The sequence below is a fragment of the Pan paniscus genome, chromosome 10 (assembly GCF_029289425.2).
Source record: "Pan paniscus chromosome 10, NHGRI_mPanPan1-v2.0_pri, whole genome shotgun sequence".
Taxonomy (NCBI): domain Eukaryota; kingdom Metazoa; phylum Chordata; class Mammalia; order Primates; family Hominidae; genus Pan; species Pan paniscus.
The window spans coordinates 112,277,369-112,565,726 of NC_073259.2; the positions used below are offsets into that span (position 1 = coordinate 112,277,369).

The 288,358-nt window shown below is 43.6% G+C and overlaps 2 protein-coding genes and 1 pseudogene across 8 annotated transcripts in view; all 3 read left to right on the top strand.

Moving 5' to 3' along the window:
* Positions 1-702: 702 nt before the first annotated feature.
* TXNRD1 (thioredoxin reductase 1) lies at positions 703-135,363 on the top strand. 6 transcript variants are annotated; one of them, XM_055096066.2, is made up of 17 exons: positions 703-882; positions 37,904-38,055; positions 44,402-44,462; positions 74,939-75,048; positions 97,331-97,453; positions 99,315-99,387; positions 101,865-101,984; positions 104,999-105,141; positions 105,581-105,696; positions 107,201-107,426; positions 110,409-110,501; positions 111,418-111,494; positions 112,592-112,748; positions 116,602-116,709; positions 119,291-119,386; positions 124,196-124,330; positions 133,433-135,363. In XM_055096066.2, exons 1-17 carry the CDS (start codon positions 792-794, stop codon positions 133,493-133,495), a joined length of 1,944 nt encoding a protein of 647 aa, XP_054952041.1. In that variant the 5' UTR covers positions 703-791; the 3' UTR covers positions 133,496-135,363. The 6 variants fall into 6 exon arrangements, with proteins under 6 accessions (XP_054952041.1, XP_063449683.1, XP_008956246.1 ...); XM_063593613.1 differs by lacking the exon at positions 703-882 and adding an exon at positions 37,380-37,457; XM_008957999.3 differs by lacking the exons at positions 703-882; positions 37,904-38,055; positions 44,402-44,462 and adding an exon at positions 73,129-73,355.
* Positions 29,534-32,854, top strand: LOC100978131 (large ribosomal subunit protein uL6-like; annotated as a pseudogene).
* A 109,974-nt stretch (positions 135,364-245,337) lies between the features above and the next one.
* The window catches only part of CHST11 (carbohydrate sulfotransferase 11), a 305,162-nt gene continuing 262,141 nt past the window's right edge, over positions 245,338-288,358 (top strand). Inside the window, exon 1 of one of the 2 annotated variants that reach the window (XM_055096069.2) lies at positions 245,338-245,961. In XM_055096069.2, coding sequence (XP_054952044.1) covers positions 245,859-245,961 — 103 coding nt within the window. In that variant the 5' untranslated portion in view covers positions 245,338-245,858. Of the gene's footprint in view, positions 245,977-288,358 lie in introns of both variants that reach the window. The other variant, XM_055096068.2, reaches the window with a different exon arrangement.

The window sequence follows — 288,358 nt, forward strand, 5'->3', positions numbered from 1 at the left end:
GGGCATGGTGGCACACGCCTGTAGTCCCAGCTACTCGGGAGGCTGAGGCAGGAGAATCGCTTGAACTTGGGAGGCAGAGGTTGCAGTGAGCTGAGATCGCGCCACTGCACTCCAGCCTGGGTGACAGAGTGAGACTCCGTCTCGAAAAAAAAAAAAAGACTGCTCTAAAAAATAAAGTGTATTAAAAAGAAACTACGATGTTCAGTGTATGCTTCATCTACGGTCAAAGAGTCAAAGACTGAAGTGACAGTGGAAGCCAGGTGGTTATCTGGGAGGCTTACAAGACAATGTGATAGTATGGAAAATACTAGTATTAAGTGAAATGCTGGATGCAAAACTAGGCATAGAGGGGAAAAACTGGAAAGAAATAGTAAACACAGCAAAAGTAGTTTGTGTGAAAGATAAATTTTTTAAAATTATTTTTTGTAAAAACAGGGTTTCCCTACATTGCCCAGGATGGTCTCAAACTCCTGGGCTCAAGCGATCAATCCTCCCACCTCGGCCACCCAAAGTGCACAGGTGTAAGCCACCGCGCCCGGCCGAAGGATAAGATTTTGGGTGGTGCGCTCTTTTCTCCTTTCCATTTCTGCATTTTCCAATTTACCTTTAGCGACCGTTCTTTCCTGTTAAAAAAAAAATTCACGACCTTGAAGAAGATACACGGGCTATGACTTCGCTGTTGTCACCGAGCGCCCCGCCCACCGCGTTCTCCGACCCGCGGCCGGCAGGGGGCTCGCGGCCTCCGCCAGGCGTCGTTCGGCTCCGTCAGTTCCCACAGGGCCTTGTGCGACATGGGCTGCGCCGAGGGCAAGGCAGTGGCGGCGGCCGCCCCAACGAAGCTGCAGACGAAAGGCAAGAACGGCGATGGCCGCCGTAGGTCAGGTACGACCGAGGGCGAAGGCCTGGTCCCCAGGTCGACGGGCCGAAGCGGGCCTTCCGGCCGGGGTTGGGGATAAAGTGCCCCGGAGCCCCGGCCTTGAAGCCCCTCACTGGAGTCAGTGACTGACCGCGCGCCACGCTGGAGACCCCAGAAACGCTCCCCCAGGTCACCCCGGGAGACGGAGGCCGGCGGCCGGCCGAGGGCTGCCCCGCCCGCTGGCTGTGAGAGAGGTGGGAGGTGGAAGGAGGAGCGGGCCCGCCGCGAGGACCTGCCCGGAAACCTGTCGGAAACCGAACCGAGAGGCAGCGACCCGCCTGATTTCGCTCAGGGCCAGTTAGGGCGTCCTCTTCCTACAAGCACCGTGTTTCCAAAGAAACGTTACGGGGGAAGCGACCAAACCGACAGCCGAGTCCGGGGGTGCCCCTTCACCTCTCCAGAAGCCCCCGGCCCACTCCCAGCATCCTCCTCCATCGAGAATCTTGTCCGACACGCCTTCCCGGCCCCCTTTCTCCATCGCCTTGAATTTTGGGCACATTTCTCCCACCATCATCCCGCTTTATCCTTTCACTTGTTCTTCCAGAAGAGAAAGCTCCCAGTCTCTTCTCCATTGTCCGGATAATGCCAATAATGGCTAGTGGTTACTAAGCACTGACATGAGAGGGGCCTTTGGAAGCACTAGACATGGGTAATAATCTTGGTTCATGTTTCCAGCCATACTGAGAGATTTATCATAAACCCCATTATACAGATGAAGAAACTGAGAAGCAAAGAGGTTATAAAACTTACCCAAAGCACACAACTAGTAAGCGGAAGAGCTGGGATACCAGTTGAGGCCATCTGACTCAAAAGCCCTGGTCATAGTCATATGGCCGCCTCCACCTTTTTTATAGGCTTGAGAAAGTGAGGCTCCAAAAAGTGCCTTGCCCAATGGCTAGAATTATTAAATGCTGTAGGATCTGCCTCTTTCAAAGGCTTACAGTTTAGTTACAAGGCAGCATATGGTGAAGGGCTAAAAGGAGTGGTAAAAACAGCCAAGTGGGGATGGCAGCTCCCACAGAGGTAGGATTTGGCAGAGGTGTCTGAAGGGAGAACATTCTTGTTAGGGGAAGCAGCCGGTGAGACCATGCTAGAGATAGGGAGGCCTGTATATCCTGCTGGAGTTGAGGACTTGGATTAGGGGAAGGGAAGAATAAAGGAACAGGGTAGGAGCAAGGTCAGGCAAGGTCAAGGTCAGGCAGCTAATTTGTGGCCATTAGTACAATGAAGGAGTTTGAGCAGGTGCATCCCAAATTGACCTTTCATGTACCATCCTCAGGATCTTCTTGATATCTATGTCCTTCCATTTATTTACTGTTTTTCTTTAGCTACATTCTTTTTGTGTGTGGTTAAAAAAAAAAAAAAAAAAAAATTACCATCTTAATTTTTTTTTTTTTTTTTTTTTTTTAGTTTCGCTCTCGTTGCCCAGGCTGGGGTGCAATGGCGCCATCTTGGCTCACCTCAACCTCCACCTCCCAGGTTGAAGCGATTCTCCTGCCTCAGCCTCCCAAGTAGCTGGGATTACAGGCATGCACCACCACGCCTGGCTAATTTTGTATTTTTAATAGAGACAGGTTTTCACCATGTTGGTCAGGCTGGTCTCGAACTCCTGACCTCAGGTGATCTGCCCACCTCAGCTCCCCAAAGTGCTGGGATTACAGGCATGAGCCACTGCGCTCGGCTGACCCTAACCGTTTTTAAGTGTACAGTTTTCAGCAGTATTAAGTATATTCACATTGTTGTGAAGCAGATCCCCTGAACTTTTTCATCTTGCAAATCTGAAACTCCATGCCAACTCGTTAACTTTTCATTTTCCGTTTCCCCCAGCCCCTGGTATCCACCATTCTACTTTCTGTTTCTGTGAAATTTGGCTACTTTAGATTGCTTATATAAGTTGGTATCATACAGTGTCTGTCTTTTTGTGACTGGCTTGTTTCACTTAGCATACTGTCTTCGAGTTTCATCTGTATTGTAGCATGCGACAGGATTTCCTTACTTTTTAAGGCTGAATAAGATTCCATTGTGTGTGTGTATATGTACATACACACACACACATATATATACACACACACACACACAAAATGGAATATATATATACACACACACCACATTTTGTTTTTCCCGAGATGGAGTCTTGCTCTATCGCCAGGCTGGAGTGCCGTGGCATGATCTTGGCTCACCACAATCTCCGCCTCCTGGGTTCAAGCAATTCTCCTCCCTCAGTCTCCCAAATAGCTGGGATTACAGGCGCCCGCCACCATGCCCAGCTAATCTTTGTATTTTTAGTAGTGACGGGGTTTCACCATGTTGGCCAGGCTGGTCTTGAACTCTTGACCTCGTGATCTGCCCGCCTTAGCCTCCCAAAGTGCTGGGATTACAGGCTTGAGCCACCACGCCTGGCCTGAACTATTTTATAATACAGAAAAGCTCACTCGTTATAACACAACTTGCTAAATTTTTACAAACAAAATACATGCATGCAGCCCACACTCAGCTGAGGAAATAAACGTTTCCAGTACCCCAGGAGCCCCTCTAATGTCTCTTACCCCCATACCAAGGGCAAACACTACTCTGATTTCTAACAGCATAGAAGAATTTCACCTATTTACATTTACTTTTTGAAACTTAAATTTAGGCATATTTTAAGCATTAATCTATTAAAGCACGGCTTTATACTAGGTATTTTTCTTTTTCTTTTCTTTTTTTTTTTTTGAAATAGGGTATTGCTGTGTTGCCCAGGCTGGAGTGCAGTGGCCCAATCATAGCTCATTGCAGCCTCAACCTCCTGGGCTTAAACAATCCTCCCACCTCAGCCTCCCGAGTGATAAAGTGTGCCACCAAGCCCAGCTAACTTTTTTACATTTTGTAGAGATGAGGTCTTGCCATGTTGCCCAGGCTGGTCTCAAACTTCTGGGCTCAAGTGATCTTCCCACCTCGGCCTCCCAGAGTGCTGGGTTTACAGGTGTGAGCCACTGTGCCCAGCCTAGATATTTTTCTATACACATACATATATACATAATGATGATGATGATTTTTCTAGAGATGGGGTCTCACTCTGTTGCCTAGGTTAGAGTGCAGTGGCATGAATCATAGCTCACTGAAACTGAACAGCTGGGCTCAAGTAATCCTCCTGCCTCAGCTTCCTGAGTAGCTAGGATTACAGGGACACACCACCATGCCTAGCCTCAATTTTTAAATTTTTTGTAGAGATGGGTCTCACTAAACAACAGCCCCGTCTGATCTCGAACACCTGGCCTCAAGTGATCCTCCTGCCTCAGCCTCCCGAAGTATACTGCACCAGGCCCATATTATACATAACTATTGACATTAAAAATGTTCTTTTGTGTGTCACCTACAAACACTCTAGAAGCCACCTTCCTTAAGTACCATATGATCTCTAAGTTCCTTCTCAAATTAAAATTATGTGGTTAAGTTTCAAGAAACTAATTTCTTAATGATGCAGAAGGTTTTGTTTGAATGACTCTTCATCCAAGCATCTATTATTTATCAGGCACTGGGAACTCAGGGATAAACAAGGCATGATCTCAGTCCTTGAACATAGAGTCTCGTGGAGAAGAATGGCGTAGAAAATGCAGTGTCATGATGTGTAATCATAAAAGTAGATGGGTACACACCACTTCAGGAGAATGGCAGAGGGAGTTAACATCTTGGCACTTAGCATTTAGTATTTCTTCTGTAACACACATTCCATTCTATTTTAATGAGCTTGCAAACATTTTTCCTGCTGGATTTTTGAGGATCAGGAATGTGTTTTGTTCACTATCTTATCTCCCACAGTCCTTGGCGTACTGCCCTACAAATCAGTAAATGTGTTTATATGACTCATATGGCAAAGGGCAATTTTTTTTTTAATAAGTGAGGAATGTTCCAAAAGCCAATGCTATTAACATTGACCAGCTTTTTCTAGTAAGGAGAGGAGACAGTATTTTTTCAAAGTGCGGTCCTAAGCCCACCTGCAAGAGAATTAATTACATGCTGGGGATGTGTAGATTAAAAACTCATTTTCCTGTTCTCCATTTCAGACCTACTAAATCAGCCTCAGAGTGAATGAAGCTTCATTTTTGGTGTCTCAAGTGATTCTATCTGAACCAAGGCCTGAGAACACTGCAGTGAGGTGTTTAGGCCAGCGTCAAATCACCTATTTCTGGGCAGAGGTGCCTATCCATAGCAATGGGGCTGAGGCTGGGGTGGAGGTTGCTACTGCAGATCATTGAGGCTGATAAGGGTGAGTCAGATGCCCCAAGAGGAAATTGAAAGCTTTGGAATGGAACCAAAGATCGTGACTGGCATGCAGTCATGCAATCTGCAATCAGAAGTTAGTATTACACGATGCGCTAGATAATTGTAGAGTAATCTTGCTTTTTGTTGATTTTAACCAGGTAATTTAAAGTCATTACTGATTATTTGGATTTTCACATTTGAATGTTTACTTCTTTGTATTAATGTGTACTGAGTATTTAAAGCTTTTAAATTAGCTTTTTTAAAAAGTGTATTTTAAGCCAGGTGCGGTAGATCATGCCTGTAATCCCAGCACTTTGGGAGGCCAAGGCGGCTGGATCATCTGAAGTCAGGAGTTCGAGACCAGTCTGGCCAACATGGTGAAACCCCATCTCTACTAAAAAAATACAAAATTAGCTGGGCGTGGTAGCACACACCTGTAATCCCAGCTACTCAGGAGGCTGAGGCAGGAGAATTGCTTTAATCCAGGAGGCAGAGGTTGCAGTGAGCTGAGGTCATGCCATTGCACTCCAGCCTGGGTGATGAGAACGAAACTCCGTCTCCAAAAGAAAAAAAACGGGGGGGCGGTATTTTAGATTTACAGTTGGATTAAATCCTTGAAAGAACTCAAAAGAAGGAATTAATCTGTTAATGCCTTTCTTTACCTTCATAAAACATCAGGGAATATTTCATGAATATTCCTTATATCCTACTTTCTAGCTCTGAGCATTACTTTGCTGGTAGAAACTAGTCTACATGTATATAACTATAAATGACTATCACAAATCACTCTTTGATGTTAAAAACAAACTATCTGGCTGGTTGTGGTGGCTCATGCCTGTATTCCTGGCACTTTGGGAGGCCCAGCTGGGAGGATTGCTTGACACCAGGAGTTCAAGACCAGCCTGGGCAACAAAGTGAGCCTCAGTCTCTGCAAAAACAAATAGCTGGGCATGGTGGCGTGCGTCTGTTAGTCACACCTGCTCAGGAGGTTAAGGTGAGAGGATCGCATGAGCGTGGGAGGTCGAGGCTGCAGTGAGCCATGATCAGGCTACTGCACTCCAGCCTGGGTGACAGAGGGAGACCCTGTCTCAGAAAAACAGCAACAAATCTACCTGTTGGGTTTTTCGTTTGTTTGGATTTTTATTTTATTTTATTTTATTTTGAGACGGAGTTTCACTCTTGTTGCCCAGGCTGGAGTGCATTGGCATGATCTTGGCTCACTGCAAACTCCATCTCCTGGGTTCAAGCGATTCTCCTGCCTCAGCCTCCCAAGTAGCTGGGATTACAGGCATGCACCACAACGCCTGACTAATTTTGTATTTTTTGTAAAGACAGGGGTTTCTCCATGTTGGTCAGGCTGGTCTCGAACTCCTGACCTCAGGTGATCTGCCCGCCTCAGCCTCCCAAAGTGCTGAGATTATAGGCATGAGCCACCGCTTCCGGCCACCTGTTGGTTTTAGTGGTAGTGCAGTGGTTTTCAGCTTTCAACATTCAAGTACGCTCCCAACTTTGACAAACAGAAAAGTTATTTTTGCCACAATTTAGTGTGTTTATGGAAGGTGTATACAGAAACTTCAGATGACAGTGTCTGTTAGATGAAAAACTGAGCTGGGCAGGTGGTGGGAAGTTGTATAGACCCAGAAATAACTTATTATGGGAAGAATTAAGAGGCCACAATTAATGGGTCGAAAATTAAAAATCTACAGGGACAGGCAGGTCATATAAATGAGTGAACCAGGCAGGTAGTAAACAACAGAGAGTGGTGGAGACTGGGGTGGACTGAGGAGAGAATGCTGTACAGACAGGGCAATTTCTACTGAGCTTCCCTTTCTTTGGGTGGGAAAATGAGTGTAGTGTGGCCAGACCTGCTTTTTTTCAAGAGAAACTAGAAATCTCTATTTATCATTTTTGTGACTTCCCAGCTTGTGAATGTCAGCAGTAATGCAATTAAGCAAAATACTGAGGGTCAAACAAGATGTGATTGCAGGTAAATATGGTCTGTGAATGTGTAGAATAATGTCAAGCTGGCACACATTTAAAAAATGAGAAAAAAATGGTGTCTTTTGAATGTATAGAAGTGGCTGGGGCAGAAAACAGTTTTTCTTAGATAGTAACACAGTGCAGAGAAGTGTCTGAGTGAACAGTGTAAATGACCGCTGTCAAAGTATGGTTTTCGAAACGTTAAAAATATGATCTTGTACAGAAAAAAAAAACAGGTATCAAAACTTAGTCATTAATTAAACCAATAAATGAAAGAACCAATAAAATGGTAAAGCTAATTTAAAGGCAAATTCAAGGACTAGGGACATATAATCAAAGAAATGATGAATTGAATTTGCTAGTACAGTAGTTACAAAGCTGGTTAATGTCTCACAGAGCAATAAAACTAACTTTTGGGCCAGATGCAGTGGCTCATGCCTGTAATCCCAGCACTTTGGGAGACTGAGGCAGGCAGATCACTTGAGGTCAGGAGTTCGAGACCAGTCTGGTGAACATAGTGAAACCTCATCTCTACTAAAAGTACAAAAATTAGCCAGGTGGTGGCATGCACATGTAATCCCAGCTACTCAGGAAGCTGAGGCAGGAGAATCGCTTGAACCTGAGAGGCGGAGGTTGCAGTGAGCCGAGATTGCACTGCTGCACTCCAGCCTGGGTGAAATAGTGAGACTCTGTCTCAAAAAACAAACAAACACACAAAACGAACTTTTGGGATTACTGAGCAGAAATGTACGAGTTAACATGAAACTTCAGTGTCTAGGCTCTAATAAAATAGTAAACAGCAAAGTCAAGTACAGATACACTCTCTTAAGAAAATTAAATGATCCTTGGGTGGGCTTGTTAAACATGGTCCAGTATGACATTGAAAGGACATTTAGTCAACTTCTTTCTTTACTTCCAAGTTTGGACATTTTTCTTAAGATTGTGGATATTACAGTGTAGCTATGGCTGCCTTGAGATTATTGCTCACTTATATAGTGGCATTTTAAGCTGCTTAATCCCCTCAAATGTGCTGCCAAAATTCTACTTTTTCAAGTATGTGCAGCAGCTTTTCTCAAGTATGTGCATTTAAACTTTTAAAAATGTTTAAAACAACTGTGAGCAAATTGAAGGCTTGCTGCACTCTATATGGGGTCAATGTTTCATTAAGTGCTTTATCACAAAGATTTGTTTAGAAGTGGGCACAAGGCTCTTGGTCATCAAATTCGTTTTAGGTTTAGAGAAGTAATCTTACCTCTTGGAGCAAGAGCTAGATTTCACTCTTTTATGTATAGAGTGAGATCAAGGAAGAAGGGGAATAGAAGGAATAGAACTTAGCAAACAGCTCCCCACTCCCAAGTCAAGTTTGTTAGAAATGTAACACTGGACTACCATTGTTGGGAGACCAAGGAGCATGGTTTCGCTGTACCATTCCTTTCATGGGATTCCATGGGATCTTTCTAGATGTGCTGGACTGGTAAAAATCCTTACCTGTGGGTAGGGAGGGTGTGTCCAGTTGAAGCAGAATAAAAGGAAAGCTAAACCGGGAGGTGACCCTTGATCAAGCACTGGGAAAAAGTGGTAAAAACTCTTGAATCACTCACTGAGAGGCAGCTGAAGGTGGGGACTGGTGAGGAGGGAGCATGAACTGCTGCATCTGGCAGCCGGCTTTGGGGACCAGTGGCTGGTGCAGACTTGCTAAGGAGTGCTAATGGTGTTTATTAAAACAACAACAAAGGCAACTTAGTTACTCTGGCCCTCCGTGTGGGCAGAGTAGTGTGGGAAGGGGAGAGGGCAGATTGCAAAGGAAATATATGTGAGATTGTTTCTTTTTGCATAGGCACTGATGCATAACCATTCGCACTGGATTAGTCAAAGCTGTAACTCTTGATGAAATTTCCTTTAAGGATGAAGGACGTTTGACAAGTTTAGGTCTCCTTTTAAGCTTGTGGCACAAGTTTTTTTTTTCCTGTTCCCTGACCTTGCCAGACTCCCTCACTCATCTGTTCATGAATGGTTGTTCTCTTTTACCTAAAATATCCTTCCTTCTCTTTGCTGGGCAAACTGTCCTCACACATCAAGATGCAGTCCAAATGACAGTTTTGTAATTCCCCAAGTAGAGATAGTTTTGCCCTTTCTGGACATCTGTGGCTCTTCTCATTTTTTTTTTATAGGACATATAGTGTATCGTGTAGCATTCTACTAGACTGAGCTCCTGGGGGTAAGGATGTCTTGTTTATTTTTTATTTATGTTTTTTTGAGACAGAGTCTTGCTCTGTCCCCAGGCTAGAGTGCAGTGGCGCAATCTCGGCTCACTGCAACCTCTGCCTCCCAGGTTCAGGCAATTCTCCTGCCTCAGCCTCCCGAGTAGCTGGGATTACAGGTGGCCACCACACCCAGCTAATTTTTGTTTTTGTAGTAAAGACGGGGTTTCACCATGTTGGCCAGGTTGGTCTCAAACTCCTGACCTCATGATCTGCCTGCCTTGGACTCCAAAAGTGCTGGGATTATAGGCATGAGCCACCGCGCCTGGTAGCTGTCTTGTTTAGAGTTGAATTTCCTGTTTGGGATAGTTCATGGCACATAGTAGATGCTCGGTAAATGTTCAGATGTAGTTGTGTCAAGTTATTCCCTCCTGATTTTCTCCCCCACTGTTTGATCAACCCAGGAATCTCTTTCCCCCTTGAAAACTTCTTTTATCTACCTCTCTTGCCCCTGAATCACTGGAATCCTACAAATGGGACATCTCAGGCAGGTAAAATTGCCATTGTTATGAGGGTGAGAGAATGCAGATTTTTTACAGTGTATTTCCAATGTCCCATATGGAACATTGTATTTCCCAGTAATACAGTTTTTTTGAAAGAGGGGATAACACCAAAGTAGTCTTGTTAATTAGATAATATTTATTCATTTAATACTTACTAACCATCTTCCATATGTTAGGCATTGTTGTAGGTGCTGGGGATCTGTGAGTAAATATGCCCATATGGAGTTGTTTTCTAGAGTAATGTAGAACTTCTGAGAGCTTTAATGAAAAGGAGTAACATTTATTGAATGCTTATGATGATCCAGGTACTGTGCTGAGTGCTTTATATGTATTAACACATTTAATCACTGCAACAGGCAAATGAGGAAAGTGAGGCCCAGAGAGGTAACAAGCATACAACTATTAAGTAGTGGAGCGAGGATTCTCATGCCGGAAGCTAGTGTACTTAACCACTGTGCTCTACTGCCTTACTTAATAGAGTGATTGGGCACGTCTAATGAAACCTTGGTGATATGGTTTGGCTCTGTGTCCCCACCCAAATCTCACCTTGAATTGTAATAATCCGCATGTGTCAAGGGCAGTACCAGATGGAGATAACTGAATCATGGGGGCGGTTTCTGCCATGCCTGTTCTCATGATAGTGAGTGAGTTCTCATGAGATATGATAGTTTTATAAGGGGCTTCCCCCTTCGCTTGGCACTCATTCTCTCTCCTGCCACCATGTGAAGAGGTGCCTTCTGCCATGACTAAAAGTTTCCTGAGGCCTCCCCAGCCATGCAGAACTATGAATCAATTAAACCTCTTTTTTTTTTTTTTATAAATTACCTAGTCTCAGATATGTCCTTATAGCAGCGTGAGAATGGACTAATACACCTGGATTCCTCTATCCCCTCATAAGACCTGAACATGAAGCACTGTTTCCCATTAAAATAAGCAGTTGAAATAAAATCAAACTTTTTAGTGGATTACCAGTATCTGGAAACAATAGAAAAAGGAGCTTATGCCGGGCACGATGTCTCACGCCTGTAATCCCAGCACTTCGGGAGGCCAAGGTGGGCGGATCACCTAAGGTCAGGAGTTCAAGACCAGCCTGACCAGCATGGAGAAACCCCATCTCTACTAAAAATGCAAAAAATTAGCTGGGCGTGTGGTGGGCACCTGTAATCCCAGCTACTTGGGAGGCTGAGGCAGGAGAATCACTTGAACCCTGGAGGTGGAAGTTGCAGTGAACCAAGATGGCGCCATTGCACTCAAGCCTGGGCAACAAGAGTGAAACTCTGTCTCAAAAAAAAAAAGGAAAAGAAAAAGGAGCTTATTCATAACAGTTTAACCTTATATTTAGGGACAGGTAGACAGTTATACGGATGCTGAAGACAGCCAAAAATGTCCAGCTTAGGTTGTAGATGCTGAATGCTGTGGGCTCACTGACCCTTGCCTATGAAGCACTGTAGAATACCTTTATCACTTCATTTCCATAAGTTCAGTTATGTCCCTGGAATATAATCTTGAAGCAGAAGAGCCTGATATAATAACAATGTAGCCTCTAAGGTTGATCCCCAATATAAGATGATCTTTACAGAGATCTCCTGTTATATTTCAGGCTACTTATTTAGATTATGGCTCCACAAGTCATTTGAGCAAAGTGGAAAGAGAATTAGAGTGAAGAGAATGGAATTCTAGTTTCTGTTATATCCTTAAATAGCTGTGTGATTTTAGACAAGTTCCAAAGCACCTATGCGCCTTAGTTCCCTCATTTGCAAAATGAAGTGAATGGATGAATATTAAGTCCTCTCAAGCTGTAAAATTCTGTAGGTCTGTCTCCCATAAAATTAAAATTAGGCCCGTAAATGCATAGAAAATATAATAATTCCAAATAAAAATACCTAGCATTTTTGGATTCCACAATACGCAAGGTAATTTCCCATGTGTTATCTAAGACGTGTCTTTTTTTCCGGTCTTGGCTCCTGGAATGCATGCCTGAATGACTACTAAGGTTTTAACTCATTCACTTTATTTTATATGGTAAGTCAGTAGCTCAAGATAGTAAGGAATAACTTGCTTTAAAGTAATAAATATGTTAAGACCCAAAAGACTGTCAATTATATTTGGAAAAGATTTGGGTAGAGGAATTTGCTACATTCAAGTACATTTCTGGAACCAGTTATCTGAAAGTAGTGATCCTTAAATTCATGTCCTCCTCCTAAGATCTCTAGTGCAGTCTTTTATAACAACTGCTGAGTAACGAATATATCTAGTAGGATATCTTTTTAATTTTATTTTTAAAATTGGTATACAAATAAAATAGATTTTTGGTGTCCTTTTAATTTTTTATTATTTATTTTAATTTATTTCTTTTTGGAGAAAGGGTCTTGCTCTGTCACCCAGGCTCGAGTGCAATGGTGTGATTATAGCTCACAGCAGCTTCAAACTCCTGGGCTCAGGTAATCCTCCTGCTTGAGCCTCCTGAGTAGCTGTGACCACAGGTGAGTGGTACCATGCCTGGCTAACTTTTTTATTTTTATTTTTGTAGAAATGAAGTCTTCTTATGATGGCCAGGCTGGTCTCAAACTCCTGGCATCAAGCCATCCTCCCTCCTGGGCCTCCCAAAGTGCTGTGATTACAGGTGGGAGCCACCGTGTCTGGCCTTTGGTGTTCATTTTATGAATTTTAACATATGTATACATGATCAGGATACATAACAGTTCCGTTACCCCACAAAATTTCACCCATGCTATCCCTTTGTGGTTACAGCCTCCCCAGTTGATTAGGATACAACTGTATTCCAATCTCTGGAACCACTGACCTGTTCTCCATCAATATAGTTTTGTCTTTTCAGGAATGCCATATAAATGGAATCACAAAATAACATTTTGAGATTGATTTTTTCACGCAGCATAATACTTTTGAGATTCATCTAATTTGTCATGTGTATCTATAGTTTACTTCATTTTATTACTGAGTGGTATTACATTATACAAATGTACCATAATTTTTTTGCCCTTTCATTCATTGAAGGATATTTAGATTTCTTCCATTTTTTAGTGATTATAGAGTTGCTATAAGCATTGGTATATACGTTTTTTAAAAATTGATATATAAGGCTGGGTGCAGTGGCTCACACCCATAATCCCAGCACTTTGGGAAGCCGAGTGGGGCAGATCACCTGAGGTCAGGAGTTAGAGACCAGTCTGACCAACATGGAGAAACCCCATCTCTACTAAAAATATAAAATTAGCTGGGTGTGGTGTTGCATGCCTGTAATCCCAGCTACTCGGGAGGCTGAGGCAGGAGAATCACCTGAACCCAGAAGGCGGAGGTTGCAGTGAGCCGAGATTGTGCCACTGCACTTCAGCCTGGCAACAGGAGCAAAACTCCGTCTCAAAAAAAAAAAAAAAAAATCGGTATTTGATTAACATACCATAAATATAGGCCGGTTGTGGTGGCTTACTCCTGTAATCCCAGCACTTTGGAGGCTGAGGCAGGTGGATCACCTGAGGTTGGGAGTTTGAGACCAGCCTGACCAACATGGAGAAACCCCGTCTCTACTAAAAATACAAAATTAGTCAGGCGCGGTGGCACATGCCTGTAATCCCAGCTACTTGGGAGGCTGAGGCAGGAGAATCGCTTGAACCCAGGAGGCAGAGATTGTGGTGAGCCAAGATTGCGCCATTGCATTTCAGCCTGGGCAACAAGAGTGAAACTCTCTCTCAAAATAAAGTGGGGGCGGGGGGGAATAACCATTTAAAAGTGCACAGTTTAGAATGCAACCTTCACCACTATTGAATTTGAGAACATTTTCTTTTCTTTTTTTTTTTTTTTTTTTGAGACGGAGTCTTGCTCTGTTGCCCAGGCTGGAGTGCAATGATTTGATCTCGGCTCACTGCAACCTCCACCTCCCGGGTTCACGCCATTCTCCTGCCTTAGCCTCCTGAGTAGCTGGGACTACAGGCGCCCGCCACCACACCTGGCAAATTTTTGGTATTTTTAGTAGAGATGGGGTTTCACTGTGTTAGCCAGGCTGGTCTCCATCTCCTGACCTGGTGATCCCCCCGCCTCGGCCTCCCAAAGTACTGGGATTACAGGCGTGAGCCACCGCGCCCAGCCTAGAACATTTTCATTACTCCAAAAAGAAACCCCATACCCATTAGCAGTAAATTTTCACTCTTTCCCTAGCAATTGCTAGCCTACTTTCTGTCTCTATAGATTTGCCTATTCCGAGCATTACTTTTCTTTTCTTTTTTTTTTTTCTTTTTTTTTTTTGAGACAGGGTCTCACTTTGTCACCCAGGCTGGAGTGTAGTGGTGTCATCTTGGCTCATTGCAACTTCTGCCTCCTGGGCTTAAGCAATCCTCCCACCTCAGCCTCCTCAGTAGCTGGGACTACGGGCATACACCACCATGTCTGGCTAATTTTTGTATGTTTTGTAGAGTCAGGGTTTCATCGTGTTGCCCAGGCTGGTCTTGAACTCCTGAGCTCAAGTGATTTGCCTGCCTTGGCCTATTCTGGGCATTTCTTATAAGTGGAATCATACAATCTGTGGTCTTTTATGAGTGGCTTCTTTCACTTAGCATAATATTTTAAAGGTTTATTCACATTGCAGCATGTATTAGTACTTCTTTTTATTGTTGAATAACAGTGCATTGTATGAATATACAACATTTTATTTTATTTATTTTTTTTGAGATGGAGTCTCACCCTGTCGCCCAGGCTGGAGTGCAATGGCGAGATCTCAGCTCACTGCATCCTCTGCCTCCCGGGTTCAAGCGATTCTCCTGCCTCAGCCTCCTGAGTAGCTGGGATTATAGGTGCACGCTACCATGCCTGGCTAATTTTTGAATTTTTAGTAGAGACGGGGTTGCACCATGTTGGTCAGGCTGGTCTTGAACTCCTGACCTCGTGATCCACCTGCCTCGGCCTCTCAAAGTGCTGGGATTACAGGTGTGAGCCACTGCGCCCAGCCAATTTTTATTTCTATTTTAACCAGTTCTTGGACATTTGGGTTGTTTCCACTTTTTGGCTGTTATGAATAATGCTGAGAACCATCATGTACAAGTTTCATGTACACATATATTTTTTATTTTTCTTAGGCATATACTTTGAAATAGAATTGTTGGACCATATGGTAACTATATGTTTAACATTTTTTTCATTTTTTTTGAGACAGATTCTTGCTCTGTCACCCAGGCTGGAGTGCAGTGGTGTGATCTTGGCTCACTGCAACCTCCACCTCCCGGTTCAAGCAAGTCTCCTGCTTGAGCCTCCTGAGTAGCTGGGACTACAGGTGCGTGCCACCACACCCGGCTAATTTTTGTATATTCAGTAGAGATGGGGTTTCACCATGTTGGCCAGGATGGTCTCGAACTCCCAACCTCAGGTGATCCACCCACCGCAGCCTCCCAAAGTGTTGAGATTACAGGCATGAGCCACTGCGCCCAGCCATGTTTAACTTTTTGAGGAATTTCTAAACTGTTTGCCAAAATGTCTATACTACTTTACATTTCTGCCAGGAATGTATTAGGGTTCCAAATTTTCCACATCCTTGTTAACACTAGTTATTGTCTATCTTTTTTATTCTAGCCATCCTAGTGGTGTGAAGTGGTATTTCACTGTGGTTTGATTTGCATTTCCGTAATGAATAACGATGTTGAGCATATTTTCACGTGCTTACTGTTTATCGTCTTTGAATAAATGTCTGTTCAAAGTCTTTTTCCATTTTTTAGTTGGGTTTTGTTTTGTTTTGTTTTAAGGAGCAGAAAGTTTAATAGGCAAGAAAGAAGGAAGAAGCTCCCTCATACAGAGACAGAGGGAAAGTCAAGAGGAAACCCTGTGTGGGGCAGAAAAGTGGCTACTTATATGAGGAGGCTGGAGGAGGTGGTGTCTGATTTGCATAGGGCTCAGCATGTCATTCACGAAGCCCCTGAAAAATCTGGCCCTCCCACCCTAGCTTTTTAATATGCAAATGCAGGGCGCCATGATGTTTTACACACGTGAGGATGTGTGGGGGTGACCATGTTGCCAGGCACATGTCGGGGCAAGGGCAAGAAAAAGAGGGTGGGAATCACCATGTTTGGGTGGATTCAGTTTCTAATGGCCTGCATTTGCATATCAAAGGTTGCCTGCCCGGCTCTAAGAGCCCGGTCTTTCCTGCTAGACAAGAAACGTTTCTGGAGCTGCTTTAAAAGAAACGAAAACTTCCCAAGGACGCCTTTTCCTGTCTCTCTGCCTAAAATAATTTATTAATAACTCCTATAACATTCTCCCCTGTGGAGAGGTCACCCTAACTGCTGTTAGGGGGTTTTGGGCGACAACTATTTCTGGCTACTTCCTGCTGAAAAGGGGTGTCGAATGGGGAACAGCAGCTAGGGCCCCTCCTGGGGTCGATAAGCGTCCTCAGAAGAATGGTGTGTCCATGCATGGTTCAGTTTGCAGCAGCATTTGGAGTTGGATTGCTTCTAGGCGAGAGAAAACAATTTGATTTATAGTATTGAGAATACAGGGTTCAAATATTAATACAAGACATATAAGCAAGAGAGGGCTTAATAAAGGGGTTAACCAATTCCATAAAGAAGACTGGAATGCATTAAAGAGGGATTGTAGCCACCCGGGGCTGAAGCCTCCGTTTTTCCCTCAGCCTGTCAATAATTTTGATTTGATCTTTAAGTACCTGTAACCCTATTGCAAATAGTAGAGTGAGTATAGCAATTCCCATCAGGGTGGTGTAGTAAATAATTTTCATCTAAAATTTTACTTGCCAAGATATAGAATTTCCCTCTGGGGGGTGTCTGTGAAGTTCCTTGATTTTATTTTCCCAAACAAAGAAACCTCTGGGTTATGGGCACCCTACTCACTTTCATTACCTGGCAAAATTTGCAGGATAATTGCTCAGAACTACCATATTGATCCGGATTTTTACGTTACCCATCCCTTTTTGTTTCTTCCAAGCTGCAGGAGATCACCACTTCATCCACAGGAATAAGCAGGGTTAGTTTAAAATGTAGGCAAAAAGCTTAAAAACAATTAATGAGACTAGGATTTAATGACAAATGTATGATAAGCTTTGGAGAACAATTTCTCTCTCCAGTCCTTATTTTTGGTAAAAACAAATTATTATAGGACTGTGTGTGTTGTTCATAGAATAAACTTTAGTCTTATACTTGGCCTGATTATTTGCCTAAAGTGCAGCAAGAATGGTTATTTCTGCATAGGACTTTTGGATTGGCTTTGATGAAACACTATTCCACAAGGAATTTCAGATAAGACCTTTAAAGCCAAGCCCAGCCATGGGATTGTATCCTCAAATATCTGTAAGTTGGGTGATCCTCTTCTCCTTGAGGTCCCAAGATAAACTTGGAGTTCCTGGCCTATTAGAAAGTGACATTCTTAGGCTGGCACGGTGGCTCACGCCTATAATCCCAACACTTTGGGAGGCCGAGGTGGGCAGATCATGAGGTGAAGAGATCAAGACTATCCTGGCCAACATGGTGAAACTCCTCATCTCTACTAAAAATACAAAAATTAGCTGGGTGTGGTGGTACACAACTGTAATCCCAGCTACTTGGGAGGCTAAGGCAGGAGAATTCCTTGAACCTGGGGGGTGGAGATTGCAGTGAGCCGATGGAGCCACTGCACTCCAGCGTAGGTGACAGAGCGAGACACCACATGAAAAAAAAAAAGTGACGTTCTTTACTGACCACAGGTTAGGAACTCTGTGTGGGGACTGGGTAGACAAGACATGAGGCCAGTGCTCCCCAAGGGCTTTTATTGGCTCTGCATGTCAAGCTTGATTCCTTAAAGAGAAACACACCCTTTCAGTCAAAGCCTTGATCGTGTTAGACATAAATTTTTGGTGCTGCAAAGGAAATAGCACTCGAATATGAATTTTCTCAGCAAGGCAACTTTACTTTTCTGCAGAAAAGATGCTTCTAAGAAGCCTGATTGTCATGAGAGCATACCAAACAAAGAAAAGCAGAGGTTTTTATCCCTGACACATTGGGTCCTTACTGCTGTGTCCTATCTCCATTGGCTGGAGCTGGACTGCACAATCTAGACTGATCCTGATTGGCTAAAAACTTAAAACTTTCCTAAATAGGTAAATGCACAATGGAGAACAAAGGAAGGAAGGGGGTTGTTTGCAGACTAGGAGAATAATAACATTTCCAAATAAGGAAGAGATGTATGCTGTAAGCTGGGAATGCCTGGGCATTTTCAGACATGTCTGAGCAGGTTATAAGCCAGAACAAATAACTTGGTTAAAGTACAAGGACATAGAATGTACTTATTCCCTTACTATATTTAACAGCTACATAGGGCTTAACAAAGAGTTACTAGCAAAAAGCAAGGAAGCTTGAAGGAAGTTAGTTTTTAAAAGAAACTATTATTTCTAACATTTATTATTTATTCTTTAACAAAAAGGAAAACTTTGAAGAGGAACTTTTTACTTTTCACGGTAAAATAACCTGTTTTTCCAATTGTGTCCTGTTGACAAAGAAAAATGGATTTTTATTGCACTGATGCAAACAATTATATTGCCATAAGTTAAGAGTACTCACAGAGAGTTTCCAAATTCTAGAGGAACCAGACGGAGAAAAATAAAAATGCTCCAAATTTTGTTCACAGGAGTATACCTTACTCATTTTTTTCTGGATGGAGTTTCGCTCTTGTTGCCCAGGCTGGAGTGCAATGGCACAATCTCGGCTCACTGCAACCTCTGCCTCCCAGGATCAAGTGATTCTCCTGCCTCAGCCTCCCGAGTAGCTGGGATTACAGGTGCCAGCCACTACGCCTGGCTAATTTTTGTATTTTTAGTAGAGATGGGGTTTCGCCATGTTGGCCAGGCTGGTCTTGAACTCCTGACCTCAGGTGATCTGCCTGCCTTGGCCTCCCAAAGTGCTGGGATTACAGGTGTGAGCCACTGCACCTGGCTCCCTTACTGAATCATTTAGGGCCATAAATATTTCAAAATAAGTTTCCTTAACTCTGAAAATCAAAACAAGGATCAGCAATATTTCAAGCAAAAGTCAAAAGGGTTGCTTTAACTTTCTGAGTGCAGTCCATTTAGTTAACTCTTATTTTGCTTGATATTTGTGAATATGTCAGTTCTGTATGAGTCCCATACATTCTTCTTCTATTTCAATATTACAATCTTCAAAGCTATTAAAAACCTGTGTTTGAGAATACCTGTTAAAGTCCTTAATATAGCTTGATTATAAACTGTCTTTGAGAAGGAACAACGCAAGACAATTTGTTTGCAAATGACAAAATATGCAGGAATTACAGTTAAAAACATGGCTGTAGACTACCTATTTGCATTTTGATGACACTTGCATTTTGCCAATAATCTTTGAGACTGTTTTTATTTCTTAAAGTCACATGAACTAAAAAGTATTTGATTTAAGCACATCTTTTTCTTTTTTTGAGATGAAGTCTCACTCTGTCACCCAGGCTGGAGTGCAGTGGCATGATCTCAGCTCACTGCAACCTCTGCCTCCCGGGTTCAAGTGATTCTTCTGCCTCAGCCTCCCAAGTAGCTGAGACTACAAGCACGCACCACCATGCCTGGCAAATTTTTGTATTATTAGTGGAGAAGGGGTTTCACCATATTGGCCAGGCTGGTCTTGAACTCCTGACCTCATGATCCACCCACCTCAGCCTCCCAAAAGTGCTGGGATTACAGGTGTGAGCCGCCGTGCCTGGCCAAAAAGCAACTAATTTTTTAAAGAATAAACATTTTAAAGTCAGGGGAAAAAAAAAAAAAAGAAGCCTTCCAAAATTTAACTCAGGTATTTGACCTCTCATGGAGGAATGTTATGCTGCTTCTGAGCCAAACTCTAACTGCAGCTAGAACAGGCAGCTCTGCAAGCAGAAGAAAATTTTGGAGATGAGCAATATATCTCCTATAGTAGGCCAGAAGGGAAAAGAAAAAATAGGGAAGGCAAAGAAATAGGGGGAACACCATTCCCAATAGGAAAAGAGGCAATACCTCTTGATGACCCTCAATTGGAAATCCTTTCTATGGTGTTTCTCCTTCTTTTGCAGTTTAAAATGGCTTCTATCTCTTATGTAATGTTCTTCCAACCTGGGAAAAGTTAATTTTCCAAATCTTAAAATGCTTGGCTTAGAGTTGAGCTGGGGGAAGGTGTTGGAAATAAGAGCTCGGAGTCGCAAAGAAAATGAGCACTCAAAGAATTTCTCAGCAAGGCAAATCTACTTCTGCAGAAAGGTGCTGCTCATTCTTCTGGTCACTGTGAGAGCACACTGAACAAAGGAGGGAAGGGTTTTTATCCCTAATGCAGTCAGTCCTTGCTACTGTGTCTGATCCCCATTGGTTGGGGTCGGACCGCACAATCTAAGCTGATCCTGATTTGCTACTTGAAATGGAGCAGGGGTGGGGGCTACAGAAGTAAGGGTGCCAAATAAGGAACAGATGTGGGTTGTTACAGATTGGGAACGGATGTGGGTTACAGATTGGGAATGGCTGGAAGGTTGTTTACCGTACCTAGGGGCAAGGAGGCAAGGAAGTTAGGCTTTGAAAATAGAGGACAAGCAGAACCTTTAAAGAAGAACTCACTGTTTCCAGCAAAGGGAACCCAGAAGGCTGATATGCCGTCAAGAGGGTAAAAAGGTTTACCAGTTGGGCTTTTGGCTTCTCTTTCCTTGTGCAAACCAGTAAAAGGGATAATAAGGATCATTGTTTATATTCTCTGTAAATTTATAGTTAATGAAAAAGGATTTGTGAGGTTAGTTTTAAGCTGTAGACAATCTGGTGTGCTTTGCATGCCTTTCTGTGTGGTTCTGTTGAGGAAAGGGTATCTTAGGTTAGAATGCAGGCCCAGAAACCCATAAGCCTGCTGTTCGAGCCACCCCAACAAAATGGTCAGTAACAAACTTGGCTACAAGCTTCCATGTTGTTTCATGTCCTTGGGAACATAACCTGTAGCCATGTGGCAATACTTTATTTTAGTCCCTGCAATTTTACAATGGTGGCTGTCTTGTGCTAAGTCAGTTCCTGGGTGAGGGCCACAAAATCAAGTAAACCAGTTTGTTAATCTGGGTGGTGCCAGCTGATCCATCAAGGGCAGGGTTTACAAAATATCTTAAGTGCTAACCTTAAGAGCGGTTTAGGGAGGGTCAAAATCTTGTAGCCTCCAGCTGCAGGCTCCTGGGCCATGGTTTCTAATCTTGTGGCTAGTTTCTTGGTCTGTTCCCAGGCAAGAGGGAAGTATATCTTGGGAAATGCTGTTATCATCTTTGTTTTAGACTATAGACTGTAAATCCGACTCCTCCCAAAGTTGGTTCGGCCTAAACCAGGGATGGGCAAGGACAGCTTGGGGGCTGAAAACAAAATGGAATTGTTTGGGTCAGATCTCTTTCACTGTCTCAGTCACAATTTTGCAATGACAGTTTCAAAAGCTTCCTATCACTCCTTTGAAAATACCTTGTACACTTGCATTAAGTCATAACCTAATTAAGGCTCATTGGTTTCACCTGTGAGGTTACTGTTTGTAAAGTTCAAAAGCCAAAAATCTTAACTGCTTGGCATGGCTAAAGTCGAGTAACAAGGGATTTTAAAGGATTTTCTTAAAGAGCACTGAGCTTAATTAAAAGTTCAGGCATGGTGGCTCACACCTGTAATCCCAGCACTTTGGGAGGCTGAGATGGGAGGATCACCTGAGGTCGGGAGTTTGAGACCAACCTGACCAACATGGAGAAACCCTGTCTCTACTAAAAATACAAAATTAGCCGGGTGTGGTGGTGCATGCCTGTAATCCCAGCTACTTGGGAAGCTGAGGCAGGAGAATCGCTTGAACCCAGGAGGCAGAGCTGTGGTGAGCTGAGATTGCGCCGCTGCATGCCAGCCTGGGCAACAAGAGTGAAAACTGTCTCGAAAAAAAAAAAAAAAAGTGGATATTCAAGTTACAGGGTTATAGGTATATTTAAGGCCTTTATGTTTTTCTCTTCTTGGATCTTGTTTTTCTGGAAAAAGGCTCTTTTCTTCTCAGTTGACTGAATTATTTTTCTCCATTTTTTGTCTTACCACTCTTAATGCATGCATGAGAGGCCCTAAGATAACTTCTGGTAACATGGGACTCCTGGAGAAAAACAGAGGAGGCATCACAGACTCCGTTCTGGGGGGGTTGGGAGGGAACAAGAAACAAATCAAAAAAACCTCTGTTTTCCTCATGAAACTCTCCAAATTAAAAGCAGATAGTTCCCTCAAAATCAAAGGCTCTGTACTGTTATGTATTGTGTTATCTACCGCTTTTGAGTTTTGGGGGTATCAAATTACTTCACACTGTGGGAGAGCTTTGGTGTGTAATAACTTACAGTGTAGAAAATACACTGTAAAGGGTGGCTAATAGTAGTTATAAATCAGAGAAGCATGCTCTGGGCCATCTGAAAGATATGGAGACATCCCCATACCCCAATAAGAGATGAGACTCCCTTGAGGGATGGGCTAATTACAAATTAAGCCAATTAGCTTGGAGTTGCCTTGCAATGAAATGCATGCTAGAAGCACTACAGTCTTCTCCCATAGTATCTTCCTCCTTTTGGGGACCCAAAATCCAGTATAAAATGGCACCGTTAATTTTAGGGATCTGTCTTTGCCTTCAGTTGTGCCTGCTTATTAGGCCCTAAAAAACACGTACTACCCGGCCCCGTTCCTCCAAGGGTTTCACCCTAAAGCCAGTAATACAATTAAGAAACTGGCAAATGAAAAATCTTAACAAGTGCTGAATATTCTGTCTGTGTTGTTATAGATGTGTTGTGTGTAATGTCTATAAAAAGAGCTCTAATTGATTGGCTTAAAGAAAAATAAGCACTAGGCCAGACGTGGTGGCTCATGCCTGTAATCCCAGCACTTTGGGAGGCTGAGGCAGGCGGATCATGAGATCAGAAGTTCGAGACCAGCCTGGCCAATATGGTAAAACCGTCTCTACTAATAATACAAAAATTAGCTGGGTGTGGTGGCGCATATCTGTAGTCCCAGCTACTCGGGAGGCTGAGGCAGAAGAATCGCTTGAACCCACGAGGCTGAGGTTGCAGTGAGCTGAGATCACGCCACTGCACTCCAGCCTGGGCGACAGAGCAAGACGTCATCTCAAAAAAAAAGAAAAAAAGAAAAAAGAAAAATAAACGCTTAAATAAAAAATTTTCTAGTTCACATGACTTTGAGAAATAAAAATAGTCTCAAGGATTATTGGTAAAATGCAAGCGTCATCAAAATGCAAATAGGTGGTCTACAGTCATGTTTTTAACTAACTATCCTGCAAATTTTATCATTCGCAGACAATTGTTGTCTTGCTTTGTTCTTTCTCAAAAGACGGTTTATAATCAAGCTATATTAAGGACGTTAACAGGTGTTCTCAAATGCAGGTTTTTAATAGCTTTTAAGATTGTAACATTGACATAGAGAAAGAATGTATGGGACTCATAAAGAACTGACATGTTCACAAATATCAAGCAAAACACAAGTTAACTAAATGGATTGCACTCAGAAAGTTAAAGCACCCTTTTTGACTTTTGCTTGAAATGTTGCTGATCCTTGTTTTGTTTTTCAGAGTCAAGGAAACTTATTTTGAACTATTTACAGCCTTAAAAAAAAGATGTTGTGGGTTTTTCATAGATGACCTTTATCAGGTAGAAAAGTTTCCTTTTATTCCTAGTTTGTTGAGTGTTTTTATCATGAAAGGGTGTTAGACTCTGTCAAATGTTTGCATCTGTTGAAATAACCATGTGGTTTTCATTCTTTATTCTATTAATATGATGTATTGCATTGATTGATTCTCATATGTTTAATCAACCTGTGCAAGGTTTATCCTGGGATAAATTTCATTCACTCGTGGTGTATAAAATTTTTATATATTGCTGGATTTGGTTTGTTAATGTTTTGTGGATAATTTTTTTTGTCTATATTTACAAAGGGCATTGGTCTGTGGTTTTCTTTTCTTTTTTTTGCGACGGAGTCTTGCACTGTTGCCCAGGCTAGAGTGCAATGGTGTGATCTCAGCTCACTGCAACCTTTGCCTCCCGGGTTCAAGCGATTCTCCTGTCTCAGCCTCCCAAGTAGCTGGGATTACAGATGCCCGCCACCACACCCTTTTCATGTGATGCCCTTGTCTGGTTTTGGAATCAGGGTAATGCCAATCTCATAGAATGAATTGGAAAGTATCCCCTCCTCGTCTGTTTTTGGAAAGAGTGTGAAAAATTGCTGATAATTCTGTGTTAGACATTTGGGAGAATTTATCAGCAAATCATCTGAGCCTGGGCTTTTCTTTGCGGGAATTTTTTTTTTTTTTTGAGATGGAGTTTCGCTCTTGTTCCACAGGCTGGAGTGCAATGGCGTGATCTCGGCTCACTGCAACCTCTGCCTCCTGGGTTCAAGCGATTCTTCTGTCTCAGCCTCCTGGGTAGCTGGGATTACAGGCGTGTGCCACTACAACTGGCTAATTTTTTGTCTTTTTAGTAGAGACGGGGTTTCACCATGTTGGTCAGGCTGGTCTCGAACTCCTGACCTCAGATGATCCTCCTGCCTCGGCCTCACGAAGTACTGGGATTACAGGTGTGAGCCACCGCACCTGGCCAAGAGTTTTTATTACTAATTCAATCTCTTGTCTATTCAAGATTATAAGTCTATTTAGCTTCTCATTCCTTTTTTTTCCCTAGACTCAAGTGATTCTCATGCCTCAGCCTCCCAAGTAACTGGGATTACAGGTACGTGCCACCATGCCTGGCTAAATTTTGTATTTTTAGTAGAGTCAGGGGTTTTGCCTTGTTGGCTATGCTGGTCTCCAACTCCTAGCCTCAGGTGATCCACCCACCTTGGCCTCCCAAAGTGCTAGGATTACAGGCGTGAGCCACCACACCCAGCCTCATTTCTTCTTGACTCAGTTTGGGTAATCATGTCTTTCTAGGAATTTGTTCATTTCATGTAGGTTATCTAATTCGTTGGCATATAATTGAATTTTTTATACTGTTAATATGAGCAGTCTAAACCAGCCTTGCATTCCCAGGACAAACCCCACTAGCTCGTGGAATATTATTATTCCTTTTATATATTGCTGGATTCAATTTGCCATTATTTTGTTGAAGAATTTTGCATCTTTGTTTATGAGGGATATTGATTTACAGTTTCCTTTTCTTGTACTGTCTCTGTCTAGTTTGAGTATCAGGATACTACTGACCTCATAAAATAAGTTTGAAAATGGCCCCTCCCCTTGTATTTTCTGGACAAGATTGTATAGATTGGTAGGGTATCTTTTATTAAGTTTTATTTTCCTCCAGATATCCTGTTTGTAGGTGTGTGTGAGAAACAGAAAATGTTACTGAATCAGAGAGAGTCTAAGTACCATTGTTTTCTGCAGTTTTCTCTTAAACCTTGGGGTTAAAAGAAATCTGTTGAAATACAGTGTAACCACGTGTCTTATTTCTCAACTTTTTGTGAGAGATCTCAACTGGGAAGATTGATTGAGGTAGTTTCTTTTAAGCCCTGTTGTTGGTCACATTGACTGAACATTTTAGTGAACTAGGATTACTCCACTTACTGGATATTCTTAATACTAACGTAACAGTATGAAAAAAGAACGTATTTTCTGTATATATGTATAAAGCATATTTAGTGAAATTGTGAGAGTTATTGGTCTAGTATAGGCAAGAGAACTTTTTAGCTTAATTGAGTTCTCAACTGGTATATAGTATGTGTTTATATGAAGGATCAGTTTAGTAATTGTCCACAGATTCCTTTTATATTTTAATGACTGTAATTCAGGTTTTACAATCAGAAAAAGCACCTACATTGTCTTCTGTGTATATGTTTTTTGTCCAGAAAAGATATCTTTGTGGAATTTTTTTTTTTTTTTGGAGTGTTGCTCTGTCACCCAGGCTGGAGTGCAATGGCACTATCTCGACTCACTGCAACTTCTGCCTCCTGGGTTCAAGCGATTCTCTTGCCTCAGCCTCCTGAGTAGCTGGGACTACAGGCACCCGCCACCATGCCTGGCTAATTTTTGCATTTTTAGTAGAGACGGGGTTTCACCGTGTTAGCCAGGATGGTCTCGATCTCCTGACCTCGTGACCCGCCCGCCTCGGCCTCTCAAAGTGTTGGGATTACAGGCATGAGTCACTGCGCCCAGTTTTTTTTTTCTTTTTTTGAGACGGAGTCTCACCTGTCGCCCAGGCTGGAGTGCAGTGGTACGGTCTCGGCTCACTGCAACCTCTGCCTCACAGGTTCAAGTGATTCTCCTGCCTCAGCCTCCCAAGTAGCTGGGACTACAGGCTCACGCCAACATGCCCGGCTAATTTTTGTATTTTTCAGTAGAGATGGGGTTTCACCATGTTGGCCAGGCTGGTGTCAAACTCCTGACCTGGTGATCCGCCCGCCTCAGCATCCCAAAGTGCTGAGATTACAGACGTGAGCCACTGTGCCCGGCTGCCAATGGTATTTCTCTCACAGATGAGAAAAGTCTGATTTCTTTTTTTTTGAGATGAAGTTTTGCTGTTGTTGCCCAGGCTGGAGAGCAATGGCAAATCTCGGCTCACCGCAAACTCCGCCTCCCACGTTGAAGTGATTCTCCTGACCCAGCCTCCCAAGTAGCTGGGATTACAGGCATGTGCCACCACGACCGGCTAATTTTGTATTTTTAGTAGAGACGGACTCTCCATGTTGGTCAGGCTGGTTTCGAACTCCTGACCTCAGGTGATTTGCCCGCCTCAGCCTCCCAAAGTGCTGGGTTTACAGGCGTGAACCACCACACCCAGCCAGTCTGATTTCTTTTTAAATTTTACTTTTATTTATTTATTTATTTTGTAGAGATGGGTTCTCACTGTGTTGCCCAGGCTAGTCTTGAACTCCTAGGCTCAAGTGATGCTCCTTTCTCAGCCTCCCTGTTGGGATTACAGGTGTGAGCCACCATGCTCAGTGAAAAGTCTGATTTCTTAAGTCAGTTTTAAAAGGTGATATGCTAAGAAAAACTTTAACATTTTATTTTTTCATTCAACATCTTTTCTTTTTTATACTAATGATTTTTTTTTTTTTTGAGATAGAGTCTCACTGTCGCCCAGACTAGAGTGCAGGGCACAATCTCAGCTCACTGCAACCTCCACCTCCCTGGTTCAAGCAATTCCCCTGCCTCAGCCTCCTGAGTAGCTGGGATTACAGGCGCACGCCACCACACCTGGCTATTTTTTTGTATTTTTAGTAGAGATGGGGTTTCACCAAGTTGGCCAGAGTGGTCTAGAACACCTGACCTCAGGTGATCCACCCGCCTTGGCCTCCCAAAGTCCTGGGATTACAGGCATGAGCCACTGTGTCCGGCCTACTAATGATTTTTTAAAAGCTCTGTAGTGGCTGGGTGCGGCGACTCACGCCTGTAATCCCAGCACTTTGGGAGGCCAAGGCGGGTGGATCATGAGGTCAGGAGTTCGAGACCAGCCTGGCCAAGATGGTGAAACCCCGTCTGTACTAAAAATACAATTAGCCAGGCATGGTGGCGCACGCCTGTAGTCCCAGCTATTTGGGAGGCTGAGGCAGGAGAATTGCTTGAACCTGGGAGGTGGAGGTTGCAGTGAGCCGAGATTGTGCCGTTGCAATCCAGCATGGGCGACAAGAGTGAAACTCCGTCTAAAAAAAAAAAAAGCTCTGTAGTATTGCTTTTAAAATGATTTTCTTATCTTATTAACAGCATCAATATTAAATTTACAGCTAGGTGAAAGAAAGGATATGTTTTTCTTCTTCCATTTGGTCCTTCAGTACCTCTTCCACGTTCCCTGTGGTAGAGCCCAACCCTGACAGGAGACTCTTGGGGCTGAGTGATCCAGTAAACCAAGACTAACCCCCACCCTCTCCTACCTCAAACACAGTGTCTAGTTACAGTGGTAGCCTATATGGATTTCTGGCGTAATTTCTCTTATCATGAACCATTCCATAAACCAGTCCTCTGCGGAAAAGAGAGTTCCTTTCAAATGTGTATTCTCAGGCTCACACAGCCACTGAATCCTGGACCTGGCATATAATCATATTAGAATACAACTGTGGAGTGAGGCAAGTGGGAATTCTTGGCTAGGACCCCAACATAACTAAGGTTTAATCTTAACCTTAAATAAGACTCCTTTGAAGGAGGTACAAGCACAAGAGCTATTACCAGGATATTGTAGTCCTTTTTATAGCAGTTAAGTTCTTCTTATGACATTTATTTGTAAAAACTAAAAATCCTTTTAAGGCTAAAAAACCTACCTAGGGTTTTATTTCAATTTGGTAAATAAATAATACTAATAACTACAATGTACTTATTATTAATTTCAACACTAGAAATTCATTATCATGTCCTTTTAGGGAGTCTTTAGTCTTCCTTCCTTGTGTTTCCATAAAGACTTCTGTTTTATTTTTCCAGCTTGTCTCATATCCTACAGACTTTCAGAAACACATATAACTACTTTCTTGTCTTCACTTGATTTATAGACACAGTAATGGGTATAGCTTACCCATTTAAGCTTCCCTGCTCTTGGGTCTCTTATGGCGTAACTTCTTTACTTGATGGGGTCTTATCAGACCCAAGAGTAATATTTGTGTGTCTTGTGGGTTGAATAAAATATTGTAATAATTCTTACTTTGTTAAAAGGAATCTTCTGAGAGTGGTGGTGTGTTTGCCATACTCCTTGCGCTTGAACTGAATAAGTTTTGTTAAGAGGTCTGGGGTTCTGTGGAAATCCTTGATTTCTTCTGACTTGCAGTCCAGATGCTTTTAACCACAGGCAACGAGTAAAAATATGTGCATGACAAACCTGTAAACCAGAAAGTGATGACAGCAGGCAGAGTGGCGTGCTGTAAAATTTTTATCATCACACTTGAAGTGATCGTGTTGCTCATTAATGGTGAAAACTCAAGTTCTAACACATGGCAGTTTTCGTCTGTGTTTAGCCTTGCCATGTGCTTTCATCTGCCCGGCTCCTCTTTGCTTTCCCCTTTGTTTCCCTGCTTTGAAGTTCATTCATTGTCCTGGTTTACTGTGAAATGCCACTTGGGGATAACTCAAAATAGGAGAGTGGCTTTATTACCTGTGCTTTTCATATTTCATGCTACCTTTCTGTTTTCCAGTTTCCCCCAGTTAAGTTGCATTCCTTATGTACCATGATGTTCCTCTGTTGTCAAACTAGAGCTTCTTCCCACAGCTAAGTGGCTGATCAAGGTTTCTCCAAAGAGATAAGTATCAGTTATATAGCTCTCTAAGCAATGTGTAGACTGAGAGCCACTCAAAACCTGGCTCTCTGCAGGCTTTCAGGTGGCAGTAGTCATGGGTGAGAGTCAGTGGTTTTGGCAGGTACAAACACATATGAATTGTATGAAGATGTTTCTTGAGGAGGAGTGTCCTGGAGTGGAAGTGTTTTCCTTTAGTAATCCCTTTACTAATCCCACAGTTCAAATATCTTGCTTTATATCCCTAAGAGTACAAAGATTTCAATGAATTTCTCTGTTTAGTGAAGTCAGAGACAGGAACAAATGCAATAGGCTGGTATGCTACTTTAATTTTTTTTTTAAGTTTGGGAAATACAGGAAAGAAAAGTCATGGATAATTCTGTCATGCCAATATAACTAATATGACCATTTTGCACATTCTTTTTCAGGATTCCTATATGTCGAGTTTCACAGAATTGTAAAAACTATGGTACATAGGACTTGGTATTCTAGGTTTTTAAAAACTAACAATTGTGTCAAACTATTTCCACATTATTTTGAATCTTGAATAGTATGCGGCCACTAAATAAGGTTAGAACAAGAGAGCTACTGTAATTTAGCCATTCCTCTAATGTCAGACATTTGTTGTTTCTAATTTTTTGCAATAGCTAATGATGTTATAATGAAATCGTTGGTAATAATTGGATAAAAAGAAGGGATTGAAGACAGGGAAAAGAAAGGGGTGTAGGCTGTAGAGCAGGGAGAGAACCTCTTTGCAGCTTAGGCTTGGGAGAGAGAAAGGCTGAGGCAAGGTATAACTTTGTCCCTGTATCTAGAAAGGTTATGGACATGTTCAGGAGGTCGGGAATAGTGAGTATTGATAGGCCTGTGGCCTGTTTTGTTCCACTGGGTTTTACAGGGAGTTAACATGATTGATCCTAAAGCTATAGCACTTTTATTGAAAGGGAATTTGGGACTATCCCCATTTAACTAGGTGATAGTAGCTATGTTAATAAAAACTACTGAAAGCTTTTCCTAAGAGAAGGCTAGGAGGTAGGGGTCTTTCAATGTTTTCATTATTTTAGATTTTTTTTTTTAAAGCTAGTCGTCACAAATAAGAATACTGAGTTAAGGCTCGGCGCGGTGGCTCACACCTGTAATCCCAGCACTTTGGGAGGCTGCGGCAGGCGGGTCACCTGAGGTTGGGAGTTCCAGACCAGCCTGACCAACATAGTGAAACCCCGTCTCTACTAAAAATACAAAATTAGCCGGGCATGGTGGCACAGGCACATGTCTGTAATCCCAGCTACTCGGGAGGCTGAGGCAGGAGAATCACTTGAACCTGGGAGGCAGAGGTTGCAGTGAGCCAAGATAGTGCCATTGCACTCCAGCCTGGGCAACAAGAGCGAAACTCCATCTCAAAAAAAAAAAAAAAAAAAAAAAAAAAAGAATACTGAGTTAAAAGGTATGGCCATCTCAGGAGGTTGCAGTGAGCCGAGATCCGAGATGGAGCCACTGCACTCCAGCCTGGGTGTTGGAGCAAGACCCTGTCTCAAAAAAAAAAAAAAAAAAAAAAAAGTATGGCCATTTGAGTAGTTTTTGACCCACACTGTCAAATTGTTTTCCAAAAGAATAGTATTAGCTTGTGTTACACAGCCCTGTGGACTCACTTCAGTGTACATTTATCAGCACTGGGAGTTTTCATTTTTTTTGTATGTAAGAAATGACATTTCGGGGCCGGGCGCGGTGGCTCACGCCTGTAATCCCAGCACTTTGAGAGGCCAAGGCAGGTGGATCACGAGGTCATGAGATCAAGACCATCCTGGCTAACACGGTGAAACCCCGTCTCTACTAAAAAAATGCAAAAAAATTAGCCAGGCGTGGTCGCAAGCGCCTGTAGTCCCAGCTACTCGGGAGGCTGAGGCAGGAGAATGGCGTGAACCTGGGAGGTGGAGGTTGCAGTGAGCAGAGATTGCACCACTGCACTCCAGCCTGGGCGACAGAGCGAGACTGTATCTCAAAAAAAGAAGAAGAAGAAAAAAAAAGACATTTCATCACTTGAATCTGCATTTCTCATTATGATATAAAAATAAAATAAATAGATCTTTTATTATATTTTCTTTCTAATGAATTGGCTGTTTTTGTTCTTTATTCATTTTATCATTTGTGGTCCTGTTGTTTTCTTACCAATTTGCTGGAGTTCTTTTTGTTGTTTTATTCTTTTTTTTTTCCTACAAGTATTTTCCCTATGCTGCTCTTTCACCTTATACAAAACTATTATCTTTCTTTGCTGCATCTACTGCAAGAATGAAGATCATTCTCAGCAATCAAACTGTTGACATTACTCTGAAGGGACACACAGTGATTGTGAAGGGCCCCAGAGGAACCCTGTAGAGGGACTTCAATTACATAAATGTAGAAAGAACTCAGCAAAAAAAAGAGGCACCAGATTGACAAATGGTGGGGAAACAGAAAGGAGCTGGCTGGCATTCAGACTATTTGTAATCATGCATAGAAGGGTATAACAAGGGTGTTACAATGGGCTTCCGTTACAAGATGAGGTCTGTGTATGCCCACTTCCCCATCAACGTCCTTATCCAGGAGAATGGGTCTCTTGTTGAAATCCGAAATTTCTTGGCTGAAAAATACATCTGCAGGGTTTGGATGAGGCCAGGTGTTGCTTGTTCAGTATCTCAAGCCCAGAAAGATGAATTAATCCTTGAAGGAAACGACATTGACCTTGTTTCATATTCAGTGGCTTTGATTCAGCAAGCCACAAACAGTTAAAAACAAGGATATCAGGAAATTTGGGGATGGCATCTATGTCTCTGAAAAAGGAACTATTCAGCAGGCTAATAAATAAGATCTAAGAGTTGTCCAGCTATAGAAACAAGATGCCGGATGATTCCTAAGACCTATTTGTGATATTTAAATGATACAATAAAAGACCTATTGATTTGGGGGAAAAACCCCAAAAAACTATTGTTATTTTACAGTATAGTCTGTTGCTCTTTTTGTTTGTATTTACTTCTAAGTTTGGAAGTTATTACTCACTAGAGATATAGAAAAGGTTCCATTTAATATGCTGTGTTATACAATAATAAAATGAAAAAACTTTTCCCAGCCGGGCGCAGTGGCTCACGCCTGTAATCCCAGCACTTTGGGAGGCCGAGGCGGGCGTATCACGAGGTCAGGAGTTCGAGACCAGCCTGGCTAACATGGTGAAACCCCGTCTCTACTAAACAAAATACAAAAAAATTAGCCAGTCGTGGTGGCGGGCGCCTGTAGTCCCAGCTACTCGGGAGGTTGAGGCAGGAGAATGGCGTGAACTCGGGAGGTGGAGCTTGCAGTGAGCTGAGATTGCGCCACTGCACTCCAGCCTGGAGCCTGGGCGATACAGCGAGACTCCGTCTCAAAAAAAAAAAAAAAAACTTTTCCCAGCTGGGCACAGTGGCTCACGCCTGTAATCCCAGCGCTTTGGGAGGCCGAGGCGGGGGGATCATGAGGTCAGGAGATCGAGACCATCCTGGCTAACACGGTGAAACCCCGTCTCTACTAAAAATACAAAAAAATTAGCCGGGCATGGTGGCGGGCGCCTGTAGTCCCAGCTACTCGGGAGGCTGAGGCAGGAGAATGGCGTGAACCTGGGAGGCGGAACTTGCAGTGAGCCAAGATCGCACCACTGCACTCCAGCCTGGGCGACAGTGCGAGACTCTGTCTCAAAAAAACAAAAAACAAAAAAACAAAAACAAAAACAAAACTTTTCCCCAAATTATCAAGTCATCATTGCCATACTATTTTGAAAGTACATTTTATTGCTTTGTGATGGTTTGTTTTTTTTTTTTTTTGAGATGGAGTCTTGCTCTGTCACCAGGCTGGAGTGCAGTGGTGCGATCTCGGCTCACTGCAACCTCTGCCTCCCGGGTTCAAGCCATTCTCCTGCCTCAGCCTCCTGAGTAGCTGGGATTACAGGCGTGCACCACCATACCCAGCTAATTTTTGTATTTTTAGTAGAGACTGGGTTTCACCATGTTGACCAGGATGGTCTCGATCTCCTGACTTTGTGATCCGCCCGCCTCGGTCTCCCAAAGTGCTGGGATTACAGGTGTGAGCCACTGTACCCGGCCACGTGATGGCTTTTTAAAAATCATAAATGATTCTGTATTTGTCTCTTTCTGGTCTATCTAATCTCTTTTACTGATCTCTGTTTACTTTTATAAATACAAGTAGGGAGACTATTTTATTATTACTCTTTAGTTTCAGTTGTTACAAGTGGATAGTAAGTACTTCATGGATCCAAATATTAGGAATTGATCTTAGGCAAAAAAGTTGGGGCAAAATGAAAGCAACTTATCATTAGTTTTTTGTTTGTTTGTTTGTTTTTTTTTTTTGAGACAGAGTCTCACTGTCGCCCAGGCTGCAGTGCAATGGCGCAACCTCAGCTCGCTGCAAACTATGCCTCCCGGGTTCAAGTGATTCTCCCTCCTCAGCCTCCCGAGTAGCTGGGAATACAGGCACCCGCCATTATGCCTGGCTAATTTTTGTATTTTTCATTGTGACAGGGTTTCACCATGTTGGCCAGGGTGGTCTCGAACTCGTGACCTCAGGCAATCTGCCCGCCTCAGCCTCCCGAAGTGCTGGGATTACAGGTGTGAGCCACCACGCCTGGCCCATTACAGTTTTATCTGCATTTTTCTGACTACCTGGTCCTGTGCTGTTCCTGCAACATTTACTTAACATATTTCTTTGAATGCTGCTTCAAATTTTATTTCAAAATTGAGGGGGAAAAATAAGCAAATGATAAACATAAACAAAATTTTATTTTCCTTTTTTGTTAGAGGCAGAATTTAAGGAAAAATTCTGATGATTTTGATTACAGTTAGTGGCTAACCTCTTACGATTTATTTACCTATCTTTCCATCTATTTGTACATTTGTTTGTTTGTTTGTTTTTTTGGTAAACAATCTCTCCCCATTAAGAATGCAGTTCTTCTTAATCACAGAAGTTACTCCTTTCCTTGTAATGGCCTTCTCTGTTCTGTGTCTTGGCAAATATCTGAGCCTAATAGTTGGGTGGTGCCCTTGGCATAGATGTTATGTAAGGAATTGTCACCTGCTTTTAGAGTCAGTCATCCCATGAAATCGAAGGAGTCAGTAAGGCGTTATGGAATCAGGAGGCTTGTGTGACAGCTCTGATGCTGATACCAATTAATTACCTGACTGGACCTCAGTTTCCTCATCAGTGGAATGAACACAGTTGGCCTAGTGACCCCAGATGTCTCTCCCAAGCTAACATTCTGTGATTCTCATTCTCTGAAATGTTACCACGAGGAATGTTTACTTATACGTTACTTTTTAAAATAAGAAAAATGGAGAACAGAAAATGAGAACTAGAGTTTAATTTTAAAATTTTGAAGTGTCATTGATGAGGCTATCGTCATGTGTCATGTTGCTTTAGTCCAATCGTTCTTAATTAACAGTATGCATTAGAACTACCAGTGAACATTTAAAATATATGCATATATGTGTGTGAACATATATGAATATATACACACATAAATATGTTTGTTTGTTTATTTATTTATTTACTTATTTATTTATTGGAGACAGAGTCTCACTCTGTTGCCCAGGCTGCAGTGCAGTGGTGCAATCTTGGCTCACTGCAACCTCCACCTCCTGGGTTCAAGCAATTCTCCTGCCTCAACCTCCCAAGTAGCTGGGATTACAGGCGCGTGCCACAACACCCAGCTAATTTTCGTATTTTAAGTAGAGAGGGGGTTTCACCATGTTGGTCGGGCTGGTCTCAAACTCCTAACCTCAGGTGATCCAACTGCATCGCCTCCCAAAGTGCAGGAATTACGGGCGTGAGCCACGCGCCTGGCCACACACACAAATATGCATGCTTAGGCCCATGCCTTGCAAGTCTGATTCAGTAGGTTAGGGACAAGGATGAGACCTAGGAAGTCTTGGTTATTCAGATGCAAATAAGCGTTGAGAGGCCTCCCTTCCACTTACGGAAGGCAGATACTGTAGGAATAGATTGGTCTGGTATACTCTGCAACAAATAAGTCCCATTGCTCTTCTGGGATCCTATAATTAATTGGCACAGATGTTAGTTTTTCTTTTCTTTTTTTTTTCTTTTTTTGAGATAGTCTCTCGCACTCTCACCTGGGCTGGAGTGCAGTGGCATGATCTCGGCTCACTGCAACCTCCGCCGCCCAGGTTCAAGTGATTCTCCTGCCTAGCCTCCCAGTGCTGGGATTACAGGCATGAGCCACCGCCCCCCGCCCAGAGAAATTACAAGCGAGAAATTACAACAAGCTAGTTTTTCTTTAAGAAGAACCCACTTCTCATTTTCTTATCTGTTCAGGCTAGTAAAACAAAATAACATAAACTAGGAGGCTTATCAACAAGAGAAAACAATTTCTTACGGTTGTGGCCTAGGAAGTCCAAGATCAAGGTGCCAGTAGATTCCACGTCTGGTGAGGGCCCACTTCCTGATTCTCAGTAGGTACCTTCTTGCTGTGTCCTCACATGGTGGAAGGGGAGATGGGCTCTCTGGAGTTTCTTTCATAACTGTGCTAATCCCATTCTTGAGGGCTCCTAATCACCTCCCAAAGGCCCCTCCTTCTAATGCTGTCACTTTGAGAATTAAGATTTTGACAGAGAAATTTTAGAGGGATAGAATCATTCAGATCATAGCGCTTATATCTCAAAGATAAGGAGATTTCTATGTTCCTCTTCACTTTTCTATCCATATGTTAAGTATTAGTAACATTTGATTGTCTGGTATATAATGAAACAGTCTCTTGGTTGTTGCCCTGTCTTGACATTGTATGATAGGGGTTATTTAAAAATTTCTTAAATTAACTATCTTTCTAAAAACTATTTTTATAAAATAATACATGTTCATGGTTTAAAAACACATAGTACCAAAAGTACGATGAAAGTGAAAGCTTGCCAGGCGCGGTGATTCACGCCTGTAATCTCAGCACTTTGGGAGGCCGAGGTGGGCAGATCACGAGGTCAGGAGATCAAGACCATCCTGGCTAACATGGTGAAACCCCGTCTCTACTAAAAATACAAAAAATTAGCCGGGCGTGGTGGCAGGCGCCTGTAGTCCCAGCTACTCGCGAGGCTGAGGCAAGAGAATGGCGTGAACCCGGGAGGCGGAGCTTGCAGTGAGGGCGAGATCGTGCCACTGCACTCCAGCCTTGGCGACAGAGCGAGACGCCGTCTCAAAAAAAAAAAAAAAAAAAGAACGCTTACTAGACATAATGATTAATAATAATAATGATTAATAATAAACATTTTGGGGATTTAGCTGATTTTATTAACACCATTTAAATATCAGTCTAGGTGTAGTGACAGTGTAACATACTAGTTAAAAGCATGGGCGCTACCTTTACATTTATGGTCAATTGATTTTTGACAAGGTTGGCAAGATGCATCAATAGGGAAAGATTAGTCTTTTCAACAAATGGTGCTGAGACAGCAGGTTATCCACATGTAAAAGAAGAAAGTTGGATGCCTGCCTCATAGAACACATGCAAATTAACTTAAAATGGATCATAGTCCTAAAGTAAGAACTAAAACTATAAGACTCTTAGAAAAAAAATAAAATCCTTGTGACTTTGGAATAGGCAATAGTTTCTTAGATATGACACCAAAAGTATAAGCAAAAAAGAAAAAGATAAATTTGACTTGATCAAAATTTAAAACTATATTTCAAAAAGACTTCTATATTTTAAAGCTGTTTTTTTTTAAAGTGTAGGTTCTAGAGAATGATAACCTAAGTTTGAATTTTAGCTCCATTACTTATTGTAAGCTGTGCAACCCTGAGGAAGTTGCATAACCTCTCTGAGTCTGTGTCCTTGTTTGTAAAATGGGGATGATGGTAGCAGTGCCCACCTAACGATATTGCTGGAAGGATTAAATGAAAGGAGATATACAAACATTAACCCTCTGTCTAGTTCTGGATAAATACAATATCAACTATGAAGATGATAAGGAGATTGAAGAAGGATGAATGGCTTACTTGGATCAGCAGAAATGAGAAGAAATCACCTAAGGAACAAGTAGTAAGGGTGGGCTTGAACTTGGTTTATTCGTGGGCCCTGAAGAAGATGGATAGTTTAAACATTTTTACAAGTTGGAGGTAGCAATCTCTTGGTGGTTTTGACTGGTGATGATGCCCAGGATGACAGTGCTGTCATGTGGGGATAACATACCACTAAGCTGGATCATGTTTGTTTTGATGCCTGATTGGGCCAGCACAAAATCCTGAGGAGAAAATAATTCGCAGAAAGTATTTTTATTGCAGTCTTGCTGCATCTTGCCTGAAGATCCTGTGTCTGCTTATCCAGGAGTTAGCCTGGGAGAAAACATGTAAGCCTTGGTTTGACTGGTCTGCCCCTATGTCTGTAAGCAGGGTTGTGTTGGAAGGGGACATCTGTCTGACATTTGGCCTGTCTGCATTTAAACCATGGTTGGGAATAGAGATGGCATAAAATGTGGCCTCAGTATTTCCAACCTGTTAACTTATTTTCCTGTGTCCAGGGAAGGTTCTGATTATGGCTTGTTACTTGGCAGGATCCCCTGAGAACATATCTTGAGTGTGATCTGAGTTAGGAATATTGAATAATATGTCAGAGGTTCCAGTCAGATGAAAGAAGTAAATCTATAATCTTCATTAGAGTCCTTCCTTCCTCAGATTCCTTATTTTGGCCTGTGGGACTTAAATGGTAATGCTTTTAGAGTGAACCTAATATTAGAAAATGCATCATCATGTTTTCCTTTGTGATAATTACCATCCTTACTTCCATTACTTCTAGCTAAAGATCATCACCCTGGTAAAACTTTGCCAGAGAACCCAGCAGGATTCACCAGCACGGCCACTGCAGACTCCAGAGCCCTGCTTCAGGCCTATATAGACGGTCACTCTGTGGTCATCTTCAGTAGGTCCACATGCACACGCTGTACTGAGGTAAGGCTTTAAACTCAAGGGGTTTAAATGGAATTGAAGGAATTTGACAGACTTTTGAGCTCAAATGTAAACAATTGGATTTTACCTTTAGGAAGAGTGTATGTAGGCTGGGCGCGGTGGCTCACGCCTGTAATCCCAGCACTTTGGGAGGCCGAGGTGAGCGGATCACAAGGTCAAGAGATCAAGACCATCCTGGCCAACATGATGAAACCCCATCTCTACTAAAAATACAAAAATTAGCCCAACGTGGTGTCATGTGCCTGTAGTCGCAGCTACTCGGGAGGCTGAGACAGGAGAATCACTTGAACCCAGGAGGCAGAGGTTGCAGTGAGCCAAGATAGTGCCACTGTACTCCAGCTTGGGGGACAGAGTAAGACTCCATCTCAAAAAAAAAAAAAAAGGAAAAGTATATGTAGGTGTAACTTGCTTCAGAGTAATTGTAAAATGTGGATTTGATAACAAAATATTGTTTGAATAATCTCTTTCTGAGCTTTTGGGAAGTATGAGACATATTCAGGTAGTCGAGGTCAGGGAAGGTTAGGGTGGGGGAGTTACCAAACCGGTTGATTTGCGACCCTTTCAGATATGTCTGTAGGGAATATTTCATAAGGAATGGTTACTTAGGGTACTACCAAATTTTGATAAATATCTCTTCATGCTGTGGTTTACTATGGGGAAAATAACTTCACAAAGAATAAACTGTTTCCTACTTGGTTCTTAATCTTAGATTATCAGAGAGAAAAGGTCAGTGGTTACAGCCAAGGGGAGGATTAGTTTAGTCCACCCTGAATAAACCAGGGTGGAATTAACCATTAACGAAGGTGAGAATTGAAAGGCAAACCTGATCTGTCTGGTGCTTCATAGGAAGGCTGAGGGCATTTAAATGTCACTGAAGTTTAGCTCTAGGCCTACACAATGGAGTCTTAGGTAAATATAACTGGCTATCTGTCCAGGTTCACTGAGAGGTTAATTTATTATTTTATATATATATATATATATATATATATATATTTTTTTTTTTTTTTTTTTTTTTTTGAGACGGAGTCTCGCTCTGTTGCCAAGGCTGGAGTGCAGTGGCACAATCTCGGCTCACTGCAAGCTCTGTCTCCCGGGTTCATGCCATTTTCCTGCCTCAGCCTCCTGAGTAGCTGGGACTACAGGTGCCCGCCACCACACCCCGCTAATTTTTTGTATTTTTAGTACAGACGGGGTTTCACTGTGTTAGCCAAGATGGCCTCGATCTCCTGACCTTGTGATCCACCTGCCTCGGCCTCCCAAAGTGCTGGGATTACAGGCGTGAGCCATCGCGCCTGGCCGATTTTATTATTAAGTTTAATTTTCTCTCAACTTGTCTGCCCCATGATTTACTTTCCAGATCTCAAGGAGTTTGAATTCAGAAGCCTTTTTATTCTGGAAGCCTTACATAGAAATAAATGGGCTTATGGGCTTTTTGGACTCTCTCTCTCTCTCTCTCTTTCCCTCTCTCGTTCTGCATGTGTGTGTGTCTGTGCACACGTGCACTTTTTTCCCAAATAAAGAAAAAGGAAGGTGGGCGGCGAAAACACTGAAGTAGGGAGACCCTTTCATCCTTGTGTCTCTCCTGAACACATTCTGCATCGATGCCACCTTAGGCTTCATCCCTATCAATATGATAGTGATGCCTTTCATGTAGGACATCATATTGGGAGTAGGATTGCAAAGAGGCAGAAGACACAAGTCCCATCCCTGGGGGTTTAGCTCAACTGAGGGCAGAACATAGGCTTAAGAAGAAAAATGATCTCAGATAACCCATGCTAAATTCTACATGATTGGACAGGCAGTAAGTGCTAGAGAATTTAGAAGAGGGCTGGGCATTAGAAATCTGCTATGTAATTCTTGGCCTCTGGGGGCTTAATTATCTAGCTCTGCAATTCTTATCTGCTTTTGGGACCTACTGCCCCTCCCACCCACCGCCTGCCACTTCCTTTTTTTTAATCTTTAAAATGAAGTGCTTGAACTAGTTGCTTATTGAGGGTTTTTTTGTTTTTGTTTTTGAGACAGAGTCTCGCTCTGTTGCCCAGGCTGGAGTGCAGTGGTGTGATCTCGGCTCGCTGCAACCTCTGCCTCCTGGTTCAAGTGATTCTCCTGCCTCAGCCTCCCAAGTAGCTGGGACTACAGGTGCACACCACCATGCCTGGCTAATTTTTGTATTTTTAGTAGAGATGGGGTTTCACTATGTTGGCCAGGCTGGTCTCGAACTCCTGAGCTCGTCGTGATCCTCCCACCCCAGCCTCCAAAAGTGCTGGGATTATAGGCGTGAGCCACTGCGCCCAGCCTGAGGGTTTTCTTAGTTCTGAAATTACGTGCTTGTCTAGTCTTTTTCGTTACCAAACAGGTTAAGAGCCTGGACTCTAAAGTCAGAGTGTGGATCTTGGCTCTGTGATTTATCAGCCATGTGACTTTAGTTATTTACCTGTGGTGCCACAGTTTCCCCATCTGTAAAATGTGGATGATAATAGTATTCATATCATAAGTTTGTTATGAGGATTAAATTAATTAATATTTATAAAAGCCATAGAACATACCTGACACATAGTAAACACTATATCAGTGTTTGTTAGATAAAAGAACTACTTGCATTTTTCCTTTTCCTATCAGGACTTAAAACCTTGGGTGGTTAATCTTCCTTCTGTCAGTACTGAGGCTAGATTAAATGGTAATCAACAAATAACTGACTTAATGCTAAGTACAATTAATCCTATCAGTGGGTAAATAGCTACCATTTGAGTGCCAACTATGTGCCAGGCATTCGGTCACTCTACTCATATTTTCAAACATTATTAAAGAATTGGGAGCTGGGCACAGTGGCTTATGCCTGTAATCTCAATGCTTTGGGAGGCCAAGGCAAGGGGTTCTCCTGAAGCCAGGAGTTCGAGACCAGTCTGGGCAGCATAACAAGACCCTATGTCTATGGAAAAAAAAAAAAAAAAAAAAATATATATATATATATATATATATATATCGGCATGGTTTGCATGTGATTGTAGTCCTAGCTTCTCAGGAGGCTGAGGTGAGAGGATCACTTGAGCCCAGGAGTTAAAGGTTACAGTGAGCTATGATTATACCACTGCACGCCAGCCTTGGTGACAGAGTGAGACCCTGTCTCTAAAATAAATACATATGGGCACAGTGGCTCACACCTGTAATCCCAGCACTTTGGGAGGCTGAGACAGGCAGATCACTTGAGCCCAGGAGTTCAAGACCAGCCTAGGCAACATGGTGAAACCCTGTCTCTTCTAAAACTACAAAAATTAGCCAGTCATGGTGGTGAATGCCTGTAATCCCAGCTACTCAGGAGGCACAGTCATGAGAATCACTTAAAACTCAGGAAGCTGAGGTGGCAGTGAGCCAAGATCGTGCCTCTAAGCTACAGCCTGGGTGACAGAGCAAGACTCTATCTAAATAAATAAATAAATAAAATAAAAATTAAGAAATAAATAAATAAACAGAAAATTCCAATTTTAACCCTGCTATAGTTCTGGAATGAAAAGTTGGGCTAGCGGTCAGGATTGCTACTAGTGGTAGATAGTCAGTATGCTCCTTGCAATCCCAGATCTCTTTGACCTGTCATTGTTCTTTTTTTCTTTTCTTTTTTTAGTCCCTATTATGCCCCAGAATGTTCTTATTCTTACTGTGATCTCTGAAATCTACTAACTCCCTCATTTCCCAGCTCTCCTGCCTATCCCTGAAAATGTAAAGCCTTGCCTATATTTCCCCCAGTTTTACTTAATTAAAACTAGCCTGGGAATGAAGAACTCTTCCTGTAACATTTGTTGGTTAGTTATTTGCATGCTTATTTAAACATACAGTTGCCTGAGCGCAGTGACTCACACCTGTAATCCCAGCACTTTGGGAGGCCAAGGCGGGCGGATCACCTGAGGTCAGGAGACCAGCCTGACCAACATGGAGAAACCCCGTCTCTGCTAAAAATACAAAAATTAGCCGGGCTTGGTGATGCATGCCTGTAATCCCAGCTACTAGGGAGGCTGAGGCAGGAGAATTGCTTGAACCCGGGAGGCAGAGGTTGCAGTGAGCCGAGATCGCACCATTGCACTCCAGCCTGGGCAACAAAAGTGAAACTGTCTCAACAACAACAACAACATATAGTCATCCTGGCAAATTTATTTAATATCATTATCCAAACAATCCCTGGGTATGTCAAGTCTTCTAGATAAACATCCCCTGGTTTTACCTTGTTGATTTCAGATTGTTTTCAGATTGGTGCCAGTTAATTTGGAAATTAATTTTCGATGTCTTTGGCCATGAAAGATGATTAGGTGCTTTTCCTGGTAAAGTGGTGAATTTCTTCTGAGGGTGTACAACTCATATACTTAGCTATTCACATTTATTTATTTATTTAAATTACCTTGAAGTAGAATTTTCCCAGGTTATTTTCTTTAGTTTTTATTTAATCATCTCATTTAACAACTGGGATATGAGTAAATCAGAATAGAGAAACTTTGTTTTTATATTTGTACTTGGTCTGATGAATGTGTATTTCTCTATGGGATGAGTAATGTCATTTGCATTAATTCAAGGCGGGAAGTGCCCATAAGGAAACTAACGTCTACGTAAAGGTAGCTTTCCGCTCTTGCATAACACATTAGTTACCATATGTGTTTTGCATGCATCTTGCTGTGAAGAGGTTTTAAAGTGCAAAGATAATCCCTCTCCACCTTTTCAGAATTGCAATATTTATTTCTTATAGCTATTTCAGAGTGGTGGGGGGAACTGAATTCAGATTCAGACTGGAGCTTAGGTGACATCTAAAAGAGTTTAAGAAAAAGACTACTGGCTGGGTATGGTGGCTCATGCCTGTAATCCCAGCACTTTGGGAGGCCGAGGTGGGCAGATCACGAGGTCAGGAGATAGAGACCATCCTGGCCAATATGGTGAAACCGCGTCTCTACTAAAAATACAAAAATTGGCTGGGTGTGGTGGCGCATGCCTGTAACCCCACCTAATTGGGTGGCTGAGGCAGGAGAATCGCCTGAACCCGGGGAGGCAGAGATTGCAGTGAGCAGAGATAGTGCCACTGCACTCCACTGGTGACAAAGTGAGACTCTGTCTCAAAAAAAAAAAAAAAAAAAGAAAAAGAAAAAGAAAAGGAAAAGAAGACTAATGAGGTTGTATGAATGAACTTATTTTCCCATTTTATCAAAATGTTGAATTTAGTCCTATAGAAATGATAGAAATCTCCCAGTGTACTTCCATACAATAGGAAGTACTGTTTTAGTAGTTAAGTTTAGAATGAGACAAGAATATATTTTCTTTTTCTTTTTTTTTTTTTTCAAGAATCATTTTCCTCATTGATCATCTCTGTGAACTTCAGGCTACTCTGGCCTTTTAAATTTTATTGTATAACTGGAGGAATATGGTTCTAAACTTTCCTAAATTATTGACAGACTGTTTGTGTCTTATACATAAAAGTCTCTTGTGTCAGTAGTTTAAATGTTATCTAGTGGTATAAGTAACTTTTAAATAAAATTTTGTTTTTTACCAGTATAATTTGTATAACCATGAGCATAAGATTTTTTGTTTGTTTGTTTTATTTAATAGTCTCAGAGCATAATAGGTTTTTTGTAACTGATTTATTGGTTGAGGGTTACTCAGCCAAAAAAGAAATAATACTTTGACTATTGTAGAATATATTTTTCCCAGGTTTGCCACATAATGCTTTGGAAACATTAAGTGTTCCAATGCTTTTTTTTTTGAGACAGAGTCTTACTCTGTCGCCCAGGCTGGAGTGCAGTGGTACAATCCTGGCTCACTGCAACCTCCGCCTCCTGAGTTCAAGTGATTCTCCTGCCTCAGCCTCCCGAGTAGCTGGGATTACAGGTGCCCACGACCATGCTCGGCTAATTTTTTTGTATTTTTAATAGAAACGGGGTTTCCCCATGTTGGCCAGGCTAGTCTTGAACTCCTGACCTCAGGTGATCCGCCCGTCTCAGCCTCCCAAAGTGCTGGGATTACAGACGTGAGCCACCGCGCCCGGCCTGCTTTTTTAAACATAATATTAAACCCATTTTATAATGAGGTAGACTGAGTCACTAAACATATAAAATGTGTCTTATGAAGCGATACAGATGAATCATTGACAATTGAATAGAATCAACAGACTTCAGATACTCTTGTAAATATCATTTCTGTCAACAGGGAGAATCTTATGGGTTACATAAAAGTGAATTGGAAAGTTTTCAAAGGTGAAGGCTGGTTGAGGAAGGAAGTAACAAAGCTGGATAAGAGATTCTCCTGTTGGTTATAACCTCATTTTTCATTTTCCTCCTTGTTTTTCAACTTCTTCCAGGTAAAGAAGTTATTTAAATCTCTGTGTGTTCCTTATTTTGTGCTTGAACTTGATCAAACAGGTAAGTTTCTGTTTAATATGTAAATCATAGCTGCTGACTGTACATTTTATCTCATTTATTCTATCTGGCTTTAATTTGTCTTCCTTGAGGTTTTTATTGTTTAGTGAGCACTTGCTAGCTGATTCTTCTTTTTGGTGTTTTAGACAGGGTACTCTCCTGGAGCTAATCATATTTACCTTTAGCCTTTACCTAGTTTATAGCCTTGGTATTACCCAGAGTTTCCTCTTATTGAAATTATTCTTCTTATTACTCATGAATCTAGTTACAGATACAGTATTTGCTGGTTTTATGGTAACTTTACTTTTGCAAATTTGTCTCCTTTCTGATAAGTAATACAAATAGTATTTGAATTAAATATAAATTGAGATGCATTCAGAAATTTTGGCAGGGACATACAAAGATCAGTAAAGGTGAAAGATCCATGAAAAGTGCTACTGGGAAATCCCAGGGAGAGAAAGATTGGTGGAGTAAAATGGAAAGCTTCTTTCTAGGACCATGGTGCTCCTTTTTTGTGGGTCAGAAAATCCCAAGGGCTCACAGGCAAACATTATTAAGAATCTAATCTAGGCCTGTTGGTGACTCACGCCTCTAATCCCAACACACTGGGAGGCCAAGGTAGTAGGATCGCTTGAGGCCAGGAGTTTGAGTCCAGCCTGGGCAACAGAGTGAGAGCTTGTCTCTACAAAAATAAAGAATTAAAAAGTTAACCAGGCACAGTGGCATGAGCCCATAGTTCTAGCTACTCAGGAGGCTGAGGCAGGAGGTTTGATTGAGCCAAGGAGTTCAAGGTTACAGTGAGCTATGATTGCACCATTGCACTCTAGCCTGGATTACTGAGTGAGACCTTGTTTCGAAAAATAAAAAGGGTCTGCTAGTGGCCAGCACCATCATTTCTATTAGGAAAAGTGGGCCCTTCCAGATTAGGAAGAGGAGGTAAACTTCATGCCTAGTAGCTTTAAGGAAGCAGAGTCCTGGGCATTGACAGCTTCTGCTCGGTCTCCAAAGGAATACAAAGAAAGGGCCTGGCATGGTGGCTCACTTCTGTAGTCCCAGCACTTGGGGAGGCTGTGGTGGCTGGATTCTCTGAGGTAAAGACTTTGAGACCAGCCTGGCCAATATGGTGAAACCCCGTCTCTACTAAATAATAAAAAAAATTAGCTGGGTGTGGTGGTGTGTGCCTGTAGTCCCAGCTACCTGGGAGGCTGAGGCAGGAGAATTGCTGGAACCCAGGAGGCAGAGGTTACACTGAGCCAAGATCGCACCACAGCATTCCAGCCTGGGTGACAGAGTGAGACTCTGTCTCAGAACCACAACAACAACAACAAAGAAAAGATTCAACTAGACAGAGAAAGATATATGGCAATTGGGAGATATGAACAATTGGCATATAAGTTTCATTTCTTTTTTTTTTTTTTGAGATGGAGTTTTGCTCTTGTTGCCCAGGCTGGAGTGCAATGGCGCGATCTCAGCTCACCGCAACCTCCGCCTCCCAGGTTCAAGCAATTCTCCTGCCTCAGCCTCCTGAGTAGCTGAGATTACGGGCATGCACCACTACGCCTGGCTAATTTTGTATTTTTAGTAGAGATGGGATTTCTCCATGTTGAGGCTGGTCTTGAACTCCTGACCTTAGGTGAGCCACCCGCCTCAGCCTCCCAAAGTGCTGAGATTACAGGTGTGAGCCACCGCACCCGGCCATAAGTTTCATTTCTAGGGTCAGGAGGAAGGAGGTAGTTGTGTGGCAAGACATATTACTTGATGTTTCTAAAGACAGGTTCTCTAACACAGAGAGCATCACATAATAACTACCATATATAGAGTGTTAGTCCCTGTTTTACATGGACTATGCTGGGTTAAGTATAGTCACCTATCCTCACATGAACTCAGCAAGGAAGATATTCTCTATATTTTATAAATGAGGAAATTGAATCCCAGAGAAGTCAATTAACTTCCTTAACATTGACCCGGTGCAGTGGCTCACGCCTGTAATCCCAGCACTTTGGGAGGCGGAGGCGGGAGGATTACCTGAGGTCGGGAGTTCAAGACCAGCCTGACCAATATGGAGAAACCCCGTCTGTACTAAAAATACAAAATTAGCCGGGCATGGTGGCTCATGCCTGTAATCCCAGCTATTCAGGAGGCTGAGGCAGGAGAATTGCTTGGACCCGGGAGGCAGAGGTTGCGGTGAGCCAAGATCGCGCCATTGCACTCCAGCCTGGGCAACAAGAGCACAACTCCATCTCACAAAACAAACAAACAAACAAACAAAAACAACAACAACAGAAAACTTCCCTAACTTCATATAAATACTGGATCTATAATTTGAACACAGGCCCATGTAATTCTGAAGCCTATGTTATTTCCATAATACCATGTTGTCTGGCTCCTCTACGGTGACCCTTCTATTCCTTCATCAAGGAAGGCTCTTGCCCCCAAATACTCCATAGTATGAAAGGTAATCTCAATAAATAAAATTTCTTCTGGGTCCAAAAGTAGCCTTTTATAAAAATACAAATTTTCCCGGGAAACTTAAGTCACTTGCAACTTGCTGTGAATTAGGGAAAAATAACCAAACGGAACAATAACCAAACAAGCAAATTAAACTAATATAAGATAAAGCAAATGAACATGTCCTTCAAGGATGGGAAAGGTAAAGGAGGTAACATCGGAAGAGATGGGCAGGATGAATGCACTAAGTGCTTGGGGAGCATGATTTGTAAGGATTTACTCTCTGAATCTGGAAAACTTGTGTTTTTTGGTAACAAATGGCAGATGTTTTATTTCTAAATCTGTTAGTAAGTGGCTAAGGAAGTTTTAAGAGTCTGTGATTTAATACATGTATGAACTTTATTTTCAGTCCCAGAAAATAAGCATTGGATTATGAATTGACTTTTGTCCCGGTGCTTCCCCAGTTATACTTCCCTTGCTCTTTCTTTCTTTTTTTTTTTTTATTGAGATGGAGTTTTGCTCTTGTTGCCCAGGTTGAGTGCGACGGCACGATCTGGGCTTGCCACAACCTCCACCTCTCGGGTTCGAGCGATTCTCCTGCCTCAGCCCCCAGAGTAGCTGGGATTACAGGTATGCGCCACCACAGCCAATTTATTTTGTATTTTTAGTAGAGATAGAGTTTCTCCATGTTGGTCAGGCTGGTCTTGAACTCCTGACCTCAGCTGATCCATCCACCTCGGCCTCCCAAAGTTCTGGGATTACAGGCGTGAGCCACCACGCCTGGCCCCCTTGTTCTTTCTTAAATGTCCTCTTTACTTTCTCTATCATTTTTCAGACTATTCTTATCTTTTTTAAATGTGTGTTGCCAGTGGGGAGGTGCGGTGACTGAAAAATCTATTAAATTTCTCCTTTTCCAACTACTTTTCTGTGTGAGACTGGATTTTTCATTTACTTCTACCAAAACAACGCATATTGCAACAAATTAATCCAGAAGCAAATATGGGAATCTAGTTGTTTTTTATTAGGACCGATGCTTAAAAAATTCAAAAAATGTGAAACAATGCCAGTCTTCTCACTATGTTTATTTATTTATTTTGAGACGAAATAAGTGCATTCTCAGCTCAGTGAGCAAAGATGCACTGAGCTCACTAAGAAAGTGCATTCTCAGCTCACTGAGCAAAGGTGCAATCTCAGCTCACTGCAACCTCTGCCTCCTGGATTCAAGCAATTCTCCTGCCTCAGCCTCCCAAGTAGATGGGATTACAGGCATGTGCCACCATGCCCGGCTAATTTTGTGTTTTTAGTAGAGACAGGGTTTCACCATGTTGGTCAGGCTGGTCTCAAACTCCTGATGTCAGGTGATCCACCTGCCTCGGCCTCACAAGCTTTTGGGATTACAGGCGCGAGACCGGCTTGGCCAACATGGCAAAATCCTGTCTCTACTAAAACTACAAAAATTAGCCAGGCATGGTGGTGGGCGCCTATTATCCCAGCGACTCAGGAGACTGAGGCAGGAGAATTGCTTGAACGCAGGAGGTGGAGGTTGCAGTGCGCTGAGATTGTGCCATTGCACTCCAGCCTGGGCAACAAGAGCAAGACTCTGTATCAAAAAAAAAAAAAAAAAAAAAAAAAAGACCAAGTTTGACACCCCGTTCTAAGGCAAGTAGGAAGCATGAATATTAACACAGTTTTGATTTTGTGAGATTTATTTGTCCCAAGCATAGGAGGAACACCATTCTACATGTGCAGTTGGCCTTAGCCACACAGGAGAGATGTGATCTGGTTCATGTCTTCGAGGAGCTTGTAATCATGGAGCTGGAACTGCTGATGCAGTCTTCTAAGTGCTGGTTTCATGAATAAACACCTCCTTTATCTGTTTCGTCTGGGTTCCAAAAGAACCCTCCATAGGCATGATTTTCACACCAGTGTTGGCTACGTAATCTTCCCAGGGCCTGGATCATAGTGGGTATTTAAAAAGTCAGAAGATCAATTGGTAGACAGGAGTATTTGGCATAGAATCACATGGGTGCATTTATTCATTCAGCATATTTATTGAGTGCCTGCTGTGCACTAGGCTCTGTATACTAAGCACTGGGAATACAGTAGTATACTAGGCAGGTGTGCTTCCTGTCTAAAGGAATTAGACTTGTTTGTGTTTTTTTTTCTTTTTTTTTCCAGCAAATTCCTCTTATTTTCCTTTAGAGTTGAGGGCCTGTGTACTGCCTAACTGGATTGGTAATGGAGTGAGTGCCCCGTGAATTCCTGTGTTTGCAGTAGTATCACCTCTCACAGAAAATCAAGAAGAGAAGTTGTGCTACCAGGGGATCCTCTCTCTTCATCCTAACATTTTCTTCTTCCTTCTTTTGGCTGTATTTTGGCCAGTCTACATAAATTAAGGTTATTATTTGAAAACAACCATCAGGGTCCACTGAGTTCTACTGAGATTGGTATTGGAGAGAGAAACTCAGAACCGGGAGGCCTGGCATTCATGTCCTGTGTGTAGGTAGTGGTAGTAGTCATACATGCTATCCTCCCTGTGTCAGAGGCTCATGCATGTTCTCCTATTTAATCTTCAGAATACCACCAATCAGGTAGGTGGTGATATCACCTTCTTATGATGAGGAAATAAAAACATAGTAAAGTATTAGTATACAGGGTGGCTGGCTTTCTAGTGAACCTATTGGCAACTTGTGGCCCCTCCCACTACTTCCTGAGACTATCTCGTAGAACCTTCCATGACTTGCCCCTAGTGTCTTATGTATAATGTTCATGGTGTCGATATCATGATAGGTGTTCCTAGATGTGATGGTGTCTGTTGCACACACATGTGGTGTGTTTGGTGGCAGAGGTTGTACAATCTGCCACCATGCCAGCTACACACACCTTGGCTATCCCTGTGGATGAGCTGCCACTCACAGGGCCAGTTGATTTACAAAGACTTGTATCTATACTTCAGGTGTCTTCCTAGGAGCTTTGATCTAAGGAACAGACAACATCAGTGTAATCATCTTAATTTGGTCTGGCAGCTGCTGACATTCTATAGCTATAAATGTGGAAAACAGACATAAGATTTCAGGAGTTTGCCAAAAGTGTGCATCTGGATGCCATATGTCACTAGCTTGGGGGTTCTGATGTGTATTATTCATGTCTCCTGGCTGCTTATGGAGGACATGGCTTTAATGCCTTCAGCAAGAGGGAGAGGAACTAATATTTGAGTTTCTTTTTATGGCAGTGTCTCATATCTCTCTTACTTAATCCTCACAACAGCTTTGTGTGGTTGTTGGAATTAATTCTGTTGTTGTGAGGAAGCAGATGCTCAGCATTTGAATAACTTGCTCAATGTTGCTGTGTCAAGCCCAGGCCTGTCTGCTTCCCTGGTTGCCTCTTTGGCATTGTTTTCCTTGAACAAATAAAAACCCCTCACGAGCAGAGGTACCCTAGCTAGCTCAGTTCTCACCACTTTGGTATTGATACTTACTCATTCAACAGATTTGTTTTGGGCACCTATTTATATGCCAAGCACTGGCAGGAGAGAAAAGATGAGTAAGGCACAACCTCGTTCTTTAAGATCATTTTACTTGTTTGCCTCTGCCTCACTTCCAATTTCAGTGTAATCTGGTATCTCTAAAGGCTGTAGGATCACAGGCGGACAAAGGTAGTGGGTAAGACATTTAAATTTGTAAACAAAAGCAACTTAGAAAACATCATGGCGTGTTCATTTAGAGCAAAACTGGCAAGGCCTGGGGCAGAGAATGATGAGAGGTTAAGAGTTGAAAAGTAAAGAGGCTTTCTCCCATAGAGAATGAGGAGACATGGGAGGTTGTTCTATTTATTTTATGAATGAGGCTCAAAATATTCTTTAAGCATTTTGGTTTTGTCTATAAAAATGTTAATTTTTTTAAATTTGGAAACCACAGTATAATAAAATACAAAAAATCACATATAATTGCATCCAGAGATAGCCACTATTAATATTTTATGTCTTTTTTGTAAACTCTGTTCTGTTTTATTATTTAATATTTTACATGTTATATAAGTTCTTAATTTTCTCAATGACTACAAAATAGTCCATGTATTTACTTAGCCATTCTACTATATTTGGACAAACAGTCTATTGCCAATTTTTTGCTATTGTGGAATAATAGGTTAGAAATGTTTTTCTTTGTATGTGAAGTTTTTGCTGTATTTAGAATTATTTTCTTAGGATAGATTACTGGAATGGATTTATGGGTCAAAGTATGAACAATTCTAAGGTTCTAGAGCCATTTAAACGGTGTGTACTAATTAATAACTTCATAAGCTCAAAGAGTTCCCTGTACTTAGTAGTAAGAAATAATAATAGGTTTTGGGCCAGGTGCAGTGGCTCCTGCCTGTAATTCCAGTGTTTTGGGAGGCTGAGGCAGGCAGATCACGAGGTCAAGAGATCAATACCAGCCTGGCCAACATGGTGAAACCCCGTCTCTACTAAAAATACAAAAATTAGCTGGGCGTGGTGGCGTGCGCCTGTAGTCCCAACTACTTGGGAGGCTGAGGCAGGAGAATCGCTTGAACCCGGGAGGTGGAGGTTGCAGTGAGCTGAGATCACACCACTGCACTCCAGCCTGGTGACAGAGCGAGACTCCGTCTTAAAAAAAAAAAAAAAAAAAAAAGTGATCTGGCTGGACAAACTGAGCCAGTCCCACACAAAATCTTTAAAAAAAAAAAAAGGAAAAGAAATAATAATAGGTTTTTAAAAATCGTTATTTGCCTATTGGAGAGGTAAAAACAGATTTCTTTATCTTAATTTGTATCACTTTGATTATTAATGAGGCACAATATTTTTTCCTGTATGTTGTATTTCCTATGTGTACCTTGCTGGGCTCAGGTGGTCCTCCCACCTCAGCCTTCCAAGTAGCTGGGACTATCTAAATTGTAGTCACTGTGTTGTATTTCATTATCTGAATTGCCTGTTCATTTTCCTCATGGGATCATAATACTAGGAAGAGCCCCGGTGCGGTAGCTTACGCCTGTAATCCCAGTACTTTGGGAGGCTAAGGTGAGTGGATCACGAGGTGGGGAGATCGAGACCATCCTGGCCAACATGGTAAAAACCTGTCTCTACTAAGAATGCAAAAATTAGCTGGGCATGGTGACGCATGCCTGTAGTCCTAGCTACTAGGGAGGCTGAGGCAGGAGAATCGCTTGAACCCGGGAGGTGGAGGTTGCAGTGAGTTGAGATCACGCCACTGCACTCCAGTCTGGTGACAGAGTGAGACTTCATCTCAAAAAAAAAAAAAAAAAAAAAATTAGTTGGCTGGGCGCGGCGGCTCACGACTGTAATCCCAGCACTTTGGGAGGCCAAGGCAAGCGGATCACAAGGTCAGGAGATCGAGACCATCCTGGCTAACACGGTGAAACCCTGCCTCTACTAAAAATACAACAGGGCCGGGCGTGGTGGCTCACGCCTGTAATCCTAGCACTTTGGGAGGCCGAGGCGAGCGGATCACGAGGTCAGGAGATCAAGACCATCTGGCTAACAGGGTGAAACCCCGTCTCTACTAAAAACACAAAAAATTAGCCGGGCGTGTTGGCGGGCACCTGTAGTCCCAGCAACTCGGGAGGTTGAGGCAGGAGAATGGCGTGAACCCGGGAGGCGGAGCTTGCAATAAGCCAAGATAGCGCCACTGCACTCCAGCCCGGGCGACAGAGCGAGACTCCGTCTCAAAAATAAATAAAAAAATAAAATAAAATAAAATAATAAAAATAAAAATACAACAAATTAGCCAGGCCTGGTGGCGGGCACCTGTAGTCCAGCTACTTGGGAGGCTGAGGCAGGAGAATGGCCTGAACCCGGGAGGCGGAACTTGCAGTGAGCTGAGATCGCGCCACTGCACTCCAGCCTGGGCAACAGAGTGAGACTCCCTCTCAAAAAAAAAAAAAATAATAATAATAATAATTAATAATAATAGGAAGAAACCTTTATATATAGCTCTTTATTTTCTCTTTCTTTCTTTCTTTCTTTCTTTCTTTCTTTCTTTCTTTCTTTCTTTCTTTCTTTCCTCTTTCTGTCTGTCTGTCTGTCTTGCTCTATTGCCCAGGCTATAGTGCAGTGGTATGATCTTGGCTCACTGCAGCCTTGAACTCCTGGCCTCATGCAATCCTCCCACCTCAGCCTCCCGAGTAGATGGGAGTAGAGGTATGTGCCACCATACCCAGCTAATTTTTGTATTTTCTGTAGAGCTGGAGTCTCATGAGCCACCATGCCCAGCCTGCCTTACTTCTTTCTTTCCTTCTTTCCTTTCCTTTCCTTTCTTTCTTTCTTTCTTTTTTCTGAGACTATCCCGTAGAACCTTCCATGACCTGCCCCACCTGTCTTACGTATAATGTTCATGGTGTTGATATCATGATAGGTGTTCCCAGATGTGATGGTGTCTTTCTTCCTTTCTTTCTTTCCTTCTTTCTTTCTTTCTTTCTTTCCTTTCTTCCTTCCTTCCTTCCTCCCTCCCTTCCCTTTCCTTCCCTTCCTTCCTTCCTTCCTTCCTTCCTCCCTCCCTCCCTTCCCTTCCCTTCCCTTCCCTTCCCTTCCCCTCCCCTCCCCTCCCCTCCCCTCCCCTCCCCTCCCCTCCCCTCCCTTCCCTTCCCTTCCCTTCCCTTCCCTTCCCTTCCCTTCCCTTCCCTTCCCTTCCCTTCCCTTCCCTTCCCTTCCCTTCCTTCCTTCCTTCCTTCCTTCCTCCCCTCCCTCCCTCCCTCCCTCCTTCCCTCCTTCCTTCCTCTCTTTCTTTTTTTTTTTGAGACTGAGTTTTGCTCTTGTTGCCCCGGCTGGAGTGCAATGGCATAATCTGGGCTCACTGCAACCTCCATCTCCCGGGTTCAAGCAATTCTCCTGCCTCAGCCTCCTAAGTAGCTGGGATTACAGGCACCTGCCACCACGCCAGGCTAATTTTTCATATTTTTAGTAGAGACAGGGTTTCATCATGTTGTCCAGGCTGGTCTCAAACTCCTGACCTCAGGTAATCCACCTACCTATCTTGGCCTCCCAAAGTGCTGGGATTACAGGTGTGAGCCACTTGGACCCGGCCCCTTCCTCTTTCTCTCTGTCTCTCTCTTTCTTTCTTTTATTTTATTTTATTTTTTTTTTTGAAATGGAGTATCACTGGCTGGGTGCGGTGGCTCATGCCTGTAATCCCAGCACTTTGGGAGGCTGAGGTGGGCTGATCACGAGGTCAGGAGATGGAGACCATCCTGGCTAACACGGTAAAACCCCGTCTCTACTAAAAATACAAAAAAAACCACCCATATTAGCCGGGCATGGTGGCAGGCGCCTGTAGTCCCAGCTACTCCGGAGGGTGAGGCAGAAGAATGGAGTGAACCCGAGAGGCCGAGCTTGCAGAGAGCTGAGATCGCGCCACTGCACTCTAGCCTGGGTGACAGAGCGAGACTCCGTCTCAAAAAAAAGAAAGAAAGAAATGGAGTATCACTCTGTCCCCAGGCTGGAGTACAGTGGCACGATCTCGGCTCACTGCAACCTCTGCCTCCCAGGTTCAAGCAATTATCCTGCCTCAGCCTCCTGAGTAGCTGAGACTACAGGCTGCACTACCACGCCTGGCTAATTTTGTATTTTTAGTAGAGATGGAGTTTCACCACATTGGCCAGGCTGGTCTCGAACTCCTGACCTCATGTAATCCACCCGCCTTGGCCTCTCAAAGTGATGGGATTACAGTCGTGAGCCACCGCGCCTGGCGTACAGTAGAGCTTCTTTCAAAACTGGAACCAATCCTCTCAAACCCTGCCACTGCTTATCAATTAAATTTATGTCATATTATAAATCTGTTGTTGTCATTTCTTTTTTTTTTTTTTTTTTTGAGATAGAGTCTCACTCTTTTTGCCCAGGCACTATCTCAACTCACTGCAACCTCTGCCTCTCAGGTTCAAGTGATTCTCCTGCCTCAGCCTACTGAGTAGCTGGGATTACAGGCGCCTGCCACCATGCCTGGCTAATTTTTGTATTTTTAGTAGAGATGGGGTTTCTCCATGTTGGCCAGGCTGGTCTCAAACTCCTGACCTCAGGTAATCTGGCCTGCCTGGCCTCCCAAAGTGCTGGGATTATAGGCGTGAACCACTGTGCCCAGCCTTTGTTGTCATTTCAACAATGTTCACAGCATCTTCATCAGGAGTAGATTCTATTTCTAGAAAAACATTATTTGCTCATCCATAAAAAGCAACTCCTCATCCATTCAAATTTTACATGAGATTACATTAATTCAGTCATGTCATCAGACTCTACTTTTTGTGGGTTCTTTTCTTCTTCTTTTTCTGTGTTTCTTTTTTTTTTTTTTTTTTTTCTTGAGACAGGGTTTCACTCTGTCACCCAGGCTGTGCTGCAGTGATGCAGTCATGGCTCACTGTGGCCTCAACCTCCCGGGCTCAAGTGATCCTCCTGCCTCAGCCTCTCAAGTACTTGGGACTACAGGCACATGCTACCACACCTAGCTAATTTTTGTTGTTGTTGTTGTTGTTGAGATGGAGTCTTGCTCTGTCCCCAGGCTGGAGTGCAGTGGCACGATCTCGGCTCACAGTAACCTCTGCCTCCCGGGTTCAAGCAATTCTCCTGCCTCAACCTCCCAAGTAGCTGGGACTACGGGCACATGACACCATGCCCAGCTAATTTTTTTTGTATTTTTAGTAGAGACAGGGTTTTATTATGTTGGCCAGGATGGTCTCGATCTCCTGACCTCGTGATCTGCCCGCCTTGTCCTCCCAAAGTGCTGGGATGACAGGTGTGAGCCCCCACGCCCAGCCCACCCAGCTAATTTTTAATTTTTTTTGTAGAGACAGCGTCCCACTATGTTGCCCAGGCTAGTCTTGAATTCCTGAGCTCAAGCAATCCTATGCTGGCCTCCCAAAGTGCTAGGATTATAGATGTGCACCACCATGCCTGGCCTTCTCTTCTAATTCTAGTTCTCTTGTTATTTCCACCATATCTTCAGTTACTTCCTCCACCGAAGTCTTGAATTCATCAAAGTTACTCATAAGGGTTGGAATCACCTTCTTCCAAACTCCTGTTAATGTTGATATATTATTGACTTCTTCCCATGAATCATGAATGTTCTGAATGGCATCTAGAATAGTGAATCTTTTCCAGAAGGTTTTCAGCTTACTTTGCCCAGATCTGTCAGAGGAATCACTGTCTATGGCAGCTATAGCCTTATAAAATATATTTCTTAAATAATAAGACTTGAAAGTCAAAATTAATCCTTTATCCCTGGGCTGCAGAATGGATTTTGTTAGTAGTCATGAAAACAACATTCATCTCCTTGTACATCTCCATCAGATCTCTTGAGTGACCACATGCACTGTCAATGAGCAGTAATATTTTCAAAAGTGTTTTTTTCTGAGCAATAGGTCTCAACAGTGGGCTTAAAATAAACCAAGTTGTAAACAGATGTGCTGTCATTCAGGCTTTGTTGTTCCATTTCTAAAGCAAAGGCAGAGTAGATTTATCATAATTCTTAAGGGCCCTAGGATTTTCATTGTAAGTCCATTTGTCTCCTGTTTAAATCATAAGTATAGAAACACCTTAATATGGCCATTATTTGATAGTAGTGAGACGGAAAATACTTTGCCATCTTAGAAAGGGCAATGACTAAATACTGGCCTAATGTATGTTTTTCCTCAGAGAAGGAGGAAAGCCACTTAATGGTCAACATTGAATCCTGTCAAGCAGAGTAGGAGGTAATATAGCCTCCTTTACAGCAATATAGCCTCAGGATATTCCTGAGATAATTGAAAGATTAACTAGCCGGGTGTGGTGGCTCTCGCCTATAATCCCAGCACTTTGGGAGGCCGAGGGGGGTGGATCACCTGAGGTCAGAAGTTTGAGACCAGCCTGGCCAACGTGGTGAAACCCTGTCTCTGCTAAAAATACAAAAAAATTAGCCGGGTGTGGTGGTGCAAGCCTGTAATCTCAGCTACTCAGTTTCACGCGCATCTGTGTGAAGAGACCACCAAACAGGCTTTGTGTGATGAACAAGGCTGTTTATTTCACCTGGGTGCAGGTAGGCTGAGTCAGAAAAGGGTGGTGGGATTATCATTAGTTTTTCTTTTTTTTTTTTTTTTTTTTTTTGAGACGGAGTCTTGCTCTGTCGCCCAGGCTAGAATGCGGTGGTGCGATCTGGGCTCACTGCAAGCTCCACCTCCCAGGTTCATGCCATTCTCCTGCCTCAGCCTCCTGAGTATCTGGGACTACAGATGCCCGCCACTAATTTTTTGTATTTTTTTAGTAGAGACGGGGTTTCACCGTGTTAGCCAGGATGGTCTCGATCTCCTGACCTCGTGATCTGCCCGCCTTAGCCTCCCAAAGTGCTGGGATTACAGGCATGAGCCACCACACCCGGCCATATCATTAAATGTTCTTATAGGTTTTGGGATAGGCAGTGGAGTTAGGAGCAATGTTTTGTGGGCAGGGGATGGATCTCACAAAGTACATTCTCAAGGGTGGGGAGAATTACAAAGAAACTTCTTAAGGGTGGGGGAGATTACAAAGTACATTGATCAGTCACGGTGGGGCAGAAACAAATCACAATGGTGGAATGTCATCAGTTAAGGCTATTTTCACTTCTTTTGTGGATCTTCAGTTGCTTCAGGCCATCTGGATGTATACATGCAGGTCACAGGGGATATGATGGTTTAGCTTGGGCTCAGAGGCCTGACACTCATGAGGCAGAGGTTGCAGTAAGCCAAGATCACATCAATGCACTCCAGCCTGAGCAACAGAGCAAGACTCCATCTCAAAAAAAAAAAAAAGAAGAAGAAAGAAAGATGTATTTGGATTCACTTTAAGAAAGAGCAAACAAGCATTTAGGGCCAGGCGCGGTGACTCACCCCTGTAATCCCAGCGGCCAACATGGTGAATCCCTGTCTCTACTAAAAATACAAAAATTAGCCAGGCATGGTGGCAAGTGCCTGTAATCCCAGCTACTCCGGAGGCTGATGTTATAAGTAAAGTTTCGGTGCCACAAAAGAAATTGCACTGGAATATAAAGTTTTCTTTTTAATTCTCAGCAAGGCAAGTTACACACTTCGATAAGGGAGGGGAAGGGGTTCTTATCCCTGACACATGTGGCTCCTGCTGCTGTGTCGTTCCCCTATTGGCTAGGGTTAGATCGCAAAGGCTAAACATTCCAATTCACTAATTTAAAGAGAGTGACAGGGTGAGTGGTTTGGCGGGAAAAATCGTTATGAATGAGTCAGGGTGGGGTAGGTAATTGGAATGACTTAAGGGTGGAGCAGATAATCGGAATGAGTCAGAGTGGAGTAGGTAATCGAAAAGGTTGCTTTACGAGGAAGTTAAGTTTAAAAGTAGAAGGCAAAAGTCCCGGCGCTGTGGCTCACGCCTGCAATCCCAGTACTTTGGGAGGCCAAGGCGGACAGATCACGAGGTCAGGAGATCAAGACCATCCTGGCTATGGTGAAACCCAGCCTCTACTAAAAATACAAAAAAATTAGCTGGGCATGGTGGTGGGCGCCTGTAGTCCCAGCTACTCGGGAGGCTGAGGCAGGAGAATGGCATGAACCTGGGAGGCGGAGCTTGCAGTGAGCCCAGATCGCACCACTGCACTCTAGCCTGGGCAACAGAGCGAGACTCCCCCTAAAAAAAAAAAAGAAAAGAAAAAAAAGTAGAAGGCAAAGAATTGAACATACTGATATATTGATTCTTTGAAAAGAAATTTAGAACTCATATCTAACACTGAGGCAGGAGAATTGCTTGAACCTGGGATGCAGAGGTTGCAGTGAGCCGAGATCACGTCATTGCACTCCAGCCTGGGCGACAAGAGTGAGACTCCATCTCAAAAAAAAAGCATTTAAAATCTATAGATAATTTTCAGTCTCCGGCTGCAGCTGCGAAAGAAGCCGTCATGTCTACATATCTGCAACGGGTGGTTGGCACTGCTCCAGTTTCCTGATCAAGAGGAATAAGCAGACCTACAGCACCGTGCCCAATAACTTGAAGGCCTGCAACTGCTTCCACTACAATGGGCTTATTCAACGCAAGACTGTGGGAGTGGAGCCGGCAGCCCACGGCAAAGGTTTCATAGTTGTGAAGCAGAGATCCAGCCAGTGGAAGCCCGCCACCTTCTACGTGCAGACCACCATTAACAAGAATGCTCGGGCGGGGCAGGGTGGCTCAGGCCTGTAATCCCAGCACTAATGGGAGGTGGAGGCGGGTGGATCACAAGGTCAGGAGTTCGAGACCAGCCTGGCCAACATAGTGAAACCCCGTCTGTAATAAAAATACAAAAACTAGCCAGGCATAGTGGTGTGCGCCTATAGTCCCAGCTACTCAGGAGGCTGAGGCAGGAGAATCGCTTGAACCCGGAAGGCAGAGGTTGTGGTGAGCTGAGATTGCGTCACTGCACTCCAGCCTGGGCAACAGAGTGAGAATCCATCTCAAAAAAACAAACATACAAACAACAGAAAAAAACAAGAATGCTCGCGCCACCCTCAGCAGCATCAGACACAGGATCCTCAAGAACAAGTACCGCCCCGACCTGCGCGTGGCAGCCTTCTGCAGGCCAGCGCCATCCTGCACATCCAGAAGCCTGTGATGGTGAAGAAAGAGGAAGCGGATTAGAAAACCTGCCCCCAAAGCAATAGTCAGCTGGCTTTCTCAAAAACAAAAACATGAATCAAGAGGTCAGGAGATCCAGACCATCCTGGCTAACACGGTGCAACCCTGTCTCTACTAAAAATACAAAATGTAGCCAGGCTTGGTGGCGGGCGCCTGTAGTCCCAGCTACTTGGGAGGCTGAGACAGGAGAATGGTGTGAGTTCTCCGGGAGGCGGAGTTGCAGTGAGCTGAGATAGTGACACTGCACTCCAGCCTGGGCGACAGAGCGAGACTCCGTCTCAAAAACAAAACAAAACACAACAAACAAAAAACAAAAAATCTATAGATAAAGGAATTCAGATATATACTGGTGGAGAACTATAAGGTTCTCATCTGTCTTTGGGGTGGAGAAATTGGTCTGAATGCCTCTTAATGAGACATAGGTCACTCTCAATTCAAACCAGGGCCTAGAGCATTAGAAAGATCCAAGGCTCCTTCAGGCCCAGCTCCATGAAGTGACCATAGCTTTCCATTAACGACTAGTAGCCATCAACTGTCTCGGGCTTCTGGGATTTTGGCTCTCAGAGAAATTAGAGGGGGATGTTCTTCTCAAGATCAACTATCTAATAGTGTTTAAGAATTTAGAGGTTAATAATAATAAGCTGCCGGGTGCGGTGGCTCACGCCTGTAATCCTAGCACTTTGGGAGGCCGAGGCGGGTGGATCGCCTGAGTTCAGGAGTTCGAGAACAGCCTGGGCAACACGGTGAAACCCTGTCTCTAATAAAATACAAAAAAAAAAAAATTAGCTGGGCGTGGCAGCGTGCGCCTGTAGTCCCAGCTACTTGGGAGGCTGAGGCAGGAGAATTGCTTGAACCCGGGAGGCAGAGGTTGCAGTGAGCCGAGATCGTGCCACTGCACTCCAGCCTGGGTAACAGAGCGAGACTCCATATCAAAAAAAAAAAAATTAATAATAAAAATAATAATAATAGTAAGCTATATGGCACTTCTTTCATCTTAGGATCTAATAGCTGTTTACCACTACTAATTAGTATGTAACTCCTTGGCTGGTGGTGAGGGTGGTTGATCTGCACTTTTATGAGATGAAACATCTGAGAGTTGACTGGAATGGAGCCTGTACCTTTTGAGGTACTTCTGGTCAGTGGTTTTCTACCTGAAAACTTTTTCTTTCCTCTAAGATTGAAATGGGACACTGAGCGACCAAAAGCAAGTGGATTGCAGAAGGGGAATATTCTGCATGTACTAGCATGTGCATATTATGCATATGTGTACATGTAATGCAGAATGCAGGCACTAATTTTTTTTTCATGTTCGTTTCACTCCTTTTAGCAAGTTGTTTAAGAAAATTATGTTTTTCTAGCCAGGTGTGGTGGTGCATGCCTGTAATCCCAGCTACTCGGGTGGCTGAGGCAGGAGAACCACTTGAACCCAGGAGGCAGAGGTTGCAGTGAGCTGATATCGCACCATTGCACTCCAGCCTGGGCAACAAGAGCCAAACTCCATCTCAAAAAAAAGAAAATTATGTTTTTCTTCTTCTGGCAAGAAAAGACAAGCTCTGAGTAATGAGAATATATGCACTGTGGAAAATGGCATGCTTAGCCACAGACTGCTTGCTAATTAAAAGTAAAATGAAAAAATGAATGTACTACTCCAGGCTGGAGTGCAATGGTGCAATCTTGGCTCACTGCAACCTCTGCCTCCCAGGTTCAAGCGATTCTCCTGCCTCAGCCTCCTGAGTAGCTGGGATTACAGGCATGCACCACCATGCCTGGCTAATTTTGTATTTTTAGTAGAGAAGGGGTTTCTCCGTGTTGGTCAGGCTGGTCTCGAACTCCCGACCTCAGGTAATCCACCGGCCTTAGCCTCCCAAAGTGCTGGGATTACAGGCATGAGCCACTGCACCCAGCCTTGAGTTAAGTTTTGATGGGTGTCCACTGTAATGCTTTGTTGACAGTTACTGTGAATGACCAACCTGTAAAAGGGGAAAATCCAAACTTCTAACCACACTGAGGTCATCATGGATTTATACCAAGCATGAGGACATAATGATTATAATAACTAAGCTATTGAGTCTTTTACATCTATTTACGTCCTTTACATCTATTTACTCATCTCGTTTTCCACAATCACCACGTGAGATGTAGATACTGTATTTATCACCATTTTATAGATGAGTAAACAAAGGCACAGAGAGGTAACAGAAGTTGCCTAAGGGCACACAGTTTGCCAGCAGAAAAGCCAGGTTACGTGATTTCATTGCAGGCTCTTATAACTATTGAGCTATACTGCTTGTTAGTAGAACGCCAGATGATGCTATGGGATTAGCCCAGAGATTTACAAAAGAGGAGACCTGGGCACATTTGAAGGCGGAATGGCTTGAACGGCCCTGAATACAAGATAGGAAGAGGATGTTGAAGAAAGGTGGGGTCACCTAAGACCACTTGGAATTGGGATAGGTTATAGGTTGTAGTGCTCTGGTAAAGGCGAGCTTTAGCAGAGGTAGAACAATCCTTATTCTTCTGAGGTTGCAGTGACATGTAAGTATAGAGAGCTGCTGGGAAGAGAAGACAGAGAAGTGAAAGTAACTTGTACCTGACGACTTGAGCTTTTGGGCAGTGTGCTGGAGCTGGCTCGTACCAGCTCAAGAGACCCCTTGTTAAACATCAAGGAATTTTGCAAGTAGGTTGGTAGCTTGAAATTAGCCAAAGTGGGAGTATTCAACTCCAGAAATTAGCAAATACTACAAATCAGGGCCTCCCCACCACCACTCAGAACTGGTTTACCAGAACACTTTACACTCCCTTTCTTCTCTTTTCCACTTCACTAACAGTCAAAAGCCTGCTGAAGTGACAGTTGAATTTGAAGCTTGAGTGAGTGCCCATTATGGGAAAGGCACTGTGCCAGATGCCAGGGTAAGAAAGACCAACCCCTCAAGTAAATAATACTGTGGTGGAGAGTGAAGAGCATGCAGGCGTAAATCCTGGACTAGCTGTCGGCTCTTGGGACAGTCACTTAAACTTGGGTTACTCATCTGTAAATGGAGGTAATAATATATATCCCAAAGGGTTATTGAGATGACTAATGAGAACATGTAAAGTTCCTGGCACAGAGGTGTTCATTAAGTGATGGTTCTAAGAGTGGGGACATGTAAACAGATGTCTTTCATATAGCTTGATATAAGAAATAAAGATGGGAGCCGGGCACAGTGGCTCATGCCTATAATCCCAGCACTTTGGGAGGCTGAGGTGAGAGGACTGCTTGAGCCCAGGAGTTTGATACCAGCCTGGGCAACAAAGTGAGACCCTGTCTCTACAAAAAAATTTTTTAAATGAAGCATAGGCCGGGTGTGGTGGCTCATGACTGTAATCCCAGCACTTGGGGAGGCCGAGGTGGGTGGATCACAAGGTCGGGAGATCAAGACCATCCTGGCTAACGCGGTGAAACCCCGTCTCTACTAAAAATACAAAAAAAAAAATTACCTGGGTGTGGTGGCGGGCGCCTATAGTACCAGCTACTAGGGAGGCTGAGGCAGGAGAATGACATGAACCCAGGAGGCGGAGCTTGCAGTGAGCTGAGATCGCACCACTGCACTCCAGCCTGGGCAAAAAGCAAGACTCTGTCTCAAAAAAAAAAAAAAAAAATTAGTCAGGCACGGTAGTGTGTGCCTCTGGCCAGCTACTTGGGAAGCTGAGGCATGAGGATCATTTAAACCCAGGAGTTTGAGGCTGTGGTGAGCTATGATTGTGCCACTGCACTCCAGCCTGGATGACAGAGCAAGATTCTGTCTCCAAAAAACAAACAAATAAACAAAAGAAATAAAGACAGAATGACTACAGGTCATAGTCCCCTGAGTAGATTCCAAAGTTTTCAGGGTGGATGTTTCATGGATGATTTTTTCCTTGTTTGTTATCAGAAGGTTACCGGGTTTTTTTTTTTTTTTTTTGTCCCTACAAATCAAGTTTACCGGATTTACTTGTTGTTTTTATCTGTTTTTAGCCTGTTCCTCACTCTATATTATTTAATTGTAAGACAAACAATGGATTTGGAGATAGGCACAGTTGGATTTATATACCAGCTCCAACACTTACCTGGTTTGTGACCTTTGGCAAGATTCTTTTTTTTTTTTGAGACGAAGTCTCACTCTGTCACCCAGGCTGGAGTGCAGTGGCGTGATCTTGGTTCACTGCAACCTCCGCCTCCCGGGTTCACTCCATTCTCCTGCCTCACCCTCCCGAGTAGCTGAGACTACAGGTGCCTACAACCACGCCCGGCTAATTTTTTTGTATTTTTAGTAGAGAGGGGGTTTCATCGTGTTAGCTGGGATGGTCTTGATCTCCTGACCTTGTGATCCGCCTGCCTCAGCCTCCCAAAGTGCTGGGATTACAGGTGTGAGCCACCATGCCTGGCCTCTGATCAAATTCTTTTTTTTTTTTTTTTTTTGAGACGGAGTCTTGCTCTGTCGCCCAGGCTGGAGTGCAGTGGCGTGATCTCAGCTCACTGGAAGCTCCACTCCCCGGTCCACGCCTTTCTCCTGCCTCAGCCTCCGAAGTAGCTGGGACTACAGGCGCCCACCCCCAAGCCTGGCTAATTTTTTGCGTTTTTAGTAGAGACGGGTTTCACCGTTTTAGCCAGGATAGTCTCGATCTCCTGATCTCGTGATCCGCCCGCCTTGGCCTTCCAAAGTGCTGGGATTACAGGCTTGAGCCATTGCGCCCAGCCTAATTTTTTTTTTTTTTTTTTTTTTTTTTTGAGATGGAGTCTCACTCTGTCACCCAGGCTGGAGTGCAGTGGTGCCGTCTTGGCTCACTGCAACCTCCACCTCCCGGGTTCAAGCAGTTCTCCTGCCTCAGCCTCCTGAGTAGCTGGGAATATAGGTGCACGCCACCACACCTGGCTACTTTTTTGTATTTTTAGTAGAGACAGGGTTTCACCACGTTGGCCAGGCTGGTCTTGATCTCCTGACCTCATGATCCACCCGCCTCGGCCTCCCAAAGTGCTGGGATTACAGGCGTGAGCCACCGCACCCAGCCTCTGATCAAATTCTTAAAGGCCAAATTACCTTTATAAAACTGAGGACCCCCTAACATTTACCATGTAAAAGCTTTTCTCCTTTTCTCTGTGAAAAAGATGGAATATACAAATTAACTAAGTAATATCTGCATTTTTACAGATTTAATCTCTCGACAATTATTTATTGATCAGTTACTATGTGTGCATACTATATTAAGTGCTGGGAACATGATGGTGAGCATAACTAATCCTGGTCCCTGCTCACATGTGGCTATGTACATCTATATTAATTAAACTTAAATAACATTAGAACTTCACATCCACACCTGTACTAGCCATCTTTTATGTACTTAATAGTCACATGTGGTGAGTGGCTATTGGGTTGGACAGTGTAGATTTAGAATATTTTCATCACCACAGAAAGTCCTCTTGGACTGTGCTATTCTAGAGTGAGGGAGGCGGACATTGATCAAATACTCATAAAAGTATGATTGCAATGGTAGTAAGTACTAGGCAGAAAGAATAGATGGTAACATGAGAACATTTCATAGGGGGATTTGACTTCTCTGTTGGTTTTCCCAAGGAAAACCTGTTCAAACTAGATTTGCTCAATGCTTGGAAGTTAGCAAAGCCCTGTGGTGGGAGGGAGGACAGTAATTACAGGGACTGAAAGCAAGCTAATGACTGAATTGAGAAGTTTGGGTGAGATGAAGGGGTGGAAGGACCACAAAGGGCCTTGTAGAAAGAAGATGAAGAAGCAGACAGGCTTAGTAACTTGGCTGTGCAGTTAGTAATAGAACCTGGATTTGACTTCAAAGTCTACACTGCATAATAAGGGTATATTAAACAGACTTTGGTTCTGCAATTATCTCTTTTTGCTCCTTCTTTGGAAATTGCCAAAGTTCCCTCTACTGGATTATTCCTTTAGCATAAAAACATGCTGTAATAATTTCCTTCTTAGACAAACCAAAAAAACCAAAAAGTCTGGCCAGGCACAGTGGCTCACCCCTGTAATCCCAGCACTTTGGGAGGCCGAGGCGGGTGGATCACGAAGTCAGGAGTTCAAGACCAGCCTGGCCAACATGGTGAAACCCTGTCTCTACTGAAAATACAAAAATTAGCTGGGTGTGGTGGCATGCACCTGTAGTCCCAGCTACTCGAGAGGCTGAGGCAGGAGAATTGCTTGAACCCAGGAGGCAGAGGTTGCAATGAGCTGAGATCGTGCCTCTGCACTCCAGCCTGGGTGACAGAGTGAGACTCTGTCTCAAAAAAAAAAAAAAAAAAAAAAATTCCTCTATCCTACATCCCTCTTTAGCTCCTTTCCTATTGTTTTTTTGTTTTGTTTTGTTTTTATAGCAAAACCCCTTTAAGAGTTGCCTATACTTACTCCCTCCATTTCCTTATTTTCTGTTTCTTGCTGAACTTCTTCTAATTAGGATTTCTTACCTACCACCATTTTCATAAGTGACCTCCATGACTCAGCCCTTACCTTATAGGATTTCTTGGCAGCGCTTGAAATAGTTGATCTTCCTTTTTGGAGCACTTCTTCATTGGCTTCTGAGACACCACACAGTCTTGGTTTTCCTCCTACCTCCTGCCAGCTCCTTCTTAGGCTCCATTGCTGGATTCTTTTGAGCGTGCCAGGGCTCTGTCCTGGGCCATCTTTATTTCTCTAAATACATTAACTCCTAGGTAATTTCATCTAGTCCCATGGAGTGACAGTTAATTTTATGTGTCAACTTGGCTAGCATACGGTGCCCAGTTGTTTGGCAGATAAAAGCATAGATGTTGCTGTGAAGGTATTTTTTAGATGTGACTTACAATAAAATCAGTAGTCTTTGAGTAAAGCTAGTGACACTCCATAATGTGGATGGGCTTCATCCAATTAGTTGAAGACCTTAGAGAAAAGATGGAGGTTTCCCAAAGAGGAAGCAATTCTGCACCCAGACCACCGTTAGTCTCAAGATTGCCACATCAATGCCTGCTTGAATTTCCAGCCTATCAGCCAGCCTTGGAGTTTTCAGACTTATCAGCCCTCACAACTGTGTGAGTCAATTCTTTAAAAAAAAGAAAAGAAAAAAATCTCTCTCTCTATACATGTATCCTATTGGTTCTGTTTCTCTGAAGAGCTGTGACTAATACACATGGTATTAAATATCTTTTATGTTTGACACCAAATGTTTATTTCTAGCCTTGACTTCTCCCTTGAACTCCATACTTACATATCCAACTGCTTAGTCAACCTCTCCATTTGGATAATAATAGATCTGTTAACCCATACTATGGATTTGTCCCAAACTATTGTTTTCCCCCACCTCCCATCTTTCTTCCTCCTCTCTGGGTGTTCCTGCTTTTCATTGAACAGTGCTATTATTTACCCCATTGCTAAAGCCAGAAATCTAGCGTTATCATTGATTCTCTTTCTCTTACATCTCTTATTCCATCCATCTGTACAACTGTACAACATATATCTGTGCAATTAGCTTTACCTTCAAATGTATTTTTTAACCTCACTAATCAGCCTTTATTATCTCTAGCTTGGACCAGGACAGTAACTTCCTAGCAGGTCTGTATATCTCCCCTTTTTTTTTTTTTTTTGAGATGGAGTCTCACTGTGTCGCCCGGGCTGGAGTGCAGTGGTGGGATCTCGGCTCACTGCAAACTCCGCCTCCCGGGTTCACGCCATTCTCCTGCCTCAGCCTCCCCAGTAGCTGGGACTACAGGCGCCTGCCACCACGCCCGGTTAATTTTTTGTATTTTTAGTAGAGATGGGGTTTCACTGTGTTAGCCAGGCTCATCTCGATCTCCTGGCCTCGTGATCCGCCCGCCTCAGCCTCCTGAAGTGCTGGGATTACAGACATGAGCCACCGTGCCCGGCCATATCTCCACTTTTAAGTCCCTGCCCTCCTTAGCCTATTTTCCATACAACTGAGCAATTATTTTATCATACAACAATCATTTCCTTCTCTTCTCTTCACACTCTGGCATCTTACCACATTTAAAATGAAATCCAAAATCCTGCCTATGGCCTGATGATGGATGTGACCCTTGGCTATTCCTCTGACCTCACTTCCTACCACTTTTTTTCTCACTCATTATGCTTTAGACATACTGGTTACTTTGTGGATTCTTGGATAAGTCAAGCAGACTCCTAGCTTAGGGCTTTAGTATGTTGAAGCCAGAATAAAAATGTGAGACAAGTCTCTAAATTAAAATTTTTTATTTGGAAAGAAAGAATAGCAATTTGGGGCATATATGCAGACAGGGTGGTCTTCAGTATGTCTGAAGAACAAAGAGAAGGTTAGAGGTTTTAGAAACAGGAGAGCTGTTACATATTGCTCTTCAAGAAAGTTCTTTGGGACTAGTTAGGGTTTGGGGAGCTAGCAAGCTCTGGTGAGTGATGGCAGTGGGCAAAATTAGTCCTAGAGTTTCAGCAAGTTCTCTTAGCATTTATAGATAAAGCTGGTCTCAGGTTACAACAGGCAGTTTCAGCAGTCAGGCTTGCAGAGAATTACATTCTTGGAGCAATGTTTTGTACCCTGAGTGCTTTTCCCCCTAGCCCCTTGGCTCTGATTTAATTGGGAATGACAAGAATGACCCAATTTTATGATCAGCTTTCACAAGTACCTCCTCTTTCCTCTGCTTAGAAAGATTTCTTCCCTAGGTACTCTCATGGCCTGTTCCCTCATAGCACTGTGGGCTCTGCTCAAGCATCACATTCTGAGATCTTTCCTGACTTCCCTACCCTACTTTATTCTTCTTCAAGGTACAAAGAACTCTTTCAGAAAAGCTTTGTGTGTGTGTGTGAAGGAGAGCAATGAAATGGGGTGGTGGTAACTGCAAGGGTTGGGGCACATGGGATCATGAGAGCCTTTTCTTTCTTTTTGGGAACAGTTTTGCTCTGTCATCCAGGCTGAAGAGCAGTGGCATGATCATGGCTTACTGCAGCCTCAAACTCCTGGGCTCAAGTGATCCTCCCACCTCAGCTTTCCAAGTAGCTAGGACTACAGGCAGGTACCACCACACCTGGCTGACTTTTGTAATTTTTTTTGTAGAGACAAGGTCTTGCTATGTTGTACACACTAGTCTTGAACTGCTGGCCTGAAGCAATCCTCCTGCCTCAGCCTCCCAACATGCTGGGATTACAGGTGTAAGTTACTGCACCAGGTCGGGAGGCTTTTTTAAAATGGTAAAACAACATTGCATTTGTATGATGATGTTAATGGTCAGGTAGAGAACAAGCAATTGATGATGCCAGAGAGGGAGGCTAATTTCAAGAGTGATGTTCATTAATATTAAGAAGGAAATAAAAGATGAGAATCCACACACAAGTGAAGTTGGCCTTCACTATTCTCCACATAACTGAGCAATTCTTTGAATGTACAACAATCATTTCCATCTCTTCTCTTCACACTGTCTTTTTTGTTTTTGTTTTTGCTTTTTTGAGACGGAGTCTTGCTCTTGTTGTCCAGGCTGGAGTACAATGGCATGATCTCGGCTCACTGCAACTTCCGTCTCCTGGGTTCAAGCGATTCTCCTGCCTCAACCTCCTGAGTAGCTGAGATTACAGGCGCCCACCACCATGCCCAGCTAATTTTTGTATTTTTAGTAGAGACGGGGTTTCACCATGTTGGCCAGGCTGGCCTCGCACTCCTGACCTCGTAATCCACCTGCCTCCGCCTCCCAAAGTGTTGGGATTTCAGCCGTGAGCCATTGCACCCGGCCTCACACTCTGGCTTCTTAACACATTTAAAATGAAATCCAGGCTGGGTGCAGTGGCTCACACCTGTAATCCCAGCACTTTGGGAGGCCGAGGCACGCGGATCACCTGTAGTTGGGAGTTGGAGGCCAGCTTGACCAACATGGAGAAACCCTGTCTATACTAAAAATACAAAATTAGCCAGGCGTGGTGGCACATGCCTATAATCCCATCTACTCAGGAGGCTGAGGCAGGAGAATCACTGGAACCTGAGAGGCGGAGGCTGCGGTGAGCCGAGATAGTGCCATTGCACTCCAGCCAGGGCAACAAGAACAGAACTCTCTCTCTCAAAATAAATAAATAAATAAATAAAAATAAAATGACGGCCGGGCGCGGTGGCTCACACCTGTAATCCCAGCACTTTGGGAGGCCGAGGCGGGCGGATCACGAGGTCAGGAGATCGAGACCATCCTAGCTAACACGGTGAAACCCCGTCTCTACTAAAAATAGAAAAAATTAGCCGGGCGTGGTGGCGGGCGCCTGTAGTCCCAGCTACTCAGGAGGCTGAGGCAGGAGAATGGCGTGAACCCAGGAGGCGGAGCTTGCAGTGAGCTGAGATCGGGCCACTGCACTCCAGCCTGGGCGAAAGAGCAAGACTCCGTCTCAAAAAAATAAAAAAATAAAATGAAATCCAAAATCCTGACTGTGGCCTGATAATGTGTCTGACCTCTGGCTACTCCTGACTTCACTACCTACCACTTTTTTTCTCATCAGGAAATAATAAGAGTGAAGGCAGAGAATATGGCAGCTTGCTGGTTAAGGGAGTTCTGTCTGATTGATGCTATTTTCTTAAAGTAGAAAGTAGGTCATGAGCTAATGCAAGGTGTAGGGGCATTAGAAGTTTGAGGAAAGAGGGATACGTGTGAAACTGTCATTTTGGATCCTGAGAAAACAAATATTCCAGGGATGCAAAGGATTGATGGGCAACATTGAGGATACATTTGAAGTTTGTGGTCTTAACTTTAAAGTGAAATCACTTTTAATTTCTGTGTTTCCTTCAGCAATGTTTCCTGCTTTAAGTGGAGTACAGAATATGTGGACAGCTAGGTTCAGCAAGGGTGGGCCTTGCCATGTCAACGCGACTGAGAAGCTTGGACTTCATATTGAGGGCCCTAGAGAGCTACTGAAGGTTTGAGTAAAGAAGATTTAGGTGTTAGAAAGATTATTCTAGCTCAGTATGGTGTGTGTGTGTGTGTATGAGAGAAAGGCTTATTATAGGTAGAACAGTAGTTTAATACAATAGGAGCCTTTATCAAACACCTGCATAAATTTGTTGTAGCTTAGATGACAGTTCAGGAACATAGAGAGGTCTATTTCCAGCATTTTCTGAGTACCTACTATATACCAGGTTCTGTAAAGACAAAATAAACAAGGGTTTGCCTATCCAAAGCTCTTGTAGAAGATTTGTAATTATTATTAGGTATTTGGGGGACAAAGAAGAGGGAAGGAGCAATTAACACTGGGTGAAAATCCAGGAAGACTCCCAGAGGAGGTGACATTTCAGATGAGCTTTGAAGGACTAGGCCCTTAGGGAGGGAAGATAATTCTGAAAAGGAAGAATGAGCCCAGTCAAGAGATGCGAAATGTATGATTAAAACATTTTATGTTTATGATTTGCTACGGCCAGGCACGGTGGCTCACACCTGTAATCCCAGCACTTTGGGAGGCTGAAGCAGACGGATCCCTTGAGGCTAGGAGTTTGACCATCCTGGCCAACGTGTTGAAACCCCATTTCTACTAAAAATACAAAAAATTAGCCAGGTGTGGTGGTGCATGCCTGTAGTCCCAGCTACTTGGGAGGCTGAGGCATGAGAATCGCTGGAAGCAGGGAGGTGGAGGTTGCAGTGAGCTGAGATGCGCCACTGCACTCCAGCCACAGCAACAGAGCAAGAGACTGTCAAACAAACAAACAAACAAATAAATAAATAAATTGCTGCATGGTGAGAAATGGTGGAAGAAGATGAGGTTCTTCTTCCGTTAACCAGCAACTAAATAGAACTAAGGAGTTTTTCCTCTAGAATTCACGACAAGGGTAAGGCATCTGGGCTATTAACAGCAGCAAGAAGGATTTGAAAGAAAAGAAGATGGTTTTAAAATGGTGATTTTAATTTAAAGAAAAATAACTACATGGTGCTACTCTGGGCATCTTTGCTATAATTTGCTCACTTAGGAACAATGTGAAGTTAAAATGCCTTATCTAGCCTGTTTTGGAATGCCGTTAGAAAATATTAATTATAATCACTCTGAGCTGTCTATACAAGATGCTTTTAATGGCAAGCCTCTTCAAATCAATCCTTATTACTTGCTTTTAGTACATTATTTCAAGTTAAATGATCCTTCTGTGTCCTAAGTCATGCTTTTGAAATAAGGTGTATTTTCAATATATTTCTAAGAATGAGGAGTTTATGACCCTGGTTCATGGGTCATTGGGTAGACTAAATGAGATAAAGGCATATAAAATGATTAATACAGAACTTGGCTTGGGAGCCAGGAGTAAATGTTTTGTGTTCTCCCTTAGACCCAGTCTTTTCATGTTTTTCCTTCTTTCCTCCTTAAATCACATTGTTTCCTCAACACCCATGTACTAGATCCATTCTCTGTTCTAGGGACTCCAGAATCAGGTGAAACACTCATGTCAATAATCAAACACTCATGTCAATAATCACCTTATAGGGGAAGTGTCAAGTTAGTGTGTGTAGTGTGTGTGTGTGCCCATTTAGAGGGTGAAGAAGCTAAATCAAGCCTCTGAGTTTCACCTTGGAAGGGCCTGGCAGGACCTGGCAGTGGTTGCCTGTTTGTTTAGAGGGAGTGTGGCTTCTACTGGCTGTTAGGAGCCCGCAACGCTCTCACCTGAGACTGCTTCAATCTGGCATTATCCAAAGAAGTGGGAAAGACATTCATTCCTTCCTTCATTCAGTTATTATGTATTTATTCAGCAAATATTCATAGCCTGCTAGTGCACAGTGCTGAATAAGAACATGAGTAAGAGCAGGGAAGCATGAGAGAGCATGGCTCACCTTAGTAGCTGCAGGTGGCTGGGTGCAGCTGGAGTTAAAAGACACTCTGAGTTTTTCTTAAAAAAAACAATAAATACCAAACTTAGAATCTGATAAGGAAGAGGTGCTCTCAGGGGAAGTTAGGTGTGTTCCTAAGAATTTGTCATTTCTTTTCAGGATTAGTCAGGATGAACTAGACATTTCTTTTCAAAAGCCTAATAACTTCCTTTAGGGAACTGCCAAACTGACTAATCCATGACCTTAAGGCAGTGGGTCCCAAACTTTGCTGCCAACTCGAATCACCTTTGGAGTTTTTTTTTTTTTTGTTTTGTTTTTTAAACGCAGAGGCCCAGGTCACACTCCACACCAATGACATCAGAATGTCTAGGGGTGGGAGCCAGGCATCAGGATTCTAAAGACCCTCACGTGATGACAACAGCTAGCAAAGTTCTGTAGCTACTGCCTTAGGGCGTAGTCTAATTTCTTCAGTAAAAACACACTTATTCCAAATTTGGTTCCAGAATTGCCTTAAATTGTTTTTGCTCTGTTCTTAGGTTGGGGGCGGCTATGAGCAGGCAGAGGATGTGGTGTCACCCAATTAGGAGCTCTCAGCTTACTAGGCCAATTAGCATAGGTTGCCAGGGCTGCACGAGGAGTGGATTTCTGCTTTGTCATTCTGACTCTGGCAGTTACCCCGCCCGCTCGGCGCAGGGCGTGGCTTCTCGTAGCCATTAGGAAACAGCAACCGTTTCACCTCAGTTTTCTTCACTCCGGCATTTGCAGCAGAGCGAAAGGTGGTCGAGTCCTGAAGGAGGGCCTGATGTCTTCATCATTCTCAAATTCTTGTAAGCTCTGCGTCGGGTGAAACCAGACAAAGCCGCGAGCCCAGGGATGGGAGCACGCGGGGGGACGGCCTGCCGGCGGGGAAGACAGCATTGCGCCTGGGCGCAGCAGTGTGCGTCTCGGGGAAGGGAAGATATTTTAAGGCGTGTCTGAGCAGACGGGGAGGCTTTTCCAAACCCAGGCAGCTTCGTGGCGTGTGCGGTTTCGACCCAGTCACACAAAGCTTCAGCATGTGGTAGGTGAGGCCGGCGCCTGTAGGCTGGCGGTTTCCTTCCTCTTGGTCTTTGTAGAGACAGTTTGCAGAACAGCGGAGAAAATGGGTATTGTATCGTTTCTTACAGAGTCCGAGTCTTGAAATGTAGATGACAATGTGTTGAGTGGACTGACAGATCCTTGAGAACATTAAGAAAGTATAACTATGTAAGAATGCTTCTCTAGGAATTTTCACACCATTTAATCCTCAGAAATCCTGAGACGTTGGCAAAACACATGGGGTCTCCATGTTTTTACAAGTGGGGAAAGCAAGGCTCAGAAAGATCAAGTGGCGTGCCCAGCTGGACACAGACTATTAAATGGGGCGGCGACGACGACCCCAGGGCTTCCTCACTCTCTCAGGCAGTACAGGATAGTGATTAAACGCGTCGACCACATTGCCTGGGTTTGAATCCTGCCGCTGCTTTTGAGTAGCTCCTTGAGCTTGGACAAGTTTCTTCGCTTTTCTGTACCTGTTTCCCTCTCTGTAAGTTGGGCCTGGTAATACTTACTTGTAGAGTGGTTGTGAAGTTGAAATGTAAATATATGTGAAGCAGTATAGACATGTTAGCTACTATTATTACAATTAAGCAGCTATACTTTGTTTTTTGTTTTTTGTTGGTTTTTTTGTTTGTTTGTTTTTTGAGACGGAGTCTCATTCTGTCGCCCAGGCTGGAGTGCAGTGGCACGATCTGGGCTCACTGCAACCTTCGCCCCCTGGGTTCAAGCGATTCTCCTGCCTCAGCCTCCTGAGTAGCTGGGATTACAGGCACCTGCCACCGCGCCCGGCTAATTTTTGTATTTTTAGTAGAGACAGGGTTTCACCATCTTGGCCAGGCTGGTCTTGAACTCCTGACCTCATGATCCACCCGCCTCGGCCTCCCAAATAAGCAGCTATACTTTTGAATGTTGGCGTGATTTATGTCTAATGAATAGGCCTCATGTCAGTGTAACTGTGGAATCTGTATGTTCCACTGAGTTCACCCCTTTGTGAAATTTTACCATTAGTGCCTAGTTTCATCTGTAGCGTTGTGTATTGCTTCAGGATTCTTTTTAAGAATGCACCAGGTAGGCAGAGTGTTCTTAATTTTGCTCCACGGTTTCAAATGTCAAGGAAACGTTGGAAGTTGGATTTTGGCATTCAGTATAGATGCAGAGTTGAAAGCAAGATCAAACTGGGAGGTGTTTTGTGAAAGTTGAGATAAACGTGTATTAAGCTTCTTTTTTGAAGCTTTTCTGAATTGGGGATTTACCGGGAAAGTAGGACGTTTAATTTTAGCGGAGTAGTGCAATGATTTAACCCTGACTACAACTCTGACGTTTACAGCTAGCCTTGAGGCCATGTTTTCAGCCAGTGTGCGGATTTGCCGGGGTCAGACTCCAAGCTTGATTGTGAGTTCTAGCCTTTGTCAGAAATGCAGCAAGTCATGCTAACTTGCAAGGGAGTCAACAGAGGGCACGCGGTGCCTGCGGGGCCGGGACGGAAGCCCCGCCCCCTGCGCAGTTCCCGCCTGTTAGCAGGGGAGAAGCACCTTACACGCTCCGCTCTGCTTTTGTGCCACACAGAGGACGGTCGGGCCCTGGAAGGAACGCTCTCGGAATTGGCCGCGGAAACCGATCTGCCCGTTGTGTTTGTGAAACAGAGAAAGATAGGCGGCCATGGTCCAACCTTGAAGGTAGGAGAGAGTAACGTATCTTTTTAAACGGGGGATGAGCTGGTTGAGCTCAGCGTGGTCACAGCCTGCCTTTTAAAGCCAGCGTGGATGTGACCCTCCAAACGGGACGCAGCGCTGGGAAATGACGAAAAAACGCTCGTGGGCTAGCGCATGTGTTAATCGAAGTTGATGAGACGTTGGACAAATTTCACATCTCGGGAAACTTGAAATTTCTAACGCTTTTCATCTTTTAAAATAGCTTTTTTAAAATGTCCTTTTTCTCCTATTTCCCCTTCCTCTTTCCCTCCCAGTTGTAAATAAAATTTTTTAGCAGCAATGTAATCTGCTAAATGTTAGTTGTTTAGGGAAGTCCTGAGAAAAGGGGATCAGGAAATGCTTATCTTTGTCATCAAGGTGGCCCTGTAATCTTCCTCTTAATTCTCTCAGGGGTAGGGGACCCGGAAACCCCAGGGTCTGGAGGAGAGCAACCAGGAAGCTCTTGGGGTGACTTCGTTTTCCTTCAGGTGTGTCTTTTTAGCCCAGAGTTAATAGTTGGGTGAAGGGAAAGGAAGAAGTCTTCCCTTTGGCTGGTAGCAAACGCAGTAGAAATCCTTCCTTAGACCTATGCTACTGAGGAGTTATAGCCACTGAGGGATTTATAGCCTACAGTGTTAGAAAAATGCTTGGAGGCTGGGTGTATGTATGTTTTATTTATGTATTTAAAAAAAAAAAAAAAAGTCTTGCTCTGTCACCCAGGCTGGAGTGCAGTGGCGTGATCTTGTATCACTGCAACCTCCACCTCCTGGGTTCAAGCAATTCTCCTGCCTCAGCCTCCCGAGTAGCTGAGATTACAGGTGCCCGCCACTACGCCCAGCTAATTTTTTGTGTTTTTAGTAGAGATGGGGTTTCACCATGCTGGCCAGGCTGGTCTCAAACTCCTGACCTCAGATGATCCATGGCTGGGTGCATGTTTAAGGGAACAGGACACCTGGGTGATGTTCTATCTCACCTGTGGTAGATTACCAGGTTAGAAAACTTCCCGTAGTCCCATCACCACGATCCATGTGATTTTTGTCCTTATCCATTTATATCTCTGTAATTTTTAAGAAATGAAAACATTGCCTTCTTAGAAGTAAACCTAACGCCTGCGTTAAATGTAAAAATATATTTAGATGTGTTGCAGCCTTAGGAAAAATACTAATAATTTGAATTTTTATTTATTACCTTTTCTTTTAAAAGTATTTTATTTATTTTTGACAAATGGTTATAGGGAATGGATCTAGACTTCAAACAGCAAATTAATGGAAAATTAATGGAAATACAGAGGCTTTTAGCTTTAGTTAAAATATATTGTGTTACTCAGACCTTTAGTTTGCAGGTAAAAAGAGACAACGGTCTATTATATTAATATTCCTTCCTGGCCGGGCGCGGTGGCTCACACTTGTAATCCCAGCACCTTGGGAGGCCGAGGCAGGCAGATTGCTTTGAGCTCAGGAGTTCCAGATCAGCCTGGGCAACATGGTGAAACCCCGTCTCTACTAGAAATAAAAAAATTAGCCAGGGCTTGGTGGCACATGCCTCTGGTTCCAGCTACTCTGGGACTGAGGCTGAGGCTGGGGAATCAACTTGAACCTGGAGGTGGAGGTTGCAATGAGCTGAGATTGCGCCACTGCACCCTGGCCTAGGTGACAGTGAGACCCTGTCTCAAAAAAAAAAAAAAAAAAAAAATATATATATATATGTATATTTCTTCCTGTCTGATTATTCTATTATTTTCACCTGTGCCATAAGTTTACATTTACAAAGTTATATAGTAATTTGATCTTTATGTAATTCTACTGATACTCCTGGTTTTAATGGCAATGGGAGTAAAAAGAGTCACTCTTTTTATAAGCTTTGGAACTCACTTAATTGATTTGGTCTGATGTTCTGATGTTTTTTCTTTTTTTTTAATTGAAAACTTTTTTTTCTTTAGAGATGGAGGTCTCATTATGTTGTCCAGGCTGGTCTTGAACTCCTGGGCTCAAGCGATCATCCGGCCTTGGCCTCCTAAAGTGCTGGGACTGCAGGTCACGACATTTAGTGAGGTATAGTGCCATGAATGAAAAGCATACCACCAAGAACACTTAAAAGAAATCATTTAGCATATTTCTTAAGTAAACTTATTCTACTTTGTGTCTTTTTTTTTTTTTTTTTTTTTTTTTTGAGACAAAGTCTTGCTCTGTTGCTCAGGCTGGAGTGCAGTGGCATGATCTTGGCTCACCGCAACCTCTACCTCCCAGGTTCAAGCGATTTTCCTGCCTCAGCCTCCCGAGTAGCTGGGATTAAAGGCACACGCCACCACACCCTGCTAATTTTTGTATTTTTAGTAGAGATGGGGTTTCACCATGTTGGTCAGGCTGGTCTCGAACTCCTGACCTTGTAGTCCAAAGCGCTGGGATTACAAGTGTGACCCACCGCACCCAGCCTTTTTTTTTTTTTTTTTTTTTGAGAAAGAGTCTCACTCTGTTGCCCAGGCTGGAGTTCAGTGGCGCGATCTTGGCTCACTGCAACCTCTGCCCCTCGGGTTCAAGTGATTCTCCTGCCTCAGCCTCCCGAGTAGCTGGGATTACAGGCGCCTGCCACCGTGCCTAGCTAATTTTTGTATTTTTAGTAGAGACAAGGTTTCACCATGTTGGCCAGGCTGGTCTTGAACTTTTGACGCCGTGATCCACCCACTTCGGCCTTCCAAAGTGCTGGGATTATGGGCGTGAGCCACCGGGCCCAGCCCTATTTTTGTTTTTTAATGAGTGCTAAAAAATGAAAGGAGAAACAGCAAGGTAAGGACTATTGGTTTGAAAGATCTGTGAACTTTTCAGCCAATTATTGCCCACATTTGGGGCTAAATGGTAGGTTTTGAAACCCTTAAGGGAGCTTTGGGTTTCAGTGGAGAAAGGCATTTATTTAGTGGAGAATTGAGTGCTTATAGTCCTAAAGGCCACACCTTTAAAAAGAAGGTTAAGATTTCATACTTTAATTGCAACATAAATAATGGAGGGAGCTCTTCAAAATGTCCACTTTTCCTTTCTCCTTTTAATATTGTTTCTTCCTCATCCCCTTTTCCCTGAATAAACAACAGCAGCAAAACCTACCCTGCTTTCACAGTGAGTGTACTATAGAAGACAAGGGAGAGAGAATCCTGCTGGAAGAAGTTGGTGAGCCTAGGTGACTCCCTTGATAAAGGATGAAAGCTTTGCAGAAGAGTGTTCCAAAAAAGTGTAGTCTCCAGACCACCTGCTCAGAATCCCCTGGAGTACTCGTTAAGCATGCATGCCCAGGCTTTACCCGAGTTCTTTTGAAGTAGACTCGGGAAAGAGCTAGGAATCTACCCCCTCCCCCTTTTTTTTTTTGAGATGGAGTTTTGCTCTTGTTGCCTGGGCTGGAGTGCAGTGGCATGAGCTCAGCTCACTGCAACCTCCACCTCCTGGGTTCAAGTGGTGTGGTTCTCCTGCCTCAGCCTCTCAAGTAGCTGGGATTATAGGCATGCACCACCATGCCTGGCTAATTTTGTATTTTTTTAGTAGAGATGTGGTTTTGCCATGTTGGTCGGGCTGGTCTCGATCTCCTGACCACAGGTGATCCACCCACCTCGGCCTCCCAAAGTGCTGGGATTACAGTGTGAGCCACCACGCCCGGCTTGCCTTTTTGTTTTTGTTTTGTTTTAAATAAGCTCCCTCCAATAATTTTTAGGATAAATGTCAAGTTTGAGACGCTTTAATATTATTGTACATAGGGTAGTTTGATCAAGATCATTTGATGAGATAATTAGAATTGCGGAAAACAAAGGACTAGTCTTTAATACCCAAAACATATTTGTTAGAAAACAGCAAATAGGAACCCAATGGGGGAGGAACACTTTTTGTTGAACACTTTAACAATGAATAGAAAAATAGGGAACCAAGCTGTTTGCAGCCAGGGCTTTTGTATGTTCATGTATAAAGTTGGAACTAGGGACCTCCAAGATGGTTAAGAACTATGAATAGAGTTCCTACTGCTCAAAGACATGGCTTTCATAAACATCTTGGTTTTTAAAGCAAAGTTCCAGTATTCTTATAGGGAACCTCTTTTGTATGTAAATCAGCATCTCCCTCAGGATTCCAGGGTTTTGAAATCACTTGTAGAGAGGCCTATTGGTGGTACTGAGAGGAGAAGCAGAGTGAGTGAAAAAGTATTTACTGGAATAATACCAAGTGTCAGACATAGTTAAGACTTTAGTAGTTTGAGGTAATCCTGGGAGATAAGACTAAAACTGGCAACTAGAGGCTTAAATAATTTCTTCAGGGCAATATTAGGAGAGATGACAGGCACAAAGCAATGCGGGATTAATATCCAGGTGAATTTTGTGGACAGTTGCGGTGGCCCCATGTTCCAGTCTTGGGGGGTAGATGCTGAGACAAAGGCAGGTCTCCTTTTATGTTTTGAGACAAGGTCTGGCTCTATTGCCCAGTGCAGTGGCTTGATATTGGCTCATTGCAACCTTCGCCTCCTGGGCTTAACCCATCCTCCCACCTCAGCCTCCCGAATAGCTGGGACTACAAGCGCACACCACCTCACCCAGCTTATTTTTGTATTTTTTGTATATTGGGGGTTTCACCATGTTGTCCAGTGTAGGGACCAGCCCCACAGGGTCGGTGGGTCTCTCCCTGTGTGCGGCGACAAGAGAGTGTAGAAATAAAGACACAAGACAAAGAGATAAGAGAAAAGGCAGCTGGGCCCGGGGGACCACTACCACCAATGCGTGGAGACCGGTAGTGGCCCCGAATGTCGGGCTGCGCTGTTATTTATTGTATACAAGGCAGAAGGGGCAGAGTAAAGAATGTGAGTCACCTCCAATGATAGGTAAGGTCACGTGGGTCACGTGTCCACTGGACAGGGGGCCCTTCCCTGCCTGGCAGCCGAGGCAGAGAGGGAGAGGAGACAAAGAGAAAGACAGCTTACGCCATTATTTCTACACATCAGGGACTATTAGTATTTTCACTAATTTACTACTGCTATCTGGAAGGCAGAGCCAGGTGTACAGGATGGAACATGAAGGTGGACTAGGAGTGTGACCACTGAAGCACAGCATCACAGGGAGACGGTTAGGCCTCCGGATAACTGCGGGCGAGCCTGACTGATGTCAGGCCCTCCACAAGAGGTGGAGGAGCAGAGTCTTCTCTAAACTCCCCCGGGGAAAGGGAGACCCCCCCCCCTCCCCCCACCGCTTTCCCGGTCTGCTAAGTAGCGGGTGTTGTTTCTTGACACCTTTTGCTACTGCTGGACCACGATCCGCTTGGTGACGGGCGTCTTCCCAGATGCTGGCATCACCGCTAGACCAAGGAGCCCTCCGGTGGCCCTGTTCGGGCATAACAGAAGGCTCGCAGTCTTGTCTTCTGGTCACTTCTCACTATGTCCCCTCAGCTCCTATCTCTGTATGGCCTGGTTTTTCCTAGGCTATGATTATTGAGTGAGGATTATCGTAATATTGGAATAAGAAGTAATTGCTACCAACTAATGATTAATGATACTCATATAATCACATCTAAGATCTATATCTGGTATAACAATTCTTGTTTTATATTATACTGGAACGGCTCGTGTCCTCTGTCTCTTGCCTCGGTGCCTGGGTGGCTTGCCACCCACAGTCCAGGCTGGTCTCAAAACTCGTGAGTTTAAGCCATCTGCCTACCTTGGCCTCCCAAAGTGCTGAGATTACAGGTGTGAGCCACTGCACCCAGCCAGGTCTCCTTTCAAGTCTAACTTCTAAAGTTACCAGAAACCAGAATCTTAAGTGAATAGACATCAGGACATGAGTGGTAATTGAATAACTCTCCAACCATCCCCTTTCTTAACTATTGTTAACTGCAGAGGCTACCAGAACTTGACAGAAAACACAATTTATTTTGTTTCTATCCTCTTAAATAATCCCTTCTTTTTGGAGGCATTAGTAATGTATCTGCTTTTGGCTTGATTAAAGTTGAGGCCTGAGGAGGACTGGAGGATTGCTTTGAAGATGAGGGAAGTGACAGATTCTCTGGCGTACATGAAAAGGAAGTAAGGGGTGAGGACTACCAAGATTTATTAGAGTCTTAGACTGTTAGAACTGCAAATAAACGTAGAAATTTACTGGTTGTAGAGTCGTGTTGAGCTCCTCCTACTTCTACCAGGTGTAAACACAAATCTCTTTTTTTGCTGTGTATCTGTTCTTTAATAGTAGCGTCAAAATTCTGGTGGTATAGACTTCAGATTTCCGGTCACTTCTCCTGTTTACTCACCAGCGCCTGACTATTCTAGGCATCACCTTCTTGCCCCTATTTACTTTTGCCTGGACCATTTCATCAGTCTTTAACTGGCCTCCCACTTCTGATCTCCCTTCTCTTCCAGCTCATATTGCCAGTCATCTTCCTGATTGCTACTCGCTGGCCCCAGATCTGCATCCAGAATGAAGTGGGAGCTCCTTAGCTTGGTATTCAATGCCCTCCAGGGTCTAGCCCCAACCTGCTGTTCTGATTATCTCCTGCTCTGCTCCCTCACTTACTGGAGGCTCCCGGGACTATCATTGCAGCTAAAATATTTCTCCCTACAGTTTTCCTCCTCGCTTCTATTCTTTATTTCAACACCTGTCTTCTCTTCCTACCCCAACCCACTTTTCCAACTGCCTACCCATTCAGAATACAAGACCAAAGTTTTCCATTCCTTTCCTCCTCTGTTCCCACGACAATCCCATAAGTCTTTATTTTTGGAAAAGGAGGAATCCTGCCAATGATAACTTTTTGGCTTACATATCGAGGTCAGAGAGCTAGTCTTATTCTTTATGCCTGTGGTCCCAGGCATATGTTAGAGCCCAGCAGATACCTAAGCAAATATGCCTGTTAATGATTGTAACATTTATTTGTTGAATACCTATTATGTGTTAGACTCTAAATGTTGTTAATACTTAGTGATTAAATCCCCACAACAGTCCTGTGAAGGAGGTGATATTATCCAGGTTTACAGAAGAGAAAATAAAAGCCTTGAGAATTTAAGGAGCATGCCCAGATTACAAGCTAGTTAAGTGGCAGAGTCAGGACTGGAACCCAGGCCTGCTTGCCTGCAAAGCTCACTCTCATGTACTCATACTTCTGGCACTTGGCCTTAATGTTATTGCTATTGAGATACATGCTTGTGTCCTTGATGAGATGCTGTGGTGTGCTCATGATTCGAGGTCAGGCCCATGCAAATCTTGGTATTCCTAGCATAGTGCTGGCATATGGTAGGTGTTCATTCATTACATGCTTGCTGAATGGAACTTCATTCTTCTGTGCCTACTTGTACTTTTCTTTAAGAGAACAATGAGGCTGGGCTTCTAAAAAAAAAGATACATTTTAATATCTTCCATATATTGAAAAAAATTTCTTTAGAGGCAAGGTCTCGCTCTAACCCAGGCTGGAGCGCGGTGGCACTATCATGGCTCGCTGCAGCCTCAACCCCCCTGGGCTCAAGCAATCCTCTTGCCTCAGCCGCCTGAGTATCTGGGAATACAGGCATGTACCACCACACCTGGCCAATTTTTAAATTTTTTGTAAGATAAGGTCTTTACAAAAGGCTTTTTGTTGGCTTAGGCTTATTTTTTAATACCTAGTGTGCATTCAGTAAATATGTATTGAGTGAATAGATGGTGGTAGGGCCAGAAGAGACTCACTTAAAGGATTTAGCTCTAAGGTATCTGGTTTTATTGAAGATGGGCTATCAGGAACCAAGCTCTAGGTTGTTCAGAAGAGATTCTAGGCAGCATATTGGAAAGCAGTTCAGAATTAAAAGCTGTATGACAGCAACATTGTCTGCCTTCAGCATTCTATGCAGGTGTGTCCAGGTCAGTTGGGAACAAAGTCACTTCACATCTATTTAGCTAGTATTTACTGAGCACCTGTGTTGACCTCGGGCTAGGCACTATCTTTGTAATCTCTAACGCAAGTCTGTAGAGCAATGTACTTATTTAAAAATTCATTTGTCAGGCTGGGCGTGGTGGCTCATGCCTGTAATCCCAGCACTTTGAGAGGCCGAGGCGGGTGGATCACTTGAGGTCAGGAGTTTGAGACTGACCTGGCCAACATGGTGAAACCCCTTCCCTACTAAAAATACAAAAAATTAGCCGGGTGTGGTGGCGGGCGCCTGTAATCCCAGCTACTCAGGAGGCTGAGGCAGGAGAATCGCTTGAACCTGGGAGGTGGAGGTTGCGGTGAGCGGAGATCCTGCCATTGCACTCCAGCCTGGGCAACAAGAGTGAAACTCCATCTCAAAAAAAAAAAAAAAGTAATATACAAACACTTGTTGACAAATAAATTTATATTTATTTATTTATTTATTTATTTTTTGAAATGGAGTCTTGCTCTGTTGCCCAGGCTGGAGTGCACTGTGTGATCTCAGTTCACTGCAATCTCTACCTCCTGAGTTCAAGCAATTCTCCTGCCTCCGTCTCCTGAGTAGCTGGGATTGCAGGCATGTGCCACCACGTCTGGCTAATTTTGTATTTTTAGTAGAGACAAGACTTCTCTATGTTGGTCAGGCTGGTCTCGAACTCCTGACCTCAGGTGATCCGCCTGCCTCAGCCTCCAAAAGTGCTGAGATTACAGGTGTAAGCTACCACGCCCGGCCTGATTTTGTTTTTAATGATGACAACCACTCTGTATGGCAGAGTGAGACATCTGATAGACTTATGTTACAATTTTCGAAGAAAGTAAGTGGAAACTAATAATGCAGATATTTTTCATTTGATCCCTTAGTGGAGTTCCTAGAATGCTGCATCCTTTATAGCCACATACCCAGTCCTTCTTACCCTCCCTGTCTATCAAAATAACACTCCTAGTCATTGCTGCCTTTTGAGGTGTTGTGGAGGCTCTTGTAACCTGAAAGGTTGTTCTTTTCATCTCACGCCCTTGTTTATATTCTTGAGGCTTGGCAAGTCAGCCAGCACTGGGTTTTTAAAGTGTCATTAAGTATATGATTTGACCACAGAGCAAGGGTGGAGATTTTATCTACTCCAAAGTATTTCAAATGAGTGAGTCCAGATTATTTAGTGACTCTTTTACTTCTCCAATAATAATGCCATCTTATTTGAATAAAGCAGTTATTCAAAGCCTCTTTTAGATACTAGACTTAAGAATCTGCTGAAATCTAAGGAGCTATTCCTGAGAAAAATGCACATAAATAATTTTGCATATAAACTCAGACTATTTGTGGATCTGCTTCAGAATATCTGGTACAGAGAATTACCCTTCAAAGTGTTACTGTACACACTTTGAATAGTTGAAGCCTTCGTAGGTTTTTAAAATTTTGTTATATGGCAAATTTCTTTTCACTGGTATTTGTTATAGTGGAATATATTCCTGTGTTCCTCCTTATTGATTTAACCTTTAAAAATATTTTTCTGGGGCCGGGCGCAGTGGCTCACACCTCTAATCCCAGCACTTTGGGAGGCTGAGGCAGGTGGATCACGAGATGAGGAGTTTGAGACTAGCCTGGCCAACATGGAGAAACCCCATCTCTACTAAAAATACAAAACTTAGCTGGGCACGGTGGCGCACACGTGTAATCCCAGCTACTCGGGAGGCTGAGTCAGGAGAATCACTTGAACCCGGGAGGCGGAGGTTGTAGTGAGCTCAGATCACACCATTGCACTCTAGCTTGGGCGACCAAGCGAGACTATCTAAAATAAAAATAAAAAATAAATTAAATTTTTTTCTGTTCCTAAAGCAACATTCAGAAGTGAAACTACTGGTTTGTATACAGTTTTTTTTTTTTTTACACTTGCTATCTTTGGGATTGTTTGATTTATTAAGTACCTACTCAGTAGTTGAAAACACTGTCAGATATATTACATAATTTTCATTCACTGTAGTAATTATATGGTATAAATACAGTTGTCCCTCGGTATCTTCAGGGGATTGGTTCCAGGACCCTTGTGTATACCCAAATTCATACATACTCAAGTCCCAAAGTCCACCCTGTGGAACCAGCATATATGGAAAGTCAGCTCTCTGTATTCACCGGATGTGAAACATCACATCTCACAAATACAGTATTTATTTCTTTATTTCTCACAAGCTTTTTCCTCTTTAAGGAGCAGGCAGACCTGTATTTTTTATTGCTTTTGGTATAAGTGGATCTGTGCAGTTCAAAGCTGTTTCCTTCAAGGGTCAACTGCAGTAGTATTCCCGTCTTATAAATAAAGACACTGGAGGCTGAGAGGTTAAGCAAGCTGGCTAAGATAATACTAATAGGTAATAGGTCAAGATTGGAACCCAGATCGTCCCCTCCCACAGTCTGTGGTCTTTTCAGAAACTAATTTTCATTAAAAAAAAAATACAGATATCTGTCTTATCATAGCAAAGTTCACCTTTAATAATAACAAAACACAAAATATATACACACAAACATAACTTTAAAGAAAATTACGATGAAAGAGAAACTGCCAGGCACAGTGGCTCACGCATGTAATCCCAGCATTTTGGGAGGCTGAGGTGGGCGGATCACGAGGTCAGGAGTTCGAGACCAGCCTGGTCAACATGCTGAAACCCTGTCTCTACTAAGAATACAAAAATTAGCCAGGCGTGGTGACTCGTGCCTGTAATCCCAGCTACTCGGGAGGCTGAGGCAGGAGAATCATTTGAGTCCGGGGGGTGTAGGTTGCAGTGAGCCGAGATCGTGCCATTGCACTCCAGCCTGGGTGACAAGAGCAAGACTCCGTCTCAAAAAAAAAAAAAAAAAAAAAAGTTAAGATGAAAGAGAAACTATACCTAATGTCCTGCTAATTCTGGCAAATCAAACTAGGAATTTTACCACATTTCTTCACAACTCAATATTAAACAGATGCCATGGTGGTATGAAGGGAGAAAAGCTGCTATGAAAGAAGGAACAGAAAAGTTTAGGGAGGTAGCTATTAGGATAAGTGTATATGTTAGATTGTGGGACTCAAACCTGACTGATTCCTGGCTTTGGCTCCAAAAAGTCTCTTAAAAATCCATTTGTTATAGGTAAGTGTTAACAGCAAAACCTCACTGGAGAAAAATAGTGGACTCGTGACTTCTTCCTTTATTTGGTTACAGGGAGACATGTGACCTTTGTCATCCACCCTATCACGTTTGTGTTGAGCAGTATGGGTTGTGGGAAAGAGCTCAAGAATGCTTGGAATTAACCTAAACTCCTAGAAAAGGAACTGAAAATATAGGAGAAAAGGCTGAAGAAAAGAGGAAAGGAAATGGAGGTCTGTATTGAACCCTGGGTAGCAACTCTTGAGCGAAGAAAGAGGAAAAAGGGGAAAGAGGGGAGCTAAATTATCTCTGAGGCAACTCAGTCTCATGGTTGCCTGAACTAGTCTATACTGCGGGAATAAGGTAGACGCCACTGGTTTCTTTGAAGTACCAGTGCGCTTCTTGCTTTCTATTCCTGGTCACAGACAAATTTATCAGTAGTGCAGTTTCTTCTTTTTAAGCTTCATTTAAATAATTATTAGTAGCACTTGGACTTTAGGTTAGGAAATCACTGTTTAATGACTTAAAGATTAACCGGCATGGAAATCCCATTCTTTATATGATTGGGGAGAGTTATTGAACTTGAGATTGTTTTATTTTGTAGCAATGTCTAAAGGCAGATTTGTTTTGTTTTGTTTTGTTTTTGAGGCGGGGTTTCGCTCTTGTTGCCCAGGCTGGAGTGCAATGGTGCAATCTTGTCTCACCCGCAACCTCTGCCTCCCAGGTTGAAGTAGCAGGGATTACAGGCATGCGCCACCACGCCCAGCTAATTTTCTATTTTTAGTAGAGACGTGGTTTCTCCATATTGATCAGGCTGGTCTCAAACTCCTGACCTCAGGTGAGCCACCCACCTCGGCCTCCCAAAGTGCTGGGATTACAGGTGTCAGCCACCGCACCTGGCCTAAAGGCAGATTTTTAAAGGTGGAACATAATGCAAGTCTGCCTTTCTTAGGATGATCTAAGTTACATGTTAATAAAGTTCTTGGAGATCTAGCATAGAATGCATTCAGCACTGTAAAGCACAACTTAATGCTTGCCTTGATATGCTTTGTTGCTCTGAGCAAGTTGTGTGGGCTGTTATCTCCTGAGAAATCCCTGTAAATGGTATTAGTAATACTTTATAAGCAGGTTGGGAGAATATAGTTTTCTAAGGCATTTTGAAATTCTTAGATGAAAGGGTCTTTATGTAGCAAATTGGTGTCAGCCTATTTTCCTTCCTCTGAGCCAGAAGAAAATAGGCACCATAGGGTGGGAAGGGTTGGCTTATCTGTTAGAGTTCTTTTGTAAGTAGCTTTTGTTGAATTTTTTTTTTTTTGAGATGGAGTCTCGCTCTGTCGCCCAGGCTGGAGTGCAGTGGCGCGATCTTGGCTCACTGCAAGCTCCGTCTCCTGGGTTCAGGCTAGTCTCCTGCCTCAGCCTCCAGAGTAGCTGGGACTACAGGCGCCTGCAACCACGCCCGGCTAATTTTTTGTATTTTTAGTAGAGACAGGGTTTCACCGTGTTAGCCAGGACGGTCTTGATCTCCTGACCTCGTGATCCGCCCACCTCAGCCTCCCAAAGTGCTGGGATTACAGGCGTGAGCCACCGTGCCCGGCTGCTTTTGTTGAATTTAAAGTGGATGTGAGAAGCTCCTAAGAATATCGTTCACTGTAAAAGCAGACTTTTTTGGATTTCGGTCTTGGAATTCTTAACTGTATTTTCACCTAAGATTTAAAACAAGTTTAAATACTAGTTTGTAATTGGCCAGACTTGGGACAGATACGATCCTTTAATGATCCTGGGTCTCAACTTACCTTTCTTTTATTTTTCCTTTATTTTAGAAGAGGGATAAGAACTTTTTCTGAAGAGCAGTCAACTTTTCCTTTCAGTGTGTAGGATTAATTCCACGAATCTGTGAACTTAAATCTTTGCTGCCAAATAACTTGTAGATGCTGGGATAGTTTTAAATCTATTTTAAGTTATACATTCAGTACATAAGTGCATCTCCGTGTAAAAACAGCTATGTTTGGAAGATCTAAAACGCAGCTTTTGTTTTTGAGAAGCCAACAATCTAATAGGGTAGGATCATATATATGTACAACTAACCGTAATGCATGGTGTTTTGAAAAATGCACGTATCTCCCTGAATTACCCCTAGTTAATAAAATAATTGGGAGCAAATGGTAATATAAGGATTTTGGAGTAACTTAATACTACTAGATTTTGCTGTTTATACATTTACAAAAAACTTTCTGCTAATGCTAAAGAAATAGAACAAGTCTATATGCATAAAGGAAGGTAGGGCTAATTTACTTCCTGGTGCTATGAAACTGGCAATTGGACAGGTGCAATTGTGGGTGTCTTTTTTTTTTTTAAGGTGTACCTGTTGCAGGTTTGAAAAGCTGTTGATGCTCATGGGTTGTTTGTGCGCATGTTCTCTTTAAAAACCAGATGTATTCATTCCCTTTTGTTTTTTTGTTTTTTGTTTTTTTTTTTTTGAGACGGAGTCTCGCTCTATAGCCCAGGCTGGAGTGCAGTGGCGCGATCTCGGCCTACTGCAAACTCCGCCTCCTGGGTTCACGCCATTCTCCTGCCTCAGCCTCCCGAGTAGCTGGGACTATAGGCGCCTGCCACCGCGCCCGGCTAATTTTTTGTAGTTTTAGTAGAGACAGGGTTTCACCGGGTTAGCCAAGATGGTCTCGATCTCCTGACCTCGTGATCCGCCCGCCTCGGCCTCCCAAAGTGCTGGGATTGCAGGCGTGAGCCACCGCGCCCGGCCATTCCCATTGTTATTTGCTATTTGCAATTTGCTGCTGGTGAGACAGATAAGGAGTCACGTCTTTAACTGCTCTTGAGTTTCCAGTGACCCCATTAAATCCAATGGGTAAATTTTCCCACGCAGATTACTCACCCAGTTTACAGATTAAGCTTTCATATCCTTAGACTGTATCTGAAATCTTCATAGCTTTGCCCACCTTTTAGGGTTCAGAGTTACTACCCATTCAGTGTCGGTGGCCTTTAGCTGTTGGCAAGCTTCCAAGTAAATAGCTCTTTTGCAGAGATCTCTACCCATTCTATTCTTCCACTCCTGGGTAGTGGAGAACCAAAGTTCACCTGAGTAATGCCCGTGCCCAGCACCCAGTTTCCTGCAGGGGTTAGCACGGATATTGGAGGCTCCCCCGATCCCACAGATACTCGGGATGGGTATTGGAGGGGGCTTGGTTTTTAAGAGGACATGTGAAAGTAATTAACCCGATTTACATTTGTATAATGAGTCCAAACACCACCTTGCAAAAGAACTGAGAGTTCAGCCTGCTTAATGGAGTTTCTGCTTTTCACGGTCCTTGGCCTTACCGACGGTTTACAGTCCAGCCAGATTTAGTTCACAAAAAACCAAAACCAGGTCGACCTCACTGCAGTATATGATGGCAGCGAGCGTTTTAAAGCGCAGGACCTTTAGTCTCCTCAATAGTTTTGTCTAAAGTTGTCCAAAAGTGTTTTTTTTTAAAGTGAGGTGATCCAGTCGGTAAACGCTTTGAAAAAGAATAGCTGTCCCCTGAGCGGGCATTAGTCACGTGTGAGGTCAGGGCCCATCATTGCGCGTGTTGGGAGCGCCGCGCTCGTCTATGAGCGAGCGCCTCGGCTTGTGGCTGGGCCGGGCCGGGGCGGGGCTGTCTTCCCGCGGAGCGTGCTGGGGGCGGGTCGCGCCGGGCCGGGCCGCTAGTGCTCATGGGCGGGCGTCCTCGGTTCTAACTGCCGCCAGTTTCCACACGCCGGGAGGGCCGTTACCTCAGAGATACCCGTGGCCGGCATGTTGGTTGAAAAAGCTTCCCGGAAGGGAGACGAAGAGAAAGGAGAGGAGCAGCTCGTGATCATCCCCGGTAGCGAGTACGCGGCGAAGTAGGCGGCGGCGGAGGGAGCGCCGATGAAGATGGATGTGTCAGTGAGGGCCGCGGGCTGCTCCGACGACCTCAGCTCTGGGGAGGCCGACATAGACCCAAAGCTCCTGGAGCTCACCGCTGACGAGGAGAAGTGCCGCAGCATCCGCAGGCAGTACCGGCAGCTCATGTACTGCGTGCGGCAGAACCGGGAGGACATCGTGAGCTCGGCGAACAACTCCTTAACCGAGGCCCTGGAGGAAGCCAACGTCCTCTTTGATGGCGTGAGCCGAACCAGAGAAGCAGCCCTCGACGCCCGGTTTCTTGTTATGGCTTCTGATTTGGGTAAAGAAAAGGCAAAGCAGTTAAACTCAGATATGAACTTCTTTAATCAGTTAGCATTTTGTGACTTTCTGTTTCTGTTCGTGGGTCTGAATTGGATGGAAGGCGATCCTGACAAGTTGAGTGATTGTGATGATAGCATAGCTCTTTCCTTCTGGAAGGCAATAGAAAAGGAAGCAACATCCTGGATGGTAAAAGCTGAGACATTCCATTTTGTTTTTGGTTCATTCAAGCTAGAACGTACTGCACCAAAGCCCCGACTTGAACACCAGAAAAAAGTTCGCAAGATGGAAGAAAATGGCAACATGCCTGCAAAGTTGCGGAAGTTGGACCTGAGTAGTTATCCAGAATCGACAGAAAAAAACGTAGAAAGGATTTTGGGATTGTTGCAAACCTACTTTCGAAAGTGTCCTGATACTCCTGTGTCCTATTTTGAGTTTGTGGTTGATCCAAACTCTTTTTCTCGTACTGTGGAGAATATATTTTATGTTTCTTTTATGGTAAGAGATGGTTTTGCAAGAATAAGGCTTGATGAAGACAGGCTGCCAATATTAGAGCCGATGAATGTTAACCAAATGGGTGAGGGAAATGATTCCAGTTGCCATGGCAGGAAACAGGGAGTTATATCTTTGACTTTACAGGAGTGGAAAAACATTGTGGCAGCTTTTGAAATTTCTGAGGCTATGATTACATACTCCTCATACTAAAGATTTCTTAGTATAGGATCCTTTTTGTGTTTTTTTCTGAAGTTATCTCAGATGGAGAGTAAAATGTAAACTGAAGCACATATTGTATCTCTTGTAAAGTGAAAAAGTATTTTCAAGAACATCAGACATTGTTTTACTGTGCAGCATATTTTTCTTAGTAATTTATAAGGTCATGATCTTCTGTTATTAAAACAAATTCACTGGCATATTTATGGGAGCGTTTTATTGAATGCCCTTTAAGACTATTAATAAAAACAAGTTTTGGATACCAAATTAAGGGATATTTGATAATTTGCAAAACATAATAATTTACGAAAATCAGTGATGATGCTCTGTGATGCGTTGCTTTCTCTGTCAATAGGGAACCAAGAGAATCCCAGAAAGGGTTCCTAACCAGGTTGGGGAAAGAGTGGGTAAAAAACAAAAGTTAAAAAAAAAACCTGTCTGTAAGGCAGTGAATATGCAACATTAAGACTAAAAAAGTCATTGCAAAGAAGACTTAGGATTTATGAGTGAGTATCCATATTCTAAACAATTTCTGTTATTGTACTCAGCAAAAGTAGTGTCTCTGCTGTAGTAGTTGAGGTATCAGCTAAGGATGAAAGGTGAGTAGAAACACGAAGAAGGAAAAGGCATTCTAGGCAAGAGAATAGCAAGGTCAAATGCATGGAATTGTTAGAAGTTAGGCACGAGAGGACCATTAGATTTATGGAAAAACTATTATATTTGATAAGCTGGGCAACAATTGAATAACTTCATCTATTAGTATCCTGAGAAGATGTTTTTGTCAAACTATTATACATTGAACACAAAATCTTGCTATCCAGTTGTAGTTTTTATCTACTGAATTTCTTCTCTGGCCCCTAGTGTCCCTTTGTGGTCTTTGCTAGTACATAGAATGTCTTTCACAATCTACGCTTTTTCATCATGTAACAACTTTGAATATTTGTCCCACTTTAATTTTGCATTTCTATCTTTTTTTTTCCCCCTCGAGACAGAGTATCACTCTTGCCCAGGCTGGGGTGCAGTGGTGCAATCTCGGCCCACTGTAACCTCTGCCTGCGGGGTTCAGGCTATTCTTGTGCCTCAGCCTCCCAAGTAGCCGGGATTACAGGTGTGTGCCATCACACCCAGCAAATACTTGTATTTTTAGTAGGAACAAGAGTTTCGCCACGGTAGCCAGGCTGGTCTCGAACACCTGGCCCCAAGTGATCCACCCGCCTCGGCCTCCCAAAATGCTGGGATTACAAGTGTGAGCCAAATTTTGCATTTCTTAATAGGGCTTTAAATGCCAGGAAACTGACCCTGCTGAAACTAAAACATGTTAGTTTATCTGGATGTTCTTCACTTAGTGTAAAGCCATAAAGGCTTTTTTCTTTCCGTTGCATAAATTACAACCTTATTTGGAGATTATTGCCAAAAGTTTGGGTCATTAAGAAAACAACTTGAGAAGGTGCAGTAAGCATGCCCATAAGCTTTCTTCCCCTTGATCCCTATAGGAGCTTAATTTTTGGTAGTCGTGGAATTTTGCCATTAAACAATACTTTGGCAAATGTTTAGGTATCTGTTATGCATAGCAGTGGCAAACTTTCCTAGTAAGTCTAGTGGTACAGGAAAGGGAAATCCAAAGACTCAACAAATGACACCAAGACTGAGAGGAAGGATTTTTCATGTATGGAGATGAGGTTCTTCACCAATAATAGAGTAGAGGTTTTAGCAAAAATAGAACTTTCTCATGAAACTTGGCAAATTATTTTCTAAATTTAGTTACTCCTTTCACATATGAAAGAGCGCTGACCCTTGCTAGTGTCTAGTATCCTTTGATTTATAGTAGCAGTCATGGAAGCACCATTTGATCTCACTCATCCTCATTTCCAGCATGTCTCTACCAACCAAGTTCCTTGGGTTTTGCAGAGATCTGCTGTTGGAAGAAAAAGTACTCTTAATGACAGCAAAAAGATCCCGCCCCAGTACTTTACTGACATTCAGTTGCTCTGTTGAATGTCTCATGTCTTTACTAGGAGTATTTGACAGTGATGATTTAAAAGCATTAATAGAGAATCTGGAGGCTTAGGAGAGGTAATTTTTTTGGTCTTCTCTAAAGTTAATAGCTGTTAAAATATAAAGTTGACCACTTCTGTTTCTATTTTTACTGGTTGGCATGACACCAACCAGTAAAATGATGAGGAGGATGGATTGCCTCATCATTTTTGAAATTTTGAAATTAAAGTGACTGCTTACCTTGAAGAAAAAAGGAGATTAAAAATTTATAGAGTTTAAGAATCAAACTGCAAATCTGCTTGTTTCTTGCTAATACGTTTGTATACTGAATAGAAATAACATTATGCTTGTCTGTCTATATACTGGATCAAGATTTGTTAGGAAGAGGGCATTTCAAAATAGTGGAGATTGACGCAGGGAAGCTCAGCGGAGGACACCAGTGTAAATACATTCCAGCACTTCTTGACTTAGTTCCAGGCAATTTCCCTTCTTCAGGAGATGGAGAATTAGTAACTTAAAGGGATTAATTCCTACCAGCCACTATGCTAACATGCATTATCTTTCTTAAACTCAGCCATTTGATGAGGTCAGGAACCTGTTAGCTTCGTTAAGGCTTAGGTGATTGGTCGAAGTCACCTGGCCTTGTGAGTGGTAGAGCAAGTATTTCAACGCAGGTTATTTCTGCATCAGAGCCATCTATAATGGTAGGGGAAATAAAAGTACAAATCTGGCAAAGGATAGAAACTATGTTTAGGGGAAAAGTCAGGATTGGTTATTCTGATTTTAAAAGACTGCCACAGTTGAATTGCTTTCTGTTTTGTGCCCTTTTTGGGGGAGCCTGGAGCAGTGTTTTACTAGGAGTGGGTCTGGGGAAAGGGATTACTATGACAGGCAGGTGGATGAAAAGGAAGACTATCTAATGTGTAAGCCTTGCCAACAAGTGACAATTGCCTGCAGGTCATCTCATATTCTATAGCATTGGTTCTCAAAGTGTATGAGGCCCTTTTGGCATACTTTAAGGTCAGAATTATTTTCATAATAGTAAGATGCTGTTTGCCCTTTTCTTTCTTTTTTTTTTTTTTTTTTTTTTTTTGAGATGGAGTCTCACTCTGTAGCCCAGGCTGGAGTGCAGTGGCATGATCTTGGCTCACTGTGAGCTCCACCTCCCGGGTTCACGCCATTCTCCTGCCTCAGCCTCTCGAGTAGCTGGGACTACAGGCGCCTGCCACCACGCCCAGCTAATTTTTTATATTTGTAGTAGAGACGGGGTTTCACCGTGTTAGCCAGGATGGTCTCCATCTCCAGACCTCATGATCCACCCGCCTTGGCCTCTCAAAGTGCTGGGATTACAGGCGTGAGCCACCATGCCTGGCTGCCCTTTTCACTCTTAATTCTCTTGCATGTAAACTGTGAAGTTTTCCAGAGGTTATATGACAGGTGATGTGGCAACAGATTGAATGGAGAAACAGATATGAGCTGTCTTTTGTTGTCAGACATTAAAGAGAATCGCAAAGATACAAAACAGTGCCATTCTTCTAATTAAAAAATTTTTTTAAATAAAAATACGTTAACATTTAATAAATATATTATTTTTAATTTGTTAATGAATATTTTAAGTTTCTTCTTAGTTTTAATTTCTAATATAGAAAATAGATAAAACCCACATTAACAAGCTCTTTGGAGTCTCAATTTTAAAGCTCTGTTTAAGATTGTAAAGGAGTCCTGAGATGAAAGAATTTGAGAACCTCTGTAGCAGCCACCACAGTCAGCGGACATAATTTCTAGCAGTTGTAGTTGGAGGAGGATGGGGGAATTTTTCTCCTTTCCTTATCCCGTCTCTGTGCTACCTTCTACTGTTTGGGGGAGCTGTTTTCTACTGTCTGTCTTATTTATATTTCAGGTGAAGTACCACTTACATGGAACTGAATGATAGCACTTTCAATTTTAAGTTTGGTTAAAATTTTAAAAACAATGTTTCTTTTTTTTTTTTTTTTTTGAGACGGAGTCTTGCTCTGTCACCCAGGCTGGAGTGCAGTGGCATGATCTTGGCTCACTGCAATCTCCGCCTCCTGGGTTCAAGCAGTTCTCCTGCCTCAGCCTCCCGAATAGCTGGGACTACAGGTGCACGCCTCCACGCCCGGCTAATTTTTTTTGTATTTTAGTAGAGACGGGGTTTCACCGTGTTGCCCAGGCTGATTGTGAACTCCTGAGCTCAGGCAGCCCGCCCGCTTCGGCCTCCCAAAGTGCTGGGATTACAGGCATGAGCCACCTCACTCAGTCTCATAATGTTTCATTCTAAGGTCAACTGAATGCTTCAATTGCCTGTGTCTTGCCAATTGGTAAATTTTACCTACAGTGCTTAAAAATGGTGAGGTTCATTCAGAGCTTTTTTGGTAAAATCTGTGCACTGGTTGATACAATTTGACTTTAAGCTTGAACCAGGAGAAGCCAGGTTACATACAGAATTTCAGTAAGGAACAGATTGTAAACATTGGTGAAGGGAATATGTGACTTTTCAGCATGAGGATACATTTTCTGGTATTTGTTCTAGTAGGTATGTTGGAGGAGGGGGATTCCTAGAACCATGGTTTTCATTTAGACAGCCAGTTATTGTGTTCTGTCACCATCTTTGCTAATTTCATGCAGATAAAATGAGGTTGAGATAAAAAATGATTGTATGTTATTTTTCCAGCAGAACATCTAACTGGATTTATTAGTTAACTCTTAAACCAGGAAGTCATGCTCTTTGAGACCGAGTAGGGAGTCACACTAGTTACTTGAAGCATAATTGATCCTTTGATCGAATGGCTATTATTACCAAATTGTTTTTCCCCCACAGTGCTTTGTATTGAAGGAGGAACCTTGGCCATAATGCCAGTTGATGACTACTGGCTGTGTTTACCAGCCTCTTGTGCTAGGCCTTTTGTGCAGACTGTCAGGGTGGTGCAGTCTTGCCCCCACTGTTGCTGGTTTCCAGGTGTTCTCCCTTCAGTCCCTGAGCCACTACGTATGCCCGCCATGCTGCCAACAGGTAGCCACAGTGCTGTGCTTCCTCCTTCACATTGCTCCACCGCACCCCCTTCCACATCCCAAGAACCTTCTTCTTCCGCTGACCCCAAGCTCTGCCTTTCACTCCCTACATCTGATGGTAGGCAAGAGAGAAATGTGCAGTTTGGGCTGGTAAGTTTGGGGGCTTTTTTTGTTATTAAAGTTAAGGCTTTTTGTTTGTTTGTTTTTTAAAATGAGATGGAGTCTCACTCTGTGAGACTCCCAGGCTGGAGTGCAGTGGCGCAATCTTGGCTCACTGCAACGTCTGCCTCCCGGGTTCAAGCGCTTCTCCTGCCTCAGCCTCCGGAGTAGCTGAGATTACAGGCACCCGCCACTACACCTGGCTAATTTTTGTATTTTTAGTAGAGACAGGGTTCACCCCGTTGGCCAGGCTGATCTCAGACTCCTGACTGCAAGTGATCCTCCCGCCTTGGCCTCCCAAAGTGCTGGGATTACAGGTGTGAGCCACTGTGCCTGGCCTACTTGATTTTTTGAAAACATTTTATTGTGCTTGTTAACAACTTTCTCAGTCATTATCTCTTGTTAACATAGACTTTTAGTTTAGTAAGCGATAATATTAAATATATCACCAAAATATTGTATTAAACGAATATGAAATACAATTAATGTGTATCAGAATTATATTAGTGGAATGAAATGATTTTTTAAAAATTAAGTCTAACACCTAAATTATAAAAGTCTGTTACTTGCTAAGTATATGGAAAGTAAATATTAAATATGGGAGACTTCATGCATATGCAAATTAAAGGAATGAGCTTTGCAGAGTTGTGCCTATTTAAAATATCCTACAAAAGCAGCAACTTTCACGTTTAACTTTTCATGCAGGTCAGTATCAATTGACAGTTTTGTTCTGAATTTTTAGATGTTATGCCCCAGCCAAACAGTATAGAAATGTCTTAAATAAATATTTGGCTGGTCTTTTAAAATTGTTATATTGAGATTAAGCTATGCCCATATTTACCAAGCCCCTATCTTTAAAACCTAGTTTAAAAATTCTAGGAAAAAAAGGCTAATGATTAAACCTGATTTAGACCTAAGTTGGTTTACTTATGTAGAGGTACTATACGAACACTTCAAAGTAGTTAGCAGTGACCGTCTTTGGGGTTAATAAACTAAGATAAAGCAAGCAGTTCACAACTTTAAGGAAGGTTGAATATTTCCATCTGTATGCTGTAATTAAACAACATCTTCCCTTTGAAAATTCCTTTTGTTTTTCTTTAAGAAAAGATTTTCTTACAAAGCTTTTTGGACATTGCTGATTTTAAGTTAAATTATTTTCTCTTCTGTTATTTTTCTTTAGGCTTATCAGGAGGGCAGACTTCAGAAGCTACTAAAAATGAACGGCCCTGAAGATCTTCCCGAGTCCTATGACTATGACCTTATCATCATTGGAGGTGGCTCAGGAGGTCTGGCAGCTGCTAAGGCAAGGCTCCTTGTGTTGTCTGTTGTCTGTTGTCTGGGTGGTGATTAGAATATTAACATCCCTGACAGGGTTCTCTCCTCTCTCTGTGGAATTTATTTGATCCACTCCTGTGACATTTTGCACATTAACTTGGGCAGGACATGGACATCGTAAGGGACCACTTTATAAATCATTTTTCCTGATTAAAATATACATTCCTTATATTAAAGTATAGGGCCCAGTATTTTGGAACATGTTTCCGTTCACTTTAAGTTTAATTGATTTTTCAGAGATAATAAGGGTGTTGTGCCTGGTGTGGTGACTCACGCCTGTAATCCCAGCACTTTGGGAGTCCGAGGTGGGCGGATCACCTGAGGTCAGGAGTTCAAGACCAGCCTGGCCAATGTGGTGAAACTCCATCTCTACTAAAAATACAAAAATTAGCCAGGCGTGGTGGTGGGCACCTGTAATCCCAGTTACTTGGGAGGCTGAGGCAGGAGAATGGCTTGAACCTTGGAGGCCGAGTTTGCAGTGAGCTGAGATTGCACCATTGCACTCCAGCCTGGTCAACAGGAGCAAAACTCTGTCTTAAAAAAAAAAAAAAAAAAAAAATATATATATATATATATATATATATATATATATATACACACACACACACACACATATATATGGGTATTGTGTGGAAATGGTCTGAAATTAAGCAAATATGTTTCTTAGTTAATATTTCTTAGTTAATATTTGTCTTTTTCACTTGAATGATTTCCCTGTTCATAACCCCTTCTCTCCAATATAAAAAAAGATGGGGAGCAATTGGGTTTCTTAAACCCATTTATTAAAAATGATTTGCTTTTTGTGTATGTGAGGTTATCTAATAACCACTAACTCTGTGGTCTGAGGGTGATTGGGAAGAGGATGTATAAATGAAGAAGGTTAGCAGTGAGGCTCCTGGTTCTGAATCAAGATAAATTTCCCATGTGAGGACCCCTTGGGCCTGTCATCCTTACCCAACAGGTTCCTTTAAAAGATGAAGTGGTTATAATTCCCTAAGGTATAGCTTGTGCTGAATCAGTAATGGGTAGAAGCTGCCCAAATACTGCACACCAGTGTGTAGCATGAAGCAATGCTTTACTGAAAGTAATTGAGGAATAATACCTGATGTATTTTACTCCAGTGGTGGTGTGTTTGAAAGACGTGTAGACTCAGTCTTTTCAAATAACCTTTGGAGGTCTAGTTGCCAATATTCAAAGCTTATTCTCTGAGAATGATAAAAGATATTCTGCAAAACAAACTTCTAACTCTTGTTTCCCTCCCTAAAAATATATTTGGAAATATCATAGATGTTGTCAACTTTTTCATGAGCGCCTCATGTGAAAATTTTAGGAAATCTTGTAATACAGAAGAAAAACTTCTTCAGTATTCTGCCTTAGAAACCAAATTAGATTAAACTTTAAAATGATTTTTAAAATATCACTTTATAGGATACAGGTTGCATTAAGGGCTGTAGACTATCAGTAAACCTGCTTTTTCAGCTACTTGGCAACTTGCTTGGAAATGGCCACTTTCTTTTTTCAGGTTATTGCTGAATCTGTTATTGTTTGAGTGGAATTATGTGAGAGAAGTCTAAGGTTTCCAGCTGATTCTAACAATTTTACTACTCTATTCTGCATAATTTTAAAATCTACTCTCAGAACTATCTGAATATCTGTTAATTTTTATCCTGGAGTTTAACTAATCATCATGGTGTGTGAAGTACCCAGGTATTAATTATTCGTTATGCTTTAAGCTCTATAGCTTAAAAAAAAATCATGGATTTTTAACAGCCCATTTCCAATCTGTCATGTTAACCTTTCCAACTCACTTTAATAATTTTATTTTCCAGGAGGCAGCCCAATATGGCAAGAAGGTGATGGTCCTGGACTTTGTCACTCCCACCCCTCTTGGAACTAGATGGGGTAAGCTTTTAAGATACTCTAGAAGTGACGTTGCTGAAGTAGTTTTCCCCTGGCAATAATCTAACTGGTTCCTAAAGCCTAATTTAAAAAATCAAAAACTAAGTTAAAGAAAAACCAGCCCCAAAACATATATATCTTTTATTTGAGCCAAGTTAAAATGGATCAGGTTAAATGCTAAAAATTTAGGTTCTTTGGCACAGAGTCAAGAAGTAAGAACCCTGTCTACAAGCTATGATTTAAAGGTAAATATTTGAGTAATCTAGCATATATAGGGGCTTAATAACTGAAAATTTAAACTTTTCATATGTGGATTTGTTTTAAATCTACCTCCTACATTCAACAAGAGTTGGAATCAGATACCCTACTGTATAGCCCTTGCTGCTTCTGAGTCTTGATGAATTATATGTTCATAATATTTACTGAACATTTATTATGAACCAAGGCAGTGACGATATAGCAGTGAACTTGGCATATTCAAAGTTCATGCCCTTGTGAAGCTTATATTCTAAGTGGGGAGACAAAAGATACCTAAGAACTTTAGGAGTTGTGGTAAGCGGTATTGAAAAAATTAATATAGTGGCATAGAGAGGAAGTGGATAAAGGAGAATTTAACTTCGAGAAGATTATCAAGGAAGACATCTGAAGAGGTGACATTTAGAAGAGGCCAAAGAATGAGAATGAGCCAGCTGTCAAAAGGTGAGGCAGAACCTTCCAGGCCGCTTCTCTTTCTTTGAGGATAGCACATACAAAGGCCCTGAGGTAGGTAAAAGTCCTTCATGGTTGTGGCATGGATAATGGGAGCTGGAGGTGGTAGTGTGAGATGAGACCAGAGAGGAAGGCAGGTGTCACTATTGAGGGCTTTGTAGGCCAAGATGAGGAATTTGGACTAATCAAAGCATATAATTTGGACTAAATTGGACTAATCAGAGCATATAAATGAGCCTTTGAAGACTCTAAGGCAGGGGAGCCATGTGATAATATAAGATTTTTTAAAGATTACTTGGCTGCTTGCATTAGAAGGAACCAAGAAGCAGGAAGTCCAGATAAGGCGATGTCACAATTTCTGATTCATCCATTCAGCAGATATTTAATGTGTCAATCTGTGTCAGACACTGCTCTTGGTACTAGGTATATCCCTTCTGACCTGTGGAGCATATACTCCAGAGTGACAACTGGTAGCATTCTACTCAGAGGACTTACTTTGAGCTGTGAAGTCTGTTGCCATCTTTCACTCTTACTTATGTCATTTTGGTCACCTGCATGTGTTTTGTTCTAATGGAAACAAGCTGTCACCATATTCTTTAAGCTTAGGGATACTAAACCTATTTTTAGGGAGCAAGGGAAGTCATGCATCCTTTAAAAAACCAAGTGAATGCTGTAGGCCACCTCCTTAAAAAAATGCACATATACACCAAAATTTTTTTCTTTTTTTTTTTCTTTCTTTTTTTTTTTTTTTTTTTGAGATGGAGTCTCGCTCTGTCGCCCGGGCTGGAGTGCAGTGGCGCTATCTCGGCTCACTGCAACCTCCACCTCCTGGGTACAAGCAGTTCTCCTGCCTCAGCCTCCTGAGTAGCTGGGATTACAGACACGTACCACCATGCCCAGCTAATTTTTTGTACTTTTAGTAGAGACAGGGTTTCACCATGTTGGCCAGGCTGGTCTCGAACTCCTGACCTCAAATGATCCACCCGCCTCGGCCTCCCAAAGTGCTGGGATTACAGGCGTGAGCCACCACGCCCAGTCAATATACACCAAATTTTATATGCAGTTTAAGACCCACTGCACTCTAATCATCCCCAGCATAGCAACCCCTTTATCAGTTACCTCTGCATAGATTCAATGGCAAGTGCAGATGCTGCTTGAATTACAATGGGGGACTACATCCTGATAAAATCCTTTGTAAGTTGAAAACAAGTCGAAAATGCATTTAATACACCTAACCTCCCGAACATCATAGCTTATCCTAGTCTACCTTAAACATGCTCCGAAAACTTACATTAACCTACAGTTGGGCAAAATCATCTAACACAAAGCCTATTTTATAATAAAGTGTTGAATATCTCATATAATTTACTGAATACTGAACTGAAAGTGAAACACAGTATGGGTGTATGGGTATCAACATAAAGAGAAAAATCGTAAGTCGGGTCGTCTGTATAGGGTTGTGTACATAGTAAGATTTCAATTTCTGGCATCTTTATCAGCAGTCAGTTAATTTTGTATCTTTGAAGTATACGGAAATTGTGGAAATCTGCCCCTCTTTTTGTTTTGTTTTAGGATGATGTTACCGTGTTTGGTATGTAAGGGTCTCTGAACTTACGAATGTTGTAAGAGTTAGGAATAAACTTTATTACTGACCACATTAAGCAAATATAATACAATATTTCTTAGAGTTGTAATAATTGTTGACTTTGTTCTTTGAATGTTTGTAAGGCTTGGAAAGCAGGTTATAAACTGATTTCTCAATGTTGTTGTAGGTCTCGGAGGAACATGTGTGAATGTGGGTTGCATACCTAAAAAACTGATGCATCAAGCAGCTTTGTTAGGACAAGCCCTGCAAGACTCTCGAAATTATGGATGGAAAGTCGAGGAGACAGGTATGAGAGGGAAAAGCTCCTCTTCTGTTTGTGCTTTTGGGGGTTTGAGCTGCAATCTTTGTAATGCGTCGTCCATTTTCATGAAGATAGCAAATAGCCTAGTTGTTTTTATTGTTTACATTTTTGATGGATATAATCACTGGAGTTATCCTTTGTCAAGTATTTACATAGTTGTTATGGTAACAACAGATACTGCATTTGGACTATGGTATTTCTGTAATATAAAATTAGAGTTCTTTTGAATATATTGTCATGTAGTATTTGTGAGAAATCATACAATGTTTATAATTTGTAAGGAAGTACTAATTGCATTTGCTTTCTTTCATGTTGCATTTTTCTCCCTCCAAAGAAGTCTGTTTCATGAGCTGATGTTTGTGGGGGGTGGGGGTTGTTTGTTCAGGAGGGGGTGGTTAGGCTTTGTTGGATTAAAACTATTTAGAGTACCCTAGAAACCCTAGACGAGTTTAAGAGATTGGAATTGTTAATTTTATTTTTATTTATTTATTTATTTGAGACGGAGTCTCACTCTGTCGCCCAGGCTGGAGTGCAGTGGCACGATCTCAGCTCACTGCAAGCTCCGCCTCCTGGATTCACACCATTCTCCTGCCTCAGCCTCCCGAGTAGCTGGGATTACAGGCGCCTACCACCACGCCTGGCTAATTTTTTGCATTTTTAGTAGAGATGGGGTTTTACCATGTTAGCCAGGATGGTCTCGATCTCCTGACCTCATGATCCACCTGCCTCAGCCTCCCAAAGTGCTGGGATTACAGGTGTGAGCCACCGTGCCTGGCGGAATTGTTAATTTTAGAAAGTAGATTGCATTATTTAGTAGAAGAATAAAATGAGATCTGGCATAGCTTCCTGGCTAATTTATGACATATGTCACTCTGTTGTGAAGAGTGAAACTCCAACCCCTATGTGATTTGAGGTTTGAGACCTATGCATTATGGAGCATTTGAGGGAAAATATTCTAGCCAGTAGCCAGGATAAACATTTTGTGGCTTTTTTGGGGTTTTAATTGTTTATTAAATGTAAAGATAAGGCATAAATGTATACTTGGAAAAATTTTGCTCTCACTCAAACTAGTTATGCTTCTCTTGTTGATGCTTTTACTTCCTACTTAAAATAATAGTACCTTTTCCAAGTCTGGAATCTTAGAAAATCACTAACTTTTAAAGTTTTATAATGTTGGGGTCACATTGTTTGCTCAGACCCTTAAGAGAGAGAGGGATATAAGAGGAAATTTTGTAAAACATTGATAATTACTGCAGCTTAGATGATTAGCACATGTGGGTGAGCTATATACTATTCTATTCCACTCCTAGCAGAGAAACAGCAAGTCCTGAGCCTTTTGTAGTGGTGGTAGACAGAGGCCAGGCAGGGAGGTTAGTCCAAGCTTCCTGCAGCCTTCCCTACCCACAAGCTACCTGGTCCTCTAGAACCATAACCGCAGTGGCATCTGCAGTTACTTTTTTTTTTTTTTTTTTTCAGTTGAACCAATTTCTTAAGGTTTGCTCTAATTCTAACATTATGATCATATGAATTCAATATCCATGATCTATCTGTTCTCTTGGAGGCTATAAATCAATTTTTTGTGCTGTCATTCCCACTTCCAGAGGCTGGCCAGTAAGTGTTATAAGCCTATTTTCAAAACTTACTGTATAGCCAGCCAGGATCATGCCTGTAATCCCAACAGTTTAGGAGGCCAAGGGGAAAGGATCAGTTAGAGACCAGAAGTTTGAGACTACCTTGGACAACAAAGCAAGAGCCTGTCTCTACAAAGAATAATTAGTCAGGCCTGGAAGCCCTCTCCTATAGTCCCAGCTTCTCAGGAGGCTGAAGCAGGGGGATAATTTGAGCCCAGGAGTTCAAGGCTGCAGTGAGCTGTGATTGATTGCACCACTGCACTCCAGCCTGGGCAACAGAGTGAGACCCTGTCTCTAAGGAAGAGATTATTGAGGCTGGGTGCAATGACTCATGCCTGTAATCCCAGCACTTTGGGAGGCTGAAGTCGGCAGAGCACTTGAGGTCGGGAGTTTGAGACCAGCCTGGCCAACATGGCAAAACTGCGTCTCTACTAAAAATATAAACAATTAGCTGGGCATGATGGCCCACACTTGTAGTCCCAGCTACTCTTGAGGCTGAGGCACGAGAATAGCTTGAACCCTGGGTTGAGGGGTACGGAGGTTGCAGTGAGCCCAGATTGAGCCACTGCATTCCAGTCTGGGCAGTCTGGGCAACCAAAGGGTTGATTTTTATCCTTTGAAATTTAATATTACTTTAGTGTCCTGACTTAAAGGATTAATTTAATTATGACAGAATCAAAAAGAATAAAAAAGTTTTCTCTTTGATAAGATATGGGAGTTTGGAGGAAATGTGATAAGACTCTTAAAATCCTGTCTAAATGAATAGTCAGTGAATTTTTTCCGTAAAAGGCCAGATGGTAAATATTTTAGGATTCTTGGGGCATAGGGTCTCTAGTAGCTACTTAACTCTGCTTATGTAGTGTGAAAGTAGCACTAGAAAATATCGAAATAAATAAGCATGGCTGTATTTTAATAAAGCTTTATTTACAAAAAGCTGATGGGCTGGATTGGCCCATGGTGCAGTTTGCCAGCCCCTGGCATAAACACTGTTACTAGTGTAGTAACTCCATACTCGGCTACATCAGAATCTCTTGGATTTTCTTACAAACACAGAATCCTAAGCCTTAATATATCCCAGAAGTCAGTAAAATTCAAGTTCGTTTCTAGATAAAGAAGGAAAAAGTTTGTGTATTGTTATTTTAGTTTAAAATTGTCAGGGGATCTGTCTTGTATTATTTAATTGTATTAGTCTTATAAGAGAATATTTGAAGATGAAAAAGTGGCATATGTGCTCAAAATGGAGGATTTGCCCTTTCAGATTGCCTTTTAGAGCTCTGCTCCCTGTATTTCACTTGAGTGGTTATTGAGAAATGATCTTTGCCAGCAGTTGAAAAGCCAAACAAGATTTTGTCTTATTTTCTTATACAGTTAAGCATGATTGGGACAGAATGATAGAAGCTGTACAGAATCACATTGGCTCTTTGAATTGGGGCTACCGAGTAGCTCTGCGGGAGAAAAAAGTCGTCTATGAGAATGCTTACGGGCAATTTATTGGTCCTCACAGGATTAAGGTAATTGTGTGACATCCTGACTAGCTTTTTTTTTTTTTCTTTTTTCTCTTTTTAAAAGCTTTGGTTAGAAAATGTTAAAGTATTATAATAAAAGTAATAGCCACTGTGACCCAGACTATCCAGTTTGGTGATTTTGCTATCATATCATCCTATGGGGCCTTGTGTGGAGGTATGGTAAAGTGTAAGTATGCTGGACCAGACCGCCTGGTTTTGAGGCTTGGCTCCAGCACTTACTAACATTGTGACTTTGAGTAAGTCTGTTAACTACTCAGTCTTAATTTATCCTTTTTTTTTTTTTTTAATTATCCTTTTTACTATATTATTGTCCTCATTATGAGGATGAAATGAGACAATGTAGTGAATGGCCTTTGTTAACTATGAAGTTTACAATTCTGAGGAATGATTACTTAATAAGGTTTTCATATTGGTTCCTTTGTAGGCAACAAATAATAAAGGCAAAGAAAAAATTTATTCAGCAGAGAGATTTCTCATTGCCACTGGTGAAAGACCACGTTACTTGGGCATCCCTGGTGACAAAGAATACTGCATCAGCAGGTAAAGAAAAAAAGCAGGGTGGAAAAGAAAAACCCATTGTGGATATTGCTTTCGCATTTTTCTTCAAACCCACTGCGTCAATTTCTTGGGCTTCAGACAGATTTCTTTGCCACATTGTGCCCTCTCTGGGGGCAGCGGTTTGGGAGAAAGAGAAAAAGGAAAAATGATTTTAAAGGAGAACATTTTAAATATTGAAAACTTCAAACATTGGTCATCTTGCTGCACAGAGTATCATTAACATACTAGTGTAGATTTACATTTGTATTCGAAATTTATTTATGCATGTATGAGTATGAAAGTATGTAATAAAACCAAATGGATATTCACAAACATTTTGTAAAATAGGTATGATACATATATACATTTAGATTTTGTAAAATGAGGATCATGTATTACCCTTTAACACTTGCAGAGTGGCTGCTAAAAGAATTAGAGGCTGTCAGGCCATTTAGATTTATCAGAATCTAGACCCTACTCAATGCTGTTTGAATGGTTGCAGTGTCAGTGTAGAAGGACCTACTGAAACAAGTCAAGCAAGGAGATGTTTTGCTGTGTGGTTTATTTTTGCCCGTCAAATGGTAACACTGCTGACATTGTTCAGGAGCTTTCAATTATGAAGTCATTAAGACAGAGTGTTGGTAAATGTGTCTTCTTGGATGCTTTTTGCTCAGGAGTTTCTGATTGTGTTATAAATTGCTCTACTCCTTCAGGCTCTTTTTGGTATATGCTTTTATCCTTTCTCACATGGTGGGAGAGGGAGAGGCAGGTCTCTGGGGCCTTTTTTATGAGGACAGTAGCCCCATTCATGAGTGCTCTGCCCTCATGGCCTAATCACCTCCCAAAAGCCCAACCCCTAATATCATTGCCTTGGGGTTTAGGATGTTAATGTGTGCATTTTGGGGATACATAAACATTCAGACAATAGCAGGCTCCCTTCCATTATTTTTTAAAAACTCATTCTCTAACATGCTTTTATGATCTCTGTGTCCCTAGCTCAACTAGAAGACTTTTGTCAGGTTCTACTCCTTATAGTTGGCTTTTATATTATAAGATATTGAAAGTTTTTTTTTTTTTTTCTGCATCCTAGTCCACATTCTTGATAATAATTGGTGTTTCAGCTGAGGACAAGCAACACAGGTTTTTCCACCTCAGAGCTGAGTGGTGGCATGAGGATGGAGGTTAGGGTTTGCAAATCTATAATTTGTTCCAAACAGTTCAAAATCATTTAGTGTGAAGATGAATTGGACTAACTGACTAATATCAGAAGTTACACAGTTTGCTGTGTTTAGCTATGGGTAGCTTGAGCTACTCCCAAAGCAACTGAGTGGCAAGAAAGGGTATCTAAGAATTATAAAAACTTCTCATGTATTATGTGTGTAGCTAGTAGAATGTTTATCATCTTGAAAGTATGTTCTTGTCAAAGTAAAAATGTGTACTTGGATTTAGTAATTATTTATATAGGAACTTTTTTTTTCTTCTTTCTTCCTTTTTTTTTTTTTCCCAGTGATGATCTTTTCTCCTTGCCTTACTGCCCGGGTAAGACCCTGGTTGTTGGAGCATCCTATGTCGCTTTGGAGTGCGCTGGATTTCTTGCTGGTATTGGTTTAGACGTCACTGTTATGGTTAGGTCCATTCTTCTTAGAGGATTTGACCAGGACATGGCCAACAAAATTGGTGAACACATGGAAGAACATGGCATCAAGTTTATAAGACAGTTCGTACCAATTAAAGTAAGTGGGTTTGCCTGTAGGTTTGTTGATTCTACATTCACGGTAAAAGGCAAAAAGAGAGTTGAGTTGGTGGTAGAAGCATCCTTTCAGCATTATAAACCATCAGGAATGCTGATTCCCCTACTGTTGTATACTGGTATATAAACTTGTACCTCCCTACCATCTAAACACCTATATAGCTTTGTTCTTATTTGTAGATTAATAATCTCTTCCTTTGTCAACTTTCTAAATTTTGGTTTTCTTCTCTTCTGTTTAATGCTTTCCTTTATGCATTCCTTTGTCATCTTTGGTCTGTTAATACTTTGTTTCTTCATATGTACCAGAGATTTAAATAAGAGTTCAACACTAGGCCCCACCTGCACTCCCTGGCTCCCCACAGGACATTTCCCCTTGGTATATGATAACATAAACACTACATAAACACTACATACTTCTGGCATCCCTGAAAGTGATTATCTCATTTATTTATGTGTGCTAACCTTTTTCGCTCTTTTAATCTTTTGAAAGGAGCTAATACTATGCCAAGTCACATCTGGGATTTGTTACCACTATCACAAATGTTTTCATATATGAGTGACAAAATTGAACACTTAGTGTGTGTCTCAGACTAATAGATAATTTTCTCTAGTGCAGGGAAAATGGTGGGACTATTTTGTTAAAGTTAAGGATTATAGTTGTCTTTTTTTTTTCATCTCTCAGTGGGTTGACTTGTGTATGTGACTATGGATCTCCTAATGCTGATAGATAAGAATATGAACTTTGGGATCAGAACGACCTGAATTCAGATAATATTCTGCCAGTTTCTTGCTCTATGACTTTGGAAGAGTTACCTCTCTGAACCCGTTTCTTCTGTAAAATGAGGTTGAAAATAGCATCTAACAATTCTTGTGAGGATTGCATTAGCGAACACTTATAAAGTAATTAGAAAAGTACCTGGTAGAGAGTAAGTTTAAAGTGAATCATCTCATAATATTGTTATGAAGATTAAGGCACAAATTTCCTGGAAGCTGTCAGTGCTTGATTACTGTAGCTGTTTTTTATTTTTACCTTTTTTTTTTTTTTTTTTTTGAGACGGAGTTTCGCTCTGTTACCCAGGCTGGAGTGCAGTAGCCCAATCTTGGCTGACTGCAACCTCTGCCTCCCAAGTTCAAGCGATTCTGGTGCCTCAGCCTCCTGAGTAACTGGGGCCACAGGTGCGTGCCACCACACCCGGCTAATTTTTATATTTTCAGTAGAAAGGGCTTTCACCATGTTGGCCAGGCTGGTCTTGAACTCCTGACCTCAAGTGGTCCTCCCAGTGCAGCGTCCCAAAGTGCTGAGATTACAGGCTTGAGCCACTGCGCCTGGCCTGTAGCTGTTTTTTAGAGTAGAGGTATATATGCTATATTTGCATTAGAGCTATGATTCGTAAACAACAGCTGTATGTATATGCTGTACTGATAGAAAGTAACATCTTCCTATATACAATTTTTTAACATTTGGGGAGTTGTGGACCCTTTTGAAAACCTGGTGGACTATTCCTAGTAAAATAGGGTTACCAGAGTATCTGATTCCCACAGCTGGTATTAAACTCTTGCTGTATTATAAAGTGACCGAATGGAGGGAACCTTCTGTGGAGAGTGGGGAGAGGGTACATTTTGGACAGAGAATGTAGTATGTGTACAAAGGCTCTGTGGGGAGAAATATTGTTCTAGATACCAAAAAGGCCTGATTGAAGTACAAAAGTGAATAAGGGTGGAGGTGGGATGAGGCCCTTATCATTTCCAAACAAATCTTAAGCAATGGACCAATTAAGCTCTTTTCCAAGGATTAGAACATTTTGATTAAAATTAAACAAGAAAGACTTTTCCAGTATGTTCAGAGAGGCTCATTTAACTGTATAAGAAGGAAAGGGAATTCAGGAAAGAAATTTTTATTATTTATTGATGTCAAATGAAATAACCCTGGATAGTTTCCCAGGTGGGTTTCGGTTTTTTTTGTTTTTTTTTTGTTTTTTTTTGTTTTTTTTTGTTTTTGAGATGGAGTCTTGCTCTGTCACCTAGGTTGGAGTGCAGTGGCGTGATCTTGGCTCACTGCAAGCTCCGCCTCCCGGGTTCACGCCATTCTTCTGCCTCAGCCTCCCAAGTAGCTGGGACTACAGGCACCTGCCACCACGCCCGGCTAATTTTTGTATTTTTAGTAGAGACGGGGTTTCACTATGTTGGTCAGGCTGGTCTCGATCTCCTGACCTCATGATCCTCCCGCCTCAGCCTCCCAAAGTGCTGGGATTACAGGCGTGAGCCACCGCACCCGACCCCAGGTGGGTTTCTAAGTCATTATACCTAGTCTGTAGGTTGTTGTTGACATCTATTTGTAGTGGGTTGGTATATTTATTCTCCTCTGCCATCACTCAAGTATCAGGGCTTGCTCATTTCTTTCTGCATCCTTAACAACTGAAAACACCCCCTGGTTCTGATAAACACCCACATCTCCTTGCCCACTCCGATTTTTAAGACTTTGTAACTGTTACCCATACCACTATGGACCTGCTGTAATGTAATCTATCCTTTGTTGTCAATGAAAGCTGAGCATCTGTGGTCAAAAGAGAATCTCTGAATTTGGGCAACAGTTGCCCTCCATGGGATTAATGATTCTGGGTGAATCACAAGATAGAAACCTGGGAAAAGCAGTAAGTCATTGGTTTGATTTTAGGGATGGTAGTGTGCTTTCTGTAGCTTGCTTTCCCCCCCCATTTTTCTCTGAATTTTATTGTTTGAGAACTCTTTCAAAGAAAGCCCCTCTAGCAGACAACATTGAGCAGTGAAAAAGAAGGAAATAATCATTTATCATCCTAATAATGTTAAGTGAGGGAGATGGGACATAAAAGACTTTTCAAGCACGATTTTATATTTTAACTTTGGGTTAACCAGATGGAAGGGGAAGGTAGAGAATCCAACTTGATAAATGTCTTTATTTCACAGTAAAACTTTATCACTCTTACAGGTTGAACAAATTGAAGCGGGGACACCAGGCCGACTCAGAGTAGTAGCTCAGTCCACCAATAGTGAGGAAATCATTGAAGGAGAATATAATACGGTAAGGAATGGGCCCAGGTTAATACTTTATCAGAAAGCAAATAACATGCTTATTGGGTATCTTATAGGAACTTAAAATGGCTCTTAGTGATTTCCAAATGTACTGGTTCTATGCCAATTCTTAGACATCTCAATAACTTATGATATTAAAATTTGTTTTGGTGGCCAGGTGTGTTAGCTCACGCCTGTAATCCCAGCACTTTGGGAGGCCAAGGCGGGCAGATCACAAGGTCAAGAGATCGGGACCATCCTGGCCAACATGGTGAAACCCCGACTCTACTAAAAATACAAAAATTAGCCGGGCGTGGTGGCGTGCGCCTGTAGTCCCAGCTATTCGGGACGTTGAGGCAGGAGAATCGCTTGAACTCAGGAGGCCTAGGTTGCAGTGAGCCGAGATTGTGCCACTGCACTCCAGCCTGGGTGACAGAGCGAGACTCCATCTCAAAAAAAAAAAAAAAGTTGTTTTGGTAAAGGGATGGCCTCAGATTTTTTCCACTGTAACTTAAAGTATTATTAGTCAAATGGCTATACAAAGGCAACAGAATTTTTAAATGAGCCAGAATTTCTGTCCCGTGTTCTTTCCTTTCATCTCCCCACGCAACCACTTAAAAAATAATTTAGTTACAGACTATGATGTCATTGTCTTTAAACTTGGATAGGTTTATTAAGACATTATGAATTCTCTTTTTCCTAATCAGAAGTGGAAAATAATTTCTACTATATCATATATGTTCAAAGGATTTTTTTTCTGAAGATTTTAATTTATTTAAACCCTTGCATTACTTTCTTACTGAAATATTTATTTCCAAGTTTGAAAAATGAAATCAGATTAGCTTAATAAGCAGAGAAAAATATGATTAGGTAATAAATGCAAAGCCTTTTTGTTATTAGTCACTAATATATTAATAATTTTTCAGGTGTTGCTGGCAATAGGAAGAGATGCTTGCACAAGAAAAATTGGCTTAGAAACCGTAGGGGTGAAGATAAATGAAAAGTAAGAAAAAAATCTTTATTATGTCATATTTGTGGGGTTTTTTTTTGTTTTTGTTTTTTTTTTTTTGAGATGGAGTTTCTCTCTTGTCTCCCAGGCTGGAGTACAATGGCACGATCTCGGCTCACTGCAACCTCCGTCCCCTGGGATCAAGCAATTCTCCTGCCTCAGCCTCCCATGTAGCTGGGATTACAGGCATGCACCACCACACCCGGCTAATTTTTGTATTTTTAGTAGAGATGGGGTTTCGCCATGTTGGTCAGGCTGGTGTCAAACTCCTGACCTCAGGTGATCCACCTGCCTTGGCCTCCCAAAGTGCTGGGATTACATGTGTGAGCCACTGTGCCTGGCCCATTATGTCATATTTAATACTATTTCAGTTATTTACAGCATTGGTCAATTATAGAATTTTAGTTTTTTGTTGGTATGTTTGTTTTTTTGAGACAGAGTCTTGCTCTGTCACCCAGGCTGGAGTGCAGTAGTGCAATCTCATGTCACTGCCACCTCTGCTTCCTGGGTTCAAGTGATTCTTGTGCCTCAGCCTCCCTGGTAGCTGGATTACAGGCGCCTGCCATCACACCTATAATCATGCTGGCCAGGCTGGTCTCCATCTTTTGGCCTCTAGTGATAACCCACATCAGCCTCCCAAAGTGTTGGGATTACAGGTGTGAGCCACTGTGCCTGGCCGAATTTTAGATTTTTTAAACCTAATTTTTACCATAGTTGAGCTCTTCAACTATGAAGAAATGAAACTTTTCTTCCAGTGCCATTCACATTAGTGTTTCCTGTTTGTTTTCTTTTATCCATTTTGAGGGGAGTTATAATTTAGAATCCTCACTCTTAACCACTGTGTTGGAGTTCTTCCATTCTCAGATTTCTTAGAGTTTTCTTATTTCTTTGATTTTCAGAACCATGGACAGAATTGTCATTATCTGATAAGATTTTTGTTCCTTTGAGCTGTTTTGTTTTATTTTTAATACGTTAGAACATTGCCCTCAGCTAGAGTCACAATTTTGGGCTTCCCTGGAAAAACGGAAGATTTTGTTCTCCTTAATTAATAATGGTAATTAATGATGATTTTTAACTGAATAAAATTGCAGGACTGGAAAAATACCTGTCACAGATGAAGAACAGACCAATGTGCCTTACATCTATGCCATTGGCGATATATTGGAGGATAAGGTGGAGCTCACCCCAGTTGCAATCCAGGCAGGAAGATTGCTGGCTCAGAGGCTCTATGCAGGTTCCACTGTCAAGGTGAGTGTTGTGCTTGTTGCCCATTAGATACTGTTGTCAGTAATACTCCCAGTTCCTTATTTAGGGGGCAGTTGGGAAGTTTCGCAGATCTTGAATAATTTAGTTATTCTGGTGATGGCATCCTAGATGTCCTTTATTAGTTGTATTCCAGACAAGATATTATTAAGGCTGCTGTACATTGTGACTTTATTATGAAGATTGACACTCCGCCGGGCACAGTGGCTCATGCCTGTAATCCCAATACTTTGGGAGGCTGAGGCAGGCAGATCACCAGGTCAGGAGTTCAAGACCAGCCTGGCCAACATGGCGAAACCCCATCTCTACTAAAAATACAAAAATTAGCTGGGCATGGTGGCGCATGCCTGTAATCCCAGCTACTCAGGAGGCTGAGGCAGGAGAATTGCTTGAACGGGGAACCGGGAGGCAGAGGTTGCAGTGAGCCAAGATTGTGCCACTCTACTCCTGCCATGGCTACAGAGCGAGACTCCATCTAAAAAAAAAATTAAAAAAAAAAAGAAAATTGACATCTTGGATTCACACTATGAATAAAAAGAGCTTGATTAATCAAGTTTCAGCACTATTGTTGAATAGTGTACTTTATATCCATATACTCTAAACAGTTGTATTTTATGTCAATTTCGTCATTACCAATATAAATAAAATGTTCTGAGTCTTTTTATGGCACTTATCTAGGCTATAAAAGGACTTGAGGATTTAGGTAATGGTGTCGGTGTACAAAGTAGCTTAAACCACTATTCAGGCCTTATTACCCAGTCCTTAGAAAATATCTGTCTTAGAGGCCAGGTGCGTTGGCTCATGCCTGTAATCCCAGCACTTTGGGAGGCTGATGCAGGCAGATCATGAGGTCAGGAGATCGAGACCATTCTGGCTAACATGGTGAAACCCTGTGTCTACTAAAAATACAAAAAATTAGCCAGCCGTGGTGGTGGCGGGCGCCTGTAGTCCCAGCTACTCTGGAGGCTGAGGCAGGAGAATGGCCTGAACCCGGGAGGCGGAGCTTGCAGTGAGCCAAGATTGCGCCACTGCACTCCAGCCTGGGTGACAGAGTGAGACTCTGCCTCAGAAAAAAAAAAAAAAAAAAGGAAAATATCTGTTTTAGGATGTTGAATATGTTAAATGTTATATTGAATTTTAAAATGATTTTTTAAAAGTCAGTATAGGATGTTAAAACACTTCAGTATGTTTCATGGGACTAGATGGCCAGAAAAGAATAAAGACAGCTGTTTTTTAAAAAGGTTTCCAGAAACATTAGTTGTAAAGAATTTTGGCATTACCCATTTTCCTTACATTGGTTTCAGTTGGTTACAGCAATGGGAATCTCAAAGAGTGATGCTAGCAAAATTTGTGACCTGGGGTTATTTGGGATGTAGCATAATAAAATCTCATATTTTGAATTAATGGATTGAGGGTTAAAAAAGATTTTGAATGCCAGATTGACTGATTATTGAGGGAATAGCAGTTGGTTCGTATTACTATTTAGAATAAATTTAACAAGACTACCTCTTTGAATTACATCTTGTATGCATTGTTGCAGTTGTTGAGTATCTGGTACCTCAATATAGCTTGAGATTGGATGCACTTAATTTATTCTTAAATTCATATCTCAGTGGTTTCCTTAAAAAAAAAAAGGCTAAAACATTGAATGGAGTTGTACTTTAAAGTAAGGTACAGCTGGGCACAGTGGCTCACACCTGTAACCCAGCACATTGGGAGGCTGAGGCAGGAGGATCACTTGCCCAGGAATTCGAAACCAGCCTGGGCAACATGGCGAAACCCTATCTCTACAAAATATACAAAAAATGAGATCGGTGAGGTGGTGCGCGCCTCTAGTCCCAGCTACACAGAGAGCTGAGGTGGAAGAATCACCCGAACTTGGGAGGTGAAGGCTGCAGTGAGCTGTGATCACACACTGCAGTCCAGCCTGGGCATCAGAGTAAGACCCTGTCTCCAAAAAAAAAAAAAAAAAAAAATTCATGGATCTTTTTGTTTCCGTTGGACATACTCTTCTCTGTCTCAGCCGTAATCTAGGAAGACCTCTACAGACCTCAAGAACTCTCTTTATGCGTGCAATTCCATCCTTTCTGGTTTTCTGCCTTGCAACTTGAAACCACCTTGGCTTCCAGGAAAGACCCTGGGCTCTGTTTGAGCTCTCCCTCTCTGCACTGAGGCTTAGAAACTGTCTCTGAGCAGTAAGCTGGAGCAGTCACAGGACTCATCTCATTTGTTTCCCTTCCCGCAGGGATCACAGGCTTGCACTGCCTCTTGGTCGATGTCTTAAAATGTGTTGCTTCATCCCTGTCTGGTTTCCTAGTTGTTTAAAGCAGGAGGGTAAATGTGGTCCCTGATACACCACTGTGGTATAAGTGGTTGTCTGCCTTTATTTTAAATTAGAATTCCAAGGGTCTATGTATTTTTTTTTAGAGAAAATGGATTATATTTATTGTTTCTAGAGGGGAGCATATTTTAAAGATTTTATCTCCCTGTTTTAGAGAGTGAGAATTGTACTTCTCTTATTTTAAATGCAGAATGTTACTTTGGATCGCCTCTGTGTATAAGTATAACTGCTAGGCTTTTACCAGATGGCATTATAAACCCTTGGCATTTACATAATATATTTTTTCACAATTCACAGCATATTAAAAGTTCTGAGAAATCTGATAGAGGAACTCATTTATTTGCTTAATCCAGTTCTTTACAAGTTCATTTGACTATGGAATCCCCTTGTCATCTATACCTGTTAACATCATACAGTATGCTTTGAAAAATAGTCCTAAGAGTTAACCTTTTTTTCCCCATGGTCTTCTTTACCATTTTAATGGCTGCATAGTGCAGTTTTACATTAAGGGTGTGAACTATAGAACCACTTCCTAATTGGGATTTTTTTTTTTACTTTTTTTTGAGACGAAGACTCACTCTTATCCCCCAGGCTGGAGTGCAATGGCGTGATCTTGGCTCACTGCAACCTCTGCCTCCCGGGTTCAAGTGATTCTCCTGCCTCAGCCTCCCGAGTAGCTGGGATTACAGGTGCCTGCCACCACGCCCAGCTAATTTTTGTATTTTTTAGTAGAGATGGGGGTTTCACCATGTTAGCCAGGCTGGTCTCGAACTCCTGACCTCAGGTGATCCACTAGCCTCAGCCTCCCAAAGTGCTCGGATTACAGGTGTGAGCCACTGCACCTGGCCCTAATTGGGATTTTTAAGCTATTCCAACATTGCCACTATTGAGTACTACAGCAATGTTCAGTTAATACATGTAGCCTTTTCTGTATATCAAACTATTACTATGTTAGTATTGTATATTATAGTAAAATATAGTAATATATCGTACTATATATCTATATGTTAAATTATAATATCTATTATCTTATTATAGATTTCTAAAGGTGGGATTATTGGGCCAAAAGGATAAAATGTTTTATGGCTGTTAATATGTATTACCTAATTGATGTTTTAAAGAAATCTTTTAATTTTTTATCACTGATAATCCAAAACTATCAGATTTGGGTACACCAGTATTATTTTTGGCTGCTTTATTAAGGGGAAAAAAGTGTGTCATTGTTGATAACATCAGTTGGTTGATGGATGGAGAAGCTGCATGAATCTTTTTCTCATAGTCTTACCAGACTTCACACTTCTATCTACTAAACTTTTCAAATAAGTTAATGGTTCTCAATGTAGTAGATTAATTAATTAATATCTCGGATTGAGACTTCACATACTTTGGTAGAAATTTATTACTCTTATTTCCTTTGTCAATTTTGACTTTTTTGAATACCTTTTTTTTAAGTTATAACTTTGCCTATTATAACTCCTTACCTCCATTTTTAAACAGTGTGACTATGAAAATGTTCCAACCACTGTATTTACTCCTTTGGAATATGGTGCTTGTGGCCTTTCTGAGGAGAAAGCTGTGGAGAAGTTTGGGGAAGAAAATATTGAGGTAAGTTCTTTTCCTCTTTTCTCCTATGTTATATCACTACTTTTTTTTCTTCAGAATTTAAAATATATAGAAGACTTAAAAAATAGTACAAAGCATTTTCATATACCCGTTATCCAGATTCATATTACTAACATTGTGCCAATTTATTTTATACACTTTTAGTAGTCTCTCATTCTCTGTGTGTGTGTGTGTTTCTGTGAATCATTTGAGAGTAAGTTGAATTCTCCTTTACCCCTAAATACTTTATTGTGTATTTCTATGAACGAGGGCATTTTCTTATATAGCCGTAGTGTAGTTACCACTTTCAGGAAATTTGGTATTGGTGTAATATTTTTATCTGATTTAATTTTCATTTTCTAATTCTGTCAGTTGACCCAATCGTATTTCCTTTTACTTTTTAAAATCACATTTATTGATTTCTCTGGATTAATTATAGGAAAATGAAAAGAAAAAATAAAAAATTTTCACTGCTCCTGCCATTAGTACTACTTGTTTCTAGCATTACTCTCTAATTTGTACTAACTTTTCTGCTCACATTTTATCATGGAGTCAAAGAAAATGCACATGAAATACACTATTTCTGTATACACAAATAATGCCACCCAAAAGGACTGCTGTTTTAAATCATTTTAGGGAAAATTTCCAATAAAACCTTTTGAAAGACCAAATTTGTGAATAAGTCAATTTTTAAAAATAAAAAGCCTATTTTAAATCTCTTAATAATCTTTTATTACATGCACTGGTAGTAGCATGTAATATGTTGGTCTATTAGTAACACATTATTAACCTTTTTTTCTGATTATAACAATAGTATATCTGGCTGGCATGGTGGCTCATGCCTGTAATCTCAGCACTTTGGGAGGCCGAGGTGGGTGGAGCACCTGAGGCCAGGAGTTTGAGACCAGCCTGACCAACGTGGAGAAACCCCATCTCTACTAAAAATACGAAATTAGCCAGGAGTGGTGGTGCATGCCTGTAATCCCAGCTACTTGGGAAGCTGAGGCAGGAGAATCGCTTGAACCGGGAGGCTGAGGTTGCAGTGAGCCAGGATTGCGCCATTGCACTGCAGCCTGGGCAACAAGAGAGAAACTCCGTCTCAAAAAAAAAAAAAAAAAAAAAAGAATAGTATATCTTTATTATAGGAAGTTTCAAAATTAGGAAAATATCAAAAAGGAAATTTTAATTCATGAAGAGATAACTGCCATTAATATTTTTGTGTATTTCCTTCCAGTTTCTTTTTCTCTAATTTTGATGCGTTTTTATATTTTATGTATATATATATATATGTGTGTGTGATTTTGTGTGAGTGTGTATGTCTTAATGTTTTTCAAAGTTTGATGAAGTTACTCACAGTTTTAGGTCCAAGCTTAATATTAATGTTACGTCATGAACATTTCCTGTCTTTAATTCTCTAAAATCTCCATTTAAAAAAAATGTGTAATTCTTCTTTTAAGGGGTGCTATACTGTAATTTGTTAAGCCATTCTTTGATTAGGTTGTTTACAGTTTTTCATTATTATAAATAGAATGACATCTTCATAATTCATTGTTTCTCAGTTTATTTTTTGAAGATAGATTTCCTGTGTGAGTGTGTATATACATGACATACATATATAATTAAAATTTGAAATTTTTAATATATATTTCATATTTCTTGATAGACAATAAGTTTTTTAAAATTTGCTTTGTTATTATAGAAGTATAACGTGTTTGAGTTGAAGAAACTTTGAAAAATGTAAGGGAAAGAGGAAACAATTATGGAGTTAGAGCTGTAACAGCAATTGTTAGCAATTTGGGGTGATTCCTTTAATTTTTTTCTTATATAATTGTGATACTATGATACTGTACATTAAATTTTGTAACCCATGTTTATTTTTAAAATTATATTATTTATCACAACATGGAAGAACACTTCTTATGTCTTCATAATCAGTTTGCTCGTAAAAGGTAGCGAATCATGTTTTGAACTGAGGCTAGCAGCTGGAGGAAAAAAAAAATCCATTTAGTCAACCAGGAATTACATTAGAAAGGATGCTGTCGTTCCACCCTTCCTTCCTCCTTTCCTTCCCTATCTCCTTCCTTCTTTCCTTCCCTATCTCCTTCCTTCATTGCTTTTAGTGAATAATGCCAAAGGAGGAAATGTCTTTTGGAAGCATTTAGCAAGAGAACTAGATAATTACCTTAATTGATCCTGGCACCTTATTTGTTTCTTGCCCAAGTTGTCATTCACAGTGGATAACAAGATAGTATTGAGTTTGGGTGTGTGTGTGTTTTCAATGTATGACAGCAGGTAATTAAATGGCTTATTTCTCTCATTCCCTTGCTCTTTTTTGTTATTAGTTAGGGTGTACTATTTTGAGGTAGAGATATACATAATTAAGGGATGAGCTTATAGCAAAAGTGCCTGACAGCAAGGAGTTGAAAGTCATTTACCTTTTGACCAGATTCCTATTTATTCCATGAATTTTATTATTTAATGAAAGTCTACTTATTAAAGAGTCTCTACCGTCTTTCACCATATATGTTTGACAGACTTAATGTTTAAAATAATGGGTCTAAATTTTGCTTTTGTGTCTTCTTAGGTTTACCATAGTTACTTTTGGCCATTGGAATGGACGATTCCGTCAAGAGATAACAACAAATGTTATGCAAAAATAATCTGTAATACTAAAGACAATGTAAGTTTAATTCTCAATCCTTTCCAGTAATTTTATTTAGTTGTTGTTTTTTGTTGTTGTTTTTTTTTAGATGGAGTCTTGCTCTGTTGCCCAGGCTGGAGTGCAGTGGCGCTATCTCTGCTCACTGCAACCTCCGCCTCCTGGGTTCAAGTGATTCTCCTGCCTCAGCCTCCCAACTAACTGGGATTACAGACTCGCGCCACCACACTGGCTAATTTTTGTAGACGGGGGTTTCACCATGTTGGCCAGGCTGGTCTTGAACACCTGACCTCGTAATCTGCCTGTCTCGGCCTCCCAAGGTGCTGGAATGTACAGGCGTGAGCCACCATACCCGGCTTTAGTTTTTAATATATAGCTTAGTTGGTCACATGGTGCAGATGGCATTCCTTCAGTATTTCGCATGCCAGTTGTCTCAGCTAATAGATATCAGCAGCTGGCAAGGACCTTGGCTGCACTGCCTGCTGCCCCCTCATCTTCACTGGCACAGGACAGGGCCCTACACTTAGTCAACAGGCAGCCAAAACTTACTGAGTGAAGGAACCAAAGGCACAACTTGAGAACTGTCTGTGTTTGTGTTTATAGAAGAGGAACAATAAAGTCATCGACTATCTAAATACAATGAATAACAAAAAAGAACAGGAGCAATGCACGTTTGATCCTCAGCAGCTGGCACTACTAAGAAAGAGCTCTTAATTGAGTTCTAAGATTTCATTGCCTGATGCTACATGTAATGCTAGTCTGGTGTTATTACATGTAAATCTAATGTATTTTAAGTGGTTTTTAGTAGTCCTCCCACAGATATACTTTATTCATACCATAAACCCCCAACTGTCCAGGTGAATAAGAGTACAATATGCAATATATTACAGTCCTTTTTTTTTTTTTTTTTGAGACGGAGTCTTGCTCTGTTGCCCAGGCTGGAGTGCAGTGGCGTGATCTTGGCTCACTGCAACCTTCGCCTCCCAGGTTCAAGTGATTTTCCTGCCTCAGCCTCCCAAGTAGCTGGGATTACAGGCACCCACCACCATGCCCAGCTCTTCTGTATTTTTAGTAGAGACAGGGTTTCACCGTGTTGGCCAGACTGGTCTCGAACTCCTGACCTCAGGTGATCCATCTGCCTTGGTCTCCCAAAGTGCTGGGATTACAGGTGTGAGCCACCGCGCCCGGCCTATTACAGTACTTTTTTAGCAGAAACCTGTGAAAGCCTGTGAGCAAACTCTATACCTCACAGGGTTTTTTTCCATATATATGAAATGAGGGATTGGATAATTCATATTTTTTGAAGTTTTTTGACTGTGGGACACTGGTATATTCATATACACACACTCTCTTTAATATTGACTCTTAAGAAAACTGATCTTTTTAACTTAGCTGACACTTTTTAAAGAAACGACCTCAGTAAAAATATAAATGATGTTAAAGAATCTGTATGTTAAAAGCCTAGTAAACTGATAATGTTTTAATCTTGAAATTTGAATATAATTAAGCCATGTATCCTATTTGGAAACTACTGCTTTAGGCAGTAGGACAGTTACAGGTTGGTTTTTTGGTAAAACCAAGGGTTTTAGAAAACATTTTCTTGAATCCTCTGCAAAAAAGATTCAAATGAATATACTAGGATAACCCATAATGAGCTACACAGCTAACATAAATAACAATTGTATATATAGTTGTCTTTTTCTTTTTAGGCAAATTTTCTCAAAAGTTTATTTATATGAGTATACATTAGATATCACTTTTACTGCAGACAAAAGGAGAAAATGTCAGCCATTCTCACTGGCAGTACATTAACTGCCCCTGTCTCACTGAGAGAGACTTCAATTGCTCATAGCAGTCGGTGAAACCTTGAAGGTTTCCTTCCTACCAAGCAAATCCATTTTAACCATATGTATTTTGCTCTTTTTTCAATGTTACATTTGTTCAAATGGCATTGCTAGAATAATGTGGAAAATAATTTTCCTACCAATAAACCTGTCAGTAGTTGAGGTCATAAGTAGGGTGACAGTGTTTTCAGTTATTTTCATAGATAAAGATAGTAATAGAGAAGATGAATATCTGTTACTGCTCTTTTGTCATGAGTAATCTGAGGTAAAAGCTTGTAGAACTTCACTATCCCTGGGGCGTGCTTTATTCATTTTGAATCAGTCACTTGACTTCAGTGTCTAAATGTCCTTGATTCTAAATTGTACTTACAATGTTTATTATCTGCTGGCTTTTGTTCTCTGCTATTTTATTTTTTTTTACATAAAATATTTATAATAAAGATGAAGAAGGTACTCACCATCCAAAGTCAAGGAATGTTAACATTTTTGCTGTATTTGTTTCAGGGCTTTTTTCTTATAAGAGATAAACCATCATATATGCAGTTTATAACAGCTTATATTTATTGAGCACTTACTGTGTACCAGGCACTATAGAGCTCTACAGGTATTAACTTATTTAATCCTTACACAGTCCTGTGAGGTATATATGCTATTGTTTCCCCCTTTTTATAGATGAGGAAACTGAAGCACATGGAAGTTAAGTAACTGTGCTCAAATCATTTACCTAGGGAAGGGCAGATCTGTACATTTATTCTCACACAATGTAGATACCATGCTATTAACTATTATCTTATGCCTATGCAGTCTTCTGTCTTCCTTCACTTCAAAAGGTAAAACTTTGAAGTCGAAGGGTCTCATGCTTACGTTCTTATGTTTGCCACCTATTTATGAATGCATACACATTATACAGTGTTCGTGGTTTAATTGCAGGTGGCATCCTCATTATGTAGAGCTCTGCAACTTTTTAATAATCTCTTGTTTTTTGAGACCCTTTCCACATTATTACATGGAAATCTATTTTAAGTGCTTTTTAGTAGTTCCTCCTATGGATACACTTTATTCATACCATAAACCCGGAATCGTCAGGGCGAATATGTGTAAGAGTACCATATGCAATATATTACAGTCCTTTGTCAACAGAACAACCTCCTGATTGTTTCCAGGGAGTGATGGAACCTTAGACAAGCTCTGCACCCCACAGCCTGAGTTGCCTCATCTGTTATGACGAGATTGCACTAGATAGTCTAGTCAGAGTCTGCGCTGAAAATCTATCAGCTCAACAGTAGAGTGCATCAGATTTCTCTGCTTTTGGCAGAGGTAGCCAGAGTTTGAGATTTCAAATTTATCCAAAATAATTTCTACACAGGTATTTTAGAGTGCCAGACATTTTTCTTTTGCTTTCAAAAATGTTTTCAGACTTTGCTGGGCACAGTGGCTCACGCCTGTAATCCCAGCACTTTGGGAGGCCGAGGTGGGTGAACTGCTTAAGCTCACAAGTTCGGGACCAGCCTAGACAACATGGCAAAACCCCATGTCTATTAAAAACAAAACAAAACAAAAATGTTTTCAGACTTTAATGGTCTTGCACTATTTATCCTCAAAACCTTATTTAAAATTACTTTTAAAATTTTATTTGTATTTTATTTTTTAGAGACAGGGTCTTACTTTGTCACCCAGGATAGAGTGCAGTGGTGTGATCATAGCTCACTGCAGCCTCAACCTCCTGGGCTCAAGCATTCCTCCCACCTCAGCCTCCCAAGTAGCTGGGACTACAGATGTGAACCACCGTGCCCAGCTAATTTTTTTTTTTTTTTTTTTTCCTGTAGGGACAGAGTCTCCCTATGTTGCCAGGCTGGTCTTGAATGCCTGGCCTCAGGTGATTCTCCTGCCTCAACCTCCCAAAGTGCTGGGATTACAGGCTTGAGCTATGATGCCCAGTCAAAATGACTTTTTAATTTGAATGACTACTCTTAAGGGTCCCAGCTATTACAGATAGTCTCTGTGGAGCTGAGACAATCAAATACAGGACGTGAGGACACCCTGCCCTTTGATAATATTTTCCAGAACATTTTGGTGATTAAAGACTTGTAGGCATCTTTGCCTTTTGTATTTTTTCTCATAAAATTGAGTAAACACTTGTAGCTGTCCCTTGTCTCTTTGTTCCTGTTTGAAGTGAACATCATACTCTATGTTTTGGTTCATGTTGGGGAGTCTTTAGCCTAAGTAGCTGTTAGCAGCAGTCATTAAAGTCTCTGGCCGTTTTTCCAGGTGCGGTGGCTCACACCTGTAATCCCAGCACTTTGGGAGGCCGAGGTGTGTGGATCACCTGAGATCAGGCATTCGAGACCAGCCTGGCCAACATGGCGAAACCCCGTCTCTACTAAAAATACAAAAAAATTAGCCGGGCGTGGTAGCGCCTGCCTGTAGTCCCAGCTACTCGGGAGGCTGAGGCAAGAGAATCGCTTGAATCCAGGAGGCGGAGGTTGTGGTGAGTGGAGATCGCGCCATTGCACTCCAGCCTGGGCAAGAAGAGCAATACTCCATCTCAAAAAAAAAAAAAAAAAAGTCTCTGGTCATTTTCTTTTTTTGAGACGGAGTCTCGCTCTGTTGTCTAGGCTGGAGTGCAGTGGCACGATCTCGGCTCACTGCAAGCTCTGCCTCCTGGGTTCACGCCATTCTCCTGCCTCAGCCTCTCAAGTAGCTGGAACTACAGGCACCCGCCACCACGCCCGGCTAATTTTTTGTATTTTTAGTAGAGACGGGGTTTCACCGTGTTAACCAGGATGGTCTCGACCTCCTGACCTCGTGATCCACCTGCCTCGGCCTCCCAAAGTGCTGGGATTACAGGCGTGAGCCACTGCGCCCGGTCAGTCTCTGGTCATTTTTGAGTTGGATTTTTAAGAAACAGACTGGAGAAATGCTCTAAGCTGTGAGAAGGGGAGAAAAATCAGCTTAATTGCATTATTGTATTTTTTTTTTGCCTTAGGAACGTGTTGTGGGCTTTCACGTACTGGGTCCAAATGCTGGAGAAGTTACACAAGGCTTTGCAGCTGCGCTCAAATGTGGACTGACCAAAAAGCAGCTGGACAGCACAATTGGAATCCACCCTGTCTGTGCAGAGGTGGGTCATCTACACTTATACAGTTTAAAATGTTTAAAATGTGCCACATAGAAGCACACCACCCAGCTTATACATGGCAGATGTAGGACCCTGAGTTTGATGATGATTCCTCAAAAGAGGGCTTTGTCTCTAAAAATTAGTTTTCGTCTTTCAATATTGATTGCTCATGGTATGAGCTGGAGGCTTCCGTCATGTCGTTAAGTGGTAAAAATTATGAGAGTGATTTATAGAGCTGTGCCTTAAATATTTTATTTATCATATCTTCTAAATTATTTTCATGGCAATCAGTTAATAATGGAAGAGCTTCAATCTTAGTTATTCCACAGCTATCTTGAGGCTAATTGATACTGTCTGCCTCTTCAGCTTATGGTATCAGTGAATGAGATTTGAAAATGATGCTTTCAAAAGATCAAATGACAGTAGAACTAGAAATTGACCAATCTAGGCCTCTGGGTGTCAGTGTTTCTTCGCTACCAGTGATCATCCAAGAGTTGAATATTGTAATACTTAACTGCATAGGAATGGTAAGCCAAAAATGTGTTTATATTGGAGAACTTGGGAAGGTGTGGGAGGAGGCACGTCATACTATACCAGCTTATATATGGAGTTGAAAATTGCAGTGATTATCTGTTGTAGCCAGTGGCTTCCAAGGTGTACATTGCACTTGCAAACACGCACACACACACATATGCACATTCTTGCCAGATTTCATCCAGCAGCTCCATGACTGGTTGTTCTGTCTGTTCATGGTTGCTTTTGTACAACTGAACTCATTGCTGAGTATGTGGAATGTCAGCTTTAAGACCTGGAAAAACATTTTAGCTTTCTTTTGCTTTGTCTTCTCTGTGATCGAGAATCCTCCTCTATTAATAGGCACCTGGCTGGGATATAAGCCTGAAATATTAACATGTTGAGAGATTAGGGCATCATTTATTTCTTTCATTTATAGAAAGCTGCTGTTTTTGTGACGGAAATAGAATTAAGCTTCAAAAAAATATAAAAACTGAAGTCTTGATTAATGCCTTTAATGTGCGATAGATCTTTTATTCAGTGTAATGACTCAAACTGCCTGTGTTGGGAAGGAGCCAATTAACTTTGCTTTCTTGAGTACATTAGTTTCCCAGGGCTACTGTAACAAAGTACCACAAACTGGGTGGCTTAAAAATAGCAGATATTTCCTCTCTCTCAGTTCTGGAGGCAAAAAAGTCCAAACTCAAGATGTCAGCAGGGCCAAGCTCCCTCCAAAGGCACTAGGGAAGAATCCTCCCTTGCCTCTTCTTCTGTCTTCTGGTGGCAATGGCAATCCTTGGCGTTCCTTGGCTTGCAGATGTATCACTTTAATCTCTGCCCCCCTCTTCACATGGCCTCATCCCTTGTGTGTCTGTGTCCAAATTTCCCTCCTCTTTCTTATAAAGAAACTCCAGTCATTGGATTAGGGCCCACTCTAATCCAACATGATCTCATTTTCACTTGATTACATCTGCAAATACCCTATTTCCAAATTCACAAATACTGGGGGTTATGACTTGATCATGCCTTTTAGGGTTATGGGGACACAATTCAACCCACAATAGTGAGTATATTTAAAAATGTAGATGCCATTTCAAGATACTCACAAGCTTCAATAACCATTTTTGATAGGGACGAAGGAAAAGACGATTTTATTGTCTTTTGTATATGAGTGTCTAATTTTTTGTCTGAATTCAGCTCTCAGTGGGCTTGTTGAAAGACTGCTGTGTGCTGGCCTCTGACCCCCTCAGGAGGCTATTGTGCTGTGATCCAGCAGCAGCGTACACGGCAGCATCTGGCAGGGTGACTGCCAGCTGAGCAGAAGGATGCAGTGAGGACACAGGACGTCTCCTGAAGCCCATGGCTGTGGGGAGGTCAGCCAAAGGCCTGTTCTCCTTCGTATGCCTGGCACATTTGAGGCTGCGCATCTCCATCTGTTGGTCCTCTTATGATGTTGAAGCTCAGAGGCTGAATGTTCTGGTGCTTTGATAGGATTCTGATATTTTGTTTTCCCCAAGCTGTTGGCTGATTAAGAAGATAAAAAAAATTGGGTGAAATCGCACTCTGTGAACACACTTGTCAAGCTGTGTGCACAGTGCCGTGCTGGACACTGGGGACACAGCAGGGATTTGAGATAAGCTTAGGAGGAGAGGAGGCAGCTAGGTGATGTGCCAGTTAACAATTCTGCCTGATGGGTCCTAGGATCAGGATAGATATAAAGTGCTGGAGGCACTGGGGTGCCACCTTTGTGGTCTTTGCCTCAGAGATTCTTGTGATCTGTTTTTTTACTCACAGAGCACTTCTGACCCCAGATTTGTGGGGGTTTTGCTCACACAACCAATTCTCCAGCTTTCTAGACACCAGCTGGGTGTCTAGAAACAACCAATTGTCTAGAACAACCAATTCTCCAGCTTTCTAGACACCAGCTGGGTGACCTCTAATGTAACTCAATTCTGATACCAGCTGCCTGGAGTTAGCATCAGATCCTGCAAGGGCTCATTCCCATAAGACTGCCTCCACTGCAGAGGCCAGTGTCAAGCCCAGGCCTCCTGTACTTCTGACCTACCAGCTATAAAGTCAAGGGGTTCCCATGATAAATTGCTAGCATGGCTCACAGAACTCAGGAATAAACTTTACTTATATTTTCTTGTTTATTATAAAGGTTGCAACTCAGGAACAGCCAAATGGAAGAGATACACAGGGCAAGGTGGTTGTGGGGAGGCGGGGGACAACAGAGCTTCCATGTCCTCTCTAGGTGTGGCATCTTCCCAGCACCTTGATATTCACCAACCTGGAAGTTCTCCAAACCCCTTATTTAGGGGTGTTTATAGAGGTCCCATTATGTAGGCATGATTGATTAATCATTGACCATTGGTAATTACCCAATCTCCTGCTCCCTCCCCAGATGTAGGGGACCAGAACTGGGGCTAAAAATTCTACCTCTGATGACATGGTTGGTTCCTCTGGCAACCAGCCGCCATCTTGAAGCTATCTAGGGCCCCACCAAGAGTCACATCATTAGCATAAGCTCAGGTGTGGTTGAAAGGGGCTCATATGAATAGCAAAAGATGCTCATCTCACTAGTGTCACTCGGGAAATTCCAAGGGTTTTAGAAGCTCCCTTGCCAGGAACCAGGGACAGGATGGAAGACCAAATACATATTTCTTCTCATTTCACAATATCGTAGGATGTTGGGGCAGGATGATTCTGGAGGGAGTTCTTACCTAAGACTAGAACAATGTGTGAGTGTTAGCTAGTGAGAGAACACTGTACAAAAGGCCTGGGTGGGAAAGCGGATGGCTCATTCAAGGAACTGAAGAAGACCCTCAATATTGGCATAGCTTAAAGAGCTTAGAGAGTTAAAAAATATATATATATTTATTTTTTTTTGTATATATATGCTGGAGAAACAGGTGGGTAAGTGATGGTCTTGTAAACTAAGGAAGGGTATTTTGACTGCCTTTGGGGCATTGTGATTCAGCCAAAAGGTCTAAAGCAGGGAGTAATATGATCAGGTACATTGTTCAGAAACATTCCTCCAGCTGCACCGTGGAAGTGGGACTGAGCGAGCAAGTGAAGTGGCAGATCCAGTTATGTGGCTGGTGAGGTGCATGAGAGGAGATGATAGTGGCCGGAGGTGTGGCAGTGGAAATGGAGTGACACGGTTGTATTTGAGGGCAGAGTTGATAGTACTTGGCAGCTGGCTGGGAATGGGAAGAGGGAGAGCTGAAGACCACTCAGGTTTGTGTCCTGCAGCAGGAAGTAATAGCAAGAGCAGACTCGAGGTGACAGCAAGGACGAAACCACTGATGTGTGTGAGGGCCTGCTGTGTGCTGGGTACTGTGTCCCTGCCTGTTGACTAACTTAGTCGTTGTGAGCACCCCATGCGGTGGATGCGGTAGTGTATCTATTTGACAGATGAGGAAACCAAGGACGAAGAGGTTGAGTAACTTGCCCATGGTTACCCAGCCTGGTCATGGCCGAGCTGGGATTCAAACCCAGGCAGTCCAGACCCCAAAGCACCACATTGTGCAGCTGATACTTCATCTCCACAGACTGTCCTACCATATTTGGCATAGAATTTAAAAATGGAAATGATTCTTGGTAGCAACACGAATGTAGTGGAGACACACAGACCTGGGTTGTAATCTCACTCAGCCAATTCCTCTCAGTGAGACCTGGCCATACCACCCAGGTTTTCAGAAGCTTAGTTTCCACATTAAATAAAGTAAGAGGCCAGGCGTGGCTCACTCCTATAATCCCAGCACTTTGGGAGCCTGAGGCGAGTGGATCACTTGAAGCCTGGAGTTTGAGACCAGCCTGGCCACATAGCAAAACCCCATCTCTACCAAAAATAACAAAAAATTAACTGTGCATCGTGGCATATGCCTGTAATCCCAGCTATGTTGGAGACCGAGGCACAAGAATCACTTGAACCCAGGAGGCAGAGGTTGTACTGAGCCAAGATCACGCCACTGCACTCCAGCCTGGGCGACAGTGAGACCCTGTCTCAAAAAAAAAAATAAAACAAAATGGCCCGGCTCAGTGGCTCACGCCTGTAATCCCAGCACTTTAGGAGGCCAAGGTGGGCAGATCATCTGAGGTCAGGAGTTCAAGACCAGCCTGGCCAACATGGCAAAACCTTGTCTCTACTAAAAATACGAAAATGGCCTGGTGTGGTGGTGCATACCTGTAGTCCCAGCTACTCGGGAGGCTGAGGCATGAGAATTGCTTGAATCTGGGAGGTGGAGGTTTCAGTGAGCCGAGATCACGACACTGCACTCCAGCCAGGAGCGAGACTCTATCTCAAATAAAAAAAAAAGTAAAATAAAATAAGGGAATATCTAACTGTAGGGTTGATTAAAATGCAACCTGTAAAGTGTGTAGTAGGAGAGTTCCTGGCATTTAATAGATGCCGAATAGCTGCACCTTTTAGCTGTTTTTTCCCCAGGATATTATAGATGTGGCTGTGGCTTGGGAGGGGAGATGATGTGGCTGGACTGAAAGGTCATCATGCCAGTATTTTTAATGGGGGTTGGAGAGAGATACATACTGTGAAAAAGCTCCAGTGATTTTTTTTTTTTTTAAACCCTGGTTGTGAACTACTTGCGTTGATACTGGATTTTGAAAAACCAAAGGCTTTAAACTCCTAGTTATGGACATTTTAAAAAATTATTTTTAATTGACACAATAATTGTACATATTTATGGGGTGCATAGTGATGTTTTGAAACACAGAGTTTATAGTGATCAGATTAGGGTAATTAGCCTATCAATCATCTCAAACATTGACCATTTCTTTGTGTTGAGAACATTCCATATCCTTCTAGCTATTTGAAAGTATGCATTATTGTTTAACTATAGTTATCCTAAGGTGCTATAGGACATATTCCTCCTATCTAGCTGTAGTTTTATATCCTTTAACAAATCTCTCCCTATCTCCTTCTCCCAACCCTTACCAGCCTCTAGTAATCTCTGTTCTACTTTTTACTTCTGTGAGTAAGCTAGCACAGCCACTGTGGACAACCGTATGGAGGTTCCTCAAAAATCTACAAATAGAGCTACCATATGATCCAGCAATCCCACTACTTAACTGGGCATTTATCCCAAGGAAGTCTTTTAGGGGTTCATAGGAGGAACTCTTTTCTCTGCCAAATGCTGGGTTCTGACTTGGATAGTATTTGGATTTGCTACTGGACCCACTGTTTTTATCGTCCAGACATATTCTGTGGGGAATGTGATATTCTGTGGGGAATGCGGTTCAGAAGTGGTCCACAGAATGTTTGTTATTAGTCCATAATGAAAGAAGGCTAGAAACGAAGAAGAAAGTTTAGAAATTTTAACAATAATTTGACAGTGACTGATCTAGTAATAAACAATGGTGTTTTAATTTTACATGCCTTTTAAAATTTCATTTCCCCAGTACATTGTCAGTGAATTTCACAAGTGTTAGTCCAGTGGATGAATTAGAAATAATAATAATTTTTAAACCAGTCCTGAGTACTACTTTAAACTGAGTGCTCAAAAATAGCCGCAGCTCCAGAGCCAGCTGTGGTAGGCTGGCACAGTGACTCACTTTGGTAAAAATCTTGGGCAATTGAGAGCAGTCTTTGACTCTGAGGAGTAATTACTTACAAAAGTTGACAAATTCCTTAGCAAAGTAATTTCCAAAGGGAATTACTAGAATTCTAGAATTGCTGTAAGAGGAGAGGCTACTCTTGTTTTGACTGACGTCCTGTGTGAGAGGGATTCTCAGCGCCTGGGGCATTAGCAATGCATTTGCCTTATTCAGTGTGAGATGGGGTTGGTGGTCATTTATTCTGAACACCTGAGCCACAGTCATTGAGTAGGAAACGGATTACACATAATTATGAGTAGTAATTTCAACTAATCAAGTTCACTTGTAGAGGAGAAAAACAATAGTTCAAGAGGAAAGCATTTGAAAATACTTCCTTGTAATGTCTTAAAATGAATTTTAGTGCCAAATATTAAAAGTTTTTGTGTTTTTTGTTTGTTTTTAATTTAATAGTCAATATAATCCCACTGTAAAGTGAGGGAGCCTTCTGCGGCTGGAAGTGGTGGGGACAGATAAGAGTATGTGAGGTGGAAAGCCTCCAGCAGCTCCTGACCCTTGTACGAGTCCTGTGTGTTGGGATGGAAGGGCATGGAGGCTGCCCCTTCTGCTCATTTTTTAAAAATACATGTTTTTATAAAAATTCTAAAACAGTTGTGTACGAATGAAATCTGTCAAAATTGACCCAAGCAGTTTTTTTCATTTATTTGAGATAGGGTTCCTGTCACCCAGGCTGGAGTGCAGTGGTGTGATCTCAGTTCACTGCAGCCTTGACCTTTCAAGCTCAAGCGATGTTCCTGCCTCAGTCTCCTGAGTAGGTGGGACCACAGGCATATGCCACTGTTTCCAGCTAATATATATATATATATTTGAGACAGGGTCGCATTATGTTGCCCAGGCTGGTCTCAAACTCCTGGGCTCAAGCAATCCTCCCGCCTTGGCCTCCCAAAGTGCTGGGATTGCAGGCGTGAGCCACGGTGCCTGGCCAGTTTTTTATTTAGACTGTTCAACGATGGCAGTTTGGCTTCCTCCATCTTTTTAACATAAGAACAACATCAATATGAGAAAAAACAGATAAGAGCTCATTTTGGTGGATTTAGTTTTGTATCCACATCTCCTACAAGTTCTATTTCTAAATCAGTTTCTGAGAAATAGAACCCAGGCTTGCAAATTGATAAGCCTGGAATTTGTTTAAATGTATTCTTTGGCTCTTTATTTTTTTCCTCATTATAAAAATGGAAAAGAAAGCATGTTTGAATTGCCCTTAATACCCCTTTCTAACACAGTTATTTTTATTATCATGTATTGTTTCCCCGTCCTCATCTGTACTCCTATATTTTTTTAAACAAAGGAATTTTATTGCCTTTCCAAAAAAGTTGTACCAGTTTACAATGTCACCAGCATTGCATATAAGAGTGCTAATTAAAATGTTGCAAAATTCAGTGTCAATGTTTTTTCTATAATGAGTATAAAAAGGATAACTATTGGCCGTGCACAGTGGCTCATGCCTGTAATCTAAGCACTTTGGGAGGCCGAGGCAGGTGGGTCACCTGAGGTCAGGAGTTTGAGACAAGCCTGGTCAACGTGGTGAAACCCTGTCTCTACTAAAAATCCAAAAATTATCCGGGCATGGTGGCAGGTGCCTGTAATCCCAGCTACTCGGGAGGCTGAGGCAGGAGAATCGCTTGAACCTAGGAGGCAGAGGTTGCAGTGAGCCAAGATTGTGCCGCTGCACTCCAGCCTGGGTGACAGAGTGAGACTGTCTCAAAAATAAAAATAATAATAAAATAACGATTTCAAGGATTTTAGCATATCTTTGCTAACAATGATGAGCCTCTTTCTTCTTATAATGATTTTTTTTTTTTTGGATATGAATTATCCATATTTTCTAATGCATTTGTATTTTAAAACTTTTTAAGATACTGGCCATTAGTATTTGGTCTGGATTTTTTTGAGAAGTAAAGGCTTTGTCACCCTCTGAGGCTAAAACAGACTAAAGACTTTTCTCAGTATTGTTCCTCCCTTACACAAAACTGTCTTCCCCCTTATTCACAAGTATTTTTGTTTTTATGTACAGGCAATCTTGAGCAGTAGCAAGTAAAGATTGTCTAAAACTGTCAAGTCCACAACCATCAAATGTTTGCAAGGATATGAAACAAGGAGAACTTGTTAGTCACTGCAAATGAGAGTATAGGTTGGTTCAGGTACCTTGAAAATCTAGTCAAGCCAAAGTTTCACCTGCCCTCTGACTCAGCAGTTGTACTTCAGCTCTGTGTGCAAGGAGATGTGCTGGAATGTCACAGCATCGTATTGCAAAGAGCATATTGGCAACAGCTTGGATGGCCAGCAGAAGGAGCCCAAATGTGTGATTCATATTCACTAGTCAAATAATTGAATACTACAATATACACCATATATACTAGACTGTATGTGTTGTTCTATACTATAGTGATTGACTCAAACTCCATTCAGTGAAAAAAATGGAAGAATTAGCTATTTGTATCCATATGGGATACAAAAAAGCAGGGTAACAAAAGAATCTACATCATCTTGCCATTTGCAGGTAAAGCTTCTTAAAAAAACAAGAGAAATGCAGGAAGAAATGCCTAGGAATGATAAGACCAACTCGGTGGAGGGAAAGGAGGAAAAGGCCAATGGGGTGGCACACACAGGGCTAACTGGGCACCCTTCTTTATATCCAAAATATTTTATGGTGAATTTCTTTTAGAGGGTTGACAAGCACCTGTGGGTACCTGATCTGTTTTAATCATCCTCATGCTAACAAAATTCTTCAGTAGATATAACCTAAATTTTTTTTCTCTTTCATCTTGGTTTTAAAATATCTTCTCCCTTTTATTCTCTGGAGAAATAGAAGATATCCTTGATCATACTACTTCTCTGTTTTATTCATTTTGGTAGTCGCCTAAGATGGTTTTAATGCATATGGCATTATCTGAACTGTTCCCTGTTACCTCATTTGCTCAGGCATCTGAAGATGTTGTGCTTTCTCTTCCCCTGCAGGTATTCACAACATTGTCTGTGACCAAGCGCTCTGGGGCAAGCATCCTCCAGGCTGGCTGCTGAGGTTAAGCCCCAGTGTGGATGCTGTTGCCAAGACTGCAAACCACTGACTCGTTTCCGTGCCCAAATCCAAGGCGAAGTTTTCTAGAGGGTTCTTGGGCTCTTGGCACCTGCGTGTCCTGTGCTTACCACCGCCCAAGGCCCCCTTGGATCTCTTGGATAGGAGTTGGTGAATAGACGGCAGGCAGCATCACACTGGGGTCACTGACAGACTTGAAGCTGACATTTGGCAGGGCATCGAAGGGATGCATCCATGAAGTCACCAGTCTCAAGCCCATGTGGTAGGCGGTGATGGAACAACTGTCAAATCAGTTTTAGCATGACCTTTCCTTGTGGATTTTCTTATTCTCGTTGTCAAGTTTTCTAGTGTTGAATTTTTTTCCTTTTTTCTCCATGGTGTTAATGATATTAGAGATGAAAAACGTTAGCAGTTGATTTTTGTCCAAAAGCAAGTCATGGCTAGAGTATCCATGCAAGGTGTCTTGTTGCATGGAAGGGATAGTTTGGCTCCCTTGGAGGCTATGTAGGCTTGTCCCGGGAAAGAGAACTGTCCTGCAGCTGAAATGGACTGTTCTTTACTGACCTGCTCAGCAGTTTCTTCTCTCATATATTCCCAAAACAAGTACATCTGCGATCAACTCTAGCCAAATTTGCCCCTGTGTGCTACATGATGGATGATTATTATTTTAAGGTCTGTTTAGGAAGGGAAATGGCTACTTGGCCAGCCATTGCCTGGCATTTGGTAGTATAGTATGATTCTCACCATTATTTGTCATGGAGGCAGACATACACCAGAAATGTGGGAGAAACAGTACATATCTTTCTGTCTTTAGTTTATTGTGTGCTGGTCTAAGCAAGCTGAGATCATTTGCAATGGAAAACACGTAACTTGTTTAAAAGTTTTTCTGGTAGCTTTAGCTTTATGCTAAAAAAAATAATGGCATTGGGTATCTATTTCTTTCTAAGACTACATTAGTAGGAAAATAAGTCTTTTCATGCTTATGATTTAGCTGTTTTGTGGTAATTGCTTTTTAAAGGAAGTTATTAATATCATAAGTTATTATTAATATTTTGAACACAGGTGGATGTGAAGGATTTTCATTTAAAAACCAAGTGGTTTTGACTTTTTCTGTTGAATGAACAACTGTGCCTTGTGGAATTTTTGCAGAAGTGTTTATGCTTTGTTAGCATTTCAACTTGCATTATTATAAAGAGGTATTAATGCCTCAGTTATGTGTTTGTCAATGTACTGGCTGAGGATTCTATCTCAGCTGTCTTTTCTAACTGTGTAAGTTGAGTTTTGAACACGTGCTTGTGGACATCAGGCCTCCTGCCAGCAGTTCTTGAAGCTTCTTTTTCATTCCTGCTACTCTACCTGTATTTCTCAGTTGCAGCACTGAGTGGTCAAAATACATTTCTGGGCCACCTCAGGGAACCCATGCATCTGCCTGGCATTTAGGCAGCAGAGCCCCTGACCGTCCCCCACAGGGCTCTGCCTCACGTCCTCATCTCATTTGGCTGTGTAAAGAAATGGGAAAAGGGAAAAGGAGAGAGCAATTGAGGCAGTTGACCATATTCAGTTTTATTTATTTATTTTTAATTTGTTTTTTTCTCCAAGTCCACCAGTCTCTGAAATTAGAACAGTAGGCGGTATGAGATAATCAGGCCTAATCATGTTGTGATTCTCTTTTCTTAGTGGAGTGGAATGTTCTATCCCCACAAGAAGGATTATATCTTATAGACTTGTCTTGTTCAGATTCTGTATTTACCCATTTTATTGAAACATATACTAAGTTCCATGTATTTTTGTTACAAATCTTCTGAAAAAAAAAAACAATGTGAAACATTAAAATTAAAAGGCGTTAATAATATCCACGTGTGCCTTCTTACTGAATGATGGTCTTGGGAGTCTTTGCAAGAGTATTGAGTAGATCTCTGATATTGTGTTGAAAAGCTAGCTGCTGAGTAGGCTCCAATGATGCTATGCTGATTTAAGTATAGAAAGACTGATTAGTTCATTGCCATTTCCCATCTTGTGGCAGTATCAGGCACATAGATGGTCAATAAATGTTTCCAGAAATGTTAATTACCATGTTCAGATTATGCATTCACATGCACTTAATCTTCTTAGGTATCACTTTTTAAGCAGAAACTCCTCTTTTATGTAATCTTTACCAAAAACCTTCCCAGTTTGTACTTCTTTCTGTGGTAAGTAGTTGCAGGGTGCTAATAATAACAACAGCTAAATGAGTGTTTACTGCAACACGTGCAGGCACTGTGCTTGACACACCCTGGCTGATGTGATCCTTACAACAATCCTATTAGAGAAGGTGCTTTTGCACCCATTTATAGATGGAGAAACAGGCTCAGAAGTGTAAGTCACTTTCTTAGGATTACACAGCCAGTTAATGCATCACGTTTTTGAGGCCAGAGTTGGGTCTGTGACCTCAAAGGCGCTACCTCTTAGTTACCTCGCAGTGCAGCCTCCCATTCATCTCTGACAAATGGAAGCTTTTAGGTCTGCTGCATCAATTCCTTGGACTTCACATTTTCACATGCCGTCAAGCAATGCTGTCTACACGCTTAATAAATACCTTGTCTTGAGATGTTCTAACACTTTCCTAACTGGACTTTCCACTGCCAGTTTACTTCCCACTAGAGCCAGGCTCTTATTGCCTGAACTTCCCTGTCTCAAGCCTTTGAGGATTTCCCAAGGCCTGTAACTAGACCCACAGTCCCCTGCCAGACCCTGAACCTGTTATCTGCAGCTCTAGCCTGCGCTTTCCCTTGCCTGTTCTGGCTACATCTGCTCTATGTCCCCATATAACTACTAGCCTCCCTCAAAGGTCACCTGCTCTGCGTAACTTCCAGCTGGTTCTCTACCTGTACTCCCAGGGTACTCTGTATTGTCTCTAGAGCTCTTTGAATTACTCTGCATGGAGTGTAGTGTGTGTATCTGTCACCACCACTAGATAATGAGGGTTCTTTACCTCTGTGTGCCCCACAGCTTCTAGCACAAGGTCTGGCACTACAGAAGCACTTAGAACATTGGTGTAATTGGATTGACAGGTAGAGCCATAACTATCAGAGATGGCCATATAGGAAGCCTTTTAATTTCTTCCTGTTATGTCAGGAGCCATTGATTTAAATGTTAATGAAAGTAGAAAGGGCCTAAACAGAAAAAAAGTCAGCCTCACTAGTGAGGGGAAATGCAAATTAAATTGCAGTGAAATGCAAATCAAGCTGAAGTGAGATACCATTTTATACCCACTGTGAGTGGCTACTTTTTTTTTTCTTTGAGACAGGGTCTTGTTCTGTCTCCCAGGCTGGAGTGCAGTGGTGTGAACACAGCTCGCTGCAGCCTCTGACCTTCTGGGCTCAAGCCATCCTCCTACCTCAGCCTCCCAAGTAGCTGGGACTACAGGCATGCACCACCATGCCCAGCTAATTTTTTAAGTTTTTGTGGAGATTGGGTTTTTTGCTCTATTGCCCAGGCTGGTCTTGAACTCCTGGGCTCAAGTGATCACCCTGCCTTGGCTTCCCAAAGTGCTAGGATTACAGGCATGAGCCACTGTCCCAGCCTGGATGGTTAATTTTATGTGTCAACTTGCCTGGGCTAAGGGATGCCCAGAGAGCTGGTAAAATATTCCTGGATGTTTCTGTGAGGGTGTTTCTGAAAGAGATTAACACTGATTCGAATCGGGAGACAGTAAAGAGGGTCACCCTCACCAGTGTGGGTAGGCATTGTCTAATCCTTGAGGCCCAAATCAAACAAAAGGCAGAAAGGTGAATTTACTCTTTGCCCTTGAGCTTGGAGATCCATCTTCTCCTGCCCTCAGACCTTGCTGCTCTGGTTCTTGGGACTTTAGACTCAGATTAGGACTTGCACCCTTGGTTCCCTGGTCTCAGGCCTTCAGGTTTGGACTGAAACTCCATGACTCACTCTCCTGGGCCTCCAGCCTGCAGATGGGACTGTGGGACTTTTCAGGCTCCATAATCACATGAGCCAATCCCTCCTAAAAATCTCTTTCCGTATTTTATGTACACACATATGTATAAAATCCATTGTTTCTGTGGAGAGCCCTCATGCACCCATTGTATGGCAGATTTAAGAGTGCCAGTATCCAGTGTTGGCAAAGACATGGAGCAACTGGAACGCTTATTATTATTGCTGGTGGGGATGTAAATTATTCAATCACTTCGGAAAACAGTGAAGATCAGCATATCAAACATTTCGAAAATGATTTGAAATTTTTTTACATGTTTTAACAAAGCCAGTTTATTTTGTAGTTTTAATAAAAAAAAAAAAGGTGCCCTTTTTGTCCCTGGATTCACTTAGCATTCATAATTTTTTTTAATACAATGAATTTAAATTGCTAAAAGATCATGGACTGGCTTTCTGGTTGGATTTCAGGTAAGATGTGTTTAAGGCCAGAGCTCTTCCTCAATATTTGTTTTTTTCCCAATATTTGATTTTTAAAATATACACATAGATGCTACATTTATAGCTTCTGGCTTAAAATTCTGTCATATGTCACGTCTAGCCTTTTAGTATGGTAAATCATGTTTTACTTCTACTTAAACATTGATAATTTGGAGTATCTGTTACTAGTAATAGTAATTCTATAATTGTATAATTGAGTTTTGTACTTAACACACATAGGTCATTCCTCATCTATCATTTGCACCCAGTGCAGTTTCATTTTCCAGATACCTTGATGCAGAATAGAGTTTTTCATCATTTAGGTGTAAGCAAAAACCCCCCAAACCAAAAAACGGTACTGGCCGTTACCCAGTAGAATTAAACGCATGGATAGCTCATGACCCAGCTGTTACATGCTTAGGTGTATACCCAGCACAAATGCACTGTCTACGTACCTAAAGACGTGTACAGGAGTGTTCATAACACTGTTATTAATTGCAAAACAAAATAAATCCCAAAAACAAACGTGGAAGCAGCCCAAATATCCATCACCATGAGAATGGGCAAATGAGTTGTGGTGTGTCCATGTAACAGAAGACGAACAGCAGGATATACGTAACAAAATAGATCTAAGTAACAGTATTGAGTGAAAAAGTCAAAGTAGTATGTGCAATATGATTTCATTATGTGTACAGACAGGCAAAGCTAAGAAATACAGTGTTTAGAGATAAAATTGTAATACCCTAAGGGAAAGCAAGAGAATTCAAAATGATGATCATAAAATAGAAGCTAGTAGTTACCAATGAAGGGGTAGAACAGTGGATGGTGTATTAGTCTGTTTTCACGCTGCCGATAAAGACATACCCGAGACTGGGTAATTTATAAAGAAAAAAGGTTTAATGGACTCACAGTTCCACGTGGCGGGGGAGGCTTCACAATCATGGCAGAAGGCAAAAGGCACGTCTTACGTGGCAGCAGACAAGACAGAATGAGAACCAACTGAAGGGGGTCTACCCTTATAAAACCATCAGGCCTCGTAAGACTTATTCACTGCCATGAGAACGGTATGAGGGAAGCTGCCCATGATTCAATTATCTCCCACCAGGTCCCTCCCGCAACGCGTGGGAATTAGGGGAGCTACAATTAAGATGAGATTTGGGTGGGGACACAGCCAAACAATAGAAGATGGGATTAGGAAGGGGCAACCATGACTGAAAGGTCGCTCAGGACTTGTGCATTTGTTTATCAGTATTATCTATCTATCTATATATTTTTTATTTGGTTCTACCTTAAACTATTAAGGGATAATATCTATATTTTTAATAAACTTTTTAAAACAAGCAGCTTAGAAGAGGTGGGGGTGGAGGGTGCAGCTTGGAGTATTGGCAGAATACTAGGTAATAGGAATATGTCCATCAAGTTTTCACATACAGAAATAGACCAGACTAGAAAGAAAGATGCTACAGCAGAAGGCCCTTCCTGACCATCACCTACCATGGTTCCAACGTCAGTCTGAAGTCGAGGAATGGGTTAAACATGCACTAAATTTTGGGGTAATTTCTGACACAGCAATAGATAATACGTGGGAGTTGGAGAGGGAGGTTACAGAACAAGTAGCCAGGCCTTATACCCCCTTTATATCACAGCACTCAACTTTTAACATTTTACAAGATTTTATTTAGGAAAGGAAAAGGGATGCATTAAGTTTTTAAACGTGAGGTTCCATAGCAAGGAAGCAGGGTTTCCCTGCAGTACCTTTCCTGCTAATACACTTCACTGATGCATTGACACATTGCCTTCTGGGCACTTTTTTGTGCCACAAGATCTCACAAGGAGCTGAGCAGAGCAGACTAGGATGCTTCTGCGTCCCTTGGCCCTCAAAGTGAGCGTGGTCTTACCAGTGAACGTCCTTTAGTACAGTTGTTCATCTATCCAGCACTATTTCATAGTATTTGAGATTGGAAAGGGAGGTCAGCTCCTCCAAGTCTGTGTGCAGATGCAGAAACTGAGGGCTAAATAGGCAAAGCTACCGAGTCAACATCAAGGTCAAGGTTAAACAGCCAAACACAGAAGCCAGTTTTAACTTCCAGTTATCTATTTTTCCATGCCACCATCCTGCCCATCATCATCTTTGTAGATTCTCCTACATTCTTAAACACACCCAGCCATGTAAGCACACTTTTGATTGCAGTGAAATTGAAGAGTGTGAAGAAAGCATACATTGCTTATAAAAAAAAGCCGACAGGTCCTTGGCCCTGCAGTCCACATGTGGTAGGTATGCGGGAAACACATCCTACAGACCTCAAGTGAGGCATCAGAAGTCCTTGCCATTGGCTTCCTTTTGTGTATGATGGTGATACCCTCTTGTATGTCGGGAAAATGAGGTAGAATCTGCCTAATAATTGCAAAAGCAAACAGTCTGGGTGAGTGTGTACTAAGTCAGCAGAGTCAAGGAAGAAAATTATGGACTATCCTTTATGTCCGGAGCACAGTGGACACGAAATGAAGAAACACAACTCTAGGGTGACTGTGGTCACGTAAGGTGGGTGAGTGTAAAAAAATTGTTATTCCTTCATTTCTTCAACAAATACTATGCACCAGGCACCTTTCTAGGTAATAGAGCTGAGCAGTGAACAAACATCAGACATCCTCTTCCTGAAAGGCTTATGTTATAGTGGAGGTAAACAGGCAAAACTAACACAAATAAGTAAACTATATAGAAATTAGTGCCATGGAGAAAAATCTAAGCAGAGGCGGGGTTAGGGCTGTGGGGCATAGGCAGTGGAATTTTAATTAAGGTGGTCAGGGAAGACCGCAGTGAGAAGGTGACATTTGGCTGAAGACTCAAGGGAAGTGAGGGAGAAAGCCAAGCAGATATCTGGGGAAAAGCGCATTCCAGGCCCAGAGGTCAGCAAGTGCAAAGGCCCTGAGGCAGCACATGTCTGGGAGGTTGGAGGGATGTCCAGTACGGTGGAGTTGAGTGGGGAAAGGAGTCAAGGTTGGAGACAGAACAGGGAGAGAGGGGCAGGTGGTTAGGATCTTGTTGCACTGGCACCATTGGGAGCCATTGGAGGGCTCTGAGCAGAGGAGGGGTGTGCTTCTAACTTACAGGTGCTCAGGAGCACTCTGGGGCTGGGCTGAGGGCAGCCTGAGGGTGAGGAAAGGGTGGAAGGTGGGAGCCCAGCAGGGAGGCCGCTGTAGTAATCTAAGGGAGAGAAGATGATGCCTAAGCCATGGTAGTAGCAGTGGATGGACATTCTGACCTAATTTGAGAGTAGAATTTATTGTTAAATTGGATGTGGGGTGGGGGAGAGAGAGGAGTCAAGGATGACTCCAGAGTTTTGGACTTGAAGAATTGGAAGGACTGAGGTTGGAAGTGTCATTTCACTGAGGTGGGAAAACTATAGGAAGACGGGTGGGAATTATCAGATGCTTGGGTTTTGGGCGCTGAGTTTGAGATGCTTATGAGACGTCTGAGTAGAGATGGTGAGTGGGCAGTTGGACATGAGTCCAGAGTTCCAGAATGAAGTCCAGGATACAGTTAAACAAATGTCACAGCATCAACCCAGAAGGGTATTTAAGGTCTCAAGAATGATGAAGTACCACAGGGCACGAATGCTTATAGAAAAGAGATAAGCTCTGCTGGGAACCTGCAGCTATAGGAGGGGCCCACACTGGAACAGAGCTGCCTGAGGATTCCCTGGGGATCCTGGGGACCCTGTCCATGATGAGGGATGGTGAGGTTTAGATCTAGAAACACAGGGGCGAGGAAAGGACGCTCCAGGCAGACCACTGGCAAGCGAAAGCATGGATGTAGTCCAGGTTCGGGGCTTGGAGGGGCATGGAGACAGAAAGAGAAGTGCCCAAATGCAGGCCAACGCTGGGCACCGTTCTGGGGCAGTGGGAAGCAGAGAAGGCACACGGGGACAGGGCTGGGATGAGATTGAGGCTTCCGGCCGCAAAATCCAAGGAGGCACATGCTCTCCCAGAGCAAGATCGGTCCTTTAACAGCGCTGAGAGTTCAGTTTCTTATTCCCTCACCCTAAGCCTGGCCCTGCAGAACCAATAAACAGCTGGGCTCTGAGCAGATTAAATTCCCAAGCCACACAGGTTTGAATCCCAGCAGCGCAGTTTTTGCCAAGTTATCTGTGCTTAACCTCACTTGGCCTCAGTTTCCTCTTCTGTAAAATAGGAGCAGTAATTGTATGCTTCAGGCCAACAGATAAGCCACTTTTTAGGCTTCTGTTGTTGAACTGCCTGTCCCGAGCTTGAGGGTGGGGAGACCAAAGCTTTGTGTGGAGGCTGCTGTCTTCCCACCTTCTCTTGCCCCCTTGGACTCTTCTTTGGAAGACTAGACTTTCTCTTGCTTTCCCATCAACCCAGCTCTCAGAGCAGCTCCAAGTACACTGTTGGTACTTTATACATCATTGGAATGAAAGAACACTGTGAAGTCCCACAGGTTTCATTCTCTTTGGTCTCGTCTTTTCCATGGCAACCACCTTTTTAAAGGCTTCCTTTATCTTTTGCTCTGATTTGCAATTGCCTACTAAATTGTCTCTTTAACCTTCCTTTCCACTCTCCATTCTGACCAAATCGTGTAATAATAGTCACATTTTTCTCATATGCTTACTTCCTGCGTAGTAGGGTTATGTTGTAAGTGCTATGCACATAGCAACATTTAATCCTCATGGCCACTACTCATCCTCAATTGGAAGTCCTGGCCAGGCACTCAGTGGGGTCCACCAATGAGAAGACAGGAAGGTGGTTCTGGGGCTCAGGAGGGAGGAGAGTGGAGGACTCTGAGTCAATATCCACACAAAAAAACGAATGACGTCCACAAGATCTGTTAGTGTTGCTAAGGTAGAGAAGGCGAGGCTGTTTCATCCCCACTAAGTGCCATGAGCAAAAGGCCCAGTGTTTACAAAAGCCTTTGAAACCATTTTGAAAATGCTCCAGAATATGAAGGAAAATAACTCAACAGAAGAAAATTACAATGGACAAATCTTTAAATGCCTACATACTTGCCTTATGCCAATCAAATGCAATTAGATCTGATTCCTGTATGTCTGTAAATGAAGTACATTGAAAGTGGGAAAGTGATGCATTTCATTATGTCTGGAATGATGTGGGCTCTGGAAGTACAGTGCATAGAGGAATAAAGGCCTTAAAATGGCCCAGAGAAGAAATGAAAAGAGAAGAGGCGTTACTGAGGAGAGCTGCAGGCAGAGAAAGAACTGCACATCCAAAACGCCCTCCACGCAGTGGCTCCACTAATCTTATAAGAACTTTAGAACTAGTGTTACACTCACTTTTCTTTTTTCTTTCTTTTTTTTTTTTTTGAGATGGAGTTTCACTCTTGTTGCCCAGGCTGGAGAGCAATGGCACGATCTCGGCTCACTGCAACCTCTGCCTCCCGGGTTCAAGCAATTCTCCTGCCTCAGCTTCCCAAGTAGCTGGGATCACAGGTGTGTGCCACCATGCCCGGCTAATTCTGTATTTTTAGTAGAGACGGAGTTTCACCATGTTTGTCAGGCTGGTCTTGAACTCCTGACCTCAAGTGATCCACCCGCATCAGCCTCCCAAAGTGCTGGGATTATAGGCGTGAGCCACTGCACCCGGCCCTACACCCACTTTTTAGATGAAAAAAGGGAAGTTCAGAGTCAGTCACTTGCCCAGGCTCACACTATGTGGCTTCTGTGGCATGGGGTGACTCCAAAGCAAAAGAGAAGGTGTGCCTCCTAGTGTCCATCCCTGTGAACAGCAGGCTGCCACTTTGGTGTTCAGTTTTACTGGAACACACTTTGTTTATGGGCTTGAGTGAATAAGGTCACATAGCTAAAAAATTTTATAGGGCTTGCAAATCAAGGGGGATGGGCAAACAGTTTAGCAGATAATTCTGGGAAAACTTGTTTGCTATGTGTGTAGCTATAAAACTGGATCCTTACCTAACACTGGATGACAAAGACAGACTTGAAACATATTGAAGACCTAAATGTATATGGTACAGCCGTAAAATTTATATGGTACATATAGGAAAATACCTCTGTGACCTAGAGGTGGGTGAGGGTTTCTTAAACCATGGTCTCCAGCACAAACCAAAAGGCAAAGCACTGATGTGCCAGTTGCCCCAGAAGTTCTGATTCACGAAGACCATCATGGAAAAAGTTTAATAGAGAGATGACCATGTGGGAAGGGACTTTTCAGTGTCTAAAACTGATAAGGAATTTAGACGCAGGTGACTTCAAGGAACTCTGGCGAATCAACAAGAAGACAGGAACCACAAAAGAAAATGGGCAAAGGACATTGAACTGCTTATTCACCAAAGATAAAACCCGAAAGTCAACCAGGATAGGAGAGCTGTACAAACTTGCGAGTCATTAAGAAAGGCAAATTAAAATAATGAGAGATTGCTTTACAGCCATCAGATTTGCACACATCAGAAAGCTGGTTAATGCCAAATGATGAGCTAGGCGAGGGGACCGTCAGGCCCTGCTGATTGGAGAAGAGACTGTTTGCTGCTCAGTGTTTAGACCTCAAGCACTGTGTAGCCCATGACCCAGCAATACGGCTCCTGGCTCTCAACCCCAGAGAAATTCTGTGTATCCCCGAGGTAACGTGCATGAAGACACCCGTTATGGCACCGTGTGCAGTGTGGGGAAATTGAACTCCATCCTGATGACCCTCACTGGGGAATAGATGAGTAGGCTGTGGCAGATGCAAGATGATGGAGCAGTACTTGGGGAGTACTCATGACATGGGTAGAGGCGAGTGGAAAGAAAAAGAGACCGAGCCCCCTATAACCGCTTCTGTGTACTAAAAATGTATGCCCATGAAACCATGGTACATGTTTTACGAGCAGAATAGCACACATGCACCGCATCAGAGGGGCCGTCTATGGAGAGGGAAATAGGAAGTGAATGGAAACAGAGAGGTATTGAAGAGAAAGAGCACTGACCCAGGCAGGCTTTCCTACAAGCAGTGGTTACAAGCCCAGCCCCTGCAGCAGGGTAACTTAGCCCCCAGTACCTCTGTTTTCTTAGCATAAAGTAGAGATAATAATTGTGCTCACCTCCCAGAGTTGCTGTGAGGATCAAGTTAACACACACATGAAGTGCTTAGAATAGTGTGGCTGGCACAAAGGGGGTGCTAGGTGTATAAGGGTGTTCACAGTGTTTATATTAGTGAAAAATGAAAAATAATTGAAATATCCAACTGTGGGAGACAGTTTATCCAAATGATTGGAAAGATCTAATTGTTCTTCTGTCCTTCTTCCCTTTGTCTTTTTGGTAGTAGAACCTCCCCCCGCCGCCCCCCCCAACCTCTACACATACATAGATTTTAGCATTGTGCTTGGGCACCTAGCTATGTACTGAATTTCCCAGCCTCCATGATACTAAGTTGCTCTGTGGCTAAGCTGTGGGATAGAATGGATGTGAAAGTGTTATGTTCCGTGTAAGAAAAACACTTGCTCCCCACTTTCTCTTTCCCCTGCATCTGTGAATGACCTGACACCCACTCTGGAGGGCTGGAGGCCAGCCATGAGCAAGCAGATGAGTCAAGAAGCAAGCAGATGCTGAGCAACAAGTTGGAAGGAACCAGGGCCCTGATGACCCACACCCTGTAGCATCCTCCACCCCCACCTCCATCTGCTGGGTGGGAAAGAACAAACGTCTTACGTAGACTACTCTTTGAAGACACTGAATTTTGGATCTCTGACATAGCTGCTTAGTCTGTACTCCAACTAATATAGCCATTTAAATCTTGTTTTTCAGAAAGTAGTTAATGATATGAGAAAAAAGCTTATAGTGTATACCTCAGTGGAAAAAAATTGGTATATAAAAACTAGATTTTTTTAGGGCAGTGAAACTACTCTGTGTGATACTCCAATGGGGGATCCATGTCATTACACATTTGCGCAAACCCATAGAATGTGCAGCACCAGGAGTGTCCCCTAATGTAAACTCTGGACTTTGGGTGATAATGATGTATCAGTGTAGGTTTGTCAATTGTAACAAATAGACCACTTCGATGGGTGAAGTTGATAGTGGGGGAGGCTGTGCATGTATGTGGGCAGGGAGTATATAGAAGTCTCCGTACCTTCTGCTCAGTATTGCTGTGGTCTTAAAACTTCTCTAAAAAAGAAAGTCTATTTTAAAAACTACATAGGTGTCTACCAAGTGTATAAGACTCACATTTTTTCTGTGGTGTGGCCTCAGCCTTCTCAAGGCTTGCTGAGAAGCAAGGCACACATTTATTTGAAGGTAGTGCCTGGAACTTGGAGCTTTTATCTCCCAGTGAACATCTCTCTGCCAGATGCTCGGGTAGGTTTCCCCAAAGTTCAACTGGGTAGGAGAGTCACATGATCCTTCCAACCAATGAATGAGCAGGAATCCAGTGGCTTTAGGAAAATCAAACCTGTTATTATGTAAGTGACGATCAGTGGTATATACAGTGACTATTTATGGCAGTTGCATGCATTTCTGAGTGTGTTTTTATTTTGCCCTTTTGAAATTAATCTCAGAATTGTTCTGTGCCATGGTAAAGTTGTCTCATCATTTTGGAATTCAACACAGGTCCTAAAGCTGTTGATAAGAATTGTACGTGCTTCTGAGTTATGTGGGCTGATTTCGACGGTCTGCATATGAGGTAGGAGGTGGGACTCTATTCTAGAGGCAGGGCTCAAACTCCGGACCAGATTGGAGACTGGCTGAAACAGGGGAGGGGCAAAAGCACCTCTCCATATGACACACCCACCAGTGCCATGCCAGTTTACCATTGCCATGGCAACACCTGGAAGTTACCATTCCTTTTCTAGAAATTTCTGAATAACCTGCCTCTTAATTTGCATGTAATAAAAAGTGGGTATAAATATGACTGCAGAACGACCTCTGAGCTGCTACTCTGAGCACACTGCCTGTGGGGTAGCCTGCTCTGTGGGAGCAGACATGGAGCTGTAACACTGCTGCCTCAGTAAAGCTGTTTTCTTCTACCACTGGCTTGCTCTTGAAATCTTTCCTGAGTGAAGCCAAGAACCTTCCTGGGCTAAGCCCCAATTTCAGGGCTTGCCTGTCCTGCCTCACGCACTCTCCTGAAATCTGAATTTAGTTATAGAGAGTGATATGTGACTCTCTGTAAACTTTGTTCATTAGATTCCTGAGGTGTTGTATCTGAGAACGAGATCATTAATTGTATTTATAATGAAATTCATTCATGCATAAGTGTTCATGTTTTATGCATAACTATTAAATGCTGCTGCTGGAGAGATCAGTGCTGTGCTGAGACAGGGAGTTTTGAGTCACTGCTTTGTTTCTGCAGCTTCTCCTCTCCTTTACTGAGGCTCACACCCTGGGCTCACAGGCACACACGTATGTGTGTTGTACACACCTGCACCCACGCCCCCCATGCAGCAAGGGGAGGGACGGCATCCAGGTGATACGTTCTTTCTGGATGCAAATACACATCAGGTATGACCTGACCTGAACCGCCATTCCCTTGGATGTAGCAATAGAGACAGAGAGGCCCCAAACGCTTCTGATATTCTGGCCAAGTCCCATCTACAGATGCCTTCAATGGCTGGGAGCCTTTTTGGTCAGGGTCTCTGCCTCCAACTGGGTCTTTCTGTCCTTCCTAGGTGAAGAAGGGAAATTGTCAGGGGCTGCTCTTAAGCAGGGGGCCTGGATCTAAACGGAAGACCTTCCAACCTCCCCCACTGCAGAGAGCAGAACTGGGAGCAGATGCTCGTGGGCTTCGCAGCTCTTGGTCTGTGTCATCACGTGCCTCGGTCATACATTTTGTCATCACTGTATTTACTAACACTGCACATCAAAGCGATTCCTACTTCTTTTAAATGAAAACACATTTATCTTAAAAGACACCCATAGATTGAAACCATAAATGGAAACCAGTCTCATTTTCCATACAGACTAATTTTTAAAATAAATGCAAAAACACCTATTTCTGTAGCTTGCATAAGCATAAGGTATTTCTGGAAGGACATAGAAGAGGTGCATAGTGATTACCTGTGGGGAGAAGAACCCACGGCTAGGGGCAGGGGTGGGGCCCACTTTTAAGGAACATTCCTGTGTATTTCCATTTATACTTTTTTTGGCTTTTGGAATTCAATAAAAACAAAGAATTTGGGGAAGAAAAGATGTGAAAACAAAACACTGGCATTAGATTCTGGCCAGACGCTGTTGCCAGCTGAAGTTGCTAAACCTGAGGCTTCTCTCTGCTGCGGAGCATTCGCCAGCAGAGGGAGATGGTAAAGGGGCTTTCGCATCCAGTTGAGGTAACAGAAAAGCTGACAGCTCGTGAGGGACTCTTTCCCACCCTGCGATGGTGCTATTCATGCCGTCTCAGTTTCCATCTTCAGTCGCCCTCTCTCCCAGGTCTCCGACTCAGGGTTTCCCCCACGAGGCCACCATTGCTCCAGGAACAGAAGTTGGAACTGAAAGCAGTCTTAGAGGCCTCCAGCCAAATATTCCTCACCTGGTTCGCTCACTCCCAAAGGGGTCCCCTGTGAAGCCTCTGAAACCTTATGCAAAATCCTGTGCTCATGTATATTTTCCAGGGAGATGGTGGCTGATCTCTATCAGAGCTCCAAAGAGGGCCATGACACCTAAAAGTCCCTATGGGATTCAGAGAGGAGTGACATCTCCAAGGATGCCTGGCTCGTGGTATCGCTCAGCATATTGTTTCTAGATGCACTTGTGCATTCATCATGAGGAGGAGGATGGATCTTTGAGCTGGAGGAAAGATGCCACAAGGACCCATTCTGTCCAGCACAAAAGGAGAAGCCTTCCCAGCCTTAATGTCCAAAGGGAGGCATAGAGGCTCAGGGAAGCTGAGTGACTTCAAGGATGCTAAGGCTCCAGTATTTATACAGTGATCAAATGTCACACTTGTACAAAGCAATCTCAGGTGGAAAGACCCACTCCTGACCATGGGGATGTGGGACTTTCTGGCATTGCTAACTGCTCGGGGACAGCCAAGATGGCAATAGTGGCTCATGTTCCAGGGCCCCTGTTTCATTGAGGGTGTTTGGATTGTGCTCTTGCCCAAGTGTTCAGATGACTTAAAGATTAGAATGTGCAGCCAGGTGCAGTGGCTCACGCCTGTAATTCCAGCACTTTGGGAGGCTGAGATGGGCGGATCACAAGGTCAGAAGTTCGAGACCAGCCTGGCCAACATGGTGAAACCCCATCTCTACTAAAAAAATACAAAAATTAGCCAGGCATGGTGATGTGCACCTGTAATCCCAACTACTTGGGAGGCTGAGGTGGGAGAATTGGCTTGAACCTAGGAGGCAGAGGTTGCAGTGAGCTGAGATTGCGCCACTGCACTCCAGCATGGGCGACAGAGCAAGACTTCATCTTAAAAAAAAAAAAAAAGATTAGAATGTGCACCAGATCTAATTTCTCCATCTTTTTTTTTTTTTTTTTTTTTTAGATGGAGTTTCGCTCTTGTTGCCCAGGTCGGAGTGCAATGGCACGATCTCGGCTCACCACAACCTCCGCCTCCCAGGTTGAAGCAATTCTCCTGCCTCAGCCTCCCGAGTAGCTGGGATTACAGGCATGCACCACCACGCCCGGCTAATTTTTTGTATTTTTAGTAGAGACAGGATTTCTCCATGTTGAGGCTGGTCTCGAACTCCTGACCTCAGGTGATCCGCCCGCCTTGGCCTCCCAAAGTGCTGGGATTACAGGCGTGAGCCACCGCGCTCGGCTTCTCCATCATTTTTAAGGTTATTTCTCCACTAGAAAGTGGAAACCTGGGACTGTGTTTTGGCCAACATGTTTCTTCACAGCCCCAGTTCAAGTGGGAGGTTGAAGGATCCCTTCTTTGATTAATTGACATATTAACTGTATTGGAATTTCTCACCTTACTGTACCAGAGCAGTGATCCTCAACCAGGGCAATTTTGCCTGGCAGGGGACATTTAGCGATGTCTGGAGGCATGTTTGGTTGTCACAACTGGGCATGGGAATTGGGTGTTTCTCCCAGCATCTAACGCATGGAGGCCAGGATGCTGCTAAACGTCCTGCAGCGCACAGGACAGCTCCCACAACAAAGACTTTTCCAGTCCAGGCCCAGCACGGTGGCTCATGCCCATGATCCCACCACTTTGGGCGGCCAAGGCAGGAGGATTGCTTGAGCCCAGGGGTTTGCAACGAGCCTAGGCAACATACTGAGACCCCGTCTCCACAAAAAAATTAAAAATTAACTGGGCATGGTGGTGTACACCAATAGTCCCAGCTACCTGGGAGGGTGAGATGAGAGGATTGCTTGAGCCCAGGAGGTTGAGGCTGCAGTGAGCCATAATCATGCCACTGCACTCCAGCCTGGGTGACAGAGTGAGACCTTGTCTAAAAAACAAAAACAAACACAAAAACAGACTTGTCCAGTCCAAATGAGAAGCAGTGCTGAGGCTGAGAAACGCTGCTGTCAAGTTTTTTTTTTTTTTTGAGACAGAGTCTCGCCCTGTCACTGTCACCCAGGCTGGAGTGTAGTGGCGCGATCTCGGCTCACTGCAACCTCCACCTCCCGGGTTCAAGCAGTTCCTTGCCTCAGCCTCCCGAGTAGCTGAGATTACAGGCGTCCCCCACCATGCCCGGCATATTTTTGAATTTTACTAGAAACGGGGTTTCTCCATGTTGGTCAGGCTGATCTCGAACTCCTGACCTCATGATCCACCCGCCTCGGCCTCCCAAAGTGCTGGGATTACAGGCATGAGCCACCGCGCCCGGCCTCTGTCAAGTATTAAGAACTTAGACTGTCAAAGCTGTTTCTAAAGCTATACAAAAAACCCCCCATGGAATTCTAAAAGGACCCACACCTATGGTATTGGGTTGCGTGTACAATAATTAGGTGATTTTTGGTAGGTTAGCAGAGGCTACTAGCTGTCAGAGGTAGTGAGGTAAGTTACTCCCCTACCTTGCTACTTGGTTAAAATGTCACTACTCGATTGACACATACCAGCAAGAAGGCCCAAAGCAGTCATTCAACCTGTTTGATAAACCCAGAGGAGGCCCAATTCTTTGCCCTATTAGGTGCTCCACCCGGACCTTGGATAAAGGGCTCACCAAGGCAAATGTCCCCACATCTTCTGAACCGGCAGCTGGACTCAGGCCCTTTCATGAACCGGATATATGGCACAAGCCTTAACACCAGATCTATACCCTGTTCCCACAGGGATGGGGACTGGCTCTAGAATATTTTAGCTTATCCGCATACCTGAAAATCACAAATTTTACTAAAGAGAGCTCATTTTTAGATTCCATTCTAGTCATTAAAAAGGCACTAGTTTATCAACAAAACCCACTTCTAACATTTATTCTTGCTAAACAGCAAAATCTCCAGTGTGGATCAGAGAGGAAGACAGCTGAAGCACGCAGCCACCCCTCTAGGGTGTGGACCTTGATGAAATGTATGCTCCTGATTAGGACAGCTGACCACCCTGAGGGCAGCTTAGATCTAAGTCACCTTTACATCTCCCTATGTGGGAAGAGTCTTCTTTTTTTCTTTCTTTTTTTTTTTTTTTTTTGTTGAGACAGAGTTTTGCTGCTGTTGCCCAGGCTGGAGTGCAATGGCGTGATCTCGGCTCACCGCAACCTCCGCCTCCCAGGTTCAAGCAATTCTCCTGCCTCAGCCTCCAGAGTAGCTGGGATTACAGGCATGCGTCACCACGCCTGGCTAATTTTGTATTTTTAGTAGAGATGGGGTTTCTCCATGTTGGTCAGGCTGGTCTCGAACTCCTGACCTCAGGTGATCTGCCCGCCTTGGCCTCCCAAAGTGCTGGGATTACAGGCATGAGCCACCGCACCTGGCTTTTTTTTTTTTTTTTTTTGAGATGGAGTCTTGCTCGGTCGACCTGGCTGGAATGCAGTGGCGCGATCTCAGCTCACTGCAATGTCCACCTCCCGGTTCAAGTGATTCTTATGCCTCAGCCTCCCAAGTAGCTGGGATTACAGGCGCCCACCACCACGCCTGGCTAATTTTTGTATTTTTTTTTTTTTTTTTTGAGACAGCGTCTCGCCTTTCGCCCAGGCTGGAGTGCAGTGGCGCAATCTCGGCTCACAGCAACCTCCGCCTCCCAGGTTCAAACGATTCTCCTGCTTCAGTCTCCCAAGTAGCTGAGATTACAGGCACCCGCCACCATGCCCAGCTAATTTTTTGTATTTTTAGTGGAGACAGGGTTTCACTATGTTGGCCAGGCTGGTCTCAAACTCCTGACCTTGTGATCCACCTGCCTCGGCCTCCCAAAGTGCTGGGATTACAGGCACGAGCCACCACGCTCGGCCTAATTTTTGTATTTTTAGTAGAGATGGAGTTTCACCATATTGGCCAGGCTGGTCCCAAACTCCTGACCTCAGGTGATCTGCCTGCCTCGGCCTCCCAAAGTGCTGGGATTACAGGCATGAGCCACTATGCCCGGCACTGTGTGGGAAGATTCTAAAGTGCATTCCAGAGGACAGGGCTCCTGGCTGGTCTACGTCTTGTCTAGAGGCAGCCTGGGAATCCGGATGAAGACGAGTGGGCAGGGCCTGCAGAGAATCCAAGTGCATGAGGGCTTGGGCGAAAGCAGCGTCCGGGAAGGGAGGCCAGGCGGAGCATTGCAGCATCTTCCAGCCCTACAGGCATGCGTTCCAGGGATTGTGAACCTAAGCCAGGGATATAGTCATGAAGAGCTATTCCCTGCATCCACTGTGGCTTCACCCCAGGAGGGCACCGAAGGAGTAACCCTGGTGCTCAGCAGGCTGTCCCCATGTCACAGAGGATTTGGTGATCAAAGCCAGGGTCCCTCAGAATTTTTCTTCACAGTGCTGATCATGGTGGGTGTGATGGTTAATTTTAGGTGTCAGCCTGACTGGGCTCAGGGATGCCGAGGTAGCTGATAAAACATGATGCCTGGGTGTGTCTGTGAGGGTGTTTCTGGAGGAGATTAGCATTTTTTCTTTTTTCATCTCTTAAATTCCTTTACCAAGACATTAGCATTTGAATTAGTCTGGGTGAAGAAGATCCACCCTCACCACTGCAGGAGGCACCATCCCATCTGTTGAGGGCCTGAATAGAAGAAAAAGGTGGAGGAAGGGCGAATTTGCTCTCTCTTTGGGGCCTGGGATATCCATCATCTTGTCCTACCTTGGACATTGGAGCTCCTGATTCTTAGACCTTCAGGCTCTGGACTTACACCAGTGACCTCCCCTGCCCACTTGCCATGGGCTTCCCTGGTTCTGAAGCTCTCAGACTTGGCCTGAATTACACCACCAGCTTTCCTGGCTCTCCAGCTGGCAGGTGGAAGATGGTGGGACGTCTCAGCTTCCATAACCATCTGAGCCAATTCCCATAGTAAATCTCCTATCTATCATCTATCTATCTATCTATCATCTATCTGCCTATCTATCTATCATCATCTATCTATTTACCTGTCATCTATCTATCATCTATCTCCTGTTTCTCTGGGGAACCCTGCCTAATACAGTGGGATTATTTGAGTAACAACTTTCTCCTCAACCTGGCTGGACGATCCAAAATGATCAGGGCCACGTCTGTTGGACAGTGAGAGCATTTAGGGGAGCATGCAGCCCGGAGTCCAGGTTGAATCCTGGATCTGCCACTTACTAGCTGTGTGACCTTGAAAAAAAAGACTGAGCTTCACTGTGCCCCGAATCCTCCATAAAATCAAAATAATAGTAGCATCTGCTTTAGAGAGTGGATATGTAGATTAGATGAGATCATACTTACAAAGCACTTAGCACAGTGCTTGGCCATACTAAGTACTTGAAAATGCTAATTGTTATTATTATTATTATTTACCTCTATGCATATCTCAAGGTCCAAAACAAAAGCTAAGTCAGAAAAGGAGGAAAAAATGCCAGATGCCAAGAGAACATGCCAGCTTCTGGAGTGAGATGCAGAGATTGGGGGATTAGCAGGAAGAAGAAAGAGCCACTGAAACCACCCAGTTATCCCTGCATTTATTTATCCAAAGACCATCACTAAAGGTCTTCTACTTCCAAGCCCCACCTGGGCTTCCAGCCTAATAGGAGAAACAAACCTTAAACAAACAATGGTGCATAAATCATGATTTCATTACAATTGTGATGAGTGAGGCAACATACGATACAGAGGACTTAAGAATATTTTAACAGGAAAATCACCATAGCCCAGGGCTGGAGGTTGGGAACTGGGGATAAGAATCCAGGAAACCACCCTGCCCAGCATGCAGAAGGGAGTTAATGGAGAAGTCTTGCTGGGTCGGCCTGTAAGGGATTAGTCCACACAAGCATTTACACAGGCAGAAGGAGGGCAAGGTCATTACATCCCTTTTGGACACAGTAAATGTCCAGTTGTCCTTTTCCCTGCCACTGTATAGTAAGATGGTGGTCAGGACCTGGGGGTGCCAATGACTGATCTCAACCATACCTCTAAGCTGAGAAGGGAAAGGTCACTGAGTATTACTTAAGCCAGACTTAAAGAACAGTCCCAAAGCTTCTGACAGCTAAGACAATGTCCTCTTCGCTTTCAATGACAAAGGCCCAACTGAGTAACATATGAACATTGAGGGAGCCTTATGACTGCACACAGACACTTGGACCACTGACCCAGGGAAACTCCTTAACTGCTTGAATGAAGTACCAGTCATTCATGGTCAATAGATTCTTCTGCTGCATGGAATTTCTGCTGGGCTGGTGGAGGCAGCTGAGAAATAATGGGGAGAGGCCAGGACAAAGCATGGAAAAACTTCAGTTACGTTTTGTTGGTTAACAATGGGACCTTCAACAAGACACTCATTGGCTTGGGCCTCACTTTCTTCATCTGAATAATGGAGATAATAACACCTAAGTAGGTGTGTTCCTGGCTTTAAGTAACAAACACCCACTAACAGGGGCTTAAATAAATATATGGTCATTTTTCTGACATAAGGAGTCGCAGCCAGTTGGATGTGGACATTGGAGAAGCAACTCAGTAATGTCAGAGGTTTTGGATCTGCTTCTTTGCAATTTTCTCATTCTTTCCCTCATGGTCACAAAATGGCTGCTGTAGTTCCAGCCATCAAGTCTGTATTTAGTAAGGCAGTAAGAAGAGGGGGTGAAAGATAGGACTGCCTCTCTACCCTTTCCACAGCCATCCTGGTGTTGCCTGACACACTTTTGCTTTTAACTCATTGGCCAGATCTCTGTCCTGGGCCATCCCTAGCTGCAAGGGAAGCTGAGAAAGTGAGTTTTAGCTTTTCTTTTCTTTTCTTTTCTTTTTTTTTTTTTTGAGACAGAGTCTCACTCTGTTGCCCAGGCTGGAGTGCAGTGGCACGATCTCAGCTCACTGCAAGCTCCACCTCCTGGGTTCATGCCATTCCTCTGCCTCAGCCTCCCGAATAGCTGGGACTACAGGCGTGTGCCACCTCACCCAGCTAATTTTTTGTGTTTTTAGTAGAGACGGGGTTTCACCATATTAGCCAGGATGGTCTCGATCTCCTGACCTCGTGATCCGCCTGCCTTGGCCTCCCAAAGTGCTGGGATTACAGGCGTGAGCCACTGCGCCTGGCCGAGTTTTAGCTTTTCTAATCTATAGAGCACATGAAGAGTGTCTATCTCAGCATATAAAGCAGAGACTCCACTAGACAGTGAAGGGAGGTAGGCGAAATGGATGTGTGTTTCATGTCTGCACCCCACACCCCATCCAAGGTCCGTCTCTCCCCAGCAGTTGTCATAAGGGCTCATTATCATTTAGCCATCATGCAGAATATCAGAGCTGCCAAAAGGGAAAGCAAAGTGAATCGTCCTAAAGCAGCCTGCTTTTTCTTTTTTCTTTTTCTTTTCTTTTTTTTTTTTTCCTATTTGGAAGGTTTGGATTTGAAGTAAATCGTCATTAAGCAGTCTAAGTATTTCCTTTATTTATTTATTTGTTTATTTATTTATTGAGACAGGATCTCACTCTGACATCCAGGCTCAAATGCAGTGGTGCAATCTAGGCTCACTGCAGACTCAACCTCCTCAGCTCAAGTGATCCTCCCACCTCGGCCTCCTAAGTAGCTGGGGCTGCAGGCACACACCACCACACCGGCTAATTTTTGTATTTTTTTGTAGAGAGAGGGTTTCACCACATTGCCCAGGCTGGTCTTGAACTACTGGGCTCAGGTGATCCTCCTGCCTCAGCCTCCCAAAGTGCTGGGATTACAGGCATGAGCCACCACATATTTTTCTTTTTAAAGCATTTACTTTAAAAATCTCACCTCTTTCAATCCTCGTTCTGTTCATTGTTTGCTGCAAGTTCGAGGGGCCTGTCAGTTCTTCCTGCAAATAAAATCAGTGAACAACCCTGTAGATACACTTCAAGGTATACAGGGGAGCAGAGAATGCCGCCTGGGTGGGGGTGAGTGTTACTTCAGTGGCAGGGAAAGGCTCTGTCAATATTTGCGAGGAAGAGATGTCTCCAGAAGTAAGAAAGGCCACATTATGGAAATGGCATGTTTTATGCAGGGAGACACTTGAGAATCAGGGAGAGTCAATAAAGGGGCTAAGAAGGGTTAAGAACTTGGGTTTGAGAATAAGGCGAGTCTACTGGTTAAGAAGGAGAATAAGGCTTCAGTAAGCCAGCCCCACCTGCCACCTTGCCACCCCTTTTTAGGAAATAAGGGACGCTTGCCAGGGGCTGTTTTGTGAAATAATCTAGAGGTATTTATGCCAAAAGGACTGACGGAAATACCACCACTGCCAACCACGACAGCATCCTGGTTCCCTAAACGGATGGGCTTCTTTGTTTTCCTTTGTCTCAAGGAATTAGAGGAATGTGGCTACACCCGCAGCTTCTAACACCAGCTAGCCTGGGTTCACATCCTGGATGAATCACTTACTGTGTAACCTCAGGCATATTGTTTAACCTCTCTGTGCCTCAGCATCCTCAGCTGGAAAATGGGGGTGGCAATAGCAGCACCTCCCTTGTGTGGTTGTCAGGACAAAATAAGTTAACTCAGGGAAGTAAGGAAAGTTAATTAGTAAGTAAGTTAACTCTGGGTGAGTAAGGTATCGAGGACAGGGGCTGGCCTCTAACGTGCTATGTTAGTGTTGGTGATTCTTACGTGTGAACTAGCAGCAGATGGAAGGTCTGGCCGTTGAGGGATGCTACTTTTTTTCCTGATGATGACTATGAACGTCTTGTGTGGTCTAAGACAGCAGCCCTCAACATTTTTGGCATCAGGGACCGGTTTCATGGAGGACGATTTTTTCCACGGTCGGGGGGTGAGGGGGGTCAGGATGGTTTTGGGATGAAACTGTTCCACCTCAGATCATCAGACATTAGTTGGATTCTCATAAGCAGTACACAACTTAGATCCCTCGCATGCCCAGTTCACGATAAGGTTCATGGTCCCATGAGAATCTAATGCCACCACTGATCTGACAGGAGGCGGGGCTCAGACGATGATGCCAGGGATAAGGGGCGGCTGTAAATACAGATGAAGCTTCGCTCACTTGCCCGCAGTGACTCGCCCCACTTCCTGCTGTGGGGCCCAGTTCCTAACAGGCCACAGACCGGATGAGTACCGGTCCACAGCCCAGAGGCTGGGGACCCCTTGTCTCAGAGACATCTTGAGAACCTCTTTATTTCCTCTTTGTTAATGCAAGAAGTGGTTTTGAAAGCAATTCATGCATTTTCAGGAAAGAAGGCAAAAGAGACTAGGGAAGGGGGTGGGGAAGGCTTACTAGGTGCTGTACACATGACAAAGCAGAAAGGCTGGGAACTACAACTCTGGAGTCAGACACATTTTGGGTTGAACTCAGTCGCTGCCCATTAGCATAGTGATCCTGGAGAAGTCATCTACCCTCACATGTGAAGGAGAAACAACGAATGCTCCTGGACCCTAGAGCTGCTCAGAGGATCCAATAGGGCAAAGATGTCAAAAGGCCAGCGCCATGCCTGGCACAGAGGAAGGATTCAATCAGTTAATTCAGCCATGCTGAAGCCAACATGATGCGACAGAAAATCAGCTTGCAGCTGGGGGAGCGGGATTTGCCTCCTGATCATCTGCCCCAGAATCCACCACCTTCCTGAATGGCAGACCCAGCAGCGCCAGGGTGGAAGCAGATGCTGGCTGAGGAGAGAATCCTGCCCTTCCCCGTCCAGCCACTTCCAGCCGTCTCCTAGCCCCTGGGGGCTGCACGGGCAGTACCAAGACTTCCCTCGCCCGGAAGGACCTCTGACAAGGCCCTGGAAGCCCAGCAGGGCCAGGGTGGGCTTTGAGAGGAGGTGAGTGTTAGGAGTGCGTGTCAGGTGGGGGAAGGGAGCTGTAAGCAGCAGAGACTGGCCAACCTTGCCCATGAGCTTTAGGTCTCCATCTATGTGTCCATGCAGAAGGGCCCCCAGAGGAGAGCAGCATCCCGGCCTCTGTCAGGAGAGGAGAGAGTTACCCGATTTAGGGAGCTCAGGAGAAAGAGTGAGCGTGCTCAGCTCATCCCTCCCCTGTGGGAGCCAGCCCCCACCAAGGGTGAAGAGGGCCAGGCCCTGGGGTTGGGGGTGGATGGAGGTCTGCAGAGGTCCCCCAGCAGCCTCTGTGATGGATGGGCAAGTTCGTTTGTGCACTGCAGTCTTGGCAGCCTTGCACATTGTCCCCAGCTTCCCGTTCCCCAGCCTACCTCTTTTTTTTTGTTTTTGAGACAGGGTCTCACTCTGTCGCCCAGGCTGGAGTGCAGTGGCGCTGTCTCGGCTCACTGCAAGCTCTACCTCCCGGGTTCACGCCATTCTCCTGCCTCAGCCTCCCGAGTAGCTGGGACTACAGGCGCCCGCCACCATGCCCGGCTAATTTTTTTGTGTTTTTAGTAGAAATGAGGTTTCACCGTGTTAGCCAGGATGGTCTCTATCTCCTGACCTCATGATCCGTCCGCCTTGGCCTCCCAAAGTGCTGGGATTACAGGCATGAGCCACCACGCCCGGCCTCATCCCCAGCCTACCTCTTGTAAAAATGAGCTGCCACTTTGCTGTCCATCCCTGGGACCCTGGCAGGCTCCATGAGTAGGCAAGAGAGGGGTGTGGTTCACTAGCCCCACCTCCAACAATATCGGGAAACTCTGTGTTCCATCTCCTCCTGAAGCTGGCAGCCCTCAGTGTATACTTTCTCAGCTGCAAATGCTACCATTTTAAACTCAGAGGATTTTAAAATATATATTTGAGCCTCACACAGGAAGATCCAAAAATTATTAAAATATAGAACATTTAGACTGTGGGGCAGAGACTGCATCTGTTCTGTTCACTTACCCCTAGGTCCTAACATACATAGTAGGTACCCAATAAACATAAGCTTAGCAAATGACTGAAAATTAATTTAAGCAGCTCATATGTGAAAAGAGCATATACACAAAGATGTTCATTGCAGCATTGTTTATAATGGTAGAAAATTATTTTGTACAATCTGGTTAAGAAATCTGTAGTATATGAATGCAATGAAATGGCATGCTATTATTAGAATTAACAAGAGGACTATCAAACCAGGAGAACAGGTTTACGGGATGTTGCTAAATGAAATTTAATAATACTGTGATTTAAAGAATGTAAACATGTATATCTACATAGATGAAGATTGAAAGGCCCATTTAGAGATACAGTCATTGCTGTGTAAAATTAGCAGCAATTAAGAAACACCTTTGGTAATGTTTTACAGTGGATTCTAGAATATGTTTTAAACTCTTTTAAAGAAACCCCTGCAGTATTTTCTAAACAGATGAGATGGTGGTTTGCTATTTTCCAGAGTCCATTGAGTAAGCTGTGAAAGGCCCCATTGGATAGGGGGCTTCTGGAAATTTCCATCTCCCTACCTCCTGGTGGATAGCAACTCAGAGCTGGCAAAATTATTCTTGGCAAAGGCAAGCTCATCTCAGAAAGAGTTCTCAGTGCAAAGAGCCTTTAGCAACAGAGGTGCTAGAATCTGTGTCGGTGAAGCTTTGTAAACAGCAGGGATTCCACAGAGGCCTTTTCAGGCCTTTATTTTCCACTCTGTTCCTTCTCCTCCTTCTTTTTTTTTTTTTTTTCCCCAAGTTTTGTAAACATCCCAGGGATGATTTTTGTCGGTCTGTGAGAGTTGGATGAGATGGAAAGAGGCCTCGCATTGTCCCTGCAGACCTGTATCCCTTCCCGCCACCCCTGCTGCCCTCACACTCCCCTCCCACCACAGCACCCACCTGTGGTCTGACAGAGGACACCACACCTCTGCCCATTCTCACACCCCCTCCCGCTGGACAGCCCCTGTCCTTAATGAGGCAGCTTGATGTTTTGTGGGACCTGCTGGTGTCCTGCCCAGGGAGGGGTGTGAGGGGTGGTGGGCTGGCCTGCTCCTGGAACTGTAGCATCAAACTGTTCAGGCTTTCGTTTGCAACAGCCACACACTGGGACACCAAAATAGGTCCCGGCGGAGGTGTGGGTGGGGCTGGCCTGGGCTTGGCCCCACCCAAGTAGGGCGCCAGGGAGACAGAGTGCCCCAGCACCACCAAGGTGGGCAGAAGCCATGTGGGGCCACTGAGAGAAATTCCACTGAGGTTCCTGTTGGGCCTTCCTTCCACCCAAAGTTTTGGACCTTCTGCTTGAGTGAATTATAGTGGGAATTCTGGGCTTTGGCTTTGGGGGCTGCCAGATGAGAAGGGTCTTAGTGTTCAACTGGTCCCACCTGGCACTGCGGGAAAAGCAGAAGCTGTCACCTCCCAGCTCTGCCATTTACTAGCGCAAGTTGTTGAAGGCCATCGATTCAACGCCATTTAGGTGTGTGCTAAGCGTTACATACACCTTATCCTTTGTCATCTCCACAGCTCTGGCATGGGTGTACTCTTCAGAGATGACAAAACTGAGGCCCAGAAAGGGTGAGTCACTGGCCCAGGGCCACCCAGCTTATCGTAGGTGAAGCTAGGATGTAAACCCAGATCTAATTTTCCTCCCAAGCAGGTGACTTAATCTTTCTCCTGAGCTACCTTCTCGTGTCTTCCCGAAGCCAATTTCCCTTGCAAAGCAGCAGAGCAACTTGACATTGGTGCACATGTTCCCCTCCAGAAATCCCGCCTGCAAAAACTCTGAAAATGGAAAGTTTATTCATGGGAAAACTTGCCCTGAGCTGCCACGAGGCTCATTGTGGTCTTGATTTATCTCACTTATTGTGGACGTTCACATGATTTCCTGAAGAAATATGAATGAGTTAGACTGTGGATCTGTTAGACCTTGCTGGGAATCTGACAGGGTATGCAGAAATCACATTGTGTTTCTCTAGGAAATCCTGAATTCTCAAACACATCAGGTCCCAAGGGATTCAGACAAGGGCTGTGGATCTGTATAAAATGGTCCACTAATGCTCACGGCAGGTGGGGGGCTGCTCATACATTCCTCTTAGAAAATCTTTCTGTAAGGCAATAACTATCAGCAGTGGTTAGCATGCACCCGCTCTTTGACTCAGCAATTCCTCTTCTAGGAATTTTTCCTAAGGATTTGAGGATAAGAATATTCATTATAGCAGAAATCTGGTACCTCCCTAAAATCTCAAAGCAGGGAAATAGTTAAGTAAAGGGTAATATACCTCCCTTAGATGGAACATTATATAACCATTAAAAAGGGTGCTTAAGGCTGACGTGGTGGCTCACGCCTATAATCCTAGTGCTTTGGGAGGCCAAGGTGGGAAGATTGCTTGAGCCTAGGTGTGCAAGGATTCAGTGAGCTGTGAGTGCACCACTGCGCCCCTGCCTGGATGGGAGAACAAGACCCTGTCTCAGAAAAAAACTAAAAGGGTGCTTAATGTGTAAGTTTAGTAATCTGGAAAAAATATTCATTATAGCTAGTAAGTGCTGGGGGGTGGGGGAAGACACAAAGTTACCAAATAGCATGTACTATGTGACCCAATTTTTGTTAAAAGGGAAAAAAATAAAATGACAACAAAGAACACTGTGACACTGTGAATCCGCTTCCACTCCTGAAAAACAGGTCTCGGTTTTGCAGGTCTCTCTTCCACAAAAGGCAGGACCGGGCTGAGATCAGTAGCTGGCTGCACTGCTATTGCTCTGCCCTGTAAAGGATGCCTTCAGTCCTTACGTGACTCAGAGCCGGCCTGTCCCCATCGCTGCCCCTCCGCGAGGGCAGGGGCAGGGAGGAGGCCTAGATTGCCACAGCAGTGCTACAATGGATTTTAGTTACGGCACCTTCCATAGCCTGATTTGGGGTCATTTAGGGATATTCATCCACTTATTTAACAAACATGTGTCTTATTTACCAGACACTGTGTTAAATGCCAAGGAGGCAGAGATGAGTAAGACAGGAGGTGGCTAGTTATAAATTCCTCGGCTGTGTCTTATTCATCTCTGCTTGCCTTATTTAGGGTAGTACCAGGCACCTCCTAGGTAGGGGTTCCCTAAACAAATGATGAATGAACAGGGTCCCTGTCCTTCAAAAACTCACGGGCTAGGAAAGGGAAACTGATGAGCAAGTTTGTTAAAGCGTTGGTAGTGGCATGTCCCGGAGGGACACACAGGAAGGATAATACATTCCAGAGGGCAGGGTGAGGGGAAGAGTGGAGTGAATTCAGCCTTCATTGCTTTCACAAGCACTCTCTTCTGGACGGACGCTCCCATTAAGTCTAACAACCAGGCTATTTAGCGCCTCAGAGCCGAGAGAATATGTGCAATGCCATTGAGGAGCCAGGACACAGGGCTCTTGTGTTAGGTTCCTAATGACGGTGATAAAGAAGACGATTTAGGCATCTGACTATTGCATCCAGTGTGTTCTCTTTCCCTTTGCTATCTCTCAAGTCAAGGCGGCGAATGGGGAGAGGAGGACCCCTGGGGGATTCCCAGGTGCAGCCATTTTGTGTATGGCCATTCTGCTTCCTGGTTCATGACCCAACAGGAAGGACACAGCTGGGAGGGTCTTGATCAAGGGCAGGACCAGAGATGAGGCAGATCTGGGCACTGATAGATGACGATAATTAAAAAGGTATGTAGGTCGGGCACAGTGGTTCATGCCTGTCATTCCAGGACTGTGGGAGGCTGAGGAGGGAGGATTGCTTGAGCCAAGGAGTTCAAGACCAGCATGGGCAACATAGTGAGACCCCCATCTCTAAAAAGAAAAAAATACAATAATTAGCTGGGCATGGTAGTACACATCTGTAGTCCTGGCTACTTGGGAAGCTGAGGTGTGAGGATTGTTTGAAACCAGGAGGTTGAGGTTGCAGTGAGTGGAGATTGTGCCACTGCACTCCAGCCTTAGTGACAGAGAGAGACCCTATCAAAAAAAACAAAAACAAAAATAAAAACAAAGAAAACAAAGATTGACTCATTAAAATTAATCATTGAACAAATAGTTACAAAGTACCTACCCTGTGCTAGAAGCTCAGTCCTGGTTCCTCAACAATGAACAGAAGCATCCACCCTCCTGTGGTGGCCTCTCCAGTGAGAGCCCCGGGCCTCCTCAAGTGAGAATTCAATGGAAAGTGTAGTTTTAGGCCAGGAGCCCTGAGGACCCCAGGCACTGGGGAGTCTGTCTAAGGGAAAATGAGTAGGGGACCCAGAAAGGGGAAGGCCAGGGGCAGCCTGCGGCCCCCATGTGTCATCTTCCTCACCCTGAAAAGTTCCCTCTTGACCCTTTGGAGATAGCCAGAGGCTGCTGTCTATCCACCATCCAGAAAATCCAGCCACCTACAGCTTCTGTAACCACCATGCGATTACTTCCGATCTCTCAAATGGGGTTTGCGGGCTCCCCTCCTTTCATAATTGTAGCTAACATCATTGAGCACTTTCTATATGCCCAGCACTATTCTAAGTGGGTCACATGCAGTAACTCATGTTCAATTCTCACAATATCCTCATGAGATCAGTCCTGTGTCATTCTTATCATACCCATTTTTCAGATGAGAACACTGAGGTACAGAAAGTAGAAATAGCTTGTTCAAGGTCTTACAGCTGATAATCTGTGGAGTTAGGACTTGAAGCCAGACAGACCGAACTCAGCACTCATTCTCCTCCCCTCTAGACTCTGATGCCTTTGAGAAGGCTATAATACAAGACACACAGGGTCCTGTCCCTATGGATTACAGTCCCATGGGGACAACAGAGAGTAAACCATAGTGATACCGATCTGATGAGTCTTGTATGGAAGGACCAACTGGTCCTGGCTTGCAGAGACTTTCTGGCTTTAGCACAGAAAGCCTCAAACTCTGGGAACCTCAGTCCTTGGCAAACTAGATGGTTGTACTAACCTAGTTGTGTGAAAAGGGAATCATGAAGTACTATTATTTCTTTGCCTGATTTTGAAATTTACTAATTTGACAGGTGTCACATGGGATTTCACTGCTGTTTTTACATTGCCTTTCTTTTGATCACCACGGAGGCTGAACAATGTTCTCGATGCTTTTTAACCAGGTTTAGTTTGTAGTTTGTGAATCAGTTTCTCCTAGAATTCGTCTGCTGAGGCAGAGGTTCTCAGCCTTGAGTGGGCATCAGAATCAGAGGAGGGCTTCTGAACAAGGAGATCTCTGGGTCGTATCCTCAGAGTTTCTCATTCAGTAGGTCTGGGGTGGGGTCTGGGGTTGGGCATTTCTTTCTTTTTTTTTTTCTTTTTTTTTTTGAGACATAGTCTCACTCTTTTACCCAGGCTGGAGTGCAGTGATGTGATCTCAGCTCACTGCAATTTCCACCTCCTGGGTCCAAGTGATTCTCTCACCTCAGCCTCCCAAGCAGCTGGGATTACAGGCACATGCCACCGTGCCCAGCTAATTTTTGTATTTTTAGTAGAGACAGGGCTTCACCATGTTGACCAGGCTGGTCTTGAACTCCTGAAATCAGGTGATCCTCCCACCTCAGCTTCCCAAAGTGCTGGGGTTACAGGCGTGAACCAACGCGCCCGGCCTGGGGCTGGGCATTTCTAACAAGCTCCCAGGTGACACTGAGGCTGCCAACTGGTCAGGAACCAAACCTGGAGATGCGCTGTATTTGGGTGTTTTTTGGAAGCTCTCCCTTTAGTAAAGTGGTTCTCACATTTGCTAAATGTGCACCTTAGAATCACCTGGGAAGTGTTACAAAATTCAGATGCTCAGGCCCTACCCTGGACCAGATGAAGCCAGTCATGGGGAGTGGAACTTGGGCTTTGCTAGTTCATTACAAAATTTCTCAAGTGATTTCCTCATCTCTGTAGTGTTAAAATAAATTAAAATGAAGACCAGTGTGAAGAATCCCTGAGCAGACAAAGCCCGTTATGCTTCATAAGTGACCTTAATCTTCTTGATTTGCAAACATAAGCAAAACTGTATGCCTTTTTCTTTTTTCTAGCCTGACTTCACTAGCTGTAACTTCTAGCACTATGCTGAATAAGGGTGGACCTCCCGGCCGGGCGCGGTGGCTCACGCCTGTAATCCCAGCACTTTGGGAGGCAGAGGCAGGTGGATCACAAGGTCAGGAAATCGAGACCATCCTGGCTAAGACGGTGAAATCCCGTCTCTACTAAAAATACAAAAAAAAAAAAAAAAAATTAGCCGGGCGTGGTGGCGGGCGCCTGTAGTCCCAGCTACTCGGGAGGCTGAGGCAGAACGGTGTGAACCCGGGAGGTGGAGCTTGCAGTGAGCCAAGATCATGCCACTGCACTCCAGCCTGGGTGACGGAGTGAGACTCTGTCTCAAAAAAAAAAAGAGTGGACCTCCTGGCCTTGTCACTAATTTTGTGGGGGAAAGCATTTAGTCTTTCAAGCATTAAGTGTGTTAGCTAGTTTTGTAAGTTTTTTTTTTTTTTTACAAATGGGTGCTGAATTTTGTCAAATGCTTTTTCTGCATTAATTTATATGATCATATGATTTCTCTTCTTTCATCTGTTAGTATGGTGGATTGCATTGATTGATTTTCAAGTATTCAACTACCCTTTCATCTGTGGAATAAACTCCAGTTGGTCATCCTGTACAATCCTTGAGATATATTGCTGAATTCTATTTGTTAATATTTTGTTACGGATTTTCATGTATATATTCATGAGGGATATTGATCTGTAGGTTTTTTTTACTACCTTGGTTTTATTTATTTATTTGTTTGTTTTTGAGACAGAGTCTCTCTCTGTTGCTCAGGCTGGAGTTCAGTGGCGCGATCTTGGCTCAGTGTAACCTCTGCCTCCCAGGTTCAAGTGATGCTTCTGCCTCAGCCTCCTGCGTAACTGGGATTACAGGCATGTGCCGCCATGCCTGGCTAATTTTTGTATTTTTAGTAGAGATGGGATTTCAGCATCTTGGCCAGGCTGGTCTCGAACTGCTGACCTCAAGTGATCCGCCCACCTCGGCCTCCCAAAGTGCTGGAATTACAGGCATGAGCCACCGTGCCCAGCCAGCAGCCTCAACCTCTTAAGCTCAAGCAATCCTCTGGCCTCAGCTTCCCGAGTAGCTGGGACTACAGGCACATGCTACCATGCCTGGTTAATTTTTGTAATTTTTATGGAGACAGGGTCTCACTTTGTTGCCCAGGCTGGTCTTGAACCCCTGGGCTCAAGTCATCCTCCCACTTTGACCTCCCAAAATGCTAGGATTACAGGTGTGAGCCACCGTACTCAGTCCTATCTGTGGTTTTAATATCAGGGAAATACTATCTTCATAAAATGAATTGGAAAGTGTTCCCTCCTCTTCTATTTTCTGAAAGAGAATGTAGAGAGATGGTGTGAATTCCTCTTTAAACATTTGGTAGAATTCTTCAGTGAAACCATCTGGATCTGGAGACTTCTTTTTTGGGAGTTTTAAAATTGCAAATTCAATTTCCTTAACAGTTGTAGGCATACTCAAATTATCTAGTTCACATTGGGTGAGTTGTAGTCATTTGTATTTTTCAAGGAATCGGTCCTTTTTAACTAAGTTGTCAAACGAATGTGTGTTCTCACTAGCTTTAAAAAATTCTCTTCCCTCCATTAGTTTCTCTCACATTGAAATGAGATGCTGATTCCTCCACATGCCTTCCCTCCCTCCAGATCAATGACAAAACGCATTCTCCTGTGCCCTAATCCAGGACAGCATTCTTGACAGGCAGAGTCCAGGATGGGGCAGTCCCGATGTAAACCCACAGTTTCGAGGAACCAGCTGGCCTTGGACCTCTCTGAAGAGCTCTGGAACCAGAAGGGCTGGCGGTCCTCTAAGTCACCTTAGCCTACCTGGAGAGACCTCCGAGGCGGGAGGTAGGAGCTCCGTCCTTAAGGGCAGGTTTGAGAAGTCAAAAACGCTGAGGGGCCTGGGTACCACTAGGTGGCGCTCAAAACATACAGTTGCTCTTGGAGGCCAACAGTGGACCGAAGAACCTCTGTTTAGCTAGATTTGGTCTGTGGGGCATTTGTTCTTTAAGTGAGATGCACTTTAGAGTCTAGAAGCTGCAAGGACCCCACGAGCTCTGGGTTGGTGGACTTGGTAATACTTTCTCTGACTTCCCTACTGACAAAGGAGGGAAGGCTTGAGAGGTGGTGCTGGTTGGAGGCTCCTGCGAGATGTCAGAGGCACCTACCTCCATGTGGGCTGCTGAGACAAGCATGCCCACGCGGAGCCTCTGTGTGGTTATGAAGTGTCAACACCCCGGCCAGGCCTGGAAAGAATCTTAAAGAATCTACCCTGGGCTCCACGTCCCTTCCAGGCTGGCTCAATGCCCCCACCCCTTCCAGATCCTGCCCCCTGCAGATACTTTGATCTACCCCACCACGTTAAGTATACTTTAGGGAAAGAGTCCTCTGGAGTCAGTTGGGAGGCTCAAGGTTTTGTCCTGCCTCTGCCGCTAGCAGTGTGCCTTGGGCAAGACTTGTACACATCTTTGCTAGATTCTGGACTGAGTCCAAATCCTGTCTTGACCACCCACAGCTGTGGTGCCCTCTTAGGAATGTTACTTAACCTTCGTGAGCCTCAGGTTCACAACTGTCATCTGGAGATAATAAAGACACTCATCTCATCTCATAGTGTAGTGAAGTTTTATTTTTTATTTTTTTAGAGACAGGATCTTGCTCTGTTGTCCAGGCTGGAGTGCAGTGATACGATCATAGCTCACTGTAACCTTCAACTTTTGGGCTCAGGTGATCCTCCCACCTTGGCCTCCCAAAGCACTGAGATTACGGGCAGGGAGCCACCATGCCAGCCCCAGCATCGAGTAAGTGCTTGATGGACATTGGCAGTTATTATTTTATCACATTTATTTATTTATTTATTTTGAGACGGAATCGCATTCTGTCACCCAGGCTGGAGTGCAGTGGCACGATCTCGGCTCACTGCAACCTCGGCCTCCCAGGTTCAGGTGATTCTTCTGCCTCAGCCTCCTGAGTAGCTGGGACTACAGGTGCACACCACCACGTCCAGCTAATTTTTATATTTTTAGTAGAGATGGGGTTTCACCATATTGGCCAGGCTGGTCTCAAACTACTGACCTCGTGATCCACCCACCTCGGCCTCCCAAAGTGCTGGGATTACAGGCGTGAGCCACCACGCCCGGCCTTATTATTATTATTATTGTTGTTTTTGAGACATAGTCTCACTCTGTTACCCAGGCTGGAGTGCAGTGGCATGATCACAGTGCACTGCAACATCTGCCTCTGGGGCTCAAGTGATCCTCTCACCTCAACTTCCTAAGTAGCTGGGATTATAGGTGTGCACTGCCACATCTGGCTAATTTTTTTTTGGTGGGGGGTATTTTTAGTAGAGACAGGGTTTCACCATGTTGCCCAGGCTGGGTCTTAAACTCCTAAGCTCAGGTGATCCCGCCACCTCAGCCTCCCAAAGTGCTGGGATTACAGACGTGAGCCACCGTGCCCTGCCATTCCTATTGTCACTAATTTTTGTACCTCTCCCATCTCAGCCCTAGCATAGGTGTACTTGTTTTCAATTGCTGCTCTAACACATTACTACTAATAGAATGGCTAAAAACAGCACAAATTTATTCTCTTACAGTTCTAGAGGTCAGAAGTCTATAATCAAGATGTTGGCAGAGCTGTGTTCTCTCCAGAGACCTCAGGGGAAAATCCGTTCCCTTGCTTTACCCAGCTTCCAGAGGCCATCCATGTTGCTGGCCTTGTGACCCCTTCTTACATCTCTCCAACCTCTTGCTTCCGTCACCCCATCTTCTGCTACTAATTTGATCCTCTTGCGTCCTTTTAAGGATTTGTACCTTGGACCCATACAGATAATCCAGGATAGTTTTCTCATCTCAAGATCCTTAATAACCTGTCTGCAAATTTTCTTTTACCATGGGCAGTAACATATTCGCAGATTTCAAAGATTAGGATATGGATGTCTTTGGGGGCCATTATTCAGTGTAGCACTCTGCGAAAACAGATCCAGTTCAAAATAAATAAGGATTGGGAAAGGGCTTCATGTGGTTTTATCTTTATATCCCCAGTGCTATGATTTGAATGTTTGTGTTTCCTCAAAATTCATATGCTGAAAACTTAACCCCCAAGGTGATGGTATGAGGAGGTGGGGCCTTTGGGAGGTGATTAGGTTTAGACGAGGTCATGAGGATTGGGCTGTTATGATGGGATTGGTGCCCTTATAAAAACAGCCACAGAGAGACCTTTGCCCCTTCCACCACGTGAGGACACAGTGAGAAGGCACCGTCTAGGAGCCGGGAAGTAGGCTCTTACCAGACACTGAATCTGTTGGCATCTTCATCTTAGACATCCAGCCTCCAGAACTGGGAGAAATAAATTTCTGTTGTGTATAAGCCACCTCGTCTGTGGTATTTTGTTATAGCAGCCTGAATGGATTAAAACACCCAGAGTCTAGCACATTGCCTGTTTGGCCTGGAAGGTACTTACTTACTGAATGAGTGAGTATGGTGAACATTACTGGTGCTCACCAATACCCAGCTCTCCTCTCCTTCTTTGGGTGGGGGCACATGACTAATGACTAGCTTTGGCCAATGAAAGTGAGCACAAGTGAGGTGTGTTACTTCCAGGCTGAGTCAGTGGAAGCCTCCATGTGACACTTCAGCCTCTGTCCTTCCCTGCCATGTTAAATGTAGAGGCCTTCTCTCAAGACGGACTGAAGCAGCCTGGATTGTGTGTCACTGCCTGGAGAACAGGCACCCTGGATTGTTACCCACACCTACCTGCTTATATAACCAAGAAACAAACAGGAAATTTGGGGAATGCTTGTCACTGTAGCATAGCCTATCTGAGTCTATCCAATGCAATGAGTTAATGGAACTGCCCAATCTTTAAGGTCCAAATCAAAACTATGTTATAGGTAGAAGAATCAGCCACACAACATACCTAACTAGTGGTCTTTGGCATGCCCAGGTGGGTGGGTAGTTCCCTCTGCTTCCATGTTTTGCCCAGTATCTAATACTGTATAGCCTCTCTGCTTTGGTTTCCTCATCTGTAAAATCAGGAAAATAATAGTACCTACTTGAGACAACTGTTGAGAGATTATATGATTTAATGCATATAAAGCATTTTAAACAGTGCCTGACATGTGGTTTTGTTGTTGTTGTTGTTGTTTGTTTGTTTGTTTTTTTGAGGTGGAGTTTTTGCCCTTGTTGCCCAGACTGAAGTGCAATGGCTCACTGCAACCTCTGCCTCCCAGGTTCAAGTGATTCTCCTGCCTTAGCATCCTGAGTAGCTGGGATTACAGGCGCCTGCCACCAAGCCCGGCTAATTTTGTATTTTTAGTAGAGACAGGGTTTCACCATGTTAGCCAGCCTGGTCTCGAACTCCTGACCTCAGGTGATCTGCCCACCTCGGCCTCCCAAAGTGCTGGGATTACAGGCATCAGCCACCATGCCCGGCCATGGTAAGTCTTAATATATGTTTGTTATCGTCATCACCACCATCATCACCACTCCCATCACCACTCCCATCACCACTCTCATCACCACCACCACCACCACCATCAACATCACCATCACCACCCCCATCACCACCACCATCACCACCACCATCACCACCACCATCATCACCACCAACATCACCACCATCACCACCACCACCATCACCACCACCATCATCACCACCAACATCACCACCATCACCACCACCACCATCACCACCACCATCATCACCATCATCATCATCACCATCATCACCACCATCATTATCACCATCATCACCACCATCATTATCACCATCATCATCACCATTGTTATCAGGAGGAGGAGCAGGAGAAGGAAGAAATGTTACTCGCACTTCCAGTGTGCAAAGGAGAGAATAAATTTGATCAAATTCAGTAAAGATAAATGCTAGTAATAGCAATCTCACCTTGTCAACTTTAACAAATGAAGCCAATAGAAATTAATTTTAAGGCTAGGCTTGGGGGTTCACGCCCGTAATCCCAGCATTTTGGGAGGCCAAGGTGGAAGGATTGCTTCATCCCAAAAGTTTGAGGCCAACCTGGGCAACATAACAAGACCCTGTCTCTACAAAAAAAAAAAAAAGTCAGGTGTGGTGGCCTGTGCCTGTAGTCTCAGCTACTTGGGAGGCTGAGGTGGGAGGATAACTTCCCAGGAGGTCAAGGCTGCAGCAAGCTGTTATCGTGCCACTGCACTCCAAAGCAAGATCTTGTCTCAAAAAGAGAAAGAAAGAAAAGAAAAGAAAAGAAATTCATTTAAAACGTCTTACACATTGTCATGTTTGTTTCTTCCTCTGAGACCATCAAAGTTTCTCGTCCTCTTCCTCCTCCTCCAACTACTTAAGAGACTTATGACTAATTAGAAATCTTTCTTGGAAAAGTAAGAGAAGCTGGGAAGTGAGGAAGATAGCCTGTAATGAGACTTTATAAATAAATTTCTACATAATCAATATAGTTCAATGATTTCCCAGAGACACTGGCTTCTCTGCCGTGCTATCAGTCACAGTTTCAGCCAGTGAAAGCAAGGAATGTGTTAGAAGCCCAGGTGGCAACTTTAGGACTCTCAGCTGCTTTGATGTAGTTGCTCACTGAAGCTGGACTGTCCATTTAAGAAATCATTCATTCATTCACCACATATTTGTTGAGCACTGCTGAGGTCCAGGCACTGTTCTGGGCAGCTCTGGGGTGGGACTGGCGGGTGTTAGGACACTCCCCACCCCCTTCTGATGATTGGTTCGGGAACAGACATGTGACCCATGCAGCTGAGGAACTGTTTGCTGGAGGTCCTGAGAAAGTTCCTTTCTTTTCCATAGGGCAAGAAAGAAAATGAAAATTATTTATGCAGTAGGTGTATAAAAGTGCCATATGCAAAAAATTTTCATCACAGCACGGCCTGCAACAGTGAATCACTGGAAGAAATCATAGAGTTTCGTTAAGCAAGCTGTGGTATCTCAATAAAAAGCAATGCCATGCTGTTATTTAAAATAACGCAATGACTATAAAACATGAAGAAATGTTTACATAAAGATACCAAGAGAAAAAATTATACACAAAACTATATAGATATGCTGTGAGGAATTAAAATGAGAAGGTCATAATTAACAAATGGAAGTAAGGTCTTTGTAAGACTGCTGGGATTATGAGTATTTAAAAACATCCTTTGAATTATTTTACAGTAGTCTCTATATTTTATTTCTTCTAAAGAACCCTCACAGTAATTTCTAAACAGGTGAATCAGTTGGTTGCCATTTCCTAGGGCCTCCTCAGTGAGCACATTACTCCGATTTTCCTGGAAGTCACTCTACAGTCGTGAGGGTTCCAGCCTTCTGAGGAAGCCAACGCTGAGTGTGGCAGAGAGGAGGGACGGAAAGGGACAAGCTCCCTCAGGATCTCAGCGAGCTGCTTGACCACGCTGCTGGACTCTTCCTGGGTAGCTGGTAAACTGCCAAATTATTTCATCTGGCTGGGGTTGGACTTGTGATTGAGGCAGACAGCATTGTAACCTAAACCCTCCCCATAGCTGCGTTCACTTCTTTCATCACATGTTAACACCCCTACAAAATCAATGTATTACCTTGCAAAAGTTGTTGAAAAAGAGTCACTTTTGGAGAAGGTGTTCTGTGGAAGCAACCATTCCTTATGCTCTTGTCACTAAGCTCTCCAGGGCACTGTACTGCTGCCAGATTTGAGAACCACTGCTCAGGTGCAACTCTATTTCAGAGTGTGCCCAGGAATCACAGGCAAGGCAGCCCAGCGCAGATAAAGAGAAGTTGATTGAAGGGAATCAACATCATGTGTATTTCTTATTCCTACAGATGCATAATCAAATATATAAGTAAAAATTGACATTTCCTTTGAGAACTACTTGGACAGTGACCTGAACATCTCAAGAAAAACCTTGGTGGAATTGCATGAACCTGATTTGGGTCAAAATTAAGCACCACGCTGAAAATCATGCCTTTGTGAAATGACAAATTGAAACTGTTCAGAAATTGCATTTGAACTAGTTGAGATCCTGATACAGGTTAGTGGTTCTTTACCTTACCATTTGATGAAGGGGTGACATTGATGATTCAACCATTTTAGCAAGCTTTATTTGCTCTATTTGTAATGAACATGTAATAATAGTAACATTTCATTGGTTCTAAGCTGCAATTCTACGGCCCCCCACCCCCTAACCCACATACATTTTTAGCAGCTGTGTAATTGGGATGGGTCTTAAGATCAGTGTCTTACAGTCATTGACACAAGGTCATAACATGGTTGTCATTGCCGACACCTTCTGGTGAGATCCAGAAAGACCCGGGAACAAAATTTGCAGAATGAGTGAGTGTCAGCAGCCTGGGAGAAACCTCTGAGACCTCACCGTAGCATCTTTGTAAGAACTGCTTCCTCATCAACGCTCTTGATGGCAAAGGGTGACTTTGTGTTGAAAGATACACACAATGACAAGATTGAGCTGAAAATCACAAACAAGATTTAGACTCTCTGAAAAAGTTTGGGAATAACTTAACCAACCTTTTTCACTTGTTTTCCTATTTTGAGTGCCCAAGGGTGACACATGAGATGTCTAAATAAGTCTAAAAAATTACTTTCAATAAGTCTTTTTTAAAAATTATTATACTTTAAGTTTTAGGGTACATGTGCACAATGTGCAGGTTTGTTACATATGTATACATGTGCCATGTTGGTGTGCTGCACCCATTAACTTGTCATTTACATTAGGTATATCTCCTAATGCTATCCCTCCCCCCTACCCCCACCCCACAACAGGCCCCAGTGTGTGATGTTCCCCCTCCCGTGTCCATGTGTTCTCATTGTTCAATTCCCACCTATGAGTGAGAACATGCAGTGTTTGGTTTTTTGTCCTTGCGATAGTTTGCTGAGAATGATGGTTTCCAGCTTCATCCATGTCCCTACAAAGGACATGAACTCATCATTTTTTATGACTCCATAGTATTCCATGGTGTATATGTGCCACATTTTCTTAATCCAGTCTATCATTGTTGGACATTTGGGTTGGTTCCAAGTCTTTGCTATTGCAAATAGTGCTGTAATAAACATACGTGTGCATGTGTCTTTATAGCAGCATGTTTTATAATCCTTTGGGTATATACCCAGTAATGGGATGGCTGGGTCAAGTGGTATTTCTAGTTCTAGATCCCTGAGGAATCACCACACTGACCTCCACAATGGTTGAACTAGTTTACAGTCCCACCAACAGTGTAAAAGTGTTCCTATTTCTCCACATCCTCTCCAGCACCTGTTGTTTCCTGACTTTTTAATGATCGCCATTCTAACTGGTGTGAGATGGTATCTCATTGTGGTTTTGATTTGCATTTCTCTGATGGCCAGTGATGATGAGCATTTTTTCATGTCTTTTGGCTGCATAAATGTCTTCTTTTGAGAAGTGTCTGTTCATATCCTTCGCCCACTTGTTGATGGGGTTGTTTGTTTTTTTCTTGTAAATTTGTTGGAGTTCATTGTAGATTCTGGCTATTAGCCCTTTGTCAGATGAGTAGATTGCAAAAATTCTCTCCCATTCTGTAGGTTGCCTGTTCACACTGATGGTAGTTTCTTTTGCTGTGCAGAAGCTCTTTAGTTTCATTAGATTCCATTTGTCAATTTTGGCTTTTGTTGCCATTGCTTTTGGTGTTTTAGACATGAAGTCCTTGCTCAAGCCTATGTCCTGAATGGTATTGCCTAGGTTTTCTTCTAGGGTTTTTATGGTTTTAGATCTAACATTTAAGTCTTTAATCCATCTTGAATTAATTTTTATATAAGGTGTAAGGAAGGGGTCCAGTTTTAGCTTTCTACATATGGCTAGCCAGTTTTCCCAGAACCATTTATTAAATAGGGAATCCTTTCCCCGTTTCTTGTTTTTATCAGGTTTGTCAAAGATCAGATAGTTGTAGATATGCGGCATTATTTCTGAGGGCTCTGTTCTTTTCCATTGGTCTATATCTCTGTTTTGGTACCAGCACCATGCTGTTTTGGTTACTGTAGCCTTGTAGTATAGTTTGAAGTCAGGTAGCATGATGCCTCCAGCTTAGTTCTTTTGGCTTAGGATTGACTTGGCAATGCGAGCTCTTTTTTGGTTCCATATGAACTTTAAAGTATTTTTTTCCAATTCTGTGAAGAAAGTCATTGGTAGCTTGATGGGGATGGCATTGAATCTATAAATTACCTTGGGCAGTATGGCCATTTTCACGATATTGATTCTTCCTACCCATGAGCATGGAATGTTCTTCCATTTGTTTGTATCCTCTTTTATTTCATTGAGCAGTAGTTTGTAGTTCTCCTTGAAGAGGTCCTTCACGTCCCTTGTAAGTTGGATTCCTAGGTATTTTATTCTCTTTGAAGCAGTTGTGAATGGGAGTTCACTCATGATTTGGCTCTCTGTTTGTCTGTTTTTGGTGTATAAGAATGCTTGTGATTTTTGCACTTGATTTTGTATCCTGAGACTTTGCTGAAGTTCCTATCAGCTTAAGGAGATTTTGGGCTGAGACGATGGGGTTTTCTAGATATATAATCATGTCATCTGCAAACAGGGACAATTTGACTTCCTCTTTTCCTAATTGAATACCCTCTATTTCCTTCTCCTGCCTGATTGCCCTGGCCAGAACTTCCAACACTATGTTGAATAGGAGTGGTGAGAGAGGGCATCCCTGTCTTGTGCCAGTTTTCAAAGGGAATGCTTCCAGTTTTTGCCCATTCAGTATGATATTGGCTGTGGGTTTGTCATAGATAGCTCCTATTATTTTGAGATACGTCCCATCAATACCCAATTTATTGAGAGTTTTTAGCATGAGGCGTTGTTGAATTTTGTCAAAGGCCTTTTCTGCATCTATTGAGATAATCATGTGGTTTTTGTCTTTGGTTCTGTTTATATGCTGGATTATGTTTATTGATTTGTGTATGTTGAACCAGCCTTGCATCCCAGAGATGAAGCCCACTTGATCATGGTGGATAAGCTTTTTGATGTGCTGCTGGATTTGGTTTGCCAGTATTTTATTGAGGATTTTTGCATCGATGTTCATCAGGGATATTGGTCTAAAATTCTCTTTTTTTTGTTGTGTCTCTGCCAGGCTTTGGTATCAGGATGATGCTGGCCTCATAAAATGAGTTAGGGAGGATTCCCTCTTTTTCTATTGATTGGAATAGTTTCAGAAGGAATGGTACCAGCTCCTCCTTATACCTCTGCTAGAATTCGGCTGTGAATCCATCTGGTCCTGGACATTTTGGTTGGTAAGCTATTAATTATTGCCTCAATTTCAGAGCCTGTTATTTGTCTATTCAGAGATTCAACTTCTTCCTGGTTTAGTCTTGGGAGGGTGTATGTGTCGAGGAATTTATCCATTTCTTCTAGATTTTCTAGTTTATTTCCGTAGAGGTGTTTATAGTATTCTCTGATGGTAGTTTGTATTTCTGTGGGATCGGTGGTGATATCCCCTTTATCATTTTTTATTGCGTCTATTTGATTCTTCTCTCTTTTCTTCTTTATTAGTCTTGCTAGCAGTCTATCAATTTTGTTGATCTTTTCAAAAAACCAGCTCCTGGATCCATTGATTTTTTGAATGGTTTTTTGTGTCTCTATCTCTTCCAGTTCTGCGCTGATCTTAGTTATTTCTTGCCTTCTGCTAGCTTTTGAATGTGTTTGCTCTTGCTTCTCTAGTTCTTTTAATTGTCATGTTAGGATGTCAATTTTAGATCTTTCCTGCTTTCTCTTGTGGGCATTTAGTGCTATAAATTTCCCTCTACACACTGCTTTGAATGTGTCCCAGAGATTCTGGTATGTCGTGTCTTTGTTCTCTTTGGTTTCAAAGAACATCTTTATTTCTGCCTTCATTTTGTTATTTACCCAGTAGTCATTGAGGAGCAGATTGTTCAGTTTCCATGTAGTTGAGCAGTTTTGAGTGAGTTTCTTAATCCTGTGTTCTAGTTTGATTGCACTGTGGTCTGAGAGACAGTTTGTTATAATTTCTATTCTTTTACATTTGCTGAGGAGTGCTTTACTTCCAAATATGTGGTCAATTTTGGAATAGGTGTGGTGTGTGCTGAAAAGAATGTATATTCTGTTGATTTGGGGTGGAGAGTTCTGTAGATGTCTATTAGGTCTGCTTGGTGCAGAGCTGAGTTCAGTTCCTGGGTATCCTTGTTAACTTTCTGTCTCGTTGATCTGTCTAATGTTGACAGTGGGGTGTTAAAATCTCCCATTATTATTGTGTGGGGGTCTAAGACTCTTTGTAGTAGGTCTCTAAGGACTTGCTTTATGAATCTGGGTGCTCCTGTATTGGGTGCATATATATTTAGGATAGTTAGCTCTTCTTGCTGAATTGATCCCTTTACCATTATGTAATGGCCTTCTTTGTCTCTTTTGATCTTTGTTGGTTTAAAGTCTGTTTTAGCAGAGACTAGGATTGCAACCCTTGCTTTTTTTGTTTTCCATTTCCTTGGTAGATCTTCCTCCATACCTTTATTTTGAGCCTATGTGTGTCTCTGCACTTGAGATGGGTTTCCTGAATACAGCACACTGATGGGTCTTGACTCTTTATCCAGTTTGCCAGTCTGTGTCTTTTAATTGGAGCATTTAGCCCATTTACATTTAAGGTTAATATTGTTATGTGTGAATTTGATCCTGTCATTATGATGTTAGCTGGTTATTTTGCTCGTTAATTGATGCAGTTTCTTCCTAGCCTTGATGGTCTTTACAATTTGGCATGTTTTTGCAGTGGGTGGTGCCAGTTGTTCCTTTCCATGTTTAGTGCTTCCTTCAGGAGCTCTTTCAGGGCAGGCCTGGTGGTGACAAAATCTCTCAGCATTTGCTTGTCTGTAAAGGATTTTATTTCTCCTTCACTTATGAAGCTTAGTTTGGCTGGATATGAAATTCTGGGTTGAAAACTCTTTTCTTTAAGAATGTTGAATATTGGCCTCCACTCTCTTCTGGCTTGTAGAGTTTCTGCCAGGAGATCAGCTGTTAGTCTGATGGGCTTCCCTTTGTGGGTAACCTGACCTTTCTCTCTGGCTTCCCTTAACATTTTTTCCTTCATTTCAACTTTGGTGAATCTGACAATTATGTGTCTTGGAGTTGCTCTTCTCGAGGAGTATCTTTGTGGCATTCTCTGTATTTCCTGAATCTGAATGTTGGCCTGCCTTGCTAGATTGGGGAAGTCTCCTGGATAATATCCTGCAGAGTGTTTTCCAACTTGGTTCCATTCTCCCCATCACTTTCAGGTACACCAATCAGATGTAGATTTGGTCTTTTCACATAGTCCCATATTTCTTGGAGGCTTTGTTCATTTCTTTTTATTCGTTTTCCTCTAAACTTCTCTTCTTGCTTCATTTCATTCATTTGATCTTCCATCACTGATACCCTTTCTTCCAGTTGATCGAATCAGCTACTGAGGCTTGTGCATTCATCACGTAGTTCTCGTGCCATGGTTTTCAGCTCCTTCAGGTCCTTTAAGGACTTCTCTGCATTGGTTATTCTAGTTAGCCATTTGTCTAATTTTTTTTCAAGGTTTTTAACTTCTTTGCCATGGGTTTGAACTTCCTCCTTTAGCTCGGAGTAGTTTGATCGTCTGAAGCCTTCTTCTCTCAACTCGCCAAAGTCATTCTCCGTCCAGCTTTGTTCCGTTGCTGGTGAGGAGCTGCGTTCCTTTGGAGGAGGAGAGGTGCTCTGATTTTTAGTTTCCAGTTTTTCTGCTCTGTTTTTGCCCCATCTTTGTGGTTTTATCTACCTTTGGTCTTTGATGATGGTGACATACAGATGGGGTTTTGGTGTGAATGTCCTTTCTGTTTGTTAGTTTTCCTTCTAACAGTCAGGACTCTTAGCTGCAGGTCTGTTGGAGTTTGCTGGAGGTCCACTCCAGACCTTGTTTGCCTGGGTATCAGCAGCAGAGGCTGCAGAACAGCGGATATTGGTGAACAGCAAATGTTGCTGCCTGATCGTTCCTCTGGAAGTTTTGTCTCAGAGGAGTACCCAGCCGTGTGAGGTGTCAGTCTGCCCCTACTGGGGGTGCCTCCCAGTTAGGCTACTCGGGGGTCAGGGACCCACTTGAGGAGGCAGTCTGTCCATTCTCAGATCTCCAGCTGCATGCTGGGAGAGCCACTACTGTCTTCCAAGCTGTCAGACAGGGACATTTAAGTCTGCAGAGGTTTCTCCTGCCTTTTGTTTGGCTAAGCCCTGCCCCCAGAGGTGGAGTCTACAGAGGCAGGCAGGCCTCCTTGAGCTGCGGTGGGCTCCACCCAGTTCGAGCTTCCCAGCCGCTTTGTTTACCTACTCAAGCCTCGGCAATAGCGGGCGCCCCTGCCCCAGCCTCGCTGCTGCCTTGCAGTTTGATCTCAGACTGCTGTGCTAGCAGGGAGCGAGGCTCCGTGGGTGCAGGACCCTCCAAGCCATGCACGGGATATAATCTCCTGGTGTGCCATTTGCTAAGACCATTGGAATAGCGCAGTATTAGGGTGGGAGTGACCTGGTTTTCCAGGTGCCGTCTATCACCCCTTTCTTTGACTAGGAAAGGGAATTCCCTGACTCCTTGCACTTCCCAGCTGAGGGGATGCCTCGCCCTGCTTTGTCTCATGCTGGGTGCACTGCACCCACTGTCCTGCACCCACTTTCCGACACTCCCCATTGAGATGAACCCGGTACCTCAGTTGGAAATGCAGAAATCACCCGTCTTCTGTGTCGCTCACACTGGGAGCTGTAGACTGGAGCTGTTCCTATTCAGCCATCTTGGCTCCACCCCCTCAATAAGTCTTAAAAATTTTAAGAGATCTAAGAAAGTATTATGTCATAATTTAATTAGTAGCATCTTCAGTTTGCTTCCTCAGTGATATATAAAATAATGGTGCATGTTATAATTAACAACATATTACATACAATGAAATACAGTAACAGTTCACACATATAGAACTTCTAATCTGCCATGGGTCAGTGCTCCATTCATGTTAACTCATTCAAGAGCCATTTTATAGATAAGGAAACTGAGGCACTTAGAAGATACAACCACACAGCCAGAGATTGGTAGAGCTAGATGGGATTCCAACCCAGGCAGTCAGCCCCAGGGTCTGTATGATAGCATCTCACCGAGAGAGGTGCTACTTTGCAATGTGTCAGATAATAACTGGTGAATTGTTGACCAGATTTGTATTTTAACAAGCATAACACTGATTAAGAAAAAAAAAAGTGCAAATATGTTGTGAAAACGAGGCCAATTGTGTGATTGGTAAAATAGCAGCAGAAGAAACTTGCATCAACGCTATTTATCACCCAGAACATTCCAGAAGGTGCTGCTTCATTTATGTATGGCCTCTCACACCAGAGTGTTTCTCGTTGTGTTCCATGGAGTGTTGAAAAGAGTAGAAATAAAAGTAGTTTGGGTACTTTTCTCATAACTTATATTGAAATGGGGAGTGACTTTGATGACTTCTACACAGATGTTTGCAGACTTTGTCAAGGGAAGAAGCAATCTCAGTTGTCAAGGACTGAATTCAGGCCTGAGTTATTATTGTTTGCCAAGTTTTAAGTAGACATTAGGACAAAGGGTAAACCTGTGAATTTAGTGTTTGACCTAATAGGAAAGCCTAGCCCTCAATACTGTATTTAGCAGATTTTTTAAAAAGGCTGAATTAGTTCAAATTTTATTTTATTTTATTGCTTTTATTGTATTTTACAAGACTGATAGGATGACAATGAAATTTGAGATATCAATGGCTATAATTGATTATGGAGACCGAGTCTTTGGAGGCTTAATTCATTTTCAGGTGACAAAAGTTACAGCCTTGGTGATAAAATAGAACACAAAAAAAATCAGTCATCTTTGTTCATGGAAATAACTTTCATCTTAGTTCATGGAAATATCTTTTGAAAACTGTTTTCTAAGGAGGGGAAGAGAGAGAGAGACAGAAAAAAAGAGAAAAAGAGCAACTGGGATCAGAGACTGCTAAATTCCACCATCTGATACCAGCTTCTTGCTGTCTAAGAGGATGTTTATGGAATTAATATGGTTTGGCTGTATCCCCACCCAAATCCATCTTATCTTGAATTGTAGCTCCCATAATCTCTATATGTTGTGGGAGGGACCCAGTGGGAGGTAATTGAATCATGGTGGCAGGTCTTTCCCATGCTATTCTCGTGATAGTGAATACATATCACGTGATCTGATGATTTTATAAAGGGGAGTTCCCCTCCACACTCTCTCTTGCCTGCCACCATATAAAACGTGCCTTTACTCCTCCTTCACCTTACACCATGATTGTGAGGCCTCCCTAGGAACGTGGAACTGAGTCCATTAAACCTCTTTTTCTTTATAAATAAGCCAGTCTTGGATATGTCTTTATTAGCAGTGTGAGAATGGTCTAATACAGAATGTCCATGGATAGGAGCCTCAAAGAGGTGCGTGGTACTTCCTCCCTGACAGCACTTTCTCCCCTGAGACTTCCTTGCTGTCTGCCATCTGCTTTCTGCACCCAAATGTTTATGAGCATCTGAATTTTCCAGCTATCATGAAAAGAAATTGCCCTGAATCTGCTTGCAGTATGCACTCACTTCAATTCAGTACAAATTTTCCAGAATTTCTTGGTACTTTAGCATTGCATTCATTGACTGAAAAAAAAAAGGTAGAATTTTTTGAAAAAATGTGTAAGTAATTTAAAGCATTATTGTTGCATTAAATTCAATGCAGCTGCATTACTGGGGAATATCTGAAATCCAGGTGAATCTTAAAGTGAAAACTAAGATGAGCAGATACATTTCTAACCTCCTGGTCAGCTCAGTCTAGACCTCCAAGCCCCCAGAATTCAGTGATCATTTTTGCTGCCCCAAACGATACTGGTGTGGAAAAGTTTGAGGGGCTCTAGGTTACAAAGAGTCCCTTGAGCCTCTTGGCCATTGGTCATTAAGCAGAAAAATAGAGCCGGTTCCTTCTGTCCTTGGCTGCCTCCCATTGCTATTTACCCATGACCATGGTCTGCCCATTGGCAGGCAGGGTGTTTTGGAGTTAAGGGCTTCCTTGGCAGAGTGTCCCCTGTAGTTTTAGACCAGGATGTCCATGGAGTGTGGTTTTCAAGGCTAAGTCAGAGGCCACCCCAGAATTTTGAGTCTGAAATGGAGCCTGTTCCTTTGGCCAATCTCACCTGGTTTTGGTATAGGAGGGGTTAGGAATGGGTAGTAGGTGGCTAGAGCTGTGATGGTCTCCATTTAGGAGCCTAGTGAAATCAACAGAGTCTATACTTATGTGTGTATAGATGATGGAATCTTTGACATTCTTTGAATAAGGTGTTCCCTTAGGTTTTTTTTTTTTAAAAAAGAGAACATATTTCCATGTATTTTAACATTTATTCATTCCACAATATTTGTTTTGTGTGTGCTGCACTAGGCCTGGGGAATACAGCAGCAAACAAAACAGGTAAAAACCACTGCCCTCACAGAGCTTACATGCTAAGGTGGAGAGAGAGCAAATTTGAAAGACGATTAAATATCTGGAATGTCTGATGGTGATTGCTGCTATAAAGAAAAACGAGGGAAGAGGAGTGGGAATATGTGTGTCTGTGGGTGAGTTACAATTTTAAGTAAGATGGTTAAATGCCACTGAACAGGTGACATTTGAGCAAACCATCAGCAAACTGATGCTGAGTCAGTTGCTTTGAAGGTGCAGCCTGCTGGACTGCCTGAAGGATTGGATAGAGGATATGAGAGAAGGTGAGAAATTGAGGATGACTCCAATGCGTGGTAGGCAGTTTATGACACAGCTCACAGTGACCCCCACCTCCTGGTATTCATGCTCTTGTATAACTTATTTCTTCTTGAGTCTGTGATGGACCTAGTGACTTTTTTTTTTTTGAGACAGAGTCTCACTCTGTTGCCCAGGCTGGAGTGCAGTGGCGTAATCTTGGCCCACTGCAATCTCCACCCTCCAAGTTCAAGCAATTCTTCTGCCTCAGCCTCCCGAGTAGCTGGGATTACAGGCGTGCGCCACCAAACCTGGCTAATTTTTTGTATTTTTAGTAGAGACAGGGTTTCACCATCTTGGCCAGGCTGGTCTTGAACTCCTGACCTCATGATCCACCCACCTCGGCCTCCCAAAGTGCTGGGATTACAGGCGTGAGCCACTGCACCCTGTCCGCCTTTTTTTTTTTTTTTTTTTAATCATGAATAGATTACGGCAAAGTTGATGGGATCTCATTTCTGTGGATATATCACCAAGATTGTGACTTCTGTCTTGCTGGCAGATTCTCTCCATTGCTTTCTTGGCTTTAACACTTCAGTGAAGCAATCTGCCTTGTTGAGAGGCCCACATGGCAAGGAACTGAGGGCAGCCCCTGACCAACAGCCAGCCAGGAACTGAAGATGTCAGTCCAACTACCCCTGATGAACTGAATCTTGAACCACGTGAGCTTGGAGTGCATCCTTCCCAGTTGTGCCATGAGATGAGAGCACGGCACCAGTCAACAGTGTGACTGTTCTTTGAGAAAGACACCAAAGCAGAGGGGACAGCTAAGCCATATCCAGATTCTTCACCCACAAAACTGAGATAATACATGTGTGCTTTTTAAACTGTTAAATTTTGGGACAATTTGTTATGCCACAATATATAATTAATACACAAGGTTTTTGGCAACTGGAAGAATAAAATTAGTATTTATGATATCACAAGATGAGTGTAGGTAGAGGGTTTCTTTACAGGGAGATTTCAGGGTTTCTTTTTTTTTTTTTTGGTGATGGCGTCTCGCCCTGTTGCCCAGGCTGGAGTGAATTGGCGCAATCTCGGCTCACTGCAACCTCCACTTCCTGGGTTCAGGTGATTCTCCCACCTTAGCCTCCTGAGTAGCTGAGATTACAGGCACCTGCCATCATGCCTGGCTAATTTTTATAGAGACAGGGTTTCACCATGTTGGCCAGGCTGGTCTCGAACTCCTGACCTCAGATGATCCACCTGCCTCGGCCTCCCAAAGTGTTGGGATTACAGGCGTGAGCCTCTGCACCCAGCTGATTGCAAGTTTTGGATATGTACAATACACATAAGTATCTATTTTTGTGATAATACTTCTCACTAATTTTTCAAATGGTAGTTAGCTACCAATATGTAGAATCTAAATACTCTCCATGAGCCACCTTAAAACAAAGTTATTTAAGGCATCTTCAAAAATCAGATTCTAGGCCGGGTATGATGGCTCACACCTGTAATCCCAGCACTTGAGGCCGAGGCAGGTGGATGGCTTGAGCCCAGGAGTTCAAGACCAGCCTGAGCAACATAGAGAAACCCCATCTCTATTAAAAACACAAAAATTAGCTGTGTGTGGTGGTGTGTGCCTGTAGTCCTAGCTACTTGGGAGGCTAAGGTGGGAGGATCACTTGAGCCCAGGAAGTTGAGGCTGCAGCGAGCCGTGATCATGCCGCTGCACTCTAGTGTGGGTGATGGGAGTGAGACCCTGTCTAAAAAAAAAAAAAAAAATCAGATGTTATGATAATTTTAGTCATAATTATTTCTGGAATTGGAAAACATCAAATACAGTACCAACCCATGAATTCTGATGTCTCACTTTTAGAATTTCTTTATTCTTTTCTTTCAATTTGCACAAAAACCAGAATAAAATTTATCTTTGTATATCTGTGACGAAAAGATTATTTGCTGGAGCAACTGGACAGGACAAACCATTTAAGAGAATGTGCTTTTTAGCATTTAAGGACTTATATGTTAATGAAGTAATTCACTGTTAAAAGTTTGCCCAACTTCCTGAGGTTTTGAATGATGATAGCTTAAATGGAGATCAAAAGTAAGATATGGAACCAAGAGAAATGAAGGAGGTGAAATCAGCAGGCTGTGGTGATTGGCTAGAAGTTGGAGTAAGGAAGAGGGTAGTGTACAGATATTGTATGGTGCTCATCCTCTCTTGGCAGGAAAGGTGCTCATCCTTTATAAAACCAAAGGATTGTTGTGGAGAGCAGCTGCTAAGTCTCCACACAAAATCCAACCGTTATTAGTCTCAGCCATTCTGATCATTCCTTGGGAAGCCCCTGCCCACGACTTGTTTAGGAATGGGCATGTGACACAATCCTGGCAAAAGGCTATTAAGTAGAAACTTTCCTTTCTGTGTGTGTTGCCTGGAACCAGGCAGCCATCTTGGGACTACAGTGGAGTTCCATGAAGAGATCATGAAGAGATCAAGCCAAGGGCTGAGGGCGGTCAAGTGGGAAGACAGAGGGACTTGGGTCCTTAGATTGTGTGGTTGAACCACCACATTTGCCAATCCTGAAACCCCCACATGTGGGGACTTGTTTTTATAGGAAGTGGGACATTTTCTAGTGGTTTAAGTCATTTTGAGTTGGGTTTTCTGTTACTTGCAGCTAAATGCACTCTGAGACAGGGACATTCTAGAAGAAGCTCCAGTTTTCTGGCTTTATCAGTGGATCCATTTTCTATAACAGCACATTCAGAAGGAGAAGGCAACAGGCCTTGGGAAGTGGGGAGAAAGGATGACCTTGGTTCAGGACATGCTTAGCAGTGCTGGAGGGACACCAGGTGAGGACATCTGCTGAAGGTTTGAGGTGCAGATCTGGAGGTCAGGAGTGAGTTCACAGGAGATAGCACTGTGGCAATCCTTGAGGGGCACAGAGAGAGGGAGATTGAAACATAGGCTTTGGCTTGGATCCACCCTTACTTCTTAATACCTGTGTCACCTGGGGAAAGGCACTTCTTTTTTTTTTTTTTTTTTTTTTTATTGAGATAGAGTTTTGCTCTTGTTGCCTCTAGGCTGGAGTGCAATGGTGCGATCTCAGCTCACCGCAACCTCTGCCTCCCGGGTTCAAGCGATTCTCCTGCCTCAGCCTCCCGAGTAGCTGGGATTACAGGCATGCACCACCACACCCGGCTAATTTTGTATTTTTAGTCGAGACAGGGTTTCTCCATGTTAGTCAGGCTTGTCTCAAACTCCCAATCTCAGGTGATCCGCCCACCTCAGCCTCCCAAAGTACTGGGATTACATGCATGAGCCACTGTGCCCAGCCTTTTTAAATTTTTTTTTTTTAATTTTTTTTGTTGTTGTTTTTGCTGTTGTTGAGACAGAGTCTCACTCTGTCACCCAGGCTGGAGTGCAGTGGCGTGATCTCGGCTCACTGCAACCTCGGCCTGCTGGGCTCAAGTGATTCTCATGCCTCAGCCTCCTGAGTAGCTGGGATTACAGGCGCCCGCCACCATGCCAGGCTAATTTTTGTATTTTCAGTAGAGACGGGGTTTCACCATGTTGGCCAGGCTGTTCTCAAACTCCTGACCTCAGGTGATCCTCTCGCCTTGGCCTCCCAAAGTGCTGGGATTACAGGCATGAGTTACCACACTCAGCAGCACTTCGCTTTTTAAAGCCTTTATTTCCTCCCTTGTAAAATGGAAATTCTTGCCTTAGTGTTTCCAAAGTAGAAATTCTTATCTGTGTGTGGCAGAGACCATGCTAGATCTTCACCAAAACTTGTTTTTCTTTCCTCCAGGGCCCATGGACAAACCACACATGCCAGTGTCCCTGCTGTTAGGGAGGGGTCATATTGATGGACTCTGACCAATAGCATGTGATGACTTCTCTTCCTACACCTGTCAGCTGGGAGCTGAGAATCCAGGGGGAAGCTTCTAAGGCTCCAGGAGGATGAGCTTTTAGATGGAAGGAACCTGAGTCCCTGAGTGACTTGGTGGAGAACCTCCACCCCCTAATCAGCTACACTGGACGTGACACGAGTGAAAAATAAACACTGGGCATGTTGCTTTTATAGCAGCTAGCATTCCTTACCCAGGCCCATCTACCCAGCATTTCCCAGTGTCTGATACACAAGATGATTTAAGTATACCCAAACAGTTTAAAATGTTCACTTCTTACACATTTGTTTTATAGATATGCTTTCTTGATGTATTACATATTTGTTTTATAGGTATTTCTTTATTAACAAAGAACCATAGACTGGGTGGCTTAAGCAACATTTATTTCTCACAGTCCTGGAGGCTGGAAGTCCAAAATCAGGGTGCCAGCAGGGTCGGGTTCTGGTGAGGGCCCTCTTCCGGTTTGTAGACTGTCAACTTCCTGTTGCATCCTCACATGATGGAAAGATAGCTAGAGAGCTCTCTGGGGTCTCTTTTTTGAAAAAAAATTTGTTTATTTATTTATTTATTTATTTTTTATTTTACTTTAAGTTCTGGGATACATGTGCAGAACGTGCAGGTTTGTTGCATAGGAATACATGTGCCATGGTGGTTTGCTGCATCTATCAACCCATCATCTAGGTTTTAAGCCCTACATGCATTAGGTATGTGTCCTAATGCTCTCCCTCTCCTTGCCCCCCTCCCCCCAACAGGACCTGGTGTGTGATGTTCCCCTCCCTGTGCCCATGTGTTCTCATTGTTCAACTCCCACTTATGAGTGAGAACATGTGGTATTTGGTTTTCTGTTGCTGTGTTAGTTTGCTGAAAAGGATGGCTTCCAGCTTCATCCATGTCTCTGCAAAGGACATGAACTCATTCTTTTTTATGGTATGGTATAGTATTGGTATAGTATGGTATAATATGGTATAGTATTCCATTACGTATGTGTGTCTGGGGTTCGTTTTATAAGGACACCAATTCTATTCATGAGGGCTCCACCCTCCTGACCTAATCAACTCCTAAAGGCCCTACCTTCTAATACCATCCCATTGAGGGTTAGGGTTTTAACATATGAATTTGAGGGGTCACACACATTCAGACCACAACAAAGTATTAAATACACACACAAAAACCTCGTCAGCCTTATGATTTCAGAGATATTATCACTTAGGACAAGGATTGGTTTAATTATGCGAGTTGGTTAAAAAAAAATGTCAAGTAAATAACAAAAGGTGGCAGGTGGAAATGGCAAAAATTGTGACAGTGACACACAGGCTGGCTTACTCCATGTGGTTATTGTGAGGCTCAAATGACATCGTGTATGTGAAGTCCCTCTCGTGAGCTGGCCTAGGGGGCCGAGGCAGGTGGATCGATTGAGCCCAGGAGTTTGAGACAAGCCTTGGCAACGTGGCAACACCCCATCTCTACAAAAAGTACAAAAAATTAGCCAGGCATGGTGATGTGCATCTGTAGTCCCAGCTACCCAGGAGGCTGAGGTGGGAGGACTGCTCGAGCCCGGAAGGTGGAGGCTGCAGTGATCTGTGATTGTGCCACTGCACTCCAGCCTGGATGATAGAGTAAGACCTTGTCTCTACAGCAACAACAAAAGTCCCTCTCCTGGTCCGGCGCATAGTATGTGACAAATAGTAGCTCTCATCTTGTAGTATGCAACCTGCATTACAGGATGGATTCCACCACCTCTGGTTTGCTGTTTACTTGCCTACTGCCCTTCATCTCTGAATCTCTAGTAGTAGCTCCATGCCCAGCACCTAATGCGGCCACATAGAGACTGAGTGTTAATTATTAAAGGGGCATAACATCCTTTCCAGAATCACAGATTTGAGTACACTGGGCTATGAGCCCTGTGCGGACAAGAACTACATGTGTCTGACTGAGTGCTGTATCCCCAGCATCCAACCCAGAACCCAGTGCTTGGTTGGTGCTCAAGAAATATTTGTTATGAATGAACATACTTATCTGAATTCCTCTCATAGACTCCTACACTGCCCAACCTGGCCTGAGCCTTGAGAACAATACTTCTTAGCTAAAGAAGAGGAAAGTAGTCTGGGCGTGGTGGGTCACACCTGTAATCCCAGCACTTTGGGAGGCCGAGGCGGGCGGATTACCTGAGGTCGGGAGTTCGAGACCAGCCTAACCAACATGGAGAAACCCCATCTCTACTAAAAATACAAAATTAGCAGGGCGTGGTGGCACATGCCTGTAATCCCAGCTACTTGGGAGGCTGAGGCAGGAAAATCACTCGAACTCAGGAGGCGGAGGTTGCAGTGAGCCGAGTTCGTGCCATTGCACTCCAGCCTGGGCAACAAGAGCGAAACTCCATCTCAAAAAAAAAAGAGGAAAGTAAAAGTATGAAGAAGCAAAGTGACTTCACAAAGTCACACAGGTATGGGAATGTGCAGTGGGGTTTTTGAAAGTCACATGGGACATGAAGCAGTTCTTTGCTGTGCAAGACTGTCCCAGGCATTGCCTGCCAATGCCCATGAAAGCCAATGGTGTCTCTAATCACTGTGATAATCAGAGATGCTCTGGAAGATCTCCAAAACACCTCATAGGGACAGTACCCCCCTGGGAACTGCAGATCCAGCCTGTCCTTCCAAATGGATGAAGAAACTAAGACCCATGGAGGAAGACAGGCTTCCTCAAATGATGAAGCCAGCATTTGGAACAAATTCCTGACACTGGATTAAGAATCTTTCTCTAGGGCCAGGCAGGTGGCTCATATCTATAATCCCAGCATCTTGGGAGGCTGAACTGAGAGGATTGCTTGAGCCTAGGAGTTCAAGACCGGCCTGGGCAATAGAGCAAGACCCTGTCTCTATAAAAAATTAAAAAATTAGCCAGACATGGTGGCTTATGCCTGTAGTCCCAGTCACTTGGGAGGCTGAGGTGGGAGGATGACTTGAGCCAAGGAGGTCACAATCAGGCCACTGGACTCCAGCCTAGGCGACAGAGTGAGACCTTGTCTCAAATTAAAAAAAAAAAAAAAAAGACTTTTTCTCCAATCATTGAGAGTAGGGCTTGTTCAGATCATAAAGGAAGCTCCTGGAGGGACAGGGGCTTGGGGCTCATCAGGACTCAGCACCGCAGGGTGGTACTAAGGCAACTCCCATGAGCTGATGAGGAGGGAAGCCCCTGGGATGCTCTGGCCTCTGCCCCTGTCCCTTCTCCCCTGCGGCTCAGCCCTGCCTGGGGAGGAGAGCAGCAAGGGGGTGGGAGGGTGTGGGCAGAGATAAATCTGCTCCCAGGCAAAAGCTGGCTCTGACTCCTAATAGAACTGAGATGAGTGCGTGTATTTTAAAGCAAATAAATGTTTCAAGACCTGAGAAGGGAGACGTTAATGGCTCCATTCGAATTCAGCAGAATTTATTTTCCATTAGGGTTGGGCTTTCTGAGAAGCTTGGTTCAATCAAGGTTAGACATGAAAACAGCACTGTGGCTGAGTGGACACCAAGTTCCCCTCCACCCACTGCACATTGCTTAATTAGAGCTCCTGACCTGCAGCCGCCCTTGGCTGGCCCACAGACAGATGCACTAGTCTTTTCTGCTCCTTTTGTTTTTTTCTTTTTTCTTTTTTTTTTTTTTGAGACAGAGTCTTGCTCTGTCGCCCAGGCTGGAGTGCAGTGGCGCGATCTCGGCTCACTGCAAACTCTGCCTCCCGGGTTCACGCCATTCTCCTGCTTCAGCCTCCCGTGTAGCTGGGACTACAGGCGCCTGCCACCACGCCCGGCTATTTTTTTGTATTTTTAGTAGAGACGGGGTTTCACCGTGTTATCCAGGATGGTCTTGGTCTCCTGACCTCGTGATCTGCCCACCTCGGCCTCCCAAAGTACTGGGATTACAGGCGTGAGCCACCGCGCCCGGCCACTCTTTTTGTTTTTTTCTATGTTGGATAAGATTATCTTTTCAAACTTATTTTCACAATCAGCACTGAGATGACCAACTAGCCAAGCTGCCCCGTGTGCCTGCCACCTCTCCATCCACGGGTGCCTGCCAGCCGGTAATGAGAAGTTTGCCTTGCCCTTTAGAACCATTATTTTAAACAATGAATGGTGTTTGCAGAAGTGAGATTGCGAATAGAGATTCATAATGAATAGCTTCAGCAATAATTACTTATTTTCTATATTTATCGAAAATGACTACATACAGTATTGCTGTTTTCTCTGAAGAGAAAAATGCAGTAATTATCATTGCTATTTATCTACTTTCCTATTTTAATAACTAGCAATTGCCATTTTTTAATTACTAGGGCAAAAAAAATGGTTGCCTCTTAGCTGAGATGGCTCTAGTGTCACGAAGAATGCACTTCCACACTAATATCAGTAACGTTGTGTGCAGAGAATAAATATAAGGTGTTTGGGTTTCTTGCCATTCAACCAGTTTGTTAGGCCTATGACAGAAGCAGCAACTTGGGGTTGAAATGGTTTGTCTTCAGAGCTGTAGGGGAACCACATCTCTTAACAAAGGTGATATACTCCAGTAGCATATGTTTATTTATGTCCAATGATGTACTGATAAATGTATAACAACCAGCTTTCCAGTGGGAGAAGGAGCTCTGACATGTAGCATTGGCCAATTACTGTGGTGTAAATACTCCCATCATGGCAGATTTTAAGATACCAACCCTACATCATGAAATACACATTTGGGACCAGAGGCATGCAATTGACTCTCTCATGCTGGAGTCAGCCAGCTCTAGCACATCACTGGATGTTAATTCTATGGTTTATTTATTTATTTATTTATTTATTTATTTATTTGAGACAGGGTCTGGCTCTGTTGCCCAGGCTGAAGTGCAGTGATCTTGGCTCACTGTAACCTCCACTTCCTGGGCTCAAGTGATCCTCCCATCTCAGCTTCCCAAGTAGCTGAGATTATAAGTGCACACCACCACACCAGGCTAATGTTTATATTTTTGTAGAGATAGGGTTTCGCTATGTTGCCCAGGCTGGTCTTGAACTCCTGAGCTCAAGCAATCTGCCCACCTCAGCCTCCCAAAGTGTTGGGATTACAGATGTGAGCCACAGTACCCAGAACATACACATATTTATTGAGGGCCTCTTGTGTGCCAGGCAGTGTCCCAATTGCTGATGTGACAGCAATGAATGAAACAGGTGGCCCCTGCTCTAATGAAATTTAGATTGAGTAGGAGAGACAAGACAACCACCAAAGGAACTGGTAAATACATAACACACTGTTGAGGAGTGGTGAGTGACAACTGGAGTGGAGTAGGAGGGCAGGCTGGGATGGGGTGAGGGTGGGAGCTCTTTTGCATATAGTGGACATGAATGTCCTCCCTAAAGGGTGTCATGAGCATAAATTTGAATGAGGTGAAGGAGAGAGTTTGTGAGGATTCCTGGGCAAAGAGCATTCTAGGGAGAAGGAAAAACCAACATCAATTCTATGAGGTGGGAGGCAGAAGGATGCCTGGGGGTTGCTTTTAATCTGTGTTTCTGAAGGTCTCAAGATCTGGGAAGTCTGGGGTATTTTCTAAGATGACACAGATATATTTCTTTTCTTGCTCTGCTCCAGTGAAGCATTCTTGCTCTAAATTTCAGCAGGGCTTGAGACCTGGGGGTGACCCATGACTCTCCCTCCCTCCATTTCCTGCAGGATATGATATTCTCACATTTCTTCTCATGTCCTTGCATACCTGCAGCTCATTTGATTTCCTTGTAGACACTGGCTCCTGACCTCCTCATTCCTCTTACATTGAAACTTATGCCCCTGCCTGGAATGGCAACCCGGCGGGGAAAGGGTTTGTTCACTCCTGACTTTCTGTCCCCTAGAACAGTGCCTGCCCCACAGTCAACACTTGGTAAATATTCATTGAATTCATTAACACAGGAGATGCAAGCATCTAATTATTTCATTAGGACTTCCAGTAAGGTCTTGCCTGAGCTAGGAGCCCACGCCTTCAATGCTGTATCCCCCTTCCTGACAGTTTTCTTTGCTGTTCTGCACTGACACCCTTGCCTGGAGGGAGACACTCATAAACACTGTGGAATGATTGACAGCATGGATATTGTTTTATTCTACATTACGTCTGTTTTTATCCTAAATTACTTTTATTCCTTCTTCATAGTATAGATAGGACATTCTATTGATTTTTTTTTAAATTGTGTGTGCAGGGAGGTAAAATTATCTGTAAATTTCATTTCCACATAGTGAAGGAAGCATGGAAATCTTTTGTTCTCTAAAGGGGCTGCCATATCTGAGAGGCATAAGAATGATAGGCTGGACAGAATGATTTTCATTAATGGACTGTTTCAACAGGCCCTAGGGGTCACCTTGAGCATTCCTGAAGCCACAAGAGAACTACCTGGGTAGTTGACTACCAGGGGAAGCGTTGGGGACATTGGGAAACTCAAGGAAGACTGCTGATGACGTCAATGAGACACATCCCAGACAATGGCAGGGCTTCATTTCTGGGCATGTCCGGTGCACACGGGCTGGAATCATGAGAGGGGCCTTTCAGCTCCAGTGCTTTTAGAACCTGTTCAACGATTCGGAGTGGGGGTTTGAAGTGAGTTTCTCACTTCATGCCACATTTGATCTTCAGTGCACAAAGAAAGTACAAAGCCAGAGAGGTGAGCCAAGAGGCAAAGGCCCTTTACACTGGGAGCTAAGTCTTGTTGGGTTTAAGCATGGATCAGTCTGCTCAGTGCTAATGATGACATCGGGAAGTGTATTGATATTGCAGGTGTTTTAAGCATGAAGATGAAACAGACGTTTCTTTTTATCTATTCATCAGTGACTAGAAAAGTCTCTCGGCTTGGGAGATTTTGTTGTTTTATTCTATTTTTTTTTTCCACACTGACTTCTTGTGTAAAGAAACTCATGGCAGTACCTAATCTTCAGAAATAAGTGACTGGCAGCTCAGTGTTGAGAAATTATACTAAGGACGGGCACTGTGGGACTATCACTGGCCCTGTCGGGGCCATTTGGCAGTCAGTCAAGGCTGGAATAGTGAGTCACCCTCGGGGTTAGAGATAAGGAAGCTAGCTAGGCTCAGGGAAGAATGGAGTTGCCTGGGACCAACCTTCTGGTAAGAGACAGCCCCAGGCTGGGACACAAGCTTCCTGACTGCTGTTATCTTCTTCGGGGAGTTGATAGAAGGCAGGAGCTGGATTGTGTTAGTGTTCTCCAGAGAGACAGAACCAACAGGGAGTGTGTGTGTGTGTGTGTGTGTGTGTAGAGAGAGACTTTAAGAAATTGGCTTTCACAATTGTGGAGGCTTGATGAGTCCAAAATCTGATGGGATAGGCCTGCTGGAGACTCCGTGAAAAGTTGCAGTTCAAGTCCAAGGTCAGCCGGCTGGAAGAATTCCTTCTTGCTCCGAAGGTTGGTCTTTGTTTTATTCCGGCCTTCAACTGATTGGATGAGGGCCACTCACATTATAGGTGGCAATCTGCTTTACTCAAAGTCCACCAATTTTAATGAGGGCCACTCACATTATAGGTGGCAATCTGCTTTACTCAAAGTCCACCAATTTTAATGTTAATCTCATAAAAAAAAATACCCACCTTCACAGAAACATTCAGAATGATTGACCAAATATTTGGGCACCATAGCCCAGCCATGTTGACACATAAAATCAATCCTCACACACACCTTAATTTTAAAATGTGTTTTAAATAATAGTAAATGCAATAGATATTCAGTATAGAAATTTTAAAATTGCAAACAAATATAAAAAAGAAAACTTTCCACTTCACCAGGGTGCATTGGGATATTGCCTTAAGAATTAATTCTAGGAATACTTACACTATAATATTTTCATACCTCGGAATGGTGTCATTTCACAGTAGTGTTTTGCAGCTTACTTTTTTCACTTAGCAAGACTCTGAATTTTTCCCCAGGTTAACAGATGTCATTCCACATCCTGATTTTTAATGCTGGCACAGCATCTGTCTGATGCCAGCTGTAGTGAATGGCTTTGCTCCCTGCTCGACATCCTTCCTCCTTTTTCTGCTAACAGCATCAGATTTTCTTTTAGGGATCTCCCCTGCCCCAACTCCCAGGCCATGTGGTTCAGGTGGGGCTAAATCCTACCTCCTGAGCCCTCTTTGGCCTAGGACCAAAGTCCTCAATATTGAGAAAGAGGGCCGGGCACAGTGGCTCACACCTGTAATCCCAGCACTTTGGGAGGCTGAGGCGGGTGGATCACCTGAGGTCAGGAGTTTGAGACCAGTCTGGTCAAAGTGGTGAAACCCCATCTCTACTAAAAACACAAAAATCAGCCTGGCTTGGTGGCGCATGCCTGTAATCCCAGCTACTCAGGAGGCTGAGGCACAAGTATCACTTGAACCTGAGAGGCGGAGGTTGTGGTGAGCCAAGATCACGCCACTGCACTCCAGCCTGGGAGACAGAGCGAGATTATCTCAAAAAAAAAAAAAAAAAAATTGAGAAAGAGGGTTCTTTTTTCTAGGTTGTTAGGCTGGTTCACTATAGGTCTGGAACTGCTGGAGGCCATTTTTGTCAATACGTGGACTTGGTCCTAAAGATGAAGCCAGAATGGAGGAAAGCAAATAAGAGAACTGGAGAGAAACAGATTCCTGATTACATATTATAGTTTGAACACCTGGATCCAGCCATGCCTGAAGCTATTCTCCTATACTTTTCCATTATGGGAGATAAGTTCTCCCTTTCTTTGCTTAAGCCAGTAGAGTTGGATTCTGTCACTTTACCTGCAAAGAGTTCAGAGTCTTATTTGAATATGGTATCACTCTACCTGACATATCCCAGTACATGACTGTATTATTTTTTGTTTTTGTTTTTTTCTTCCTGGCAATTTACCCACTATGAGCAAGATGTTACAAGGGGATTTGGAGATTATAAAAATGACTAAGAGGCCAGGCATAGTGGCTCATGCCTGTAATCCCAACAATTTGGGAGGCTGAGGCAGGAGGATTGTTTAAGCCCAGTAGTTTGAGACCAGCCTGGGCAACATAGTGAGACCCTGTCTCTGTAAAAAATAGAAAAACTAGCTGGCTGTGGAGGCATGCACTTGTAGTCCCAGCTACTTAGGAGGCTGAGGTGGGAGGATTGCTTGAGCCCACAAGGTCAAGGCTACAGTGAGCTGTGATCGTGCCACCATACTCTAGCCTGTGCCACAGAGTGAGACCCTGTCTCAAATAAAACAAAACAAACAAAAAATAAAAAACTAAATTAAGTAAAAATGACTAAGACATACTCTTGGACCTCAAATAGTTTGATTCAGTAACTAGGGCCAAGTACATTTTAGTCACCTAAAAGATTGTAAATTTCAACAGCTTATAAGGATCAAGACAGGCTTCCTAGAGGAATAAGCACTAGGCATTGACCTCAAAAAGAGGGAGAGATCATTTAAAATTCCTTTTCATGGCCTATAAGGCCCTATGTGGCCTTGTCCTGGCCACAGTTTTAATGTGCATATGTATTGCCTGGGATCTTACTAAAATGCAAATTCTGGGTGTGGTGGCTCACGCTTGTAATCCTAGCACTCTGGGAGGCTGAGGCGGGAGGATCACTTGAGGTCAGGAGTTCAAAACCAGCCTGGCCAACATGGTGAAACCCCGTCTCTACTAAAAATATAAAAAATTAGCGGGGCCTGGTGTCGGGTGCCTGCAATCCCAGCTACTTTGGGAGGCTGAGGCAGGAGAATTGCTTGAACCCCGGAAGCAGAGGTTGCAGTGAGCCGAGATGGCACCAGTGCATTCCAGCCTGGGCAATAGAGCAAGACTCTGTCTAAAAATAATAATAATAATAATAATAATGAAATAAAATAAAATAAAATAAAATGCAAATTCTGATTCAGTAGTCCCCTGGTGGTGCCAAATTTCTGCATTTCTAGCAAGTTCCAGGTGAGGTGGGTCTGTAGGCTGCACTATGAATGGGAGGATCTGGCCCTTCCTCGCTCCTCCTGCATCATCTCCCACCCCGACCCCTCTGCTCAGCCCCAGGGACTCCTTTCTGCTTTCGCAGCACCTGCAGCTCTGCACACCTGCTGGCCTCCATGCCTGGATTGCTCTTCCCTGAACCTTCTTACCTGGGGCTTCTCTTCCATCTCAGCTCAAATGCCAAGGCAGCAGCCAGGCCACTGGCGGCACCCATTTCACATGGGACTTCCCCAGCACTCATGCTTTTCAAGCCTTTTTCACATTATGGCAGAGGCAGAAACAGTACTCTATGTGGCTTGCTGGACTGAATGGATAAGCCAGAGGTGGTAGCAGAAACTTCCAGGGGCTCCCCATTTTGCACATCTGTAATCCACTCACGGCGCATGATCAGGAAGGTCAGCTGAACCTGTTTTACCGCTTTCATAGCAATTGCTGGGATCTGTGATGATGGCGTTGATTGACTTGTTCACTGCCTGCCTTTTCCAGTAAAGAATAAAGCCCTGTAACACACAACCCCGTTCCATTGCTCTCTCTTCAGTGGTGTCTGGCATGGCAGGCACTCAACAGACACTCCTCCTGAGAATTTCCAGCAAAAGGAATATCATGAGCAAAAGTGGGGAATGGAGTGAGTCACACAGATCAGCTGCAGCCTGAGCACAGCATGTGTGGGAGGTGATAGGCAGTGAGGAAGGCGGTGATGAAGACCCGATGCTTAATCTGGGAGGTGATGGGGAGCTATGACCAGATGTGATTGGGGCTACCGAGGCGTGTCCGTCTGGCTGGTGGGGACAGGGAGGGGGAGAAAGTAGGCCAGTCATATGGTTTGGCTGTGTCCCCACCCAAATCTCATCTTGAATAGTAGTTCCCATAATCCCACGTGTTGTGGGAGGGATTGGGTGTGAGGTAATTGAGCCATGGGGGCGGTTACCTCCATGCTGTTCTCGTGACACTGAGTGTGTTCTCGCAAGATCTGATGGTTTTATAGGGGGCTTTTCCCGCCTTCGCTCTGCCTTTCTCCTTGCTGTCACCATGTGAAGAAGGATATGTTTGCTTCCCCCTTCTGCCATGATTGTAAGTTTTCTGGGGTCTTCCCAGCCCTGTGAAACTATGAGTCAATTAAACCTCTTTCCTTTATAAATTACCCAGTCTGGGGTATGTCTTTATCAGCAGCATGAGAACAGGCTAATACAGCTGGAAACAGGGCGCCAGTAGCCACCAGACAGCTCTTCAGGCTCCTGAGGTGAAAGTGGGTGTGGCCGTGGAAAGGGAAGGACGGAATGCATGCGAAGGGTGGGGGCACTGGGAGCGAGGAGGATGGTGGGAGGCACGATTTGATGGTGGAGTGGGGAAGAGACCAGGGCTGTGGACTTAAATAGGGAGGTTTCAGACCAGAAACAGGAGGTGTTAGGGAGACGCAAGTTCTGAGGGGAAACTTGAGTGAAAACAGAAGAATTCTTCAGCTCACTGATTCTCATTTGGAGAACTGGTTGAGTTGTATCACCTGCAGTCTCAGATTTAAGAGAAGGGTCAGCTGGCGACACTGACCCCCCCATATGCAGAGGGGACCCGGGAGCCCAGCAGACCTCAGAGTTGCCCAGGTGAGCCCTTCCCAGCTGCACTTCACTGAGGCATCACCTACTGGCTCTGAACTTCAGTTTCTCAGATGTAAAATGGGGTGATAAGTGGGCCTTGCAGAACAGTTGTGCAGTAGAGAGAGCTTGTGCAGGTGGGTGACTCATAGCAGGACGCGGTGTGGGGTAGGTGTCCTGGATGTCATGTTGGGCTGCCCAGGCCCCTCCAGGACCAAATCACTTATTGTCCCAGTTGTTGGGCTTGTTGGTAGCTGATGGCTAATAGCTACATCCCCACACAGCCTTGCCTCACCCCAGGACATCTCCTTCCCTGGGGTCAGCCACTTTGGTTGGGCTAGGCCCTCTGCTGTGATTGCGCCATCATCCAGCCTCTCCCTCTTTCCAATCCTGTATCCTTGACTCCCCTTACAGGACAGGTTTTGTGTAGTCCCCAGTAAATGTCCTGCATGCAAATCTCAATCTCAGAGTCCACTTTCCCGGGAACCCAACGGATAGTAGTATCTTGGCAGAATGATTCTAAGCCACTGGAATAGATATTTCTGGTTGGCCAGAATCTTAAAGACTGTACTGCAAATTTTCAGTCCAGAAGCAGAGAAGGGAAGCAATGTGTTGGAGGACTAGCCTATGAGGCAAAAGGTTCTCAGACATGTCCAAAATTCTTTTTTTGTATTATGGACCCCTTCTTAAATTAATGTTTGTAAATGCCTAAAATAAAAGACATAGGATTGTAAAGGAAACCCACTCTATTGCAATACAGTTATCAAACCGTTATGAAATAGATTTATTACATATTAATATATGGCAAAAAAATGTAGAAATTACTATGATACAGTAATATAGTTAATGAAAGATCCATCAGTGGGATGAATCATCTAGAAGAGTCAATGAATATTAATGATATCTCAAGATATGCACAGCAGTTATACTGGGATATGAAAATATCTGACTTCCGTTGATGACAAAATCACAGGTTTTGCAAATACTGAGGTCAATGAAAATAAAGAAGTAATTTTTCCCCACCTAAAATCTAGATTCCCTGAATTATATGCAAGGACTCCCTGGGAGTCTGTGGACCTCAGGTTATAAAAACAAAACAAAACAAAACAAAAAAACCTTAGCGTTATAAGGTCTGCAATCTACTCTAAGATACATAGTTCTAGGTGGCGTGGCGTGATATACCTGTGTGTGTTTGTGCTGTGAATTAAATATATATGTCCCCCTAAAATTCCTGTGTTGAAGCCTAATCCCCAGTGTGATATTAGGAGGTGGGGCCTTTGGGAGGTGATTAGGTCATGAAAGTGGAGCCCTCACGAATGGAATTGGTACCCTGATGAGAAGAGGTCAGAGCGGTAGCTTGCTCTCTTTCTGGCATGTGAGGATAGCCATCTGCATGCCAGAAAGCTGGTCCCCACCAGGCGTTCAGATCTGCCGGCACCTTGATCTTGCGCTTCCCAGCTTCCAGAACTCTGAGAGATCAATGTTTGTTGTTTAAACCACCCAGTGAATGGTAATCTGTTATAGCAGCTCAACTGACTAAGCCAGTTAGGAATCTACACCCCAGGGGTGATTAATTAACATTCACGCAGAAGGGTCACACCTCAGGACACCTGCTGCCAGCTCTTCTGTTTTCCATATCACTGACCAACACCAGGTGTCTTACTAATTAGCACAGAGAATAGCAGAAGTAGGTTTTTATTGGTAAAACTTGTGGCTAACAACCTAATAGATGTAAGAAATGGGCTCTTGTTCATAAAATTAGTGGTGTTCAAAATCAGGGAATTGGCTGAAATGTTTTTGAGACACCGCATGCTGGGACGATTGGGGTATAAGAATCCAACAAGGCTTGTCCTTCTTCCATAGGGACGTTGCCTGGGGCTTAATTCCTATCTGCCCTGTGTCTAATCATGGGGCTGGAGGATATCTGGTTGCCCAATATCAATCCTATGCATAACAGGATCTTGCCTCTGAAATTTTGTTTTCTAATCCTCAAGAAAATGTTCCCTGTAGGGTATTACCAGGAATGGATCATAGTCCAAACTAATCCTTTTTACCAGTAATCCCTTTATATAAAATCAAGTAGCAATCACAAGACTGGGGTGAAAGAAAATAATACTCTGATGTATTCATCAAGTTATAGGAAAGGAAGTGGGGAGAGGTGAGCAGGAACCCAGCCCACATCATCCTGATAAACACTTTATTTATCCAAAATGTAAGTGAAGGACAAAGTGCTTATCTATCCATGCATCCACTCACTCATTCATTCAACACATGATTTTCAACCACCTACTGTGTGTCAGTCACTGTGCTAGGCACTGGGGGATAGTAAAGTACAGGAGAATGAAGGTCTCTTGGATCGTAGACTGGTGGGAGAGATGGACATCAAATATGTAATTCCACAAATGATTATATAATTCTAATTGTGATAAGTGTTAAGGAGGAAAATGGAGGATAGCCTAAGAATATAAAATGCGGGGAGGGATGGTATCTAACCTAGCCTGGGAGATTAGGGAAGAACTCCCTGAGGAGGTGACATTAAGCTGAGGCCTGAAGATTGAATCTAACAGGCATGGTGGCTGGGTGCGGTAGCTCACGTCTGTAATCCCAGCACTTCGGGAGGCCGAGGCGGGCAGATCACTTTGAGGTCGTGAGTTTGAGATGAGCCTGGCCAATGTGGTGAAACCTCATCTCTACTAAAAATACAAAAATCAGCCGGGTGTGGTGGCACACGTCTGTAATCCCAGGTACTCAGGAGGCTGAGGCAAAAGAATTGCTTGAACCTGGGAGGTGAAGGTTGCAGTAAGCCGAGATCACGCCACTGCACTCCAGCCTGGGCCACAGTGTGAGACTCCATCTCAAAAAAAAAAAAAAAAAAAAAAAGGCATGGCATTGAGCAGGTGAAGGGTGTGCGTGTGTGTGAAGAGCATTCTGTGTAGAGCTAATGCAAATGCCTTCAGGTTGGATGGTTCGGCCAAGTTCAGAAGTAGAAAGAAGCCAGTGGGACTAGTGTGGGTCATAAAGGCAGACAGGTGGGAGAAGAGCCAGGGATTGTGCTGAGAATATAGATATGAATTAGACACAGCCACTGTCTTTGAGGCTCATGATCAAGTGAGAGATCACTGTGCACCTGGGTGAGGCACAGCATGATAGATCTACCACGGAGCTGGGAAACTTCAGAGAACAAAGTGGCTGATACTGCCTGGAGGAGTGAGGGAAGGCTGCCGAGAGGAGGTGGTATTTGATCTGGGTCTGAGCAATTGCACAGGAGTTTATTAAGCCAAAAGAAAGAGAGAAAAGCGTATGTGAAGGCCAGGGTAGCAGAGCGAATGGAGCATAGGGGATGGTACAGAAAATATCCAAAAATGAGGAGAGACAGAGGAGGGTTGTAGGAGATTGTATTCATTAGTTAATTCATCAACCCAACAAATTGGAGAATGCTAGGCACTGGGAACACAACAATAAGAAGACAAAATTTGCTGCCCACATGTAACTTATATTCTATTCAGGGGAGAGAGTCAATAAACATTTTTTAAAAAGCATAATATGTGCATTCTAAGTGGCAGTGAAGTTCTATTAAGATAAAGTTGGAAATAGGGAGAGAAGTGCAGCCATGTATGAAGGGCTTGCAATTTGATATCTGAATGGTCAGGGAAGACTCACTGAGAAGTGGACCTTGGAGCAAAGACCTGAAGGAGTAAGGGAGAGAGCCATGCAGATATTTGGGAACAGCAAGTGCAAAGACCCCAAGGTGGGAACATGCCCAGAGTGTCTAAGACAGCAAGAAGGTCAGTGTGGTTGGCGCAGGGTACGCAGAGTAAGTAGTTAGAAGTAAGGTCAGTTAGGTGAGAGGGCCTGATCATGGAGACCTTGTTGACCAGTGGAAAGACTGGGTTTCCTGTAGAGCGACTTGGGAAGGTGCAGAGAGCTTTGTTCAGAGGAGAGGTAAGATATGACTTACATTTTAAAAGAACCATTTTGGCTGCTACATTGAGAACAGATTATGAAGGGACAAGGCAAACACAGAAGGCCATCAGAGAATCTATTGCAATAATCTGGGGGAAGAATGATAGTTAGTTGAGTCAGGGTGGTATCTGTGGAGGTGGTGAGAAGGACTTGAATATATTTTGAAGACAGAGCCAACAGGGCTTGCTGATAAATGTGAAGTGTGAGAGCAAGAAAAGACTCAAGAATGATGCCAAGGTTTTTTGCCTGTCCAACTAAAATGATGGGATTGCTGTTAACTAATGAGAAAGATGGTGAGAGAACAGGTTTTGGGTGGGTTGGTATTCATAGCTTAGTTTTATAATTTGAATGTCATATGAAGATGTCAAATACACAGTTGGATACACAAACTGAACATACATATACAGGAGTTCTTCATGTATTCTTAATACTAATCCTGTCAGATACATGTGTTGCAAATTTCTCCTCTTAGTTTGTAAATCGTGTTTTCATTTTAAGGTGTTCTTTAATAGAAGCTCAATTTTAATGTAATCATATTTATCAACTTTTCATTTATAGTTGATGCTTTATGTGTCTTAAGAAAAATCTTTTCTTACCCTGGAATTAAAAAGTTAACCTATTTTTTTCTTAAAAGTTTTCAAGTTTTGTTTGTTTTGCTTTTTTGGGACAGAGTCCCACTCTGTTGCCCAGGCTGGAGTGCAGTGGCGTGATCTTGGCTCACTGCAACCTCCACCCCCTGGGTTCAAGTTATTCTCCTGACTCGGCCTCCAGAGTAGCTGGGATTACAGGTGTGTGCCACCATGCCTGGCTGATTTTTGTATTTTTAGTAGAGATGGGGTTTCATCATGTTGGCCTGGCTGGTCTCAAACTCCTGACCTCAGATGATCTGCCTGCCTCAGCCTCCCAAAGTGCTAGGATTACAGGTATGAGCCACCGCACCTAGCCAAGTTTTGTTTTTTACATTTAAATTCTTTTTTTTTTTTTTTTTTGAGATGGAGTTTTGCTCTTGTTGCCCAAGTTGGAGTGCACAGTAGCATGATCTCAGCTCACTGCAACCTCCGCCTCCCGGGAGCAAGTTATTCTCTTGCCTCAGCCTCCTAAGTAGCTGAGATTACAGGCACATGCCACAGCGCCTAGCTAATTTTTTGTATTTTTAGTAGAGATGGGGTTTCATTATGTTGGCCAGGCTGGTCTAGAACTCCTGACCTCAGGTGATCCACCCACCTTAGCCTCCCAAAGTGCAGGGATTACAGGCATGAGCCACTGCACCTCGCCTTACATTTAAATTCTTAATACTAAAATAAATTATTTAAGTAAAAGAGAGCCTTTCTTGGATCAATGATGGGAAGGTGTCATAAACCAAGGACTCTGTGCCCTTGAGGTTAAGAACAACAATGACAGAAAGGAATAGGAAGATAGTTGGACTACTCATTCCTCTTTTAATGAAGCAGTCCTACCTCTTCACCTAGTTTGCTGAAATAAATAGTATGTTGTCTTTCTACCACAAAGCCAAGTGTTGTTCATAGTCCTCAACAGTTCAATAAATATTTATTGACTGACAAGGCAAAGGTTTGCAGGTACAAGAAGGGAAAGGTTAACAATTAGATATAACCGTTTCTAGGGACCCTGGATTTGGTCTTCCTTAAACCCTCCAGGGTAATGATTCTCTAAGTGTGGCCTTTGACTACCTGCGTTAGAATCACATAAGGTACTTTATTAAAAATAAAGATTCCTGGGCTGGGCACGGTGGCTCATGCCTATAATCCCAGCACTTTGGGAGGCCAAGGCAGGTGGATCATGAGGTCAGGAGATCGAGACCATCCTGGCTAACACGGTGAAACCCCGTCTCTACTAAAAATACAAAAAATTAGCCGGGCGTGGTGGCGGGTGCTTGTAGTCCCAGCTACTTGGGAGGCTGAGGCAGGAGAATTGCATGAACCTGGGAGGCAGGGGTTGCAGTGAGCCGAGATTGCACCACTGCACTCCAGCCCAGGCAACAGTGCAAGACTCCATCTCAAAAATAAATAAATAAATAAATAAATATTCCTGGGCCTCACCCAGGTCCATTGAATCAGGATCTTTGGAAATGCAGCCCAGGATCTGTTTTTTTTTTTTTTTTGCTTTAAAAATCAATTTTATTCATGTATAATTTACATGCAATAAAAGGTGTCCTTTTTAAGCTTACAGTTCTGTGAGTTTTGACAAATATATACAACCATGTAATCACTACCCTAATCAAAACATAAAACTTTTCCATCACCCCACACAATCCCCTTGTATCCTTTTGCAGTCAGTCTCCCTTCTAACCTCCCCACCCCAGCCCAAGATACGCACTGATCTGCTTGCTATCACCATAGATTAGTTCACCTGTTGTAGAATTTCACATAAGTGATATCACATAGGATGCATCTTTTCGTATCTGGGTTTTTCGGCATGGCCTAATGTTGTTGTGATTTATCCATACTGTTGTGTAGATTCCAAGTTTGTTCTTTCTGTCGCTCAGGAGTACTCTAGCATGTACCACAGTTGGTCTATTTATTAGACATGTGGGTGTTTCCAGTTTATGACTATTATGAATAAAGTTACTATAAATGTTCACGTACAAGTCTTGGTAAGGACACATGATTTCCAGAAATCTGTGTTTAATCAGCATCTCCAAGAGACTTGTGCATGCTGGAGTGTGATACCTGCTGCCCTAAGTGACCAGCAGGCCCTGGGTTAGAGGGTGCTCAATGCTGGACAAGAAGCACTGGACCTTTGTCCAAGAAGACAAAGGTCAAATAATTGAGTAGTTGGCTACATCCATCTACCTTATTGGGACACTGATTGTTTTATCCCCTGGAAAGGGTTTTGCTGCTTAAAAATTATTATCATTATCATGGTTTGGGGATATTGAAAATGCCAAACTATTTCTCTCATTACTTATATGTGCTTTTTCTCTCTTTTCTTTCAGATTTTAGAAGGAGCCAAAATTATTTCTTCTCTCAGAGTAGTAGAGGGAATTATGGAAAGTAATTTTTTTCCATTTTTATTGTGTTAAAATACATGTTACATAAAATTTATCATCTTAACCATTTTTAAATGTGCATTTCAGTGGTATTAAATACATTCATAGTGTTGTAAAAATATCACCACCATCTAGCTCCATAACTCTTTTCATCCTGTAAAACTGAAACTCTATACTCGTTAAACAATGGAAGGTAAATTCTTATCCAGAATCTAAGGTCTTCAGTTCAGCTTCTGGATCTTTCCTCAGAAAGGCCTGTTTGGAATGGAGAGGTATGGGATGCGACAGAGCTGGGCTTGAATTTTTCGGTTGCCTCCCAGCTCTGTACCTAGCTCCTAGCTCTCTAGAAGTCAGTTCTCTCATCTGTAAAAAGGAGTGATTTGATTTCTACCTCTTGGCATTGCATTAAGAATTAGAAATAATACAAATAAACCTCCTGGCCTGTAATCCCAGCACTTTGGGAGGCCAAGGTAGATGGATCACGAGGTCAGTAGTTCGAGATCAGCCAAAATGGTGAAACCCCATCTCTACTAAAAATACAAAAATTAGCTGGGCATGGTGGCATGCACCTGTAATCCCAGCTACTCAGGAGGCTGAGGCAGGAGAATTGCTTGAACCTGGGAAGTGGAGGTTGTAGTGAGCTGAGATCACGCCATTGCACTCCAGCCTGGGTGACAGAGCAAGACTGTCTCAAAAAATAAAATACATAAATAAATAAATAATTAAAAAAAACTTCCTGCAGTGTAACAGGCCTTGATAAATAATTACCATTAACTAACATTTGTAAATGTGAAAGAAAAATAGACTCTCAGGACCCCAAACTCACCATGCCAAAGGGAAAGTTAAGCCTAGGAACTGAGTCACCAACGCTGTCTTCCTTTTGTTCTCAAACAGATAGCTGTAATTTCACAACCCCTGTCATAGCCACATTTCCTGTCCTCTCGCCTTTCACATGTTTACTTTACCTTAGGTAAAATATAGATTTACTGAGCACAAGACAATGCATAATTGATTTTTTCCTCTATTCTCTTTTAGCATGTAAAATGTAGATTTATGGAGGCTAACCAGAGCCTTATAAAAATGTAACCGTCTGCCTCACTGTCTACCCTCCCTCCCTTTTTTCCCCTCCTGCTTGTTCTCTCCCCTGTAAACACTGTAGTTCCCAAAGCTTCTTTTGGGAAAAGCATAGGTCACACGTACCTTGGTGACTTGTGTGTTTTTCCCTGGTGTGTCCTCAACCTTGGCTAAATAAACCTCTAAATGATTAAGACAGCTGCCTCAGACACTTTTTGGTTCTGTAAGTTATCTACAGTTTATAGGATAGAGGTTAGATTCACAGCTGTGTGACCCTGGAGAACTCACTTAACATCTCTGTGCTTCAGTTTCCTTATCAGTGCAAGGGTGATCATAACAGCACTTACCATAGTGGGTTGTGAGGATTAAATGAGTTGGTCCATGTAAACCACTCGAGATGGTGCATGTGCCTGGTAAGTGCTCAAATGTTAACTATTATTAATTTTATCTTCACCAGCCTTTAGGATATTGTTATTGTCCCCTAAGGCTCAGAGAAATGATGGCCTCTAAGCCATTAGGTGAGGACTCAAGCCCGGCTTTGTCTGATTCTGATCCAATAGTTGTTACACCTTTGCTTCTGGCAACATATTTGTTTACTCTCCCAATTGCCACCAGGGAAAATAATTTCATGGGTCATGATAAAAGCGTGAATGAGATAGTTGCTTTAGATTCAGGCATTTCTAGTACCCAGAAGCCTTAGGCAAATATATCTTTGGAAATTCTACCTTCATCACCAATTCTTCCACACCTGGGAGGCAGCAGAATTTATCAGGGGCAGCCCAAGGGTTATCATTGACTTTCTCCAATTTCCTTTCCATCCACAATTTGGTTTATCACTCAGTTCATACTCTGTCCAAAAATATGTCCTGGAATCTGTCTTCTCCTTTGAACTCTTATCTGCCTAATTATGCTTCAGGTTTCCAAGGCCCCCAAGTCCGCCTAGTCAGTGTTGATGAAAAAAGTCAAACTCTGTAAAATATTTGAAGAGATTTATTCTGAGCCAAATATGAGTGACCAATGGCTCATCACACAGTCCCAGGGGATCTTGAGAACATGTGTCCAAGGTGGTCAGTCTACAGCTTGGTTTTATGCATTTTACAGAGACATAAGACATCAATCAATCAATACGCATAAGATCAGTCTGGAAAAGGGGGGCAACTCGTGGGGGAGTGGGCTTCCAGGTCATAGACAGATTCAAGAATTTTCTAGTTGGCAATTGGTTGAAAGAGTTATTATCTAAAGACCTAGAATCAGTGGAAGGGAATGTCTGGGTTAAGATAAGGGGTTGTTGTGACCAAGTTTCCCATTATGCAGATAAAATCAACAGAAGAGAATGTTTCTGATCAGACGTAAAAGAGTCTATCTGTATTAAGGTCTCTCTTTTTATGTTAATGCTAGTCAGCTGTGCCTAAATTCCAATGGGAGGAGGGTATAATGAGGCATGTCTGAACCTCACGTCACATCATGGCTTGAACTAGCTTTTCAGGTTAACTTTGGAATGCCCTTGGCCAAGAGGGTGGGGTCCATTGGCCAGTTGTGGACTTAGAATTTTATTTTTGGTTTATGTTAGTATTAGTCACACCCAGCTCTTTTGATTTTACTCTTTTTCCCTTTTCCCCCTCTTTCTGGTTCCAAAGACAGCTTTCCTGCAGCACTTCCCTTATTTTGAAATTATTTTTACAAGTCTGTGTTTCCTACAAGGGTAAACTCCTGAAAGACATGGTCTTTTTTTCTTTTAACCTGGAAATGGCTCCTAGGCACAATTAAGACAAGACTAACTCATTAATATGCCTAAAGGAAGAGTCCAGAAGGGGTGTAAGGGGCATAGATATTCACAGAAAGCAGAGACAGAGAAAACACACAAAAAAATGTTGACCCTCTCAGATGAGGAGAGGTTCTTTCTGACTACCTCAAGCTACCTTATTACTTTTTTAATTTGTAGAGATGAGGTTTCACTACATTGCCCAGGCTGGTTGAACTTCTGGGCTCAAGCGATCCTCCCACCTCAGCCTCCCAAGTAGCTGGGATTACAGTAAGTGTGCACCACAAACACATAGCTAATTGTTTAATTTTTTTGTAGAGGTGAGGGTCTCACCGTGTTGCCCAGGCTGGTCTTGAACTCCTGGGGTCAAGTGACCCTCTCACCTCAGCCTACCAAAGTGCTGGGATTTACAGGCGTGAGTCACTGCACCTGGCCTTAGAATAGGAATGTTTCTCAAGAACCACAGATCCCTGCCACTTCAATCATTTGATGACTGAGCGAACGTCTCTCAAATTTAGAGCCTCCTTTGAAGACCTGCCTGGGAGAAACGAATGGGTCTACTTTGCAGAAAGGAGCTATGATTCCTGTGGTGAATAGGAAAATCAATCAGCATTTCTGTTTGTACACTGGCTTAGGGAAAGGCAACTGAGTCCCTACAAGTTGGTTCTGCCCACCTTCTGTTGACATACACCAGTCTGTGAGTCTTCAATGACTTCAGTAACCTCACTAAGGGAGCTGGCCCCATGTCACTATCATGACAGTTAGCGAGATCTTTCTAAAAAAAAAAAAAAAAAAACCCTGCTGGATCTGATTTTTCCACTCAAGAAGTGCTTTTGGGGCCTTATCAGTCTTTCCATTTCTCCAGAAAGCACTACAAACAATAGTAGCAGTTACCTTTTTTTGAAAATTTACTCTGTGCCAGGCACATAGTTTTGTTCCTGCCCAGAATACCCTATCAATCTATTTCAACCCTAGCCATCTTTTAAAGCCAACCATTTGTTTACTTATTCAACATTTACCCAGCACTTTCTAGATGCCAATATATGTGGCAATGTTGAGTTGAGTGAGACGCAGCTACAGTCCTCAGGAGCTCACCGTGTAATGAGGCAGAAACAGAAACTCTCTAATGAAATAGTGCATAATGAGAGAGAGACGAACGGGATCCTGTGGGATACAGAGGGTCATATAACCCAGCTTTGCAAGGGAGGCTGATTCGAGAGGCTTCGTGGAGGAGGTGACACATGAACTGAATGGGAGAGAGACTGTGGAGAAAAGCATCCTTGATCAAGTTAGCAAGTGGAAAACCACAGTGTGTGCAGGGAAAAATGAGCAGTGGTTCCACATGTTTATGGAGGACAGGTAAAAAGCCAGAGTCTACATCCCAGAGGGAGAGAAGAGATTCAGCTGTTCCCCCAGTCTTACTTTCCATGCAACTTGTGTGGTGTGAGCATCCTGCCTCTGCACTTAAAGTGCCTAAAAGATACATCATTATATGAAATATCTTCCAAGTACAAGCCTGCTGTTTCATCTTTGGGGACAACCAAAGAAACAGAAATCTGCCCCAGTATTGGAGGGAAAACTAACCATGCTAGCCCTTTGTAGAGATGCAGGAGGAAGACTGTGTACCTGATGAGCATTTAAAGGATTTTCTCAGGTAATTTAAATGTTGCACATCTTTGCTTAGACTTCAGAGCCAACCTCCTCCCGCTGCCATGCAGTTCAAGGGCTTGTCGATGTGTTCACCTGCATTTTGAAATTTTTCCCAATGAGACTGTTAATTGTATTGAGTGAGGATGGGTCCTATCCCTGAGACAATGCACTTGCATTTTTTCTGTAGAAGAAATCCTCTAGAATGCACAGTAGGCTGACTGGTTTTGATGAGATACCAGTGAGGGTGGCTTGAATTTAAGCAACATGTATACAATAACATGTTCCACCAGAACTAGAAATATTGTCAGGTTACAGGTTTTCAGGGCTCAGGATACCACTAGTGGCCCACTTGCAGGGTCAGAACACACACTGGAAGTTCCCAATTGCTTCTTCATTTACACAAGTTCAGTAGAAGAAACTATCAATGACAAAGCAGTGACATATGGTGGTGAAGACACTCCCTGCACCAGACTAAAAGCTTCAGTACCACGGCCAGGTGGGGAATTAAAAGAAGGAAAAACCTTGTAAACTTGATGTTAGAGTCAGAGAAGGGATGATCCAATGCCTACAATATGAGCTGAGGGCCAAGAATATTTATTATTTCTTTTACTGTTAGTTCAAATGTGAATTTCCTCTGCTCAACTCCAGACACTTAACTCCAATTTTCTGATAGTAACCATTGTAAAAAAATATTGCCACCATCTTTGTCTTTTGGGCTTATAAGTGGACTAAGTTCTTATGCTTGGTTAGGTAGAATCTTTTCAGTGACCTGAAAATGAAGGCATATGCAAATATCTTTAAAATAGTCTTTTTGAAGCTGCACAGAAAGGAAGAGTCGAGAGATCCTTCTGCGGTAGTATTGATTCCCCCCTCCCTCCCAACCAAGCCAGATCTTCAGCAGGGAGCTGGAATTGGGTTTCCAGAATAAGAGGATTGTATCCTAACAGTTCTGGAACTACATGGGGTGACATTCTCATTCAGGTGCCACCCAAGGTTTGATGACATCTGTAACAAGTCTGCTGAGAGGGCAGCACAGAAGTCCCTTCAGAGGAAAAAGGCAATAAGAATGCAGCATCAAGATCCTGATTTATCGTGTTCGCATTTACCTGCCAGTCTCCTTGGATACGCCTCTCTGTTGCAGGGTAGGGGTTTTGGTTAGAAATTCTGCTCACATGCCGGGGTTGGTAGCTGCATAATTGAACAGCACAGAACTACCCAGGGAAGCTGGAGAATGTTGATTGCTCCCAGATGGATGGCCAGGGGGGCACCTGGAGGACCGCAGGGTCTTAAAGGGGACTCAAAGCAAGCTACTGTTCTTCCTCACTTCTCACTGGAGCACAAGGTGTTTTGCTGCCTGCAGAAGGCAGAGATTTGTCAGAACTCCCTTCTGACCTTTATTATTGATGAAGCGATAGCAGATGGGTGGCCTACGTCTGACCCAACAGCTTACTAATCCATATGTGCCCACTCTGCTTACTAATCCATACGTGCCTGCCTTCACTCTGCATTAGGCCAATTCACCCACCCAGGCCTGGGTGAATGCAGGTCTAGACCATTGTTTTGGATTATAGTATCCCCCCAAATTCACATCAACCTGGGCCTCAGAATGTGACCTTATTTGGAAATAGGGTTTTTGTAGATGTGATTAGTTAAGACGGGGCCATTCTGGATCAGGGTGAGCCTCAGATTCAATGACTAGTGTCTTTAAGAGATCGCAGAGAGGCATTCATGGAGAAGAAGCCATGCCAAGATGAGAGAAGATTGGAGGGATGTAGCTATGAGCCAAGGAAGGCCAAAGCTTGCCAGAAGCCCCCAGAAGCCAGGGGAGAGGCATGGAACAGATTCTCCCAGAATCTTCCAGAAGGAATCAACTCTGCTGACAACCTTGATTTCGGACTTACAGCCTCCAGGACTGTGAGAGAATGCATTTCTTAGTTTTAGGCCATCCAGTTTGTGGTAACTTGTTTTGGCAATCCTAGGACACTAATGCAACAGTCAAGGACAATGATGCTGCCAGGGGCTACAGAGTGAAAATAAAGGGAAGGACAGAGCCAGGGATGCCCTGGTCCGCTCTAAACTCACCAGGAAGATAAATTACTTTTGAAGGGGATCGGGGTGGGAACTTCATGGAGCTCACTGAGGGGGAGACTTGAAGCAGGCCTTCCCCCAATATTATCACTAATAAAAATCACACTGGAAGAGGAAAGCTTTCATGAAAGCTTTAATTCTGACTAAGCTAGAGTCCCTATGGAATGAACATTCACTCGTACCTCTCTCCTCACTTGTTGGAAAATAGGTAAATGAGCTTATCTCAAGTCCTTAATTAGAACATAACCACATGCAAGGGAGATCTCTTATCAGCATAGATGTTTTTACCCACAGTTTAATGTTTGTACTGTTAGTTTTGAGAAGACGACCACAACTATTCAAAAGGACATGCCAGACACCTTAGTAAGTCACATGCAAATTGGCTAAAATTACTAAGGCAGGAAAGACCACTAATAAATGTTGCATCTTCAACCACAAGTCTAGGTATGGCCTAGTAAGTTGGATTACTCAATTAAGCAGAGCACATATTTGCCTTGAAAATTGTAGTTAATCAAATTCCACTTCTGTCCAAGCCAAACTGAGGGTAGAACCAATTCCAGATGACACAGAGCAGAGAGACAGAGTCTGGTGGCATTGCCTGAGGCCTGAGTGAAGCTGTGCCTGAACCCATCTCTGCCTACTGCCTTTTTAAAGAACTAGACATCTGTGCAGAAGGCTGAGTTCATCATCATCCTCAGATCACGGCACTGTATGCAAAATCTCTTCATCTCTGATTAACTCTTACCCTTCTCCCCTTTCCCCATTTCTTCCTACGGGCAATCACTCTAATATGGTTAATATGGGACTTTGTCTGCAGTGGTTGTAAGCATTTCTAATTTATTCAAATAATTTTATCATATCTTCTTTCTTTTACTTTTGTCACTGAGCACCATGTCTCTGAGGTCTTTCCATGATGCTACTGTGGTTAACAGCTTTCTAACTGCTTCTCATTACTGCATACTTCTCCATGGTGTGTATTCACTGTGTTTTTTCATATCTATACCCCACAACCACCATCACAAAATCCCCTGACAGCAATGAACATGCTGTATGTGTCTCCTGTGGAGCTATGTAACAATTTCCTTGGGTCATAACATTAGCAGTGGGATTGCTGGGTCTGAGGAGACACTTGATTTGACTAAGTAATGGCTAATTTCTCTGGGTAATGGATGTCAGTCTACATTTCCAGTGGCGAGGGTTCTTGTATCTGTATTTGCCACCCAAGGGTTCTTGTATCTCTGTTTGCCACTAGCACTTAACATTATTGAGGTTTCTAATTTTTGCTGGTCAAATTTTAAAAAGGTAATATGTCATGGTTTTATTTATTTTTTTGAGACAGGGTCACACTCTGGAGTACAGTAGTATGAATATGGTTCACTGCGGCCTTGACCCCCAGGGCTCAAGTGATCCTCCCACCACAGCCTCCCCAGTAGCTGGGACCACAGGTGTGCACCACCACATTCAGCTAAGTTTTAAAATTTTTGTAGAGATGGGGGTCTCAAAATTTTTGTAGAGATGTTGCCCAGGCAGGCCTCCAGCTCCTGGACTCAGACAGTCCTCCTGCCTATGCCTCCCAAAGTACTGGGATTAGAGGTGTGGGCCACTGCACCTAGTCTCATATTTTTTTAATTGGCATTTCATTAATTACGAATAACTTGCAACATCTCTCCATATACCTGTATTTGGGGTTACCCCTTCTATAAACTGCCTGTTCATATTCATCACCCATTTTTCTACTGGGGCTGCTTTCTTCTTGTTGGTTCACAAGTGTTCCATATGTAGTATGGTATTTAACCCCTTGTTGGTTTTAGAAATTGAAGATATTTCCCCTTTTCTTTAATCTACCCATTAGCTTTGTCCACAGTGTCCTTTGTGGATCAGAGATCCTTAATTTTAATGGAATTCTGGCCTGCAGAATTCTATTTCTTTTTCTTTTGGTCTGCAGAATTCTAAAGATGTCATCCCAAGATTTCGTTTCTCTGATTATCTAATCAAACACTAACCTAGGTACTGCAGAGAAGAAACTTTGCTGATTTATATAAGGTTAGGACTTTAAAATGGAGATTATCCTGGATAATTTGGGTAAGCCCAATCTCATCACTTGAGTCCTTAAAAGCAGTGAAATGTCTCCAGCTGGCATCCAAGAGTTGTAGGAGGACAGATGGAGAAGGAGCAAACAGAGGTGTGAATCATGAGAAGGGCTTGCCTGAATGTTGCCGGCTTGAGAGACTGAGGAAGGAGGCCACGAACCAAGCATTGGCTATGGCCTCTAGAAGCTGGGAAGGGCCCCTGGGCTGGCAGCCAGCAAGGAAACAGGGGCCTTAGTCCCACAGTTGCCGGGAACTGAATTTGGCCAACAACCGGAAGGAGTCCGGAAGCAGATTCTCTTCCAGAGCTTCCAGATAAGAGCCCATACCAGCTGGCACCTTGATATTAGCCTGGTGAGAGCCTAAGTGCCCAGCTGAGCCCACTGGGTTTGACCTGCAAAACTGTGAGATAATAAATGAGAGTCAATCAATTTGTGATAATTTGTATGGCAGCAAGAGGAAACTAATAGAGAAATCATACTTGTCAATCTTTTGCCTTATGGTTTATGTGTCTGGATTTTTTTTTCAAGTTTTTTCTTACCCCTGTGCATGCATGAATTTTCAGCCTTGTAGGGTGTTATTGCCCCCGCCATGGGGGTGAAAATTGGTTCTTGGGAGGTGAAAAAAACCCAACTCTTTTATGTTTAAAGCACAGATATCTATATCTATATATCTATATCTATATATGCACAATATATATATAAATAGGAAACCAACATAACTGGCATTAACATCCCCCCTGGAGGGTTACATTTAGGAAGAAAAAGTCTTAAAAAAAACTTCTTAGGAGTTTTTATGAGTTTTAGGTGATAATTAAAAGAAGGTTGCAAAACACTGGCCCCATGTCACAGTGATATTCTTCTACATTTTATTTATTTATTTATTTATTTAGAGAAAGGACCTTATTCTGTTGCCCAGGCTGGAGTGCAGTGGCACAATCATGGCTTACTGAAGCCTTGAACTCTCAGGCTCAAGTGATGCTCCTACCTTAGTCTCCTGAGTAGGTGGAACTACAGGCATGCACCACTATTCCTGGCTAATTTTTGATTTTTTGTAGAGATGGGGTCTCACTACGTTGCCCAGGCTGGCCTCAAACACCTGGGCACCGGCAATCCTCCTTCCTCACCCTCCCAAGTGCTGGGATTACAGGCATGAGCCACTGCACACAGCCTACATTTTGTTTTGTTAACTTTATAGTCTTTATCTTTCATATTGAGGTCTTTAAGTTATATAGAATTTTATGGAATTCTATATAACTAAAAATTCTAAAAAAATTGTATGGAATTTTTATTGAGATTGCCTTGAATTTATAGGTTAATTTGGAGAGAATCAACATCTTTATAATATTAAATCATCCTGTCAAGAACAAGAAAGTCACTTCACTCATTGGGATCATCTTCTGTTTCCTTTACTAGAATTTTAAAGTTTTCTCCACAGAGGGCCTTTGTTATTTCCAAAACACTAAAATGTCTGTGGCTGTTGTGAATGGTGTCTTATTTTCTATTCTGTATTTATTCAAATCTAAGATGCTATCAATGTAAGATGCATCTCTATTTTAGAGACATTAAAATGTTTAAAAAAGTGTCTAATTTTTTCAATTGATTTATTGCTAGTGTAAAGAAATACTATTGATTTTTATGGGCTAATCTTGTATCTGGCAATGCTATTTCTAAGTTCTAATAATTATCCTGTTAATCCTGTTGATTTTCCTAGGTAAATGATGACAGCTTTATCTCTTCCCTTCCAATTTTTACATTCTCTCTTTCTTTCTCTCACTCTCACTCTCTTCCTCTCTCATTGGCTATGGCCTCTAGTATCATGTAATCATTAGTGGTGACAGTCAACTATGAATTTTCAGTTTATGGGATTGATAAGTTATTTTTCTTTAGTCAATGTGGTTGAGGTGTCTGAAATTTGCAACTCAAGAGCCCTAACCGATGGATCCTGAGTGCAGAACTACAGCCAATTCTTGAAGAAACCCAATGTTTTTAGTAATCTATCTTCTCTACACTACCTGGTATAAATGTAGTGGCTTACCACCACCTTGGTTTATGATGAAGGCAAATTCTCTTAGAAAGGAGGTGTGGAAGGCAGGGCGCGGTGTCTCATGCCTGTCATCTCAGCACTTTGGGAGGCCGAGGCGGACAGATCACGAGGTCAGGAGATCGAGACCATCCTGGCTAACACAGTGAAACCCCATCTCTATTAGAAATTAGTTGGGCATGGTGGCAGGTGCCTATAGTCCCAGCTACTCGGGAGGGTGAGGAAGGAGAATGGAGTGAACCCGGGAGGCGGAGCTTGCAGTGAGCCGAGATTGCGCCTCTGCACTACAGCCTGGGTGAGACAGCGAGACTCTGTCTCAAAAAAAAAAAAAAAAAAAAAAAAAAAGGAGGTGTGGGCAGGAAGAGAATAATTGGTGGGTTTAGTACTATATTAATAATTAAGATAATTATAAAGATAATGATGACATAACTATCTTCATGACTTTACATTTTCAGAATAATCCTTTATCACATTTGATTCATGGCAGTCCTAAGAAGCTGGACAGGAAAAGAATCATTATTTTTGTTTTCCACATAAGGAAAGGAGAGCTTGATTTTCTATTTGGGTCCAATGATAGTTTTTTGGGGATTGGTTTTCAAGGGCAGGAGGAACAGGGTAATAGGGTAGGAGAGAGTCCCTGGACCATGAAGAACTGGAAGCGTTGCTTATTTAAAACATCCTGCAAAGCAGGGCTCAGATAATAAACTAAACACCAGAGGATGAGCCGAGTCAGAAAGAATACTGGATCTGAATGGAGAAGGAGGGCCAATGAGTGGCCCAGAACTGCAACTTTGAACCAGAGTTTCTAGACTAGAGTTTCACAGAACCCAGTTCCATGAAAACTTGTTATTGCAAAAGGAGCCCACATCATAACTTAAATTTGTGTGCCATGTTATGTTTATGTATACAGTAAAGGACTTCAACACAGCAACTCTGTTTGCAATTTTGTTAAAGGTCTTTTAACCCCAGAATCAATCAAGCAATCAGGGTTCTACTAGGAAAACAGAATAAGTAAGTTTTATATATTAAGAGATGTATTGCAAGGAATTGGCTTAAGCCATTGTGGGGACTGCCTAGACAAGTTTGATATCCGTAGGTCAGGCCATGAGGAACGAAGCCTGGAACCCCAGGTGCAGGAGCTGAACTATAGTCCTACAGTCAGAATTTCCTCTTCCTTGGGGAAGCCTCAGTTCTGCTCTTAAAGCCTTTCAACTGATTAAATCAGGCCCTTCCAGACGATGTAATATAATCTTCCTTCTTTAAAATAAACTGATTATATAGACTAATATGGTTTGGCTGTGTCCCCACTCAAATCTCATCTCTGATTATAATCCAAATGGTAATCCCCATGGGTTGAGGGAGGGACCTGGTAGGAGGTTATTGGATCATGGGGGCAGTTTCCATCATGCTCTTCTAATGTTGATAAGTAAATTCTTGTAAGATCTGGTTGTTTGATAAGTGGCACTAACCCCTTCTCTCTCTCCCTCCTGCTGCCATGTAACACGTGCCTTGCTTCCCCTTTGCCTTCTGCCATGATTGTAAGTAATCTGAGGCCTCCCTAGCCATGTGGAACTGTGAGTCCATTAAACCTCTTTCCTTTATCAATTGCCCAGTCCCAAGTAGTATCTTTGTAGTAGTGTGAAAACAGACTAATACATAGACTTTAACCACATCTGTAAAATACCTTCACAGCAACAAGTAGTTAGTGTTTGATTGAGTAGCTGAAGACTGCAGCCTAGCCAAGCTGGCACCTAAAACTCACTGTCACAGACCCTGTCACAGTGTGCTGGAGAGCTATGTCCACTCTGCTGAGTCCATTCTCAGATGAGTCCACTGAGTCAAGACAGGGAGGCTGTGGATAACAAGCGAATTCTGAATTGCCCAGAAGTAAGGAGGGTAGGATGATGGCATGAGCTTCTCCCTCCCACGTGACCTCCCACAGCCTCCCCTTACTTGCTGCTGACTGGCTTATAGGAGCAAACTAGCTCTACTGGTGTAATAGAAACTCAGAAATTTTAAGACTGAAATGTTCACCCACTGTGACCCAGCTGCCTCACCTTGCCTCTTCGCTGTCATTGAAAACATTGCAAAACAGACTTTGTATTGTGAAGTTTTGTGTTTTGTATTTCATTTTCTTGTGCTTTTCTTTTCTTTTCTTTTCTTTTTTTAAGATGGAGTCTCGCTCTGTTGCCCAGGCTGGAGTGCAGTGGCATGATCTTGGCTCACTGCAACCTCTGCCTCCCAGGTTCAAGTGATTATCCTGCCTCAGCCTCTAGGAGAGTAGCTGGGATTACAGGCGTGTGCCACCATGCCTGGCTAATTTTTGTATTTTTAGGAGAGACAGGGTTTCACCATGTTGGCCAGGCTGGTCTCGAACTCCCAACCTCAGGCTTTCCACCCGCCTCGGCCTCCCAAACTGCTGGGATTACAGGCGTGAGCCATGGCACTCGGACTTCTTGTGCTTTTTATTTTGTATTTTATTAACATTTGTGTTTACAATTTCTTTTGAGTGTCATGTGGTGAGTTGTAAAGATGATGTATGATGTGATGGAGGAAAGTTCCAGGTCTAGACCTACAGACAGTCCTGGTAAAATCAGTGATGGAAAATCACACATAGGACCTGAAACTGAAGTCATCAATGAGGAATTACAGTTTCTATGGACTGAATGCCTATATCTCTGGCCAAAATTCACATATGAAGCCCTACCTAACCCCAGTGTAACAGTATCTGGAGGTGGGGGCTTTGGGAGGTGATTAGGTCATGAGGGTGGACCCCTCATGAACGGGATTGGTGTCCTTATAAAAATGGACACTGAGAGAGATAATCTCTCTCCCTCTGTTACATGCGAATACAGCAAGAAGGCAGCCATTTGCAAACTCGGAAAAGAGTTCTTACCATCTATGCTGGCATCCTGATCTCAGACTTCCAGCCTCAAGAACTTTGAGGAATAAATGCTGTTTAAGCCACCCAATCTATGGTATTTTTGTTATAGCAGCCAGAAGTGACTAAGACAACAATCTTCAGGACACAGAGAAGCTGCTCCTTGTGATGAAAGCCACTCTTCAATGAGCTTTGTGCAGGCTGGTGATCCACGTGGTCCTACCCCCCTCCACCCACCCCACCGTGTGTCTCTGTGGCAAACAACTCACAAGTGCAACAGTGGCCTGGCAGACTGAAAACATACTGACCTACGCGTCACTGCTATTGGTAAGGTAAGAGGCTATTTTAAATGGCAATTGGAATCTCAAAGAGTGGAAAGCTTTTGTTAAAAATCCACCCTCAGGCACAGGAAGCAAGATCTAGTAGCAGAACTTATTGGCCAGAAAAGGGAAGGCCACACAGGTAGTGAGAACCTAATAATGCCTGTAAAATTTCAGTGAGTAAACTGCCAGGACAAGATGCAGTATGAGGGATTGGAAAGGTTTCACTCTCAGGGAATACAATATCAATCAATGTATTGATGGGATGTCACATGATGCTGAAGGGGTTCATACAATAAACTGAAAAGCAGTATCTTCTCTGTCTAGGTTGATGTGTCAACAGATTTTGCCAATACATGTCTTAGTATTTGTAAGGCTTATAAATGATGAAACTCAAGAATACGTTTTCTGCTGCAAAGAGCTGCCCAAAACAAATATATATACTTGTTTTGGGCAGCTCTTTGCAGTAGAAAACATATTTTCAATATATATTTTCTATGTTTTGCATATTATTATTTTTCTATTAAAGCTTTATTGAGGTATAACTGATATACAATAAACTGCATAATTTGATGAGTTTTGATATAATTGTACATCTGCAAAACCATCACCATAGTCAAGATAATGAACATACTTATCACCTCCAAAAGCTTCCTCATGCCCTTGTATATATAATCCATTTCTCTCTACTCCCCACCCTTGTCCCCAGTCACTGATCTGCTTTCTGCTACTATAGATTAGTTTGCATTTTCTAGAATTTAATATAATGCAATCATATGTACAGTCATGCATCACATAATGACATTTCAATCAATGATGGACTGCATATATATGACAGTGGTTCCATAAGATTTTAATACTGTATTTTTCCTGTGCCTTTTCTACGTTTAGATATGTTTAGATACACAAATACTTACCATTGTGTTAAAATTGCCTACTGTATTCAGTAGTCACGTGCTGTACAGTTTTGTAGTCTGGGAGCAGTAGGCTGTCTCAGATAGCCTAGGTGTAGCAGGCTGTATCACGTAGCCTAGGTCTACACCTAGGCTGCGTGATACAGCCTATTGCTCCCAGGCTAGACCATCTTGGTTTGTGTAAGTACACTCTATGATGTTCATACAATAATGAAATTGCCTAACTATACACTTCTTAGAATGTATCCCTGTCATTGAGTGACCCATGACTGTATCCTTTTGTATCTGGGGTGAGGAAGTAGGACTTCTTGTGGAATGCTCACTCTTGAGACCCAGCTGCCATGCAAAGCCCAAGTTAGCTGTGTGGAGCGGTCACGTGGAGAGAGCCAAGCCCAGGTTAGCTGTGTGGAGCGGTCACGTGGAGAGAGCCTTCCAACCATCCCCACCATGGTGCCAGACATATGAGCAAAGCCATGCTGAATGTTCCAGCCCTGGCTGCCACCCTCACTGAAGCCATACAAAACACTTTGGGTAAGAGCAGCAGAAATGAGCCAGCTGGTCAACCCACAGAATTGTGAGATGTAATACAATGGTTGTCATTTTAGCCATTACATTTTGGAATGGTTGGTTATCCAGCGACAGATAACTGAGCAATCTAACGTTCAACCCCTGTCAGAAGTTCCCAGGATAATGAAAGTAACCTTATTGTAGAGCTACATCTGCCCTTTTCTGGTCTTTCGGCACTTTGTTCCCACGACTGAAGAGGAAAAAGTGAGCCTCTGCCTCCCTCTCTAGTCCTGCAGCCAATAGCCAGACTCTTTTGAGCCCAGCCAGACCCATCTCCGTTATGCCTAGAGCAGAGTTGGGGGCTTCTGTGGCTCAGGGGTGTGGACTCACATTCGCCTCTGCACCCCTACCTCAGAAGCATTTGGTGCCTGCACCCTGTCACCCCCTCCTGCCTTTTCTCCTGCTCTCAGGTTCATTGTAAAAACCACCCGTGACTTGTTAAGCTACAGATTCCTGGGCTATGCTGCCACAGATGCTGTTTCAGTAAGTCTAGGGCTTGGCTGAGGAGGATGTGAAGTTTTCCACTGCAGATGACTGTGACATAGGACAATGATGGGATGATGTTCAGACCGTGTTTTCAGAAACTCTGCCCCGGATTCACAAGGCTTTTCTGGTGTTCAAGGGACATTTCTTTGTTGTGAGTTGTTCTTGATAAGTGAGAGTGAGCATGCATGAGAATGTGTGTGAGCACGTGTATGTGTAAGCATGGGGTGGAAGTGAATATGAGTGTGACTGAGCATGTGTGTGCATGTGTGAACATATGACTATAGTGTATCGGGAGGAGGTGGGACAGGGCAGCAGTTCTGGGGTAGGACACAGGGTTGGGTGTCATTGGCAGGAAGACACAAGCCCAGGATGGGGTGTAGGTGCCTGGCGAGGACGAGAAGGGCTGGGGGGATTGCACCAAATGACAAGGGATCTGAGAAGGGAGTCGGTGAGCTATAGGACAATGTGTTCCCCACACCTGTGGCCAGCAGCTCCAAGCAGCTGCTCCGCCTTCCTTCCCTAAAAACACAAGCGCCTGTGGTCAGTCTGAGTCCAGGAGCCTCATGTTATGAAAAGGTATCCTGTGCAGGGTAATGGAAAAAAAGGGCAAAGAAAGACATATGGACCTGGGAAAGGATCTGGGCTGCGCTGGAGCTTGGCAGGCAGCTTGGCCCTCCCATGGCATATGGCCACGCAGGCAAACTGCATTAGCTTTGGTGCTGGATGGGCCCAGCGGTGGGGGATTTTGCCCTTATTTTTCTACTGCCCCTGTTTAAGGTGGACTCCTGGTGCTTGAGGTGCACCTGTGTTGCGGCGTGCTTTAAAAAATTATCCGCTCCCGTTTGGAAAGTGAAAGACATAATAATAGTAATAATAACAACTGTTAGCGTTTATGGAGCAGAGTCCACCATTCCAGACATCATGCTAAGTGCTTTTGGGGCATTCGCTCATTTAAATTTCAACCTGGGTGATCACAGACATCTTCTGGAATACTGATCCTGAAACCAATTTTAAAGCAAAGTATAGACATCCCCACTTAAAATATAAAACTTTTAAACAGAAATATAACAGAGAAAAATGCACGAACCGTAAGTGTGCCCCTCAATGAGTTATCACAGGGGAGCACACCTGTGTGACCAGGTGAGCCTGCTCAGCTCCCTGGAAGCCACCCTGGGATCCTGCACAACCTCTAACCCCCTCCTCCTTCCCAAAGGTAATTGCTGTCCTGACTTGGTACATCATGGGTTAGATTTGCCTGTTTATGGCTGGGCACAGTGGCTCAGGCCTGTAATCCCAGCACTTTGGGAGGCTGAGATAAGTAGATCACTTGAGGTCAGGAGTTCGAGACCAGCCTGGCCAACATGGTGAAATCCCATCTCTACTAAAAATACGAAAATTAGCCAGGCATGGTGGCGCATGCCTGTAATCCCAGCTACTCGGGAGGTTGGGCAGGAGAATTGCTTGAACCTGGGAGGGAGAGGTTGCAGTGAGCCAAGATCAGGTCACTGCACTCCAGCCTGGGCAACAGAGCAAGACTCTATCTAAAAAAAAAAAAAAAAAAGATTTGCCTGCTTATAAACTTCACATGCTTGAACCATAGCCTGTGTAATTTTTTGTGGCTGCTTCTTTCCTCCACATGGTGCTTGTGAGATTCATTCTTGTGGTTGCCTGTGACAGTTTTTCCTTCATTTTCTTTCCTGTATAGTATTCCATTGTGTGACTATACCACCCTTTTTTTTTTTGGAGACAGGGTCTCACTGTGTTGCCCAGGCTTACTGCAGCCTTCACCTCCCAGGTTCTATCAATCCTCCCACATCAGCCTCCTGAGTAGCTGGGACTATAGGCATGCACCACCACACTTGGCTAATTTTTTTTTTCTTTCTTTCTTTCTTTTTTTTTTTTTTTAGAGATGTGATTTCTCCATGTAACCCAGGCTGGTCTCAAACTCCTGTGCTCAAGTAATCTACCTGCCTCGGCCTCACGAAGTGCTGGGATTACAGGCTTGAGCCACTGTGCTTGGACTGCGCCACATTTAATTTATCCATTCTGGAGTTGACAGAGGATTTTTTTTTTTTCCTCCTGGTTTGGGTAGCTCCACTTTTTACCATTTTACTATTATTTTATGTCTGTGTGCAGCTCACAGTCAAAAGTGCTGGATTCATGTCCTGGATACTCTACTTACCAGCTCTGTGAACCTTGGGAAAACTATTTAGCCTTTCTGAGTCTCATTTGTCTCTGCAAACAATAATGCCTAATTTCCCTTGGTTTCCTATTCAATCAGCAAGCATTTATTGGTCACCTGCTATGTGCCATCATTCTAGGAGATTTAGCAGTGACCGACACAAAGATCCCTGCTCCACACGTTTGTACCTTTGTCCCTTCAGCTCCCTTTCTTTGGGAAGCTCTTTCTTCCCAGATCCATCCTTCTTCTTCCTTACTCCCACCCACATTTTTGCTTCGTTATTTTCTGCTCTTCCTTCTAGACTGAAGTCTGATATCCTTTCCTTTCCTCTAGGAAGCCTTACATGGCCCCTGGCAGAGCACTGGCCACTGTTTACTGAAATGTTGGGGGCTTGGTCTGCACACCTGTCTCCCCCGTGATCTGTGAGCTTCCTCAGGGCAAGGGCTGATTTCCTGCACCTTTGGCATCTGCAGTGCCTATCCCAGGGTTAAGCTCAGGGTAAAGTCTTAGTACAAGTTAAGAACTTTTGTTTTAGCCAAATAAGCCAGTGTGATGGCCACTCAGGTCATACCTGCTGAGTTAGCACATCAAGACGGTAGTCCTGCCCCTGAAACCAGAACTTATTCCAGGTGGTTTTCAGGGGGTTCAGTCACATTACGGGGGTGACTAGGTATAAGGAACCCTGGAGTTCTTTGGGCCAAAAAACTTGCTGTCTCCAAGCCTCTATTTTGTCAGTTAAATGGCTACCTTTTCAAGGTTATCTGGGAGACTTAGAGAAAGTATACTCAAAGTGCCTGGCATCTAAGAATAACGATTTCATTGACTGAAAGCTTATTATATATTCAGCTTAAAAGGCACTTTACATATTTTAACTAATTTAATCAACACAACAGCCCGTGATGAAGGAGCTGTCACTATTTGTGTCAACTTACAAATGTGGAAACTGAGGCACTGAGTGTTTAAGGGACTTGCCTAATGCTACACTGACACAGCCAGTAAGTGGTAGAACTAGGAAGGAGACTGGTCTTGACTGCTACAGCCCACCTTGCCCAGGAGCTGCAGCCGCCACCCAGAGACCCAGCTCAGAAACTTCCAGACAGCATGGTAGCACAAAAGGCTGCAAAAACCTTCCTGATCTTTCTCTTCCCCTTTCCTTTAGGGCCAGTTCAGGCAGTGAAGTCGGAGTTTCCTTTGAAGTCTTCTCCCTCCTCTCCTGATGAGGCCTCAGGGAAAATGAGTCCTTTCCTTATCTCAGCAGCAAAGAAATTGTCCAGACAGCAGTAGCATCTCCGTGGGAAGCTCAGGAATACTAATGATAAAACAAATTGATAAATTCAATTTCAAATGTGTTGATGAGAAAAACTAATTGATAAGCTCATTCATTTATTTAACAAGTATTTATGGAGTACCAACTCTATGCCAGTGTGGAGAATTAACTCTAAACAAAACAGCTGAGGTCCCTGGCCTGATGAAGCTTATGTTCTTGAGTTGGGATGTTACCAGAGGCGAATCTGTAGGGGTCTGCAGCAACCTCAGTTCTTGCCTCTTTAGAAGAAAGAATTTGACCAAGGGGCAGACGGTAGAAGGAGAGACTGAGGCAAGTTTTAGAGCAGGAGTGAAAGTTTATTGAAAAGCTTTGCTGGCCGGGCGCGGTTGCTCACACCTGCAATCCCAGCACTTTGGAAGGCTGAGGCAGGCGGATCACCTGAGGTCAGGAGTTCAAGACCAGCCTGGCCAAAATGGTGAAACCCTGTCTCTACCAAAAATACAAAAATTAGCTGGGCGTGGTGGCATGCACCTGTAATCCCAGCTACTTGGGAGGCTGAGAGGCAGGAGAATCGCTTGAACCCGGGAGGCGGAGGTTGCAGTGAGCCGAGATCGTGCCCGTGCACTCCAGCCTGGGCGACAGAGTGAGACTCTGTCTCAAAAAAAAAAAAAAAAAAAAAAAAGCTTCACTGCAGAAACAAAAGGAAGGAAAGTATACTTGGAAGAGGACTAAGTGGGTGACTTAAAAGACAAGTTTGACCTTTCGACTTGGGGTTTTATATATTGGCATGCTTCTGGGGTCTTACGTCTCTTCTTCCCTGATTCTCCTCTTGGGATGGGCTGTCCGCATGAGCAGTGGCTGCCAGTGCTTGGGAGCAGAGCATGCGCAGTGTGTTTACTGGAGTTGTACGCATGCTCACTCGAGACGTTCTTCCCTTACCAGCCCAATGTCCCTTAGGAGGTCATATTCCAGTTAAACTCACCCACTTTACCTCTTAGGGCACATGTGTGAGCCCACTCACCCAACTGCTAAGATCTTACCGGGAAGCTACTGATCACCAGTTTCAGGTTTTTCCCTTTGATAGGGCGACTGCCTTTCCCTGGCACTGGCTGGACCAATTATTATTTTAGAGAGACAGTTAAGAACCACCTGACCATCACCTGATGGTCTCCTGACATTCCTGGTGGTGGGTGGGGGGGCCTTTCCTGCCCTGTTCATGTCTGACTAGCTACCTACTGTAACAGCATAAATATCTTTTTAACACTTTCATTTACAGGAAAGAAAATGCAAGAATGCTTGAAAAAAAAAAGACCCAAATACCAAAATTTGGACAAACTAAACAAGTAAAAGAAGAAGTGGCAGAAAAAAAACTTAGACTTCTTGAAATAATTAATGAAAGGATGTTTTGAAATAGCAAGTTTGTCCAGTATAGGTATAATGAAATTTGATTTACCAAAATTCCATTTTTTTCCAAGAATTTGTGGTATAACATGAAGCTTACCTTTCACAGCCAAGGCAAGGTCATCCCCCCCTTGGAGGACATGGTGCTGCTGATGACTCTTGAGACATCTCAACCTACAGTGGCTTCAAAACTTATGCCTTCAGCTCTGCCTCCTCCCCACTCCCAAGCTTCAGACTCAAATATTCAGCTGCCTGCCTGTCTATAGATCCTCTTGGATGTATAATAGCATCTCAGCTCCAGCATAACCAAAAGAAAACTCTTGATTTGCACCCAAATCTTGTTTTTGGTTTTTTTCCCCTTAGTCTTTACCACTTCCTTAAATGGCAACACCTATTCAATTGCTCAAGCCAAAAACTTAGGAGGCACCCATATTCTTTATTATGGCTATCGATAGCAAAGGCAGCTATTGTTTAATTGAGGGTAACAGAGACCCAAAATAACTGTGACTTAAAAAAATAGAAATCTACTTTGTTTATTTCTTCCTCCGGTAGAGAGGGAGGTAGGTAGTCCAGACTTCCTAGTGTATCTAAACTCCATGAACTCCTCAGGGATGCAGGCACCTTTCAGGTCATTGTTCCACCATCCCTGGATGTGATCTACCTCTTCATGACACAATACGACAGCAAAAGCACCAGTCATTGCATCATGGGTCCAAGTAGCAGGACCCCTGTAGGAAGGAGGCATGGAAAAGAAGGGGCAGAGAGCATATACTAGCTATCTTTTAAGCAAGGTAATTTTGCTAAGACTTCATTGGCAGAACTTAGTCACATGACTACATCATCTAACTATAAGAGAGGCTGGGAGATGTCGTTTTTATTGTAGGAAGTCATGTGCTTAGCTAAAACTTGGAAGTTTTATTGCTATGAAAGAATAGACCAGATATTGGGGTTGGTAGGAATGGCCAAAAGTTCCTGCCGTATCTGGGTTGTAAACTCTAGGCTACTGGGCCCCTGCCTGCTATCTGACCCCACCTCTTCGACCATGTTCAACACAATGTAGCCATTCTGGCCTCTTCTAATGTCCTTTGAATACACCAGGCTTATCCCTGCCTTAGAGCCTTTGTGCTGCCACTCTCTGCCCCTGAGATGCACCCTCCAGATTTGCACATGGCTGACTTCTCATTATTCCAGTTTTGGCCCAAATGTCAGATCCTTACTGGGCCTTCCCTTGACCACCCTTTCTAAGGCAGTGTTTCTGCACCAGCCAGCTTCGATCACATAACCCCATTTCATTTTCCTCAAAGTACTCCAGAGTAACTCTCTGAAAACATCTTCCACTTTGTGTGTGTGTACGTGTCTCCCTGTTCCAGTGAGTAGCTAGTCAGACATGAGCAGGGCAGGAGAGGCCCCGCTCCAACCCAAGCAGGAATGTCAGGTGGCCATCAGGTGATGGTCAGGTGGTTAACTGTCTCTCTAAAATAATAATTGGTTGCAGCCAGCCCCAGAAAAAGGCAGTCTCCCTATAGAGAAGAAAAACCTGAAACTGATTATCAGTAGCTACCCGATAAGATCTCAGGAGTTGGGAGACTGGGCTCACACATGAGCACTAAAGGGGAAAATGGCAGAGTTTAACTGGCACATGACCTCCTAGGGACATTGGACTGGTAAGGGAGTAACACTGTAAGTGAGCATGGGTACAACTCTAGTAAACACACTGCGCACACTCCCCTCTCAAGCGCCAGCAGCCCACCCCAAGGGAAGAATCGGGAGAAGGAACGCAAGACCCTGGAAGTATGCCAACATACAAAACCCCAAGTCAAAGGTCAAACCGTGCACTTGCCTTTCACGTTGCCCGCTTGGCCCTCTTCCAAATGTATTTTCCTGCCTTTTGTTTCTGTGGTAAAGCTTTTTAATCAACTTTCATTCCTGCTCTAAAGCTTGCCCCAGTCTCTCCTTCTGCCTTCTGCCCCTTAGTCGAATTCTTTCTTCTGAGGAGGCAAAAATTGAGGTTGCTGCAGACCCCTACAAATTTGCTGCCGATAACATATTTTGGTACCATGTGAATTGGATAATTTTCACCACTAACAATACGATCTAAGAAACATGAAACTGCAGCATCAAAAAAGAGCTTTCTGATCCTGACACCTGCCTGGAGTGAACTCCATCTGAAAAATCCTGGTCTATTAGCCCTGGCAGGTGCTTCTCAGATCTACTAGGCCAGTGTTTCACAGGCATCAATTTATGGAATGGCCCCTGGATTTCAGGGAATATTTTCTCACTGGTTAAACTTTTGGTGCTAAAGTTATTTACATTTGACCCACCTAGACACAAATGGACAAACACCTTATTCTCCATGGTCAAGCCAAAACTGGGAATTTTTTAATGAATCTATATATAAATATAATTTCTTTATGAGGACTTGTGGATTGTATTAAGGATAATGAATAAAAAAGAAAGCTTAATAAAAAGTTCCTAAGTCTACTGAGGAATGTAATGTGTGCTTAGCACGTTATTTGTCTGTGCTGAGACATACACTCACACATAACTATGCAATTTTCATGTGCAATGGTCAACAATTTAGGTATTTTATAATTCCCACTCTCATCTGACAGATAAGAAAACAGGCCACCAAACGTGTGTGTGTGTGTGTGTATGAGATGTGTATATATGAGATGTATATATATGAGATTATATATATGAGACGTATATATGTATATATAAGATGCATGTGTATACATATATGTTAAATGTATATGTTAAAATATCTAAAAAACACACACTGGCCCTATCTCTTCCATATATATGCAGTCATTCACACCAACCCTAGGCTATGAGGCTTCTCTCTCTAGAGAGAGAAAGGCTCCATCTACAGCAAAAAGGTCATTCGTCAGATTTGGGTATTGAAGTAGCATGAAAAACCAGAATTTACCAAGAGAGAAAAGGATTTCTCTATTTCCCTTCCATATATATATATATATATATATATATATATATATATATATATATGTATATATATGGAAGAGATAGGGTCAGTGTTCAGAGGAGATGGATCTGAGCATGGACTTGGTGCTGGAGAGTCCCAGGAACTGGCCTGATGAGGGGGAGACCAATTCTTTCATGAACAGATTGCCCTGTCACCTGCTGAGTGGGGAGGGTAGAGGTGGACACATGGGAATAGTGAGAAAGTGACATTTTACAATAACAATGACACAGGGCTTGAGTGTTTGTTCACATTACACCTAGAAGTATCCAAAAATGTAGTGAATGGTAAGAAGGAGAGAAATCAACATTTAGTCCAGTAAGTAATACACACAGCCTCTGGAAGGGACGTGCCTGTCAGCTCCACATTCAGTGGTTCAGATTCCATGCCACTCCTGCTTCTCTGCAAGAGTCAGCTGGGTGTATAGAAGAGAACTCAAGGGACATCTTGGGGGCAGGGGAAGAAAGGCCTGAGTCGGGGATCCCCACAACCACCCTCAGCTCCAAAGACTTGCTAGGAGGACTCATGGGACTCAGCATATAGTCACAGTCATGGCTATGATTTATTATAGTGAACAGGTGCAAAATAAAATGAGTGAAAGAAAGAGACACATGGGGCAAAGCTGGAGGAGACAAGATGCAGAATTCCAAGAAGTCACACAGGGTATACTTAGTTTATTTAGAAAGAACTGTGACAACCTATGTGGAATGCTGTCTACCAGGGAAGTGCCACTAAGCCTAGGAGTCAGTCCAAGGATTTTACTGAGGGTCAGTCACATAAGCATCTGTGGCCTAGGATGTACCAAAAGTCCGGGCTTCCAGAAGGAAGGCAGGTGTTCAGCATAAACCACATTTTTGTACAAAGAGTTCAGGCGCAGCGAGCTGCTCCTGTCCTTTCTGGGAGTGCTGGGAACCCACCCCAAATCCAAGTTTGTAGATGCCAGCCAAGGGCCAACCTTGCAAGCAGTCTCAAACTGACTATGATAACTCTTTTCTGCCAGAGGCCTCAGAGCCACATGTATCTCCCTCATCCCTGGACTGGAGGCCATTGAGTCACAGTAGGTTCTAGGTCCTGCTGGAGACCATTTGCTCTCTGAAGCCCTGTACATCCTGGGCAGGCCATGGAAAGCCAGGAGGGTTGTGGCAGGCCATCTAGCCAGACAGGCACTTCCTTCCACCAATGCTACCACCCTGGGCTGGATGTGACCACATGGGGACTTCCTTGCCATGCTCTCCCCTCCACTGGTACACATGGGGAAGTCTAGCATGACCTCCTCACTGTCTAGTAACCTAAGTGCCCCTTGGGCCCTATTATCCATCTATGTTTGTCCCGAAGTGGCGGATGGGAAGAGGGAACAAGAACGCTGGCATTTAAACTGCTCACTCTGCCTCTTTGTCTTTTCTCCTGCCCATAGAACACTGAGGTGGGAATACATGGCTTCCCATGTCTCTAAAACCACATCATATCTGCAGTAAAACTGGCACCTGGGCAGCCAGTTTTAGCTGTTGTTAATGTGTTAGCACATTATATGACCTAATGGCCACATAACAGGACCTTGGGGAGTATAGTAAATCCTTTTATCTCTTGGCAAATTCTGGCTTTTTATGCTACTTTTTTTTTTTTTTTTTGGAGACAGAGTCTTGCTCTGTCACCCACGTTGGAGTGCAGTGGCATGATCTGAGCTCACCACAACCTCTGCCTCCAGGGTTCAGGTGATTCTCCTGCCTCAGCCACCCGAGTAGCTGGGATCATAGGCGTGTACCACCACGCCCAGCTAAATTTTTTTTTTTTTTTTTTGTATTTTTAGTAGACACAGGGTTTCACTATATTGGCCAAGCTGGGCTCGAACTCCTGACCTCAGTTGATCCACCTGCCTCGGCCTCCCAAAGTGCTGGGATTACAGGTATGAGCCACCGTGCACAGCCTCATGCTACTTTAATATCCAAATCTGATGAATGACCTTTTTGCTCTAGATGGAGCCTTCCTTACTCTGGAGAAAGAAGCCTCATAGATTAGGGTTGGTGTGAATGACTGCAAAGGTGAGTGAAATTTCATATCCCCCAGTTTCATTCCATGATTTTCATTCTAGAAATGATAGTTTGCATTTGTAAACGTGTTTTCATGACCTTTTGGTCATGATAACTCAGAGATTGAGGTAGACATGTCCATTATACAGACAAAACTACTGAGTCAAAGAGGGCTAGTTAATGGTGGAGTTTAGGCTTGAATTTATATCTTCACACTTGACTCTACTAAACTTCTTGCTACATATTATTTGTTGCTAGCATTAGATCTTTATTGTCTCTTATAATCTATGGGCAGGTGCAGATTCTGTAAGGAATATCTGTTCTTTCCCATCCACAAAAATGGCCTCCCAAATATATTCCTGTCCTAATCCATGGAACCTGTGATTATGTTACCTTGAATGGCAGAAGAGACTTTGCAGATGTGACCCAATTAAGGATTTTGAAATGGAAAGATTATCCTGGATTATCTGGGTAGACCTGATGTAATTACAAGCATTCTTGTAAGAGGGAAGCAGGAGGTGGGGTGGAGGGGAGAGAGAGAGAGAGAGAGAGAGAGGAAGAGAGGAAGTGAGGAGGAGAGGAGGAGAAGAGAAGAGGACAAGAGAAGAAGAGAAGAGAGGAAGTGAGGAGGAGAGGAGGAGAAGAGAAGAGGACAAGAGAAGAAGAGAAGAGAGGAAGAGAGAGAGGGGAAGAGAGAGAGGAAGAGAGAGGCTATACAGTGGCTTTGAAGATGGAGGATGGGGCCATGAGGCAAGCGATGCAAGTGACAGACCTCCAGAAGCTATAAAAAGACTAGGAAACAGACCTTTTCCCCACAGCCTCTGGAGGAGAGGCAGCCTTGCTGACACCTTGATTTTAGCCCACTGAGACTGGTTTTGTACTTTGGAACTCCAGAACTGTAAAATGATACATTTGTGTTGTTTGAAGTCACTAAGTTTGTGGTAATTTGTTACAGCAGCAATAGCAAACTAACACATGCAGTATCCTCTCTTATTAACTACAATAGAATTCATCTCGGCCTCTCCAGGTAGTTGCCTCTTGGAGAAACCACCTGGCCCCATTCTTGGTCTGGTGATGTGAGTGGGGCTGACCCCACTCCTGGCTCCAGGGCAGAACATAGCCTCCAGGCCTGGGCAACAAGCATGCTACATTCTCTGGTCACGGTGGCTGGTCAGGGGTGAGCAAGGCCCTTCAGAAGGCAGCTCTAGACTCTTGCTGGAGCTGTTAGGAAGGGGGTGTTTCCTTTCTACACTGGATACTGAGCTGGAGAGAAGTCTGGAACGGGCGGGCAGCCACTTGAGAATGAAGACAACACAAAAGAAAGCTGAGCCAAGGACTGGAAAGAGAGGCATTCTCCTTAAGACACAGCTAGAAACCTGAATCAGGTCATGTCTAAAGACAGCTTAAAGATCCCAATGACAGGAGCCAATCAAGTCTCTTTTTGTTTAAGCTAGTTGGAGTTGAAGTTCTGAACCCAGATGTTTCTGACTAATAGTGTTATGTGGTTAGGAGTCACCTAAATTGGATTATCTGATTATTGATTTTGTGGAAGTTCAACACTATGGAGCACCATCCAGTACCACCCAAGAGAAGGCATGTTAGTACCCAAATGCCATTGATCTTACAATTAAAATCGGGGAGAAAATTTGAGTCCCTTTCCCCCAGAGGATGTTCCTGCTGAGAGTTACTACTTCAGTTCTTTCCACTTAACAAATCCTAACCCTTGTACATCAGTATACTGCTTCCTCAGGCTTCATTTCATGCAGCTATGGAGACCCAGGGAAAGGGAGTGACTGGCTGCAGGACACATGTCGGCTGGTGGCCAGGCTGGGATAAGAACTCTGACCCTAAGCGCTGTGTGCTCTCTGAAGCATGCTGCTTCGAGCTTTCTTGTGAGCATAGTCACTCCTGTTTCTATGGCTCTGAAAATTCACACCCTGCTGTGTGCAATTAGTTCTTGTTGCTCTCCCCTTGCTGATCAGCATTCTCAATTTCATTTTCAGAGCCTAGCTTTATCATTATCATGAAGAGATTATCTAACATATTGAATATTAAAAATCTGACACCACAGAGTAAGATTTGCATTCCAAGGTTATTGTTATTTACCAGAACTCATCACTTGACCTGCTGTTTTTTGAGAAACATCACTCCGAAGGGCAAGAGACAGCTCCCCAGAGCCTCCTTATGGAGATCACATTTTAAAGACTCTTCGTTTGAGTTCCTAATATTGATGGCATTGATCTGTCACTTCTCCATGAACCAAGCTCAACTGACAATTCTAGAATCAACCAGAATAGGAAGGGATGTTAAAAGTTACTTGGTCCGATCCTTGCATTTTCCAGTTGGAAAAGTGAGACTTGGAAAGTCAAGTATGTATCAGTCAGAGTTCTTGCTTAGAGGCAAGTACTCTGCTAACTTAAGAACATGAATGTTTTAAAGGTAGCTTACAGAAATTCTAGGAGGGTCAGAGAAGCAGGTATGTGCCTATGCAACTGGAAACAAGAACTGCAGGGGCTGCCCCAGTAAATATATCACTATCACTGTCTACAGTCGGTTGAATGGTGGCCACCAAAAAGATATGTCTACATCCTGACCTACACATGTGACCTTACTTGGGAAAAGCATCTTTGCAGATGTAATTAATGTAAAGAGATGGTTCTGGATTATCTTAGTGGGCCCTAAATCAAATAACAAATAATAAGCCTTTATAAGATACAGAAAAGGAGACAGCACAGACACAGAGAAGGCCATGTGAAGACCGAGGCAGAGACTGGAGTGATATGGGGACAAGCCAGGGAACACTGGTTGCCGCCAGAAGCTGGAAGAGGCAAAGAAAGACTCTCCCCTAGAAAGTTCAGAGGGAGCACACAGCCCTGCCAACATCTCAATTTCAGACTTCTGGCCACCAGAACCATGAGAGATTACATTTCGATTGTTGGCGTTTTATAGTAGCAGCCTGAACAGATTGATTCAGTGACTTTGGGTAAATCACTTTGTCCAGCCTTGCCAACATGGTGAAACCCGGTCTCTACAAAAGATACAAAAATTAGCCAGGTGGGGTGGCACACACCTGTAATCCCAGCTACTCAGCCGGCTGAGGCAGGAGAATCACTTAAACCCTGGAGGCAGAGGTTGCAGTGAGCCGAGATCGGGCCATTGCACTCCAGCCTTGGCGACAGATCAAATGCCATAGACTGGGTGGCTCCAACAACAGACATTTATTCTCATCATGCTGTGGAAACTAGAAGTCCAAGGTCAAGGTGCCAGCAGGGTTGGTTTCTGGTGAGGCCTGTAGACGGCTGCCTTCTTACTGTATCCTCACATGGCCGTTCCTCTGGGCAGGCACAAAGAGTGAGCTATCTAGTGTCCCTTTCTCTTCTTGCAAGGATGCCAATCCTATTGGATTAGGGCCCCAGCCTCATGACCTCACCTAACCTTAATTACCTCCTTAAAGGCCTTCTCTCCAAATACAGACACATTGCAGGTTAGGGCTTCAGCATATGATTTTCAGTCCATAACACTCCCACAGCTAGTTAGAGGCACGTTGAGATTTGAGCCTAGGCCTCCTGACTACGAACCCACCTCTGAGTTCAACCCCCATAAGATTTGGGCAGGCTGGGTCGCAAATGCATTTAGAAAAACAAAGGTATTTAGAAAATAGAATGATACTTACGATGACTGGTCTTTGGGATCCATTTTAGCTTACTGCCTAGTAGCAAGGGGCCACAAAAGGGAAAATATCAATCTCCTTAGACATTGGTGGCCCAGCTATAGGTTCTGCCTCTCTGCCCATACCTTGTGATCTGTATCTTCAGGGCTCTTAGCTGCAAGCAACGGAGAGCATGATTTAGGCAAAAAAGGAATTTATTGAAAGTGTTGTGGGTAACACAGAGAAACGCTAAAAAGGCTGGGAAATGGCTTGAAAATCAGCAGGAAGGAAGGGAGGTCAGCAATAGCCAAGATCACAGCACATGGTTGGTCCAGTGAGGCCACCACGGCCACAGCCATTGGATTTGCTGTGGCCATCACGAAAGTGGGTTCTCTACCAGCTCTGCTTCTTTGCACCACCAGCTCCTGTCCCAGCCCATGCTGTAGGTGCCTCTGAGTGCTCTGACTTAGGTTTGTGTAGTCTTCACAACATCCTGAAAATATGTGTCATGATTCCCATTTTACAGATGAGGAACCTGAGGCTTAAATATGCCAGGTGACTGGCCACAGGCAAATTCAGGCCTGTCTGACTCCAAAGCCCACTCTCCCAGTAATCACAGTGTGGTAACTCCATCCCATGGCTGGGATAAAAGAATTCCAAAGTGTACTTCAAAGAGGTTGTTCCAGTAGCTTCTACCAGCAACACTTGGGTGGCTCCTTTGCATTCCACCCTTTCCAGCCTCAAGGGAAATGTATTGTCTAACACACATCTTTGCTAATTTGATAAACTAAAATGGTGTCTTATTATTTCGGTTTGCCTCTTTTTAATTATTGAGGTTGGATGCTGTATTAGTCTGTTTTCATACTGCTGATAAAGACATACCCAAGACTGGGAAGAAAAAGAGGCTTAATTGGACTTACAATTGCACATGGCTGGGGAGGCCTCAGAATCATGACAGGAGGTGCAAGGCACTCCTTACATGGCAGCAGCAAGAGAAAAATGAGGAAGAAGCAAAAGCGGAAACCCCTGATGAGATCTCATCAGATCTCGTGGGACTTATTCACTACCGCAAAAATAATATGGGGGAAACTGCCTCCATGATTCAAATTATCTCCCACAACCTGTGGGAATTATGGGAGTACAATTCAGGATGAGATTTGGGTGGGGACACAGAACCAAGCCAGATTAGATGCTTCCTTATATTTTACTATCTGGTATATGTCCTTTGTGTGTGTGTGTGTGTGTGTGTGTGTGAAAAATCTTGTCAATTGTTTTTGTTCCTGTGTCTATTGGGATCTTTGTGGGGTTAACTAGTTGTCTGTATGAGATCTTTACATATCACAAAGAAGTTTTTCTTCCTTTTATTTTAGATTCATGGAGTACCTGTGCAGGTTTGTTACATGAGTATATTACGTGATGCTGAGGTTTGGGCCTCTAATGATCCTGTCGCCCAAGTAATGAATATAGTAGCCAATAGGTAGTTTTTCGACCCTTGTGTCCCCCATCCCCTTCCCCACCTTGTGGAACCCCCAGTGTCTACTCTTCCCATCTTTGTGTCCTTGTGTACCCAATGTTTAGCTCTCACTTCTAATGGGAGATGTGTGAGCATATCACAAAGACGTTTAACCTTTTATCTTTCATTTTTCTTTTTCTTTTTTTTTTTTGAGATGGAGTCTCAGTTCGTTGTCCAGCCTGGAGTGCAGCGGTGCAATCTCGGCTCACTGCAACCTCCGCCTCCCAGGTTCAAGCGATTCTCCTGCCTCAGCCTCCCAAGTAGCTGGAATTACAGATGCCCACCACCATGCCCGGCTAATTTTGTAGTTTTCACCATGTTGGTCATGCTGGTCTCGAATTCTTGACCTCAAGTGATCCACCCGCCTTGGTCTCCTGAAGTGCTGGGATTGCAGGTGTGAGCCACAGTGCCTGGCCTATCTTTCATTTTTCAATGAATATTTTCACCACATTTTTTATGTGCTGTTTAACTTTGCTCCTTTTCCTTTGACATACAAAAGTTTTACATTTATGAACAAATATTTAACAAATATTTCTCAGGCTGCCCGCATAATGCAAGGGATTGTTTTAGGCAAAAAAAAACTCTCTGAATACTTAGATAATTCCTGTTTTTGGACTCCCTGCTACCTCCCAGTCCTTTGGGTGAGCAGGTTTATAGAGAGCCCTTTCATCTTTAGAGAGAGGTCCAGAAACAACTCTGAGAGACATGCTTTTTCACTGCACTTTAGGGCAAAAAAAAAAAAAAAAAAGACAAAGGTGAGAATTGTTTGCACCAATTATTTACAGAGACTCATTTTATCCTTCTTTCTAAACAACTATTTTTAGGGGAAGAGAAGAGGAGGACAGGGGGCTTTAAAAGTCATGAGATTTGCCCTGCGGAAAGTCCCTGGAAGTGAGGAAGTCTGTGAGTGAGAAGGGAGGACCCAGCTGCCTGGGGGAAAAGCTCCCCTTTAATTGCCTGTTTCCTATCCTGCAGCCCCAGGCTTCTCCCAAGCTCCTTTAAAGGTTGATCTTGACAAGAAGCCTGGAGATGGTGCTTGCTAGACATGGGTAGAACATACAAATATGAGGCCAAGTGCTGTGGTGGTTCACACCTGTAATACAAGCACTTTGGGAGGCCAAGGCAGGAGGATCGTTTGAGCCCAGGAGTTCCAGACCAGCCTGGGCAACATAGTGAGACCCCCATCTGTACAAAAAATAATAAAAAAATTAGCCGTGTGTAGTGGCGTGTACCTGTAGTCTCAGCTCCTCACGAGGGTGAGGCAGGAGGAGCTTGAGACTTGGAGTTTGAGGCTACAGTGAGCCGTGTTTGCATCACTGCATTCAGCGTGGGAAACAGAGTGAGACCCTGTATAAAAAAAAAAAAAGAATGTATGCTGGATACTCTCAGACTCTCAGAAGCATGGGCCTTGCTGCCTTATAAGCTTGGTTCAAATCCCACCCCACCTCTGCCAATTAACAGATGTGTAAGTAAGAGTGAGTCCCTTAAGCTTTGTGAGGCTCAGTTTTGCCATCTGTGTGAGGGGATACTCATGCTGCCCTTGTGTGATGGATGAGGATCAGTGGTCGTGTATGTAAAGTGCATAGCAGAGTCTGCCCACAGTGGGTATGCAATCAGAGGCCATTCTAACATACCAGGAAATTAATCGGCAAGTTCGTGTGGGTCATCAGTGTGTGGTCAGCATTGCACCAAGTTCTGTGACAGCAGGTTCTAACAGTCAACCTGCGTGAGCTTGTATGGTGTGGCCAAGGAGATAGGGCACAGCTCACAAAATGACTCTGCAACTGTATATGAAGTGCCAAATTATAGAGGAGTGGTTTAATTCTTATAAGCATAAAGATAACTCTATGGTTTGAAATAATTAGAGAAAGCTTCATGGAAGAAGTAGGAGCTTAAGTTGGGTGTTGATGATTTAAGAAACATATTCTTTGATTAGACAGAATTTTTTCCATCTGAAAATGAAAATAGCTACATATTTTTCCTTTTAAACAATAATATGTACTCTTTTAAAAATACTTAGATAATACAGTAAATCAATTAAAAAGTCTCACTGCCCAAGAATACCTACTATCAATACTTTGTTGTATGGAGAACATATATATTTGTATATAAATACAATTATGTTTGCTTATTTATGCAAAAAACAGGAGAATATGTAAATATAGTATTGTAGAATATTCCATTATACAGAGGCTTTCTAATTTATTTAAATCCTTATTACTAAAAATTTAGGTTATTTTAGCACGGCTAAGTACATGAATGCCTCAGTTTCATCAATCAATAACTTAGTGATTTTGGTCTTGGATCACTTTCCAGAAATGTCATAAAAGTTGTATCAATTTATACCACCTTCCACCATCAGTTTATAAGAGTTCCCTTTTTACTACACCCTTCCCAGTACTGACAATTGTCAGTGTTTTACAGTCATTGCCAAGCTGCCAGGTAAAAATTATATTACTCATTTAATATATATTTTTAGACAACTCTGTGTTAATCAGTGGTGATAAAGACATGGTCCTAGCCATCCCCTCTGAAAGCTCAGAGACCAGCAGGAAAAAGAGACATTAAACCAGTAATTACTGTAAACTGTGATGAGGGGTGTTGTAATTTGCATTTCTTGGATTATCCAGTCAGGTCCTTAATGAATAAAGTAAAACGGGCCCACTGAGGTTTTACAGTGATGTGGCCTCTTGTTTCTTGGTGGACAGATGTTCTTTTTTGCCCGTTGTTAACTCATGGAATACAACAGCTAGTAGGTGAACAACACAGAACATCCTGAAGGATTTTCTAGGGGAACAACATGAACTAGATTATGCTTTTCTGGCCTCATTTCTACAACATCCTCAGAATCTTAGGTCTATTATCGATGCCTTGAGGACTATACCTTGCCTGTGAGGATTATGTCCCGATGCAGCATACTCTAATTGCACAACACGGGATAAAATAATAATACAATAAAATGGTGCTAGAACAACTGGATACTAGTATGAATTTAAAAATGGGCAAATGATTTGAACAGCCATTTTATAAAGAAATTCATGAATGATTAACAAACATGCAAAGATACTCAACACCACTAGTCATTAAGGAAATGTAATTCAAACCATAATGAGATACCATGTCACACTCAGTAGAATGGCAAAAATTAAAAAGATTGACAACACTCAGTGTTGGTGAGGATGTGAGACTTTCCTACCTTGCTGGTGGAAATGCAAAGGGATATAGCCACTTTGGAGAAGAGTTTGGCAGTGTTTTATAAAGTTTCCTAAGTATTTTCCCAAGATAAAATATTTGTCCGTACAAAACCTTGTATGCAATTGTTCATAGCAACATTTTTTGGTAACAGCTAACAACTGGAAACAGTGTAAATGTCCATCAATCAAAACTAAATTATGGTAAATCCATGCTCAACAATAAAAAGGATTAAATATTAATACATGCAACAAGATGAATGAATTTCAAAATAACTTTGCTAAGTCAAAGAAGCCAGACATGATGGGCTGTGTCCAGTATGGTTCCTTTTATAAGAAATTCTAGAAAAGGCAAAACTATAATGAAAGCAAGATGATCAGTGGTTGCCTGGGTCCAGGGTCTGGGCTGGGGATCAACAGCAAAGGGGTAAGAGGGAGCTTTCTGAATGATGGAAATGCTCTGTGTCTTGGTTATGGTGATGAGGGTTTGTATACACCTATAGACAATTGCCAAAACTCAGCAGGCTGTATACTTAGAATGAATATATTTTATTTATGTAAATTATATTTAAATAAAGCTGAGAGAAAAAACATTAACAAATCTGAACTTTGCTCTTTTAAAAGGTATTTCCTTCTTGATTTATTATTGTTTTTTTGAGACAGAGTCTCACTCTGTCACCCAGGCTGGAGTGCAGTGGCACGATCTTGGCTCACTGCAACCTCTGCCTCCAGTGTTCAAGCAATTCTCCTGCCTCAGCCTCCCAAGTAGCTGGGATTACAGGTGCCTGCCACCATGCCCAGCTAATTTTTGTATTTTTAGTAGAGATGGGGGTTTCACCATGTTGGCCAGGCTGGTCTCGAACTCCTGACCTCAGATGATCCTCCCAAATTGCAGGGATTACAGGCGTGAGCCAATGCGCCCAGCTTCCTTCTTTAGTATTATTTCTATTCTGAATTACATATGGGAGTGGTACACCATAAGCTCCCAGCACTCAGAGGTTCTCAGCATCTTAATCTGGCCCTGGCACCGAGCATGACAGGCCCTCTTGGCCACACGAATCACCTCCAAGGCATCTGCCTGGCTCTGTCCTTAAAGCTCCCTCAGGTCAGCAGTTCTGTGACTTTTGTGCCATGCTTAGGGCACTGGAATCCCTGGTGGCACTGGGATCACTGTGCCAGGTTTTAGCCATCCCAGGTACTAGTACCTATGGAGCATCCACCTCCCAGGCAAAAGGGGGCAGGGCACTCACTTATTCCTTCACAAATCCGCCCCCAACACCCCCTTCTCTCCCTGCCATTATCTCTTCCACAGTTTTAAATTTTTCTCCCAGGAAGCCTTCATCAAATCCCTCAGGCAAGGTGGCACAAAGCCTGCCTGAAATGGAGGGGGCGTGGAGAAGTGGAAATAGGAGGATAACACACACAAATGAATATTTCAATAAATTATCATGCCATGAACGTCAAAGTGTGCTCAAGAAATGCTAATGTCCTTACTGAGGAGCAGCAAGAGGCAGGCAGGGGGCCTGGAAAGACTCCATAGAAAGACCTGCATGATCTGGTGGATGGGGCCAGCAGAGGGGCTGGCAGGGGCAAAGTGAAAAAAACACAGTGAAGGCACCTGGTGGGGTGAGGAGGGGGTGGGTGGAGGGCCAGGAGCTGGAGGTTTCCTAGTTATGCAGATAGAGTTTAGGAGTTGATCAGGGGCCACCAGTTGAGAAATATTTGAGAGGGATGAGTGGCTCATGGAACTGATTTCTGGGCTGTGCCTGGAGACAGGGAGGTGGCCAGGGCTATCCAGAGGGCAGCTGGAGTCGGCTTGGGGTAGGGCCCAAGGGTCCCACAGACCTGGTCCTCAGTAAGGGAGGGAGAGGAGTCTTTCGGGCCTAAACTAGGTGGAGGAGCAAAGGCGGCATCAGAAAGTCAGACAAGGCCTGGCACGGTGCTTCACGCCTGTAATCTCAGCACTTTGGGAGGCTGAGGCAGGCGGATCACTTGAGGCCAGGAATTGGAGACCAGCCTGGCCAACATGGTGACACCAATCTCTACTAAAAATACAAAAATTAGCTGGGCATGGTGGTGCATGCCTGTACTGAAGCTACTCAGAAGATTGAGGCAGGAGAATTGCTTGAACCCGGAAGGTGGAGGTTACAGTGAGCTAAGATCACGCCACTGCACTCCAGCCTGAGTGATAGATTCTGCCTCAAAAAAAAAAAAAAAAAAAAAAGAAGAAGAAAGTGAGACAGAATAATGAGGGATAGTCCTTTCCTCCTTCCTCTCCTCCCTCCTTTATTTTCTTCTCTTCCTTCTTCCCTCTCTCCTTCCTCCCTCTTCATCTTGTCTTCCCTTCCTTCCTCCCTCTCTCCTTTCCTTCCTCCTTTCTTCTTTTCTCTCCCTTTCCCTCTCCCATCCTTCCTCCTTCTCTTTCCCAGGCAATTCTTTCCTTTTCTTCTCCAACCCTTTCTCCTCTCCTTCCCTCCCCCTTCGTCTCTTCCCTTCCCCTCTTTTTCTCCCTTTCTCTTTCCCTTCTTCAATCCCTTTCTCTCTTGCTGTCTTTTTCTCCACCTTGTTCAGAAAAGCCTGCAAAGCAGAGCCTGCTCTCAGAGTCATGTCATGAGTAACCCATTTGTGTTATTTGCGGTTTACCTACCTGTAGAAAATTTGTACCCTAAGATCTCCACGTACTGCGGGCAAATGGTTTATAATTCAACTTCACAAATATTTACTGTGCTCTGGTTAACTGAGTGTCCTTTGTGCTAGAGGTGCCAGAGAGATGCAAATGGCAGCGCCAGTCCTTGGAGGAGCCAGTCTGGGGCCCCTGGCTGATGTTGGCAGAAGACACATCCCTCTCTCCCCTCAAGGATGCTGAAGAGCTCTCTGTCTACTAGTACCCTGGGCCCACTTTTCTCTCCAACAAGGTGCAGAAAAGGGCAACGTTGCCAGGTTTGCAAGATCGTAACAAGACAGTGCATTGTAGGTATAATCTGCCGGAATGAGGAGGCGCTCAGCCTGCGCGGATTGGAAGGGCCACATAAACATCTGTCAGTCCATTGACAACAGCACCCACAAGCCCGAATTGTGACTTCACACCGATTTCTTCCCCTGCTATAAATTCTACAAGATCGTCAACATAAATAAGACTTTCTCCTCAACCAGTTTTTCAGGGCCATGCCAGGCTTTAAAATGGGCAGGCCCCTGGCCGGGCGCGGTGGCTCACCCTGTAATCCCAGCACTTTGGGAGGCCGAGGTGGGCGGATCACGAGGTCAGGAGATCGAGACCATCCTGGCTAACATGGTGAAACCCCGTCTCTACTAAAAAATACAAAAAATTAGCCTGGCGTGGTGGCACGTGCCTGTAGTCCCAGCTAGTCGGGAGGCTGAGGCAGGAGAATGGTGTGAACCCGGGAGACGGAGCTTGCAGTGAGCCAAGATCGCGCCACTGCACTCCAGCCTGGGCGACAGAGTGAGACTCCATCTCAAAAAAAAAAAAAAAAAAAAAAAAAAAAAAAAAAAAAGGCAGGCCCCAGTTTCATTTGCATGTTGTTGAATTTGGAGAGTCAATCAATCAAGCCAGGTCCCACAATGAGCACAATGCCAATCTGCAGAATCTTTCAGGGCAAAAGGGAATTTAGAAAGATGAGGGAGAAAGGATCTGAAGACTGATCCGTTCCTCTTTCAATGCTCAAAGTATAACATTTTTCTCCTCAGTTTTATCAGTTAATACTGTCCTTTACTTGGCTAATATTTGTTATATAGCATAAGATGTAACAAAATTTTCTTAGGCTAGGAATGGAAAGAAAGCAATGATTCTAACTGTAGTTGGGCAGTTTAGAGTGTGATGAAGGAGAAACCAGAATTTTTTCATCACCCCTCAATGTGCATAGAACAACAGAATCACAGACCATTACCACTGACCTTTGCCATAGATTTTAGAGGTGATCTAATTTAACTTCCTAGTCCAAGTAGGCATTACCTCTCTGCCTCTGACTTATTTGTACCTACTATGTACCAGTCATTGTGCTGGGCATTAGAAAGAGACAGAGATGAAGACAACTTGGATCTCCAGGAAGGAGTTCAGCCTAGTGGGTACAGTGGCCCAAAAGAGGTTTGGACCTAGTGCTCACAGCGCAGAGGAGAAAAGTTGCAATTTCAGGTGAGAAAACAGCAAAGACTTCTTGGGAGAGGTGATAGCTTATGTGTCACAGGCTTAATCCTCACTGTGTTTGGGCAGGTTCCTGATTGTGGGAATGCAAGAATGGATGCTGGGCATGATTCACCATCCTCCCCCACCATGTGGGCCAACTCCATGATCTCTATGACTCACAGGGAATTAGACTTCTGATCTCTCCCTTGACCCTGTGACTTCCCAAACTGCCTTGTGCATGTCCAGGCTTTGGGGCAGGTAACTGAAGTCTTTGGCCTATGAGGTGAGAGGTCACTTGGGTGACCTGGGAGTAAATCCCTTCCCCTCCCTGGCTCTGTAAAGCCAAGTGTTAAATGAAAGACTGATATTCCAGGCAAAGGCTTTGTGCAAATGCCCATCTAAGCCATGCCCTCTGCAAGGAATCCCCTTTCTTAGTGATGATGGTGGGGAGGTGGGGAGGGTGCAGTGCAACTCCCATTCCTGATCTCCTATCACCAGAGCAGAAGAATCACTGGAGAACGACTCTGTCTGAAGCTTGTTCAGCCTGGCTTCCTTGAGCAAGCAACTCATTCACAGGTAAGTCCAAATTAATACAGCGCACACCGGCTACATAAATATTGTGCTTTGATTGTCTTCTGTAATCAAAGGCAAGGCTGCTGAGTTTGTTACTTTCCCCACCATGCAACTGCTGGAGGAGAACTCTGGGGGAAGGGAACTGAGGTTGCCCAGGTGGTTTTTGTTGCATGTGTCTAACTGCAAGTTGTGTCTCTGTCTATCGAGGGGAGGATAAGGCCCATTACATTCAGATTCAATAAGAATTTATCAAATGCCTATTTTGTGAGAGGCATTGAAAGACACAGTATCTTATTTCATTTTTAATTGAATTAGTAATGACTTGATAAGGCACAAAGGTTAGTCTTTACAATAACATTTTTTTTTCCTGACATAAAAGTGATCCCTACACTATTGGCTGTGTCCACTTTATTGACTGTGAAACAGCCTAAATGCATGGAATTGGAAACTGGAAGTCATTTTACACAATACAAGAAAGCAACACCATCTTTCCATGTACCTGCCAGTGCTATGGCTGGCTTGGCTTTTCCAGCAGTTTTTTGGACTTGGGTGAGGTGGCTTCCTAGGGGCATTTTCTCACCCCCTCCCAGCTAAGACTGCTGTTAATTTTGAATAATTTGGAGGATGCTCTACCCTTTGGGGTAGCAGAGTTTTGCAACCCACAAATCCCTTTTGCCTTGAGGAATGGTGGTGATGGCGGGTGTCAGAGATTCTGTCTGTATAAGTCCCCGGGAAAGCTCAGCTGTCGCCTGACCCGAGGGTCGTGCAGTTTCCTTAACCTTGACTTCAAATCAGCCCTCTTTAACCCCGACTCCCCAGCTGGGCTGTCCTTTGAAAGAAAAACGAAACCGCCCAGTTCTGAGCGTCGGAAAATGGGCACTCGCTCCCTGGGGGTTTGGGGCAACTTCCCCGCTACGTCGCCCAGGGATTTTAAATAATTGCCAGCCGCCAGAAACCCCCTAACCCTTAATTCTTCCCTCCGAGACCCAGCCCGCTGCTTGCCACTTCCCTCTCCAAACGCTGGCGGGGGTGGGTGGCAGCACCGAGGCGATTTTCTTCGTCTTTTTTTTCTCCGGGTTTTGTCATGGAAACGCTGACACAACCTCCAGACGGCGGCCGAGCCCGGCCGGGGACTGAGGGCTTTTGGGACCCTGCGGGAGCGCGGCGCGCACACCGCACTCCCCGGGCAACAGCTGGACGCGACCATATCCCGGGTAGGGGCGGGGGGAGCGCGACGCTCCGCCCCGGCGCTAGGGTCCCTCCCTCCTCCCGGCTCTCCGCAGGCGCCCTCCCCTCGCCGGGGGCCGCGAGTTGCATTTGGTAAAACCCAGCCCCGGAATATATAGATCGTTGGAGCGCAATGAAGTAGCCTTTGGAGAGAAGGGAGAGGGCCCGTCGGACAGCCACAGCGGCCAGCGCAGCGGCAGCGGCGGCGGCACCACCATCACCGCTCGCACCCCAGCCGCCCGGCCCGCGACCAGGCAGCGGCGGCCGCCGGCGGGATCGGAGGAGGCGGCGGAGCGGCGAGGAGGAGGAGCAGGAGCGCGCAGCCAGCGGGTCCACGCATCTCAGCACTTCCAGACCAACTCCGGCACCTTCCACACCCCTGCCCGGGCTGGGGGCTCCGAGAGCGTCCGCGAAGCGAGTCCGATCCTCCCTCTGAGCCTTGCTCAGCTCTGCCCCGCGCCTCCCGGGCTCCGGTCCGCGCGGCGGGGTCCCTGCTCCTGCGCCCCGGGCGCGCCTCCCGGACACCCCGGTCCCCGCAGCCAGGACAAAGCCATGAAGCCAGCGCTGCTGGAAGTGATGAGGATGAACAGAATCTGCCGGATGGTGCTGGCCACTTGCTTGGGATCCTTTATCCTGGTCATCTTCTATTTCCAAAGTATGTTGCACCCAGGTAGGGGGCGCGTTAGCGTGGTTTTGTTGGATATTTTCTTTTCTCTCGCGCTCTCGCTCGCTCCGCCTGATTTCTGCCTCTTCCAACCCTACCTCTCCGCCTTCGGCCTCTTCGGGGCTCCTGGCTGCCCAGATCTACCCGGGTCACCGCGTCGGGATGGGGAGGAGAAGGGAAGGTGTGCTTCCCCCTCTTCTTCCTCCCGGCTCCGGGCTGGAGGATGGGACCAGGAGGGGCGGTAGTTTTTTTTTTTTTTTCTTCTTCTTTTTTTTTTCTTTGTGTCCCTTGTCTGTCTGTCTGCGAGGTAGCAGGGAAACGGAGAGGTGTGGGAAGCAACCGGGAGTGAGGGGCTGGTTTGAGGAGAACGAAACTCCCTCCCCGCTGCTGCCGAGGTCGGAGGATGAAAGAGTTACCCGGAGCCGGCTGCTCTGCGCCCGGGCTAGCCGCCTCTTCCTGGTTGCCGGGCCGGGGGCGAAGGGTGTACGCCCCGGCGAGGTTGCGAGTCCCTGCAGCAGGCTGGGAGCCCGGGACTGGGCTCCCACGTGTCCCGGGCTCGGCGCAGAGCTGAGCAGGTGTGGAGAGTGGTCGGGTGCCCAGCGTTGCCCCTCCACCACGCGCCGGCCGTTTGCCCCCGGGGTCCGGCTCCGCAGTGACCTTGCGGCTGGTGCCCCGGGGCCTGCTCCAGCCCCCAGCCCCTGAGCTGGAAACTCCGAGCTCCTGGGTCACGCCTTGACCACTGCAGTTTTGGAGGAAACTTTGGCCAGGTCCTGGGCTGACCGTTCCTTTGCATCCCCCACTTCTGGGATCCGAGCAACGGGAATCCCCCGGGCGGCGTGGGAATGAGCCCCATTCCTCCGGTCCCTTGTGGCTCAGGCAAAGTTCCACGTCCGAAATCTGGACTGGGGGAGGGACGAGGCTCGTCGCTTCCTAGGGGTGCGAGGGAAAGTTTGGGTTCTGGAGAGGGAGGGGCGCCCTCGAGCGCGGCGGCCGGGGGTGAGCAGCTCGGCTGCGAAGCCCAACAGGTAGAACGTTCCGAGAAGCCTTCCGGGTAACGCGGGTCTCCCCGCCAAGCCGTGGCTCCCCTGCTCCCTTTTACCCTCCCTTAGCAGCCCCCTGCCGGGCCACGTTGGCTCAGAAATCCATTTTCTACGCCTCCGAGTTGCCTTTCTCAGCGTAGTCACAGCAATAATTTGCTTTTCTAATTGCAAGGAGGAGGGAGGTGGAAACGCATTTCCTTCCAGGGAAGTGGGGTTGGTGTTTTTCATTTTTGCCTCCCGCCTTCTCCTTTCACTGTGTATCTAACACTTTAAGCAGACGCAGTCCCAAATTCATCAAGCCTGCGTTTGGGTCGATGGCAGAGGAATAAAGCTGTTCTTTCCATCAAACAGGCAGGGCTGCAGGCTGCAGATTCCTTGACAGCGCAGGGACAGACGGCCCCTTTGCCCCACTCGGTCTGGAGCAGTTGTTAAGGCAGCCACACTGCCAAGGATATGTTCCGAATCTACCACATGTAACCTCAGGACGTCCGAGCCAGCCCTGTTAAAGATGGCTTTTGTTTGCAGCTGGGTATTTTTAGTTTAATGTCAGCAAACTACAGCGGTGTTTGTCTCCTCACCCAAACCTGCGGTTGTGAAACTTATAAAGGAATTTAAAAATGGACCTGGCTTGCATTCCGGCAGGCAGGCCTTGGTTGCAGTGGGCAGGACCAGACAGCCAGGGGCATCTCAGAGTGCCAAGCTCCTGGGGCCACCGGAGACCGGGCCAGACTCACCCCAGAGCGCCAGGGGACTGGTGGTGTACAGATACACTGGGGTTCAAACAGTTTAAACAAGGGGCCGGTGATTTGGTCTAGACTCTAGAGCTGTGTTCAGGTTTTGCTGGGACCGTGAATGCCAGTAATGCTCTGTACAAATGCCCAGAACACGGATGAGTGTCAGCCTTCAGCAGGAATGCGCTTGAGCTTCTGTGTACCTGTTAATTGCCCAGGGAAATACAATTGTCATGGAATTCTTTGTGAGAATTGGGAAATAACTTTCTAGCCAAAGATACTAGGAAGAAACTTCCAACTTGTAATTGTCACTTTGTGAAAATTTCCAGCTCTTGTTAGTCTTAAGTTGACTTGAAAGTGACATCATATCTTTTCAGTCTAGCCTTTTGGAAGAGGCAGAGAACCTTTTCTAAGCTTGTGCTGAAAAAGATCCTCTGTCGATGATCCTGCCCCATCCTTTATGTCCCCCTCTAGTCCTATTTTCTCCCATTGTTTATTTGGATCTCTATAAATATACTTTTCTGATATTTCCCTCCAGTCCATAGCAAATACTACTTTCAAAACATTGTGTTGAATGTAGAATTACAGATAGTTCAGTTGAAAGGCCTTCCTTATTTCAGATTACTTACAGTCCACAAAAACTCTGTGTCAACAGTTTATCATTACACGGGGCATAAAAATATACTTTCAAATCCACATTAAACATTTTCTTTTTGAGGGGTTCATTTTATTAAGCTACACTGTTAATGACCACTGATGTGGAATCTCTTTCACTGGTTTGAATTTCTTTAAAAGTTAAAGATCCTTGCTTCTCTGAAGTATCTTGGGGGTAAGGAGAGCTGATCCTTCAGCCTGGCTCTGCAGTTTCTGTCTCTCCAGATCACCCTGGGAGAGGCAGAAGGGACCACAGCATGGCACAGATTGTGTAGCTAAAAATTTGGAGGCCTCTGGCAGGGGTTCCAGATACCTACATGTGAAATAGAAAAATAGTATTGCAAAAGCAATGGGTTCCAGGCTTCGTTGGTGGCTGGAGGGTGTGAGAGGAGGGAGAGAAAGAAAAAAAGGAAGGCAGGGCGCGGTGGCTCATACCTGGAATCCCAGCACCTTGGGAGGCCGAGGCGGGTGAATCACTTGAGCTCAGGAGTTCGAGACCAGCCTGGCCAACATGGTGAAACCACATCTCTACTAAAAATACAAAAATTAGCTGGGTGTGGTGGCACACGCCTGTAATCCCAGGAACTCCGGAGGCTGAGGCATGAGAATAGCATGAACCCAGGAGGCAGAGGTTGCTGTGAGCTAAGATGGCACCACTGCACTCCAGCCTGGGCGAGAGAGTGAAACTGTGTCTCAAAAAAAAGAGACAAAAAGGAGACAGCTGGCAAGGCTGGCTGTCCCTCTCTCTGATTCTAATCTGGGGCCCATTATCTTTTCTAATTCATAGAATTGATTAATTTGCAAATTTGAGTAATTGGTCATCAGTTGCACAAGGGTTTAGCAGAAGTGGGCCTTGTCAGTAGGATAGTTACATTTAGAAGTTTTTGATACTCTGAGTTAATAGTCTTCCTTAAGAATATTTTATAGGGCAAGGACCAGGTTTTAGACTCCATTTTAATCCCGATGTTTTCTGCACGGTGTCTGACAACAGTGGGTTCTCAATAGAATGTTTGCTGGATGAATGCATGAAGTGGTTAAACTCCAGAAGTAGACCCACTTCTCTGGTTTTCAGGAAGGTCACTTCTAGCCTTGCCAAGAATGCCTGGTCAATAACTCTGGCTCTGTCTGGTGGGGAAACTTCCTGCCTTCCTGAACTGTGACACAGACCCAGTTTAAACTAATCAGGCGCCAGACAGGAGCTTTCACCGTGGCCTAAATTTGCAGCCCGTGAGGTGTAGGCAGATGAGGCACTGCTCTGTGTCCTGGATTCTGGAGAAGGTTGGTCTTGTTTAGCCACTTAGATGGATTCTAAGGAAATCCATCCATAGAACAGACACCTTCTATGGCCGTGAACTATTCCTAAAGCTAGGGAGAATGGAACCATATACCTGTGGTTTCTACACAGGTTTGAGTTCACCAATGAATGCTTCCTATGAAAGTTCATCAGCTTGCATTAAAATGTCTTGCATACCTGCCCCAGATGGCTGGGTTTTGATGGAGCTGTGTCATGCAGTGCAAAGCTGAGAGGCCCCCCAGGCTGCGTTGGCACAGAGTGTGTAAAGGCAGCTCTTCAGAACCTTCCTTTTGTGTTACTCCATAGGATTGTGGTTTTTGTTTGAAATCTACTGTTCATAGAAAGAAGCCTTCAGAGGAGAAAGCCTTTTCTCTCCTGTCTGCTTCCTCTCTATTATTTTTATTTTTGCAAAATGTTTATTTTCACTGTCACCTGGGATTTCTTTGCCTCGGTTGAATGTATTGAAAGATTATATCCTTTATTTAAAGATGTCTCATTTTACCCCCTTGCACTTTCACTTTATCAGGTTGAATCTAAAATGCATTTTGTATTATAATTTTAAACTAATTGTAAACATAATATGTGCTCATTTTAGAAAATTTAGGAGGTGGCCAGGTGCGATGGCTCACACCTGTAATCCCAGCACTTTGGGAGTCCAAGGCAGGTGGATCACCTGAGGTTGGGAGTTTGAGACCAGCCTGACCAACATGGTGAATCCCCGTCTCTACTAAAAATACAAAAACAATTAGCCGGGCGTGGTGGTGCACGCCTGTAATCCCAGCTACTTGGGAGGCTGAGGCAGCAGAATCACTTGAACCAGGGAGGTGGAGGTTGCAGTGAGCTGAGATTGTGCCATTGCACTCCATCCTGGGCAACAAAAGTTAAACACCATCTCAAAAAAAAAAAAAAAAAAAGAAAAGAAAAAAAGAAAACTTAGGAGGTATAGAAGAAAAACAATCATTATTCCACCACCAAGAGGCAACTGGTACTTTAAAAATATATTATAGAATATATTTATATATATTTATATATTCTATATTTTTCTCAACTATGCAAAATGCATATATATAGTTGAGATAACATCATGCATTTTGTATCCTGTTTGATAATAAGTATTTTAGACAAATACATCATTATCACAACTAGTTATTAAAGTTAAAGACAAAGTTTAACCATAACTGTTTAAATGTATAGACTTGCATGTGTCTCCATCTCCCACCCTACCCCTTTGCAGGATGTCAGTCTGGTATTATTTTTTTTGCTGTGGTTGCACAAATTTAATGTTACGTTACAGAATCTTTTTGCTTATACATGGAATGAGTTTGGAGTCTTACCAATTTGTAGGGGCTGTTCTTATGTTATACACCTGAAACTTCCATTGAAAAGGTGTCAAGAGGGTCTCAAATATGAGACTGTTATGAATTCTGAAAACAGCATTGAATCACTGAAGGATCTCATGTACCCCATAAATATATACAACTGCTATGTACCTACAAAAATTAACAAGTAAAAAAATAACTGAAGGAGAAGACATTTTTAGCATGGGGTCTCTCCTTGATCATTTAAATGTTTGCACCTCGATGGAGCATTTTCATTGCTGTGCTCAGATGAGACAGATGTAGGTGATCTCCTTTGATTGTTACAGTCCTCATTTTCCTTGCCTTCCAAAATAAAAAGGGGTGATCAGGCACCACAGAAAGGGTGGTTTGGGGGTTTCCGTGGGGCGAGGGGTGAGGGAATCCATCCTTCAGCAGAGGTATCTGCTGTCAGTATTTGTCTGGTTGAAAGATCATTTTGTTCATAGCTTTATCAGCACAGTCATTTCAAAACAGGAAGTCAAAGGCTCATAAGCAAAGGCACCACCCTTTCCCTTCTTAAACCCACCGAAAGGACCTCTCTTCAGTCTGGAGGTCAAGTGAAAAAGGCTCTCATGAAAGTCATTGCCAGCAGGCCTCTTCTAAGTTCAGACTCTGAGGAAAAGCAGAAGTCATTCTGCTGATTCATTTTTTTTTTCTTTTTAGTTTTTCTTTTGAATTTTTGGGACACCACCTTTATAACAAATAAAAGGGGAGGCAGTTCTTCCTATGAACAATCTGATCTGTCAGTTAAAATTTCCTAGAACTTGTAATTTGATGCATCTTAGATCCAATGTGATTGCTTGAAACTTACAAGCAGACTTGTTCTCCTCCTCCCCAGCCCCCTCTCTGTCTGTCTCTCTCTCTTTTCCTTTCTTCTACTCTGTGCCAGATACTGTTCTTGGCACTGGAGATGTAACACATACATACATCTCTGCCTTCATGGAACTTAGATTCTAGTGGGGCGGACAGACTTTAAGCAAATGCAGAAGTGACATATATGGTATATCAGATGGTGTTAAGAGAAAAACAAAACAGAGAAGATGGTTGAGGGATGTGAGAAGCAGGGGTTGCAATATAATATAGAGGTAATTAGGGAATGTCATTGATAAGATGACACTGAGAGCAGACACCTGCAGGAAATGAAGGAGCCGGCCATGTTCCAGGCAGAGAGCAACACAAGTCAAATCTGGTCCCTGAGGCAAGAACATGCATGGCAAGGTGGTCAGAGTGCCCAGAGCAGAGGGACGGAGGCAGCCAACAACCACAGTGGGGAGAGACAAGTCGGAGAGAGACAATTGTTTTGAGCCTTGGGTTTAACTGTAGATGGGAGGGAAGCGCTGCAGAAGCTTGAGCAGAGGTCTCTTGGGGCAGGGAGGCAAGGAATAAGGGTGGACGCAATGTAGCAAGATTGAAAATGAAGTCTCCTACTTGCACTTTTTTTTTTTTTTTTTTTTTTTTTTGAGGTGGAGTCTTGCTCTGTCACCTAGGCTGGAGTGCAGTGGTGCAATCTGGGCTCATTGCAACCTCTGCCTCCTGGGCCCAAGCAATTCTCCTGCCTCAGCCTCCTGAGTAGCTGGGATTACAGGCATGCACCACCACACCTGGCTAATTTTTGCATTTTTAATAGATATTGGGTTTTGCCATGTTGGCCAAGCTGGTCTTGAACTCCTGACCTTAAGTGATCCACCCTCCTCGGCCTCCCAAAGTGCTGGTATAGGTGTGAGTCACTGTGCCCAGCTCTACTTGCACATTTGTGCTCATCTTTGGGCAGCCGGTAGTGTACTTTAGTTAAGTGGTCACCATATAAGTCCCATCTCCCCTCTACCACCTGCTCCCCCTTGACCCCCAACTAGACCATCTCTTTTTTCAATTTTTTAAAATTTATCTTTATTTTTAAAAACAGGGTCTTGCTCTATTGCCCAGGCTGGAGAGTAGTGGTGAGATCACGGCTCACTGCATCCTTGAACTCCTGGGCTCAAGGGATCCTCCTACATCAGCCTCCCAAGCAGCTGGGACTTACAGGTGTACCACACACCCAGTCCCATTTCCAGTTTTTAAAGCAGTAATGAAGAGATCTGAAAAAGAGATTTGAGAAAAATTTTGACTGAGCTTGTAGTGGGAAATTCGTAATATCTTCAGGGTGCAATCGGTGGCATTTGTTAATAAAAATATCCAGAAAAAGTGCCAGACTTAAATCAGCACTCAATAAAAATAAAGCGATGAAATGGATCAACACTCTGGGAGTGAAAGACCCGAGTCCTACTCTGGGGTCTCCCATGTCCTATCCCCATAAATTATTGTGTATTATTGATTCCAGAACATATTTTTTCACATTTTAGTAATTATGCAATTTGTGTTGTGATTGATGGCATCTCAGCACCGTGCTGCCCTTTAATGAGCAACTGTTTTGTTTCTTAGTGTTCCATCAAATAGCAGTGTGCCTTCACCATGGATGCCTTCTGAGGCCACCTCTGTAAATTGTGAAAGTACTTTATGTAAACTGTGGCACACTTCATAACCTCAGTAAGTGATGAAAAATGGCATTCCTCCAAGATGCAGAGTCTGAGGGCTCAAAAGTACCTGGTTAGTCTTGAGTACTTGCTTCTCAATGGCAAGACTGGCATGCAGTCTGTCCAAGTCTTTTTAACTTTGCCTGGCACTTATTTTCAGAGCCCAGGGCTTGTAGTTAGTATTTGTCTGATTAACGATGAGGTTGGTTAAGAGTTAGAATGGGGAGGGTGGGAAGTAAGTGATTTAACTTGGGGCTTGAACCCGGAAGTTCATCTAGAAATAGACATAAACATTGCCCAGGGAAAGTATCACCAATGTGGATTTTTGTTTCTTTCAAGGCTACTGAGCTATCATGACTTTGTCATTTCTCTTTTCTGGCCCTTTTAGAAATGTACTGTGGTTGTTTGTTTTTTTGTACATCTTCCTCTTTTGACATAGCCAGGCATGGATTCTGTCAGGTTCATCTTTATAGCCTCTGACCCTGGCCCAGAGGTGCCTAGGAAACATTTAAAGAGTAAATAATTGATTCTCAAAGATAAGCCTTTCCACCTCGGTCACCACCCAATCCATGTGCGCAGAACTCAGAAGGAGGAGCCAGGTTGGATTGTCATGTACAAACAGCATCTGCTGTGGTCTAGTCCATTTGTCTCCCAAATCTCTTTGCTTCTGTTCTGCTGTGTTTCAGGGCAGGAAATAGAAATCAGTCTAGGTATTTTATTTTTTAATTTAATTTAATTTTTTTTTTTTTGAGACAGAGTCTCACTCTGTCGCCCAGGCTGGAATGTAGTGGCACCGTCTGGCTCCTCTGCCTCCTGGGTTCAGGTGATTCTCCTGCCTCAGCCTTCTAAGTAGCTGGGATTACAGGTGCCCGCCATCACGCCCAGCCAATTTTTGTATTTTTAGTAGAGACAGGGTTTCACCATGTTGGTCGGGCTGGTCTCGAACTCCTGACCTCAGGTCATCTGCCCGCCATGGCCTCCCAAAATGCTAGGATTACAGGCATAAGCCACCGTGTCCAGCCCCAGTCTAGGTATTTTAAGCAGAAAGATATTTACTAGAGGGAATTTTGTGCTTATAGAGGCATAAGGGGGCTGGAGGAATGGGGCTCCAGGAATGTCTCCCAGCTAATGGTAGTAGTTTATATAATAATTTATAAACAAACGTATGTTGGCATGGCTGTTCAAAAAAAACAAAAAACAAAAAAAAAAACTGACTCACTAGGGGTGCTACACCCTCTGATACTGTGTCTGGAACTACTGAGTTCAAGAACAAATTGATGGCAAAGCCGGAGAGTGGACCCTATAATGCTGTTGCAAAAAACCCTCGTGTCCCCATCTCCATGCTTGCCAGCGGCCAAATAGCCCCAAAGGCAAGAAGATGGCCTCTCTGCCCCACATCTGCTTTCTAAATCTCAAGTGAGTGCTTCTATTTGGGAGAGCCAAATTCACATCTAGAACCTTAGCTTCAAAGAAGCCTGGGAAATACAGCTTTTCAATTACCAGCCTCTGCAGGCTAGAAAGCTTTCTAGAAGGAGGGTAGAATGAACGGTGAGCAAATAATCACAATACTCACCACACCCTATTGGTAAAACATATTTGAGCAGCCATCCCTCAATATATTTTGTTTATAAATAATTTCTGCATATTACTACCATTATCTACATATCTAGGATAGGATCCTTTCTGACTAGTGACTGCAAACCCCTATGTCATTATCTGTTGGATAATTCCGTTGGCTGACTCTTTTTCAATTCTGATTCTTTCATCCTTTTGACCTTGTAATGTTGTCCACAGAGATACAATGGAGAGCTAGTACTCGAGAGGGAGGAATGCCATTTTCTTGTGTGCCTGGATTGTGACAATTATCTTCAAGTTGTGGTTTCTTGGCTGGGATCTCTTTAGGCCTCAGTTCTATTTTGTGAGGAATAGGATAGTTAAAAGCAGATAATATAATCTGTAAATTTACTTATGATTCAGTTGTAAATGGTTTTTCATTGAAATATGCTGAGAATGGTGGAATTATTGAGGTGGTCACTCCAGTTCATTTTGTGGTTGAGGATACCTGCCTGAGTTTCATAACTGACATGTAATTTGATATGACAGGTTAGATGGGTGTTTATGGCCATTTGTATTCTTGATATAGTTAAAATTTTTTTAGGTTAACTGAAAATGGAAGGTCTGGTGTCTAGATGAACAAAAAATGGAAAGTCTGATGTTTCCTTCCCAGACCCCTTTTGTGGCACAATGTCCACTAGGATTTTGGAACTCCAGGACTGGACCTGCCTTGAATGTCATTGGCTATTGTCAAACCTGCCATTATCAACTCTGGGTAAAAGTACAGTGTTAACCTGGTGCCAGTTCTAGCGGTGGTGGAGGCTTAGTTTGGCTTTAGATAAGCCGTATGGGGAAGGCTGATATTTCCAGCATCACCAGGACTTGGGTTCTGTCTCATGTAGATATGGATAGAGACAAAGAAACCTGGTAATGGAAGTGTTTCAGTCCTTATCATTCTCTGGCTTGAATGGTTATCTTAAATGCCTTGGGAGAAGAAACTCACAAAGGCAACTCAAGTGAAATAAGCTGGTGGCTGGGTTTCTGTTAGAAACTGTTAACTTCGAAGAATCTCAGAAGAGGGAAACCACAGAGGCCCCTCTAAGGTAGTGTTGTAACAGGACACTTAACATTTCTTAACGGTTGTCATATTTTACCTTTAATATCATTGCATAAGGTCACTCATTATAGTGAAAAGAGCACAGAATTTGGAGTCTGGACACCAGCTTTTAGGATTTGGCTGTTCCCTATATCCATTTGACATCATTCAAGATATTTTTGTTAAATGCTTACTAAGAGTTAAGCTCTGTTCTAGGTGTAGAATCAAACAGGTGAAAATCCGTGTCCTCATGGAACATACATCATAGTGGGGGAGACAGAATAACAAATGGATATTAAATTATAGAGTATGTTTGAAGGTGACAAATGCTACGGGAGGCGGGGAAGCAAGGAAGGGGGATGTGAAGTGGCAGTGGTGGGGGGATTGAAATTTTAAATAGGATTGTCAGGGACGTTCTCTCTGCAAAGGTCACTTTAAAGATTGAAGGAGATGAGGGTAGATGGGAGATGAACCAATGAAATAGTAAAGATATTTATTGGATATTATTTACTGAAGGCCAACTTGGGTCAGGCATTGAATATAGATTACTCCCCCATGGGACTCATATAATGTATACACTATAATTACCACCATTTTACAAGGGGGGAAACTGAAGCATAGAGCATTATCACTTGTCTAAGGTCCCCAGGAGAGGAATGGATGGAATAAAAACCAAACCCGGCTGTATGACTTCATATCCGCTGCTCTGAACATTTGGGAGGGCTCTCATTTGGGCATTACTCTTCCCATCCACCCTAAAGATTGGCGAGAATGATTGCAATTTAGTGATAGACATTCTGCGAAGGGTGGGACCTTTCTGCCCATCAAAGAATCATTCTGCCCAAATGCCACCAATGCCCCTCCTTGAGAAACAGCTCAAAACTCTATGTGTAAACAGCATCTGGCGTAGTACTTGGCTGCATCCCATGACTTGGGCAAGTGCCTGGCAAGTGTAGGGGCTTAATAATTGATTGAATGAGTGACTGAATGAAAGTCGCAGACAAGAGATTTGGTCCCCTCATTTGCCAAGTGAAGGTAGTAATATTACCTCTCTTGTGGGTGGCGGTGGTAAAGATTAAATGAGAAGTTAGATGTGAAAATGCATTGGAAATGGATGTAAACCAATGTAACAAAACTGCATGTCCTGCGCATGTATCCTGGAACTTAAAATTAAATAAAATTAAATTTTAAGAAAAGCAAAAATGAATGTAAAAGCAGTATAAACATATTGTTGTTACGATAAGTTACCTGTGTGGTTCCTCGTTCAAGGATGTGAATCTCCATGTCAGCAAGATGCTGTTCTATTTAATTCTGTTTGAAACCTGAGCAAGTTTTTATCCTTTTAACATGTGTGTCCTACACTGTAAGATTTACTGAAAGGATCTGACTTCTGTAAGTATGAGGCTCCTGTGAATATCTTCTCTCTGTATGTGCTCACCCTCTGTCTGCCATACTAACAGGCATACCCGCTGCCAAGGCCAAAACTGTGTAGCAGTTTGCAAAGCAGAGTTTATATTTGGTCAGAAATCAGCCTTGTGTTTTTTTGCTGAATGCAGTGACCGCAGCATTTCCTCCCAATTATGCACTTAATTACTCCTCAGGTTCCCATTAGCTTTAACAAGTGACACTTGGGAAATAACAGCACTGGTCAATGCCGTTTCTGAAGCTGAACTCCGAGGAGGATGAAAAGCAGTCATTTCAGAAAAATAACAGCGGTAGCATGGCAGCCTGTATGTGAGCAGTTGTTGGGTGGGTTAGCATGGCTCATTGCACAGGACAGCATCAATTGGCCCTGTGTCTCCACATTGGGCATGTTCTGTGCTGAGGAGGACTTTAAGGGCTCTTCCTGTATAGGGGTCAGTCCTTCCCACTGCTTAACTGCAGGTGTCATGGAGCTTGCTCTGTGGCTGGCATTTGTAGCTGGGGCACAGACCCATTTCCACCCTTCTTCACCACACCAGGTGCTGAAATTTAGTTCAAAGACTCCATAACCCTGATCTGGGCTAGGCCCAGCATTCTTCAACCTGAGGCCAGGCTCACATTTGAAATAGTCCCTGTTGGGCTGCAGAGTTATCATAGAGGAAGGGGAGCATATTTGTCAGGGCTCACATTTCTTTACAAGTTGAAAAAGTTTCTATCTTTTTAAGCACCCAGACCTCTTTCCATTCCACCTAATCATTGATTTAGACTATTTGTTTGCAACTGGTTTGGGACCTCCTTCTAACCCCACAGGGGACAGGTGGCAATGTCTGGAGACATTTTGGGTTGTCATTAACTGGGGAAGGTGTGCTACTGGCATTTAGTGAGTGGAGGCCAGGGATGCTGCTAAACATCCTACAATGGATAGGATAGACTTCCCCACAACAAAGAATAGGCCAGCTCAAAATATCAATAGTCAGGAAACCCTGTATTAGTCTGTTCTCATGCTGCTGTGAAGAAATACCTCAGACTGGGTAATTTCAAAAGGAAAGAGGTTTAATTGACTCACAGTTCTGCATGGCTGGGGAGGCCTCAGGAAACTTAAAATCATGGCAGAAGGCACCTCTTCACAGGGCAGCAGGAGAGAGAATGTGTGCAAGCAGGGGAAATACCAGACACTGATAAAGCCATCAGATCTCATGAGACTCACTCACTATCATGAGAACAGCATGGGGGAAACCACCCCGTGATCCAATTAACTCCACTTGGTCCTGCCCTTGACACATGGGGATTATTGCAATTCAAGGTGAGATTTGGATGGGGACACAGTCAAACCATATCAAACCCTTATTTGATTCAACATTTTTCTGATGCTTTATGAAAAAAACCAGTAACAACAATGACCACTTACCAAATACTTGCTGTGTATCAGACAGTATGTCAGCTGCTGTATTTGGATTATCCATCCTATTTAATCCCCACCACAACCTTGTGAGATGCGCATTTACCAATCCCATTATACAGGTGAGAAAACTGAGGCTTAGAGAGGTGAAGGAGCCTGCCTAATCGGAAAGCTGGAACAGGATCCTGGCTCAGGTCTAACTGACAGCAAACACTGTACTCTTCACCTCACTAGTATGCCCATCTCCATGTTCTTGGTTTCAGATAATTAGGTCAAGAAGTAATTATTTCATAAAGGCCTTAAGCTCAGCTGTAAACTCTGTAAGTGGGACATTCAGTGATAGCCCCTTCTCTTCTTACCCTACACGCTATCCCTGGTGAGCTCATCCCCTCTTGGGGCCTGGGGTATCATCTGTGTTTAGATGACGCTCATGTCTTTCTTCAACTTGGATGTGACCTCGGGTCGAAGTCTAGTTCACGTATTACCTCTTGTATTACCATCCATACCCTCTTGGTCAGAATGAGGGGGTAGATGTCCTTCCTCTCATCCCTGTGGTACTTTGTGTGTGTACATCTCTAATATTACTCATTCTGATACATTGACTCCTCCAGGGAAGGGGCCATGTCTTGTTTAGCACAATATCCCAACATCTACAATAGAGCCTGGTACATAATGGTCACTCAGTAACTATTTGCTAAAAGAAGGAATACACTGATGGTAATTGGTCACTAAGAAGAAAATCCCCCTTTTTGGGATAGCGGGTATGGAATTTTCAATGCTGATTTGATTTTCATTTTGATTCTATGGTGAGCTGTCACTTAAGAGAGCCAAGAACAACCCCTTTTATACCATGGCTAAATGTGAACAGCCAAAAGGTGAACAACTGTCAAAGTTGTAGGAATTGCATCACTGTAACCACAAAGGTAATTAAATGTGTCCCAGAAAGGGATCTGCTAATTTGGTTTACAATGGGAGGGTCTGAGACAAGACTTTTGTAGAGCAACACTGTCCAGTGGAAATACACTGCTGCTGCACACAGAACTAAATCTTCCGGGAGCCATTTTTACTTTGAAAAAAGTGAAAAGAAACAGGTGAGATTAATACCTGAAATATTGCAACAGGTACTCAATATTAAAACTCACTGCAATATTTTACATATTTTTGGTACTAAGTCTCCAGAAATCCAATGTGTATTTTTACAGGACATCTAAATTCAGACTAGCTGCATTTCAAATGCTTACTAGCCATACGTGACTAGGGCTACTGTAATGGAGAGTGTAGCTCTAAAGTGTTAGAGAACCTATTCTACATTGAACTAGGGCTTTTTTTTTTTGTCTCCCCTCACCCTAATTAAAAAAAAAAAATTTATGGTGACAGAATCTTGCTCTGTCACCCAGACTGGAATGCAGTGGCATGATCATAGTTCACTGCAACTTTGACCTCCTGGGCTCAAGGAATTCTCCTCAGCCTCCCAAGTAGCTGGGACTACAGGTGTGCACCATCACACTTAGCTAATTTTTGATTTTCTTTTTCTTTCTTTTTTTTTTTTTTGTAGAGACAGGGTCTAGTTATGTTGCCCAGGCTGGTCTCAAATGCCTGGGCTCAAGGGATCTTGCCTCAGCCTCCTGAAGTACTGGGAGTACAGGCATGAGCCATTGCACCCGCCCCTTCCATTTTCTTAAGGGGATGTTGTCTTTCCTGGGTTTTAGCTATACCCTTTGGGAATAATATTGATTATCTTAAGGCTCAACATGTTAAATACAAGATATTGGCTGCAAAGTTTTATACACACACACACACACACACACACACACACACACACACACACACCCCTAAAGTCATTTCAGGCCTCTAAGGTATCTTCAGAGTCTTCTAGTTAATCAGTCACTATCTGAAGCTTGATTGTGCTATTGAGATCTTGACACAGTCTGCCATGTAGCAAGAGCAACTGTTACTAGCTCCATTCTACAGATGAGGCAATGGAGACTCAGAAGGATTTAGGGAATTGCTTAAATTTTGTTTCAAATGGTTCTAATACCAACGTTTAGCTGCAAAGTCTGGCCCAAGGAACATTCATTCTATTAGGGTGGATGTAAACACACATACTTCACTGTCTTATGGGGCCAGATGCGATTGCTGTTACAAAGAGAGACAAACTGTGAAGGAAAGGGAGAGGAGGGTGATTGATTTTGGTGGTGGTGGTGATGGTGGTGGTTGTGGTGGTGGTGGTGGAAGGAAACCTTCCAGGGAAAGTCGAGGTTTGCACCGGGCTCTGAAGGATGAGTAGAAATTTGCTGGCAGAATCTGGGAAGGGAGAGGAAAGACATTCCAGGTGAGGACGCCTGCCAGAGCAGGGAGTGGGGCAGTGAGGAGAGTGATGTCTGGGAATACGGGAGCCCAGGGGTGGAGAGGTGAACCTGGATGGCTCTGAATGCTCTAAAGTTTGAGTTTTATTCTTGGTACCAGGGAGCCACAGAAGGTTTAGTGTCTCCTGTTTTTCAGATGATGAAATTTAAGCTGAATTTAAACTCTCTTGTTTCATTAGAAAGGCAGTAGTTTCAAACTCACTTTCTCAAAATGAACTCGGGGCCATTTGGAAATCGTTTCTATTATCATCATTTAATGGGAGGTAAGAAGATTATTCACGAACGACTGAAGTGCAAAGTAAGAAAGAGCTTAAAGGCACTCTGTAGTGGGATTTGAAACTCCTCTGTTTTGCATTGCTTGGGCCAAAATTATAGGCCATGGAGGTTAAATTTCAGTCTCTCAGTTGCTAATGGTGCCCTAGCTTCACCCTCAGAGGGCTCTGGAAGCAGTGGCAGGAGAAAGGGAAAGTGTGTAAATAGTCGCAGGGAAGAGAGTTTCTTGCTTCAGTGGGAGCTCATGGGTGTATCCGGGTCAGGCTGCAGCTGTTGGGCTGCCCTAGAGATGAGCAGTGAAGGATGGAGAACAAAGCCTGCTGCTTCCTCCTGGAAGCGAGACCCAAGTGCACTGTGTGTGGGGTCTGAGTGCATTGTACCCCTGAAAGATGCTGCCCTGTGTCCTCTTTAAATCAAAAGACTGCCTCTTTTTTTAGGCTCCCCTTCCTGGGCTGTGGGAGAGGGCATGGGGCTATTGTAGAGCTCATACACAATGTAAAAAGGCATCTCTCTGTGGCTTTCACAGTCACTTCTGGGGGCCATTGTGCTTGGTACAAAGCTGAGGGCTGCCTGTATTTTCTCTGCTAGACTGTAGCACTTGACGCCTGTCGATGAATAATTGAGAGCTGGTTTTCTCATAGGGGCATCTCACCACCTTTGATCCCCTTTATTTTCCGTTAAAACATCACCATCACCACCACCACCACCACCGCCACCACTGCAACCATGACAGGGAGAACTCTTCCAAAGGCTTAATTGAAAAAGAAAGTAATATAATGTAATCACAGATAATGCAGTGTGTTTTAAAGGGGGCATGTGGACAGGCAAGCTAAAAGGGTTTCTGGATTTACACTTGCAAACTTATGAAGATTTAGGGATTAGAGATTGGAAGGTCTAATTGAGGTAGTACTTATTATTGGAAGCCTATGCAAACGTATTGGAATGGAGATTATTTTGCAATTGGAAGAATTAGTGAAATCCTTTAAGAGCCAAGGTTTCATTATATGTAGGGTTTTCTGTATAATTTTGCTGTTCAAAAATGGAAGTGCAGGTTTGAGATCAGAAACTGAACAGGCAATCTTTTAGTTAATTGTAATAAAACAGCTTTCGTTGGGAGAGTGTGAGCCATCATCCGAACAACAATTATGTGCTTAAAAATATTAACTCGGAATAGTGGCCTTGCTCACTTTAGGATAATCCATTGCATTCAGGAGGGGAGCGGCTCAGGGCTCTTTCTTGGGACTCTGCAGAGAATTCTTTCAAGGCTTATGCTGACTTTGTTTCCTGTGCCTGTAAAAGCAAAATGAGATTTTTAAAAATAAATCCAGGGCTGATAGTAAGTGCCTTCCTGCAAATGAGATTTGAGGGATGTGCAGGATGTTGTCATTGGAAAGTCACAGCAACATTCCTTTCTTATTTTCATGGGAAATAAACAAGGAATGGATTAGGAACACAGAGGTCATTGCTGAGTGTTCGATCTGTTATAAAACTCCAACAAAGTAGAAAGGGCATTGGGTGGGCATTGGGTGGGGCATCAGGGATCTTGGGTTTTTATCCCAGTTCTTCTGCCCCCTTTGGGGACCCCACATGTGTTACTAACAATGTAGATGTTGGCAGTTTTCAAACTACTCCTCTAAGCCGAAGCATGGGGGAAGGTCCTTGGAGGGGGGTAGGGGGTCCCAGTAAACCCCACCCCCATCAGAGTGGCTCCTTGCTTATCTGTTTCATATTTTTGGGTTCTGAGTAAAATTTTGTTAGAATTAAATATTTCAGGGCTAAAACCAACAATTTTGCAGTTGACTACTTAGACTATTTAGACTACTTCTAAGGTCTCTTCCCAACTCAGATCTGATGCTATTAGCAGTTCTCAAAATCAATACACATTTACATGAGGGTTAAATCATAATTAAAATGAATAATTACTGTTCATGCAGTATGAACTGTCTGACATCTCTCCACCCCTCCATCCAGCACTCAAACATTTATTGACCAAATATTTATCTGACCAAAGAGACAAATCTAAATAAGACTTAGTTCCTGCCTACAAATAACTTGCAATTTAGCAAGTGGTGACAGACCCATAATTGTTAGCTGTAATGCTTTATAATAATGGCTGTGGGTGGCTAGGAAAAAAAAAAAGAGTAATTAGTTTAGGGGAGGTCAGGGAACTTGACAGAGGAAGGAACATTTGAGCTGGGCTCTGGTCATTTGTTCAGTTATTTAACAAGCATTTGTTGCATGGCTACTGTGTGTGCCAGGACTGTTCCTGTGCTAGGGAAACAGCAGGGGACAAAACAGACAATGATCCCTATCTTAATAGAGCTCATGTTCTTGGCATAAAATTTATCAAGGGGCAAGGTTGGTGGCCCCACTGGCTCCTTCACCATCATCTCCCTCCCCTGCCCTATGATGCCTCAGAGTAAAGCAGTATTTTTATATATATATATATATATATATATATATATATATATATATTTCTGATTACGAAACTAATTCAAGTGTATTATAGAGAATTTTGAAAAAAGGAACTTACTTCCAAAAAAAGTTACCCCAATCCCTGCCATATATATGCACATATATATGTATTTATATATATATCTCCATGGAAAAATAGACCAGAAGGTCAAGAGATTTTTCCTGGGTGGCAGGGATTAGGGATGAATTTTTTTGAAAGTAGGTCCCATACATATATATATGACTTTTTTTTAGAAGTGGGTCCCTTATATTATATATATTTACAAAGATATATTTTAAAAAGTTATCCCTCATATATTATTATAAATGTATATATTTATAAATAAATATAATATATATGTATATGTAATACTTGTAATATATAATTACATATATGTAGTTATAGATGTATAAATTATAATTATATATAAATATAAATAATAATATATAATATAATATATATTATAATAAATATATAAATAAATATAATAATTATAAAAATTATAATAAACACATGCAAAAACAATATTACATATATGTTATATGTAATAGCATATGTTACACATATCTGTAATATATGTGATATGTACACATATGTAATATATACACATATGTGAATAATATATACATATACACATATATATACACATATATGTAAGATATGTAATATATGTGTGTATATATATTTACAAAGATGAAATCGTCAGGCTTATAGTGTATTTTGCTTTTGCCATGTAGCACCGAATCATGGGCATTTTCTCATGTCATTCAGTTTTCTCTGACAACACTGTAATATTCCATCAGATGGATGTATTTTCATTTTGCCATTCTCCTTTGTTGAATATTTTTGAAAAAGATTTTCCCTTTTAAAAAAATGCCGTTTTTTTTTGTAAACTAAACTTTTGTCTGAGTTTCTTAACGTCCCTTTCAAATAAAATTTCAGAGGGGCAATTCACAGATTATAAACCTTTGAAGGCTCTTGATAAGTGTAACCAAATTATTTTCTAGAAGATTGTATCTATTGATGCTCCAATCAGCAGTGTGTGAAAATGTCCATCTTACTATATCCCAGCTCCTTTGATTAAGCTGTCATCCAGATTCCTGATGGAGCCTTCCTCTATCTCAACATTCATGCTTTCATTGAGTTTTTGGTCCATACTAGATTATAGGCTTCTGCAGGCCACAAACTGTGTCCCCACTCCCTGGCGTATGACAGACTTGTAATAAAATAAATGTTTGTTGCATACATGCTTGCATGTCTGAATGAATGAGCCAAGGAAGGTAAGGAGAGGTTTCACTTGATCTGGGAAGAGAACAGAACTTTCTTCAGATGTCACAAAGTATCTTATTAATGGGCTTCCAGGGATAGGGGGATTCATGAATGGACAAGTAGCTTGCTGTAAAGCCACCTCCAATACCCTCAGTGCCTGTCCAAGAGTCCTATAATAGATCATCCTTAGGATTCAAATTCAATGAAAAGATACATTTTCACTGCTACTCACTAGGTGCCCATTACAGGTGTTAAATCATTTAGTCTTCTCCACAGCCTGGCGAGGAGGACTGGCCTCATCCTCATTTTTAGGCGGGACTCAGAGAAGTTTTGTAATTAACTTAAAGTAACCCAGCTAGTAGTTGGTGGAGCTCGGATGCCCTGGCTCATCTGACTCAAAGTGCTCTAATAAGAACTTCTCTCTGCAAAGCGTGGGCTGGCATCTGCGAGAAAAATTTCTTTTTGTGATTTAGGAGGAAAAACATATGGAGAAACCCTATTGTCTGAATGCTGCGTCTCTCCCTAATTCATGTGTTGAAACCTAATCCCCAATATGAGGCTCTTAGAAGGTGGTGGTCTTTGGGACATGATTAGGTCATGAGGGAGCCCTCATGAATGGGATTAGTGCCCTTATAAAAGAGACCCCAGAGAGACCCTCACCTCTTGTGCCATGGGAGGACACAGTGAGAACCAGGAAGTGGGACCTTTCCAGACACCAAATCTGCCAGTGCCTCGATCTTGGACTTTCCAGCCTCCAGAACTGTTTGGCAATAAATTTCTGTAGTTTACAAGCCACCTAGTGCAGGATATTTTGATATAGCAGTCCAAATGGACTAAGACAAGGAACGATCCTTGAGCTGAAAGGAAAATGAACAATTGCTCTGCAGTTGGAAAGACACAATGATAGCTCTAGGAGGCATTGTGCACTCAATTGTCCTCAACTGATTGGAGAAAGGAATTCAGTTATGAGGAAGTTCATTTAGTGAGAAGGTCTAAGAGCTCTTCACATGTCTCCTATGACTCTAAGAAGGGTGATGGCTGGCAGCACCCTGAGAATGAAGCCTCTCCAGGGAGCTGTGTGTTGATGGGGCTCTCAAGTTTGGGAAGCAACCCCCCTAACAGGAAGTGGGGGTGGGAGACAGGGAGAGAAAAACCAAAGCAAACCCATAACTCAAACTGTATCTTTCTTCTTGCAAAAGTGAAAGACATTGCTGATCGTTACACACACACACACACAAACACACACGGCAGATGGAGCTTCCTGTGTAGTATTTCTGTTACTTATATCTCCAGAAGGAAGGCCTGGGTATATTTTAATTTTATTATTTTCTTTTCTTAAACATTAAAAAAATGATTTCCACTAGCCCATACCAGATGACCCCAAAATACACTGTAAGTAAAAATGTGATGTTTGCCACGTGAATGCAGTGCCAGCACCTCTCTTCCACCAGGTCCACGTCCCTAAGCCTTTTTATATCTGAATTCTGGAGTCTCCACTGACCCCTTCCCCATAGTCTCTTTTATGTACACCCTGACTTCCCAGCAGCAGAGTGCCGAGATGGAAGCTAGGGGAAGTGAGAATAAGTCTAAAATAGCTGTCTATTAGGTTTCCTGTTAAGTAGGATGTGGTCAATTAGCTTCGGTTATCTGTAAGTCTAGTTCAGGCTGTTCCAGTTAACAGCTGAGTATTCACGGGGCCCCAGAGCATGGAGGTGCTTGCCTGGGAAGGAAAGCAATTATCAGAAATGTTGGGGCCCAGTCACTACCTTGAGGAAAACCGGTGGGATTTAGCCTTTTGGGAAATAAAGGTGGTGTTCCCCGTGGCCATCAGCAGCAGTGGCAGGCAATTTCAAGAGCTTCAGGAGGTGACTGGAACCATCTAGTCTCTGGTCATTTGGGGGATGAGATGACATGGTTTGGTTCTTAACGCATAGTGGGAGAGGCAGTGAACTGGTGCCTTCATTCTAGGGGGTTATTGAAAAGGAGGTTTTTAAAACTGGAAATGACAACATGGAAGGAGCCTTTAAACAGTGCATGTCCAAGGAAAAGCCATTTTCAAAAGAGTCACCTGTCTTTACTTGGCATTTCCAAACTTGCCTCAGATATCTTTCTGAGGGACTCTTAACGTATTGGTAGAAATTGGATGCAACTCCTTCCTTTCCCAACCCAATTCGAATTGGTTTAAGCAAAAAAAAAAGGCCCCCCCCCCTTTTTTTTGGCTCAGGGAACTGAGCCAAACTCAGTGTGGCAGAGACCAAGCACCCTAGGATGTGATTGTTCATGCTGTGTCTATCTCCTCATGGTGGCAAGATGGCTGCCTATGGTTCCAGCCTCCATCCCAGCCTTTCAGCAGTCCCAGTAGAAAGAGAGAGTACTTCTTTTTTCCAGCAGTTTCCACAAAAGTTCTCGAATGTAAAGTTCTTAAGGGCAGGGATTTTTATATTTTGTTTACTGTCATCCCCAGCTCCTAGAACGGTGCCTGTCTTACAGCAAGTGTTCAGTAAAAATCTGTTGAGTGAGCAAATCTCATTGGTGTGGCCGGGATCGCATGCCCAGTTTGAGAGTAAGGTTGGGAGTGAGAGAAAGAAAACCGGAGATGCTCTTATCCAAGACAGGCATCAGATCTTGTTTTTCTGATGAATAACAGAACCAAGAGAGGCAAGAGGTAAAAAATATATAATTAGATTTTTAAAAGTCTTGCACTCTTAGGTAGTAGGTAGTATGCTTGGAAGTTTTTTGCCACTAGGAAAACCTATTTGGACTGAAAATGGCCACATGAACTTTTGATTCTGTTTACCTCCTGTTGCTAGAAGACAAATGTGTTCCTATGGCTCGAAGAAGCCACAGGACATATTTTTCTCATGTACGCATGCCACTTGTTGAAGATGGCTCACCACCATGTCTGCCTTCCTGCCAGTGGGAAGAGGGAGAGAGGTCCAGCGGAGGGCATTCCCCTTGGATCCATCACTTTTGCTTAAATCTCACTTAGCTCCAGCCATTTATGTCTGTGGGGGAGGCTGGGAAAGGTAGTCTTTGTTCCGTGTGGTCATGTGCTAAACTTGTGTTTTCTTTATTCTAAAGGAAGACAGAGAATGGATATTGGGGGTCAACCAGGAGTTCTGCTGCAAACGGTTCTATACTTTAGTTGGTCAGTGCTCTGAGCCCCTGTTGAATTCAGGCCTATCTTTCATAAACATCTGCTTAGTCAGTGCACTGAGTTGATAGTGTCCCCCCCCCCTCCAAATTCATGTTCTTCCTGGAACCTCAGAATGTGACTTGACTTGGAAATAGGGGCATTGCAGATATAGTTAGTTAAGATGAAGTCAACCAGGTGCAGTGGCTCCCACCTGTAATCCCAGCACTTTGGGAGGCTGAGGTGGGTGGATCACGAGGTCAGGAGTTTGAGACCAGCCTGGCCAAGATGGTGAAACCCCGTCTCTACTAAAAAATACAAAAAATTAGCCGGGCATGGTGGCGGGTGCCTGTAATCCCAGCTACTCAGGAGGCTGAGGCAGGAGAATTGCTTAAACCTGGGAGGCGGAGGTTGCAGTGAGCTGAGATCGTGCCACTGCACCCCAGCCTGGGCTACAGAGCAAGACTCCATGTCAAAAAAAAAAAATGAAGTCATATTAGAGGACAGTGTGCCCTTAATCCAATATGACTAGCATCCTTATTATAAGAGGAGAAGAGACACAGAAACACACATAAGACCGTGTGATAATGGAGGCAGAGACTGGATTGATGCTGCCACGAGCCAAGGAATGCCAGGAGCCACTAGAAGCTGGAAGAAACAAGAAAGGATCCTTCTCTAGAGGCCTCAGAGAGGGCATGGATGGGCCTGCCAACATCTTGATTTTGGACTTGTGGTCTCCAGAACCATGAAGGAATACATTTCTATTGTATTAAGCCACCAAGTTTGTGGCACTTTGTTATAGCAGTCCTGGGAAAATACTGCAGTCTGAAGGAACACATTTCTTGCCTTGACCCAGTAGGGATTCTTTCCAGTTGGAGTCAGGGGATGTGGCTTCTTAGCTTCACCCTGTGCCGGGATGTGACTCAGCAGAGGTCACTTAACCTCTCTGTGCCGTACTTTCCAGCTATGAAATGGGAAGAGAGCTGCCTTTCTGCTCTGCTGTAACACTGCAAAGGTACAGCCTTTCATGACTTCTCATTGCACCCAGAAGAGAAACCCAAATCCTTAGCCTGACTTCAAGGTCCCGCCTCACTGAGGCCTGCCTGGTCCCACTTCCTTGTTCCCCTGCCCAGCTGGACTTGCACCACTCTGCCTTCTTTCAGTGCCTTATGAGCACCACACTCTTGCCACGTCACGAATTTTGCACTTGCCGTTCCCTGTGCTTGGCGTGCTTTTCCTTCAGGTCCCATTTAATGTTGCTTCCTCGTATTGGCCTTCCCAGTTGGGTGCGCTGGAATAAGTTATCACTTAAAAAAAGTAATCTACTGTCATACTTTACAATTTTTAGAATTTGGCCCAGCTTTTTAAGCCACTGAAAGAAATGGTTTCAAAAACCAAACCTGGCTGCAGTCACCTGAGCCCACTGTTCCAGCTGGTGGCTTCCTTCTGTAGGGAGCGGTCATGGATTCTCTCACGTGTCGATGGGGGGCAACGATATCAGATATGGCAAAGATTGGCTAAGAAAGGGAAGGCATTTTTGGAGAGGGCTTTGGGGTTTCTGATACCTAAATGTCTCATCCAAGTGAACAGAGTATTTACTCGTCTATGACTTGAAAAAAGAATATCTTTTTGATGTTATTGTAAATAGGACTGTTTCCTTCCTTCTTTCCTTCCTTCCTTCCTTCCTCTCTCCCTCCCTCCGTCCCTCTTTTCCTTCCTTTCTCTTGCATTTTTTTTTTTTTTTTTGGAGTTTTGTTCTTGTTGCCCAGGCTGGAGTGCAATGGTATGATCTTGGCTCACTGCAGCCTCCACCTCCCATGTTCAAGCAATTCTCCTGCCTCAGCCTCCCGAGTAGCTGGGATTACAGGAACCCGCCACAATGCCCGGCTAATTTTATTGTATATATATATATTTTTTAGTAGAGACAGGGTTTCACCATGTTGGCCAGGCTGGTTTCAAACTCCTGACCTAAAGCGATCCACCCACCTCAGCCTCCCCAGGATTGTTTTCTTGATTTTATTTTTGGATAGATTGTTGCTGATAAAAAGAATGTATGGCTCTTTTTTTTTTCCTATTCCTCACTACCTTCTGCCTTCCTTTCGCCTTCCCCCATTCCTTCTCTTTGCTGAAGACGGTGTGTCATCTGGGGTAACCCTGGGTATTTACGAGCCAGTGGAGGCTGCTCTGCCACCTGGGGCTGCTGGGCCCCAGAGCCACATCAAACAGGGAGCCCCCCCGCCAAAAATGAAAGGAGGCCATGTCAAATGGGCAGCTGGCGTTTACTTCTTTTAAGTTTAGGCACATCCTTTATATCCACATGGCTTTATTTTTTAGGCAAGTGGGCTCACCACTTTCCTAGACCAAGTGGCCACTGCCTCCCTTCCCTTTCCCCACCCTCAGTGTCATTTTGGCTTTTCCCACAGAGGAAAGGCTCACAGAACTCCAACGTGGTTCTGCTTGCTTAGATCGATGAGACAAGATTTTGGTCCTTTGAGCAAGGTAGGAGTTGTTGTAATAAGAGCTGACAATTATGGAGGACCTAGTGTGTGCCCGGAGCTTCACACACATTGCCTCAAATTCTCACAACGACCTCATAAGGTACATGTTACCTGGACAAAGACAGCAGCTCAGAGAACTCATTCCACTTACCCAAGGTTGCAGATTTCAACTCGGGCCCAACTCACTCCAGAGTCTGTGCATCCCCCCACTTAAGACTTTAATGTCTTAAAAATGTCCTCACTTTTTCTGTCTTTTAGTGGCTTCACGTCTGAAGTCTCTGCTTACTTTTTGGAACAGATGGTTGGTGGTTCTCATAGACTTGGCCCAGAGTCAGCATGGGAGAAAGTCATCCTGTCTGAAACAGTGCTGATTCGGGTCACCACAGATTCAAGGTTTCTAACCTTGGCTCAACTTAAGAACAACTTGGACATCCTTTCATGTAGTTCATTGATACCCACATGCCTCCTGGTGCAATATCTCCAAAACTGGACTCCTGCATCTTCACATGCTCACCCTTCACACCCCATCCATTCTCCACACCCTTCACATCCCAGTTCCTGAAGGCAGGTCCCTTGGTTACAGTCTCTCCCCATGCATTTGGTTGTTTTTTGTTGAGACGGAGTCTTGCTCTGTCGCCCAGACTGGAGTGCAGTGACGTGATCTCAGCTCACTGCAACCTCTGCTTCCTGGGTTCAAGAGATTCTTCTGCCTCAGCCTCTCGAGTAGCTGGGATTACAGGTGCCGGCCACCATGCCTGGCTAATTTTTGTATTTTTAGTAGAGACAGGATTTTGCCATGTTGGCCAAGCTGGTCTTGAACTCCTGACCTCAGGTGATCGGCCTGCCTCGGCCTGTCAAAGTGCTGGGATTACAGGCGTGAGCCACTGTGCCCGGCCTCCCCATGCACTTTGACTTTTTTTCATTGCGCTCCATTTGTCCATGCAGCAATCCCTCAGGATGTGATTCATTCAGCCTGCCAATTTTGGATAATAAGAGAAGAGAGTTCAGATACAAACTCCCCAATGTTACCTGCATCTCTTTGGTTCCTGCTTTTGGAGAGTAAGGGGTACCTGAGTTTGTTTTATGTCTCTTCTTCAGTATTCTGCTCCACAAGCTCCACGTGTACTTATTCCTCAGTACGCCCCCTTAGTGAGTTTGTTTATTGGGTGACTGAAAGGAACAGATGAGTAGATGAATGACCCAGGTGAGGCCTGGGGTCGGGGAGGACTGTGGCTCTTCTTACCTGCTGATGAAGCTGGCCTGGTGGAGGAGGCTGGAGGCAAAGGTGGGGACGTAGTCTCTGTAGCTTCTGCAAGTAGAGGGTCTGCTGCTGGGGTCAGGGAGGATCTGAACCTGGGCCTGCTTGACTCTACAGTCTGTTTGTTTCTACTACTGTCTGCGAAGGTCTGCTGTTTCTACTGCTGCATAGTCACCTGCATCTAGGTCTTCTTTTTGCCATTGTTGGGAATTGGCATAAGATGGAATGAGATTAGATGGCATCATGGTCAGAGTGGCCCATTTCCTAATGGTTCCTCTCCTGGTTAGTGGCTGGAGTGGGCAACAGAGACAAGTCATCTTTCAGTGGGTCATTGCCAAGGAGGGAAAGACTGGGCTTGGAGAGCTGTGTGCTGGTTCCTGGGAACAGGCATCCTTGGCTTGAGATCACAAATGGGACAGCCCCATCATGACGATTCACGATCACATTAACATACTCAGTGCTCTGGGAAGTCCTGCCATTAAGAACCCCAGTTAACCCAGAATTTCTTAAACTTACACAACCACAGAATCTTTTTTGGGGACTGGAGAGGTACCACTTCATTTATTCATTAAATAGTTACTGAGCACCTACCCTGTGCAGATGCTATTCACACCTGAGATATGGAGGTGACAAGGCAGACCTGGCAAACTTACAATGTTCTCATCTATAAAATGGGTATACAGGAATGTCTACCTTGCAGGGTTATGGTGAGGTCTACATTTAATGAACTAATGCAGGGTAAGTGTTTGGCACAGCCCAGGGACATTGTAAGTGGTCAGTGATACATATGTATGATTGTTATCACCCTAGTGGAGGATCAGATATTAAACAATTAAACAGGTACCTATTTAGTAACAATGGCGTTAAGTTATACAAAAGAGAAGGACAGGGTGTCAAGAGAGCACATAGCAAAGAAACCTAATGAATGTTGGCAGGTGGGATGGCGGTAGTGGTCACAGAAGGCTCTCTCCTGAGCAAGCCATGCTGAAGCTAAGACATGAAGGATGTGGGGATTGTTGGAAAAGAGTGGGAAGGGAGTGAGGCCTCCTTGCCTTGGGAATCATGGCCCGAATGTCAGGGGCTTACACACACGGGTGCCGTCTGGGGAGTTAAATTCTCTGGACTGTCTATTTCAGAATTAGGGAGGTAGGGGCAGGCTCTAGTAGGCTGTGGGGTCCAGAAATGAATGTCTTTAAAACTTACCCCAGAAATTTGGAGCACCCTTGGGAATATTTTTTGGAATTGCTGCTCCAGGACAGCGGGCCTCAGAGGTTCATGTGCTTAGAAATCACCTGAGTCTCACTCAAAATGCAGCCGTGGGGCCTGGGAATCTATTTAACAGACACTTCCTGAGGCGATTCTGCTGCAGGAGGTTCCCCGACCTTGCTTTGAGAAACACATCTCTGGAAGATTGACTCTTATAAAAAATCGGGAACATGAAGGCACAACAGCAAATGATTCCAGCAGAGAATATACAGGGGCACCTCCAGAGACTTTGTATTTGATCTTAGAAAGTACACAGTGGGCAAGAAGAGTGGTATGCAACCCCATGTCAGGAGGGCCACAGCTGCAGGGAGCGGGGCTCGGAGGAGCTGCAGATCCTAAGAAGGATCCACGACCTTTGGGAACCTCGCTGTTTCTGGCCTTCTGCTCACCGCAGAGGGTGAAGTGGCCATCTGACACCCAGCTCCAACCTCAGGGTTGTTCAATGTCTGTGCAGTTGTGACAATGGCAGAAGCAATCGGTTTAGACTCTGCAGAAGGTAGACTGACTCGGGCACTTCTCTATGTTCCCTGACATTGCCAGTCTTAGGAACTGGTCGTGGGGAGCCTTGAATTCAAGCCCAAAGCAACTTTAACATTCATAACCACAACGCATCTGTAATCAGCGGGACTTATCATGAGTTCTTGAGCTGCAAATGGAAACGGTGGAAACTGAACAGACCTCCTACCACAGACTTCCTGCTGACCCACCTCCCTCCTCCCTTCAGGGCCCCGTGGGTTGTAATCACTGATGCACCATTGTTAGGCGGCAGGGTGATTTAAGGTGAATTGGGCCTTTGCATGGCCTGCTTGGTTAAAAGCTGGAGCATAAGCCATCGCACCATTCTGTGTGCGTGTGTGTGTGGGCATGTGTGTGCATGTGTGCACGTGTGTGCCTGTGTGTGCCTGTGTGTGTGTGCCCATCTTCGTCTTCCTTCCCCTCCCAGCCTTCCCTGCCTGGGCTTTGGGGCTCCCTGTGCTGTGAATTTCACTTTGCTGGGTTACTTCCAGTGCATGCTGCTAGTCATTCTTGCTTGACCTTTAAATTTTTCTCTTTAGGGAAAATATGATCATTAGTCTGTGTTCTCCAGCAGATGTATACCAGTCACGGGCAGTCTTCCTGCTTCACTTCACATCCATGGGGAAAAAGTGTTTTAAAGTCAGTGCGATTTTTTTTTTTTTTTAATGACACAGAAATGAATATTAGACTAGAGGGCCACTCTGTCGAATGGCTGTTTGGACAGGAATCGGGGAATGCAGCGGGGTGCTCCCAGCTTTCACAAATGATGACTTCAGCTGTTTGGGGGTCTGACTTCTTGCCTGTTGGTGACACAGTGTGGCTGGACTGTGGGGTTCACCAGCCAGAACTTAATCCTGGGCTTCACAGCCCATGCATGCATGAGAGAGTTTGACAGATGTGGGCTGCATTTTCTGGTACATCTGGATGGTGAGATTGTCTAGAAGGGTGTGTTTCTGGAACTTTCCAGTCAGGCTTCACCATGGTGAGTATTTAATGACCACACACGAAAGCCTCATTGCCAGGGCCGCTCCCTGGGACAAACCGAATAATGGAATCATGGAATTTCAGAGCTGGAAAGAGCCCCTGAGCCAACTGGAGGGGAAAAGAACTTCCCTGGGAGTAGGAAGACCCAAATTCGGGGCTCCTGCCCTACTCCCATTGCAGCTGAACATGATTTCTGAGGGAAGAGCATGTTTAAAATGAAGGGGGGCATACTAGCCTTCTACCCTTTGTTACACAAATACATAATAGTCCAATTCAGCAATCCAACAGCGCAAGGCTTTTATAAAGAGGCATGCCCTGATAGAGTTAGGAATATACCAAAGCAAAGCACATTTCTGGTCTGAGATATTTTAAAGTCCTGTCTTGGTTTTCAGTGAATCCTTTGGTCGATACAGTAGACTTTATAAATGAAGAACACAGGCTTGCCAGATTATAGTTTCTGTCTGCCTAAAAATAGCCTTCTTTCCATCCCATGACTGTCAAGAATTCTTGCTTGTAATAACCCTGTTATCAACATTACTAGACTCATAATAATGACTGTCTCTTCTTGAGTGCCTGATACATGCTATGCCAGGTGCTTTAGAAACAATATCTTGGTTTTTCTTTTTTTGTTTTGTTTTTCTTGAGACAGGGTCTCACTGTCTTCCAGGCAGGAGTGCAGTGGCATGATCATAGCTCACTGCAGCCTTGACTTCTTGGGCTTAAGCGATCCTCCCACCTCAGCCTCACAAGTAGCTGGGACTACAGACACATGCCACCACACCTGGTTAATTTTTAAACTCTTTGTAGAGACAAGGTCTCAGTATGTTGCCCCGGCTGGTCTTGAATGCCTGAGCTCAAGCGATGCTCCCGCCTCAACCTCCCAAAGTGTTAGTATTACAGGCATGAGCCACTGCTCCTGGCATTGTCTTGTTTAATACAGCTTTAGAGATGTTTTCATTGTCCTTATTTTACTGATGAGGAAGTTGGGCTTGGAGAGGTAAAGATATTTATCTGAGCTCACCAGCTGAACTTAGATTGCTGGCTCCTTTAAGAATCCTGTAAAAATGCATACGAAACAGTATGTACCTATTTTTTTTTTTTTAAACAAAGTGGAGCTTCCTGGGTGAACATAAAGTTGTGTATCATTTAATTATTTGTATTCTCTTGCATGTCTCCTTGTGTGGTTAAAATACTGGTACATTTTTCTTTTTTTTTTCTCTATTTTTTTTTCACAAGGAGATACCACTTCGTACATCTATTAGAAGATTTATTTTTATTTTTATTTTTTGAGACAGAGCCTTACTTTGTTTTCCAGGCTGGAGTGCAGTGACACAATCATAGCTCACTGCAGCCTCGAACTCCTGGGCTCAAGCAATCCCCCTGTCTCAGCCTCCCAAGTAGCTGGGACTACTGGTGCGTGCCACCACGCCTGGTTTAAAATCCTGGCAAACTTTTCAAAAACAAACATTATCTGGCAACTAATTTTTTTATATGGATGATTTTTTTTTCTTTTTAATTAAGCCAGCTTGTTAGGGGCCCAGGGCTTCTGAGAATTGGCTTTGCACATGGGAACCATGTTCAAAGGAAGGAGAAAGACGTTGCTGCCCAAGATGGCAGGTGCAGGTGAGGGTGCTGTGGAGGGTGAGGAGGTGCTCCACATGCAAAGCCCCTTGGGGAGCCTGAGAGTAGAGAGGTCTGTGTGTGTGTATGCATGTGTGTGTGTATGTGTATGCGTGTGTATGTGTGCGTGTGTCCATGTATGTGTGTGTGTATGTATGTGTATGTGTGTATATGTATGTATGTGTGTATGCATGTGTATGAGTGTGTGTATGTGTGTCCGTGTAATATGTGTGTGTATCTCTGTGTGTATATCTGTGTATGTGTGCGTGTATGTGTGTGTATGCGTGTGTATATATGCGTATGTGTGTATGTGTGTATGTATGTGTGCATGTGTGTGTATGTGTGTATGTGTGCGTGTGTGTGTATGCGTGTGTGTATGTGTGTGTATGCGTATGTGTGTATGTGTGCATGTATGTGTGTGTATGTGTATGTATGTGTATGTGTGCGTGTATGTATGTGTGTGTATGTGTGTATGCGTGTGTGTGTGTATGTGTGCGTGTGTGTGTGTGTGTGTGTGTGTCTATACACATACCAAGTCTGTTTGGTTGTTCACCGTTGTGTTAGTTTGCTAGGGCTGCTATAACAAAGTACTGCAAACTGGGTGGCTCGCAGTTCTGGAGGCCGGAAGTCCAGGATCAAGATGTTGGTAGGTTGGTTCCTCCTGAGGCCTCTCTTCTTGGCTTGATGGCCACCTTCTCACTGTGTCCTCACATCCTCACATGGTCTTTTACCTCTGTACACCTCCCTGATGTCTCTTTCTGTGTCCTAATTTTTTCTTCTTCCTCTTTTTTTTTTTCCTTGAGATGGAGTTTTGCTCTTGTTGCCCAGGCTGGAGTGCAATGGCATGATCTTGGCTCACTGCAACCTCCACCTCCCAAGTTCAAGCGATTCTCCGGCCTCAGCCTCCCAAGTAGCTGGGATTACAGGCGTCCGCCACCATTCCCAGCTAATTTTTGTATTTTTAGTAGAGACGGGGTTTCACCATGTTGGCCATGCTGGTCTCGGACTCCTGACCTCAGGTGATCTGCCTGCCTCGGCCTCCCCAAGTGCTGGGATTACAGGTGTGAGTCACTGCGCCTGGCCCTAATTTCTTCTTACAAGGACACCAGTCAGATTGGATTAGGGTCCATCCACTGTTTTGACTTAATTACCTCTTTAAAGGCCCTGTTTCCAAATATAGTAACATTTTAAGGTCCTTGGGGGTAGGAATACCCTATCTTTTATTTTTATTTTTATTTTTTTTGAGATGGAGTCTCACTCTGTCGCCAGGCTGGAGTGCAGTGGCACCATCTTGGCTCACTGCAACCTCCCCCTCCTGGGTTCAAGTGATTCTTCTGCCTCAGCCTCCTGAGTAGCTGGGACTACAGGTGTGCACCACCATGCCCAGCTAATTTTTGTATTTTTGGTAGAGAGTTGGCCAGGATGGTCTCAATCTCTTGACCTCGTGATCTACCCACCTCGGCCTCCCAAAGTGCTGGGATTATAGGCATGAGCCACTGCGCCCGGCCAGAATACCCTATCCTTAAACATGAATCTGGGGGAGGGGAGGACACAATTCAATCCATAACAACTATCACTGGCTGATTTTGGCAGAGGCCTGTGGCCTCCAGTATTTTGAGGGAGCTGAGGGCCACTGATCTCTCCATATGCTCTCAACATCATGGGACTCGTAGGATGAAAGCAAGCCTCAGACCAGATTCTACCTCAGATACATTTTCCAGCAAGCAGGCACACAAACATTCATGCAGCTTCTACTTGGAGCCTGATGAAGTTCAAATTGTTTGTCCTCTGAGGCTCTCTTTGCATGGAAATTTCTCCCATGACAGATGAGAAAGTTCTGGGGCAGCATTCAGCTTTCTAGTTGGATTAGGCAACAGAATCCTTTGAAAATGTCTGTGCACAGACCAGGTGGCTCTCTGGGTCAGTGTACTCTGAAAGATGTGTGTCCTGGCCTAGCTGGTTGAGGAAAAGCAGGGCAAGCCTAGCCAAATCACACATCTTGAACAGCCCTCATTCGTTATACTAACTTTCCCACCCTCTGGTGTGTATAGGAGATAAAGATGGCAGACGTGCTATTAGGCTGCCAATGGGAGTGGGCTCTGATATGGTCTTTCAAATATGAATCACCCCTGGCATGTGTGTTTCCTGTTTAAGGTTCTCAGGTATTACCCAACTGCACCAATATTAAAATGGACACATACTGTGTCACGCAGTTGGTGCCGAAGTGTTTTAAGGGAAGTTGTAGGCAATGTGAGTTTATCAGAAAACTTCACCATATCAGCATTTTGCCCTGAGCTTACACCATTCCCAGATCAAGGTACAAGCACAATGATTTCCTTTCTTGAAAAGTTCAACAAAAGCAAGAGAGAGAGATTGGAGTTGATGCTGCATTTTTATTCTGTGTTAAGTCTTGAACCTGCTTTTGCTGAACATTGGTCAGGGGAATTTGAGAAGTGGAAAGTGGGCTTTTTTCACCCTTTGAAAAGAGAGGATGGATTCTTCACCAGAACTGACATTTAAAAAAAGTCAGCGTGGCACGTTTTAGTATGTGTGGCAGATCTAAAGAGACAACATTTCGATCTCAGGAGTGTTTATTCTTGAACCATTTTCAGAACTCTAAGATTTGAGAAATAATAAAATATTGACCATCCTTCAAAGAGAAAAACACAGGGCGATCTTTGGCATAGCCTGTCATTTTGCTCACATTTCACTTCTCTCTCTCCAACTTCAGAGCCCCTGCTGTGGAACAGGTGCTGTGCTGGGTGGCAGGGGAGGTCTCTGGCTTTTTTTTTGATCTCCGTCTTAACATCTAGCCTACTGGAGGAAGTGTATTTAATCATCCACTTATCTGTTAACAATTATCTCTGAGGGCCCGTCACATTCAGAGAAGATTCTAGGTTCTCTACAAGTATCCTCTCACTGTGTACATACTAAATCAACATCCTGCTGGATTTCCCCCAGACATCTCCCTTCATCACCATTGGAGAGTATCCTCTAATTGCCAGCCCTATTCACCATACTCATCTCATTTGATCTGGAGTTTTCTGAGAGTGACCGGGGGTGGGATGGACAGGATAATTTAGCAAGAGTGTATAAGTAAAATCTATATAATAAAAGTTATCTCCCTGTGCCCCCCATGATCTATTCTTTATGTAGCAGTCTGAATGAGATTTTCAGAAACAAGAACCACTTTACCTTAGTCTCTTCTTCTTCTTCTTCTTCTTTTCTTTTCTTTTTTTTTTAGTATTATGGGGATCTGTTTCTGTTGCCCAGGCTGGAGTGCAGTGGTATGATCTTGGCTCACAGCAGCCTTGAACTCCCAGGCTCAAGTGGTCCTCCTGCCTCTGCTTCCCTAGTAGCTAGGACTACAGGTTTGTGCCACCACACCTGGCTAATTGAAAAAAGAAATTTTTTTTCAATAGACACAGTGTCTTGCTATGTTCCCAGACTAGTCTCAAACTCCTGGCCTCAAGTGATCCTCCTGTCTCATCCTCCCAAAGTGTTGGAATTACAGGTGTGAGCTACCATACTCGGCCAGTACCCTTCTCAAAACACTCCAGCACTTCCCATTGCACTTGGGTTGAAATTCCCACCACTCACTGGGGCCCACAAGACTCTTCAAGACTGAATCCTTGCTCAACATTGTGACCTGCCCCCTACCACCTGCAGCCTCACTTGCTGTGCTCCAGCCATGTGGATCTTCCTCCTGTCTCTAAAACTGCCTCAGGTCATTTGCACCTGCTGTTCTTCCCAAAGGCTGTGTGATTTCCATCAGTCAGTCTTAGCTCATATACCTCCTTGGAGACACCTCTTCTGACCAACCAGTCCAAAGAATCTCCTCTTATCATGTCACTCTGTTTTATTTATTTATTTAGAGATGGAGTCTCGCTCTGTCACCCAGGCTGGAGTGCAATGGCGTGATCTCTGCTCACTGCAAGCTCCACCTCCTGGGTTCATGCCGTTCTCCTGCCTCAGCCTCCTGAGTAACTGGGACTATGGGCACCCACCACTACACCCAGCTAATTTTTTGTATTTTTAGTAGAGATGGGGTTTCACCGTGTTAGCCAGGATGGTCTTGATCTCCTGAGCTTGTGATCTGCCTGCCTCCACCTCCCAAAGTGTTTTATTTATTTTAAAGGCATGTATCACTCTCTGAAAATTAGCTTCTTTCTTCTTTTTCCTTGTTATCATCCATTTCCCCGAACCAGAATAGAAGTTCCTGAGGCCAGAACTTTTGTCTCTCTGCCCCTCACTATGTGTCTCTGGCACATACCCCAGTGCCTGCCTGCTCTAAAGTAAAATCTTAGTAAATATTACTGTTGACTAAATGAATGAATAAATCCCTTTTAATGCCCTTTGGAAGTTGCAAGTAAAGAATAGGATCCCTTTTTAAGATTACACTTTTGGCTATTGATCTGTGTGTCTGGAACAAGATACAGTTTGAAGATACTACCATGGGACATGACATCAGTTGAGCTGATTAAGGTTTTAGTAATAAGAATCCAGGATGTGTCCAGGTACAGTGGCTCACGCCTGTAATCCTAGCATTTTGGGAGACCGAGGCGGGCAGATCACGAGGTCAGCAGTTTGAGACCAGCCTGACCAACATGGTGAAACCCCGTCTCTACTAAAAAATACAAAAATTAGCCGGGTATGGTGGTGTCCACCTGTAATCCTAGCTACTCAGGAGGCTGAGGCAGGAGAATTGCTTGAACCCGGGAGGCGGAGGTTGCAGTGAGCCGAGATCACGCCAGTGCACTCCAGCCTGGGCAACAGAGCAAGACCCGGTCTCAGGAAAAAAAAAAATCCAGGATGTAACTGAGGAAAATGAAGTGGAAATGAAATGCACACTTACCTATAACTGTGTTTCCTACTGTTGGTTAGGTCAGATGTTTTTGACCAAAAAAAGATCGGAAAGTGAAATAAAACTAATGGAAATGGTGCACGATGGCTCAGTGGTTTGCAAGCAATGCAGATGGCCTCAGCCATTCACATTCAGGCAGGAGCCGCTGATCCTAGTGCTTACCTTGGAGCTGGTATCCAGTAACGTGGCAAGATGTTTATTGCTTTCTCATCAGATGATGGATGTGGAAGAGAATGTTTTTGCCCTGGAACCAGGTAGGCCTTGGGCTACTTAATTTGCTCTTTAATAGACATAGGTGTTCTTAAAGCACATCTGTCATTCCCTTAACAGAGCACCTATGAGGTGCCAGGTGCTGGGGGTTCGTTGGTGAATAAAGTACATTTTCTGGCTTCTAATCCAGTGGCTTTGGACATGTCCTGGTGAGAGGGGTGGAAATATTGTATGCGAATGTGTGTCAAATGCCTCAGAAGTGGGAAATGGAGGGAGAGTTTGAAGGCCTGAAGGCGTTCCATCAAAGCTTCCTTCCTTGCGGTCTCTACCCTTCCCTCAACTCTGGCTCAGGCAAATGCTCAAAGTGACTCACCCTGGTAGGCACAGAAAGACAAGAGAGACTTGGATGTAGAAAGACACATTTGCAGTTTGTGGAGGGCCGTCCCTTCGGACACATTTCATCAGTGGGTGTGATGCTGCCTGTGGTATCACATGTGCAGCAGCAAGGTGTTCGGTTTTGTTTTTTGAGACTGGGTCTTGCTCTGTCACCCAGGCTGAAGTGCAGTGGCACCATCTTGGCTCACTGCAGCCTCCATCTCTTGGGCTCAAGTGATCTTCCCACCCCAGCCTCCCAAGTAGCTGGGACTAAACACACACACCACCATGCCTGGGTAATCTTTTAAGATCTCACTGTATTGTCCAGGCTGGTCTTGAATTTCCGGGCTCAAGCAAGCCTTCTGCCTTGGCCTCCCAAAGTGTTGGGATTACAGTGTGAGCCACCGTGCCTGGCCTAACAAGATGTCTGTATGTGAAGCCACATTCCTGGCCCATCCACAGTCACGAGGACTTGGGACTACAGGCTGGGTGACAAAATTGAGCTGATTTCCCCAAATCTCCAAGGAGATCCCCTCTGAAGAGACACCGTGCGGATGAGAGACAGAGCCTGCACCACGAAGCAAAGGCAGGAGCTTGTGAGCTTGTGAGCTGAGCCTTCTGGCCTTGGCCTCTTAGCGTCTATAGCCCGTCACTGCCTTAAAGCCACCACATCACATGTCACTGTTCTTCAACACTGCTCTTATTTGAATGTCTCAGTGATAACATCTCAGAAATGAAAAACAGGGTCTCCACTTCTGAGGATGTGACAAGTGAGTTGGAGGCAGTTTCCCAGGGGAAGGATTTTTGTCTCAAAGCATTAAAATAGAATCCGTTCTAAGTCAGAATATTCCTTTTAAAGTTAACTTCACAAAACTTCTCTGATCTTGATCCTCTTGCTAGCAGCTGACTGCCGAGGATGGGTTCCAGCGCTTCTCAGAACAATGTCGTAGGCGTATTAGCTCTGTAAGTCACCACGAATTCAGAATAATAACTGTGGGGTGGGGTGCGGGCTCACTGATTGACTCGGAGGCATCTAGAGTTCATTTTGTAAAACACTTAAACAATTCAGGGTGTTTTGTTTTGTGGGTAGATTTTTAAAAATAATTTTAAAAATGTGAAATTGTGGTTAAAAAAGCACAATGTAAACTTTACCATTTTAATCCTTTTTAAGAGTACAAGTCAGCAGTGGTAAGTATATTCATACTGTTGTGCAACAGATCTCCAGAACTTTTTTGTTTTGCAAAACTAAAATGCTGTACCCACTAAGCAAACAACAATTCCCCATTTTCCCAGACCCCCTGAGCTTCCAGTAACCACTGTTCTACTTTCTGTTTCTATGAGTTTGATAACTTGAGACACTTCAGATGCGTGGAGTCATACAGTATTTCTGTTTTTGGGACTGGCTTATTTTGCTTAGCTTAATGTCCTCAGAGTTCATCCATGTTGTAGCATGTGACAGGATTCCTTCCTTTTTAAGGCTGAATAATTCATTGTATGTGTACACCACATTTTGTTTATCTGTTCGTCAGTTGATGGGCATCTGGGTTGTTCCTGTGTCTTGGCTGTTGTGGATACTGCTGCTGTGAACATAGGTGTGTAAATATCTCTTCGGAATCCTGCTTTCAATTCTTTTGAAAGAATTGAAAGAAGTGGGATTGCCAGGTTTTGTGGTAATTCTATTTTAAATTTTTTGAGGGCCCACCACACTCTTTTCCGTAGTGGTCGTGCCATTTTATATTCCTACCAACAGTACACAAGGGTTCCAGTCTCCCCACATCCTTGCCAACACTTGTTACTTTCTAATTTTATTTTTTTTTTTGATAGTCACAGTCCCAGTAGGTGTAAAGGAATATCTTATTATGGTTAAACAGTGTAGTTTTATTATTTATACTTCAGGTAACCAATACATAAATTAGTACTAATAAAAATCGATAACTACTATTTATTGAGTGCTTATTAAGTGTTCTAAGCATCTTGCATGACTTAATTCTCATTACATCTCTGTGAGGAAGAGGTTCCATTGTTACCCATTTTATAGATGAGGAAATTGAGGCTTGGAGAATGTAAGGAACTCATACAAGGTCACACAACGAACTGAAGCCTGTGCCTGGATTTGAACCCAACCGTCTGGCTACTAGGGTGTTCTCTGGCTCTCTTTTCCTAATTGACTATGCTCTTTAAAATTCACATCTTCAGCTGACCCATATCAAGAAAGTTATAGAAGATAATGACATCCTGACTCCTGAATGGAGTTCCTTGAAGTGCCCAGGAATGAAAACTTGGAATAAGGCCCATGCCTCAGTCATCACTGATGCCTCGGATAGCAGACTTAAGCGAGGGCTTTAGAAATAGTGGCCTAGTCTCCTAAGCCCTGGGCTTGTAAAATACTCTGTACTTTTTTGGTTTGAATTCCCTTGTTAAATGAATAATAGAAAATGTGAGGAGAGAGGCACAACATTTTTTTCTTGACACTATTCCACTTTGAGTTTGGTTTCTATTCCAAATCTGTGTGTGTGTGTGGGGCAGGGGGAAGGGAGGTGTGTTGATGAGTTATTGTTGCATTAGAAGGTTCACTCTTAGAGCCACCAGATTTTCTGGAAAGCCATACATGTGCTATAATGCCTGTCAAATAAAAAATCAATGTGACACAGTTGGTTTAATTTTTGTTAATCTTTATCATATTTAATTTTGTTTTTTGACTAGACCTAATAATGGGCTAGAGGCCTTTAGGCACTGTTGAAGTGACTGCTGGCCACAATTCCCCAAATCAGCTGTAATGTTTGTGTTGGATTATTGTATTAACAAATGCTTCAAATTACATTAGAAAAAAATCCGTTATGTTATTTTAAGTTGGGGGACCAATTCCACACTCACATCTGGTAATCCTATCAGTAAATAATGGCACAGGGCCATTCTAACAGGGCCAATTAAGTCTGCAGGGCCTCTCTTCACTCTTTGATATGTTTTGTGAACATTTTTCTTATTTTGGTGCTATGAAATGAAGTCTCTGTCAAGAGCTCAAGTCATAGACTAATCCTCAAACCTTTTTTTTTTTTAAACAAGACAAAGAAAATATGAGATGTTGTTTCCTGCAACAAAATCCTAGAGAGTTTGTAGGATGTTTTATGTATGGTGTGTTTTGAGGATCGTGGAACTGAGAAATCCACAAGAATTTGCCATCCAGAAAAACTTTCCACTGGAGGTGGGGAAGAGGAGCCTGCTTGACTCCCTCATGGGCTCAGGCCTACCTCTGCAGTTATGATTGTGGATAATTTAGCCCCTCTTGCAACAGTGTGGTACTTGCTACTCTCACCTCTGACTTGTGGATGAGAATACCTGCCTCCTGGGACCTCTCCTGGATATCAAGCCCCTGGTTTCTGTCATAAGACGTTCACTTAACAGGTGCTATACCTCAAAGGACAGATATTGTCATTTTTGTTTGCTGCAGGCTTAATTTTGTTCCCCTAAAGTTCATATGTTGAAGACCTAACCCCCAGTACCTCAAAATGTCACTACATGTGGATATGGGGTCTTAAGAGAGACAAATAAATGATTATGAGGTCATTAGGATGGGCCCTAATCCAATCTGCCTGGTATTCTTGTAAGAAGAGAAAATTTGGATGCACGGAGGCACCACGGTTGTGCACGCACAGAGGAAAGGCCTCATGGGAGGACACGGCAAGAAGGTGGCCATCTGCAGGCCGAAGAGAAAGGCCCCAGGAGAAACCAACCCTGCTGACACCTTGATCCTAGACTTCCAGCCTCCAGAACTCTGAGAACGTAAAATTCTGTTGTGAAAGCCACCTACTCTGTGGTATTTTGTTATGGCAGCCCAGGCAAATCCATACATGGTTAAACTCCTCTGATGCTTAAGTACCTCACGTATTAAAAAAAAATGTTTACATCCTGTTTTCTCTACACTGTTTCCTTGGTGGTTTCTTCTTAAGTTGTTTTCTGGGGTTTTCCACGAGGAACCAAAGTCTCTTGGTCTCTGCTAACCTTCTTACCGTATGTCTACATCTGTCTTCTTTCTCCCCGCCTTGCTGAGAACCTGGGTCTGTGATAGTGGGTGACATGGACTGGAGAGAGGGGACCAGATGGTAACAGTGTGATCAGCCTGCTGTTTCTTCACAAGCTGATTACATGCAGACAGGTGCATATGGGGCAAGTGCTCAGGGTCCCGCTCCACCCTGCATGTGCTGAGTATCTTCCTGCCCCCTCTTTTTTTTTTTTTTTTTTTTTTTTTGAGACAGAGTCTCACTCTGTTGTCACCCAGGCTGGAGTGCAATGGTGAGATCTTGGCTCACTGCAACCTCTGCCTCCCGGTTCAAGCAATTCTCGTGCCTCAGCCTCCCGAGTAGCTGGGATTGTAGGCATGTACCACCACGCTTGGCTAATTTTTTGTATTTTTAGTAGAGATGGAGTTTTGCCGTGTTGGCCAGGCTGGTTTTGAACTCCTGACCTCAAGTGATCCACCCACCTCAGCCTCCCAAAGTGCTGTGAGCTGGGATTGCAGGCATGAGCCACTGCACCAGACCCTGTCCCCTCTCTTGTTCTGTCCTACAGCTCCAGGGCTGTTAGGCTCCACCTGTCATCTTAACAACAATTGCCATCTCTGGCACTCTTCTCCCTCCTGGGCTGGGGGTGGGGCAAATGTAAGCTTCTCCACTTCCCCAAGCATATGGGTCCATTTTATTTTAAAGGCTTTATTGCCAATCATGACTGGGGAATAGTCAGATAGGATCGGAAGTGACTAGATTTTAGGGGAATTTTAAACTGTCAGTGGGGCTTAACCTCAAACCAGTAAAAAGCCAGAAGAACAAAGGGATGTGTACAGGAAGGCTGGGGATGGTGTTAGCGCCTCATGACTGGGATAATCTACTGTGGAGTTCACGGGAGGGCCAGGCCTTCAAAGATGCTTTTATTGAAAACGTCCCTATAGGACCTTTTTCACTGAGAGTTTCACATCTGGGTTATCCAACTTGTTGGGAAAGGGTCTTGGTTATTTGTGCAACTCTTAATGATTTCCGAGAGAGCCTGCTCAAGCGGATGTGGGGTGGATTCAGTTCAAAGACTTGGAACACTTGAATTAGCCGTTGATTTTAATCGTCTTTTGCAGCCGATAGCATTAAGGGTTTCTTTTATGAACCTTTAATACGATAGTTTTTAGGTAGTGGGAGAGAGGAGTTGTTTTTGTTTTATATGCTTTTCCAGAAGAAGAAGAAAGGTGATTCAACTTTGAATTTCCTTTGATCTTTTCTTGATCTTCTTAACCTGTTTTCAGAATGGCTACCACTCTCCCTCTCCAGAACTTTCAGTGGCTCACTATTGCCAGTCCTCATTCTTTTTTCCTCCCATGGCTGGTTTAATTTAGATCTCCCTATCTGGAATTTGTTTTCTTTGCAGCAGGGACCATGATTCTTATTTTTCAGTTCACATGGATCCCAGAGAGTAGAGTAACACTCAGCAAATACTTCTTTTTATGGGAGAGGGTGTTAGGTTTTTAAAATCCTTTTCTCATAGGCTGTTAGATTTGATTTACTGATTCGTACCTGGGCTTTCTGTTGAGGCCAAGGGGTAGGAGTGTCTTTGGGAGTGCATCAGAGTCCGGGTGAGGCCTGTGACCAGCCAGTGGGGCCCCAGAAGCTCAGTTAGAACTGCTTGTACCTCCTGGTCCCCTGCCTTCATGGAGTGGAAAGGGATGAATTAGGGACTCCAAGTCCAGGTACTTGGGCTGTTCTCCAGCCCACCCTAAGCCTGGAGCAGCAATTGGTGATTGGGCCATTAACTTTATGTAGTTCTGGGGCCAGACTGTGTATCCTATAACCTTGGCCTCAGCAAGAAAACATTAAAGGGGAGACCTGGAGAAAATGTGCTTTGATAAATAGATACAAATTCATCCTGGTGGGTCATGAGTGGAAAGAAGTCATTATTATGTAATCATTAAGTCTGGACAGCAGGTAGCTCAACGCTGGAAGAGTTCCCCCCACAAAAAGAAGGAAAACAGGCAGGAAGGGAAATGATCAAAAATAGGGGTGGGTTTTCTGGGCCTGGGGCTGCCTCCGGTCCTCAGTGCCACCTTCCCTCATTCTGCCCCTCTGTTCTCTCGCTGTCCTCCTTCTGCCCCCTGTGGCCATGGGACTGCCCCCACAGGTTCTGGGGACATTTTCTGGCCCCCTGCACCTGGTACAGCCAGCCCAGGGCTCAGTGGGGGAAGTGCTCCATCAGTATTTTTTTGATGGT

What these genes read in the sequence shown, in the direction of transcription:
- TXNRD1 (XM_055096066.2), top strand. Translation starts at nt 792, where the DNA reads ATGGGCTGCGCCGAGGGCAAGGCAGTGGCGGCGGCCGCCCCAACGAAG. An exon ending in GCCATGGTCCAACCTTGAAG is followed by an intron (nt 75,049 to 97,330) that starts GTAGGAGAGAGT and finishes ATTTTTCTTTAG; the next exon opens with GCTTATCAGGAGGGCAGACT. An exon ending in CCCTCTTGGAACTAGATGGG is followed by an intron (nt 99,388 to 101,864) that starts GTAAGCTTTTAA and finishes ATGTTGTTGTAG; the next exon opens with GTCTCGGAGGAACATGTGTG.